Source organism: Schistocerca nitens, chromosome 2 (genome assembly GCF_023898315.1).
Source record: "Schistocerca nitens isolate TAMUIC-IGC-003100 chromosome 2, iqSchNite1.1, whole genome shotgun sequence".
Lineage (NCBI taxonomy): Eukaryota > Metazoa > Arthropoda > Insecta > Orthoptera > Acrididae > Schistocerca > Schistocerca nitens.
Window position 1 is genome coordinate 760,963,132 of NC_064615.1, and position 258,434 is coordinate 761,221,565.

The window sequence follows — 258,434 nt, forward strand, 5'->3', positions numbered from 1 at the left end:
TAGCTCTAATTTTTCGAATTTCTTCACAGTGGTCATTTCGCGAGGAGTATGTAGGAGGAAGTAATATATTGTCCGGCTCTTATCGGAAAGTGTTCTCTCGAAATTTCAATAGTAAACCTCTCCGTGATGAACAACGTCTTTTTTGTAGTTTCTGCCACTGGAGTTTGCTGAGCCTCTCCGTTACGCTCCCGCGCCGACTAAACGATCGCGTGACGAAACACGACGCTTTCCGTTGGGTCTTGTCTCTCACTTCTATCAGTCTACATGGTAAGAGTCCCAGATTGATGAACAATACTCTAATTTTCACTGAGTTCAATGCCCATAATTTAAACGTAAATTCGGGTGAAATGCAAGACACAGAGGTACAGCAACGTTCTATTCACTGCCACATACTTACAGCTATACAGCAGGCCTTTGCCTCGGGCATGGATGTGTGTGATGTCCTTAGGTTAGTTAGGTTTAAGTAGTTCTAAGTTCTAGGGGACTGATGACCTCAGAAGTTAAGTCCCATAGTGCTCAGAACCATTTGAACCATTTGAACCAGCAGGCCTTAACGCAACACTGCCACGTCGCAGCCCACCGGCGTGTAATGCAGGCAGGCGACCGTGATGAGTGCATCCAGTAACATTGCTTGGAGATGAGAGACAGCGCTGCCTGAAGGCTCATTATCGTCATTACATCTTCTGGTGCGCCCTCTGAACCCAACGCAGGCCTTCAACATTTTGAAAAAAGATACATATGGTAGCTCCAATGTTTTCGTCTGGAGCAGTATTATCTAAGGAGGGAGAACGACTCTCTATGGATTTTGCTTGTCTGAGCTGCAGAGATGACATCCTCCAACATGGCTGGCAGAAATTGAAAGTGACACCACGACCTCCTTGACCGAATGCTACTTCGATGGTGTTCCTGTATTTCCATATCTATCAGATGTTTAATTAATGTGTCACCCTTGTATGATCTCATATTCAGTATTTTCATTACAGAAAAATCCACCCTACATATGAATAACGGTGTAAATTCACGAGTTAGTGCTGAGAACGTCTAACGTTTCCGGAACTTTTCAGGTGGAGATCGCATGCCGAGAAAACATGCACGGGCAGCTTGTAGCTATCTTTCGGACTTTCAGAAAGGTAGAATTATTGGCCTTGGGGACTTGAGGGTTTGCCGATGCCTCTTCTTTCTTCTTGTTTGTCCCGGCTTCCTGCGATCTCTCGAGGAAGAGACACGGTAAATATAACAAGTTCCGTAGTGGTAAAATGAAATTATGCAACAGTTAGTGATCTCATTGTCTGTTTATTGGTAATTACGGAAAAGAATAGAAACTCTCTCATACTATCACTCGTCACCAAACTTCGTGTAGCATTTTATGTGTGTAATGGACTTTTCTGTTTCAATGAATTCATTACAGCATTGATTGGCAACGTAATCAACAACGTCATACGCGTCTCTATTAAAACTGATCCTCGATATTTTAAATAACCTTTCATTTGGTTTTTGTCCAAATCAGCATTTGTTTCAAAATTAATTTCAGCTTCGTGGATTAAATACAAACGTATTTGTAACTATTGTCCGCGATTTACTGAACAGCCCGATCTCGCACTGGCACGTAACTTATTTCAAATCTAGGGCGCAGTTTTCAGTACTTCACTGGTAGGCTAAACAACTCTTTTACAATGACATGATCTCACGTAAAAATCTAACTGGAACTGGATTTATCTCCATCCGTTTCAGAATCATAAAATAAAATTTAAAGCACCGGCAAGCGAACTATACACGCACACCTTTGCACTTTCAGTAAGTCGTCGTCTCGGAGTAAAAGCTGCACATAAATTCAAACTCCTTTTCATTCACAGATAAACCAAAACATCTTTATATTAAATATTTCCCATTCTGAATAGAATTCGAGTGTTTATATTTCATAATCAATAAATTTTGTCACCCGAGAGAAACTATTAATTTGCCAAAACGGATTTAGATCACAATTAATTCGTGTCTGGACGATGACGTCACAAATCGACACTTGCTTCACATGAACGCAATACATGTACTAAAAGTACCGTTCGTAAAGTAATGTACTAATTTTGCTACAACAAATTTGCTACCCCTTGTATCGCTACAAGGGTATCTGATAGTTGGTCACAGTGCAATGACTGCAGAAAAAATACTGATGAGATGGACACAGGGCAACACTGTTGTAAGAAGTGTAGGCATGGTTCCATCCAAAAGATCTGCACCACGAGAAGAATGCAGAATTGTTCGATCGATCCACGCGAATAGACAGGTAGAGTTTACAGGCAATGTACACCACGAATCCTCAAAACAAATTATTGGCGTGTCCTTAGAAGACCTTGTGGAAGGTCATAAGAAGCAACGTTTCTCAAAACCAATACCGCTCCAACCCCTGCAGTCGTGGCGTGGAATGTTACCAGATATGATTTGGTTATTTTTGAAGGGAAGCTGAATGCCCGTCACTATATGGAAAGAATGGGGAACCCTACTGTCATACTCTTCATAACTAGGGTACCAAATGACATATTCCATCAGGGATGAACAGATCCTTGTCTTCCTGCCCATTGAGCGCGGCAGAGATGCCATGGGAGGACGTATACGAGGGGCTTTAAACACATTTTTTTCTGAAAACAGGTTGGTTTTATCAGGATTCCTCGCTCTTTTTACTACAAAGCCCTATTTTTCAACAACTTCCGCTCATTGCGACGGCTTCACATTACTTTACTGGGAGGGTCTGTATGTCAGCATGGTACCCCTCTTCTGGTTGACGTCGGAGTCAAAGTCTTGCGGCCTCAATCACCTCCCCATCATCCACGCATTGCTTCCTGAGGAGTGCGTTCTTCATTGGGCCAAAGAGATGGAAATCGGAAAAACCTGGACTGTAGGTTGGATGAGTACAACTTGTGGACGAGTGTGTCATCTCTACCAACAGAGACGTCCAGTTGAGCAGTGAGTTGTTTGATCGTGATCCGTCCATCACCTCGAATGTGAGTGTCCGCACGCTCCAACATTGCACGAGTCCAGTTCTATGCAGCTGACCGGCACGCGAGAGATCGGACATGTTTGCGTGCGGACTGTGCAGACGCCTCGCCAAGCGACTCATCATGCTTTTGTTCACTGCCAGGTCTTCGTGGATCTTCTGCAAGCGACTATGAATATCTGTGATACTTTGGTTTTCAGCCAAAAGAAACTCTCAACTTTGAAGGGTACGTATAGCGCGCCACCAATCGGAACACCATGAAAATATAGAGGCTGAAGCAGGAATATTCCACAATGTCACATAATAAATTCGGCAATTTTTTAACCGAAATTGGGCGAGAAAAAAGGTGTGTTGCATTATTTACTGAACACCACTAGTATACTTTCATGCTACTCTCTAGCCACTATTCTTCATTAACTGACACATCATGTGTTACAGGCATTGCAAGAAATTTCTCAGTATGACATTCGGAGGCTGTTTGCTTCCATGCCATAACGCACAGTAGAGTGTATGTGGGCCCGTTGGTGTCGTACTACATGATTGATGATGGACAAAACTCCTGAATGAGGTAGAGGATAGTCAAATAATACTCGTTAGGGGGCCAACCCACAAAGTTTTATAACTGGAGTGGTGCTTCATGGTGTAACACTTACCATTTCCGTCAGTGCACTTGAGTGACTTTTCTGTTGAGCATGTGGGACAGGTTCCTTCTAATGGACAAGTACCTGCAACATGGATGCATCATGGGTCTACAAGTACATCTGTAATTCACAGGCCATCATGTGGTGGTGCATCATGTGGAGGGCACATCATTTTCTCAAGTTCCTCTCCCATTCGCAGATAGTTAGAGGGAAGTACGTTTATCTGTACGTTACTGTATATGCTCGGATTTATCAAAACTTTTTGTTGTGAACATTACGTGAGATGTAAGTGGTGAAAGGAAAAGGTTTCTTGATTCATACTGTGACATCAGCTCTCGGAATTTTGGCAGTAACGTTCCACATAATGTACAGGACCTTTGCTGTGGCGGCTCCCACAGGTGTTTGTTGAACATTTACCTCGCAAGTTAAAAAGAAGCCACTAACAAAGCATACCGCTCTCGTATGGATCTAGTAAGTGCCTGGCGTTGTTCTTTATTGGTATGAGACCGAGAATAACGAACATTACTTAAGAAATGGTCAAACAAGGGTTTTGTAAACTGCGCACTTGGTGAGTAATTTGTAGTCCGTTAGATTTTTCCGATAAATCTCCGTCTGTCATCTGCCTCACATTTATGTCGTCGTTCCACTTTGAAACGCTCTGGACAGATACAGCCAGATATTTAATGATTGCGATTTATTCCTAAGACTTGTCGTGCACCATCCAGTCAAATGACATCCCGTCTCTTCGCCTGTTTCTCTGCTTTACCTTTACTTATTTTCAGATTGAGCCGACAGCTTTTGTACCATCCGTTCATCACTTTCAAGTCTTATCACGTTTCGCAACATTTTTCCAACGACATGACTCCGTGCATACAGCTGCGTCTATAGTTGTTACCAGGATTTCAACCTATAAGCTGAATCTCATTGCCTTAGGAGTAGAACCATAAAACCGCAACCAATTGTAGAGCATCAGTGGTTAAGTCTGCCACCTTAGCTGTGCGGTCAGCATACCTGGCTGCCACTCAGTAGGCCCAGGTTCGATTCCCGGCTGGGTCGGAGATTTTCTCTACTCGAGGACTGGGTGTTGTGTTGTCATCTCCATTTCATCATCACTGAAACGCAAGCCGCCCAATGTGGCGTCAACTGAAAAACTTTGAACTCAGCTGCCGCAATGCCCCAGGTGGGAACTCCCGGCCATCAGTGCCATGCAGTCATGATCATCAGCGGTTAAGACACTGGACTTGCATTTGAAGGACGGTGGTACAGATCACCTTCCGGTCATTCAGATTTAGGTTTACCGTGGTTTCCGAGACGAAGGGGCGGATGCTTTGAAAAGGACTCGGACGACATTCTTCTCCAGCCGCCCTTAATGCGAGCTTGTGCTCTATTGCTAATGAACATATCGTCTAATAGTAAATCCTAATCTTCCTTTCTTCCTCACGCCCCCAACCATTCTTGAGCACCGGCCGCTATGGCCGAGCGGTTCTAGGCGCTTCAGTTCGGAACCGCACGACTGCTACGGTCGCAGGTTCGAATCCTGCCTCGGGCTTGGGTGTGTGTGATGTCCTTAGGTTAGTTAAGTTTAAGTAGTTCTAAATTCTACGTGAGTGATGACCTCAGATGTTAAGTCCCATAGTGCTCAGAGCCATTTGAACCATATTTTTTGAGGTGAAATGAAATGGTCGTGTGGCACAGCCGGCCGGAAGGACCTCTGGGGAAATTCTTATTACAGTCGACGCCACATTGGACGACTCACTTGCCGGTTAAGAGGATGAAATGATGATGAGGACAAACAACACCCAGTCCACGAGCGGAGAAAATCTCCAACCCGACCGAGAATCGAATCCGGCCCCCTGCATGGGAGGCAAGCACGTAACCACTTTTTTTTTTAATCTCATTTTTTTCGTTGCGTTTGTTCGGGGTGGACATCCCATGACACCCGTTGAAGTTCAGTGTTGGTCCATTCACTCAGTTTTTTTTTTATTTATTTTTTATTACAGAGGGCGTCTATCCCTCTGACCGAACACGCTGAGCTATCGTGCCGGCTGTCCACTCAGCTAAGCAGGCTGTTGCACGATCCGTAGAAAATGGGGTGGTGCCCCATCGTTCTCTTTCTGCAATGGTAACGTTCTCTAATAGTACTGAAAATTCGTAGCACAGAAATCGGTGACACACAGTACCGGTTAATCTGTCTGGTAAAGTGTATGACTGTATGAGTCTGTTGTCACTGACAATTACTGCCCATACACTGATACTGAAGGGATACTAATGTCGCACCTCCACAGCAGTTTGAGGGTTTGCATCTGCTCTCACGTGCGTACTGTAGTATCTTACTATGCAACCTCTTGTGATACCTCACAGCGCTGAAAACTACATGCCACACACAACAGGTCACAAATAAAACGGCCCATATCTCTGTTGTGTCGACTACTGTGGGAATTAGCACTGACACAAACAAGGAAAAAGGAAGTTTCTATGGCCGGTGACAGGAATCCAAAATGATTGGCACGTAACACTTTTAGATTATGAGAATAATTTATTTCTAAGAAGGAAAGAAACATAACTTCTCATTATGAACTGGCTTTCTGTGCCTCTCACATGCAATTCCATTTACTCTCTATTACTACTCATGAACGCAGACTAAGTATCGTCTTCCTATTACTCAGTACTGATGCTGTCGAAGTCTGCGACCGACCTGGGCCCCACAAGCGATGGGCGGCTGGTTAAGTCAGTGTGGAGAGGGTGCGCTGATCTCTGTCTTCCTGGAGGTGTGGCGCTGCCTGCTTTTTCCACTGATGAGCGGGTCAGCGCCTTCTTGATCCAATTTCACATCGCTGCGCTGGTCGGTGTGCAGTCGATGCGTTAGAACGACACAATCTCAACAGGCACTGGTTTCCAGTGACATAATTATAGAAGCTTCTCTTCTAGTTTTGGCTAATACTATCTCCTGTAGAAATGTGTGACACTTTTTTAAACACCTTGTATTCGATATTATCAAACTGCCCTTTTTCAAAAACGCTTTTCTTCCTATTACTCTGCATTTTCTATTCTGTCTACTTTAGCCATCGTCAGTTATTTTGCTGCCCAAACTCTTATACTACTTTTAGTTTCTCATTTCCTAGTATAATTCTCTCAACATCTGCTGATTTAATTCGACTGTATTCCATAATTATTTTACTTTTGTTGATATTTTTCTTGTAATAACTCGAGAACTCTGTCAATTCCTTTCGACTGTTCTTCCAAGTCTTTTGCCGTCTCTGACCGTCTTACAGTGTCACCAGTAAAAATCACTGTTTTTATTTATTCTCCTCGAATTTGCATTTACTTTGCAAAAACCATTGAAAATTGTTGTGTTCAATCAGTAATGGAGAATAAATGCTGCAAAATAGTAGGCGAGAGAGGAAAACGAAAAATGGGTCAGGGTACAGACTGGAGTGGAGGTTGTAATTATGACCGTAATAAAAATAAAATGGAGATTGCTGGATTTGTAGCCAGGAGAAGGGATGGTAGAAGGACCAGGTAAATTTTTGGTAGACATTAACGGAGCGTGGCGAGATAGCAATGGAAAACATGCAGAATGCGTTAAGACGACGACTGCAAAGTATGGAAATATCCGGCGGAGGCAGTCATCAACCATTGGTATCGAACGGCTGATGCTCACGTTGATGATGATGATAACTCTGGACCTTTAACAGCTCCATAACATCCTCTGACCATTCATGAAAAAACCACACTCTAAGCAACAAAGCTGCTGACTTAGATGACGTGATATCGGGAAAGATAAAGAACGTTGGCCCTGTAACTATCAGTTGAATCCTTAAAATGATGAACGCTTGTGTAGCTAGTATGATCATTGCTTAAACCGGGCAAAGAACCGAATAATCCCAAGAATTACATACCTGTATCGCTTCTGTACCAGCTGTTTATAATTGTTGATTTTGAATCGAATTTCTGACTTTGTAGACAGGAAAATCATTAAATAACAGTTAAATTTCAGACCATGAAAGTCATTTACTAGCCAAATACACGATACAACCCAGCACGTCGAGAAAGCGTATGAAAGAAAGAAGATTAAAGGAGTTGTTTTCATCGATCTCACAGCTGCTTATGATACCGTGAATCATAATAAGCTAGCAGAAAAAGCTGTACACAACTAAGGACTACCGACTGATGTAGTTCATTCTGTTTCTGCTGGATAACAGACAATAGTTGCCATTCTAAATGACAAAAAGATCAGATGGAGAACGCAAAAAAGGCCTTCTTTCAGGAAGTGTGGAAGTTAGCCTGTCTTGGATCCTACACACATAAAAAGGTCTTGCATCACCTCGGTTCCGAGCGTTCCGGAACCTGTACAGCAAATTGGAATAGAGATCAACATAAACAGCATTTCCGCCCTTTTTATTGCTCATGGAAACCACACATTGAATGTTGTACCATTATACAGCGAGACCTTCAGAGGTAGTGGTCCAGATTGCTGTACACACCGGTACCACTAATACCCAGTAGCACGTCCTCTTGCATTGATACATGCCTGTATTCCTCGCGGCATACTATCCACAAGTTAATCAAGACACTTTTGGTCCAGATTGTCCCACTCCTCAACGGAGATTAGGCGTAGGTCCCTCAGAGTGGTTGGTGGGTCACGTCGTCCATAAACAGGCCTTTTCAGTCTATCCCAGGCACGTGCGATAGGGTTCATGTCTGGAGAATATTCTGGTCACTCTAGTCGAACGATGTCGTTATCCTGAAGGAAGTCATTCACAAGATGTACACGATGGGGGCGCGAATTGTCATCCATGAAAACGAATGCTTCGCCAATATGCTGCCGATTTGGTTGCACTCTCCCCCCATGAACCATGGACCCTGCCGTTAGTAGGGACGCTTGCGGGTCCCAGCGATACAGACAGCCGTACCGTACGTGCAACCACAACGGAGGGGTATCTGTTGAGAAGCCAGACAAACGTGTGGTTCCTGAAGAGGGGCAGCAGCCTTTTCAGTAGTTGCAGGGGCAACAGTCTGGATGATTGACTGATCTGGCTTTGTAACACTAACCAAAACGGCCTTGCTGTGCTGGTACTGCGAACGGCTGAAAAGGGGAACCTGCAGCCGTAATTTTTTCCGAAGGCATGAAGCTTTACTGTATGGTTAAATGATGATGGCGTCCTCTTAGGCAAAACTTCCGGAGGTAAAATAGTCTCCCATTCGGATCTCCGGTCGGGGACTACTCAGGAGGACGTCGTTATCAGGAGAAAGAAAACTGGCGTTCTACGGATCGGAGCGTGGAATTTCAGATCCCTTAATCGGGCAGGTAGGTTAGAAAATTTAAAAAGGGAAATGGATAGGTTAAAGTTAGATATAGTGGGAGTTAGTGAAGTTCGATGGCAGGAGGAACAAGACTTCTGGTCACGTGAATAGAGGGTTATAAATACAAAATCAAATAGGGGTAATGCAGGAGTAGGTTTAATAATGAAAAGGAAAATAGGAGTGCGGGTAAGCTACTACAAACAGCATAGTGAACGCATTATTGTGGCCAAGATAGACACGAAACCCACGCCTAACACAGTAGTACAAGTTTATATGCCAACTAGCTCCGCAGACGACGAAGAGATTGATGAAGTGTATGATGAGATAAAAAAAATTATTCACATAGTGAAGAGAGACGAAAATTTAATAGTCATGGGACACTGGAATTCGATAGAAGGAAAAGGAAAAGAAGGAAACGTAGTAGGTGAATATGGAATGGGGGTAACAAATGAAAGAGGAAGCCACCTGGTAGAATTTTACGCAGAGCATAACTTAATCATAGCTAACACTTGCTTGAAGAATCAGGAAAAAAGGTTGTATACATGGAAGAGGCCTGGAGATACCTTAAGGCTTCAGATAGATTATATAATGGTAAGACAGAGATTTAGGAACCAGGTTTTAAATTGTAAGACTTTTCCAGGGGCAGATGTGGATTCTGACCACAATCTATTGGTTGTGAACTGTAGATTAAAACTGAAGAAACTGCAAAAAGGTGGGAATTTAAGGTACGGGACCTGGATAAACTGACAGAACCAGAGGTTGTAGAGTGTTTGAGGGAGAGCATTAGGGAACGATTGACAAGAATGGGGGAAAGAAATACAATAGAAGAAGAGTGGGTAGCTCTGAGGGATGAAATGGTGAAGGCAGCAGAGGATCAAATAGGTAAAAAGACGAGGGCTAGTAGAAATACTTGGGTAACAGAAGAAATATTGAATTTAATTGATGAAAGGAGAAAATATAAAAATGCAGTAAATAAAGCAGGCAAAAAGGAATACAAACGTCTCAAAAATGAGATCGACAGGAAGTGCAAAATGGCTAAGCAGTAATGGCTAGAGGACAAATGTAAGTATGTAGAGGCATATATCACTAGGGGTAAGATAGATACTGCCTACAAGAAAATTAAAGACACCTTTGGAGAAAAGAGAACCACTTGTACGAATATCAAGAGCACAGATGGAAACCCAGTTCTAAGCAAAGAAGGGAAAGCAAAAAGGTGGAAGGAGTATATAGACGGTCTATACGAGAGCGATGTACTTGAGGGCAATATTATGGAAATGGAAGAGGATGTAGATAAAGATGTAATGGGAGATACGATACTGCGGGAAGAGTTTGACAGAGCACTGAAAGACCTAAGTCGAAACAAGGCCCCAGGAGTAGACAACATTCCATTAGAACTACTGATAGCCTTGGGAAACCAAGCCTGACAAAACTCTACCATCCGGTGAGCAAGATGTATGAGACAGGCGAATTACCTACCCTCAGACTTAAGAAGAATATAATAATTCCAATCCCAAAGAAAGCAGGTGTTGACAGATGTGAAAACTACCGAATTATCAGTTTAATAAGTCACGGCTGCAAAATACTAACGCGAATTATTTACAGGCGAATGGAAAAACTGGTAGAAGCCGACCTCGGGGGAAGATCAGTTTGGATTCCGTAGAAATGTTGGAACACGTGAGGCAATACTGACACTACGACTAATCTTAGAAGATAGATTAAAGAAGGGCAAACCTACGTTTCTACCATTTGTAGACTCAGAGAAAGCTTTTGACAATGTTGACTGGAATACTCTCTTTCAAATTCTGAAGGTGTCAGGGGTAAAATACAGGGAGCGAAAGGCTATTTACAATTTGTACAGAAACCAGAAGGAAGTTATAAGAGTCGAGGGACATGAAAGCGAAGCAGTGGTTGGGAAGGGAGTGAGACAGGGTTGTAGCCTATCCCCGATGTTATTCAATCTGTATATTGAGCAAGCACTAATGGAAAGAAAAGAAAATTTGGAGTAGGAATTAAAATCCATGGAGAAGAAATAAAAACTTTGAGGTTCACAGATGACGTAATTCTGTCAGAGACAGCATCAGTATAGGAATTGGGGAGAAGAGAAGTTTGTGGCACAACTTGAAGAAGGGATCGGTTGGTACGACATGTTCTAAGGTATCCAGGGATCACCAATTTAGCATTGGAGGGCAGCGTGGAGCGTAAAAATCATAGAGGGAGACCAAGAGATGAATACAGTAAGCAGATTCAGAAGGATGTAGGTTGCCATTAATAAATTTTTTCTAATAAAAGGTCAAACCTTTATTTGTAGAGCTTAAATCTGGGAGATGAAGAAGCTTGCACAGGATAAATTAGCGTGGAGAGCTGCATCAAACCAGTCTCTGGACTGAAGACCACAACAGCAACATGGTTGCACTATCGGTCGGAGGATGGCATTTACGTATCGTACAGCCGTTACGGCGCCTTCCATGACCACCAGCGTCATACGTCGGCCCCACATAATGCCACCCCAAAATATCAGGGAACCTCCACCTTGCTGCACTCGCTGGACAGTGTGTCTAATGCGTTCAGCCTGACCGGGTTGCCTCCAAACACGTCTCCGACGACTGTCTGGTTGAAGGCACATGCGACACTCATCGGTGAAGAGAACGTGATGCCAACCCTGAGCGGTCCATTCGGCATGTTGTTGGCCCCATCTATACCGTGCTGCATAGTGTCGTGGTTGCAAAGATGGACCTCCCCATGGACGTCGGGAGTGAAGTTGCGCATCATACAGCCTATTGCGCACAGTTTAGTGGTAACGCGACGTCCTGTGGCTGCACGAAAAGCATTATTCAATATGGTGGCGTTGCTGTCAGTGTTCCTCCGAGCTATAATCCGTAGATAGCGGTCAACCGCTGGAGTAGTAGCCCTTGGGCGGCCTGAGCGAGGCATGTCATCGACAGTTCCTGTCTCTCTGTATCTCTTCCATGTCCTAACACCATTGCTTTGGCTCACTCCGAGACGCCTGGACTCTTCCCTTGTTGAGAACCCTTCCTGGCACAAAGTAACAATCCGGACGCGATCGAATCGTGGTATTGACCGTCTAGGCATGGCTGAACTACAGACAACACGAGCCGTGTACCTCCTTCCTGGTGGAATGGCTGGAACTGACCGGCTGTCGGACCCCCTCCGCCTAATAGGCGCTGCTCACGCATGGTTGTTTTCATCTTTCGGCGGGCTTAGTGACATCTCTGAACAGTCAAAGGGACTGTGTCTGTGATACAATATCCACAGTCAAGGTCTATCTTCAGGAGTTCTGGGAACTGGGGAGATGCAAAACTTTTTTTGATGTGTGTATTTAGGGCTGACTGATTTACATTCGTCAGTATCAAAAAGGAAAGAATTTTGATATCCACAGCCTCCGTAATGGTGCACACCGATACTGTGGCGCAAGGGTTATCGAGCGAAAATTTATTTTGGGCCTCTTACATATACTAATGAGATGGCTAACTGCCCGTAAATTGCTACAGAAATTATGGGATAACCCTTCCAAAATATGTGAGCTGGGGAAAGGAAGTTCACGAACCAAGAAGACAATGCGCTGAGCTACAACAAATAGGTTTATTTGTGTAAGGACAAAATTAAAACTTGGATCTTGACACAAAATATTAGAGTGGAAAGTTGTACAAAAATCACGAACATGAGCAAGAATTGCGGCTGGTTTGCTAATAATACACCCTTGTATTCGTAGTTTGACTACAGAAAATGTGCTGTTTACTGTGAGTGGAAGGCCGATAATTTTAACGTAAAATATGCCTAACTCAAAACGATGATTGACCTTACATAGAAAAGACGTGGCTTTGTATGCAAAGAGGCGCTACTGCGGCTACTTCAGATAGCAACAACGTAGCAAGTGGTGGTAAAGTAGCTCAGAATTCCCTATCGGCCGGAACTGGGACACTTTGCCAAAACTTCAAACATATGACGTGAAACCGACAAGGTCCGCAGCTCGTGGTCGTGCGGTAGCGTTCTCGCTTCCCACGCCCGGGTTCCCGGGTTCGATTCCCGGCGGGGTCAGGGATTTTCTCTGCCTCGTGATGACTGGGTGTTGTGTGATGTCCTTAGGTTAGTTAGGTTTAAGTAGTTCTAAGTTCTAGGGGACTGATGACCATAGATGTTAAGTCCCACAGTGCTCAGAGCCATTTGAAACCGACAGGTGTATGATGAGGGTGTTGAAACTGCAGAGTTTCAGCTGCCCAGCGTCCCGTCCGCCGTACACCGAAGTGGAGATAAAACGACTTTACGACCGTCCAGAAGCGAGTACCCGACATCTTTCGCACCACTACACGGACGCCCATCCCGTTGCTCTCGAAAATTGCCAGTCCTGGCATAGCAACAAAACCGACACCAATCATGACCTCGAAACAGACGCTCTCTGCTTCCCAAAGGAGCTTTGAACTTGTTCAGACCACAAATCACAGGCTCCGCCAAGTCCGCACGTGGGACAACTCAAGCGTGGGGTGTAATGACCGAATATGTAAATTTGCTGGTCTACGCGCAGGGCTTCTCTGGCGGGCGTTCCGCAGAGTCAGACGCCAGTTTCTGCGAATTCTCACACACTAGGCAGTGCGGGCACCGCAGCCCAGAACTCTGCCGTATAGCAACACAACACGGCTTACAGCAAAACAGAGAGCGGCAACTTGAAACACGGACTGTGAGTGTGAGGCCCTTCACCGCTTTCACGAACTGTCGTCGCTTCCATCCAGGACTGTCCCTGTCTCGCCGTATTCCCGTGACCCCTGCACACATTGTCTCGACCGCATCCGATGCTTACAGCAGACGAAACGTAGCAGCAAGAAAAGAAATCCGTCCGCTCACCGAAGAAATTCACCAGACATGTAGGTACTGTGAGCTCAATACCGATTCGTGTCTCGTATATAATAGAAATAAGATGACATCATGTGAATTACGACGTATCTACATGTTGAACTACTAAAGAAAAATAATGAGTAGGAAAGGGCCTGACGGGCCTCTCAACGAGAGCGGAAGGGCCAGAATTTCCTGTAACCTATCACGTGTGCTGTCTCCGATGTTATGTAACACGTATTGCAATGGTCAGCCACTCAACACTGCAACCCGAGCCTTCATCTATGCAGATGACGCAGTTGTCGCTGCTGAAGGAGTGACATTTGAAGATGTAGAATTCGCTACCACATGCTATGACGGCAACTACAATCCAATCCGAATAAAAGTCATATGTGTGCATTCCACTTAAGGAGTAAAGAGGCAAGAAGAAAGCTGAACATCACCTGGAAGGGGCCCAATTTAAACCACTATGTTCACCCCAAAGGTCTAGAGCTGAAACTGGATCGTGCCTTTACTTGCAAACAACGCTGTGTAGACGCCAGACGGGAGATATACGGCAGTAATAATACCGTCCACAAGCTGACAGGTGACTCCGCGTGGGGAGCGCAGCCCAGTGTCACCCGCACATCCGTTCTTGCTTTGTGTTTTTCTGCTAGAGATGACTCCGCTCCATTAAGCAAGTTGATGTCGCCGACGCTGACGCTGCATAGGCGAGGGTGGACCCTCGGCGTGATCAGGAAGTTCTAGCGCTAGTGCGCTTCGCCTTCCTCGTGGCGGTGTGGCGAGTGGAGTCTTGGCGGCACGGAATGGCATGGCGGTGTGCATATGAATTTTTTTTTTTTTTGGGAAAGATGAAAGGATAGTCAGAGAAGACAGTAAGAGAAGAGGTAAACGAACGGCCTAAGTGGCTGGCCGGTGGGTGGCGACAAGGGGTCCCGCTCCGTCTCGGGATGTTTCTCGTGGATGCGCTACTGGTGCTGGGAACGTTGGCGTTTTTGGCGTGCGATTTCTACCCTGGCTGCCCTGGCCTCAGCGTCTTCTTGCTTCCTTCCAGAACGGTACTCTTCCTGTAGCCGTGCTTCTGCGACGACGTTCAGTGCATCCCAGTCTCGGGGCGTGTACACGGGGTGAGAGTTGGCTAGTTCCTTCGGGGTGACCACCTCCTCCCAGATGGAAAGCCAGTGGCCGAAGCGGTACCGGCGGTGGGGGAGGGAAGGCTTAGGCTGGTCCGGTGGGGTGAAGGGGTACGGCTTGTTCATGATGGCCCAGGTCCCATCCTGCAGAGCCGCCGCAATCGCCTTGAGGGCTGGCTGCAGGTCACGCACTCCTGTGAGTTGGAGGCACAGTCTCTTCTTCCTTGGTGGATTCGTAAGAAACAGATCCAAGGCATCCATTGTTTGAAATTAATGCTTATCCACCACGACTGGAATATAGAAAAGGCTTCCTCCTTACAACAGAATTAAGTAGAAGCCAGTCGAACTGAGCTGTGGAGAACAAAGTCCCCTGGAGGACTGTGGACAACGGGACGTGGAAGACACTCAACAGACTGATAACATGAGTAACAAGGTGCGGAATTGATTTGAAGTTGGGTACCAGTGATGACGAAGACTGTAAATGTGGGGCAAGGTAGGACAATTGTTGATCTGCAGTAATGTAATCGAAAAATGTGACATGGAAGACTTGCCTGCTGCTAAGGACCGTGCAGTTCTGATTACTGAACATTCGATTCACAAAGCGTGAAATTTTGTCAGTCATGAAAATGTTATTGTTATATTCGGGTTATACTGTGTTTTAGTGTTTTTTAGACTCTGATAAATAAACAAAATAACTTATATTCGTGACGACTAATTTTGAGTTCAACAGACATTTACGTTTTCAAATGGTTCAAATGGGTCTAAGCACTATGGGACTTAACATCTGAGGTCATCAGTCCCCTAGACGAAGAGCTACTTAAACCTAACTGACCTAAGGACATCACACACATCCATGCCCGAGGCAGGATTCGAACCTGCGACCGTAGCAGCGGTTCCGGACAGAAGCGCCTAGAACTGCTCGGCCGCAGCGGCCGGCATTTACGTTTTACGTGGACAGTGATCTTTCTTTTGAGTAACTGTTACCTGTATCGAATATTACCGATTTCCGTCGCATCACAATAATATGCAAGGCAGAAACTTCTCTGATTGACGTTACTGTACATACGGTAGCCCAAAAGCTCGTGTTTCTATTTCCACCAAAACGTGACTATATCGCAGTCTGAGCTCGAAATACAGGTGACGAATACCACGATACATTTATACGGCTATTCAGAAAGTGCAGGCATTATAGTTCTAGGGGCATTTTGACAGGAAGTGAGAGAATTCCAACCCGCACTTGGGCTCTACGTTTCAGATTGTATTACGTGGAACTGCTACTGAAATGACTCGTGTTTTCACCGAACAGAGCCACGGTATAATACTTCTAAACCCTTTTATCTCGACAGACTACGCTCGTGAAGTTTGTTTCCGTTGTGCAACGACCGTTTGAAAGAAAGGTTAAGAGGTATAGCAGTACTAAAACACCGGACTCTGAGGAGAAACGGAAAGCGTGCCAGTATCGCCAAACTATTATTTTCTGTTGATTCCTCAAATCGCTTACTTCAAGTAACAAGCTTGTTTTTCTCAGATAACGTCGAGGTTAACGATTTCGCACTTGTTATCCTGTCTGTTTAAGAAGCGTGTAATCGCGCTGTAGGTAACGATAAAAAGTTAATATTAAAATCTGTTATCTTCATTTACATCAATGCGCCACCGGCGTTATGAAACTGATAACGGTCGGCAAAATCTTTTTTACTTAGGTTAACATCCAGTCTTCTGGCTGTCGTTTGGTGTAATTGTTCACAAGCACACAGCAAAAATTTGATTTCTTTTGTCGTTCCTCCTTCCAGATTTTTAATACTTTTTAGTTGCAAGGCATTACAAACAAGCTTCGAAACCAGAAATGAAGTAGAAGGAATTTTATTACGACAAGAGGGAATACGATCCTTTGGAAATGTATTTGAATTACTCAAATGCTTGTAGTATGCACTGAGATGGGATAGCGAGGTGCACATACACAGAAGGCGTACACTAGATACGAAAGAGCAGTGCTTCGACGGATCTGTCGTTTGTACTCAATTGATTCATGTGGAAATGTGTCCGACGTGATTATGGCCTCACGACCAGAATGAACAGACTTTTAACGCAGAATGGTAATTGGGGCTAGACGCATCGGACGTTCCATTTCGGAAAACGTTAGAGACTTCAATATTCCAAGATCCACAATGTTAAAAGTGCGTCGAAAATACCAAATTTCAGGCACTACCTCTCAGTGAGGACAACACAGTGGCCGACGGCCTTCTCTTAACGACCGAGAGCAGCAGCGTTTGCGTAGAGTTGTCAGTGATAACAGACAAGAATAGTATGTGAAATGACGACAGAAAACAGAGTGAGACGTGCGACGAACGTATCTGTTGGCACAGTGTGGCGAAATCTGGCGTTAATGGGCAATGGTAGCTCACGACGACGTGCGTGCCTTTGCTAACAGCACGACGTCGGCTGCAGCGCCTCTCCTGGGCTCGTGACCGTATCGGTTGGAACATCGACGACTTGAAAACCGTGACCTGGTCAGATGAGTTCTGATTTCAGTTGGTAAGAGCTGATGTTAGGGTTCGAGTGTGCCGCCGATCCCACGAAGCGACGGACCCAGTTTGTCAACAAAGCACTCTGCAAGCTTGTGGTGGCTCCATTATGGTATGGGCTGTGTTTGCATCGAATGGGCCGCGTCCTCCGGTCCAGCTGAACCAATCATTGATTGGAAATAATTATGTTCGGCTACTTGGAGACCCAAATAACGATGGAATTTTTATGGATGAGAATGCGTCATGTCACCGAGCCACAGTTGCTCGTGAGTGGTTCGAAGACGTTTCTGAACAATTTCGAACGAATTATTTGGCCACCCAGATCGCCTGACATGAATGCCATTGAACATGTAAGTGACATAATCGAGATGTCTGTTCGTGCGCAAAATCCTGCACTGGCAACACTTTGGCAGTTAAGGACGTCTAGAGAAACAGCTTGGCTCAGTAGTCTTGCAAGGGCCTTGCAACGACTTGTTGAGTCCACCACCACACCAGTAGCGCTGTTGCAATACGCCTAGCAAAAGGAGGTCAGACATGGCACCACGAGGAATCCCCTGTCTTTTGTCACCTCAACGTATTCTTACCATCGCTGGAACCACATTCTGTATTGTGATCAATCAGTATGATTATTATTAATCAATCAAGAAGGCTCAAATATAAAGGATCGTCATTAACTGTGTTGTATTACGGTAAGGGTTTGATGTATTTCATTTAAAGTGATACGCTGTAACATGTTATTGCTTTGCCGCGCCTCTGTGCTCTTCTTGTGGTTATTCTCTGTGACAGATCAAGCGAAGTGACGCAGTGGTTAGCATACTGGACTTGCATCCTGGAGGACGCCCCTGTTTGCTGAATTAAAGTTGCTCAAAAAACTTCGAAGTCGATTTTCTCGAGAATTTTTGTGAGCTGCATCGAAAAATTTATGTGATAGTTATTTTGTTTCTGAATTTCACGTACCATAAATATTTTCAAAAATATAAAAAATCCGACTGCCGGGTAATCTCCTTGCTAGACACTTGCCTGATTTTTCTCGACGAGTTAGTGAGCTCGTACTTCGGTAGAAAGAGGCGTGAGAGCAGAACGAGGAGCCTTTAGCTAGCTGCAGGAAGGTGGATAAATGCTGGCTAGCATTAACTGATATCAGTAAACTTGTTTTCGTGCTAATTCAAGTGTGATGTTTATGTGCAAAATTTTCCCTTTGACATTAAACTGTATTCACATTTTCTTGTTGTGATTATCGGCGGGAGCTGGTAGCAGCCAGTTTCAGGCGGTGCGCTGAACTATTGGCAGCGAACATATTCCAGTCCAGTGGTGGGATCGCGGAATATCTCCTGAAAATAGTGATAGAGCTACAGAGCTTTTAATTGTTGACTTTGGAGTTGTACGATGTTAAGCCCTATCTCCTGGGTCAAAGAAAGGCTGGCGACCCATTATGTATATTGATTTAATAGAGTAGCACCGCAGTGGTTTACTCTGGGTCGGCCAACAAAGGTTTCCAAATAAATCTGCAGAGCAGTATGCCGCGTCGTTTGTCTCACGCGTCGCACACCGACAAGAGTGCGTGGCTTTTGGCCGCGGTCGCGACTGGGTCTCCACGCGACGCAGAATGAGACAGAATCCCTAAAAAGTGGCCATACATAAAAAAAGGTTCGGAGTTCAGAAGTTTCATTTAATGATTTGGCTAGAAGAATGTTGGTACTATTGAATCCCGGTCTTAGAAGCAGCTAGCTGTTTCTTCCGAAGGTTGAACTTGAGGTTTAACGTGGCATTAATTTGTGAGCCACGCGCCGAGTTAGCGGGGCTAGAAAATTCCTCCGTCGTGAAATATTTTTGTACAGCGAAATCAGACCGAATTTTTTTTAACGGAGGCTATTCCATAAGGCATGTACATAATTTAGAACGCTTCTTTAATTACTTAATCATTAATTAACAATCGTTTTTAATTAACTTCTTATCAGAAGGCAAAAAAATGTAGAATGCGTGCAAAGAGATAAGTTTTACATTCCACGACATTCTGACTTCTTTTTTTATTACGTCCTTAGGTATGTACCATTATCTTCGCGAATATGATTCAAAATCTAGCTACTAGCCCCAACTCTGGCTTTGACTCATTTTTTAAGCGACAGCTGCGAAATGCTGTTGGTTACAAAATTTTGGAAGGTACTTATTTCAAACAGCCAGGCATTATGTCAAAGAGTACGCACGGTTCAATGTTCCAACAGGTGTCCATAGTATGTTGATCCTCGGACTGGACATAACAGCATCTACAATTTTACCAACTGGTCAGCTGTCGGAAGATGCTCAGGAGTCAACCAACAAGTTAAAAAGGCGATATCGTCTAAGCTTTCTCCGAAAGTCTCCTCACCTGAAAAATATAGAGGTTATGTTCCGGAGACTTTTGGCAACAACCGATCCTTCTATTTCTTCTTTGTGGAAACCGTATCCGAGCTACGTGAAAACATTGTCATTGGAAGTTATCGCCCTACCTGCTGCAGAGGATTTCTAGAAATCTGTACTGAGGATCATGGAGAGGATACAAATGTCGGTGAGGGAGAAGGTGAAGAAGGAAATGAAGATGAAGAACAATGGGAAGAAGATCAAAAAGAATTATAAAACTTTCCATTTTCGTAATAGAGGCAGTTTAGCGTTAGTGATCACTGAAAACATTTTTTATTCTTTTCATCAATTTTTACAGGTTCTTTTTCCTTAGCCATATAGATCCGCCGGTTTGAATTTTTAAACTTTGAGAAAAAAATTGTTGTCAGAAGCCTCATAAATGCCAGTATACCCACTTTTGGCCATATTGGGGGAGATTTTTGAAATTTTGGCCACGTTTTCAGCGTTTTGGTCCACTGTGCGACGTCACGGATTCTCCAAGGTACGAACTAAAGGAATGTTTCAATGCTACTGTATTACATGCCTTAGTTTAATTTTCTCCCAGTGATAATCTTTCTTTAGATTAATGTCGATTGTATCCCTATACATGACAACACGTAAATGTACCGGGTGGTTATAATTAAACTTCTCCTATTTAACAGTTTATAACACGGAAACTAATTACCGTACGATGACCAGACTTGGTAGCATTAATGCCAAGGACGTGCGGAAGAGACATAATGCAGAAGAAGTTCAACTGAAACACTATTAATGTGCTGCTACGGTATATCACACCATTTCATACCGATGCCATTACTGCTACAAAAGGGCCTCAATATGGCACCCAGACGTGTCCAGGAGAGTCGGAAAGGGCAAGATTTCATTCTGCACAGCAGAACGAAGCACGTCCGTACGTATGCTGGTTACCTCTCTTGATATGCTGCGCTTCAGATCAGCACATATGTGAATGTTCCTCCCGTAAATCCTGTCCTTCAGATAGTCCCGCAACCAGAAATCACAGAGAATGAGATCAGATGACCGTGCCAGCCAAGCATTTGCAAACGATAGGCTGATGATTCGATCGTTTCCAAATGTGTTTCGGAGAAGCAGGTGAACTTCACGAACGGTATGCGGTGGGGCCCCACCTTGCATGAAAACTGTTGATTTCAATGCGTCTCCGTCCTGTAGGGCGGCTATGACATGCTGGCGAAGCATATCGCAGTAGCGGTGGCCCGTCAGACTGCACACCTTCGGTCCTTGAGCGCCAACCTGTTCAAAAAAGAAGGGACCAATGATGAAAGTAACCATGAAGCCACACCATACCGTGACACGTTCACCATACAGAGGAACTTCATGCACAGTGACTGGAGGTGAAGATCCCTTCACTCGGCAATTCTATGTGTTCACTTCAAACGCCACAAAAAATAGAGCTTCGTCTGTCCATAGGAAGGTCCAGAGCCAGCCCTCGTCAACTTCAATCCACGCGAGAAAGTGGAGAGCGACCAGCGAGTCGTTGCGCGTCCTGTGGTGCAACCTGCTGTACGGATACTATGAATGGTTCGAAGCACCTTCCGTACTGTGGACCACGGGATGTTCAACTGTCTTGACACAGCAAGCGCATTGCCTGGCGTTTGGGAATTGCGAGCAGCGTTGTCTGCCATAACAATGATTTCATCAACCACCTGTGGTGCAACCAGTCGTCGGTCTCTTCTCGGAGCGACGTCCAGTTCTCCAATTGATTCGAACTTCTTCTTCATTCTCCTCACAGAAGAAGAGAAAGAGGACCCTTCCGTAATCCTTGCTGCCGGCGATATTCTCGAAGTGCAGCTGCAGCGTTATTGTTGTTTCTACACCAATTATGACCTGCTCCTTTTGTCCAAGCTGATGCTGACATGTCAACAAATACACTGCGACTGGTCAGGCATGTGAAACTATAAATCACGATGACTGATCACGGCACCTGGTGGGCATGGTAGGAACTGGACGGTGGCGCTGTGACGCGTAGAAATTATGCACATCATACTCTGAACATTAATGGTACCAAGTTTGGTACTCGTCCTGTAATTAGTTTCGTTTTATAACGTGTGAAACGAGGAAAGTTTAATTATAACCACTCGGTAGATCCAACACCTTACAAACACGTTGCATATAGGTTTCCAACTATGTATTAACTATCTTATATGCACTTCTGTCTAATACAACATAGTGTAATGTTATCTGTCGGGTAAGAAATGCCATTTTTATTCCCCAGTGGGAAGAATTTGTTTGAATCATATTTTCTTGAATGTTGTAGACAGTGTCTCTGAAGGCAGTTCGTCTGTAAACTGAGACAGTTTATCAGTCGACAACTGATTTGTATTTTCAATATTTTTGTGTCTAATTTTCCTCATAACAGTACGCTTTATTCAAAGTGTACATGTTGACATGATGTGCGTACTACAAGCTACAAGCTACATGTTAATATCTTCGGGGACTGATGAGCTCAGATGTTAAGTCCCATAGTGCTTAGAGCTATTTGAATCATTTTATTAACATCTTCGGGCATAAACCTCTCGTCATCTAGTGGCTGTTAAGTCTTTCCTTGGGGCTTCACTGTACTGCTGGCCAGTTGACACTTGGTTTCTTTATAAACGCTTTGAGGATCTTGTAACGCGACTAATCTGATGGACGTTCATACACTTTGATGTTGTATTTTTAAACATAATTGAACCAGTAGGATTCTAATATTGGCGGTATGGCTTTCCGCTGGCGTCATTAGCTGCTTGGGTTTCCAATGTCGAGTCGATCATGTGTCTTTGGTCGAGGTGTGTGTTGTTGGTTTAGCGAGGCCTGTGTAGGCCAGTTGGCTGAAGGGTACGTCGCTGGCAAGTTGTGGCTTTTCGGGGACTCCAGCTGTCCGGCGCAGATCCCGAGGAATGGCGTAAGGTTAAATTCGTCAGGGACAAGACTGGCCGGCTTGTTTAAGAATTGGTAGCGGCGAGCGGTGCGCGGAGAGACGGACGTCGCATGAAACCTGGTCGACAACTTCCCGAGCTACTCTGAACCTTGAACCTCGCAAATCGTCTGTGTGGCTTGGAAGCAATAACCCTTTGACTGGAAAGGCCATTCCAATTTGTGTTCTAGGCCATATTTCGTGCAAGTGTAAGAGTATAGCCTGTGACAGGTTTCGTGAAAGGAATAACTTGTGGCTCGATCTGTATGGGAGACAAGGTGGTATATGCGTAAATTTGTGTCATTGAAGCAGCGGGTGCTGACATGATTGGTAATGAATATTAGTACACTACTGGCCATTACAATTGCTACACCAAGAAGAAATGCAGATGATTGGACAAATATATTATACTAGAACTGATATGTGATTACATTTTCACGCAGTTTGGGTGCATAGACGCTGAGAAATCAGTACCCAGAATAACCACCTCTGGCCGTAATAATGGCCTTGATACGCCTGGGCATTGAGTCAAACAGAGCTTGGATGGCGAGTAAAGGTACAGCTGCCCATGCAGCTTTTACACGATACCACAATTCATCAAGAGTACTGACTGGCGTATTGCGATAAGCCAGTTGCTCGGCCACCATTGACCAGGCGTTTTCAGTTGGTGAGAGATTTGGGGAATGTGCTGGCCAGGGCAGCAGTCGAACATTTTCTGTATCCAGAAAGGCCCGTTCATGACCTGCAACATGCGGTCGCGCATTATCCTGATGAAACGTAGGGTTTCGCAGGGATCGAATGAAGGGTAGAGCCACGGGTAGTAACACATCTGAAATGTAACGTCCACTGTTCAAAGTGCCGTCAATGCGAACAAGAGGTGACCGAGACGTGTAACCAATGGCACCCCATACCATAAGGCCGGGTGATACGCCGGTATGGCGATGACGAATACACTCTTCCAATGTGCGTTCACCGCAATGTCACCAAACACAAATGCGACCATCATGATGCTGTGAACAGAACCAGGATTCATCCGAAAAAATGACGTTTTGCCATTCGTGCACCCCAGGATCGTCGTTGAGTACACCATCATAGGCGCTCCTGACTGTGATGCAGCGTCAAGGGTAGCCGCAGCCATGGTCTCCGAGCTGATAGTCCATGCTGCAGAAAACGTCGTCGAACTGTTCGTGTGCCGGCCGCGGTGGCCGAGCGGTTCTAGGCGCTTCAGTCCGGAACCGCGCGACTGCTACGGTCACAGGTTCGAATCCTGCCTCGGGCATGGATGTGTGTGATGTCCTTAGGTTAGTTAGGTTTCAGTAGTACTAAGTTCTAGGGGACTGATGGCCTCAGATGTTAAGTCCCATAATGCTCAGAGCCAACTGTTCGTGCAGATGGCTGTTGTCTTGCAGACGTCCCTATCTGTTGACTCAGGGATCGAGACGTGGCTGCACGATCCGTTACAGCCATGCGGATAAGATGCCTGTCATCTCGACTGCTAGTAATACGAGGCCGTTGCGATCCAGCACGGCGTTCCGTATTAACCTCCTGAATCCACCGATTCCATATTCTGCTAACAGTCATTGGATCTCGACCAACGCGAGCAGCAATGTCGCGATACGATAAACCGCAATCGCGATAGGCTACAATCCGACCTTTATCAAAGTCGGAAACGTGATGGCACGCATTTCTCCTCCTTACACGAGGCATCACAACAACGTTTCACCAGGCAACGCCGGTCAACTGCTGTCTGTGTATGAGAAATCGGTTGGAAACTTTCCTCATGTCAGCACGTTGTAGGTGTCGCCACCGGCGCCAACCTTGTGTGAATGCTCTGAAAAGTTAATCAGTTGCATATCACAGCATCTTCAATCTGTCAGTTAAATTTCGCGTCTGTAGCACGTCATCTTTGTGGTGTAGCAATTTTAATGGCCAGTAGTGTAATTTTAAGGAGCGTTAAATTTAATCTACTGGTACCTACTTGCCATTAATATGTGTATTTCCTTTTTACTCGCCAGCCATTCTTGTATGAAGCTTTATTTCCGCAGATTACTGTCCCTTTTCATCTGTGCTGGCAGGGTAGTTTTAGCGGAAAACGGCGCGTTCCTGTTCCCTGGGCCAGGCGTGTTTGTTGGCACTCCGATCGTAGCACGGCGTCAGGGTTGGTCGGTAGTCGGCCGCCCCCTACTAGCCACGTCATTGTGACGCAAGTAAAGTTGACAATTTCATTCGTGCCACGTCGGTGCGTCGCCGTTCGTGCGGGGACCAGTAGTTTTGTGAATTTAAAGAGCTCAGGTGCTTTAGGCGTGTTTGCCAAGTCTGAGGTTTTCTCCTCATTATACCTTTGTAACAGTTCTTTAAAGTTGGCACCCTTATCACTATTTCTCAGCGTGTTCAGTTTAAGACCTGTTACTTATCGAGATAAAGTGACTACTACACTTGTTGCAAAATTTGGCTGTTCGTTCCTTGTTGCCATTTGCTGAATTTTGGGCAATTGTTTAGTTATTAAGGATTGTGTCAACGCTTCTGCTGGTCTGTGCCAAGTTCAAGTACATTTCGATTGCATATACTTCAACTTATCCTCAAATTTGAGGAATTGTGTATTTATTAAGCCTTGTTGTTAATGTTTGCTTGCGAGATATAGGTGACCATTAATGTTTAAATTTTATACCTTTTTGGGACAGTGTAGTTTTTTTGTTTAACAGATTTTTATTAAGGATTATGCATTGCTGAGCGTCCTACCATCAGCTTCAATCAGTGGCGTGTCTTGTGAGCAACCCGGGATTTGTATGAATGTTTTCGACTGTGTAACGGTCAGTTAGGCTTGAAATTTGTTAGTACACTTAACAGTTATTGTAATTCATTTGGCTGAAAAATTTTGTTGATCCTGCTTGCAGCCACGCTCAGTTGATGTAACCTTCGTTTTTGGGAACTCTGAACTTACGATTTTAAAGTCCTGTTCTTAACGATACAGTTGTTAAGGTTGTTTTAAATGAATTGAGCAATTACTAGTGCATTTAACGGCTGTTACTGCAGTTCATCTGACTGATAGATCGGTTGTTGAACCTGCTTGTAGCCACGCCCCCAGTTGATGTAACAGTTTGTTTTCCGGAATTTTGTACTTCCGTTTTTCATGTCCTGGTTTTAATGGTATAATTGCTAAAATGTTCTAAAAAAAGAATGTGAGCCTGTTCAAACTTTGCTCAAATTTCTCATTCCTTTAATAAGTTAGTAAATTGTAAAGTTGATATTGCCACTAAGTAATAAAATGTAGTACACGAAATAACAGATGACAAATGTGTGGGTCCACTTTCCATGTTTTCCCTTCCACTATCCCAAGCGTAGCTAAGAGGAATCAACAATATTGGATTTCGCCATTTCGTGTTTGACTTTCAATGTGTGATTTTCAATGGCTGATCTATGTATTTAATTTCACTGATGTTGATTCTGAGACGCGTCATGAATATGCCATAAAAAGATTTACGATCAAAACACTCCTCCTAATCACTATGTGCCAATCTACAGTGCTCGCTTATCTCTATTGGTGGTTTCTCCCTTATGTCATGAGGAGATGGTGCAACACACAAGCATTTATGATTTATGGAATGTCTGCAATGTGAACGTAGCCAGATGAAAGGGCATAATAACCGACAGAGTATAGAAAATTAAGAGCCAAACTATTTTCGTTCAACGATGTTTCAAGTCTACAAAACCAGGGTGACAGCTGGATCCATCTCAAGTAAAATAAAGGGGACGTGATTTCCCCGAGCATCAGTGCAACAAACCATGCTACGTGTGTCGTTAGTGATGGTACCTATGAGCTCCAACCTAAACGAATGCCCTTCTTTCTTGAAAGGTTGCCCTCTGTGAATCGAGGGTCTGTGGAGGACTGGCCAGCGTCAATAGCTCTCCCGAGAGGATAATAAACATCCTCCTTAGGGTCAGGATGGGAAATGAGTTGAACCTCCGTGCATCGAACTGGTTTCTGTTGAAATGTGAAACCAAGAAACAATTAAAATGGTGTAGAGCATTGTCTTCTTGAAGGATGACTTCATAACCTGTTCAGTCAGGTGTATACGAGTATATACAGGGTGAGTCGCTAACTATTGCCACCAAGAATAATTCCGAAAGTATGATAGGAGCTGTAAAGTTTGTGGGACAAAAGTTGCATGGGATAACGGCGGCCATGATTTGACGTTGGTTTTTTGTTGCTAGATGAGGTGGCTTCAGAGATACGAAGGTCAACTTCGTTTTTTTAGATGGAATGCTGTAGTTTGGTACTTATTTTCTGATAGCGGCTATCTAGAGTCCACTGATGTGTAACAGTAAGGTCTTTGAAGGACAACGAAGGTCAGAAAGGTGATATGAACGTCCATTTGCAGAAAGTGTTCGAAGTGATGACCATTGGTATCAATGCAGTGCTGCAATCCTCTTATCGTGGATTGACTAGTACTACTTATCACATCTGCACTTCTCGAATCACACGCTCTGACAATTCTCTCTTGCATATCTTCAGGTGTAGTTGGAATGTCTTTATAAACAATGTCTTTTACGAATCCCCACTAGAAAAAATCCAGAGGCGTCAAGTCTGGCGAACAAGCCGGCCACGACACATCATCTCCGCGTCCAATCCAACGATTTGGGAATTGTCTCTGCAACTCATTTCTACCCACCAGCGAAAAATGTGCCGGATACCCATCGTGTTGATACCACATTCTGATCCTTCTTCCTAAAGGTATTTCTTCCAATAATAGATCTAATGTTTCTTGTAAGTAAGTGGTGTACTTCCTACCATTAAGATTTCCTTCTATGAAACAGGGGCCTATAATTCTGTTCTCCAGAACCCCACACCATACATTCACCGACCACGGCTTTTTGGTGTGCAACTTGCCGCAGCCAAAATGGGTTTTCAGTTGCCCAATAATGCATTTTATGCAAATTAACGTTTCCATGATTCGTGAATGTAGCCTCGTCAGTAAATAAAATCAAATTAATAAATGTGTCATCCCTCTGCATCTAAAGGTGAGCCCATCGGCAGAATTCAGTGCAACGCATAAAATCCGTACCAGTTAATTCTTGGTGGGAACTGATATGCTAAGGATGATATTTATGGCGATGCAGAACACGAACAACACTACTCTGGCTCATGCTAGATTCCCTTGCGATTTGACATGAATTAACACAAGGATCTCGAACCACAGTGGCAAGAGTACCAATTTCCGTTTCCTCGTTAGTAACTTTCCTTTGCCGGATATGTTTCCGTTGCGTTTAAAATCCAGTTGTTCTCAGTTTATCATACACATATTTAAATGCACGACGTGTAGGGTGAGTACGCTGAGAATATCTTTCAGCGTATAAGTCTCTAGCTCTCCGTAAATAAGAAGCATATCGACTTGTTCTTCGAAGGAATACATCGTTCGCATTCGTTTAATTCGACGATACTAGTCTTACCGTTCCTATTAGTATTGTATTGCGAAACCGTCGAATGGTGTTTACATGTCAATCGCACGTTAGTTGTATACGCCGTATTCGGCGAATATTTACTATTTGCACGATATACAAGAGAAAACTGTCCGAGCATGTGCTTCGATAAGTGCCGAAGTGATCAGGAATATTACTCAGTCCATGGCAAGAAAATTGCAGCACTGCATTGATACCAATAGTCATCACTTCGAACACCTTCTGTAAATGGACCTTCATGCCACCTTTTTGACCTTCGTTGACATTCAAAGACCTTACTGTTACACATCATTGGATTCGTCTTGATAGCCGCTATCGGAAAGTAAGTACCAAACTATAGCATCCCATTTAAAAATTGAAAGTTGACCTTCATATCTCTGAAGCGACCCCACCTAGCAAGAAAAAACCAACGTCATATTATGGCCCCCGTTGTTCCATGCAACATTTGTCCCATAAACTCTTCAACTTCTATCGTACTTTCGGAGATATTCTAAGTGGAAATAGTGACTCACCCTGTATATAAGCATAAAGTTACCAAGCCCACACACACGCGCGCGCGTTCGGGCGCTTGTGTCAACGTGTATTCATGTGCAAAGACATTGTCTCGTCCAAAAACATCCCTTACACAGCTGTCTGAAACACGCCATCACCTTCGGGTCTCAAACAGAATAACAATACGTCTACGGTCATTTTCAAAGTTATAGCGGGACTCGTTCACGAAGAGAACGATCTTAAATGATCTACAGGGCAGTTCAGATGTAGACGTTCGTACTATAAACGCTTCCTCCAGTGATGGTGAGCAGTCAGGTATTGTTAGTCACCTGCACAAGTAAGTTACCAACCTCATTAAGCATTCCGCCCAAGGTGTACGATGGCATCATTTGTCCCATGCCTTCTGAGAAAGCGTATCGTAGACGGCCATGGCTCGTAGCTCTGTTTGTACCAGTGCGCAACAGCTATGTTATCGTCAGTGAGTGTCTTAGCTCTCGGCCACTCTTCTCTGAACATTATGGATGCTGAATCTGTGACTGTTATTATTATTATCATTATTATTATTATTATTATTGCTACAGTCTATGAACAACAGAAGGATGAATACTTAATTACCTCTCTGTTTGACCAGCACACACATCTATTGTCTTTGTACTGTCAAATATGCAGTTCCCTATTGTGAACGGATCACGCAAGTGCATCGGAATGCCGCTGATTTGCATAGAATCTACATCGAAGAACATTGCTCAGGAGCACATTCCAGAACCTTTAGGAGGGCACGTACCTGTTTCGTAACGTAGGACTGAAAAACTTCTGAATGGCATAAGCCTTTTATTCTGTACAACAGTTCATTGCATTACGTTAGAGACTTGCAATATAATGCGTTCATTAATATCTGTACTGTTTGATTTAAACAATGAAAGCTGCACCAGTTACTTATCTTTTCATGCTTAGCACAACACATTTCGAGAATTTAGTCTCTTTGTCAAGTGCATCTGTGCATTGTTTACATGTTCGCATGTGTGATTTTCTGCTTCTCTACAAAGATATTACGATAGTATGCCTTCAGACTCTTTGTGAAACGATAATGTCGCAAAATCTTTGTAGCATCTATTGAAAACAAACTGTGTAAATGATGATCTGTGTGTGTGTGTGTGTGTGTGTGTGTGTGTGTGTGTGTGTGTGTGTGAGTGTGATATTCTGTATAATGCAGGAGGCACAATACCTGTGTTGTATAATGGATGAGGCACAATACCTGTAAGTCGACAAACAAAAATACGATTTCTAACATGGGCATTTAAAAACACTCAATGATTTATACTGTCCAATTTTCCGATTGCAGTACAAAATGGTTCAAATGGCTCTGAGCACTATGGGACTTAACATCGATGGTCATCAGTCCCCTAGAACTTAGAACTTAGAACTACTTAAACCTAACTAACCTAAGGACATCACACAATACCCAGTCATCACGAGGCAGAGAAAATCCCTGACCCCGCCGGGAATCGAACCCGGGAACCCGGGCGTGGATTGCAGTACAACTTCAAAAACAAGCAAGAGGGAAGGAAAATCACACACGTAAACAACACCAAAAATATTCATGTAAAAAAAATGTACAAATGCAGTTGGCAATGAAAATAAATTCTCGAAACTTGGTGTGCTAGGCAAGAAAAAATAAGTAACTAGTGTAGTTTTTATTACGTACATTATGAATGACACAGCTGCAGGCTTTCCTGAAACATCGAATATGATGAAATAATTTAAGAAATAAAGTGTATGTGCGGGTGTGTATCTGTTTTGTGTTTTTCAAACTTTTATATCACCGTTTTTATTCTCATTCAGTGCCCACGTAGCTTTAGATCAGGTCCAATGGAGCCTGAAGAATTGAGTTAAATTAAGAGATATCTCTATTGTTCGACTATTGAGGCAGATTGTACATACACGTCACAAATGGTAGCAGTAGAGGGCATCAAAACGCAAGCTCGCTGTGTTGCCAGCAGTAGGGAAAAATAAGATAACAAGTGTCGACTCTTCAAAGTGCAAATACCTTGACCCATTGAATCTTTGCAGAAAACGACTGCTGTTTTTCGACAGCAATTTTTTGAGACAGACGTTTGTTTCCGGTAAACTATTTGATTTGCAGAATGCTTCAATGACAGGATCCCCTTAAAAGAGTGGCGTATTACACTGATTTAAAAAAGGTTTGCTTTTTAAAGTTCCCTAGATTGTAGACTTTCATCCTTTGATTTTTTTAGACACTAAAATATTACACAGACAAATTTTTAATCAGACAAATTAACAAAGCTTTTGCTATGTTGGCAAGGTGATGGTGGAGGTTCCTGGCGCTCTTAGGTAAGGAATTTGGATGAAGACGATTTTGAGAGGAAAATACGTTGAACAGGATGTGAGATGGGGAACAGAATGATAGTAGTGTTGCAAGGATTAAATGAGTAGAATTACACATAAGACAGGAATATAGTGAGAGCCTTCGTTTCAGATGGAACAGGTCTCGGGCATTATTTCGTCATGTGGGAGAATGAAGTGGTTAAACTATAACTGGGTAAGAATATCTACTGTCCGTACAATAAAGGAACGTATGACGTGTTGATAAATGCGTGGCAGGGAGGGAGGGAGGGGAGTGTTAGACTAAGGTGTTGGCAGTAAAATTTACGAGAGTGTAGGACAACTGAACGTGTCTTAGATACTTGAAAAAATATGGGAATTTTATCAAGAGGTAGAGAACACGGGCGAAATTTGATAGTTGAAGACAGAAACTGAGGCAGAATGCTTCTTCTTCTGCGATTTGTAGGGAATGGCAAAACTAACGTAGTGGCGAAGGTGCATGCAACATTTGCGTTAGTACTGATGCAGGAAGTGAGGTTTTTGTATGTATGTATGAATAGATCGTGAGGTTTAGTAACTAGTGTTTGACTGATTCAGGCTTTAGTCGCTTGTGAGCTCTTTTTTATGGGTACTTAAATCAGATTCCACGGTTTTTTATTGAGTATTGATCCTGGACGATTTAGTATGGATTGGAAGGTTGTGTATGTTACGTATATGTCTCAGGGATCGAACGCAAGTTTGGTTTTTCCCATAATAATTGACCAGATTGATGATATAAAGGTACCATTCGATGCAGAAGAGATGAAATAGTTGAAATGAAGCAGTCGTGGTGGTGAATCGAGGATGAAATGGGTGACAAAGAAGGTGGCGTGGTGAATATATTGGAGTAGATACGCGGGAGGGATGCTTTTAGAGTGTCAGCTGCGCATGGTAGATACAGGAGCTGGGGTAGGATTGGTCATTAGGTCACATCTCCAGTTGGGTTACAATGCAGAATTTGGTGTTGTTTAGAGTGTTACATAGGTTGCACAGTCACACCTGAAGGAAGCAGTTACGCGGATGCAACTGATTACAAACACACTCCAGTAGCTAGAATGATATACACAGAGGTGACAAAAGTCGTGGAATATATACCAGCATCGTGGGAGACCTCCTTTTGCCCGGCTTAGTGCAGCAACCTGACGTGGCATGAACTCAATAAGTCGTTAGAATTCCCCTGCAGAAATACTGAGCCATGCTGCCACTACAGCCGTCGATAATTGCAGAAGTGTTGCTGGTGCAGGATTTTGTGCACGAACTGCCCTCTCGATATTTTCCCATAAATGTTCGATGGGATTCATGTCGGGTGATATGGTTGACCAAATCATTCGCTCTAATTGTCCAGAATGTTCTTCAAACCAAATGCGAATAATTGTGGCCCACTGGCATGGAGTATTGTCATCCATAAAAATTCCATCATTATTAGAGAACGTGAAGTCAACGAATGACTGTAGATGGTCTCCAAGAATCCGAACATAGCCATTTCCAGTCAATGATCGGTTCAGTTGGACCAGACGACCCAGTCCGTTCAATGTAGACACAGCCCGCACCATTATGGAGCCACCACTAGCTCGCACAGTGCCTTGTTGACAACTTGGGTCCATGGCTTCATGGAGTCTGAGCCACGCTCTAACCCTATTATCAGCTTTTACCAACTGAAACTGGAACTCATTTGAACAGGTCCAAATGGTATGGTCACGAACCCAGGAGAGACGCCACAGGCGGTGTCGTGATGTTAGAAAAGTCAATCGTGTAGGTCGTGTGCTGTCACAGCCCATTAACGCCAAATTTCGCCGCACTGTTCCAACGACACGTTCGTCGTACCTCTCCATTAATTTCTGCGGTTATTTCAAAATAATGTTCAAATGTGTGTGAAATCTTATGGGACTTAACTGCTAAGGTCATCAGTCCCTAAGCTTACACACTACTTAACCTAAATTATCCTAAGGACAAACACACACATCCATGCCCGAGGGAGGACTCGGACCTCCGCCGGGACCAGCCGCGGTTATTTCAGGCACTGTTGCTTGACTGTTAGCTGTGACAATTCTACGCAAACGCTGGTGCTCTTGGTCGTTAAGTGGAGGCCGTCGGTCACTTCGTTGTCGGTGGTGAGAGTAATATCTGAAATTTGGTGTTCTCGGCACACTTTTAACACCGTGGGTTTCGGAATACTGAATTCCGTAATGACTTCCGAAATTATATGTACAATGCGTCAAGCTCCAAGTACCATTCCGCAATCAGTCTGCTAATTCCCGTTGAACGGCCATAATCACGTCGGAAACATTTTAACATGAATCAGATGAGTACAAATGACAGCTTCCCCAATGCATTGCCCTTTTATATCTCGTGTGCGCTACACTACCACCATCAGTATATGCGCACATCGCTATCCCATGATTTTTGTCAGCCCGGTGTACATGGTAACACGCTTTTTCAGTGGCTAGGGGTAGGAAGAGGGACGTTCGCCCGGTATTTTGCAGTTGACTCAGTTGATCGTCTGCAGAGAGAATGTGATGGAAGCCACTTTGAGTGGTACGAGAGAGAAGTGTTCTTTGTGGTATTTGTAGATGTGTTCAGGGAGGACTGATTCACGGATCTTGATAAATGTCGTGTGACTATGGCCTCCCGTCGGGTACACCGTTCGCCGGGTGCAAGTCTTTCGATTTGACGCCATTTCGGTGACTTGCGCGTCGATGGGGATGAAATGATGATGATTAGGACAACACAAAACGCAGTCCCTGAGCGGAGAAAATCTCCGACCCATCCAGGGAATCGAACCCGGGCCCTTAGGATTGACATTCTGTCGCGCTGACCACTCAGCTACCGGGGGCGAACACGAATCTTGCTGAAGACTGATTAAAGGCTTATGGATCGGTAGATTAGAGCACGAACAAGTGAGGGTAATGAAGCACCTTTTATTGCTAAAAATCAGTTAATAACGGGCAAGGTGCAGAATCAAAATGATTTATCATATCTAATAATTACCATGTCATAAAGAATACAGCATTCCGACTGAAGACAAGACGCGTACAGGCTAAGCTGCCTCACAGGCGACGGCCGAGGTGGCCGAGCGGTTCTAGGCGCCACAGTCTGGAACCGCGCGACTGCTACGGTCGCAGGTTCGAATCCTGCCTCGGGCATGGATGTGTGTGATGTCCTTAGGTTAGTTAGGTTTAAGTAGTTCTAAGTTCTAGGGGACTGATGACCTCAGATGTTAAGTCTCATAGTGCTCAGAGCCATTTTTTGCCACACTGGCGCCTTCTGGCAGCATATTGTGAGCATATGCTGTGCCACATATTGCCTGCACGGGTCCTTGCTGTAGAAGATATTAAAAGCTAAGCTAACTTCCATCCAAGGAAGACGACATAATAAATGTTATAGGACCGTGGCTACTACAGACTTTCAGTTTTGCATTAACCTATGTGTTTACCAGAGCTTTATTTATTATTTTTCCAGCCGCCACAGGAGGAACGATACAAAAAGGTAACATCCCGTCGATTTACTAGTGACAGAGAATCTGTCATTTCCCACATAAGATTGTACAGATTTTACAATAAGTAATTTTCTCTTGTCCGAAACATGAATACTACGCTTGCTTCCAAAGGCTATCCAGTACACTCGAGCTTGGAACCAAGATTGTGAAAAAAATTCTTTTTGAAACGTCAATTAACTGCGACGTGAATGCAATATTTATTGACGACGAGTTTGTCATGTTGTCATTCTCAAATCTAAATACATATCAGATGGATAGGAACGAAACGGGACTGTACACTCACGTTAGAATGCATGAGTAAGTGTGACAATGCGTCATAGTGGTTATTGGATATACGGTACAAATAAGGTATTTGCGTAAATGCCATTGCAATCAAAACCTTATAAGAATTATCCATTACGTTATACGCCAATCTATGATATTACATCTAACTTTGGTTTTTGTAGATCGGCTTGAGAATGGTTTTATGACCAAAGCTAGTTGTTAACAAACTTTTTTTTCTAAGAAATCGATGAGTTACAGCTTTTAATTTTTTCCAATTAAAGATTTGACACAACAGCTGTATGTCACTATTTTAAAACGAGTAGTTTCGGTCAAAGGACTCACGTATTAAAAACTGGATTAACTACAGTAGAAATTGGGACGTGGCATACTGTTTTTGTAACAAATTATCATTTTTCAAAAATCAATATTATATTCAAAAAGCAGCTTCTTTATGTTACAATAATGAGTTTCTTCCATCTTAACATGTCAAGATGCGATGATGTCGGGTCTAGGCACTGCAGTCTGGAACCGCGCGACTGCTACGGTCGCAGGTTCGAATCCTACCTCGGGCATGGATGTGTGTGATGTCCTTAGGTTAGTTAGGTTTAAATAATTCTACGTTCTAGGGGACTAATGACCTCAGAAGTTAAGTCCCGTAGTGCTTAGAGCCATTTGCGATGATGTAATCGATTAGTTGCTCTCCAATAGGACCAAATGCCTTTGTATCTACCAGTGATTTGCTTTCTACCACAATGCATGTAGAATATCAACTAAAAATAAAAATTATTGTAATGCTATAACTTTCACAGTGTACCTTTAGGTGAACTATATATATTTTGTTTTCTCTTCAGATTATAGACAGGATATTTACGAAGAATTCCTGAGAGAAGTTATTTTCTTATTTCCCTTTGTTTATCTACTGCTGCCATTATTTCGGGCCTGGCATCCGGCCTATAATAAAGTTTGTAACAGATCTGCATACGCTTTACATTTCGTGTAACCAATAATAGTGCGAACTGTAATTTAATACTATTTTCGAGCCGGCCGGAGTGGCCGAGCGGTTCTAGGCGCTACAGTCTGGAACCGCGCGACCGCTACGGTCGCAGGTTCGAATCCTGCCTCGGGCATGGATGTGTGTGATGTCCTTAGGTTAGTTAGGCTTAAGTAGTTCTAAGTTATAGGAGACTGATGACCACTGCAGTTAAGTCCCATAGTGCTCAGAGCCATTTGAACCATTTTTTAACTATTTTCGATATTACCCCAGCATCCCCAGAATTATCAAAATTATCCATGTAAAAATCCATTGAAAGACACATGACTGCAGAGAGTGTCGGTCAAGTAAGAGAAGTTACATAAAAACGGTTGGTGGAACAAAAAGTTTTATGGGCGACCTTGAATACTGACTGAATCTACTGCTCTGCTATCTGGCGTTGAAAAAGTTATTATTGCTTAAAGATAGTTCTGTTTTTAAGAAAGTGACAGCATTTATATATTTTGTGCTATAATCCTACTGCTAGCAAAACGTAAAGAATAAGTATTCATTTAACCTTTGCATTTCATACGTCAAGTGGGAAATTACGCTGAGGAACAAGATACTATCCGACGCGGTTTTCTAGAGATGCAGTTCGATCGCGATGTGCAGGAATCATCTGCGGCTTTTTTTGTGGAGAATAAACTCAACCGTTGTCCCGAACGATGTTTGCTGCGGGAAGTGGATATGGCGATAGCTGGACTTACAAGGGAACATCAACTTGATCTCATATTTTAAAAAGGACACTTGCATCATATTAGTGTCAGCAATCGATCCCGCGCGAAAATTTGCGTCATAATTCTCAAAGTATTCAGTTCTTACCTTTTGAATGTACAGCTTGTAAACTTGGAGCGCACCGGTTGTTTGTCACTCGCTCCGCCCAATTGCAGGGGCTTAACGTGCGAGGGCCAAGTGCTGTACCGTAGAGTGAGTAGGAGGTTTGTGATCATAATCTCGGTGAACCAGCAAGCGACAGTACGGCACCTCCAGAAGCGGTACTGAATGACGGTCAAATTACAATGTTCAAACGTCAAAGAACCAGAACCACTGAAAGTCGTGACTATTAAATATCATTACATGCTGCTAATCGACTTATATGGAAGGCAAACGAAAGCTTTTGGGGATTTATTTCTGCTGTTATTCACACCTCTAAGTTTTTTGCAGCAATCATAGACAACTTCATGAATAAAGACGTGCTAGATATAGAACAAAATAGTGGACTGGCGTTCGATGTTTCTTTACGTAAGGACGGCGAGGACGTTCAGCACAGCCACATTCGTCGAACAGCTTTATTGGTACGGCAGGGTAGGGATTTAAAAACGAGGAAGTAAGCTATGGTGAAGCCTGCTCTAAAGATGTAATACCGTCGGATATCATTTTGCCACTCTCCATAACAGAGGAGTATTTGAAACGAGCTATCTCCTTTTGGAAAAGTGGAAAGAAGAGAAATCTCTCTGGACCGCCAAGAGGAACTTTTAATTCACAAAACACTGAGCAGAAGATACTGCAGTTTCTGTACTGCTATACCACCAGATGAAACTAGCTGGATTATTTGGCTTGCACTTACTCGAAGGTTTTGTCCGCAGTTTTGACAACTAGGCACAATTTCTGAGCGTCGATGTGAACTTCGAACAGTGTAACAACAACCTCCGAATCTAATCTCCTCTTTATGTGCACCCGTATTTCGGTCGGTCTCCTAGTACGCTTGGTATCGAAGCGGCTGCACCAGCGACCGGTCAGATCGCTTTGAACAACCAGTGAAATACTGTTTGGACATTGGTAACATCCTGTGTTCATCGTGTCGCATTGCACAGTTTCTCATCTGTAGGTCGTATAGAGATCTCTTTGCTTTGAATACTTTGATGTAGCGATTCACAAATACAATGTAAATGACTGAGATGAATGAGTGTGTCGTTAAAGAAGTAGCGTATCTCCTTGTAATTATTAACATCGCTGTTGTGCGTTATTTTCTTTGGATTTTAAACTTGGCACTGCGAAAGTGAAGTTCACTTGCAAGAAATGCGCTGTCCTTCAACGTGATACGCATGATTAAATTCTAAATCGAAAATCATTAACTTCAATCATTAAAGTTCTTCAGTTGCCTAGTTTTATTCATTTTGATTTTGATACACATAGTTTACAAATAATTTTTCATGTAAAATAATGTGTTCTCGGACAAAATTTCGAAATACGTTGGACAGATGTGTCCATCTTCCGCCTATCTTTCTCAAGCTTTCAGCATCTCGCCAACAGGAGAGCTCTGTTTGTCACTCCACTGTACAGTACTTCACGCTCGGGCATTTGGCGACTGCAGTGGGGCGGAGTGACTGACAAGCAAACGGTCCACGCGGAAGTTTAAAAAGCTTACCTTTACAAGGTCATAACTGCGTACTGTCATTTTTATGTCCCAAATTTTCGAACAGGGTCGATTTTTGTGACTAATATCTTGCTAGTGTGCTCTTTTCTCATTAAAATATTAGGTCAAGCTGGCGATGTTTCCTTGTTAGACTGGTACCTGGCCGCTCTCAAACAAGAAATGACTGTTTCTCTGCTGCAGCACCTCCACTGGCAGCTGACATATCAGTTACGAGAAGTGCAGTCATAAAGTTTTAACAACAGAGCGAGGTGACGCAGTGGTTAGCGCACTGGACTCGCATTCTGTAACAGCGAGTGGCAGAAATTGTTGTTCAGTACTTCGTACACTTCAGTCAGGAAGGCAGCAGCTGTCGTCACAGGGAAGCTTGACAGGAGCAGAAATGATTAGCGAACACGTAAATACAGCAAACAGAAGTTTCACCAAGCGTTGCAAAGAACCGTGACGCAAGAACGAACACCAATAAAGTGCAGCTATTACAAGGAACCGATTAAAGAGGACCATGCAGTGTGAGGCTCCTGCTACTAATGCAAGAGCGAAGTGTCGAAGGCTGACTAAGACTGAAGACTGTCCAAGACTGTGACTGAGACTGGGCCGTGCGACTGCCGCCAGCCACCCTGTATCGCGGCGGCAGAGGGTGCTCCTAGTCGGAGCCGCTGAAGGAGTGGGCGTGCGTCACTGGACCGGCCGGGTCCCCACCCGACAGCTGTCGGTGTCTATAGGAAACGTGCGTTTCTGTTGCCAGCCGTGAGACGCTGGTGGAGGTGGTATAATACCACAGAAATTACTGAAAAACTTAACATCAAAATCGGTGACAGTGTAGTAGTAGCAGATAAGAAGTATCATAGTGATTGAACATGCACTGGCGTTACAAGAGTATTTGCTGGTACAAAATTGTCTGGATCTCCTAAGTGAAGGAATTCTGCTGCCTTGAATCCAAAAATACACTTCACGGACGAAGGGAGGAAGACATAAAATGCAGACAAGCACAGGCAAAGAGAGCATTCTTGGCCAAAATAAGTCAACAATATCAAACATCGACTTAAATTTGATGAAGAAATTTCTGGGAATGTACGTTTGAAGCACGGCCAGGGACTGTCCGAGAATATTTTTCCACACAAGCGACATACCGCTTAGCGCCCGTCTCCCGGACATTAGTTGCCTGTCCTTGGGCTCTTGGTAAGAAATGGTTCAAATGGCTCTGAGCACTATGGGACTTAACTGCTGAGGTCATCAGTCTCCTAGAACTTAGAACTACTTAAACCTAACTAACCTAAGGATATCACACACATCCATGCCCGAGGCAAAATTCGAACCTGCGACCGTAGCGGTCGCGCGGTTCCAGACTGTAGCGCCTATAACCGCTCGGCCACTCCGGCCGGCTCTTTGTAAAAACTTTAAAAATAAATCGAAAGGCAGTCATCGAGAAAATTTGTTATTTTTTCTTTTAAAATAAGTACCATATCGCCAATTTTTCCTCCCTGTAGCGGAAATAAACTTCTGAATCTAGTTCCGTTACTAAATATTAAAAGAACGAACAACTCATTTTCGTACACTGTTCACCCAGAGCATTATGACCACCTAACGAATAGCAGATATGTCCACCATTGGTACGGATAACACGTCGCGGCATGAAAGCAATGAGGGCTTCGTAGGTCGCTGGAGGTAGTTAGCACCACATCTGCACGCATACAAGTCATCTAATTCCTATAAATTTCGGGGAGAGGGGCGATGAGCTCTGACGCCATGTTCAATCACATCCCAGATGTTTTCAAGTCTGAGGAGTTGGAAGGGGGGGGGGGGGAAGCAGCAAATCAACAGGAACTCGCCACTATGTTCCTCGAACCACTCCATCACATTCCTGGCCTCCTCAAACCTCGAACCACTCCATCACATTCCTGGCCTTCTCAAACGGCGCATACATGATCGTCGTAAAAGGGTCTGGGTGATCTGCCACAAGTATACGTTAATCCTTGGCCACCATGGTGCCTTGCACGACCTCCACTGTGCGGGTGGTCCCCTTAGGTCCTTAGGATAATTTGCGTTAAGTAGTGTGTAAGCTTAGGGACTGATGACCTTAGCAGTTAAGTCCCACAAGATTTCACACACATTTTTGAACGAGCTCCACTGGATCCATGGATGCTCATGTGAATATTTCCTAGAGCATAATGGAGCCGCCACCAGCTTGTCTACGTCCAGCAGTACAGGTGTCAAGGAACTGTTCCCTGGAAGAGGACGGATTCGCCCCCTCCCATCAATACGATGAAGAAGGCACCGCGATTCTTCAGACCATGCAAAGCTGTGCCACTGCACCAGCGTCCAATGCCGATGGTCACGAGCTCATTTCCGTCGTAGTTGCCGACGTGGTACTGTTAAAATTGCCAAATGCGTGTGTCGTTGGCTGCGAAGGCCATGGTTAGAAGTATTCGATGCACTGTGTGTTCAGACACACTTGTACTCTGCCCACCATTAAAGTCTGATGTTAGTTACGCCAAAGTTCAACGTCTGTCCCGTTTTATCAGTCTGCCGAACCTACAACGTCATCCATGTATAATGAGGGGTGGCCACCCAACCCCATGAAGTCTGGACGTGGTTTCGCTACGTGTTGAAGACACGCAACACAGCACTCCTCGAACAACCGACAAGTCCTTCAGTTTTCAAAATACTCGTGCCGAGCCTCCGGGCCACCACAATCTGCCCTCGATCAAACTCCTTCCCCATTCTACACACAGACACCACGCCCACTGGTACTGCATGCTCATTCCGTGTGTCTGACTAACAGCCATTCCTGGACAGGTTTATATCGATAGTAGGTCGGTTGTCGTAATGTTCTGGCTGATCAGTGTATATCGTAATTCCTAAGTTGTTTAAAACATTTAACTGAAAGCAGAAACACACTGTTTAGTTGTACAAGTTGTGTACTATATGTGACGAAAACCCCGCCGTAAATATTTGAATTTTACAAAATTTGGCATGAAATTAATTCAGACCTGATAAAAACAACGTAACTTTGTATGCATGCATTTGAAAAGGAGGGTGAGTGATTCTGTTATTAAAGTACCGTAATGTAAAATTCCGAAGGATGCCTAGTACCGGTATATACTGACAAGTTTTCCCTTAAATAAAAACTTTACATTGACATTTTTGTAGCCTTTAATTTAGCAAAATATTTCAAAATAAAATCTGAATCTACTGACTTCAAGATATTTATTTCAATGGCCAAAGTGGATAATCCAAATAATCGTTCTTGATATTTTGTTTAGCTAATGTGTGTCTTCATCAATGTGAGTTTCGAAAGACTCCTTTGATTACTAGTTACATATATAAGTAAAGTCAGAATGAATCGTAAGCCCACAAAATTTCAATAACCTTCACTTCTGTAAACTTAAAATTATGAGCGTTGTGGAGAATTTCAAGCAGAAAGAACGGGCGTTAAGATCTAAACGTCATCGCTTAGTTCCCTTCCATTAATGTCACATTCATCTCTATCACTCAACACAGTCTCATGAGCCATTCTGTGACTTAGTTTTACACTATCCCGTGCTAGAATGTCATGGATATCGAACAGAAAGTTGATGCTCTTTCTATGGTTTCCCAAACGCTTAAATAAATGATTCGGTGAGCAGATAGCTTTATTGGCAGTTAGATAGAAACAGATTTCCCTTGAAGGAGGATGAAATTTATCCTCTATCAACCGGTCCATCATAAGTAAATTGCTTCTTCACTCCTCTGGGAAGAATTTTCTTTTCTTTTTCAATGTCTGAAAGAGATCCAAGTTTGTCAGCAAGCACTTTTGCATTTGTTATCACACTGCTAAAACCCTCTTCTGATCTCATAGTCAGCAAAAAACTGCTAACACTTGGTTCTAGACCAACAACATTCTGTAGGTTAAAACTGTGTGCCGGACCGAGACTCGAACTTGGGACCTTTGCCTTTCGCGGGAAAGTGCTCGCTTGGTAGAGCACTTCCCCGGGAAAGGCAAAGGTCCCGAGTTCGAGTCTCCGTCCGGCACACAGTTTTAATCTGCCAGAAGGTTGCATATCAGCGCACACTCCGCTGCAGAGTGAAAATCTCATTCTGGAAATATTCTGTAGGTTTAAAGTGTCTCTTTGGAGAACTTTGCTGAACTGCTTGATGCTTCTTATAATTTCATACCAGACCACTGAACAAAAACTAAATCTGAATTCAGGCACCCTTCTCATCTTGGGGCCCCAAACGGTCGCCTGTGTCGCTTAAAACTGAACCTGGCCTGAGGACAACAGTGTATGGAATGTTGGACTCTGGGAAAATCGACGAAGAAGAGAAGCAAAGCGTTTGGGTTGTCGTGCTGTAGAAGAATGTTGAAAGTTGGTCACTTTGCCCGATAATGGTTAGGTCTTCGCCTTTTTCGGTGGCAATGAATCCGCCTGTTTCCATTGCCTGCTTTGCTCCTCTGTCTCTGGATCACAGTGAATCATCCAGCACTCATCCGCGATTATTAGGCGGCTAAAGAGGCGATCTGAATTGGCCTGACACAGCTGATAAATTTTCCGCCCCTGCCTCATTTCGGCAGAAGTTCTGAATGGGTGTGACTAGTTGCGGAACCCAGCAAGTGGCGACCTTTGGCATTTTCAGAGTGTCGTCTACGCACACATACATGAAATATGCAACAGAATACTAAAGGTGTAAAAGGTTTGAAGTAAATGTGTGATTCCAACGTTGTGGACTTCCCTTTACAGCTTGGCATCCAGAGTGGCGGCTTATGTCGCTTTGCTCTTAAGCTAGTTTTTACATTAGCGATTTTCTGGTCAAAATCATCTACCCAAAGTACGTGCGCCTTTCGTGTCTGCGTGTAAACCATCAACCAACCTCGATGCGAGTGTGTCTACGACGCCACCCATTTGAGACTCTAACGAGTGTGGAGTTCTAAATTTCAGAATATACTGCACATTGCGCATTAACGGAATCAGGGAACTACGGCACGGGATCTGCTAACATCGGAAGTTAATCTATTCTGCCCCAGCTTATTTATTTTCATAGAAATTGATTTCGTGCTGTTGTGTTTTCTTAATATTTATTGTGTTCTTTGCCTTCTTTTCGTACATATTGAAAAGTTACACAAAATCCTGGTATCCTTCCCTACTAGAGTTCTCCCACAAGAGAGACGACATATCAGAAAGTAAAAAGTTAACAGAGAAAACACCAACACTATGAATAAATAAAAACGAGAACATACCAACGTGTTTCAATGAAAATTATTTCAACAGTGAAAAAGTCAGATTTATTGGACGAGAAAAATAATTTTCGATGTTATTTGACACTTAGCAAGAAAACAGGATACAAAGGGTGAAGCAAAAATGCGTTATTTACTGCGTTCTAGATATTGTTTGATGTGTTTGCAACTAGTTTCTCTAGCAAATAAATGTGTATGTTCTGAAATGTTTGGTTGTTAACAATTTACCACACAACCTTTCACAAAAATTTCCATTAAGAATTCTGCTAACTTCGATAATAAACTTGTTCCGACATTCTGTTTCTATATTTCGATTTTTTCGTAAATAGGAAAGTACCGGTACCTCATAACCTCACTTTCGCCGTTCAGATGTCAAACTGTGCAGCAGACAGCTCTCGCAACACACGCAATTTTGGCGCTGACGAGTAAGCGATAATGACCACTCGAATCAGACGAGGCGCAGTTCAGGAATAAAACGCCAGAGGCTCTGCTGTCGTCTCGAGTAGTTCATTGAGACGAGGAAGTCGATCGTGTAAACGGGGCTCTAAACCGGTTCTGATGATGATGCACTGTTGCCGTTTACATCCACTAGCTCTGCATGGATGGTTCCAGCGTTCTACTCCGCAAATATAGAAAACGGATTACCACGCGATTCTTCACTTTGTCATTGGGCTGCTACATTTCCATTTAATTCCTCTAGCTGTGTGCTACGGTAATCTGATTGGATTCCACAAACAGAGATCTGCGGAACTCAGCTCGCTCTGTTCCTCCGTGACATTCATAGCGCTTTAGACAACGGCGCTCTGGTTGATGTCGTGTTCCTTGTGTTCAGAAAGGCATTTGAGACTGTCCTGCTCTGCCGCTTAATGAAAGGAAAGTACTTCTCGAGTATCGGACCAGATTTGCGGCTGTATTCAAGACTTCCACGCAGATACGGACCAACACGTCGCTCTTAACGAGACAATATCGACAGATGCAAAGGTAATTTCCGGAGAAGCCCAAGGAATTGTAATAGGACCATTTGTGCTTACGATGGACATATATGATCTACTAGAAAGTGTCGGAAGTTCTTTAAGACTGTTGTCTATAAAAAAAGTAGTAACGCCAGAAGACGATTTGCAGAAAGATCTGCAGAGGATTGATGAATAGTGCAGGCTCTGACAGTTGATCCTGAACGTTAATAAACGTAACACATTGCGCATACATAGGAAAAGAAAGCCACTACAGTACAACTGCACTCTTGATGACAAACTGCTGGAAACAGTATCTACCATACAATATCTAGAAGTAACTACCTAGAACAGCCTTAAGTGGAGTGATCACGTAAAAGAAATTGTACGAAAAGCAGATGCCACAATGAAATTCATAGAAAGAATTTTAAGGAAATGTAACTCATCCATGAAGGAAGTGGCTTATCAAAATGCTAGTTCAACCGATTCTTGAGTTTTATTCATCAATCTGGGACCCTTACTAGGTAGGGCTGATAGAAGAGATACAGAAGATCCAGTGACGAGTGGCACGTTTCGTCACGGGATCGTGCAGTTGGCACGAGAGCGTTACAGAGATTCTCACCAAACTCCAGTGACAGAAGCTAGAAGAGACGCGTTCAGCATCGCGGAGAGGTTTGGTATTGAAGTTTCGCGAGAGTACTTCCCGGAAAGAGTCGCACAACACATTAATTCCATCCACGTACATCTCGTTGAATGATCACGACGACAAAATTCGAGAAATTAGAGCTAACACAGACGCTTACTGACAATCATTCTAGGTAGGGGGAACCACTTAGTGGTACCAGAAGTACCCTACGACACACACCGATAGGTGGATTGTGGAGTAGTATATGCATGTAGATGTAGCGCGGGTATTTCAATGTTTACGAGGATTCCAGACATGTACCTACAAACTAAAAATTACTTATGTAACGTTATTGTTTTGAGCTGATAATTAAAACTGTATGACAGCGACTCGTACCCTCACTGTTGCTTTACGTGCGATTTTTACCATTTATTTTGGTTTTTGTATAACAAACGAAGTTACACAAATATCACGCAGGATGTTTTCGTAATATTAGCCCGCGAAAAAGTGGCATACTGACAACAAGGAGACTCACTGATGTTTTGCAGCTCCAATCTGCGCTAAGTGCTTATCTAAGATTCCTAAAAGATTGTGGATCTGTACAACGAAAAGCAGAAGTGTCTGGAATGTGACGCACTTCTGAATGTCTGACCTCGACTGAAGCGCAATCCGCTTTGCACGTGCTTGATGCTGAGTGGCTGTTGCCGAGTCTCGAGGTTAACAGTTAGTGAAGGCCACAGGGACCGCACCCAAAAACGGCAGTTCGGTAGGTGGTCACGTCAATAACCGTTCTCGTTTGACAACCGAAACACGTCTAATCGCGTGTACGCCTTTTAAATGTATGTGGGAGTGAAAACAAATTAGTAGTTTACACTAAACGCAGGAGAACTGATTCCTTGTACGTACTACGAATATTACAATTCTTATTTTTTAAATATTATATCAGAAGAAATGTATTTACTGTTACAACGTGATTTCAAAGAAGCACTGAACTCCGCATAACTTAACGTAAAAATGGTAAAAATTGTTAGATTGTGCTATAATCGGCAACTGCGTAATTAAGTCATTCGTGTGCTTTCGATCATGTTTTCTTATGTGTTCTTATGCAGCAGTTTTGCCATTACAACCTCTGTCCGATGAACACTCGGTTATATTACATTGTTTGGTCCAAATCGTCCATATTAATAGGTCTTCAAACAATGACTGCTCCTCTAGAAAGGTTAGACCAAGACAATAGATAAATCTTTAAATATAAAGAGGCACCTAAGAATGGTTTATTTTCTGCGATCAAAAGTATGTGGCTAACACTTGATTAACAAAAGGAGAAGTTACAATGTTACGACTCACTGCGCGTAAATGATATCTCTCGCTGTTGTAACAGAAAAACACCGTATCAAATACACGGTGCCAACCATCTACATATCGATGAATTTAGTCAGATTTAAGGTTCAAATGGCTCAAATGGCTCTGAGCACTATGGGACTTAACATCTGAGGTCATCAGCCCCTAGAACTTAGAACTACTTAAATCTAACTAACCCAAGGACATCACACACATCCATGCCCGAGGCAGGATCCGAACCTGCGACCGTAGAGGTCGCGCGGTTCCAGACTGAAGCGCCTAGGCCGGCCGCGGTGGTCTAGCGGTTCTGGCGCTGCATTCCGGAACCGCGGGACTGCTACGGTCGCAGGTTCGAATCCTGCCTCGGGCATGGGTGTGTGTGATGTCCTTAGGTTAGTTAGGTTTAAGTAGTTCTAAGTTCTAGGGGACTTATGACCTAAGATGTTGAGTCCCATAGTGCTCAGAGCCATTTTGAAGCGCCTAGAACCGCTCGGCCACACCGGCCGGCCAGATTTAAGGAAATGAAAGGAAACAATGTGTTGACATAGAGTTTGTAAGGGACAGAACGACAGCTTCGATAATGAAAGAGACGAGCACCAATCTACTACTGCCTTCGGATTGGGGAAGGACCGGAAAGGAAATGTACCATATCATTTCAAGAGGATCATCCAGGCATCTGTTTATTTATTGGTTTATATTGGAAAATTAAGAAAAACTGAAATCTCGATGGCTGTACAGAGATTTTAACTGCTATCCTCCCGAATACCCGTCGCTCGGTCCCTAACATGTCTAAATTTCTTTAACCGTTCCGATACAACACTCAGTGTGGCTATCCATTTCATGCATACCCGGTTTTTCTTCCCAGAAGCAGAAGCTGCAGGAAGTTCGGTGCTCTACCAGATACTCTACATCTATATTTCCATAAAACGCCAAAGCATATGTCAAATTACGTATTTTATGTATTTCACTGCACCATATATGAAAGTTTCTTCCCGTACATCTCAAAGACCTAGAGGCTTTTTCAGATATTCGTGAGATATTTTACATTTTTCGTCAAGTGTCCGCCGCTTTAGATACTGGAGATTTTGTATTATACTCCTCGGTTAGTCAAACAAGCCTTTTAAACATAAATGAGTACTCTTACTGTATGTTTAAGCAGATATCAGTGCGCTGTAACGGAAATCTCACATTTCTTCGAAGAAAAGCAGAATAGATTCGAGAATCGGCAACATACAGTAACAGTTTGCGCATGTCTGTCCATCCCCCTTCCCATCCACCTTGCTCCCTCCCCCCTTCCCCCGCCCCCACTCCCCCTCCCCTTCCTTCCTGCGCCCACCACAACACACAAAAAATAGGGCTTGCCTTCGCCCTCAGTTTTAACAAAACAGTAAAATATTTAATATAAAAATGAACCATGAACCATGAAACTTTGCGAGGTGAGACTGCTAGATGCCTCAACGAAATAGATAGCCGTGCCGTAGGAGCATAACAGAAGTCTGTCTAACCCGTAGTTTCTGAAGAGAGGCAACAGTCTTTTCGATAGTTGCAGGGGCCACTGTCTTGATGATTGACTGGTTTGGCGTTGTAACTTTTAGCCAATATAACCTTACTGTGTTAGAAAGGGTGCCCATAACCGGGGCCAAAGGGGGCGCCCCCTCCCTCTTAGCTTTCAGAGAAAGGAAAAAAAATATAGTGTAGTTAGGTGCTCTTCTTTCAAGAAACTGATTTAAAAGTAGGTATTACACAAGTTCTTTACAGGGCCAGAAATGGAACTTTTTTTACACGTAAATTCATCTTCCAAAATATTAAATTACTCCATATCCCATGGTCTTGCCACCTCTTCCCCCCCCCCCCCCTCCAACCTTCCGCTAGAAACTGTCGTATGGGCGCAGTTGTATGTTAGTACTGGGAATAGCAACCAATGGGAAACGACAGCTGTTATTTTCCCCGAGGGTGTGCAGCTCTGCTGTATGGTTAAATCATGATATCATCCTCTTGAGTAAAATTTTCCGGGGTTGAAACAATCCCCATTCCGATTTCCGGCCGGGGACTACTCGGGAGAATGTCGTCGTCAGGAGAAGCAAAACTGGCGTTCCATGGGTCGGAGCGTGGAATGTTAGATCCCATAACAGGGAAGGTATGTTAGAGAATTTAGAAAGAGAAATGGCAAAGTTGACGTTAGATATAGTGAGAATTTGTGAAGTGTGGTGGCAGGAAGACAGGTCTTCTGGTCAGGTGAGTACAGGGTTATCAACACAAAATCAAATAAGGGCAATGTAGAAGTGGGTCTAATAATGGACAAGAAAGCAGAAACATGGGTCAGCTGTTATGAACATCATAGTGAACACATTTTCGTAGCCAAGATAGAGACAAAGGGAACACTCATTGTAGTACAAGTTTATGAGCCGTCTATCTCCGCAAATGACACCGAGATTGAAAAAATGCATGATGAGATCAAGGAAAAGTATTCAAATAGTTAAGGGAGAAGGTAATTTAATTGTAATGGGTTTCTGGAATTCGGTGGTAGGAAAACCGAGAAAAGGAAAAATAGTAGGAGTGGGGAAAAGTCAAAAAGAGGGAGCGACCTAATAAAATTTTACATAGAACATAATATAATCTTTGCTACACTTGGTTCAAGAGTTATAAAAGAAGACTGCATATGGAAAAGACCTGGGAACTCTGTAAGATTTCAGACTGATTATATTATGGTAAGAAATAAATTTGGAAAGCATATTTTAAACTGTAAGACATTTCCACGGGGCTGTAGACTCTAATCATGATTTATTTCTTATGAACTGCATATTAAAATTGAAGAATATGCAAGAAAAGTAGAAAATTAAGGAAATGGAACCTGGGTGAATTAAAAGAATTAGAGGTTGTTGCAGAGGGAGCATTAGCCACTGAAACAGAGGGAAAAATACAGCAGAAAACGAATGCGTAGCTTTGAGAGAAAAACAATGAAGGCAGTCAAGGATCAAGTAGGTAAAAGTACAAGACCCAGTAGATATCCTTGGGTAAGAGGCGTGTACTGATTTTAACTGACGAAAAGAGAAAACGTGATAACGCAGAAATGAAGCAGGGAAAATGGAACACAGATGTCTAAAAATGTAACTAACAGTAAGAGCAAACTGGCTGAGGAGACAGGGCTAGAGGACAAATGGAAAGCTATAGAAGTATGTAGAAAAATATATGCCACCCACAGGAATTAAATAGACCTTTGGCGAAAAGAGAAGCAGCTGTGTGAATATGAAGTGAGTGAAAATGAAATATGATACGATATTGCGAGAAGAATTTCACGCAGCACTGAAAGACCTAAGTCGAAACAAGGTCCCTGGAGTGGGCAACTTTGCTTCAAAATTATTGCTGATATCCCTGGAGAGCAAGCGATGGCAGAAATATTCCCCATGGCACGCAACATATATGAGACAGGTGAAACTCTAAGACTTCAGGAAGAATTTAATAATTTCAATGTAAAAAGAGACAATTGCTGATAGCTGTAAACATTACCGAGCCTCCAGTCTAACAAGCCATGGTTACAAACCAAGAATCGAAAATCAGGTAGAGATAGACATCAGAAAGGATCATCTTGGGTTTCAGAGAAATGTAGAAGAAATGTTAGAGAAATGTTAGAAGACAGGTTAGAGGCAGGGAAACCTATGTTTACAGCATTTGTAGAGTTAGAGAAAGCTTTTTTACAGTGTTGGCAGGAGTACACACTACGGGGAATTAAATTCAGGGAAATGAAGTAAAAGTTTAAAGTTTCTTGATGACATTCTAATTCTGTCAGAGACAGCAAAGAATTTGGAAGAACAGTTGAACGGATGGGGAATGTCTTGAAAAGAGGTCATCAGATGAATATTAACAAAAATAAAACAAGAGCGATAAAATTAAATCAGGCGATGCTGTTGGAGTTAGATTACGAAATGAGACACTAAATGTAGCAGATATGCTTTGCTATTTTTTCAGCAAATAACTGGCTACACCCGAAGTAGAAAGGTTATAAAATGCAGACACACAATAGAAAGAAAAGTAGTTCTGAAAAAGAGAAAATTATTCACTCTTAATGTAAATTTAAGGGTCAGGAAGATTTACCTGAAGGTATTTGTCAGAATTGTAGCCTTTTATGGAAGTGAAAAGTGGACGGTAAACAGTTCAACGCGAAGAAAACATAAGCTCTTAAAATTTGGCACTACGGAAGGATGCTGAAAATTAGATGGGAGAGATAGAGTAACTAATCAAAAGATATTGAATCGAATTAGGGGAAAAGTAAATTTACGGCGTAACTTCTCTAAAAGATTAGATCGGTTGCTAGGACAGTTCCAGAGGCTGCTTGAAGTCGTCAGTTTGGTAGAGGACGTAAATGTGCAGGTAAAAATTGTAGAAAGAGACCGAAGTTAAAGTAAACAGGGTCAAATAATTGCAGGTTGCAGTAGTTATACACAGACGAACAGACTTAACGCAGGATTGATTAGCGTGGAGAGATGCATCAAACAAGTTTCAAGCTGAAGACCACACCAACAAGAGTGAACTTTTAATTACGATAAAATAAATGAAATGACTTGATATAATAATAGTATTAATATTTTAGGCACACTGTTGGTTAGGATATCGCCTTAGGATTCAGAGCAAAACATCTGAGAAGTAAATGTTTCAGTCAGTTACTTTAAGAACTACAACAGCAGCTTCATAATTTACGCAATATAATATAATTAAGCACTCGCCGTGATCAGTATTTCACTAAGCACTAAGATTATGAACTCAGTCCTGCAGACTTTGGCTATGCGAATGTATACATGAGGGAAATTATGTTTCCCCAGTCGTTTGTGCTCACGTCCGGAAAGTCATCCAATCTTTTTCGTGGAGGTGTTTCCCTTTCTATCTTGATTTACTCAGGTTCCTGCGGGTTACCAGTTCTATCTGCGCTTTCACGAACCGTGTCGGATTTGCAGCTGGCCTGTAAACGTGTACCTGTACTGGGCTGGAATGTTACCGGTCTGGCTGCAAGACCATGCACGTCGACAGTCCTCGCGTAAGTAAATGGAAAATAACCTGTGTTAACCGTTGCTAGCAGTTTCTTGAATTCCTTGTCATTTTCGAGATTCTTAGCTTTCTTCTTCTTCTTTCGCTCTCAACACGTAGATCTGTCAGTAGTAATTCTAGTTCTCCATTTTCTCCATCTTTTGCAAGTGTCTTCAGTTCTGAATATGTTGTCAGTTTCAGAACTTGTTTGTACTCAAGTCTTAGTGTTCCCCGTGCATCCATCCCACGCAGTTTTCTTCTGTGAAACACCTCCTAGTATCGTGTCGGATCTCCTTTTCCCCAGCGTAGTGCAGCATCTAGACGTGGCAGGGACTCAACAAGTTGTTGGAAGTCCCCTGCAGAAATACGCAGCATGCTGCCTCTACAGCCGTCCATAATTGCGAAAGTATTGCCGGTACAGGATTTTGTGCACGAACTGACTTCTCGACTATGTCCCATAAATGTTCCATGGGATTAATGTCGGGCAATCTGGGTGGCCCAGTCTTTCTCTCGAACAGTCCAGAATCGCAAACAATTGTGCCCCAGTGACATGCCACGTTGTAATCATAAGAATTCCACAGTTGTTTGGGAACAAGCAGCTGATATAACAATTTTCAGTTAATGATCGGTTCAGTTGGACCAAAAGACCCAGTCTATTCCATGTAAACGCAGCCCACACCATTGTGGGGCCACCATTAGCTCGCACAGTACCTTGTTGACAACTTGGGTCCACAGTTTCGCAGGGTCTGCGTCACACTCGAACCCTACCGCCAGCTCTTACTAACTGAAATCGGGACTCATCTGACCAGGCCACGGTCTTCCGGTCGTCTGGCGTCCAACCGATATGATCATGAGCCCAGAAGAAGCCCTGCATGCGATGCCCTGCTATTAGCAAAGGCACTCGAGTCGGTCGTCTGCTGCCATTGCCCATTGACGCCAGATTTCGACGCACTGTCCTAACCGACACGTTCGTCTTACGTCCCATATTGATTTCAGAGGCTATTTCACGCAGTGTTGCTTGTCTGTTAGTACTGACAACTCCATGTATCGGAGTGCTTTTCTTAGTGAGAAGCAGTGCCTGAGATTTGGTATTCTCGGCACACTATTGACAAAATATATCTCGGATTATTGAATTTTTACCGATTTACGAAATGGAATGTCACATGCGTCTAGCTCCAATTACGATTCCGCGTTCAAAATCTGTTAATTGGCGTTGTGCGGCCATAATCACGTCGGAAACCTTTTCAAGCTCCTCCAGTACGCTGTCCTTTCATACCTTGTGTGTGCGATACTACCGCACTCTGTGTGTGTGCTTCTCACTTTTCCATTACTTTGTCACCGCAGTATATGTTTGCAAGCCATCGTCCTCTCCCCCCCCCCCCCCCCCCTCCTTGATAAGGCTCCTCAACGATCTTTTTTCTTATGTATTGTTGAAGACTTTTTCATTGATCATTTTTTTCCATATCTGTGAAATCTCTAGGACCATGCATTAAGAACCTATACTCTTTTCCGTTCTGGCTCCACTACTGTCCACGCCTCCGAGTCACATATGGCAACGCTCCAAACACTAGATTTTACATACTGTTTTCTAGTGCGTAAAATAATATATTTCGATCTTCATTGATCCATTATGGATCGTGAGACGACGGCTGGCATGAACTTCTTGATGCAATAATTTACCAACAGCCGTATGTACTGTAGAGATTTATTTTATTTTATGAACTTCTATGTGCTACCAGTTTCGGCATTACATTGATGCCATCTTCCGGCCCCACTTGTCACTCGACACAGTCTGTGTCGCCTGGCCACCAAGAGCTGTTGCAGGACGATTGTTTCACGGGTCCAGTTATATGGTTCCTTCCGTGTATAGCGATTTTACGACTATGACGAGTGGGGCCTGTAGATGGAATCAATGTAATGCCGAAACTGGTAGCACATAAAAGTTCATAAAATAAAATAAATTTCTACAATACATACGGCTGTTGGTAAATTATTGCATCAAGAAACATATTTCGATGTTAGTAGATTCTTCTTATTGTTAAATCCAGTTTTAACTTACACAATTCGGCATTCAATCTCCCGGAATGATCTGCCATCCACAGGTGTTCTGCTACTCAGACAGTTTAAAGCTGGTGACTTGATTCGGATTCTTTCCATACAGACATAGGTTTACTACTACTGGAACTTTATTATTTACAATGATTTAGGCTTTCTTCTTATTTATTTTCGTGTGATATCTTTTTGCAAATAACGTGTTAGTGTCTTCTATGGTCTTTTGGAGGCTTTTTTCAGCTTCTACTAACACTGATACATTATCTGCGAATCTAAACATTTTTATTAGTCCTCCACGTATAGCTATTTTCCAAAAGCTATCTATCCAATGTGGAAACCGGTTTATGTAAAAATTTAAAAACTCTTCTACTAAAATGTGTTGTGAGTATCACTCATGACTCTCATGTACGATTCCCCCCACCCCACCTCATCCCCGTCGATCCGTCCCAGCCTCCCCTCACCTGGATTCGCGGCTACTCTGAATTTCAGCCAAATATCATGACAACATGTCGGCGACATTCGGCTGCAAATCACGAAACCGCTTGGAATGCTCGTGCTTGATTGCTTCTCTCACTCACAGCTTCCTATTTAGCGGCCGGCCAACCAGCCGACCGACCGATCAACAAGTTTCGTGGCAGCCCACACACGTGCCGACCAACTGCACTCACCAATTGCAGCGCCGCCGTGTTGTTGTGATTTGTTTATCTTAAACTCACTGTGTTTATGTCCTACGAGATCCCGTCAGGTTTTACACAGATACAAAAGCGAGGGTTTGTCTTGGGGTGTTTTAGAGGCAACAAGGTCGAAAAGAAAAGAAAAGAAAACCCGAGAGAAAGCTGTGAACAAAGAAGTGCGTAATCCAAAGGAAATAAATTCGCCCACGTTCTGTTACTTAAACAGCTGAGATCTGATGATTTTCGTAACCATCTAAGAACGGATGAATCATGCGTTTCGTAGTTGCTGAATATCATCAAACCATTCATAACGAAAAAGAATAGTGTCATGAGAGAGGTTGTTAGCTACTCTACTATTTCTAGCGACTGGTAGAAGTTAGGAGAACCTCAAATTCAGTGTTGTTGTATCCCCACAATTATTAACTAAATGATTCCTAAAACCTGCAGGTGATAGACTGAGAAAACACATCATTCTAAAGCAAATAAATAAAACAAAAGACGTTCATGTAAATGTTATTAATTTATTTTTGTATGTAGCACAGAAGATGACGTATAATAAATACAAGAACAGATACAAAAGAAATGAAGGTCTTAGCAACTGTAAGACATGCAAAAAATTAACAACACTTTGCTCTTCATGGCAAAGGGCTTGGTTATAGACTGGACTTTTTTAACACAATGAAGTAAGTATATTTTACGAATTAACGTGTATTGAATGTCGATATTCCGGATTTTGTATTTTATTTCTGATAAGTATCGGAAGCAAAACCTAAAAACAGAAATACGGACGGTCGACGGACTTTTATTCCCTCTAAGTGCCACACGAAACCATCATGCACCCGTCTAAAAAAATGGAAAAATGCTTCATTTCATGCATTTATATTGCAATACTCCTTGCACGACCTATCCCACGGACATCTGCAGTTTTTAAATTTCTCCAGAAACATTATTCTTGAGGTCGGGTAACCGCAGCCAAAGTTACAAGTGGTGTTTTCACCACTTACAATTTTTCGCATTGGCTGTTAAAATACTTTTATTGAAAAGTCACTACCGGTTTCGCATCAATGGAGATGCATCTTGTTTACGTTGGCGCCTTGAGCTCTTCTATGATGACTGCGGCGTGCTGCGGCACGATCCTAGTCAGTTTGATCGTAGACTATCGCTTTTAACGCGCTATTGGCTGAACGTTGACGACGAACGATGGGAATTGGCTAATTTACTTTGCCGCGCCATGACTGTTTAAAAAAACAAACTTCTCAGCTGACGATGCATCTCCACTGACGCAAAACCGGTCGTGAGTTTTTAATAAAAGTATTTTAACAGCCAGTGCGGAAGATTTTTTTCCACCATATTCTCCAAAATCACTGGCCTTAACGTTTCGTCCGGCTCGCACCCTGCCATCTATATTAGAACAGCATTTAACCTCGACCGCAGGGACAAAAGACGAACTCTAATCGGGAGATTGGCATGACAGCGCTAAACACGACACAATTTGTTGAGTGAATGGGCGGGGGGCGGTTGTTGAGTCGTTCTATCCGCTTGACGTCTCGTCAAGGAATCTTCGTCAGTCGATCGGTAGGTAGCGCCGACCGCGGCGACCGAGCGGTTTTAGGCGCTTCAGTCCGGAACCGCGCGACTGCTACTGCCGCAGGTTCGAATCCTGTCTCGGGCATGGATGTGTGTCATGTCCTTAGGTTAGTTCCGTTTAAGTAGTTCTAAGTTCTAGGGACTGATGACCTCAGATGTTAAGCTCCATAGTGCTCCGAGCCATTTGAAGCATTTGAAAAACTCCTACACATGTCCAATTTGTCCGTGCGTGCGTGTATAGGCCCTTTTACTGTTAACTGCTCCTGTTGACCTCGGGACGTTTCCCAGTTCAGTAACCCTTCGGCCCTTCGTAAAATGAAAGGCTTAGCACCGGTAAGTCGTTTGTTTAGAGATTTTCCCTGACCAGTCGCATCGTCAATAATTGGCTGTTGAGGAAAGCATTGCCCCTGAGAAATGAGTTTTCTCTTAATAAAGGCTAAGGCGAACCGGTGCTCACGTGACTCCGAGGTGAGCGGCGAAGGTGCGGAGCCCACGTGGTCTGGAGGGTCACGGGACTGGAGCGTTACGTAAACGCGCTGCGCGCATGCGCGGTGGCTGCGCCTGCTGGAGTCGCGCGCGACGGAGGGCCTGCGGTAGCGTGCGGCCAGTGCAGCGCAGCGATCAGCGCCATCGCCATCGCCATCGCCACAGATAGCAGACTCGCGATGCTACAGCGCCCCCGGCACACCTGAGAGGACTGGACCATCGGCACGCCACTCGAGGTACGGCGGCTGCGCCACGCTCTATTTTTAGCTCTCCAGGAACTGTACACGCTCACTGCCGTCTCCAGATTCATCGATGTGTGGTGTTTGCCAGGTGTACTGTGCTTGCTTTCTTTCAGCAGCTGCTGTAAGTATCATTCATCTCGAGCACTGTATCCATGTTTAAGTCTATTTCCGTGTGAAGGGTCGCTTTACAAACGTTAAATCTTGTGAAGACGTAACTTCTAAACGTCTTTAAACTAACAAACATAGTGCTTTCGTGATTGTTAAGGTAGTGGGTTAAAGTAGTAAAGGAGTTCTGCTATTTGGGGAGCAAAATAACTGATGATGGTCGAAGTAGAGAGGATATAAAATGTAGACTGGAAATGGCAAGGAAAGCGTTTCTGAAGAAGAGAAACTTGTTAACATAGAGTATAGATTTAAGTGTCAGGAAGTCGTTTCTGAAAGTATTTGTATGGAGTGTAGCCATGTATGGAAGTGAAACATGGACGATAACCAGTTTGGACACGAAGAGAATAGAAGCTTTCGAAATGTGGTGCTACAGAAGAATGCTGAAGATAAGGTGGGTAGATCACGTAACTAATGAGGAGGTACTGAACAGGATTGGGGAGAAGAGAAGTTTTTGGCACAACTTGACTAGAAGAAGGGATCGGTTGGTAGGACATGTTTTGAGGCATCGAGGGATCACAAATTTAGCATTGGAGGGCAGCGTGGAGGGTAAAAATCATAGAGGGAGACCAAGAGATGAATACACTAAGCAGATTCAGAAGGATGTAGGTTGCAGTAGGTACTGGGAGATGAAGCTTGCACAGGATAGAGTATCATGGAGAGCTGCATCAAACCAGTCTCAGGACTGAAGACAACAACAACAACAACAACATTACTTTGATACTCGCAAACATACCAAAACCTTTACATGAAATATCTACGTACCTAATTAAGTTTGTACAGTGCTCTCAGAACGTGAATCCTGCTGTTGTCCGGTTTTTTGTCTTTGACTTTAGTGGGGTGCCCCTGGTAAGTAAACAGAACGACCGGAGCGCCTCATGGAAGCGCAATATGATAGCTCTTACTCCGTATGCGTATATAAATGTAAATTACAGTGTTAGCAGAAATTGTAGGAATGGGTAGAGGTGTCAGGTTGGAATTCATGGCCCTTCATAAACCAGTTGTTCTTTATTCCTCTGCACCACATTTATGCTAATTATATATCTCAAATTTCAAAAATTTTCAAACAATGTTATACGTTAGTTTTTCGTGTTATATTTTTGCCCCGCTGCCAAAAATTAAAATAGTAACTACAAAAAGTAACCTCTTCCGTGTTATTCTTTGAACATATTTTTGAAAAGTCGGATGTGAAATACTGACTCAATCATAATGACTAAGATATACTGAAATAGGTTTGGATAAGTTATTCAAGAATTTACCCAGTTAAAAAATCTTAGATATTTCGACACACTCTAACGAATTGTTGGTATTCTTAAGGTCCTTACGGTAGGTCTTTAACGGGAGATTAGGCCACGTGCGGAGTGTTTTTTTTTTTTTTTGGCGCTTTTTAGAATACTTCAAAAGAAATAAAGGTTATTAAGGATATCGGTTTATGTACAACTGGCTTACTTAGTTATCTGGAAAAGTTCAGATGTAGAGTAACAGAAAACTGTGAAGCGTTCAGGCTATGTCAATACGATGTAAATGTGAAAGGTAGGCCCTCTATCTTAATTACAATAAGTTGTCACGGTGTCCTCGCGTGTAATTTCTTAAATTGTGGACTACAAGAGGGCAACTCTTTCATATCTGAATGCCTTATTCCTGTCGACGTAGAAGTGACTAGATACCAGACTGGAGAACTTCCGCCCATTGCTACCTTAAAGTGGCAAGCGATTATCCTTTGAGAAAGACTGTCGCTTCCGGAACAGTAAGATATGAAATTCAAAATGGGTAGGAATCCAGATACTAAACTGTCAAGACTCTACAGAAAAGGAACATGTTTTAAAAACGCGTGGGCTCGGGAATTGAGCGGGGAGTATTTGCAAGGCCGTTGCACCCGACAAGGTTTCCCTACTTAAGCCGTGGTGCAGCCGCCTGTGTGGAGGGGGAGGGGAGGGAGGGAGTGCCCTGAGCCGGCAGCTCTGCCGTGGCCTGCAGCTACACACGCTGCTCAGTTCCCCACGGCATCCTCAACCAAGCATTTGAACGTCCGTGAAATTATAAATGTCTCAACTTTACAGATCTGTGGGTTTTATTATGTAATACTACGTTATAAGTACACACATTGGTGTAATTGAAGCATGCTGGGTTAATAACAGGTAACGGGACAGCAAATGTGTTAACCAGTTTGATTTAGAAAACAACCAGAGTTGCAAGATTGTTTTTTCTTTAAGTGATGGCTAGTTTTGGGTTACCTGAATCCATTTTTAAATCCTCCAAACAGAAATAGTATTCCGTAACAGCATGCAAACCATGTTAAGATTGTATGAATTCGTGTATCAAAGCCGAGTTTGTATTGTCAGAGTTCATGCAAAAAATTTACTTTGATACACATGTATGTACAATCTTAACATGATCTGCAAGCTTTTACGGAATATACCATTTGTCTTTTTGAATGATCTTAAGATGGGTTCACATGACCCGAAACTAGTCATTACTTAAAAAAAATAACAATCTTCCAACTTTAGTTTTCTACATGCAACGTACATTAATTGAATTTTTTCATTTTGAATACTGAAGGAAGATGTTTTAATTGTAAAAAAATTCAACATTTAAGATCTTGGCAGTAGAATGGTTTTTATGAACATAAATTAGCCTTTATCAACATTTTGGACTTAATGATTCTACATCGACAGAAAAAAAAATGGCTCTGAGCACTATGGGACGCAACTGCTGTGGTCATAAGTCCCCTAGAACTTAGAACTACTTAAACCTAACTAACCTAAGGACAGCACACAACACCCAGCCATCACGAGGTAGAGAAAATCCCTGACCCCGCCGGGAATCGAACCCGGGAACCCGGGCGTGGGAAGCGAGAACGCTACCGCACGACCACGAGATGCGGACCTACATCGACAGACCTCAATTACATGCGACTCCGTAAGTGCATCGCAAAAAATAGAAAAGTGCTATCAGAAGCATCCACTGGTATCTGACTTCTGTTACCAACTGTGTTCCCTCCGCAGTGCAGAGATATTTGTCGGTTTCTGTGGACACTGGATCTCTATCTACATACAGACTCTGCAAGCCACCTTCCCGAACACGGGGTCCCGGGTTCGAGTCCCGGCTGAGTCAGGGATTTTCACTTGCCTCGAGATGAGTGGGTGTTTGTGTTGTCCTCATTATTTCGTCGTCATTCATGAAAGTGGCGAGATTAGACTGAGCAAAGGTTGGGAATTTGTACGGGCGCTGATAACAGCCCAGTTGAGCGCCCTACAAACCAATCATCTGCAAGCCACTATACAGTGCATGACGGAGGATACGCTGTATCACCAAGACACTTAATTTCCTGCTCCACTCTCAAAGCGATGACTCTCTTTATGCCTCTGTATAAGCCGTAATTTCTCCTACGTGTTAGTGATACTTAAGCGAAATGTGTTGGTGGCAGTCGACTCTTTTTGCAATCGGCTTCAAATGCTGGTTCCCTAAATTTGATAGTGTTCCTCCAAAAGATTGTCTTCCGTCCTGGAATTCCCATTAGAGTTCCCAAAGCATCTCCGTAAAACTTCCGTGTTGTTCGGACCTGCCAGTAACAAGTCTAGGAGCCCGCCTCTGAATTGCTTCGATGAGTACTCAAGACTCGTACCAGCATCCAACATGCAATCTGTTACTATTTTAAAACTCTCCCAATAAACCGAAGCCTACTATTCACCTTCCCCACTGCAATCATCAAATGCTTGTTCCATTTCATATTGCTTTGTAACGTTACTCCCAGATATTCAAACGACGCGACTGTGTCAAGCAGGACACTACTATCGGTGTATCCGAATATTACTCATCTGCATAAACTAAAGTTTTTCTACTGTTAGAACTAGCTGCGATTCATCACCCCAACTAGAAATTTTGTCTGTCATTTTCTATCTTCCTAAAGTCAACTTGGACACCTTCCCGTGCACATCATCATCAAACAATTACAGATTGCTGCTCGCCCTGTCCGCCAGATCACTTATGTACATAGAAAATAGCGACCCTATCACACTTCCCTGGGGCATTCCTGACGATACCCTTGTCTCTGAACACTCGCCGTCGAGGACAACATACGTGGTTCTATTACTTAAGTCTTCGAAGCACTCACTTATCTGGGAATATATTCCGTATGCTCGTACCTTTGTTAGCAGTCTGCAGAGGAGCACCGTGTCAAACCCATTACGGTAATATAGAAACGTGGATCACAACGTCATTCCAGGTAGTCCGCAGGTTGCCAAAGAAGCAATGGGGATAGGAGACTGCTGACTGCTGACTTCAGAAGACGTGTTCGACGCTACACCCTGAACAAACGGGAAGGCAAATGGTAAGATAACCCACTGTCCAATAAACAAAGGACCATCAAACACGCAAAGGCCTGACAGACGTGAATGATTCAGGAAACCACTTATCAGAAATTCTAGCGGATGATGATATAGCGATAAGACATGTGCTACACTTCCTACGAAAGACTGAACATTGTAACAAAATTTAAGGAAAGCACCATTAGACTTGGCTCAGGGGGTGGACGTGGGAGGATGAGCCACTAACCGCCTGATTAAGACCAAAGAACGACCAAAACCCGCACGGACGACAAAATATCTCTGAACAGAAGATAACTTCATATACTAGGTTGCCATTTACACATTTACGCAATGATCTTAGTTTCGTTTTTGGAAATTGAATTTTATGACGCTAGTTAGTAGCCGTTCACGTACCCAGTACAAAACATACAATAGTTTGATGTTAAGTTCTTGGGATTCCTGCCGTGGCGGCGTTAAAACGTTTCGAAGACTGCCATATTCTTCTTCTGGTGAAGCATTGTGAAAAGATGAGACTGAAACATCCCAAAGTTGCGCTGTTTAAACACTACTTGCCGGCTGGAAACCAGAGCTTTTCATCAGCAGTATACGAAGGGAAGTTTACATTCACAGGGTCAACTGCCGCTCCCTACACAGGGAGTAGATTTTCTGCAAGTCTTTTCTATCGTCGCGGCTTCTCTGTTTACTACAGCATCATCCACGAAAAGCCCCATGGAACTTCCGAAGTTATCTACTGGCTCATTTATATATATTGTGAAACGTAATAGTCCTTTAACACTTTCCTGGGGCACGCCCGAAATTACTTTAACTTCTGAAGACTTCTGTCCCTTCAGAATGACATACTGTGTTCTGTCAGACATTGTTTGCGGAGACGGTGACTGACTTATTGTAAGGTATTCTTTTTATTTTGGACACAGTCACTTTGATACAATTAAGATTTCGGCCTTAAGTGACCACTTTCAGATGCTATGGATGGCAAATAGTGAAAAAGTGTTAATGTGTTGTCAGCTCAAAACCAGAGCTCGCAAATATCAAGTCGGACTATTGGACTAGCACTACTGTTACCGCTGCCTATCTCATCTTGAGGTTGCTCTCTTCTGTCCGTTTTTACTTACAAATAGTTGTTATCAAGACCATTTTTCCTGAAGTTACAATATCATCAGTGAGTTTTTTCCTCTCTAATAAATACCAGGGAAGTTGGCAATGTCTATACGTATTAGGTTGAGTTTTTAATGAAGTATTTACAATTTTGAAAAAAAATATTTATGTATACGTTGTTACCACATGCTGTGGTTTGATTTTTGTTTTGAATTTGTTTTTTCTCTCGTTTGTCCTGTGTCCATAGAGAACTTAGTGCAGGTAGTTATATTGAAAACACAAAATTTGTAGGTAGGTGTTGTCTGTTCGTCTGTGGTCCATATCCATAAAGTGTTCTGCCAATGTAAGATGGCAGCTGTTATGTCTCAGTGCTCATTTGCGTTCTGTGTACCTAATATTGTCTGTCCAATATAAATTGCAGTCCTGGCATGTCAGTTGACAAATACCAGATGTATTCTTTGCTATGTTAGTATTGGTTGTGCTTAATTTTCTCTACATTGAGTTACGTTCTGTAAACTATTTTTAATCCTTGTCTTGCCTCTTCTGGGCTTATCTCGCTTGTGGGTTTCCAGTAGGCTGCTTAGTTTGGGGTGCGTTGGGGTCATTTGTTCTAGCCTTTTCACTTCTGTTTTGTGAATATGCGAAAACGTTTTAAAAATGTATGCTGCCATCGAAAAAGTTTGGTAGTTCAAAATTCACACATCACCAGATTTACGCAACATGGCACATTCATCTGACTGCAGTAAAATGGTCACAGATGACACAAAATTGCTGGAGAAATATGAATCTTCATGCAAGTGTGCTTCTGACAGACCACTATCACCTCATTTCGTCAACATTGTAAAGCCGAAACAAAAGTGGGCATTGCGTAAAGGCGGTCGTCTACATAAAATTTTCGATGTATGTAGTCTGAAGCGGCGAGTGAAAGTTTGTACAATGGGTGGGAATAGAACCTGGGCTTCCTGATTACTAGGCAGGCCGCTAAGCCACACAGGCACAGCGGTTCACGCAAATGGACGGATTACCCTGGCACACTCCCTCCTCGATCCGAATTCTCACTGCCGCCCAGTCTACTTAAAATTCGATGCTAAGGTGCTATTCCAGAAGACAGTGCCTCGGCTATTCTAATGGTGTGTAAGGTAGAATGTAAAGCAGACTGGGGTGGCAGTGAGAATTCGGATCGAGGAGGAAGGCGTGCCAAGGTAATCCGTCCATTTGCATGAACCGCTGTGCCTATGTGACTTAGTGGCTAACATACCTCCCTAGTAAGCAGGAGATATGGGTTCAAATTTTCATTCGCAGCTTCAGTCTCTATGCATAAAAAATCTGTGTGAGACCAGCAGAGTCTCTGAAATTGTCATTTCATGCATCTACATAAAAGTATATTTATCAATGATTCCACGCTCAGACCTCATCAGTGCATAGTAAATAGATTCTAGCAGCAGAACGGAAAATATATTAAGTGTTGTATAACAGAACTCCTACGCTGTGTAATTAAATACTCGTAAGTTGAAAACTAAAAAGGGAATATATCGAGCAAGTCACTGACTTTACTCTGTACACCAACAGTTTCACATACACAATTTGTACAATGTCATCAGCATATAACAGTATATAAATAAATTTATTCTTCTTTATATGGGTCCCTTCTGGCGCTCTTTCTTCTCATTTCCGGATATCGTCGTCTACATAAATATTAGAGTAAGCCAGTAATTACACCCTTGTATCACACTTCCGTTTACTAAAGTCGTTCCACTGCGTAATTGGGGACGTCAAGCATAATATGTTCCTTTATACAGACTCTTCATGCAGTTTCAGCGATTTGGGTATTCACATTCTCTCTATCTACCCTGTCAATTCTTTTTTAAAAATATATGAAAGCCAGATAGGTTGGTAACTGAAATTTCTTGTACGAGGGTGAGTCAAATGAAAACCTTACATATTTTTTAAATATTTATTGTACAGAAGTGGTACAAAGCTGTATCACTTTTCAACATTATCTCCTCCACGCTCAATCCAAGTCCTCCAGCGCTTACAAAGTGCATAAATTCCTTTAGAAAAAAATTCATTTGGTAGTCCGCGCAACCACTCTTGCACCGCGTGACTTACCTTATCAGAACGAGACTTCTTTCCTCCCATTGCGTCTTTGAGTGGTCCAAACATATGGAAATCACTTGGGGGCAAGGTCTGGTGAGTATGGTGGATGAGGAAGACACTCAAAATGCAGGTCTGTGGTTGTTGCAACTGTTGTACAGATAGTGTGGGGCCTTGCATTGTCATGTTGCAAAAGGACGCCTGCTGACAGCAATCCACGTCGCTTTGATTTGATTGCAGGCCGCAGATGATTTTTTACGAGATCTGTGTCTGATGCGCTGGTGAGTGGTCCGTCTAGATACGTAATGCTCCAAAATGACGCCTTTTTCGTCCCAAAAGAGTCAGCATGACCTTCCCTGCTGATTGTTCTGTTCGAAACTTCTTTGGTTTTGGTGATGAGGAATGGCGCCAGTCCTTGCTCGCTCTCCGTTTACGGTTGGTGGAAGTGAACCCAGTTTTCGTCCCCAGTAACGATGCTTCCAAGGAAGCCATCACCTTTTCGTTCAAAGCGCCGAAGTAGTACTTCGCAAGCATCGACACGTCGTTCTCTCATTTCAGGACTCAGCTGCTGTGGCACCCATCTTGCAGACACTTTGTGCAACTGGAGCACATCATGCACAATGTGGTGTGCTGACCTATGACTAATCTGTAAACATGCTGCAATGCCATTCAGTGTCACTCGGCGGTTTTCCTTCACTATGGCTTCAACTGGTGCAATGTTCTGTGGAGTCAAAACTAGCAGTGCCTGACCTGGACGAGGAGCATCTTCCACTGAAGTCACATCATTTGCGAACTTTCTACTCCATTCGTAGACTTGCTGCTGTGACAAACACGCATCACCGTACTGAACCTTCACTCGTCGATGAATTTAAATAGGTTTCACACCTTCACTACGCAAACGCCGAATAACAACGCTGTTCTTCCCTGGTGCAAGTAGAAAGTGGGGCGGCCATCTTCATTCTGACAATGCGATGGTATGTGTGCAGCTGCACTATGCTGCCACCCACAGGCCATTCTGCACGGTTTGTAGCACGCTTACCAACTTACTGGCTAACGGCGCGAAATTTCGATTTATTACAAATTTAAGGTTTTCATTTGACTCACCCTCGTATATATTATTATTGCGAGCGACAAGATGTGCCACTTATCAGCTTTATTCTTCTAGAAAACACTTCCGTAATCATCTTTTATCTGTTGTTTAATACACCTGAATATATTTTGTAAGAAGATTAACATACTATTTCCTTTATAACTTGAAGTTATCTGCGATCCTTTATTAAAGTGACAACGCTTTAGCTGCAGCCAATCTTCTGTTTACGAAGCAGGTATTGATCAGATGTAATATTTTAAACTTAAGTAGTAATCCACGATGTTAAATTTACATTAATTGCATCAGGTTCTGTGCACTGCTTGCATTTTTGTTGTTAATTAAAACTTTCTTTTCTTTCAAGGTAATTAAATTTGTGTTAAGATAACGAGTTAAGTTTTCGTAATGACTACTCGGCTTGGGAGTATACCACAGATGTTTGTAATGTTCCGTCCGTTGTTCCTAACTTAACGTTTGTTTATGCTACATATTTCTCGCATCAATTTAAATGTCTCGACATTTTGAAAGAAAATGCTAGTTTTCCACATACATACCTCCGCTACAAATTTATCTCAACAATCTCAATGGGCATTTCTTACTCCGGTAGAGACTTTTCTTTATTCCTCATCGGTCTGTAGTTTGCTCTTGTTTGGTCATTGGAAGACTGAAGAAAACACTCGTACGCTTTCCATCTTCAATTCTTCAGTTTCTTCATACAGATTCGAAACACTTTTTTCCTTTGCCATTTAGCTGCATGAACGTGATATTTTAATCATATCAGGTTCGTGTGGCCCTTTACATTAATCCAAGGCAAACTTTCTTTTCATAACTAAGTCTCGTCGTACCTCCGTACATCCGCCATATTTCGTCGCAACCTCGTCACTGAGGGCAGACTACCCCTGTTTTTCCTACGGAAGCGACGTTCTACTGAGATCTTACTACTCCTATCCCCCCCCCCCCCAAGCAACTATTTAGGAAGCTGACAAGCTATTTCTTAGTGATATATCATGCACTAGAAAAATGTAAACGCAAGACCATCGTAAAAGCAATCATACTGATTGGGCGTGTTCACCATCTTAGAGTTATTGTCGATTCACGACAACCGTTCAGAACTATAAATTTCGACATCGACTGCAACAATCATAAAGAAACATACATTCGTGCCTGGAAGCTCTTCTCCTAATACAGTGCTCAGCACGTTTTCTTTCCGCTAGCATTTACTATTACTGCACATTTTTCCACTGTAAATACTCAGAAAGTAATTTCTGGTTAGTACTGCCATAAGTGCCTTTCCGTGTCTTATGCCTGAGACAGTTCACAGTTAAATTAGTTACACAGTATTTTCTAAACATTCATCGCAGTAAAAGTTAGTTATCCTATAAACGTGCAGTTATCACATTTCGTGTACATTTTAGTTCCCTCGAAAACCCTGTGTAAGAAACATTAGCGTAGCCAGTTTGAAACAGCACACTTAACTTTCGGTGACCATTTCTGAAATGGAAGAGAATAAGACATTCGAAGACTGCATGAGAAGTGTGAAATGATAGTATGGTCAGGTACCATCCTTGAATTGCTGTGAAGGTGGCAGCAGCAACAGAGGACGTACCGGTGGAGACGACTTACCCGAAGACTGTTGTAGTCATGGTTACGACTGGTAACAGTAAAAGGCAACGTACAGGAGTTGGACAAAAGTATGGAAACACTGCGAGAAATGCAATCTTGAACACACATGCAGTTTCTAGCCAAGTCTGCATTGTTGTTGTTGTTGTTGTTGTTGTTGTTGTTGTATTCAGTCCTGAGACTGGTTTGATGCAGCTCTCCATGCTAATTTATCCTGTGCAAGCTCCTTCATCTACCAGTACCTACAGCAACCTACATCCTTCTGAATCTGCTTAGTGTATTCATCTCTTGGTCTCCGTCTACGATTTTTGCCCTCCACGTTGCCCTCCAATGCTAAATTTGTGATCCCTTGATGCCTCAGAACATGTCCTACCAACCGATCCCTTCTTCTAGTCAAGTTGTGCCACAAACTTCTCTTCTCCCCAATCCTATTCAGTACCTCCTCATTAGTTACGTGATCCACCCACCTAATCTCCAACATTCTTCTATAGCACCACATTTCGAAAGCTTCTATTCTCTTCTTGTCCAAACTATTTATTGTCCATGTTTCACTTCCATTCATGGCTACACTCCATACAAATACTTTCAGGGCTGCACATAGGGCTGCTGTATTTGATCAGGAACGTCACCTGTACAACCTCAATTCGAGGCAGTGTCAATTTAGGTTTGACCACTGTCCTGTTGCAAGCCTTCGCTTGCTCTAATCATAAATGTCGGAGTGAAGTCATATGTATTTGCCTTCACATAAAGGAAGGTATTACCTTCTCTACAACCTTCAAATTGTGAGCTACACCCTTAATTTCTGTATATGAAATTTGTGTATTTACTCATGGCCCTTTCGTTGCCTAGGTCTGTGGTTACTTTCAGAAGTCAAATTACTAATCAAATTACCTGATTTAATACGATTGAACCTTGAATTAATGGTGTACTCATGTATCGCCACAATAAAATAACTGAATAGTTGTCTTATTTAAGTTTACATAAATAAGTTTTATTAAGCCTTTTATAACTACGAGATGACAAATTTGACACAAAAATGACAAACATAAATCCGAAAAGGGATGGTACATGATTGGCAAAGCATTCCTTGGAGTGGAAGCTATAAAAAATCTCCCCTGAATTAATATCTTTTACAACGCAATGATGGTCGACATAGAGAAGATGTAAAATGTAGACTGGCTACGGCAAGGAATGCGTTTCTGAAGAAGAGAAATTTCAAATGGCTCTAAGCGCTATGGGACTTAACATCGGAGGTCATTAATCCCCTAGACTTAGAACTACTGAGAGCTAACTAACCTAAGAACATCACACACATCCATGTCCGAGGCAGGATTAGAACCTGCGACCGTAGCAGTCACGCAGCTCCGGACTGAAGCGCTAGAACCGTTCGGCCACAGCGGCCGGCTGAGAGAAATTTAACATCGAGTATTGATTTAAGTGTCAGGAAGTCCTTTCTGAAAGTATTTCTATGGAGTGTAGACATGTATGGAACTGAAACGTGTCCGATAAATAGTTTAGATAAGAAGAGGATAGAAGCTTTAGAAATGTGATGCTACAGAAGAATGCTGAAGGTCAGATGGCTAGATAACGTAACTAATGAGGTGGTACCGAATAGAATTTGGGAGAAGAATTTGTGCCACAGTTTGACTAGAAGCAGGGATCGGTTGACAGGACACGTTCTGAGTAATCAAGGGATCACCAATTTAGTACTGGAGGGCGACGTGGAGGGGAGACAGATGAATACTTAACCAGATTCAGAAGGATGTAAGTTACAGTAGTTACTCGGAGATGAAGCTGGCGCAGGATAGAGTAGCATGGAGAGCGGCATCAAACCAGTCTCTGGACTGGAGACCACAAAAACTACACAACGCAGTCTGACTTCGTTTACATGAATCCACTGAGAGGGCCAATTCTGTTAAACTAAAACTAAGTACACCACAAAATATGGTTGACCGGAGAACAGGGAGCAGTGAATATCATTTAACAACCATACGCCGGTGCAGCAATACTTTACCCTTTCACCTTGACTCAGGCGGCAGCAGAAAACGGCGCGCTGCGGCAGCTGTAATGTTCTGACGAAAATTTGCAAACTAAGCGAACTAGCGTTTTGATCATTAGAATACGTGAAACTTCTCTTTCACAGCACTGACATTTCAGTGTGGGGTGCACCCGTTCACTGGTGTGGCCAGACCAAATTGACTCACAGGCACGGAGGTGCGTACTGGGATTGTCGAATGTCAGACGGCCGACTTAGGACGAATAAGTTCACCCTCGTGACACACGATATGTCAGAGATGATGCAGAGTTACACTGTCGGTACAGCTGGAAACTGCCACTGGCTCTTGGTCCACAATTTACAGACCACAAGTTTCACCCGCTAGAGAAAGACCTGACAGCAGTGGAGGACCAGAAGACTGAGGCAAAGAATCACAACCACTTTCCACCAAGCCTCGGTACGGAAGCCGAATTAGGAAAAACAAACCGCCTCCACATTGTACAAACAATTGAACTATCCTCTACTCACTGAATCCACTGAGCCAATCCAGACGCAGCACCGGGGTTCCCACACTGGGGAGCAAGCCCCTGCTTTGCATATCCTGAGAGCAGCCAAATAGCCTCTCAAAGTCTCTGGTCTGAAAAAAGATTTTGAGTAGGAAGATGCTATTCTCATGGAAAGTATGGCCATGTTTAGACAAAAAAGTCTACCTAGATGGGACCACAGCCCCTCATTTGCGGAGATACCTAATCTTTCCAAGCCGACCGTTTCCAATTTCTGAAAGGTTGTTAAGCTTCCCAGGCAGTCGTGTCCGTGAAATGTCCTTGCCGCTCGCTAAAAGAACATGGCGACTTTCTGGCGTCAGGGGAGTTAATGTTGCTTCCACTAAACTCGTGCGCCAGCTGCTCTGTCCGTATCGTTGGGTATGGAGAGGCGAGCTGGAATTCCAAAACACACATCAGTGATGGAAATGCCAGGAACAGGAAAACGTGGTGCCGTAGCAATAAAACCTGGACTATGGAGCAATGAGACATTTGGTTGAGTGACCAGTGTTTCACTCTGTTAACTTCTGGCACGGTTTACGTCCCAAGAGTGAAACATGGCGAGGGCATCGGCGATGATTTGGGCAGTCGTATCGTATTATTACACAGACCCCATGCTTACTCTAAAAGGTCGCGTTACTCCCTAGGATTCTCCGACCATTGTGGCTGATCAGCTAAAATATTCCTGATCGAATGGTGATGCTGTGTTCAGACTACAGGACCCCTGGTCAAACATCTCGCGTAGTCAAGGACTAGTTTTGAGAGCATGAGGATTGAACGTCGCAGCTCACACGGCCACTAGTCACCAGGTGTCAAAACTGAGGCCTTTGTGGTCTGCTTAGGAGAGAGATACGTGTGATAATTGCCCACCTCCAGCATAGTTACCTGAACTTCCCACTGTTTTGCGGTAAGAATGGTATAAGGCTACCTTAAAAACCATACAGGATCTGTGTTTATCTATTCCGAGGCAACTAGAAGCTGTTTTGAATGCCAATTGTTTTCCTACGCCACATTAGGCACGATATTGTATTACATTTTTGTTTCCGTATTTTAGTCCACCCCTGTATGTTCTATCAGTTGTGCTTGACAAGTCTGTAAGATTCGGGAGGCACAGTTGTGATAGGGAGGTAGCTGTTAAAACTTTTACACTATGCATTGTGTGCTGTTCGTACAACACACAATTCAAGGCGAAGTAGAGCAAGCATTCGCCACCTTGCCTAACTGAAAATAGCTTACACATTCCGCACGACGTCTCCCTTACATCGTGACCGCTGAGCTGAGCAGATCTGCTCGCCACGCTCACGTATCGAGTGTCATCCGGTTCGGCGCTGCCTACTGCCGATCGCTGTCCATCGCTGCCGCCACCGGCACACACAAAATCAAATATTTCTTCGCTAATTTTTTTCCCGAATAAATGCTGGTTGGCATCCTAATTTGAATCTCGGATTCTTGGGTTTACAACCATCAAACATTTCGGTATACTTACGGAATTTAAAACTCGTTCATTAGTTTGACAGTTCAGAAAGAAACAGTTCAGGAGGATAAACGATGAAGAGCTTGAAAAAGTAATTCAGAATTTAATCTTACGTCAACGTAGATGTCCTTAGTGCAGAAGCAGACGTTAGAATTGCAGACAGGGTGGGATATCGACAATGTCTACTTTGAAAGTATTCTGTTTGAACCTGTCTAGAGTGACTTCGAAAAACAGAAAACTTATGTTCAACATCCTGGGATTTGAACATGGCTCCTCTTGAGAGCCCAATGTCGCCCCCACCGTGCCAGTTCGTTCGACGACCGGGTGTCCAATCGAAACTGTTAGATGTGGTTACTGATGAAGTTTCATTACTTTTTATCACGCCATTAGACAGATGTACCAGTAGTTTCTCTCTTAAACATGAAACACATTTCAAATTATAGTATCCAAACATACTAATTTGTACAATTTGTATCATTCTTTCATAACAATTTTTGTTTCAATAAATGATAATTTTTATATCTTTACTTCGAATATAGTCTCGGCTCTGTACGGCTTTGACACTTTTTTAAATTAGTCGCCGAAACAAAGGAAGTTTCACTCCCATCGCATGTGGAAGCAGCCGTGAAAAATATGCATGTAATGATTGCTATTTGTAAACTACACTCGAAGTAAATGGCGGTCTGAGGACGACCATAACTGATAGAAACTGATAATCAAATAAAAATGGCCATCAGACACACTAGTTCAAACGGGGCTTAGTTGCAGCGGTCGTTAACAGTTATTTCACAAACATGCTAAATTCCTTAAAGTAAATATAAACTTCTTCCGTAAATTATAACAATGACACGTGACTGTTTCAGCTGCTTTTTCAAAACGTCATAGTATTACACTGTATTTAAGTCATGAGATACTTCTTAATATCGTGTCAGATCATTTTCGCCGGCGCAGTGCAGCAACTCTGCGTGGCATGGTCTCAATCATTCACTACTGCCCAGGATGTTCTTAAACCAATCGTGAACAAATGTGGCTTGGTGAAATGGTGCATTGACGTCCATGCAAATTCTATCGTTGTTTGGGAACATGTAGTCCATTAATGACTGCAGATGTTCTCGGAGTAGCCGAACAGTATCGGTTCTGTTGGACCAGATGACTCAATCCGTTCAGTGTCAACACAGCTCACACCATCGTAGGGCCACAACCACCTTACACAGTGCCTTGTTAACAACTTGGGTTCATGGCTTCGTGGGGTCTGCGTTATACTCGAACATTATCACCAGCACTTGCGAAAGTAATCAGAACTCGTATGACCACGCTACGGTTTTCCAGTGGTCTGGAGAGGCGATGTCGTGCTTCTAGCAAAGGCACTTGCGTCTGTCGTCTGTTACCATAGCACATTCACGGCAAATTTCACCGCACTGTACTAATACGTTCGTCGTACGTCCCACACTCATTTCTCCTCTTATTCCATGTAGTGTTGCTTGTCTTTTAACATTGACACCTACACGCAGCAAGCGGCTACACGGGTAGCAGGGGTTGTGTGGCGTGGACTGGGCGGTTTTTTTTAGGTTAGATGGCCTCGGGCAAGTACAGAAAGGGCAACAGCCTCACAGGGTGCGGGGCAAAGTCAGGACATGCGGGGACCAAGCAGCAATCGGATTGTAATTCTAAACTGTCGAAGCTGCATTGGTAAAGTACCGGAACTTCAAGCGCTGATAGAAAGCACAGAAGCTGTAATCGTTATAGGTACAGAAAGATGGCTGAAGCCAGAGATAAATTCTGCCGAAATTTTTACAAATGCACGGACGGTGTTTAGAAAGGATAGATTGCATGCGAACGGTGGTGGCGTGTTTGTCGCTGTTAGTAGTAGTTTATCCTGTAGTGAAGTAGAAGTGGATAGTTCCTGTGAATTATTATGGGTGGAGGTTACACTCAACAACCGAGCAAGGTTAATAAGTGGCTCCTTTCACCGACCTCCCGACTCAGCAGCATTAGTGGCAGAACAACTGAGAGAAACTTTGGAATACATTTCACATAAATTTTCTCAGCATGTTATAGTCTTAGGTGGAGATTTCAATTTACCAGATATAGACTGGGACACTCAGATGTTTAGGACGGGTGGTAGGGACAGAGCATCGAGTGACATTATACTGAGTGCACTATCCGAAAATTACCTCGAGCAATTAAACAGAGAACCGACTCGTGGAGATAACATCTTGGACCTACTGATAACAAACAGACCCGAACTTTTCGACTCTGTATGTGCAGAACAGGGAATCAGTGATCATAAGGCCGTTGCAGCATCCCTGAATATGGAAGTTAATAGGAATATAAAAAAAGGGAGGAAGGTTTATCTGTTTAGCAAGAGTAATAGAAGGCAGATTTCAGACTACCTAACAGATCAAAACGAAAATTTCTGTTCCGACACTGACAATGTTGAGTGTTTATGGAAAAAGTTCAAGGCAATCGTAAAATGCGTTTTAGACAGGTACGTGCCGAGTAAAACTGTGAGGGACGGGAAAAACCCACCGTGGTTCAACAACAAAGTTAGGAAACTATTGCGAAAGCAGAGAGAGCTTCACTGCAAGTTTAATCGCAGCCAAAACCTCTCAGATAAACAGAAGCTAAACGATGTCAAAGTTAGCGTAACGAGGCCTAAGAGTGAAGCGTTCAGTGAATTAGAAAGTAAAATTCTATGCACTGACTGGACAGAAAATCCTAGGAAGTTCTGGTCTTACGTTAAATCAATAAGTGGCTCGAAACAGCATATCCAGAGACTCCGGGATGATGGTGGCATTGAAACAGAGGATGGCACGCTTAAAGCTGAAGTACTAAACACCTTTTTCCAAAGCTGTTTCACAGAGGAAGACCGCACTACAGTTCCTTCTCTAAATCCTCGCACAAACGAAAAAATGGCTGACATCGAAATAAGTGTCCAAGGAATAGAAAAGCAACTGGAATCACTCAACAGAGGAAAGTCCACTGGACCTGATGGGATACCAATTGGATTCTACACAGAGTACGCGAAAGAACTTGCCCCCCTTGTAACAGCCGTGTACCGCAAGTCTCTAGAGGAACGGAAGGTTCCAAATGATTGGAAAAGAGCACAGGTAGTCCCAGTCTTCAAGAAGGGTCGTCGAGCAGATGCGCAAAACTATAGGCATACATCTGACATCGATCTGTTGTAGAATTTTAGAACATGTTTTTTGCTCGCGTATCATGTCATTTCCGGAGACTCGGAATCTACTCTCTAGGAATCAACATGGATTCCGGAAACAGCGATCGTGTGAGACCCAACTCGCTTTATTCGTTCATGAGACCAAGAAAATATTAGATACAGGCTCCCAGGTAGATGCCATTTTCCTTGACTTCCGGAAGGCGTTCGATACAGTTCCGCACTGTCGCCTGATACACAAAGTAAGAGCCTACGGAATATCAGACCAGCTGTGTAGCTGGATTGAAGAATTTTTAGCAAACAGAACACAGCATGTTATCAATGGAGAGACGTCTACAGATGTTAAAGAAACCTCTGGCGTGCCACAGGGGAGTGTTACGGGACCATTGCTTTTCACAATATATATAAACGACCTAGTACATAGTGTCGGAAGTTCCATGCGGATTTCGCGGATGATGCTGCAGTATACAGAGAAGTTGCAGCATTAGAAAATTGTAGCGAAATGCAGGAAGATCTGCAGCGGATAGGCACTTGGTGCAGGGAGTGGCAACTGACCCTTGACATAGACAAATGTAATGTATTGCAAATACATAGAAAGGATCGTTTATTGTATGATTATATGATAGCGGAACAAACACTGGTAGCAGTTACTTTTGTAAAATATCTGGGAGTATGCGTGCGGAACGATTTGAAGTGGAATGATCATATAAAATTGTTGGTAAGGCGGATACCAGGTTGAGATTCATTGGGAGACTGCTTAGAAAATGTAGTCCATCAACAAAGGAGGTGGCTTACAAAACACTCGTTCAATCTATATTTGAGTATTGCTCATCAGTGTGGGATCCGTACCAGATCGGGTTGACGGAGGAGATAGAGAAGATCCAAAGAAGAGCGGCGCGTTTCGTCACAGGGTTATTTGGTAACCGTGATAGCGTTACGGAGATGTTTAATAAACTCAAGTGGCAGACTCTGCAAGAGAGGCGCTCTGCATCGCGGTGTAGCTTGCTCGCAAGGTTTCGAGAGGGTGCGTTTCTGGATGAGGTATCGAATATATTGCTTCCCCCTACTTATACCTCCCGAGGAGATCACGAATGTAAAATTAGAGAGATTAGAGCGCGCACGGAGGCTTTCAGACAGTCGTTCTTTCCGCGAACCGTGCGCGACTGGAACAGAAAAGGGAGGTAATGACAGTGTCAAATAAAGTGCCCTCCGCCACACACCGTTGGGTGGCTTGCGGAGTATAAATGTAGATGTATGCATATGCCGCTACCCTCGGTTATTAAGTGAAGGCCGTCGGCAACTGTTATCTGCTGAGATGTAATGACTGACACTTGTTATTCTCGGCACTCTTTATACTGTGGATCTCTGAATACTAAATTCCCAAACGATTTCCTAAATGGAATGTTCCGTGCGTCTAGCTGCGACTACCATTCCGCGCGCAAAGTCTGTTAATTCCCGTCGTGTGGGCATAATCAAGTTGGAAACCTTTTCACAACAGTTACGTGAGAAGAAATGACAGCTCCGCTAACGCACTGCCATTTTATACCTTGTGTACGCGATACTACCGCCATCTGTACATGTGCATCTCGCTGTCCAATGACTTGTCACCTCAGTGTACTCAGGCTTACGTTGACGTTAATCAGCCCCACGGATAACCATGATACCGATCTCAAATCCTGTGTGACTGGTCCCGGCGGAGGTTAGTCCTTCCTCGGGGGCGTGTGTGTGTGTGTGTGTTTGTGTGTGTGTTTGTGTGTGTGTGTTTGTGTGTGTGTGTTTGTGTGTGTGTGTTTGTGTGTGTGTGTTTGTGTGTGTGTGTTTGTGTGTGTGTGTTTGTGTGTGTGTGTTTGTGTGTGTGTGTTTGTGTGTGTGTGTTTGTGTGTGTGTGTTTGTGTGTGTGTGTTTGTGTGTGTGTGTGTTTGTGTGTGTGTGTTTGTGTGTGTGTGTTTGTGTGTGTGTGTTTGTGTGTGTGTGTTTGTGTGTTTGTGTGTGTGTGTTTGTGTGTGTGTGTTTGTGTGTGTGTGTTTGTGTGTGTGTGTTTGTGTGTGTGTGTGTTTGTGTGTGTGTGTGTTTGTGTGTGTGTGTGTTTGTGTGTGTGTGTGTTTGTGTGTGTGTGTGTTTGTGTGTGTGTGTGTTTGTGTGTGTGTGTGTTTGTGTGTGTGTGTGTTTGTGTGTGTGTGTGTTTGTGTGTGTGTGTGTTTGTGTGTGTGTGTGTTTGTGTGTGTGTGTGTTTGTGTGTGTGTGTGTTTGTGTGTGTGTGTGTTTGTGTGTGTGTGTGTTTGTGTGTGTGTGTGTTTGTGTGTGTGTGTGTTTGTGTGTGTGTGTGTTTGTGTGTGTGTGTGTTTGTGTGTGTGTGTGTGTGTTTGTGTGTGTGTGTGTGTGTTTGTGTGTGTTTGTGTGTGTTTGTGTGTGTTTGTGTGTGTGTGTTTGTGTGTGTGTGTTTGTGTGTGTTTGTGTGTGTGTGTTTGTGTGTGTTTGTGTGTGTGTGTTTGTGTGTGTTTGTGTGTGTTTGTGTGTGTTTGTGTGTGTTTGTGTGTGTTTGTGTGTGTTTGTGTGTGTTTGTGTGTGTTTGTGTGTGTTTGTGTGTGTTTGTGTGTGTTTGTGTGTGTTTGTGTGTGTTTGTGTGTGTTTGTGTGTGTTTGTGTGTGTTTGTGTGTGTTTGTGTGTGTTTGTGTGTGTTTGTGTGTGTTTGTGTGTGTTTGTGTGTGTTTGTGTGTGTTTGTGTGTGTTTGTGTGTGTTTGTGTGTGTTTGTGTGTGTTTGTGTGTGTTTGTGTGTGTTTGTGTGTGTTTGTGTGTGTTTGTGTGTGTTTGTGTGTGTTTGTGTGTGTTTGTGTGTGTTTGTGTGTGTTTGTGTGTGTTTGTGTGTGTTTGTGTGTGTTTGTGTGTGTTTGTGTGTGTTTGTGTGTGTTTGTGTGTGTTTGTGTGTGTTTGTGTGTGTTTGTGTGTTTGTGTGTTTGTGTGTTTGTGTGTTTGTGTGTTTGTGTGTTTGTGTGTTTGTGTGTTTGTGTGTTTGTGTGTTTGTGTGTTTGTGTGTTTGTGTGTTTGTGTGTTTGTGTGTTTGTGTGTTTGTGTGTGTGTGTGTGTTTGTGTGTGTGTGTGTTTGTGTGTGTGTGTGTGTGTTTGTGTGTGTGTGTTTGTGTGTGTGTGTGTCCTTAGGATAATTTAGGTTAACTAGTGTGTAAGCTTAGGGTCTGATGACCTTAGCAGTTAAGTCCCATAAGATTTCACACACATTTGAACATTTTTTGATCTCAAATCAAACCGCCAACCATCCATCTTCGCTTGGTGACTGTTAGTGAATTATAGCAAAGCCTTCAGACTGTCATAGACGTTATTAGACAATCTATTTTTGCATAAGAGTTAATCTACTAAAATGCATCCTGTCATTTGGATCTTCCTCCCCGTATTTAGACCCGGCCATCGAAGAGTGTATCGTGATTAAGGATAAGCCTTTGATGTTTACTCAGTGCCCATGTTTTTAACTGCAACGGAATTATAGGATAAAAACTGAGTTTCCGTGGTCCGTCTTCACAATGAGACTTGAATGCTGCAGTCGCGCGTTTATGGAAACCTACTTTGCTAACAGTGCTCCAGATCGGGACTAAGAAGTTTCGAACTCGTCAATGACGACGTTCTTGGCTGGCTCAGACGGTAAAAAAAACAAACAACAAAAAAAAAGAAAAAGCAATTATAATCCTGTTTCTGCACAGGTTTATCAAGAATCATGAAGGTAGTTTTCGTATCTGTGACAGTTTTGAGTACGTACACCGAATTCATGTGGGCCAATAGGTTAAGACTTCGGCTCATGTCAGATAACATTTCACATCAGATGTTCTCAAGTAATAAAATAAATATATGGTATAAGATTCGCTGTAAATTGTAAAAGCAAAATATTAAATTACAATTAATTACTTGTTACTTTCGCTGTTAGATACTAACGTGCAAGAGAATTAAATGGTGCCCTTAGTCCAGTCGAAGCTACATTTACTAACATTTCTGCTGATAACAAAACGGTAGTGATGTATTTAGTTAGTTTAATAACTGCTCATTTTGGCCAAATCTTGGTGTCAATTGTTATGGTATTGCTCACGAATTTTATTTTGCGAATCCGTTCGTTTACGACCAATGTATCCAGCATTCCCACGACGTGGTTCCTCGCTGACTGACGAAGCGTAGCAGACCTTCCACCTCGCGGACCTTGAAGAAATCGAAGAGTAGAATATGAACGACGCTAGTCATTTCGACATACCAAAACGTTTACAGAATAAGTCTACGAAAAAGTTGTAGTAAAATACTCCTTGCGTGGACGAACAATGAACGCCTTCCAAATGGGGTGGGACGAGACAAGCTATGGTTTAAATGGCTATAGATACTATGATAAAAGGTAAAAGTAACGCCTGGAGCAATGATTCTCTCTGTAATCACGTATGAGAGTAATGAAGGAATAAAAATACCTTCTCCACGTTTCCGTTTATATTGTAAGAATCGGAATATGTGGTCTGCACTATCGACAAATATACATGAGCGGGAGTAGTGAGATGCATGTAGACTTAATGTAGTCCAATCAAATATATCGATAAGCTAACTTTAGATATTTCAGACAATTAATATCTCGTGAAAGTTAGCGGCAAGGAAAGGCAATTTTAAACACAGAAATGTAGCAGCCTTAACTGGTACTTGGTGAGCAGCGGACATAAGCAAATAAAGCTGCCCGAGAATCTCCTCAATGGTATAATTTCTCGAAAGGCACTTTGCGCTCGCTTTCCACTTCTTACGTAGTAATTTTTCCCAATGACCGACCGTCAATTCATTACTTCTAACTTCCGCAGGCGGCATGCTATCAGATTTTACAAATTCTTCAAACCTCTTAAATTCGGTAACCCGTGAAAATTTTAGAAATCAGTTTCATAGTTGATTACAGAATTTGAGACCCGTCGCCTCATCGTTATGTTTAAGTGCAGAGCTTCACTGTGCTGCAAACATATTGTTTATAGACGTGAAGTCGAAAAACTAGACAAACATTGTCAGACGTCGGCCTCGGCAGCTGAGCGTTCAGTGTGGTGTATTGCTAAGCGAACGAGCTCGGGTTCGATTCCTGCCTGGATTGGAGATCTTCTCGTCTTGGGGGCTGGGAATTCTTGTCATCACGTTCGTGTCGTCATATCTGATACTACACTATTCTGGTGGCTGAATGAACACGGCCCGAAAGCCAAGAAATTGGGAAAAAAGCGTTGTTGGACTGTTTCAGGGAGACTATATTGCTCCTGATTTCTCTTATCTTTTGTGTTGAATACGCTAATTAGTATGAATTGAATAATGCAAACGAATTAACATTTATAACGTTACGAAAGGTCTTTTTTACTAAAATGAAGCATCCCAAATTGTCTTGTCACGAATTAAGAGATCAGTGCGTACTTTCTCCTTCGAAACGGTCTGTTCTGTCCCGTCATACTGAAGTAACTTTACAGGACTGCTACTAAGTGTGCAAACGTAGCAGCAGGGATATACAGAACAAAATCCAGTTAAAAATAGTTTCGTTTCACAACAGCCAATTAAATTGACAAAAGCAGAAAAATCCTTATCGGTGTCCTTTTAGATTTGGGAAAGGCCTTCTATACTACCTGGAGGCTTATTATTTTGTTGCAGTTCTGTCAGTGAGGGTTCCGTGGACGTCTACCCAGTCGCAGGTATTTCAGATACCGGCTCTTTTTAATTTACCCGTTTCGTGAGTAGCTACCTGGGCCTCACTTTTGATGACAAGATAACGTGGCTGCCACATTTTAAGCGGCTAAAACTGAGATGTCTCAAGGCTTTAAACATTCTAAAATGAGTCAGTCATGGGTCTTGAGATGGCCTTGCCGCAGTGGTAACACCGGTTCCCGTCAGATCAGCGAAGTTAAGCGCTGTCGAGCTGGCTAGCACTTGTATGGGTGACCATCTGGTCAGCCGAGCGCTGTTGGCAAGCGGGGTGCACTCAGGCTTGAGAAAAACTGAGGAGCTGCTTGACTGAGAAGTAGCCGCTCCGGTCTCGTAAACTGACATACTGTGTGCTGACCACATGCCTCTCCACATCCGCATCCAGTGACGCCTGTGGGCTGAGGATGGCACGGCGGCCGGTCGGTGCCGTTGGGCCTTCACGGCCTGTTCGAGAAGAGTTTAGTGTTTTATGGGTCTTGAGGAGCCGGCAGGGAACGTCTGCCCCAACTTTATAAGGTTTTGAAAACAGATGCCAGTTTATGGGTCAACAAGGCCTTCGTACCTCGAAACGCTGGATACGGTTCACCACGAGGGTATTAGGCTGTCAACAGCGGCTTATCGCCAGCGTCCTCTTGTCTGTGTGCAGAGGCTGGTGAGCTTCCACTGTCTATCCGATATCTTAACCTCGCGGTGCGCCAAGAACATAGGGCTCTGTCCGTCCTAAACTCGCTAGCATCCATCTCCGTTGCACATTAGCCACTGGAAAGGTTGTTCCTTCACCGTCCACGGACAGTGAGACGGTTTAGGAACTGTGCGAAGGAGAGTCTTGAGTTACTACAGAGGGGCATTAAGGTCCAAATCCAGGGGTGGAGTAAGGGATCCCCCTGGCACCTACAGTTACTTTTAGAATTGACTGCTTACAGGAAGAATTGTACCCCACACTATTTTTGAAATTCAGTTTAATGAATTTCACATCACCATCCGCACTTTATTACTGTTTACACGGATAGGTCGAATTAGGGGAGTTTATCGGCTACTCTGTCGTGTTCCCCGACATCGTCCTCAAGATAGGGCTCCAATAGTAGTTTTCAGTTTATTAAGCGGAATTTTTGTCATCCTGAGGGCACTAGAGTAGGTGTGACGGCGTCATGCCAAGAAATTCATCTCCTCATATTCACATAGTGCTGCTTCTGGCTATTGGTCTAGTGTACCCAGCAGATCGGATGACGCAGTAAGTGCGGGACGCTCGCGTTCTCTTGTTAAGGCTAGACGAGGAAATAAATTTCTACTGGGTTCCAGGGTGCATAGGGATTCGGGAAATGAACTCGCTGATGTTGCTGCCAAGGAAGCATGCTCCCTTACACCTCCTGCTCCCTGTTCAGTTCCGTTGCCAGGCTGTTACTCTTCATTTGTGAGCAAGAATACCAAGAGACTCAGTGCCTGAAAGCGAGGAGGAATAATAAGCTACGTTCCGTAAAACCTTCAGTGCGGCCGTGGCTTACCTCCTTCCGAACAAGATGAGCTGAAGCGGTAGCCCTTACAACGCTGAGAGTGCCAAAGAAATTTGATCGCGTAATAGGGAACATCGCTCGCCTATGGTCTCGCCGTGGATTTGATCACAAGTCGTTCGTCTTCTGTTAATTGCAATGTTAAATGCTACCACCTGGAGCGCTGGCGTCGCTACAGCTATTTGACGGCTCTGTAGCGTGTTTGTAAGCATGGCTTCAAAGTTGTTCCCTCCACTCTTCTTTAATAAACTTACTTTGACTAGTTTCAGCCATCCACCTGTACATCTGGAAACATGCAGGCAACTTTTCAGCAAGCCGGAATAGAGCACGTGGTCACAGTCTAAAATAAAATTTCCTTAGCTTTCCATTCTACTGTTTCTATTTTTGAACTCTGGATGCCACAAGTTAAAAAGCGCATAATATTTTTATTAATTTTGCAGTTATTGAAACACTAGTTCCATTAAAGAAATTATTCGAAAATAAAAATTCTTATTTCCCATATAGTGTACTAAACATTTATTATGTTTATATATTCCCCCTTCAGTGCTTCAAAAATCGCTTCACTCGTTTCTGGAATTATTTTGGTTAATGTGTGTGATAGTGCTGCGTTGTAAACTAGAGTAGCTCTCTCCTGTATCAAGAATTCCCAGTGTCACACGTTGCCTTTCTTCTGCAGTTTTAGCCTTTCTCAAGAGACTATTGTTTTGTTACGAGAAGCCACTTTACTGAGCAGATACTGAAATACTCTCATCCATTTGTAAGTAATTTATGTATGACTTTACTTTCTCCAATTGCAGCTCTCGTAGGTAGTGAATTTTGCTGAATGCTTTTATTATCTCGTCGTATACCTATGGCTTCATCCAAGTAGTTTCCTTTTTCCGCCGCTTTTCTTCCAAATACACACACACACACACACACACACACACACACACACACACACACACACAGTAAACAGTCGCTCCTTAACAGTCCCGAACAACAAATCTTTAGATACCCTTCAGCCTCTAACACAGTTGACAGAACTTATCAGTATCTCAATTACTAAACGTCTAGCACCAACACCCTTCAGTCTTCTTAACGTGGTTTTAACAGTGCAATAGCCTGCATTCTCATAACGCTGCATAAGAAGCCATTGCACAGACTCAGTAGTCTTCATTCAAAAAAGTGCAACCAAAAGCGTCTCCGCGGAGCTACATGCCGAACTGCTCAGTCAAAGCTCAAATCCGCCACCAAATTCTCTCAATCAAATTGAAATGTCCACATATCGCTTTTGCAACAACCGCGAGTGCCGTCTGCCCCACGCATGAACTCACGTTCTCACGTTCAGCAACAAAATCTCCTCAATCTTGATAACATTTCGCACAGCGAAAGAAATTGTATATACATAACTGGGCCACCGCATTCTTGCATAAAGAATATTTTCAGCTCATAATATAATTACAACCAAGCTATATTTATGCGCGTGAGAAACAGAATATAACTCTACAGTTCGTCGTATGACATGCATTAGAAACATTCACCATGTTTTGCAAAGAATGGTGAATAAAGAAATAATTGTGCATACAGATCGATGCGTACATGTTAATAAAAATATGTTTCAGCACCGTATAATGTTGATAGCCGAAATTGAGGACATTCAACGGAGGACCGCGCAGGTCGTTGCAGATTCGTCTAGTAATCTCGACAGTGTCAGATGGGCACATAGTTGACTTTACAGGTGGTGTGCTCGGCGTCACCAGATAGTTCACTATTGAAACCCCGGAGACGTACGTTTCTAAGACTCAACCAGTATATTGCTTCCTCCTACGAGTATCTCGCTAAACGACCGTGATGGTGAAAGCAAAGAGATCATTCACACGGAGTCTGGCCTACCAACTTACTTCCCATTCGCGATTGGAACGTGAGGGGGGGGGGGATGGAGGGGAGGGGGCAATAATTGTACGGAGCGCCATAAGACTGCTTACGTATTAAAACAAGTCAATGGAGGTACTAGAGAAGCGACATTTTTAACGCAATCTCCCAAGTCAGATCTAGTTTATCCATATTAAGCCCGTCTGGCAAATGCAGAGCCCTCAAAAACCGTTCGATAAGTTTCCTTGCTAATAAGCGGAGCAATACGCCCAGGAATTTTCCCCGCGACCGCACAGCGCGTGCTTTCCGACTTCGGATGCCCGAGAAGTTTCGCGCGACGCTACGACTCACCTATGACGAGTCGAAAGAACGTTACACCACGTTAGTGGAGGCAAGTTTCACATGAAGTAAATTACACTGCAGGAAATAATGCAACCAGGCACAACGCACTTGTTGCTATACGTAGTATTATCTACCGTGTAGTTCAGGAAAACAGCTGCGGTGTTCTCTAACCAAAATGGAAAAAATATTCACATGAAATTTCTTTATATTTCGTGTATCAATTCAATGAACTTCGTTCATTTAGAGTAGAGTAAAATTATACATAGCGTTGTGGATAATTTCCCCGCAGCCATGAAGATAGTTATGCTTCTACAAATTTGTAGATTCTAAGACAACAGATACTGCTGGTACTGTAAGGATTAATGTAGTCAAACATGGTTCCTTATGAAACATCCCTTATCAACACACTTATAATGCCATGTTCACAACGGTAGATAACAGAAGGCGAAACATCTAACTGGAAAATTAGTTGTTTTACCACAGAGCGAAAAAATTGCAGCCATTTCAAACTCGCAATATTGTTAATGAAGTGCATTATACCAGCAAATATTGCTTATTCATTCGAATTTCTTTTTACCCTGTTCCTCGGAACCTGAATTTCACGATCAATGAATTCTGTCGTGAATTTAGAGAGCCTTCATTGCCATTCCACTCGGCATATACCCGCCAAGCTTAGTGAACAAGTGCAGGTGCATTCCCTACCGGAACAGAAGTGAAAAACCACTGAGCGAGAGATAAGCGAGGAGCTGACATATGTATACCTATGGAAGACATGAAATGAGCCACAGAACAGGCCTTTTCAATCGACAGCGCACAATTTCCGGCACCTCTAACTAGACCTTAGAACGAATACTTTCAGAATGACTCGTAAAAAAAAATACGGCTACATCAAGCGTTAATTTCCGCTTATCTTTCTCAGGGCAATGTTTTTCTTATATAAAATGAAGTAATTTGTATTATTTGTCTTAAGATCACAGTGATTGAAAAGCTGTCACACGAACTGCCGTCAGTGCCTCTTACAGTGTACTACGCGCGGAGTTCTTGGAAAAATGTTTCCACAAATGGAAGCAGCTGCTGACGGCTCTTGTGGACAAAACTGAATAGGACTTGGCCTACGAGGTATTTACCATTGGCGAAGCCACGGCCGCGTCGAAGGCGTCGTTACGTAAGTAACGGGTTCCCTCGCTGCTCGCAAAGGCGCCAGCCTACTGGTGCAGGCGAGTCCGCGCTGCGTCCGCTTTGCGGAAAGGCTGGCACCAAGTCGAGCGCCTGCTTGCCGGGTCATCGTGCGCGACGGTGCAGCCAAGATACTTATCGTGTTTGGCTGGATAATGGCCGCAAACTAGAACGGAGACAAAGAAGTGTACGTGCTGGGGGAAATTAACTCGGTTGTATCTAGAGCCATTATGTTCCGGTATGAGCATATTTCGTTTTGCCGATAACATTGTAGTTCTGAGGCGGCAGAAGAATTGGAAGAAGAGTTGAACGAAATAGGTGCTTTCTTGAAAAGAGGTTAAAAGATGAAAACAAACAAAAGTAATACGTGGTTAATGTAATGGAGTCGAATTAAATCAGGCGAGGCTGAGGAAATTATACGATCTAAAAACAAACTCACCACGAAGGAATTGACCGAATGGGACAGATAGGTAAAAACGTGACGTACGTGTACCGGCAAATAATTAAAATTTCAGAAAAATTGAATGGTTTATTTAAGAGAAAAGGCCTTGCAGATTGAGCAAGTCAATAGCGCATTGGTCCACTTCTGTACCTTACACAAGCAGTCACTCGGCTTGGCGTTGATTAATGGAGTTGTTGGATATCCTACTGAGGGATATCGTCCTAGACTCCGTGAGACTGGCGCTTTAGGTCGTTAAAATAACCGTCTGGTTCGAGGGTCCCACTCATAATGTTCCAGACGTTCGCAGCTGTGGCGGTGTCTGGCGATCGTGCTGGCCAAGGTAGTTTGGCAAGCTTGAAGACGAGCAGTAAAAACTCTTGCAGTATGTGGGTGATTATTGTCTTGCTGAAATGTAAGCTCTGGATGCCTTGCCTTGAAGGGCAAAAAACGGGACGTAGAATATCGCCGAAGTACCGCTTGTCTGTGAGGGTCCTACTAAGAAATGAAATGGCGCGGCACCCCAGACCGTCACTCGTGGCTGTCAGGCCGTATCGTTGACGGCAGTAAAGTTGCGCCGATTGTCATTGGCCTCCGTACAGCAGCAAGCCCGTTTGCAGTGGCGTCGGGCACCTTCATCGTAGACTGCAGTAGAATTGTCATCGTGGCGCATAGTTTTTATGTTAATGTATTCGGAAATAAGAAACCAAAAGTATTTTCCAACTTGAGCAGCAAAATAGAAGATTGTCGAACTAGATAAGATATAAACTGTAGAAGCAATAGCAAGAACTGCATTTTAAAGACAAATTTGTCAACATACAATATAAATTTAAATGTCAGGATGTCTTTTCTGACGGTATTTGTCTGGAGTATAGTACTGTATGGAAGTCGACGATAAACAGTTCTGACAACAGAATAGAGGTTACGAAATGCGATGCTACAGGCTAATGATGAAGAGTAGATGGGATAAGTAATGAGGTACTGAATCTAAGAAGGAATTTATGGCGCAACTTGACTAAAAGAAGGGGTCGATTGAAAAGACAATCTGAGGAATCAAGGAATAATAAATTTTGTAATAGAGGGAACCGTGAGGGTTGCAAACTGCAGAGGGATACCTAGGCATATATACAGAATGCAGTTCAAATGGGCGCACGTTGTTCACTAGTTAAGCAAAGATGGTGGCTTGCATCTGACCTGCTAGCATGAAGAGGTGCATCGTACGTACCATTAGGTGCGAAAGTCACGTCATGGGTTGGAAGGTGCAGGATGTACATGGATACATGCAGATATAGAGCAAGCAATGGTATCAGCTAAGTTTTGTTAAACAGAAAACACTGTTGGTAGCAGTGTTCCCATTAAACGTCATTTCTTAATTGTGCGAGACCTTCCCCTTTCATTGTGCTGCTACTATCTGATCTGACCGGTCAAATTGCAGTAGCAGATTTCTCATTCGGGTCCATTGTTAATTATAGAAGTTACGCGATGGGTTCTGGATAGCGCGATCTGGTGTAAAGGGTCCTAAGCGCTGTATCTGAATGGTGTCTCTTTGAATCTATAACTCCTTACTATGACATACGGGTTCACTAACTATGGACGCAAAGTCATACAATCAGACACACAGAATTTTTCATGAACAACATTGAAGTGTGCAAGATTTGGACATCGATTATTCAGTCTCATCTCACAATAGATATGACTGGTTACATAAACGATCGTTGACGAGGTCCTGAGATGACCGCAGTTATGATGCGATTCTATCATAGCTACAGAAAGACAAAGTTGTAAGAGGTGTGATCAAAAAGTAATAGAAATTTTTGTTTTTCTTAAAGAATCTTCACTTATTTAACATTGTCCCCTTCAATATAATCTCCCCTCAGATATTACACACTTGTGCCTGCGCTTTCTCTAGCCTGAGAAGCACTTCTGGAACTCTCTTCTCGTTATTGTTAAGCTCCTTCAATGACTCTGTTATCACATCAGTGATGGCAAGACGTCCGAATACGGTGGCTGAAGCAACATAACTGTTTTGCTTTTGCCTAGAAACCACGAGTAGGCATTGACGTGTGAGCGGGGGCATTACCACGCTGCAAATTCCACGAGTGGTTTTGCCACATTTCTCGTTGTTTTCTTCCGACTACTTCACGCGAACGGTGTGTAACTTCCTGGTAGTATTCCTTACTGAACGTACAACTATAAGGCAGGAACTCACGAAGCACTATCCCTTTGTAGTCGAAGAAAACAATGGGAAGGACGTACACATGTGATCGAACTCACTGATTTTTGTCATGGCACTTCAGTAAGGTTCCCATTGGGACAATTTCACCTTGGCTTAGACATCATACCGTATACCCATTTTTAGTCACCAGTTAAAACTTCCCTTAGAAGCTCTGGATCTTCGTTGATTTCACTCAGCAATTCCTGAGCGGTGTCTATGCGACGTCCTATTGGTCGAAATTCAACAGTTTCGGAACAAATTTTGGAGTTACACCTTTCATGCGCAAAACACCAGAAATTGCTTGGCAGTAGTCAAAGGGTATGCCGACGTTGTCAGCAACTACTCCTAATGGCGATTTTACAGAATAATTTCCTTTACTACTTCCACATTGTCGGTAATTAATGTGCTAGAGCTTAAAGGGCGGTCGTTGTCTCCAACGTCTTCTCTAGCCTGTTTGAAACGTTTATACCACTCGTAAACTCTTGTCTTACTAATAGGAGATCCACCAAAAGCAAGTCAACATTTAGAATGCTGTGCTGCACTTTATTCCACTTTCCAAGCAAAATTTATTGCAAATTCTTTGATCGATCTGTCTCGAAAGTAGAAATTCGCAGAGCACTTAAACACGTATAACCTCTTAGACGGACAACAATAAATTACATATTCAAAACTGCTGAAGATACACACATCCGTCAGGAACATGTATACCAATAAGATAAAAAAAATTAAAATCGGATGTATAAAACCCGCGAAATTAAATTGCCGTTGCTTTTCGTTCACACCTCGTATAGTAGGTATGGAGTGATTGCATGACAAAGAATTGACAGCAAATGAAGGTAACTGTCTTGGGAGGCAGGGTGACTGTTCAGGAGGCTGCCGCTTCTATCAAAAGGAACTAAGTACTGTGCCTATTGGTGCCTGACGTGCTGCAGCAGCAATTTAATCGTACTGTGAAGTGTGCTGGTTGGCGTCGAAGTTCAGTAACTAGACATGGCCCTCACTGTCATATGTACGCTTCACGGACGTCCTTCAACTCTGAATGTTACTTACTCTATCGCCCAATCCCACTTCAATGTACTTCTTACTTAATCGGCCGCTCGATTCCCAGTTTTCGAAAGTACTCGCCCGTCCGCTCGATTCCGTATCCTGAATCTGTCTGTAAAAAGTGCTCTCCCCGCACCACGCTACAGCTTTCTGTGCACTTCACATTTTCTGACCGGTCTCTCCTGCTTTGCCACCAACATTGGCAATAGTATAATTTCATTGTCTCCCACAACCTCCATCTATTCCGTAAACGCTCTTCTCCGAATCACCTTTAGCACCTGCCTGTACTGGAAAAGTGGAAAAATGGACTTCACAACCTACCTACGAATGACAAGGTCTGTTCTTCCCGCCAGCACGATCTCTTCTTCATGGGAAAGCAAAGGAAAAAACACACTGAAGAGGCAAAGAAACTGGTACGCCTGCCTAATGTGAAGCTGGACCCTTCCGAGCACGCAAAAGTATCACATCACGACGTGGCATGTACTCGACTAATGTCTGAATTAGTGCTGGAGGGAGTTGCCACCATGAATCCTGCAGCACTGTCCATAAATCCATGACAGTAGGAGGAATTGGAGATCTCTTCTGAACAGCACGTTGCAGGCCATCCCAGATATGCTGTGTGTTCATGTCTGCGGAGTTTGGTGGCCAACGGAAATGTTAAACTCAGAAGTGTTGCTAGAGCCATTCTGTAGCAATTCTGGACGAGTGGGGTGTCTCATTGTCCTGACGGAATTGTCAAAGTCCGTCGGAATGCACAATGGACATGAATGAATAGATGCAGGTGATCACAGAATGTTTACGTGCATGTCACCTATCAGTCGAATCTAGAAGTATTAGGGGTCCCATATCATTCCAAATGCACACGCCCCACACAATTACAGTGTCTCCACCAGCTTGGAGTCCCCTGCTGACGTGCAGGGTCTATGGATTCATGAGGCTGTCTCCATACCCGTACACGTCCATCCGCTCGATACAATTTGAAACGAGAGTCGTCCGGCCAGGCAACATGTTTCCAGTCAACAGTCCAATGTCGGTGTTGAAGGGCCCAGGTGAGGCTTAAAGATTTGTGTCGTCCAGTCATCAAAGGTACACGAGAGGGCCTTGGGCACTGAAAGCCGATATCGATGATGTTTCGTTGACTGGTTCGCACGCTGACACCCGTTGATGGCCCAGTATTGAAATCTGCAGCAATTTGCGGAAGGGTTCCACCACTATCACAATTTACTTTGTCGTCGTTGGTCCGTTCTTGTAGGATCTTTCTTCGGCCGAAGCGCTGTCCGAGATTTGATGTGTTACCAGATTCCCGAGTTTCACCCCCCCCAGGGGGTCCACATCTCTTTTGTGGATACGTGCGTGGCGAGCACGGGGCCCCGAGCCATTGCAGCCTTCTTTCTCTCCCGGGCTGTATTTCCTTTTCCTTCCCCTCCTTTCCCCTCCATGCTCCTTTCCCCTCGCCCTCTCCTCTCCCACTATTGGTGTCCTTGCTTATGTTGGCCCCGCTATCCTCCTGGTTCTGTTGGTTTTACTCTCTGGCTTTGTTGCGTCCTTATCTCCTCTTTTTGGCATTCCTTGGTCCCCCTCTGGGGTTTGACCTCCATTCCAAAATTTCTCTTCCGTAGTGTGAGCCATTTGGGGAAGAGCACCTTACCTAGTGTCTCCGACGTGCGCCCTCCTAGTACATTCCACCTTTTCTTTCACGTCGTGGTCTGATGCTAGGGTGCATAGCCAGCACGGTAGCCAGCCCGTGTGGTGGGGTCGCTATGTACCCTTTTGGTTGAGCCCCCTGAACACACAGGGATCACACTTCTGATACCTGAGCTGTGACCTCCTCATGCATGCCTTGGAGTGGTTGCTCGTCATCCTGGAGCATCGGAACTCCCGGCAATGGCCGCCGTGCCAGACGGCCCTTGCTGTGGCTGGGTGGCGCCCGTGAGGAGAGCCCCTGATCGGAGTGGGTGGTATCAGGGCGGACGCTATGCAGATGAAACGCATAAGGGTCCAAAACTCTGGCCGTTCTGCGGCCGTCTCTCTGCGTGGTACTGATTCCTCAAGTGCTGCTTCTCTTGCCCCTTCGGCCTTCCCTTCCATGGCTACCCCCTGGGAAGAGGGTCAGGCCCGTCGTCTAGGGGCAAAACCTTTCCCCCGTTATCTAGTTTGCACCAGGACTGATGGAGATACTTTCACCAGTGTCAAGCCTTTATTCTTTGTGGAACACATTGAAGACAAGTTTGGCGAAGTGGACTCCCTGAGCAAGATGCGGTCGGGTTCATTGCTGATTAAAACTACTTCAGCTGCCCAATCTGCGGCCCTTCGTGCCTGTACCCATCTTGGCACAATTCCTGTGTCTATTACCCCTCACCAGTCTCTAAATATGGTCCAAGGTGTGATTTTCCACAGGGACCTCATCCTTCAAACTGATGAGGAACTTCGGGACAATCTCGCACGGCGGGGTGTTCACTTTGTTCGGCGTGTTCAGAAGGGTCCTAAAGATAACCGTATTGATACTGGTGCCTTTATCCTGGCCTTTGAAGGGGATTCCCTTCCTGAGAAAGTTAAGATTATGGTCTATCGCTGTGATGTGAAGCCGTACATCCCACCTCCTATGCGGTGTTTTAAGTGCTTGCGTTTTGGCCACATGTCTTCTCGCTGTTCCCAGGACCCTCTCTGTGGTGACTGTGGACGTCCACTCCATGAGGGGAGTCCCTGTGTTCCCCCTCCTGTATGTGTAAATTGTCGTGGTAGTCATTCTCCACGTTCACCAGATTGCCCAGTTTATAAGAAAGAAAAAAAGATCCAAGAGTATAAGTCCCTCGATCGTTTAAGCTACACAGAGGCCCGTAAGAAATATGCACGACTGCACCCTGTGTCTATGACATCAAGTTACGCCTTGGTTACATCTTCCCCCCTTCCCCCCCCTTCCTTACCCCCATCCCGGACCCCACTCCTCCCCCCCTCCCCTGCGGCTCCCACACCTTCTCCTCTGGGTGCTGCTCCCCCTCCCCAGCCGGAGAAGTGTCCCACTCCTTCGGCGTCTGCCGGTCAAGGGCGCCTCTCCCGGGATGCCCCTTCCCGGCACCTTCCAGGTCAAAGGTCTGCTGCCGCGCGGCGACCGCGAGAGCCGCGGTCTGTCGGCCCCCAGGTCGCCCGGTCTCTTTCTGTTCCTGATCTTGCTGCAGCTGGCTCCTTTATGCCACACAGCCCTCCTCGATCTCAGCCTGAAAAGAAGAAGAAACATAAGTCCCGGGACAAAGAGCCTCTGGTGTCACCGGAGGTCCTTTCCCCGACTTCACAACTGGATTCTGACCTGTCGTTTATGGATGTCGCCCCCTCCTTGTCTGTGACGGGTGGGGACCCGGCAGTATGACTGGATTTAGCGTGTTCAGCCCTCATTTAAACCATCGTTCTGTGGTTCTCCAATGGAATTGTAATGGCTACTATCGACACCTTCCGGAATTGAAATCCCTTCTTTCGTCCTACTCTGCAGCTTGTGTGGTTCTCCAGGAATCACATTTTACTGATGCTCACTCACCGACCCTCCGTGGGTTCCGTGTTTTCTGTCGCAATCGGGTCGGACCCTTGCGGGCTTCTGGTGGCGTTTGTACGTTGGTCCGTACCGACATTGCTTGCACGTGGATTCCTCTCCAAACTACATTGGAAGCGGTTGCTGTTAGGGTCCACTTAGACTCTGCAGTCACCGTTTGCAATCTTTATCTCCCTCCTGACAGGGCTCTTACACCTGCTGCCTTAACCACCCTTCTTCAGCAACTTCCTCCTCCCTTCCTCCTCCTTGGGGATTTTAATGCTCATCATCCTTTGTGGGGCAGTGCCTTTCCATCTAGACGAGGTCTTCTTATAGACCAATTTATTGCAGACCACGACCTGTGCCTTCTTAATGATGGCTCCCCTACTCATTTCAGTGCTGGTCATGGTACCTTTTCTGCCATTGATCTTTCTCTTTCTTCTCCCTCTCTCCTCCCTTCATTACACTGGTCGCCACACGACGACCTTTGTGATAGTGACCATTTCCCGTTGATTCTCACGCTCCCTTCGCGCTCCCCGATGGACAGGTTACCTCGTTGGTCTTTCCACCGCGCCGATTGGCCTCTATACACTGCACAGGTCGAGTTTTCCCCCTCTTTGTCGGGTTGTATTGATGACGTCCTACGTGACGTGTCTGACGCGATTGTTCGCGCTGCTAACGTTGCTGTCCCGCGCTCATCGGGACTATTTCGTCACCGGCACGTCCCGTGGTGGAGTCCGGCCATTGCCATTGCCATCCGTGATCGCCGTCGAGCTTTGCAACACTTCAAGAGGCACCCATCCGTAGCCAGCCTTACTACTTTTAAACGCCTTCGCGCTAAAGCCCGTTATTTAATCAAACAGAGCAAGCGGATATGTTGGGAACGATTCGTTTCTTCCCTTGGTTCCACTGTCCCTCTGTCGCGGGTATGGGCTACACTTCGTTCTCTCCAAGGTTGCCATCGGCAGTCCACCCTACCAGGCCTTCACCTCCCAGATGGCATTTGTACGGATCCATTAGTTATCGCCGAACATCTTGCGACCCATTTTGCAGTGGCATCGGCGTCAGCCTCCTATCCCGCTGCTTTCCTTCATCACAAACAGCAGGCTGAAGCTCTCACCTTATGTTTCACCACTTGTGAGTCAGAATCTTATAACGCACCTTTTACTGAATGGGAATTTCTTTCTGCTCTATCTTCTTCTCATGATACGGCCCCTGGCCCAGATTCCATTCATAACCAACTGCTTCAACATCTCAGTGCTCCACAACGGCAACATCTTCTTCGGGTGTTTAACCGTATCTGGCTCCAGGGTGACTTCCCTTCTCAGTGGAGGGATAGCATTGTGGTTCCTGTCCTTAAGCCTGGTAAGAACCCCCTATCTGTTGACAGCTATCGGCCAATTAGTTTGACCAATGTTGTTTGTAAGTTACTTGAACGGATGGTAGCCCGTCGGCTCACTTGGGTCCTCGAATCTCGGGATCTATTGTCCCCTTACCAGTGTGGCTTTCGAGAGGGACGATCTCCAATCGATCATTTACTTCGCTTGGAATCCGCAGTTCGGCAGGCTTTTTCCCAGCGCCGCCATTTGGTTGCAGTGTTTTTTGACCTTCGCAAGGCCTATGACACGGCCTGGCGCTATCACATCTTACTAACCCTTCATCAGTGGGGTCTTCGGGGCCCACTCCCGAATTTTATCCGCCAGTTCCTGATCCATCGGTCATTCAGAGTTAGAGTTGGTACTGCTTTTAGTTCTCCACGGACCCAGGAGACGGGCATCCCACAGGGTTCTGTCTTGAGCGTCCTTCTTTTCCTCATTGCTATCAATGGACTTGTGGCCTCTGTCGGTCCCTTGGTCGCCCCTGCCCTGTATGTGGATGATTTCTGCATTTGGGTTAGTTCCTCCTCGATGGCATCTGCAGAACGGCAGCTCCAGGTGGCTATACGGCGTGCCTCTGCATGGACCCTCTCACACGGGTTTCAATTCTCTCCTTTAAAATCGCGGGTGGTCCACTTCTGTCGCCGTACTACGGTCCACCCTGATCCAGAGCTCTATCTCGCTGCACAACGATTGCCTGTGGTTTCACAGTTTCGTTTCCTGGGTCTTCTTTTCGACAACAAGCTCACTTGGTTGCCCCATATCAGACTCCTGAAGGTAGGATGTTTACGTAAACTCAATGTCCTTCGCTTCCTTGCCCACTCCTCTTGGGGTGCGGACCGTTCTCTCCTCCTCCGTCTTTATCGTGCTCTAGTTCTGTCTCGTTTGGACTATGGTTGTCAAGTTTATGGTTCAGCTGCTCCTTCCACACTGCACGTGCTGGATCCAGTCCACCATCGTGGTATCCGTTTGGCCACCGGTGCCTTCCCTACTAGCCCTGTTGATAGTCTCCTGGTTGAAGCTGGGATCCCACCCCTTTCTGTTCGGCGGTCCCAGCTTCTGGTGTCTTATGCCCTCACTATCCGTTCTTCTCCCTCTCATCCTTCCTATTCTATCCTGTTCCCAGACCATGGACGTCGCCCACCCGACTCCCGCCCTCGGGCGGGTTTACCGGTTGGGCTGCGCCTTGCGTCTCTTTACCGTGATTTTCAACTTCCTTCTTTGTCCTGTCTTCCTCGCTCCCTCCCCTCCACCCCTCCTTGGTTAGTTCCTCGGCCTCGAATTCGGATGGATCTCCGCCGCGGTCCGAAAGATTCCATCCCCCCGGTGGTGTTTCGTTCCTTTTTCCGCAAAATTTTATGGGAGTTTCGGGATGCTGTTGTTTTTTACACTGATGGCTCTAAATCTGCTGATCATGTTGGGTATGCCTTCACGTCCTCTGTTGGAACGGAAAATCATCTGCTGCCACCTACATGTGGGGTGTTTACTGCGGAATTGATGGCAATTTCCCGGGCCCTTACCTTTATTAAACAATCCCAACACAACCGCGTTTTGTTATGTACGGACTCGATGAGTGGCCTTCTTGCTATTGACCGGTGTTTTTCGCGCCATCCCTTGGTATCTGCCATCCATGACCATCTCGCTGATATTCACCGTGCTGCTTGTTCCATTGACTTCCTATGGGTCCCTGGCCATGTGGGTATCCCGGGAAATGAGCTCGCTGATCGTTTGGCTGGGGGAGCAGTTACTTACCCCCCGTTTCCTGTAACCCCTCCTGCAGCGGATTTACGGCTTCACATCAAATCCCACTTCGCGCAGTCATGGGCCAATTCTTGGGAGGCTACTCCACTGTCTAATAAACTTCGTGCAATTAAGGTGACACCAGGCCCATGGCGTTCTTCCTTTCGCCTCTCCCGAAAGGACTCGACCACACTGTGTCGTCTCCGCATTGGTCATACCAGGCTGACCCATGGTTTTCTTTTGCGTGATGAGCCACCCCCGCTATGTGGTTGTGGAGCCTTCCAGTCAGTGGCCCACATTTTGGTTGAATGCCCCCTTCTTTTGGCTCTGCGTACTAAGTACAGACTCCCCCACACTTTACCTTTGATGTTGGCTGACGATTCCCGGATGGTCTCTCTGGTTCTCGGTTTCCTCCGGGAGAGTGGTTTTTATTCTCAGTTTTAAGGTTTTTAATCTCTCTGGTGTTGGGGCAGGGCGGTGAGTGTTTGGGTGTCTCCCACTGTAGGCAGTGTTTAGAGATTCCCGATTCACCTCCCTGACCGGAATCCTCTTTTCTTTCCCTTTTACTCTTTTTACCCTTTTTTAAGGCTTGGTTAGTCTTTTTATTCCCATACGTATTTTCTGCATTATAGCAGTTGTACCTTTTAAGTCACAGGTGGTCTTGCCTATGCTGCTTCAGCATAGTGTTGGGTTCGTTCTCTTGCCGACTTCCCTCATTTGTTTTTACCAATGACAACGTGACTGCCCTTTACGTTTTTTCCCTTTTTCCGTTTTATTGTTCTGACTTTTCTGAGATGTCCCGTTAGCAGAATGGAGTATATTTGAAACAAGGGACTGATGACCTCGCTGTTTGGTCCCTTAAACCTCAAACAACCAACCAACCGAGTTTCACGGTACATTCGTGAAATGGGCGTACGGGAAAATCCCCACTTCATCGGTACCTCGGAGACGCCATGCGCCGACTGGAACACCACGTTCAAACCGACTTAAATCTTGATAACCTGCCAGTTTAGCAGCAGTAACCGATCTATCAACTGCGCCACACACATGTCGCTTAGGCGTTGCCGACCATAGCGCCGTATTCCGCCTGTTTACATATCTCTGTATTTGAATACGCATGCCTATACTAGTTTCTTTGGAGCTTCAGTGTAGGTTCTGGTCTTTTAGCGTCGTCTTAGTCACGCGCCCCGCAATACCGTCACCAAAAATGTTTTTTGGTCAGCTTTCTAAAGTTATATACATCTGGATCCTATGCTGCTTTAACCCGAGAATAGCATTTCTCTGAATTCCGTCACACAATCGGCGTGTTTTCCTCATCCATCTGCGGACGCTCTGTTCTGTCTGTAGGCTGTACTGGAGTTCGCACTACGACCACCGTAACTGCGTCCTATCATATTGTCCTTTGTCGCCTTTTCTCATTAGAATGTTAAACTGGTGAACAATGAAATGTGGCTAGCCGAAAAAGACTGCCACGTCTCAAGTGCTTTGTTGCAGACGCAGAGGAAAGAAAAGTGTGCGCCGCCGGACAGCTGGAGATGATAACGTTAAGACTTGAGTGAGCAGGTAATGAATGAAACAGAATTCTGCTAGATATCTCTCGCGCTCTGTCCTAAGAGAACATTACCAGAGGAGGAAAACAGGCAAATGACTGAGGCAGCCAAAATAGGTTATTTCAGCTCTGGAGGTGCAAGTAGTGGTTGGGAGAGGCGAAAATGTCGAATCACATAAAGACAGCACTATATAATGCATTATGTCGAGCAGATTGTAGACGTAGATTGTAATGAATACATAGAAATTAAAATACTGAACATATGGAGATGGGCTAGACGCATTTCATCAATATTTTGACATTAGTAGCTGTTTAGCTTCTAAGACTGAGTCGGCAACAAGAACAGATCTGGCTACGGACTTTCATTAATTAGAGGCTAACATTAGCATAAACTTTGCAGTCTAACTGGTAAATAATGGCCTCTTCAGAATGGCCGCTACTCTTTAAGGGGATTATCTCCCAGCGGCTTGGCAGATTCCCTCTTGTCGCGAGGGGATCATTTTAGCTAGGTTGCGTATTGGGCACTGTCATTTTAGCCATTGGCATTTGCTAACCGGTGATTCCCCATCACTTCTTGCTCTTTGTGCTCAGCATTTTAGGGTTCGCCATTTACTAAAGAATGCCCTTTTTATAAGCACTCACGTTCTCATTTGTTTGCCGTCAGTTATCGGCCGTTTTAACTAACGACGCGCGGGCTGTCAACCATGTTTTACTTTCTATCCGTCGTAGCAATATAGCGAAGGACATTTAATCTTTAGTTCAGGACCTCCGTTGTCTCTATGGCGTATTTTATGAAGCCTCCTTAAAGTCCCTGTTTTTATCTGTCCTTCCTTCCTTCCTTCCTTCCGTCAATTGGGTTTGACGTGTAGTGCTTTTAACTCTTTTTTTTTTTTTTTTTTCGCCTTCGTGTTCTACGGTTCTGACATGGGCACGTAATACCCTAGTTTCTTTGTGCCCTAAAAACAAAAACAATCTAGTTAAAAGGCGATTTGTGAAAGAGTTTCTCTGAAAACTATTCACAAGGAGGAAAAATAGATACCACAGCCAGCGTGGCAGCATGTAATTTCAACGACGGCCTACCACGCGTTACGGAAATTGAGCGTGTTCGAACTTCAGATCGGAACAGCCTGTTGCAGCTGCTGCACAAAAGCGCACATAAAGCGTATCGAGCGAGCAGACCAGCGGATGACAGAAGCTGCCAAGGTAGCGCGCAGGACGGCCATGGCCACAAAGAAAATGGAGGGGGCCGCCATTTGGATCAGAAATGATTCCTCTGTGCTTCAGGAATCGCTGGTCAGAGATACTTTAAATTACAAAAAATGTAACCCAATACTTTCAAAGCGCTTTTCTCGAAACCATATTGTTCAAATTGACGGCAGCTTAGCTTGAGAACGGTAAATACGATTTCGATCGGTATTTTATGCACACACTGTATACTGATATTACAATTCAGCAAAACAGTTTCGACCTCAACGGATGTTTATTATAGCTGGTAGATGGGTTCCGGTGTATAATTGAGATCATCTCCAGGCCGTAAGAGCCACGATGGCGGCTGGTGGCGGTGGTCGGAGCAGCATTGGTAAGAACACGACCGTAGACTGCTGTTGAGCTTGTAGCTCTCTCAACAGAGTCCTTCTACAGTGACAATATCAACTAACTGGTCTTGTTACGAGATATGAGTTCTTCGCCAGGTTGACTATGTTGAGAAATAAATACGTAAACGTAAAGAATACAGATGTAGCATGGTAAGACACTTTGCTTTATTTAAAAAGCTTCTGAGTTTTCACATAAATTCGGGGGCCTTACTTTTCAGCACAGCCTCGTAGAATCATAGCACTTAGTTTTCAGCACCATCTAATGTACCATTTTCGTGGTCATTGAAGGTAACCGAGCATTTATGTAGATGACCATTACGTAGTGACAGATTTACTTTTTTTTTTAAATCGTTAGATAAGCTCTTGCTTTCGAATTCGTTGGACGCTTCTCAAATTGAGGTGCTTAAGCTTATTCTGACTTTCTCCAATTATACCGAGCGAGGTGGCGCTGTGGTTAGCACACTGGACTCACATTCAGAGGGACGACGGTTCAATCCCGCATCCGGCCATCCTGATTCAGGTTTTCCGTGATTTCCCTAAATCGCTCCAGGCAAATGCCGGGATTGTTCCTTTCAAAGGGCACGGCCGACTTCCTGCCCCATCCTTCCCTAATACGATGAGACCGATGACCTCGCTGTCTGGTCTCCTCCCACAAAACAGCCCTCTCCGGGTATTAACAGCACGGGTTCGATTTACTTCGAAAGTTCTCCAGATTTGAATGCTTTTGTAGTAATTTTGAACGTTGTCATTGATGGTGTGCTCTTTTTTGCAGCCCTCGCCATTTCATCTGGCACAAACTTATAAGACAAGTGGCCTACAATACAGACAGAATTTGTCATTTCTGTAAAGTTCGCTCCCCAAAGCTGAATGTTTGCTGGGGGCTGGGATAATTGACACATTTCGACGGTACGGGAAGTGAGTATATAGTCAACGTAGCAAGATGGACATTATAGGCTCTGTGCAACATTGAAACGACTTTTAAATATTAGATTAGATTAGTTTTTCGTTCCATAGATCCGTGCTGAGGAGATCCTCGTGGATGTGGAACATGTCAATTTATTTTTTTTAAGCTGAAATAACAATACTAATAGTATGAATATATACATCATTTGTTTCTACTAAAAAATTCGTCAATGGAGTAGGAGTTGGCCACTAGTAAGTCTTTCAGGCTCCTTTTAAACTGATGTTTATTTGTAACTAAACTTTTTATGTTTACTGGCAAATTATTGAAGATGAGTGTTCCTGAGTCGTGGACCCCTTTTTGAACTAAAGTAAGTGCTTTTAAGTCCTTGTGCAGATCATTTTTGTTCCTGGTATTGTATGTATGAACTGAGCTGTTTGTTGGAAAAAGAGATATATTATTTAGCACAAATTTCATTAATGAGTAAATATACTGAGAGGCAGTAGTTAGTATACCCAGTTCTTTGAAGAGGTTTCTACAGGACGTCCGTGAATTTACTCCACAAATTATACGTATTACACGCTTTTGAACTCTGAAAACTTTTGTTTGACTTGAAGAGTTACCCCAAAATATTATACCATATGACATTATGGAATGAAAGTAGGCAAAGTATGCAAGCTTTTTCATTTTTATGTCGCCTATGTCTGCTAACACTCGAATTGCAAATACAGATTTGTTAAGGCGTTTCTGCAGTTCTGTGGTGTGCTGTTCCCAACTGAATTTATTATCAAGTTGTAATTCCAGGAATTTAAGACTGTCAACCTCTTCTATCTGCTCTTCTTCGTATTTTATGCATATGCTGGGTGGAAACCTCTTACAGGTTCTGAATTGCATATAGTGAGTCTTTCCGAAGTTTAATGTCAGTGAGCTGGCTTTAAACCATTTATTAATATCCATGAAAATATCATTAGTAGATCTTTCTAGAACTACACTTGACATACTATTTATTGCAATACTTGTCATGTGCAAACAAAACGAACTCTGCTTCTGGCAGTGTAACTGATGAGAGATCATTAACGTACACAAGAAAAAGAAATGGCCCTAAGATGGATCCTTGTGGGACACCACATGTAATTTCTTCCCATTCTGATGATGACTGATGACTTAATCCACTAGTCCCTTGCACTGACACCCTTTGTTTCCTGTTAGTGAGGTATGACTTGAACCATTCTACAGCACTGCCTGTGACACCATAGAATTCTAATTTACTTAAAAGGATGTTGTGGTTCACACAATCAAATGCCTTTGACAAATCACAGAAAATACCTGCTGCTTGCAATTTGTTATTTAATCAATTAAGTACATTTTCACTGTAGGTGTAAAAAGCCTTCTCGATATCAGAACCCTTCAGAAATCCAAACACTGTTCTTGATAATGTTATTTGTGGTCAGATGGTTGAGCAGCTGCCTGTACATTACTTTTTCTAAAATTTTTGAGAATGCTGGCAAAAGTGAAATCGGTCTGTAGTTTGATGGTATCTCTTTGTCCCCTTTCTTGAATAGATGCTTAACATCTGCATATTTTAGCCAGTCAGGAAATGTCCCAGTTATAATTGACTGGTTACACAAGTAACTTAAAATTGTACTAAACTCACAAGAACATGCCTTAATTAACTTTGTTGATATTTCATCGTACCCACTAGAATGATTTGTTTTTAAAGATTTTATTATGGAAGTTATTTCTTTTGGTGAAGTGAGTGATATGTTCATGTACTTGAAGCTATTTGTGAAGGCTAGTTTCAGATATTCAAGGGCATTATTGACTGATCCTGAAAGTCCCATTCTATCAGTAACGGATATAAAGCACTTGTAAAAAAGATTTGCCACACTATGCCCATCAGTTACTAATGTGTCATCTACCCTTAGTGCTATTTGCTCCTGTTCCTTTCTGGTTCTACCAGTCTGCTCTTTCACTATATCCCATATTGTTTTTATTTTGTTCCGACATTGCTATCTTTTTCTCGTAGTGCATTTGTTTGGACGTCTGAATTACTTTTTTTAATGTTTTACAGTATTCCTTGTATTTAGCTAAATCATCAGCATTGGAGCTATTCTTGGTCGAGAGATACATTTTCCTTTTTGTCTTACAGGAAATCTTTATTCCTTGTGTAATCCATGGTTTTATCATAGACTTCTGTTTAATTTGAGTAACTTTTAGAGGAAAACAGTTTTCAAACATGGTACTGACATTGTTAATGAATGTGTTATATTTTTCATTCATGTCATGAGTACTATAAACATCTTTCCGGTTCGTATTTTTGAGCAGTTTTCTAAAGCACTTAATTTTTGGTTGATTGACTACTCTCCTGTACTCAGATTTAGCAGTCTTGATAATCTGCTTAGAATTTACATCTAAAACAAGGAGCTGCATGTCATGATCTGATGGTCCATTTATAACAGGTTTTATGATATGATTTTGTTCCTTTGATTTGTCTATAAAAATGTTATCAATGACTGTGCTTGAGGATTTAGTGATCCTAGTTGGAAAGTTTACAGCGTGAGTTAGATTGAAAGACATTACTAACTGCAATAAATGTTTATGGGAAGATTGCATTCGAAAATGTGTATTAAAGTCACGAGCAATCAAAATTTCTTTGTTTCTTCCTGTTAAATAACCCAAAAGAGCTTCTACATGATTTATGAATAGATTATAATTTTCCGCAGGTGCTCGGTAAATAGTTACTATTATATACGATTTGTTATGGAACTCTACTTCTGTTGCACATGCTTCTAGATGTTGCTCTAAACAGAATATATTAGTGTCAATGTTCTTGAATTTATGGCAGTTTTTGATAAATGTGGCAACTCCTCCTCCATCCATATCTACTCTGCAGAAGTAGGAAGCTAGCTTAAATCCTGAAATGTCTAACATATCTATTTCAGTGGTCACTTGATGTTCAGAGAGGCATATTATGTCAATTTGGTTAGATGAATTCATTTCATCGCTACAAATGAGTAGTTCATCAACTTTATTTGTAAGTCCCGGAATGTTCTGGTGTAATAAAGATAACTGATACTGCATACTAATGGGATTGTAACTGCTTTGGCGAAGATGAACTGGCAGTTTCTGATTACTTTGTTAAACATTGTTTAAATGGAGGCTTTATGATAAAATATGACTCCTGTTCATCTGTTTTCTCAAACTGAGTGTGTCTGCCAATCTCTCTTAAAACTCGTTTTCTTTCCCCCTTCCCTGTCCTAAAAAAGGCATCCCTCTGACACCTGTGACCACTGGTATTTTACCACTTGTGCCAGTGTCCCCCCTTAAGTTTTCTGCAATCAACCCAGTTAGTTTTCCCTTCCCTTCCCTTTCCTATTGAGGTGAAGGCCATGCCTAGTGTAGTCCCACCTATCGATAGCATCCACAGGAATCAAACCAATATGGGACCCTATATCCGTCCTAAGCAGCCACTCCAATTCGAAGTTCACTCTCCCTACAGAAGAGTTCAAATGAGGCCGATCATGGCGTCTCAACACACACAAATCCCACACTCATATGCTTCGTTGCTGATGCTATCTTCACCAGGTCACTCTCTATGGAATATTCAGAGTCTCTGTCAATGCTATTTCCCGGACCACCCACTATAAAAATACAGTGCAGCTATAACTCTCAGTATTGTGCGAACGTTGCAGAACGCGGACGAGCTTTCGAAACTTCAACAAATTTGTAATAATCCTTTATCTCATCTCGCCGTGAACTAATGCCTAATTCAGTCGTCCATGTGCGTCATTGATTCTGATACGCGCCATTTCACCTATCAGTGAAAGCAACATTAAATTCTGGTCTATAATTAGCTTTTTAATCCTCCACTCACAAAATAATTCTGGTACGGGTAACAAGCCTTGCACTGACCCCGAGCCAATGATAGTCACAGCTGACACCACTGATAACTTTTGTAGCAGTTAGCACTTATATTCGACCATTGGACCCAAATTAAGAAACTAGATTGTTTCCGCTTATCCTCTAGACTCGGTGCTTGTAACGTCCTTGCAATCTCAAATGTTCTAGGAAACTAAGAAAAAGTTCAAATAGTCATATCAAATTAAAACATTTCACCTAGACTCAAACAATAAAGTTAACTTCCAAATTAACAAAGCTCGTCACGTTCGTCGTCAAATATCTCTGGTGCCTCTGTCAACAAGAGACTGCCACTGAATCGCATAACAAATGCTTGCGCTAAACACACACATTTGCCTTCACAAATCGGAAATACCGTCAAGTGAGAGACGGCGGAAGGAAATTTGGGACACAAAGATCACTATGTGATATTTGCTGTTGATCATATTGGGTACGTAGAATAAATGCTAGGAAGAAATTTGAAGAAAAGACGTTACTATCGATCGGACTAGTTAAACTTCAAAACAGGCGTTATGGTCTAAGGAAACTGAAGACGTTATTAGCAAAATGCTGTTGCGTACGTACTGAGATTCTCCAATTTGAATTATCGTGTGCTGTCAGTCTTACGTGAGGTTAGGCTTCGGCGCCCGTTGTTAGATATAGCTAAATACTCCAAATTATACTAATGCGAACAAATGTTTCGGGCGTTGCTGCAGGTAACAACAAACACTTTTGATTTACCTGATCCCTCTACGAATCACAACTTGTCTTAAAAAGCCGCCGCAAATGTTCACCAGTAAATTGTCTCAGAGGATACAGAGACTACCCTTAAAGAGTGTTAATAAATATCCTGCCCATTTTCAGAGTCCCAAACACTGACGTCCCAGCGAGTCAGTGATTTAGCAGTCGATTCAGTAGTATTTGCCTAAGATTAGAGTATTTCCATTGGTTATCTCCTGACCCTAATTGCAAACCTCTGTCGAGTTCTGCCTCACGGCAGGACTTATCACGCTTCTATTTGCCCCGTGACATGCCGAACGAGGAAATCGTTAAGATAAATCTGACTACTACATGAAGCTATCTTCAGCTTAGGGGAGCACAGTACACCCGCTAAGCATCGGATACAGTGATCAATTCATAATACAAATTAGACACTGTTTGGACGCGTCTTCCAGAAACACTATCAAAGAACGCGTTAGTTTGTCATACCACTATCTGAATTACAAGCCATATTGGACATCTGCTTGTATAAAAATTCATATCTACAGGCTCGGAGAATGCCACAAAGCAATATTCTCCCCCTCTCTCACGGCCATGTTCACTTTAGATTATTTATACTGGATGCGTTCTTAGTCATGTCACAGAAAAGGTCAAACATAGTTCTATTACTTAACCATAAATCTCGCGTAGTGACAGGAAAATGATAATTTTAAAGAAATCAGAGCTTATAAACAGGAGTTCTGAAACGTCTTTCTTCAAAACAGCGTGGATGGTTCGGTAGGGCAGTAATTATTCGATCCTGATTTCTGGAGAGTGCTTGTATACACACTGCGGCGGACCGACAAAACCATGGAGAAGTGTATCAGCGGGAAATTTGAAAGTCGTAATCTGTTTTTGTCGGTGTGACCGGTTAATGGGGTGTATCCCGGTATACAGCCGAACTGCTGTTCCCATTTTATGCACATATTTCGACGAACCTACCCCTTAATCTTTTTAATGTGCTGCGAACTGTACTTTTACATGTTCTTTCCGAGTTCTGGTGGATGTAATGACCAGCGAGAACTTAGTAAAAGAAAAATTCATTGCCGAACCAAAAGTATGATACCATCAAATACAAGACGACGAGTATTGTGGTGCACACTTAAGTTACTGGGACAGCGTATTACAATGATCTTACGTATTCAAACATCTTTATTTCAAGACCCAAAGGAATCAGGCATTAGCTGCCAGTGGACATTGAGCAGGGGAACTGTATCAGTATGTGTGGTATAAGTTGAGAGACATGGTACTACGGGATTTGTGCCAGGGCAGTCTGTGCGGTTGTGGTGACCACTGTGTCCAGATAGTGTAGTGGTCAGCGCATCTGCCTAGTAAGCAGGAGAACTGGGTTCGAATCCCAGACGCACAAATTTTAAACGTGTCCCACTGATACAAATCAATGCCGTTTGGCAGCAAATGTCTTTAATTCCCTTGTCTCTTAATACATAACGGCTGCAGGATCAAAATTATGTCCGATCTTTGACGTCCAGAACAATAGACACCACATATTTAACTTTATTTCGATAAACAGTGAAGGACTTTAAAATTTAAACCATGCTCGGGACATAGCACTTAATTTATCTCGCTGGTCATTACATCAACCAGAGATGGGGAAACACTGAGAATGTGTACATTTCAGGGAACAGAATTTGAAGCGGGACTCGTCACAGAAGACAATTATACTCCAGTCAATGAGATTCCAGTCCGAAAACGTGTCTGGAGATGCCCTGGACAGCGGTGGGATACCAACGTGACTGCTGCCCGCTATGCGGCCTGACAACTGGGAGTGATGGTCAGGGATATCAATTCGTTTTATAGCAGGACCTTCAACTGTCGACCGCGGCACCCTTAAAGCATAGACGTGTGTCAACTATGTTATACGCCCCGTTTTGTCACCCTCCATGGCAGGCCATCCTGGGCTTAAATTTCAACAAGATAATTCCCGACCGCACTGAGCGCGAGTTGCTGCTGACTGTCTTCGCGCTTGCCAAAACCCTCCCACGGCCAGTAAGGTCGCCTGATGTCTTCCCACTTGAGAACGTTTGGATTACCATGGACAGTGCCCTCTAACCGGCTCAGGATTTTGACGACCTAACGCGCCATTGGGCAATTTGGCACGATATCCCTCAGGACGACAGCCAACACTATCAATCAACGCCAAGCCGAATGCTTGCATAGGAGCTAGAGGTGGACCAACACGTTACTGCCTTGCTAAACTTATGAAGCTCTTTCTCTTGCATAAATTACAAATTTTTTTCTGAAATTGTAATCATTCGTTTGTCTGTAAATGTAAATCACATCTACCGATTTCCGTCCCATTCGGATAATTACTTCGTGGTGCGTGATTTTTGTCTTAGTGTAGTATTTGACTGCCGAAAATAAAGTATGTACTGTTTAGACTGTTTATCCGGTCCATTATGTGTTCTCAAGACTTTTCAGAGAGCAATCGAACTGCTATGAAGTGGAGAGGTGGTAGGGAGGAGGCGTTGTAGAGTACGAACGTAAGTATAGTAAAAGACCTGAGTGCCCGAGGCCGCACCGCTCCACAGGTGGCACGACCCTCGTCCAGGTCCAGCTATCCACTTCCTGGCGCCGGCCTGCCGCGCATCTGTTTACTCCGCTGCTCTGACGTCACTTTACGTCACGCTGGTATCAGCATACAATTATCTGCTCTTGTAATAATGACGCAATAGCCGAGCGTCAAGCGTCATTTCCTATGTCGCGCCTTCCTTCAACATCGACTGATAATTCAGATTAATTACAAAGTAACTCCTTGAAAATTGCATCAGCCAGAACGAATATCTCTGATGATACAAAGTTGAAGGATGTTTACCAGCAAAACGTGACAACGATGGCGCACACGAAGTCATAGCATTGTCCATTTACTTGACCGGATTTGTTACAATAACGACAAAGTAATTTAATGAGGAGCCACCAGTTGAAGGTGAAAACGTGAAAGCACCAGTGTCTGCAACATCAGCAGATGATGTAGAACGTAGCGGAATAGTGTCTCCGGGAAATGTTTGTCATGCTGACAGTTATCTGACAGTCGCCGTTGCTTCGTTAAAATAGGTCAACGCTCCAGCACGCAAGATGTCATGAAGGAATCCTTCATGGATCTGTCCTGTTAGCTTTGCTCTTTGTACTCCAACGATTTACCAATGCTCGTCGAAGTGGTCTTTTCATAGTTAGCACATGATATAGCGATTCTGACCAGCAGCCGACGCATCAGCGCAGCAATTTGGCGGATTCAGTCAACTCTACATGACAGAGAAATGGCCAACGGCCAGCCACATTCATTGAACGCTGAGAAGACTGAAGGAAGGTATCATGCTGACCAGGTGTCGTCGCGATCTAAGAGCTCGACAACCGACAGGAAACATCGAACTTTCTTGCTCGGACGAAGTAAAGGATTTCAGGTGCGACTAACGACCAGAAAGTTCTTTCCAAGTCACATCTTAACAAGAGGACTAACATCCTGCGACTGCTGCATCAGCTCTAGCCACAGCTTGCCTACACATGTGTAGGTGTAACCAGTAGCTTTACGGGGTGTTTCAGGAAGAATGGTGAATACTTTAGGTGTTACTATAAACTGGTGCCAATAAAATGTCGTATGTGTATTGGTTAGAGACATAAGTTTTCATTTCGCGTGTTGATACTCCAGTTGCTATTGGTTTGTTTATCGATCGCAGTTTCTGTTTTGAAGTTGCTATTCAGCGTACGCCAAGATTTCGGCTGTTGCAGTGATTTGTTGGAAAACTCTAATGTATCGTTTATACATAAAAGTATTTACAAATGGAGTGCGAAATCGTATCATGTACGGGTTTTGTAACGGAGATCAAACTGCTGTTTGCAGCGAATATGGCAGAGTATTTCCTGATTTACATACGTCGTTAGGGCGATCTAATTTTCAAATTTATAATGCTGAAAACAAAGTTCGCTTGATATTAAATAGTTTATTCAATGACCAATTTCTACAGCAACTACTTATCATCCTCAGATTCTCATATTTACAGTTGGTTGGTTGTTTGGGGAAGGAGACCAGACAGCGTGGTCATCGGTCTCATCGGATTAGGGAAGGATGGGGAAGGAAGTCGGCCGTGCCCTTTCAGAGGAACCATCCCGGCATTTGCCTGGAGTGATTTAGGGAAATCACGGAAAACCTAAATCAGGATGGCCAGACGCGGGATTGAACCGTCGTCCTCCCGAATGTATATTTACAGTGTGCGGATGAAATAACGATAATGAAATGATCTGCATAATCGTAAAACGATCATACACTAGGTACGATATTACCTGAATAATAAAAATTACATAGCTCACAAAATATAATTACACATCAGTCTCGTCGACATATCGAGAACATCCTCCAATTATAAAAATGCAGTTCCACACTGGTTTAGTAAATATATATAACCTGCTAAACAAGATGTCTACAACACCAACAAGGAATTTAGGAGCAAAAAACAGTTAAGTCAGTAAAGATGGGACCTCGATGACAAGACGAGAAGAGTGATACGATGCGCTTTAGAGCTCATAGATCACTGGTTACAATGCAACCCGAAACAATATTTTAACTCAATCGTAAAACACCTCGACAGTCCTCGTATATGAAAACCAAATCACAACTAAGAGTATAAAACTTCGTCTCACGGATCAGAAACAGAATATTGTTTTCTCCTTGGTGCCTACAAGCGCTGCCATTCGCAACCGCTGTTCACACGCGTCACATTCAAAAAGATATTTTATAGATAGTGACCACACACTTTTTTACTTTACTAGAAACAATGTTTATATTGATACTGTCCATCTAAGATCCTTACTGCGCAAACTTTGCAACTTTCATCACCTTACATAAAGATGAAGTAAGTCCCCATCAGACACTGACGTCAGTGTACACTCAGACATCATAGCCCTTAGCTTGTCTTAATTGCGTACACACTTCATCTCTCCGTATAGAAAACCTCGTCGTGCTACACCTCGTACTGTGGGCGTACGGTGATATCTTCACTATCAGCAATGCTTTCCAAAAAAGCAAATTATTTGTTCCTAAAGTAAATGCTTTCATCCTCTGTCGTCCGTTTCTAAGACTAATGTGAAGCTATATATAATAGATCCCACAATGGAACAACTGCTACAATCAGTTCTTGCTAGCGCTATTTTCGTATTTCGTGTAAAACTTTAAAAAATATAGGGCGCTACCCGTTGCGCCACAAAGCGCCTACTTAAATATACTCAGCTGAACACGTTCTACAAAGGAAATTAGCTCTAAGATTTGCCAAGACTAATTATATTGTGCTTTGGGTGGTAGCTTATGACTGATAGTTGGCGGTTTAATATAATATACGGATCCATTTGAAAAAGTTCTAAAAATCCTTTGTTTTGGGCGAGTTTAATGATGTATGAGCAGGGAAAAGAACGTCCGTTCTAGCACGTATCGCCGCTCTAAGTGGGTGAAGCATAAACACATCAACTTTTGCAAGGTTCCCACTATCATCATCTTGTTACTTAAAAGCTGTAATTGAGTTTTCGTTCAGTAAATAGGTAAACTGTTTGCAGAAAAACCTCGTAAATTCGGTTAACGCTTGCAACACACGTATAGTTTCGTCTTACTCCTAGTCTGCAACGTCACTAGAGCTTCAGCCAATAACAGACCGTTATCGATCATGACTAAATCTTGATACTAAATGATTTTTAACCTTCAATCACACAAAAATAACATTTTGTGAGAATATTGGTCGTAAATACTATTTTAATATAATCAGAATAACAATCTGAACCATATTTCTAACTTAGGTAAATAGCCTATTATCTTTATCTAGTCAGCAGATTGCGTATAGGATTAAATAGAGCTCATTACAGAAAAATCAGATCAGTCTGTTGTATTGTCAGGTTTGGGTACAGAATAGCTTAAGTGATCCACCTCGTTTACATTTTACGGCAAAGTTAATGGAAAGGGGCACTGGTTCGTTGCTTTCTATTTCAGGATGAATACAGGTCAGCTAATCTGGTAACGGGCAGAGGAATGGTCACGAACTTAGGGCTCTCGTCTGCATACAAAGCGCAATCTCACAGGAACTATCAGTGGGAACAACTGAGATGCTGCTTGCAGATTTAGGTATCTTTCTTCCCTGTACAAATGGAAAAGGAAAACACTCTCCATCAGCGAATCTACTGAGAAAATCTGGATGCAGTGAGCCAGCCATCTCAGCTCAATAGTACTAGATTTACTCGCATGGATGACTGCGTCAACAGTCCGTTGTTTCCCTAGATGCTCCTACTACAGCGTTACACAGGTCGACACAATCTCCTCCAGAGTAAGGTTCCGCCCGAGCAAATATTGTTTCTTTCCATTTGATACGCTCAATAAATGTTAGTGTGGTCAGACAAACATGGGATCAACAGGTCTTCTCCACCCACCCTCTCCTCGGCCCCACTACGACCACCGAGCTCCATTAAAAGGATCTTGAACGGGTTTCACTTACGAGCAGTAATAATATTCATAGTACTAGCAAAACAAAACTGGTTAAAAGCAGACGTTAACAGCAATAACATTTTATAACTGTATTTCGACTGAACTGTACATAGCAAAGGTAGGTTGGCACAGTTGATGGAGGCGTGGTTATAGCCGTATATAATGTCTTGAGGTTCTTAGAGATTCCGAAAGCGAAATAGTTAGATAAGATTAGGTATTGCAACTAGAACAAACTTAGTAATCTAATGCTTTTATAGGCCCATTCCCTCGAGAGCAGCAGCGCCTAAGCTCTTCAGGGAAAACTTACTTAAGGCTGTGTTCACATTTTCTGTTTATTACACTATTAGATGGAGATTTAAATTTACCAGCTGTATAATGGGTAACCAAGGTGATTAGAGCAAATCGTTAGAAGAGAGAATGGTCTGAAATAGTTCTGAATCTCTCACCCGAAAATTACTTGGAGCGTTAATGAAAGAACTGACTCCAGAGAGCAACATCTCCTGCTTGCAAACGGGGCCACAACTTAAACTCACTCAGCATAGAGCAGGGATCAGTGACCATAAGCCGTTATGCACATCCACAAACACTAATAGGAATGAAAGGAAAGATAACATACTTCTGTTCCGTAAGTGCGACAAGACAGGCTTCAGATCACAGAATTTTGGAACGCTTTTCATGCTCACTTCCGCCTTTCCTAGAAATAAAAAATGCCGTCTGTAAGACTCAACATGGATTTTGCAAACAAAGGTGTTGTGAAATCGGGCTCGCTTTGTTCATCTAAGAGACCCAAAAGGCAGTAGATAGTGGCGCCCATGTTGATACATTGTTCTTTCACTTCCAAAAAGTGTTAGACACAGTTCCACATTGCCACCTAGTGAACAAAATACGTGCGTACGAAAGATCAGACCGACTTTGAAGAAAGTTCAACAAAACATCTCATTCTTCTGGAGAGATACTCATATCTAAAAGAAATAGGCCTCAGCGGATGACGTCGGAAGATCCCAGAACTTGTTTGTTGAGGCTGTTATGAACAGAAATCGCTACGCCAGATAATTTTTGCGAAATACAGGAAGAGCCGCAGAGAATTGACGCTGGCAGTTGATGCTCAATATAAACGTTACGTACTGCGGTTAAATAGGCATAAATCCCTATTACGATTAGACTGTATGATTTCCCAACAGTCGCCGCAAATAGTCACGTCATTAAGTATCTACGTACACTCTGAGACCACATTGTGGCCACCCGTCAAAAGCGTGAATAACCAGATTTCGCATTGAGGACCACTGAGAGACATGCAGAAAGATCCAATGAGGTTGTGGAAGGTACAGACAGGGATGTGGAGATATTCCAATGTAGTGCCGCTGATAACTGCTCTAGATTTCTCGATGAGGATCCATGCCATGGCACGTACAGCCCGATCGAGTGGACCCGCAGATTCTCGATCAGCGGAGTTTGCTGGCCGAGGGAGTACGGCAAACTCATTATTCTTGTAACCTTCGAACTACGCACGTATAGTGCAAACTTTGAGACACCTTGCATTGTACTGCTGGTAGATGCCATCGTGCCGAGAGAGAACTGCGTGTAGGGGTGGACGTGGTCCCCAAGAACAGATGCATACTTGAGTTGGTACGTTGTAGGCTTCCAGAATACCATCCAGGGAATGATCTGCGGCCTAGACCCTTTTGACGATTGTTCCAGGGAGTTTGCTGTCACCCTTTCCACGCCGTAAATGCCAACGGATCATAAAACGTGATTCATCTGAAAAGGTCCGCTATCGCCACTCACTGGACGTTCAGCTGAGATACAGGCGTGCAAATTCTAGCCTTCGTCGCTGGTGAACAGCAGTCAGCATGTGTGAATGAACCAGATGCCTGCTGCAGAGGCAGCAACGTTCGCTGAACGGGTGATGGGAGATACTATTGGCAGCTCCTCCGTTCCTCTCTGCCGTCATTTGCTCAACAGTTGGACGTCTGTTGGCCCTCAAGCCTGTCATCTATGGAACGTGGTGCACCGCAGTTGCCTCGGCACCAGTTTCGAATAGGGCAATGCATTGCATATTTTTCGCCGGCGAGACGTGAACAATTTACATACAGACTTATCCATTTTGGAAATGCATCCGCCTTGGCCTAAAAGCCAATGATGCCATTTCGGACGTCAAATCGCTCCATTTCCGCATTACGACAACTGCTCTGTTCTGCCTCTCCCCCCCCCCCCCCACACACACACATGTTGTATATGCTCTCCATCGCCATCTGTGAGTGGTTGTTGAGGTTGACGTCGAACGGAGGCGGTGGTCGCATTGACTGGACGGTGTGGTTACTAGCTCACACTGAAGTTACCAGAAAGCCTTCTTACTCACGCCATTCGTGACGAACAGGAAGGAGGCAACGTAGCAGTAGTAGTACACGAAGTACCCGCCGATGCGTACCGTAAAGTGGGTTCCAGAGAATGAATAAAATGTTAAATGACGAATAGTCCCAAACGACTCCACAATTCTACTGCGAATCTTAGATTTAGTGCAGATTAGTTTGTCAAACTGTGTTAATGATTATGGTTGACTATTTACCCTTACAAGGGGACCCTCCATACTGTAAATCACTGACTTTGATGCGCTTCAAATATGTTCTAGAGGCACTTACCCTGAGTACCTGGCTATCCGGTTTTTTAGAGACGGGCCTTGGTTTTTGAGAAAATCGATTTTGAAGTTCATTGCGTGCTGTCTATACCCGTAACATTACATATGATCCGAGCAAGTCAGGGTAGCGCAGCGAAAAGGTTCACGGCTACTGTGCTGTAGATACCGTGTTCGAATACTGCTGGAGTACTTTTTTCAAAATCGGCCGTATTTTTCAATTTTTATTTCAAAGAATACAAACACTGTAAGGTGTGTGAAATTATAAAGATATCTTCAGTTATTAATTTTTTGTCATACAATATTACAAAATCTTATTTTTCATCACCCACACTGCTTGATGCGCCAGAGCAATATTTTGGGTGATACTTATCATAGAAACAACCGAAGCACAAATTTTCGCAGCACCACGCGAATTTTATGAAAGCAACCGTCTTGCAGGCGCACGGTTTCTTCGTGAGCGATACCGGGAAACACAGTTCTTTTGCATTCAAAAAGATTTCTCTTTCATCCACTAATTTCGGTGCGAACCATGCGTATCTAATCAAGCTTTCAAAATTAGGTGCACTGAATTGATGTAGGATTAGCGAATGTAATTTTATCGAATCTTCCCTAGAAACGACCTCTGTCTTTTATCAAGTCGGGAGAATTCTGAATAATCTTCGTGAAGATTTTCACCTGTCGGTAAAAATAAACATTGCAGGGCTGGCAATAAGGAATGCACTTCGATGGGACCACTTTACCACTTTTAGGGTGCAGGTGCTCGCTTTCCTTTCATCAGTGAATAGATAATAGCATAAAGTTTATTCGGATTGCCCTCCCCACGAATTGATAATGTAAAAACATTTTTTCTGTCCCACGAACGGAAGAATAACAGAACGCAAAAATTCTTCGTACAGAAGTTTCGTGAACTTCCCGGATTTCGTGCAGAACACGACTACATTTCTGTATTTCCCAGTTAATTCGTCTACTCGTTTTTGAACGTTAGGACTAAGTTTTCCGGATGGTTCTTGCATACATAAAAAAAATACGGGATCAGGACTCGAAGACGGTACCTGTAGCGCGGTTGCCGTGAACCTTTACCGCTGCGCTACGCTGACTTGCTCGGAATATATGTAATGTTATGGATATACAAAGCGCGCAGTGAACTTCAAAATCGATTTTCTCAAAACCCAAGGCCCGTCGTTAAGAAACCGGATAGCCAGGCCTCTGCAACATATCTGAAGCGTATCAAAATCCGTGATTTACAGTATGGAGGGTCCCCTTGTTAGACTAACAATGGAACGCACGTGTCCCACAATTCATCAGTGAACCAGTGGGAATTCGCTGCATGTTACAGCGATGTATCAGTGCCCTACTGGTAAAGGGAAGCCTGGTAATAGTCTTTACAATTACAGCTTGCACCTGTAGGTTGCAATAATTTGTTTCATTGTTAACTCTCTGCTCCATACTGTTGCATCGAAATAGTTGGAGCCTGTATGTAGGCAACCAAATGAACACACTTGGGCTGCGCGCTGTTGTCGCGCCTACTCGGACAATTTTCTTATCAATGCATTGCACGAAGATTTTCATGCTCGTCGTGTCACAAACTCTGTCCATATTGAATACCTGCAATGTGAGTTACAAACTTGGAGAGATTGTATGTCCACTGACGCGCGTTTTCCTTATGTCATTTACTTTCTTCCTGAAACCATATGAATACCGCTGCACGTCCCACCTTTCCCCGCTTTGGAAAACGAAACGGCTGGAACTTTTTCATGTGTTACCTTCTGACTATGGCATTAAATGAAACAGTGTTGTCTTCCACGGTAAAAAAAAAATGGCAGTCAAAGGCTCTCGCTTTAGAGAAGTTTATCGGAGCTGGTTGCAGCTTCTTATTTGAGAATCTGACAATAGTCCTTGGAAGTGGCAATGAGCAGCTCTCGGTGGGGCCAGAGGTTTCGTAATATCTCTTTTTGTACCGGCGCCGGTCAACATCTTGACGGAGGCTCGCCGGCGCCTCTCACGGGTCGCGGGCAGCGCGTCACGCTGCCCTTGGGGGCGTGTCTGCCGTCTGCTGTCTGGCCCTCTCGACCTGGCCGCGGGCACTCGGTCAGTCAGTCAGCCTCCTGTCTTCTCGGGGAGCGGTTTGTGTCGCTGGCTGGTTGCACACTCCTGCAGCTGTGCGGCTCTGCAGGTATGCCTCAAACATGTTAACGCTTACCACGTTCATTAATATGAGGAGCGCCACAATTGTTTCTGTAAGAATCACTGTAGCTCTAAATGCGCTGACGAGCCGAAATGTTATGACCACTGCCCTCCGTGAATATGAGCGCAGCCTGCCAAAGTTGCGGCAACGGCTATCGGGACACTGCCTCCAGTTCCTTTAGTTTCACGTGCCCTCGACTTCCGAAAGAAACGAAAAAAATTAAAAACGATAAACTGGAAAAAGTAGTAATGGTTAATAGTCGAATGAAATATTTCCCTATGTTGAAACAATCGTTGTTGGTTTTGGATGTCACTGTGACATAAAGAAAGGCGAATCATTGTGATTATTGTAGTCAGTTTTTTAACATCTTATTGTACTAGCGGAACTTAGGTAAAGTAGTTTTCTTGTGTCAATAACTGTAAAATTTTACCATCAGTGAGAAGTGTGGGCTTTGCCGTAGGTTCGTGAGTAGTAGACTGCGGTGTGAGACTTGTTCGAAGTATTTTCACTGGGGGGAATGCAGTGGGGAAGCCAGTGGGCATTCTGGTGAGATCCTCTCCTGGAACTGCAGGTTATGTAGCAAGAGTAAGTTGATAGAGGAGCAGGAGCGTAAGGTCTGTGCCCTTCAGGTGCAGTTGAAAAACGCACAGGAGCAGCTAGATAGGACGAGGAGGGAGAAGGGGGTTGGGGAATGGGAGCTGGCTGTTGGCAAGAGATTTGCTAGGAGGAGGAGATTTTCAAATAGTTTTACTATTGATGTTTGCAGTAGATACGACCAACTGTCAGTCTACTGCAGAGGAATCTCTAGTAGCTGTAGATGTAGGAAGTATGCAGCAGACCTCAGCAGTTACGATGGCTAGGACAGTTGCAAAGTCTGAGAGAGAGAAGGTTCTGCTGTTAGATAGTTCTCATGGTAGAGGTGTAGGCCAGCAGTTGCAGGGAGCGTTGGGGAGTGAGTACCAGGTCACCAGCATTGTGAAGCCTAATGCAGGATTGGCTGAGGCGACTGTTAACATAGGGGGGCTATGTAGGGATTTTACTAAAGAGGATCAGGTAGTGATTGTGGGTGGGGCTGGTAATAGTATTGGTAGGGATGGGGAGTATGACATAGATGGTGACCTGGAAAAGATAGTCACTCAGACTGGCAACACGAATGTGCATTTTGTGGAACTGTTTCAGCGTCACGATCGGCCTCATCTTAATACAGCCGTCAGGCGTAATAACATGAGATTTGGGGGGGGGGGGGGGGGGTGCGCTGATGACAGAAAGCATGGGTCACATTTCAGTGGTGTCGGTGAAGTCTATCAGCTGGACAGGTTTCACTAGACATGGCCTGCACCTCAACAGGTATGGAAAGGGGAGGTTGGCAAAGCTTATAGGTGACAGCATTAATGGGGGTGGTGGGATCACTCGTGGGAAAATTCCTGTACTAGTGGGTGTTAGAGCTGCACCTTTTTTAGATTGAAGTCAGCTAATAGGTATTCTGCTTAAGGGAAGTATCTCTAACAAAGAAACCACTTTCGACAAAGCTTAGGTATCAGAGTAATAAGGGAATTAGTATATTTCATCAAAATATACAAGGTATTAGAGATACAGTTAGTGAACTGCTTATAGATGTTGACTCTGAAATTATTGGTATCTCTGAATACTTCTTAAATAAGGAGATAATTCAGAGGCTTCCTTTACCAGGATACAGGTTGGCTGGCAGCTTTTCTAGGAGCTCTTTGCGGTGTGGGGGAGTAGCCATGAGTGTGAAAAACGGTATCCCATTTGAATCAATTGATGTTTCAAAGTACTGCACTGAAAATGTGTTAGAATGTTGTGCAGGTGTGGTTAAATTTAGTGGAGTTAAACTTCTAACTGTTGTTATTTAAAGATCCCCAGACTCCGATTTCACAACATTTTTGCTAAAGCTAGAGGTGGTTCTTGGTTCACTTTATAGGAAATACAAAAAGTTAGTTATATTTGGTGACTTCAATGTTAATTGTATAAGTGATTGTGTAAGAAAAAGGATGCTGGTAGACCTCCTTAATATAATCTTATGCAAACCGCATTCTTTCCAACGAGAGTGCAAGGGAACAGTAGGACAACCATAGAAAACATTTTTGTTCATTCCTCATTACTAGAAGGGCAATCTGTTAGCAAAAAGTGAATGGCCTTTCAGATCATGATGCACAAATTTTAACTCGAAAAGATTTTTGTGCTGCAACACATGTAAAATAGTTATCAACGTTTTAGGAAAGCTGATCCAGTTGCTGTAGAGACATTTGTAAACCTTATCAAGGACAAAAGTGGCAAGATGTTTATAGTGCTGATACAGTAGACGATAAATATAAGTCTTTCCTAAAGACTTTCCTCGTGCTCTTCGAAAGTTGCTTTCCGTTAGAACGTTCAAAACAGGGTACTAGCACAAACAGGCAGCCTGGGTGACTGACTAGAGGGATAAGAATATCCTGTAGAACAAAGTGACAATTATATCAAAACATTAGAAACAGTCAAAATCTAAATGCAGCAGCCCATTACAAACAGTATTGTAAGATGCTTAAAGTTATTAGGAAGGCAAAAAGTATTTGGTATGCAGATGGAATAGCTAAGTCTTACGATAAAATTAAAACCATATGGTCAGTCGTAAAGGAAGTGGCTGGTCTGCAGAGACAGGTCGAGGATATAGAATCAGTGCGTAGTGGGAATGTCCGTGTTACTGATAAGTCGCATATATGTACAGTATTTAATAATCACTTTCTGAAATAGGTGAACTAAATAGGAACCTAGTCCCAACAGGGAATCATAGCTTTCGTAGAAAAATGTGTTCCGAAACTGTTGCCTGAAATGCTCATCCACGATACTGACAAGAGGGAGATTGAGTTAATAATTAAATCACTAAAGACAAAGAACTCTCATGGATATGACGGGGTCTCTAGCAGAATACTGAAGTATTGTTCCATGTATGTTAGCCCAGTACTTAGCCATATCTGTAACTTTTCCTTTAGGAATGGTCGGTTTCCTGACCGATTAAAGTACTCGGTAGTGAAGCCACTTTATAAAAAGGGAGACAGGGATAATGTTGACAATTATAGACCTATTTCTATGCCATCGGTGTTTGCTAAAGTTATTGAGAAGGTTGTATATACAAGGTTACTGGAGCATATAAATTCACATAATTTGCTGTCAAATGTACAGTTTCGTTTTAGAAATGGCTTAACAACTGAAAATGCTATATTCTCTTTTCGCTGTGAGGTTTTGGACGGATTAAATAAAAGGTTGCGAACGCTAGGTGTTTTCTTTGATTTAACGAAGGCTTTTGACTGTGTTGACCACAAAATATTACTGCAGAAGTTGGACCATTATGGAGTGAGGGGAGTAGCTTACAATTGGTTCGCCTCTTTCTTTAAGAACAGAAAGCAGAAGGTAGTTCTCCGCAATATTGAGAGTGGTAGTGATGTTCAGTCCTAATGGGGCACTGTTAAGTGGGGCGTTCCCCAAGGGTCGGTGCTGGGGCCACTGCTGTTTCTTATTTATATAAATGATATGCCTTCTAGTATTACAGGTGGTTCAAAGATATTTCTGTTTGCTGATGACACCAGCTTGGTAGTGAAGGATCTTGTGTGTAATATAGAAACATTATCAAATAATGTAGTTCATGAAATAAGTTCGTGGCTTGTGGAAAATAATTTGATGCTAAATCACAGTAAGACTGAGTTTTTACAGTTTCTAACTCACAGTTCAACAAGAACTGATATTTTGATCAGACAGAATGGGCATATTATAAGCGAGACGGAACAGTTAAAGTTCCTAGGCGTTCGGATAGATAGTATGTATCAGAATCTTGTTCAGAAACTAAATGCTGCTTTATTTACCATCAGAACAGTATCTGAAATAAGTGACAGTTTAACACGAAAAGTAGTCTACTTAGCATATTTTCATACGCTTATGTCATATGGTATTATTTTTTGGGGTAATTCTTCTGATTCAAAAAGGTTATTTTTGGCTCAAAAACGGACTGTTCGAGCTATATGTGGTGTAAGTTCGAAAACCTCTTGTCGACCCCTATTCAATAGTCTGGGAATTCTGACATTGCCCTCACAGTATATATTTTCTTTAATGTCGTTTGTTGGTAGCAATATTAGCTTATTCCCAAGAGTTAGCAGCTTTCACTCAGTTAATACTAGGCAGAAATCAAATCTGCATGTGGAATGCACTTCCTTGACTCTTGTGCAGAAAGGAGTGCACTATTCTGCTGCATCCATTTTCAATAAGCTACCACAAGAAATCAAAAAGCTTAGCAGTAGCCCAAACGCTTTTAAGTCTAAACTGAAGAGTTTCCTCATGGCTAACTCCTTCTATTCTGTCGAGGAGCTCCTGGAAGAGCTGAAAAATTAAGCAAATTCCAGTGTTAAATGGTTGATTTTCTTTATTTAAACTTACGAATTGTCGCTTGAATATGTTTCTTGTATTTCGTTTTATGTTTCTACTATCGTGTTATAATTTCATGTATTGACTCGTTCCATGACCAAGGAGACTTCTCCCTAATTTGGTCCCACGGAACAAAAATAAATAAATAATAAATAAATAAATAAATAATAAATTAATTAATAAATTAATGTAGTCAACGTTAGCCAGTAGACGCCTCTGTTCAGCTCGCATATGTACTAGCGAAAAAAAGTTAATGTAACAGGAGTCTAGCTTCCAGTGCAACATTTTTTAGGTCCCGTCAAAAATCTGTGAAGCATAGTGCGCGTGAAAGTGGGGTAAGCTGATCAAGCGTACGGCGAATTTTGAAGGCTGTAAAGCGGAAAAGTGTACACTCCAGGATCGCTGCATGCTGCGAACGAGGGTAACCCAGATCGAAGGATGGAGTACTGTGAATGGTGTGAAGGCATGCTTCGCGAGGATGAACGGTCTGAAATCTGCACATTCGTTAAATACATATGCCTGTGAGATTTTGTCACGTGTTCACAGGAAGGTGCAACGGATTTCACGCATATGTTCAGGGTGCCACTTACTGGCGGAACTCAGGTGCTTGTCGAAGGCGTAAACTTCACAAAGGGCTATCAGTGTTCGTACGTTAAAGCGTGTGCTGGCAACTCCTGCCGCGAGCGGTGACAGGTTTGTGAGATGGCGGAAGAGCTGATTTGTGTTGTGCATAAAAACGTTTGTTTCAAACGCGGCGGAACATATATTGCAGTTTTCACAACATCCTTTAGCATTGTACGTGTAGCTAGAGCGATGGAACTTACGTCCGCAGAGAAACACGGATGCATGAAAACACTTAATAAGCGATTTAACACAAGCGGTATCATTTTCTTGGAGATGTGACCTGTCTATTGATAAAAACAAGATTTTATTTTTATCGTACACAGGTTTAAGTATTTAAGAAGCGCCGTGTATTACAAACCACTAATGACACTTCGTAAATAAAAGAAAGAGGAAACGTCTGACAAAAACAGATACAAAGACGGATCACATCTCCAAAAAATTTAAAAAAATACAAACAACGAAGGAATACCTGAAAACAGAAATACCATGAGGTTATTGCAACAATCACATCACACTAGGGCTTGTACTCTATTGCTGCACTCCTCATGAAATGCATAAATAAATCCTGCTTTTGTTATCTTCTGCAGCACACGTATTCGAATAAGAAACTGTCAGAAGGTTTTTTTACACTGTCTTCGTACACTGTCTTCGTACGTCCGGGAACTACTCTGGAAAAACACTTGTGTGCGTTTCTCTTTGGATCCCTGCGAAAACCACTGCCCTGCTTTCTGTTCCCTCTGCCGTATTTTCTTCAAGACATGGGCTCGTGGATCTAGACAATGACACCGTCGTCACAAAGTTTCTTACTTTCGTTGAAGTACATTTCAATACGTACTTTAGTGCAGGGGCTTCTCCAGTTCACTGCCGTGTTCTCGGATAACTGTAGTTCATCGGTAACAAAGTTCTGCACCTTTCGACCCAGAGACAAGCTAATTGTAGAAATTTTGTGATACTCAACTTGATTCCCTCAAGACGCGAATTTTTTCTTACGCTGCAACTGACTCTATGGTCAAGCTTTTTACAGCCCCACTGCATCTATTGGGACACCTTCTGCGACTGGCTGTAAAACCATCTATGGTTTCCTTATAAGGTGATTACACACACTCAGGTCGGAAAATTGAAAGGTAATAGACCAGGTACGGCAGTCACACTTATTATTTCAATTTTTTTTGCGTGGTCATTAATATAAACATTCGCACTTTTATTTAACGAACTTGTAGACTATATTTTTAAAAATGTTCATTAAAAGTGCTTCATGATTATTGTGATAAAATTAGCATTGCCTTTTTTATTACGAGATGTTTGAGACTACAGTCCCCTGGACTGGGATGGTTCACAAGGACCGGGGTCGCTTGTCACGTGTTAATATAAAGTGAAAAAATGCAGGTGTTTGAGGAAACAAAGTTCTTCCTGTATTCGAATTACATAGTCAGACTCATATTTTAATTCTGTTCTTTAGTTTCAAATAACATCGGATTTCGAATCTCATTGACAACGACCGTAACTGTATTTTAATGATTTTAAGTATGGTTTCAAACATTCCTGCAAATTATAGTGCCTACTTGAGGCATAAGGAATAGTTTGTACAGGTTTATTTAATCATAAAAAGTCCCAAAGTGTAGTATTACTTATATATTGCCCATATTTGGCTACGCTTAGGATTGCTGTCGACATGTTAGCTTTTCAGTTAGTGAGTGAGCAACTGGTGGTAACACACCTCAAGAATAGTGAAGGTCCTAGCTGTTAAATTTCAGCAGGCACCTAGCAGCAGGAGCGTAAGCGAGTAAAGACCGTCATCTCGAGTACAACTTCGGTTAGTTCATAGACTGTGCTAGAGAATTTAAGACATAATTTCACAACCGTATCGTAGTCGTGGAATAGTGCTGCTACTGTGCAGGTCATTGATCCCAATGATCAGCTCACAATGAAAGTTGAAACAGTGGAGTATTTAAAGGGAACTAGCGTGAGGCTGCGCTGCAAGGCTTGGCTCGTAATGACCTCATGTGTTCTTGTTCTGCTATATTCACCGAAAAGACTGTTACCTGCTGTGTTAGTTCCTCGCCATCTGCTTTTGTGTAAGAGATAGTTCCTTGTAGCAAGCCTTAAGAGCTAACAAATATGCTCATCAGGCTTCCTTTGGTTTTCTGTCGCAGTCTCCCTGCTGAAAGCGTATTCTCGCTCGGTAAACGGTGTCGTAATGTGTCCAGGGCCTGACCCACTTGCTGCGTAACGGCTCGCTTCCTGCTTCCGCATCTCACGTGACTTGATTTCGCCTGTGGCGATAATAATAAGTTTAGATAATTTTTTAATTTCCTACCCCTGTCCTAACAATATTCGGCGCAGAAAATGATTCCATATTTGTTTCAATTTCGTTTGAAACCGAGCATTCTGTGGACATTTTTGTTCCAGCCTGTAATTAGTGTGTTAACTGTAATATTTAAATGCAGTGACTGTATATTGCTTTTATTCTACTTTGTTAGCATCCTTTTTCTGTATTTCATCATATTTAAGGGAGAACTCAATGTTCAACAGAATTGGCATTCCGCTTTATTATTTCTTGTTACGGAATCAGTACACAGTTGGCAACTGGTAGGGACTTTTGACTCGTTATCGAAAAAGTAGAGACGTAGGGACGGATTTCTGATCCATGTGTGAAAGCATAGGTACTTTTGTCCGAGAAATAAAAATTACAAAATAAGAAATTAAGAAAGGAAAAAGCTGCCGAACTGTGTAAATTTTAAACATTGTATGTTTTTCCTCATTGTTATGGAAAGTTGGACTACAAGCGTCTACCTGCAGGACGAAACGAGGTGCAGAAGAAAAGTGACTGTCTAGAGAGGGTACGTGAGGGCGGAAAATTTGGCGGTTTGTTTCTTAGCGCTCCTCGTGCCGATGAGCTGTTGTCTCCTAATGTACAAATTTCCCATGGAACAAACGCAGATTCGGGAATGCGCATTACGAGACTATTTTAAAATGCGGCACTTATTTGTAGCAAAGGGCCTAAATTACAGTTGTTGCAGTACAACACGACGACTAGAAGAAAAAGGCCACTGGTGAGGAAACCCTGACCACAATCATGGATAGACAAATCAACGCGTGGTGCTCTGGATGAGGCGAACATCCGACATACACAAATGCAATTTGCACGAGAGTAGTGTCTCACAATGGAATAATCAGTGCTTCCACCGTGGGTGCCTTAACCTACTACAAGCACCGCAGTCAAGCTCGAAGAAGACACTAAAGCTGCTCAAATATTTTGTTTGAAACCTTTGACCGTTCGGTGCACAAAATTAATAAAGAGGAAATGACACTACTCAATACGTGATTAGCCTTTTTGTCGTCAGCCTAGGAACGTAGGAACTTCACATGTCGTGTAAGGACATGATCGAAAATGACTTGGCAACACTGCATCAGTATGTAATTCTGCTTTGAATGGTTTCCTTCGTGCCATTTCCACTTGATAATGGCCACAGCAGAAATTACGATATTAGGTTGTGCATACAGTCAAATGTACAGTTAAAAGCGAACACGACGTCGTTAACAGAATTTTACATACTGTGAACCCCAGCTGCTAGAAAATAATCTTAGTTTTTAGAGACTTCTCGAATATATTACTTTTTATATATCAATGACCTTGTAGACAATAGTAACATCAGGATTTTTGCAGATGATGCCGTTATCTATAATAAAGTGCTGTGTAAAAGAAGCTGCATAAATATTCATTTAGATCTTGATAAGATTTCAAAGTGGTGCAAAAATTGGCAACTTGTTTTAAATGTTCAGAAATGTAAAATTGTGCACTTAACAAAACGAGAAAAACGTATCCTATGACTATGTCAATGCACATGGGATGAATTCGCCACTACATCAGCTGTAGAATTGAATGACAATGAAAATTTGTGCCGCACCGGGACTCTAACCCCGATTTCCATTTGGATCTCCATGAACAACTCACGGTCAGACCCAAACTATCATATGTCGTCAACCATAAGTATATGATCTGTGCATCATCAGAATAACACAGGCACTGCAATATCGTGTAATATCAATGAGTTCCTACTGGAATCGGCCAGCTCATACAAATACTTGAGTTTAATGCACTATAAGGATATGAAATGAATCATCACATAGCCTCAGTCCAGGGTAAAGCAGGTGGTAGACTTTGGTTTATTGGTAGAATACGGGGGAAATGCAGTCGGTCTACAAAGGAAATTGCTTACAAATCACTTGTACGACCCATCCAAGAATATTGCTCAAGTGTGTATGACCTATACCAGGTAGGACTAACGGGGGACATTGAACACATACGGAGAAGTGCACCACGAATGCTCAACGGTTTAACCCGTGGGAGAGTCAAAGAGATAGTAAAGGAAGTGAACTGCAGACTCTTGAAGACAGACGTTAACTATTCCGAGAAGGTCTGTTAACAAAGTTTCAAGAACCGGCTTTCAATGGTGACCCCTTACTTATCGCTCACGTAAGAATCACGAGGATAAGATTAGAATAATTACTGAACTCAGAGGCATTCAATCAATCATTGTTCCCACCGCTCTGTACGTGAATGGAACAGGAAGGAACCATTACAACTGGTACAGTGGGACGCACCCTCTGCCACGCACCTCACGTTGGTTTGCACAGTACAGATGTAGACGCAGGCATAAATGGCACAAAAATGTTTCGAAGTACACACCGATCTGAGAGGCCCACCCATGAAGTATAAATGAAAGGTATTGTCCTCTAATACTCGTATTTCGCAAAACTAGAATACGGACTCCCGCGACAATTTTCCCGTATTCATTCACTGACAGCCCATTACGAGCGCGACTACCGTTCTGTTTCATAACACGAACCTTTCACTGTGTGTGTGTGTGTGTGTGTGTGTGTGTGTGTGTGTGTGTCATTTAATTGCATAGAGCTCTCTCCCCTCGAATTTGAGCCTTATAAATGACAATTGGCTGTCGCGTCATGCGGCTGGTGTCAACAGAAGGGTCAGACTCAGCTCGTCTGCTTTGCCCAAGCAACTGTGACGTCACTGAGGCGCGGAGTGTTTGAAATAAATTGTTTGCAGAGGGCATGTTTAGCCGCGCAGCGGCAAGCCAGCAAGAGAGGTTTGGCCCAGCATTACGTGTCCGACGTGGACATCAAACTTCGCCGCTCTGCGCGATAACGAATTAGTTCAAAGGAAATGGTTGCTTCGTGTGTGGCTGTGGACGGTGTATCTAGTTTTCCACTGACGCGCGCTTGCGCGCTGGAACATTGCTGCGCTCCTACGAACCCTCTCCATTTTGTAATGCTCTGCATTGTACTGTGATGCTGGACGAAACGCCTTGTGCGGTGTGGACGCCGCTTCTGAATAAGCGATGGCGCTCTCCCATATAGGATGTTTCTATTGTTCGTGAGTCGTATTAGTGCGGCGTTGGACTTGGTGTCGTGTGTTACTCGATGTTTTAGTTTCCTTTTCTGTTGCCTAGAGAGTGCGTTATTATAATGTTACTAGTTATTAGCTGCTGATAAGTTTTAGATTTTAAAATGGTTCGTGTGTGTATTTTAATTCTTTAAAGCTTTTTTTTTTTTTTTTTTTTTTTTTTTTGCGTTTCGTTCTACGTATGGATCTTACGTCGAAGTTTATTAGTCGTTCGTTGGCTGCAGTTACCGGTGACAATATGGCGTTTACAATTAATTTATGCAGTTATATGGCTTCTTGGCGGAAGTGTCAGCAGTGCACAAGATTTATGCCCAGCAAAGTCTGTGATGCTCAATCCAAGGACTAGTGTGTGGACGTGGTTGGGGGACCATACCTAAGAGTGCGCAGTTAAGGAACAACCGTAAATATCTGGGTTATTATCAGTAAGAAAACAAAATCATTTTTCCCTTGAGAGTAACAATACAGTAACAGCTCCATGCAGTGACTATGGACACCTACAAAGCCAGGTAGCAGCGCACAATAGACTGAATGTACTTTCAAAGGCAGGCAAAGCAATGTGTGCAGAACGTTGTCTACGGAACAGAGCTTCCCTCTCGCCAACCCGCTTGGCTCTCGCCTGCTTTCGTGTTGGGCTCAGTCTGTCAGCAACTGGTCATTGATGCTTCTCCTGCAGTCAGCAGGAGATAAATGAGACTTCCTGGCAGATTAAAACAGTGAGCCGGACCGAGGCTCGAACTCGGCACCTTTGCCATTCGCAGGTAAGTGCTCTTCCAAATGAGCACCCCACTTCACACCCACGTCAATTCTTAAAACTATTTCCAGATTAGGGTTGGTTCCCTTCTGCAGTATAATGATGTTCGACGACAGCGAGAAACTATCTTGTAGACCAGGTGGGGGCAAGTCAAGATACCCGGTAACATGGACATCATTGTCTTAGCAATACACCACCAATTCTTATGCCACGTGTTTAAGTTCGTCAGACCAAGACTCCGGATGAAGTGAGGAGCCAGTGAACGGAGCCAATGTGTAGTATGAACTGCAATTATCTGTACTGCTTCTTCCTGAAAACAGTTAATAGGATCGCTTTCTTGAAAATGTTATAAAAATGAGTAACTACTGTGGAACTCAAAATTACAAAGAATTGCCCCTAGCTGGACCACCTCCCTTGATCATGACGTTATTAGTACGCTGACTACATGTTGAGAAATAGAAGCGATGTGCAACACTTAGAACTGGGAGACGACTAAAAAGTTAACAATATTTCACATCTTTTCGCGATACAAAATCTTTTACTAATCGACGGTAAAAAGCACAGTACCCATCCCACGGACGCTACCGCTATAAAATATAAGATAGTTCCACACTCACATTGCCCAAGAAAGGTAATTCATCATCTCAAAATAGCGTGAAGGCAACACCTAGGGTGATGGGATGAATGATGTTTTCCACTTTCTTTTCGACACCTGTCATTCCATTTCTTTTTACGTAAACGATAGAAGTAACGTTTCGTTTCTGTGAAATGTACAATTTGCTAAGGTTTCTGTTTATTAACACAAAATCTACGCGTTTAAAAACTACAGCAGCAGAGGGGTAATAATTCTATCGAACTTCTAAAAATTAAAAAAAAAACGGAAATAAGTACTCTTTCGTTCACCTGCGCTTAAGAATACGCAAAACATACCCAAAGAGTACGCATTTAGCAGATGTCACAAGTGAACACAGTATCGGCCTCAAATGACACTGTTTGTGCCACCATCCTACGACTTTTAATGCGCTAGATCCAGTCCTATGGAAACGCCAAAATCTGTTCTCTACTCACAGCTTTCACTCTTTTCCTTGAAGACTCCTTCGTACCAAGAGCAGCGGCAACCTATGTTTGCTTTCTCCATTCTCCATTTTCAATTCGTTGCCTGGCCTCAATGAATAGCCCTTCACTTTACCAGAGCTTTCTGTCCTATTTTCGTACTTCATTCAGAAACAAAATCTATCTTCCGGACTCCACAACGCAATCAAGAGGTACAAATTTGCAGTTGTGACCTAGACCAAGCGAGTTGGTGCAGTGGTTAGCACATTGAACTCATGTTCTGGAGGACGGCGTTTCAAATCCGCGTCCAGTCATCCTCATTTAGTTTTTCCATTATTTCCATAAATCACTACAGGCAAATGCCGGATGGTTCCTTCGTTCCTTCGAAAGAGCGGGGCCAACTTCCTTCCCCCATCCTCACCTAATCTGAAGGGACCGATGATCTCACTGTCGAGTCCCGTCCCCCAAATGAACCAGTCAACCCACCTCAGGAGAACGCATGCACTCTTTGGGGACGTCATATGCGCGCCCTTTCGTACACACACAATGAGACCAAGCGAAGTCAACAGATGGTAGCACACGTCACGTTTGCAAAACATGTGGCAGTCACCTAGCCTTTCAATATGCAATCAAGAATTAAAGGCTATTGCTCATGTATTCTGTGTATAACGAAGGCAACAGAGTACCAGAACTACATCAACAAAGCTGAAAAGTGGTTCTTACCTGTTTCACTTCGGAACCACAGGATTTCTTCATATCTTAGGTTAAATTCTAGTGTCAGACGAAGTGGCCGTGCGGTTAAAGGCGCTGCAGTCTGGAACCGCAAGACCGCTACGGTCGCAGGTTCGAATCCTGCCTCGGGCATGGATGTTTGTGATGTCCTTAGGTTAGTTAGGTTTAACTAGTTCTAAGTTCTAGGGGACTAATGACCTCAGCAGTTGAGTCCCATAATGCTCAGAGCCATTTGAACCATCTAGTGTCAGATACCACCCGTCGGCTTTGACAAATGACGTCATATGTAAGGCAAAGATACTGCAGTGGACTATCTATGAATGGAACGGATCATACTCGTAAACAAAATAAATAAAATAATAAATAAAATAATACATTTAACGCGACTATTATTTACGCGCTAATTTCAGTTAAACGAGTTGAAGATGACTGAAATAGATGAGAACACGAGAGCAATTACGAGTGCATATATTATATTTTGCACACGTACTGCAAAAACGATGTAAATAATGAACTGTCGAACAGCTGGAATAGATAACTAGAAGCAACGTATGTAAGAGGTTATTTCTAGTTACCGATTCCAATATTACTGTTTGTTGCGCAAAAATTTTATAACATATCAGAACGTGCTGGAAAATGATCTTGTTAGTGAACTACAGAATACGATTATACTTTCAAAAAATGAAAATCTTTACACACACTACTGCACACGCAAAGAAACGAAACGCAAAAATGACGAAACCTTGCAACCGATAACTATACAACACGAAAATGACACCAGCTGCAGTAGCTCCAAATAACACTCAGTAAAATCGATACACCAGGAGTGACAGTAAAAATAAGAGAAGTGTAGCAGAAACATCGGCAAGGAAAACATTAAAGTGTCTGCATAAAAAGAAACTTACCGCATATGAACTTCCAAAGGAGTCAAAGATGGAGGCTGACAAGAACGAAATAAGGACATAACCAGAAATAATAATGTTAGAAGGTGAAACTGTAACGAAAGAAGCAAAATCCAGAATAACAAATGAAAAAAAAAGAAACACAACCTGTCAGGCACGAATGAGATACCACCCAAATCAGTTGTTCCCTACACCTGCCCTCAATCAGACGCAAAATTTTACAATAATAATAAAAAATTGAAATCTCGAGTAAATCTCACAAACCCTCCGGCGAAGACACAATAGTACCCGTCGGCCCACCATTGTAACCAGAAAATATTAAAAGGAGAAAAACCTCCCTCCAGAGAGGAAAGTAGCACTCGCACAAGACCTTATAAATCACGACTACTTTCATTAACAAAAGATTCCGAAAACAAATTACGAGACCAAAACGAAACAATCTACATCGAATTTTTAATATACGCGCGTAACGAGGAAATCCAGAGAAATCATTTAATGTTCATCGATAGCAATCTGCGACACAAACAAAATAACATCACACATTACGTCATTGGTCAAAGCCGACGGGTGGTATCGGACATACCAGTAATTAATAATCCCTAACATCTAGTTACCCTAGTTGTGGGTTCTTGGTATCGTGGGCTTTATTTGGTCTGTACAGGTCAAGTGAACTTACTGCTTCTGATTTTTATGATTGTTGGGATTTTTCGTACGAGGTATATAGACTGAGAATTGTGACACAGGTTATTGTTTTTTAGGGGTGGCAGTGTGTGATTGGGTGTGTGAATTAAATAGGCACTATTAGATTCCGAATGTGTGTTTTTGTATTTTTTGTTCTGCTTTTTCTCAAGAGGCAACGGCCTTGCCGCAGTGGCTACACCGGTTCCCGTGAGATCACCGAAGTTAAGCGCTGTCGGGCGTGGCCGGCGCTTGGATGGGTCACCATCCCGCCGCCATGTGCTGTTGCCATTTTTCGGGGTGCACTCAGCCTCGTGATGCCAATTGAGGAGCTACTCGACCGATTAGTAGCGGCTTCGGTCAAAGAATACCGTCCTAACGGTCGGGAGTGCGGTGTGCTGACCACACGCCCCTCCTTATCCGCATCCTCCTCGGAAGATGACACGGCGGCCGGACGGTCCCGGAAGGGCCACTTGTGGCCTAAAGACGGAGCTTTTTTTTTTTCTCTCAAGGATTTTGTTACTTCTCGGTTTTGTTTGTTTTTGGAATGGTGACATTGTCATATTTAGCTTGCCCTTGCTAAACCCCCTATTTTCCACGGTTGTCCCGTTATTTCCACTTTATTGTTGGAGTGAAATATTTTGCGAGTATGTTTAGTAACGTTACGGTCGTCCGAGCACGTAGCCAAAGGGGACGGGGGCTCTCAACGGGTCCGGACCTCCCTCTATCACATACATGAAATCACATACAACCTAGTTTGAAAGTAAAATGTCTTTGGATTTTCAGTCACACGAAAAAGGGATCCGAGCTATCTATGGACAGCAAGTTTAAATCTATGATCCATAGCACTATCGGCCATCGCCCATCACTGTTTTAGCCAAGATCCAATGTTGGCCGCGCTTAAGCTCAGTAGTTTTGATAATCAGTTCAGTTCTAACTTGCGGCTGAATTTGTTGTGCTACCGTTTATTGGCCTGGTACTGTTGTGATAGTTCCTAATTACAGATAAATTTGTAACAAGAAAGAAGAGGTAAAAAGATTGATTCGTTAGCATTACTGTAAAAATATGTTCGCACTACTAAATAGCCTAAATACCTATTTATAGCAGTTCAGTGTTAGCACGAGTCGTTGATTGGAGGCTGGTAGAACTTCGCGTTGTAATATTACAGTGTTTCACACAGCAACTGAGGGGTAAATATCATTACAAATAACATTAAATTAAAATCACTGCATAACAGTACAACTGGATTTCTGTGTCGACCGAAAATCACATTGATCAACAAAAATACCGCACAAACGGCGAATGTTGCATTTCTTGCCTAGGTCACAGCAAAAAGTACATAATCACATGGGAAAACTGCACATTCTAGCTGATAGCCAAGGGCGCGGAATAGCCTCTCTTGTTAATGAAGCCTGGGGCTTCCCTTTCGGAGGTAATTAAGAATGTTTACACTGATGAAATTATCAAGTTGACTTCAAAAGACTTTGTAGCTTTGTTTGGTGGCTCTAACGATGTATATAAATATGAAACCTCTAAAGCCTGCTCAGAATTGAAAAAATTATCTGGCTCTTTTGTCTCATACAAACATTCTCTTTGTCAACATTCCACATCGCTATGATCTGCCACGCTTGTCTTGTGTGAACAAAGAGATTAGTGCTGCTAATGAGAGTTTTTCCAGTATATGCAGTCAATTCGAAAATGTTTGTGTTATTAGTGGCACTGGTCGGAGATTCCACACTTCTCATGGCCTTCACTTGAATGGCCTAGGGAAGAAAATTGTAGCACAAAAAGTATTGGATGAAATAAAAAGTCACCAGCAAACACCCACAGCACCATCAACGACAGTAACAGTAACAAGTAACACCACAAAAATCAATAACAGCAGGTTCATCAAAGTAGCAACAACAACAGAAGCAACAGCAACAACAAAATCATCACCATTAGCAGCAGTAACAACAAAATCATCACCATTAGCAGCAGTAAAATTATCACAAATGGTCAAACCACAATCAGTAACTGCAACTAAACCTCTGGCGGAAACAACAGCAAAACCAACAGATACTACAACAACAGATCCACCATCAACAGAAATAGTGCCAATAAAAGAATCCTGTCACCACCACCACCACCAGCAGCAGCAACAACAGCAACAACAGCAGCAGCAGCAGCAACAACAGCAGCAGCAGCAACTGAACCAACAACAATAGTAGCAGCAGCAACAAAACCATCAACAACAGTTGCAGCAACACAACACTGCCTAAGGAGGAGTCAGACAAGGTACATCTACATCATTAAATAAGGATTTTTTATGGCTTCAGACAAAGAAAAGGAAAAGATTGTGACAAATCGGCAAGAAAATTTGCAGATAAGTCACAACTACTAAGGAAAAAGCAGCACACTACCAGGTAATGACAAAAGAAATAATACTTGCAAAACAGTCAGGATAATGTGTCAGGATATTCAATGCCTCAGAAACAAAGTACTAGATCTAGAAGTAGCTTTAAATAATCTTGCTGATGTCTCTTGTATTTATCTGAACACTGGTGCAAGGCTAGTGAATTAAGTCTCATAAATATAAGCAAGTTTAATTTAGCATCACATTATTGCCAAAGTGTTTTTAAAACTGGTGGGGTATGCATTTACTCTAGAGTAGGACTACACTTCAAAGTGAAAACAGAATTGGACCATCTAAATATAGAAAAACATTTTGAATCATGTGCCATAGAGTTAAAAACTGAGGAGAGTGAAAAACTAGTTGTCATTACAATATATAGATCTCCACTGGGTGACAAAAACATATTCTTCAAAAAATTAGAAGCAGCATTAAACACTTTTTATAGTAATGAAGTGAAATTATTTTTATGTGGAGATTTTAATATTAACATGTTAATTGAAAGTGATGAAAAAATACAGCTTTTGACTATACTCAGCAGCTTCCACATGAAACCACTCTTTACAGATGCCACCAGAATAACAGAACTGTCATCTTCTCTTTTAGACAATATTTTCACAAGTATGGAGAATGGTATCACTGAGCCACTAAACGTAAACTTAGGTCTTTCGGATCACAATACACTATTAACATACAAAAATTACTCTATCCCCAAGGCAGTAAAATATAAGTGGGGATACAAAAGGCACTTCTATACAGAAAAATTGAATACTTTCATCCAGCTGTTAGCTAATGAAACCTGGGAAGATTTTCTTTGCACAAACAACCGAGGAATCTTTCAATGCTTTTTCTAGTACATTCATGTCCCTATTTGAGATGTTTCCCAAAAAAGCCCACAAAGATCAATGTCATGCCCAGGAACACAAGCCAGTGGATAACACCTGCTATTAGAGTATCTAGTCAAACATTAAAACATATCAGTCAACTCAAAAAAGATAACAAAGATGAACACTTCACAGATTATGTTAAAACATACAAGAAAATTTACAGGGAGGTGATCAAAAAAGCCAAGACAATGCACAATGACAGTGTAATTGCTGGGTCAGCAAACAAATCGAAAGCTATATGGAATGTAGTAAAAAAGAAATAGGCCCAAGCAAAAATGTTATAAATCCAGATGACTTTGTTTTAAAAGATGATAAAGGTGTGCTAGTCAGAAATCTTACTTCAGCAAATTACATTAATGACTACTTCATAAATAGTCCAATCAATCTGAGTAAAAATTGTTCTAAGATTAGTAGAACATCAATCCCAGAAGAACAAAGTGTTAATTCATTATTGCTACCTCCCACGAACAAATTGGAAGTTAATCGAATAATAAAAACAATGAAGAATAAAATGTCCTCAGGGATTGACGAGATACCTTGCTCGGTCATGATGAGATGTGCTAGTGTCGTATCAGACCCACTCTCACACATTATAAACATATCATTTTCAGAAGGTGTCTTTCCACAACGATTAAAAATTGCAAAAGTAAAACCATTGTATAAAAAGGGCAATATACACGAAGTGGGAAACTATAGACCAATAGCTTTATTATCGGTATTTTCAAAAGTAATAAGAGACAGTCATGAAAAACAGAATTACAAATTACCTCAAGAAATTCAATCCATTGTCTGTAAACCAACACGGCTTTCGCAAAGGAATGAGTACAGAGTCAGCCATCACCCAATTCATTGAAAATATTGTAACGGGGCTAGATAAGAACAACAGTACAATAGGAATAAATTTGGACCTCTCAAAGGCATTTGATACTGTCCAACATGATATCCTGCTAGACAAATTAGAATGTCGGTATACGACGAGTAGCTAAAAAGTGGTTTCAGTCATATCTCCATAATAGGAAACAGGTAGTAGAAATTGCAACAACAAACAGTAAAAACCAAAGTATTGTTTACAGATAGGATATTCAGACTGTGCCAATTGGGGTACCGCAGGGGAGTGTTCTAGGACCTCTCCTATTTCTTCTTTACATAAATGATATCAAGATTCCAGTAAATGGTACTCATATAACCCTGTTTGCAGATGACACAAACATTGTAGTAACTGATATAAACCGGGTATTGCCAACATCTGCAACCAGAGTTATAGAATATTTGCAAAATTGGTTTGAAGTGAACAAATTAATCATAAATATCTCTAAAACTAATTATATCCATTACAGGAAAGCAAAGTCACACTCTGATCTAGATCTCAGAATACAAAATAAAGAAATTGTGATAGTTGCTACCACAAAATTCTTAGGTGTACATATAGATGAAAATTTGGACTGGAAATCCCATATCCTGTATCTCTCCCATAAGTTAAGCTCTGCTTGCTTTGCTTTACTTGTTATTAGCTTTGTATGTAGTAGGGAATGTAGCAGAGCTGTTTACTTTGCTTATATACATTCTGCTATTACCTATGGCCTCACCTTCTGGGGTCATAGTAAGAAAAATCTCAACCATCTTCACTCTACAAAAACGAGCTGTTGGAATAATTACCAACAGTTCAAGGCTAACTCCTTCAAAGCAATTATTTAAACAGCTGAATATTCTACCCCTACTGTGCCTCTATATACAGAAAAGCATAATTAATGTAAAAAGAAATATTAACAATTTCCAATCCAACTCGGATCTACATACTTACAACACAAGAAAGTGCACTGACATTCATATAAAAAGAGTTAACAAGGCTTTGGCGCAGAAACAAACAATCATACAAGGAAGCAGATTGTATAACAAACTACCGGTAAAGATAAAAGAAATAAAAAAAATTGTCTTCATTTAAAGAAGTAGTATCCAAATTTTTAATGACCAACTGCTATTATAGTGTAAAAGAATACCTGGAATAGCTTCATACTAAACAATTATATTTATGTACTCTGTGCCAATAGTAATTTTTATCTGACTGTTGCTATGATCTAAATAAATAATATGTACAAAAGTGCTAGAATTGTATGTGTTATATCTAAATATCAACTGTGTATTCCATGTAAAAAGTCTTTCTCATACATCAATGTAAATAAAGTTGTACATGCTATTTCAATGTGGTCTGATGTTATGTAGTCTACTGTGCACATCTGTATTTTGTATAGTATTGTTCACCCTATATGTGACTTACCAAACGAAAGTGCTGGCAGGTCGATAGACACACTACTACTTGGAAGAATTTGCTCAATATTCTATCATTATTAGCCCAAACGGCAAAATACTGCCCAATCTGGTCACCTTGGAGGTACTCCATTATGAAAAACTGCTCCGATACGGGGTTTTGGACAACGGAAGCGCTATGTGACTGACAAAACATTCCATACTTTGTTCGTTTCTAAAAGATGTTTTTTGAGCAGGCTGCTTGAATTCATTCCAGCCTACTACGCCCTGCATCCCTTACTTTCCCTTTCGTCCAAAATCTATTTACGCTCTTGTAAACATATATAGTATAATAACTGAAGCCAGCAATTCCATGCACAACCAAACCCTAAAATATAAAAGTATTCATGCTCTAGCAAATGACTGACTGTGCACAATTAAAAGGCGCAATGTCAGAATTCAGTCTTTCCCGGTGACGCATTTTATTTTAAAATAGTGTACAACAACCAGTTCTTCCTAATTCTCCACTGACATGGCGTAGCGCTGCATGTTGAGGTGCTGAGCTAACAATCCTGGGATTCGGAAGGAAAGGTGATTTGAATCATCTGCCGGCAACCGAGAAAATCGTTTTCTGTGGTTCCCATTTTCAGTTAAGGTAAATGCCAGAGTTAGTCCCTTATAGGCCACAACCAATTCATTCCGAATTTCTTTCCTAACAGATTGTAGTTCCCTTAAAAAAATGCAACCCTTCAGCTTAAATGGAGAGGCATCAAAGACGAACCGAACATCTCTTCAGATCTGGCACCAAAGGCCATATAATAAATAAATAGTAATCTAAATTCTCCTCATTTAGGCCCTTTGTATTTGTCTTTGGGGACGTTCCATAATGCAGAAAATGCACTTCCTTGCAGTGCAAGAAGTTACAGATACATACTTAAATGACGAAATTTGGTAAAGTGGGAGGCTGAAAGATTCCAGATCCTTTGTATTTTCGCCACAAAAATTATTCTAGCTTCTCTGTTGAATAGATCTCTTTATTCCAAAAGCCTTGTCAGTAATCACCATGGAGTCCCAAAAAATTTGTGCTCATCCATCATTGATCATCTCATACCCAGACTGAAAAAAAGGAGTTCCGAATTACCTGGGAGGGTGAAGGGAGAATGGAATATGACAGCATTTTAGTTGTTTCCCAAAATACAGTACTCCAAAGTAATGAGATTATGTTTCTTGCATGGTGAAAACTCGGATAGCATTGTCTAATACAATGGCTTACCACTCTCTATGGAAATTTTAAGACTGAAAACATGTTCTTTTAAGCTCCTCTTTAACAAATCGGTCTCCCCCTGTCCCTTGTACAAATTCCTGGCTATGTCATTGGGTTGCCATGCTGCATATGCCAGAAATAGGGGTGTCCATCATAACACTCTGGTTCAAAGCAAACGGGTAGAATCACACTTCTCTATTGCTTCCAGGGGTATTTGTGTACACATAAGGTGCTTGAATATTTTGTACATTGGGAGAAACTGAAGATTCAGAATACACTATTGCTTGCAACCTTAATCACTGCTACTTATTGTGTACTTATGGAACATTTCCTTGAATTTGGATATCCAGATAAATTATGGCAGAAGCTACACAATGGAGACCCTTGTATTTTTTGCAATTTGTGAAATACGTGTACAACATATACATCAAAGTAATTGTCAGTAACTTGCCCATTCTGATGCTCATTTTGAGTTTACATTGCAGTTTCAGTTTTCCTGATGAAATGTAAGTGAACTACAGCAAAGCATGTTTAAATATTGCATGAACATAAACATTATAGACAACACTATAGGTCAGTCTGTTACCACAACCTCCATTTGGGATTAACTTACATTTGGTTTCACCATCTCATAGATTATCACCTTTCGACTTAACGTAGACCTTGGGCAATGCTGCAGATCATTGTTACCGTAACCAAGGATTTAGGGGAACCCAGTATCACAATCTAACTGTAGTGGCTAATGAGGTGGCATGTTTCAAATTTTCTTTGAGGTGGTTCAGAATTTGTTTCTGTCTTCATGATACTGGTGCTTTCCGAATACTACTGCACCACATACGTATCTTGATTCCGAACTCTCAGACAAGAAGTCAGTCTACATGTAAATTATTTTTGTCTTGTACTTTGATTCTGTAAATCACAATTCAGCTGCAACTAATTCATGTTGCTACTACAAAGACTATAAAGTAATAAATATTTTAAAAAGTGACAATTCCAAGAACCTTGAAAAGATTTCGGCAAAATGTTTCCTTTTCTACTTCATACAATATTTTTACTGAGTTCACTTCTGTTGTATACAGTTCTTATTTACTTTTTCTTCTGAGGCAGTGCAGCTGATCTCATAAAACAAGGAGTGAAAATTTGCAAAACAAAATTCTTCAGGTTAATACAATGCTTCTGTAGGCAAATAATGTTAGGCTGAGCTGCTTGATAGATTTAATTACAGGTTAACTCCATCTTAACTTACCCATCTGATAACTAAAGGAGTTTTGCAGTGTGATTCATTGTGTAGTACCAATCACATCTAGATTCTTGTGCTAACAAGTCGTTAGCTGTCTGAAATTGCACAAGTCTTCTTGAGGTTGACCTAAAATGTTTGCGGTGAACCACTGGCTGGCCTGTTCAGCTGTTTGAAATGTCTGGTAAAGTTGAATTTGAACCCTTAATTGGTACACTTATGAGAAAACATTTGTTAGGTGTCCTTTAAAGTATCTGTAAGATTGTACATACAAATTAAAAAAAGCATGTCCACTGCTTATCTTTGTGGCAGGGTGCATGATGTGTTCTCCCATTCTGGGGTTCTGTTTTATGCCTGTGAGAGTCTGTGAGACATACCAATTCATGTTTCAATAATAAGAGTCTGTGCATTTGCGATGCCACCACTGCTGTAACTTTATAGCTCCCAAGTGCAATTCTGGGATCCATAGAGACAAAGGTTTTGGCAAGGTCACAAAACATACCAACAGGATAATTTTTATTGTTAAGCTCTGAGAACACTTCATTTCCTCTGTGGGGCAATCACTTTCAAATACCAAACTGAGAGGCAGTTAACAAGTTCTGCTCAGTTCAGTGAATTGATATTCTATCTTAGGCAAATTTCTTGGATACTTTTTTTTAATTACAAAGATAGGATCATCATTAAGCCTATCAGGTCAGCACTATTCTGTTAATAGTAGCATGCAGAGATTCAAGTAAATCTAATGCCCCCACATTTGATTGTTTATTAGTGGGTGCAGTGTTCCTTTCTCTTGCTCCTGTTAAAATTCTACTCAAGAGTGACCTTGCAGAGGAAGAAGGGGGAAAAATGAAGTACTGCAAGAATAGCTTCATTCTGCATTAGTGAAGTTTGCTTTTTACATAAAAAACAGGTTGCTCTTTTGCAACAGTCATGGTCTTTTAGCTGTATTAGCTGTATATATAAAATTAATTAATTAATTAATTCCGTGAATTCGACTTAATTTGGTTACAATCTGGAAAGAGCAGTAATAAACAGTAATCTGCTGTCTGAAAGATAGATTTTCTCTTAAAGTGCAGATATTAAGGAACATTTAAAAGTGTTTACATCAGGACAGTACTCATATTCATCTGTGAAGTGCTGGTTATTTGATGGGCTGCACATCATTTTCAATATGCAGTGTTTGTATGTGGGAAGTGAGCTTCCATATTCTGGTGTGGTGATTTTGCTCAAGGTGACATGAACTCTCATTAGTTTCACATTTTGATGAGCTGTACAAATAGTGTCCAATGTGCTCCATCTATAATACAATTTTTTGGTCTGAATTCAGTTTGAAGAAATGGTAATTTGATTTGGAAAAAGTTGTGCACTTCCTGTAGATTAATTTTAGGAAACCTTTTGAATATGAACTGGCTTACCATCACTACCTCTCCTCGTAGAAATGTAATCCTCTTACCAGGCACTTGCATGCATAAATTAAATCCTCTTTGCCAGGCACTTGCCAATACCATCATTACAATAAAACTCATTCACTAATAGAACAATTCTGGCAGGCAAGGATTGTCCAGGCTTAGGATTGTTCCCCCTCCTTTCACTGTTTTTGATCTTGCCATGTAGCTGCTTACTCAAAACTTTCTCTTTGAGTACATGGCCAACTTTTGGGTAGTGGAGTCAACACTAAAATTTTTTCCCCCTTTGTTAGAAGTGTGAAATTTCTCTTTAAACTGATCAGTCATTTCTGTTTGTATATCATCACATCTACACATTTTCAGATTGTCACCAGTTTCTCCCTAAAAGAAGGTTTTACCAATTTTGCATGTACTTTTTTTATATTTACAATATTTCTTTGAGCTGATACAGTTCTTTTTATCACAGGGGATCCTCATATTGAAATCAGGTGTTCAACAAATGCAAACCACGATCAACTTCCACAAACTCAAGATAAAAAGGTTACTTCTTCAGAAGTAAATGTGAAGCTAAATCACAAACATCAAAGAAATGAACCTATAAGAGATTTAACAATGTAAAATTGATTATCTCAAATTACGTTAAAACATTAAACATGAGTAGTAAAAAATTAACTACTTTTTTAAATACCGTTTTACAAACTTAGTAATGTAGTACAGTTATAGGTTCTGGACTCATCAGACTGTAGCAAAATTTACTGCATTCTGTGTAAAATGGCACCACCACTATTTCATAATGGCTGCTCTATCTGCCTGGCTTGTGCATCACATGGGTGTTCCAGCAACCACCTCTCCTTTCTTTTTCCTCCTCCAGTGCTTTGCTAAATTTATTTCACCAGTTGATCTATATTGAAGTGCATTGTCAGAAGTAGCGAATGTTCTTAGTGTACTGTTATGTATTGGTAGTATTTATTTTCCATTGTGTTACAAATATAAACCAAATTAAGTTATACAAAATGAAAGATGTAAGATCCCTCACATATTTGGGTGGTTCTATTTATAGTATTGTTTACTACAATGTTGAAACCATAAACAGTGTCTTAGTTAGGATACAATTTCATTTTAAATCAAATTTTTTAAACTGCCCCCAAAAGTTGTGATGTAGTTCACAAATCAAAGTGCACTAAAAACAAATTATTTTTGTGTTCTCACTGTAATACCATTATGAAATTTGGAACAAATGTTAACAAATAATATATAAGTAACATTTCTTTCAAAAGAAGAAAAATTCAGATTTTGAAATTTTAAGAATGTTAAAAATTTTGATTTTGGAAAATCAACTTCGTATTAAGTGATATATTTTTAAACCTCATAAAAACTGAATAAATTGACACATTTCGAGTCTGCATGTCAAATACTTTCTGAGGAACTGCCATTTTAACACTTCAAAATGTGGTGCAAATTGCTCCATTTTGGTAACTTTAAAAATTAAAAAGTAAACAAAACCCCAGAAATCTTGAATTTTTAATTTTCTTATTTTGTGAAAACAAATTACAAAATTCTTAGTCATTAATGTTCAACTTCAGTTTGTTGGTAAATTTCACATGGAATGACCTTTGTGTCTGTTTTAGAGGAAAATATTCCACCAAATATGTTCAAGGAAGAGTTACTGCCACAGTCTGCATTACAGACCTACCCCAGAGTTCATCCTTTAGTATCATGAAAAACCATGAATGAGCCATTGTTTGATTCTATGATGCAGTAGTTTTCTTCCATTTTCAGTATGCAACTTTTAAACATATTTTGTTAACATTATACAATCCTCCTATAAGCAGTTCAGAAAGGCACTGAAAGTAGCTTGCGGTTGCAATATGTCCAGTCATCGTAGGGAATTTCACTTTGGCATTTTCTAAACACCCCCAAGTTCATGACCCAAATACCTACACAAAGAAAAACAATCTGAAATAATAGTATACCCCTCCTCACCCTATTTCTCAGACATTCCCACCAAAAGCCATTTAGCCCTTTCCGCAGGAGTAGAATGAATTTTTTTGAGAACATACTCGGAACACTTAGCTCTACATTTAGCCTACTCAATGAAGCCTCCATCAGATGTAATGCATCTGGCGCAGTGTTCTTTCCATGATGTAAATGCACTTTGATAAAATTCTGGGGATTGACTTTTACACCATCGCTTCACACAGGAAATAAGCTCTTTCTCACTATCAAATGTTTTACCATGCAGGTGAGCCTTCAGACAACCAAAGAGGTAAAAATCAGATGGAGCCAAGTCTGGACTGAAGGGAGGATGAGGAAAATTTTCCAACCCATTTTCCTGATTTTTCTCCTGCATCATAAGGGCTGAATGGGGTTTGGCAATGTCATGGTGTAGTCTGATGAGCTGACCCTGATCCTGAAGCTGTGGTCTGTGGGTCTTGACGTCATGTCACAACTTGTCCAGTGACAAACAGTAATGGTCCCAGTTAATTGTGGAGGATCCCAGGAGGAGGCAGCCTTTACCTTTCAGCCTGCTGTTCGTGAAAGTCTTGGTTTCTTTTTCAGAGGGGAACCCAGGTGATGCCACTCCATGGATTGGCTTTTGCTCTCAGGTTCGTACAAAAACAACCATGTTTCATCCTGGATATTGATGCCGTTGAAACACTGTTTCCACTCTTCAGTAAAGGTCTTCATGAGACCTTCACACACATTCTTCCTCATCGTTTTCATTTCTCTTGTCAATAATCTAGGCACTCAATGTGCACAGATATTTCTGTACCCTAGTGACTGTACCAGTGATACCACACTACCCAATGACAAGTCATTTCAGCAAGCTGTCATATCGTCGCACATCTGTCATTTTGGATGATTTGATCAAAGGTCTCCTTATTCTCATCACTCACTGCCATCGATGGTCTACTACATCGTAGATTGTCCAGTAGAGAGAAATCACCTTCTTTAAACCTATGCAACCCCCACTCGATACTGCTGTGATCCACTGTGCTCTCCCCATAAACAGGGAGCAACTTGCTGTGAATCGATGTGGCAGATTCACTGCTGGTCTTGAAGAGGAATTCCATCACCGACTGTTGTCACAACCTGACATCTACTTCACGGTCCATTATGGCTCACCTGTAAACAAAAGAAAATACTTTTATTTGCCAACTTATAGGTAAATGTTCTAAGTATGTTCACAAAAAGTTTCATTCTCCTCCTGCAAAAACAAAAAATTATGACTGTGCAAAACTTTCTGAATGCTGTTTGTATAAAGGTCAGTGGTATGAGGTGGATGAACTGTGGCTAGCTTAATTAGCTGCACACATTACTGGCACCTCTCGAATTCAGCAATAAGCCCAAGAAATTGCAAAAAATCAGGGGCTAGTGTGCATCGGTGGTTTTTGTTGCTGTTGCAGAAGTGATTCCATCACTGTCACATGACATCATCAAAGTCACACAAAGGATGAGTCACTAAATTTTCATTGAAATCAAAGCATCATTTATTAACAATTTTGAAGAGATTGTCATTATTTTTGAACATGAGACATATAAGAATGGCTATATACCCTTTGGAGTGGCTGGTTAATAAGTGGAAAGTTTTACACAATGTTTTGTAAACTGACAACTTCCAAAGAGTTTTTTCAATATTTTCAAATTGGTGTTAAAAGTTTTGACAAATTACTTTACATTGTACCTGCAGTACAAATGCATTAATGTACAAAAATATGAACATGATATTTCCTGTCCCAGCTGAACACAAGTTGTCCCAAGCATTTGAAAATATTGTTGGACTGCTTTCTTCTGATCGTTTAATTTTAGTTTATCAAATGAAACCTGTTGACGCTATTGTAATGTACAAATCTACTTAATAGAGATCAGACAACAGTGATGTAACAGTTACGTTGACAAACATCACCGGACACTAGCCTTAATAGTAGGCACATCTTCACCTAGCAGCATCAAGGACCCTAGAGCTTAATTTTATGGCTGGATTCATACCTACAAACAAATGAAACACAAAATTGTCCAAAAAATTACAAACTGCAAATGAAAACTCACAGCTCAAGAACAGAAACCAAATAAATAGCCTATAATGAACACAATTAAAAATACTCTCTGAAAAACCACCACCAGACTCCCAAACTGAACTACACTGCAGTCAGTTGAAATATTCAAACACAACTCCAAGGCAAAACTCACGCCTTACACACACACATCAAAGACTGATCCTATACATCTGAAGTGTTACTACAAATCAAATTAGACACAAACATTCACCACCTCTACAAAACAGTCCATTTCAAATACCACACCTCCATGATAATGTACAGAGCATCACAGTACAATTAAATCAGAGTTGAAGCCAACAAGTGGAATCACAGTGTAAACTTGACCCGGCTTTTCCATGTAGTTATCTTGAAATGATCTGAAAAATTAAGTGCAACTTTGGTTACAGATTTTCTGGGGATTAGGTCATGGTGTAATGCATACTTTCGTGCCCAACATTTTGTCTCTTATTTCAGGTGACATTCCCAGAGGTTATAGGAATGTAATTACTTCATTCTAAGGTGCAGACCTGCTCAGCTTCCTAGTGAACATCTGTCATAACTTAAGACAGTTAAGAGCCTGTTTACATTGGAGAATAAACTAGATGCATCTATCTCCACAACCCCTGAAGATGTCTCTCAGTAGGAGACCAAATTTAGATGCAGAATATACCTTATACCATGGCCTGCTCCCCAGAAACAGAAGTTGCCATGGATTAGGATTAGAAATGAAAACCTGGATTTTTGATCATTGTGACAGTGTCTTTCAATATCATTTCAGGACCATTGGCTTTTCTACTGACATTATTTTCTGTACATCTTCACCATCCTCAGAGCTCTGAACTTTTATAATGTTATTGCCTAGTTTAGGAAAATGAGCCTGTTTGGATAAAAATTACAGTCAGTAGCTCTTGGCAACCAACCCTAAATTCCAACACAGGTCATTCTGAAATTTATTCTGCATGCTATTTCGTCAAGAAGTAATATGTGGTGTGAAAATGTATTGCAAATAGCAACTAAATAAATTTTCTTTAATATTGTCTAGCAATGTGAAAATGATGTAGCTTCTGGGACCAAGTGTTACAAAAGTCTCTTGCGACTAGAGAAACAAAGTAGCTCTGTAGTAGCATTTTGCACAAAACAGTTTTTTAATTGTGTATCAGGAAGCAGTCACCAGAATTCTCTTATTTCATCATATTTCACTTTTTTATACATGAACTTGTTGTAGAAAGCTATTACAAAGAAAACATATTCAAATACTGGTGATACATATGCATGTTAATAGTTCTGGTTACAGGAACCAGCTAAAGTCAGCTTATGTTTAGATGTAATAAACACCAAATAAAACCTAAATATGTTCCATAAGAGGTGATGTGAATCCACATAACACCAGAAATGGTAATCATGATCTGCTATACACCAGACTTTTGTAATCCTTTGTAACCATAGGAACTCAAGTATCATGTTTACAAATTGTTGCTATTGGCACCTACAGGATCATTAATCAGCTAAGTAGCATTAGAAAGTTAGTCGAAAAATTCGAGCACATCCACTAAAATATGTAGGGAGGAGTCTGACACTATACCAATTAAGCACCAGAGAGGCAGTTCTGATATTGCAGTTAATGTAAGCAAGCCTGAAGAAAAGTTGACACATTTTCATTTGATTTATTGACCTAGAAAAAGTGTTCAACAATGTAAAATGGTGCAAGGCATCTGAAATACAGGGAAAATAAGGGTAAACTATGGTGAAAGACAGGTAAAATATAACTTGTACAAGAACCGTGAGACAACAATTAGACTGGAAGACCAAGAACAAAGTGCTCTGATCAAAAAAAGTTTGACATGGATGTAGTCTTCTTCTACTTTTCAATCTATATATGGCAGAAGCAATGATGGGAATAGAAGGAAGCTCAGCATGTGATTAAAATTCAAAGTGAATGGATGTCTTTAAGATTTCCTGATGACATTGCTATCTTAAGTGAAAGGGAAGAAAAATTACAGGATCTGTGTAATGGAATGAACACTCTAATGAACTTTGATTATGGACTGTGAATAAATCAAAGAAAGATGAAAGTAATGAGAAGTAACAGAAGTGAGCAGCAAGTAGCTTAACATCAGCACTGGGATCATGCCGTAGATAAAGTTAAGGAATTCTGCCAACTAGGCAGCAAGATAACCCTTCATGAACAGAGCAAGGTTGACACAATTAGCAGACTTGGTACTGGCAAAAGGGCATGAAAGTCTACTTGTATCAAACATAGGGCTTAAGAGCTGATTCTTTGTGGTATTGGTGAGAAATGGAGTATATGGAAAACACTGGCAAGAAAAAGGGAGAGGATGATGGGACATCTTTAAGACCTCAGTGAATAAGCTCCTGGACGAAGATGATTTGAATACATTCAGCAAATCACTCGGAAGGTATTTTGCAGCTGCCACTCAGGAACATAAAGGCTGGCACAGGAGAGGAATTCATGGCTATCCATTTCAAATCAGTCAGAAAATTGCTGGCTCAAAAAGAATCTATAAATTATGAACAGTTTCTCACCATGATTATTGTATAAAAATTCTGCATTTATTACACAACTCACAAAACATACTTCTGTAAATAATTTAAAATTGTCACTGTTTATATGTGTTTTACATTTTAACACAAGAACTTTGTGTTTAGTATGTAAGCATTGCATGAATATGTAATCTGTGATGTCATCCTTGCCAGCTCCAATATCAGTTAGTGCTGAACTGGGGTAATATGTCTGACAGGCAGTATCACATAATATAGAAATGTCTTTCAGTCAATGTTCCAAGTTATTAGTCATCACTGTAGCTGGCAGCAAACTTGAAGGCATTTTTAAGGCTCTTGTTACTGGACTGTTTACATTGATGTATTTTGTTAATGTTTCTGCACCAGTCTGCACTTGCATTTAATGAATAACTGTTCTACCATAAATGAACACTAATGCAAATACTTCTCATTTCAGCTGAAAAACTATAAAACATCACCATGCCCCAGGGGGAGAGCTTCACAAGGAGGCAGTGGTACACCCTGATTTCAATAGGGTGTGTCCACTTTACTAGTGCCATCTGTGTGTCTCTGCAGGCACCTTTCTATCCTCTTGAAGTAAGTAATCAGTGTACTCTTTTTCCCTGCAAGAAAATGTGTTAACCTAAGAATATCTAACAAATATAGCTATTGAGCAAGTTTTTCATGAAAACGAGTAAGAACAAGCTCAGATATAAAGTCGTTAACAGTTAAGAGATAGCTGTGGCTGGTATGTGCCTGTCACTATGAAAAATTGCATAGTTAGTATCATTTGACAAGAATGTTGTCATGGCTTGTAATAGCCATCAACTTTATATTAAACATGATGCATCAGCTTTGGCAACAGGTGGATAAAGGGTGCCTTGTGCATGGGAAATGCTATCATAATGTATGCATACCAGTATTTTCATGAGTTGCTCCCAGCAAGGGGCTCAACCTTTTTTACCAATATGTGCATTGCTACCACAGAACCCCAGCCTTTGCAGCATTACTTCCTTTCTGCACTGCAAGCTCATACATGCACTATCCCCCCCCCCCTCCCCTCTGCCTCCCCAGCAGATGGTTTTCTTGGTGCAGACCTAGCTTTAACCTGGTTTATAATTGGGACTATTTTCACTCTGGGCATTATCTCCAATTCTTCATTAAATGAACACACCATTCTCATTGTTGGATTTGACTTGCCACCAATTTTCAAAACTCTCTAGAAGTGTGGATTGTGCAGGGAAGGCTGCCCACGGGGGTGTGTGCTCCATCTTTGCACCCTTCCCTTTAATAAGGTAACAGACCCTAAACCCAGCATGGTTGCCACCCTTTTGTGGGGAGGGGACATAAAGTACCTGCATGGTGGTAGGTAGCCCCCTGACTACACAGGGACTGCACTGGTGGTGCTCTAGTTGAAAACTCCCCATATATGCTACAGAGTAAATGCCCACTGACTGTGGCATGGGGACTCTGAGCTATGAATTACTGGCTAGGTGACACCATGGGGGATGGGCAGCTAATAAAGCTGAAGAAATTACATCTTACTGGTGGCCATATGGCTCCAGCTGTCTCTCTGAAAGGATAGTTCTCTTTCAATGCAGATAGATACATCCCTAAAATGTTTGCTTCCCTGGATATGCCACGGGAGGAATGTAGGGCTAAGTGACAAGTAGGGCTAAGCAATAAGCAGAAATACCCCATCAATATTTAGTATGCACAAGCACAGATGAGGGTACCTTCTTGACAACAAAGCCTTTAGTCTTTGTAAAAACTATAGAGGACAAGTTTGGGGAAATTGCAGCAATCTCCAAATTAAAGAGTGGGTCCGTTTTAATCAAAATGCCTTCCCCTGCCTAGTCACAGGCACTACTTGCTTGTAACAAGCTGGGTGATATACTGGTGACTTCCCAATCATTTTCCACGGAGACCTGCTCTGACAGTCTGATGAGCTACACACACACTTGGAGCGACACAGTGTACACTTTCAGGCGTGTACATAGGGAGCAAATGGACAATAGACTCACTACCACTACCAGTGCCTTTGTCTTTGCGCGCGATTGATTGCTTGAAAAGGTCAGCAATGGTATTCTGATGCGACGTGAAACTGTGTGTGTCCCCTCCTCCTCATGCAGTGCTTAAAGTGTTCGAAGTTGTTGCAATGATAGCCCCATCTATAGATAGTGGAGAAGTTCTGCATGCAAGCGCTCCCTGGGCCCCTTCCCCCATCTGTGTAAACTGAAAAGCACCATTTTTCCTGCTCACCAGATTGCGCTGTTTTCCAGAGGGAGAAGAAAATACAAGAATAAAAGTCTCTGGACCAAATTGGTTACCAAGAGGCCAAGAAGTACTGCAAGCAGCTGCACCCAGCATGTGTAACAGTGTCATATGCTACAGTTTATTGCCCCCTTTGGTGAGAGTACTTCAAACCGTTACACCAACTACAGTGGGCTCTTGGGACCGCTCTACCCTGCCTGCCCCCTGATGGTTTAGGGCTCCCCTCTTGATGCTTCCCCCACATCTGCTTTGGGATTGATGGCTTCCCACCCACCAGGGACATTTGTCCCCACTCCCAGCCAGATATGAATAAACTTACTCTGCCATCTCTTGCCCGGCAGGGGTCCCTTGGGGCACTTCCTTCCAAGATTTCTGCCAGTCTGCAACTGGACTCCAGTGAGTGGCTGAAGGAACCACAGGTTGTTAATTGCATGGCTTTGTAATCATTGTCCTTACCTGAAACTGATACAGAGAAGACCTCACCATACTCAAAATCCTCTGAGGAGAGGAAAGACAAGGAAAAGTCCTCAGAGGACATTTTGGTGGCCTCCATGCCACCAGATCTCACCTGTTCCACTCCTGCGTTTGGAGATTCCAGTGGCCCCTGAGGCCATGGTTCACACCACACAACAGAACCTGGAACATACTTATATTGATGCCATAATCTCTCAACCCGTGGCAGCAGGTAACCCTAGCGAATAATATGCCTCCTTGGTCTGTTCATGGCCTCACAGTGTGTCAACATTATTCTCCAGTAAAATTGTACCAGTTTCTTCCATCAGTTGGCTTAGCTACAACATGTTTTAAACACTTCCCTTGCCCCCCTTCACTACCCTTCAGGAGACTTGGTTTCCAGAAATGCCAACTCCAGCCCTTAGCAGGTGCAGGGGTTATTATAAGAATCATGCTGCCTATGACGGTGTCAGGCAGATTTTGCACGTATTTTCTGGATGCACCAAACTGACTTGTGCCTCTTCACACACCTTTGGAGGCTGTGGCTGTATGAGTAAGGGCATTTCAGGATATTACCACCTGCAATGTTTACTTCACTCCCAATGGTGAAGTGTCTCAGAACATGTTGTTTGCATTGGTTTCTCAGCTTCCCCACCTTTCCTAATCTTGGATGATTTTGGTGCACATAACCTTTGGTGGTGTGGAACAACAATCACTGGTCACAGTAAAAACTTAAATGTACTGGCATTACTTGACCTTTACCTCTTGAGTACTGGTACTCCCACACTCTCCAGTGTGGTGCACAGAATTTTCTCAGCCATTGATCTTTCCATTTGCATCCCTTTGCTTCTCCCATCCATCCACTGGAGGATCCACAATGACCTGTGTGGCAAAGATGATTTCCCATTCTTCCCATCCCTCCCTCAGCAGCATTCCCTCGGACATCTGTGCAGTTGGGCTCTGAACAGTGTTGACTGGGGCACTTTCACCTCTGCTATTGCCCTTGGCTCCATGCCATATGGAGATATCAGTGAGGCAGTCCAGCATGAAACTACAGCTATTCTTTTGGCAGCTGATTTGGTGATCCCTTTTCCTTGGTCCTGTCCCAATGGAAGACAGCAACTTTGTTGTCTTGAGAAATTGCAGAGACCATTAGAGATAGTAGGTGGGCTCTCCAATGTCGGAAACAGCACCCATATGGAATAACACATAGCCTTTCAGCAGCTCTGTTCCCAGGTCTGCCACCTAATAAAACAGAAATGAGAATGCTATGAATGGTACATTTCAACCATTGGACCATGTTCCTCTCCTTCATAAGTTTGGGCTGTGATCAGACATCTCTATGGGTATGGGTACCACATACCAACACGTGCACCTGATATTACCTCTAATAGCACTGTCTACACTAATCCAGATGCTGTTGCCAAACATTCTGCTCTGTATAATGCTCAAGCCTCAGTGTCTGAAAATTATCAACCTGCCTTTTGTGTTCAAAAACAACTGATGTAGTGAAAGCAACTATCTTTTACTGCACACCAACTGGAGTTGTCTAATGCTCCATTCAGCGAGTGGGAATTTGTGTCCTAGCCCACTGCCCTGATATAGCCCTTGGGCCAGACCGCATCCACAACCAAATGATCAGGTGTCTACCAGTGGACTTTCAGTATCATATCCTTCCCATCTCTCAAAGCATTTGGAGCAAGTTCCCATTGCAATCAGGAGAAAGCATCAATGTCACAGTGCTGAAAGTAGGTGAGCAGCCTCTAGTGATGGACAGTCATCACCCAGTAAGTCTCGCCAATCTTCTCTGTAAGTTGCTCAAAGGCATGGTGAGCTAGTGGTTGTGTTGGCTCCTTGAGTCTCGGGGTCTTCTGGCTCCTTCCCAGGGTGGTTTTCACCAAGCCTGTTCCACTACTGATCATCTGGTTTACCAGGAATCTGGCATCTGAACAGCTTTTGCCCAGAGTAAACACATTATAGCCAACTTCTTTGACCTATAAAAGACTTAAGACACCACATCCTTGCTATCTTATGTGAGTGCGGTCTCCAGGGTCCACTCCAAATTTTTTTAATATTCAGAACTTCCTGTCAAACAGTATGTTCTGGGTTCATACCTCAGTGGCTACTTGGTTTTATGTTTTATTCATGAAAGGGGAAGGGGGAGGGCTTTTGCCACTCTCTTTAAGGGAGGGCCACTTCACCTTATTGGCTCACTGAGGGGTGGCAGAACACACTGTTACCGCCAGTATCCAGACTGAGCTGCAGCTGTCTGGTCCAGCCTGGTCTTCACTCTATCTGCTCTTTTACTCTTCTTCTACCCTCTCGTGTGATCTGTTAGACTTTTGTATCTTTGGCATGTTTGTGCTTCTTTTGTCCTGTCCTTGTTGTTAGTCTTTCCTACCCAATTTCGGAGTAGTGTAGCACTGGTAGGTGGAGGGGGCTGGGGGATGCATGCCCCCTCATTGCAATCTGATTTTGTGGCTTCCAGCTCCTCCCTCGATGGAGCACCTTGCCTGGCTTTCTTCCTGTGTCTCCCTTCCTTCTTCTTGTCTCTTATCTCAGCTTTGTTGACATTTTGTAGACCTTGAGGTTTTCTTCCCTTGGATTCTGCGCAGTAAGCTCTCTGATCGGCATTCATGTGACCTGTTTCTTCAAGGAAAGAGGAAGAAGTAATTTGATCCCTTTAATCACTCATCCATCCAACCAAGCACATGCTGCTGTCAACTGTCATACAATTCAGGGAAAATTCCACTACATTTTTTTAACAATAGAGGTTATAAGGGTTTCAATTTACTGTTGACTACAGTACCTGGTAGATGGCTTTAATGTGACAAATCTGTCACCAGTCCAATTTTGTCAAAAAAACTCTTGGCCAGGCAAAATATAAGAACCACATTGTCAGACTGGTGGTATTGATCAGTACTTAAAGCATATGAAAGTCAACCAGTGGAAAGTCCAGGATGGAATATCTAAGATGTTACAAAAGGTATAAATTGTGACTCCTGTAAGGATGACCCTCTGACTTGAGGACAAGCACCATGAAAAGACTGTTTAAGAGAGAGCTTGTGGGTAAAGCTTTCTTCCAAAAACCTGCACACATGACCACTCTATCGGACTCCTGCAGCCAGAATAAAACTCTAACACTGAATAAAAGCAGCAGTTCATAGAGGGGCAGTACAGGAAGGGGGGGGGGGGGAGAGGGTAGGGAGAAATGATCATCATAATAAAATAAGAGAAATCAGAGCTTGAATGGAAAGATTTAGGTGTTCCTTCTCCTGCACGCCATTAGAGATTGGAATGGTAGAGTGGTAGTATGAAAATGGGTCTATGAACCCTCTGCGAGGCAAGGACAAGGCTTCCAGGTGCAGTGTCAAATGCTGTGGGAGAGGGAAGAGGGGAACGGGAAGTGGGAAAGGAAAGGACAGGACCAATCTGGTCAGCTGTCATACTATTATAAAAAAGTTTTCAAAACTTGGCAGCAGAGATGGTATGACATGGCTGCATTCACATATGGCCTGGCTTATTATGGGGAACAATAAGCCTGTGACAAGACTGGAATAGGAAGTGCTGGATGGGTGGAGTGAGCAGGTCTCCCACCTAGGTCTTGCACAGAGATACGATCCTGGCAGTAAGAGGTTGGGGGTGGCAGAGGGATGGGCTAGAATGTCTGCAGAGAATGGCTGGGCAAAGGAATACTATTTTAGGAAGGTTGGGGAGGATCTTGGGTAGGATGCCCTTCATATCATGGCATGATGATAGATAATACCTGATGAAGGATGTGGTTCAATTGTTTTGGTTCTGGGGGTGGGGGCGGGGGCGGGGGTGGGGGGATGGGAGGGGGTATTGGCTTCTTTTTAGCTGGTTATTTGGGGTGGGGGTATGGCATGGTAAATCTGTTTGCAGATTAGGTCTGGAGTATACAGCCTGCCTGTCAAGGCCTTTGGGAGACTGTCTGTGTACTGGGCAACTGAATTCTTATCACTGCAGATAAAGCATCCCCAGGTAGCCAGGCTGTATGGAAGGCATTTTTTGATGTGGAAGAGAAGGCAGCTGTCAAAATACAGCTGCTATTGATGGGTTTAATGTGTACAGTGTGTGAAAGGTGGCATGCTGGGTTGAGCAGGACCATGTGGAGAGTATGGGAGAGGTGGTGTTGAGGTTGTGAAAGCTTGAGGATAGGATGTCTTGGCCATGAATCCAGATTGTGAAGATATCAATGAGCGTTAACCAGACCAGGAATTTGGACTTAGGAAGGCTAGGAAGCTTTCCTAAAGGTAGCCCATAGCCAGGTTGGCTTAAGAGGGTGCCATGCAGGTGCCCATTGCTGTGCCACAGATGTGTTGGCATACATTCCCTTCAGAGGAGTAGTAGTTGTGTGTTAGGATAAAGTTAGTAAGGTGAATGATGTAGGAGGTTTGGAGTCTGAAGGCTGTAGGCAGCGGTAGTTTCCAATAGTGCCAAGATGGTCATGAGGGATGTTCTTCTACAGGGAAGCAGCATCAACAGTGATGAGTAGGGACCCAGGAGGTAGAGAGATGGGGATGGTGGAGAGTTGATGAAGGAAATGGTTGGTATCTTCAGCATTGGAGGCTAGATTTTGAGCAATTAGTTGGAGGTGTGGGCCAGTGAATGCTTAAGTTCTTTCAGTGGTGTCCCAATAACCAGCCACAATGTGGTGCCCAGGATTGTTGGGTTTATGGATTTTGGGGAACATAAAGGAGGAAGATGTGTGTGTGGTGTCATAAGGATGAAGAGGGAAACAGATACAGGGGAGAGGTTCTAGGAAGGGCCTAAGGTGTTACACAGGGATTGGAGGTTATGTTGGACTTGGGAGATGGGTTCAGTCAGAATTAATAGGTTTAGAAGTTGATAATTGGCATAGGCCTTCCACCAGTTAGTGACAGTGATTCAGAACATTAGTGGAACATTTATATGCAGGTAGGACAAGGCCAGGATCGTTCTTGAGGCTTTGTATTGCTGTCTTTTCTTCCACTGAAAGGTTGGTGAATAGCTACCACCAAACTGTGGACAAGAAGAAAGTGCACCACTCTGTGGCACAAAGTGCAGTGGAACATAACGTGCTTGATTTCAGTGTTTGCTTCACAATCCAGGAAACAGACCATTGTATCCTCTTCCCAAATACCAGATTTTTTGAACTGTGCAGATGAATTACCCTTCCAACACATGCTTCACTCTCCAAAGTATCTCGGCCTCAGCCTATGGTAACCTAGTGTCCCCATGGCCTCCATATAATAGTTTCCATTCTCCCTGTCCTATCACCACCTCCCAATTCATGTCCCTTCACTCTTTGTGTACCACTCTCCTTCAACACAGCCACCATTCATTTCCCCATCTCTGCTTGTCTCATTTAAAGCTCCCCATTTCCCTCCCTCCCCCTCACCTCCAGTCATTCCTGCAATCTCCAGATGGTGCACCTGGCAGCCTTGTCCTGCTGCCATCTCATTTCTCCATGCTTCGCCAGACAGCACTTTTCTATCCCCTTTTCTGTACCCTGGTATCCCTCCCCCTCGCCCCTCCCCCACTCCAGATTGCTGCTTTTGTTCAACATGACAATTGCTTTCTGGCTGCAGCAGCTGAAGGCAGTGGTCATGTGTGCACGAGTTATGCATGAGGTGTGCCTGCTTGTGTGAATGTGTGTGTTCTGTTTTCCCCAATGAGTTTTTGGTCAAAAGCTGCATGTTTAACAGTCTTTTTGTTGCCTGCCTGCAACTCATTAGTAGGAATCCATCCTTTTCATAATATTGTTGAAGCATAAGAAATGGTAGCTGGCATGTTGAGCCATGATTGACGCTGGTATACATCATTAAAATAACTTCAAGATTCACTAGTGTGCCTCCAGCCATGCTAGAAATACTCTGAATGCACCTACTAAACCAGCAATACAATGGGCACAGGATGCTCAAGAAAGTTATGGTTTGGCCTGTAACTGTTCCCTACTGCTCAATTTGCTGAAATGGTCATGTTGTTAGAGTATGGTATATGCAATATCCTTATTTATAACTCGTGCAAATAAGTTTCCATTAATCTAAAATTGATGCTATTAGATAACTGAATCAAAATAACTCAAATGTAAGTAACTTCAACTAATTAATAATTATAAATTATTTCTTTGTGTGCAACTGATGATAAAACAATTCTATGATGCATGTATGTTTGAATACAGAAGTAAAATTTGTTTGCAAAATAAGAGTAAACACTTCTTGTTTGAAACACCATTGCTCTAGCAACTGAAGAATACTGACAGTGCATATTAGTGTGTTTAATCAGTTGATAGTAACTACAATATTTTGGTGGAAATAATAATAACGGTGTATTTCTGTAGCAAATACTAAGAATATTTGTGAAATTTATTTTATATTTCCCCTCCACAGGCAGAAAACAAAGGATCTACTGCATCAGAATATGGACTGGTATTTGGAATATTTGAACTTGTTTCATTCATTAGCAGTCCAATATTAGGAAAATATGTAAGTATGAACCTGTTAATCATAACTTTTGTTATAAACTTGTCCTTATGTTAGACAGTTAATACTAATGAAATGGATTCAGATCTACCCACATAATTAAAATATTGTGATTTTAAAGTGTCCTTGAGAACTAATGTTATTTTGGTGTTTGCAGCTCAGTAAATGTTCTTATTTTACTTCATTAAAGTGACTACAGACTAAAAAACGAGCTGGAAATAACTTTTGTGATTCCCTGGAGCCATTTATTATTATTGTTATTATTATTGCAAAATTAATTTAGCATCATATGAAGAATGCATGCTTGGTTTGTAGCTAATCACTTGCAGGACATGGAAATAGGATGAAAAAAGAGCTCTCTCTCTCTCTCTCTCTCTCTCTCTCTCTCTCTCTCTCTCTCTCTCTCTCTGTGTGTGTGTGTGTGTGTGTGTGTGTGTGTGTGAGAGAGAAGATATTTATTTCTGCATTGAAATTCTCTTATTCATTCATTGTCACTGATGTATGATGACCACCTAAAACATGTTTGTATGGTTTCACCTTTACTCATAATTCACTAACACTCTGTTTTCTGTAAATGCAGTCTTGAAGGAAAACATTACAGCATGTGTAACAAGCAAGTAAAGGTCTACCATAACAGAAGCATTCACTGCAGCCAACATCTATAAACAATAGTAACAAAATATTGACTACTGCTCCTCCATTTAACTTTACTTTGCTTCTTTGACCTAACTATTACTGTAAAAAGAGCTTAAATACTAATACTTGCATGAGCTGCATGTTGCTTCTAAGTAAGGTACTAAATTCCTTTTGTTTCTTGTAAAATTGTCATACTAAGATATGGCTATAAAACTGGAGTGAAATAATATTTTCTAAGCTGCAAAGCTTTGAACTGAATGCTGATAGTAAGCACATTAAAACAGTACATACATGGCAGTTTAAACTTTTTTCCCCAGATGAATGCTGTTGGTGCTAAGCTACTTCTAAATTCTGGAGTTTGCCTTGCTGCTGTCTGTGCCATCCTTTTTGGGTAAGAGTTTTGTTAACAGATACAAACTATAAATTTGAACTGCAGTTTCTACAGTTAAACTATAGTTTCTATTCCTCTTTAGTTAAAACCTCTGGGATTAGTGGTAGTTGTCAGTCTAGTAAACTACATACTGATGTTTTGTCCCATCTGCAGAAGTTATAATTGAAAATGTCTGCCATAAGTGGAGATGAAATGTCAGAATAGCTTCATAGATCAACCATGGCCACTCAGTGTGGTAGTTTTAACTAAGATGAACATTGGCCCTAGAAGCCTTCATAGTGTTTTAGATTATTTACTTCATTCACTTAAGTTATCCATGAGAGAAGAATGAGGAGGTGGCTGAATCACACATTTGGTGTACACTTTTCACTTCCTTCCTTCCTTCCTTCCCAAGTGCCATGGGCTAGATGGATTGCCTGTTTTATAGGTATATACAGAGTTCTATCAGGCATGACTGGTTGCAGATAAGTTTTCCAAAAAGAGATTTAAACTGTTTTGTTAGGTGGCATTGTGTGAATAGTTATGCATTATAAATGCAAATTGTGTTTCTTCTTTTGCCAGAGATAAGTATGAGAATGCTCGTGGCTGGATAGTTTTTCTTTAAGGCGAGCAGTATAACAAAATTGGCATTGAGTGCTGAACATTTAATGAGATCCATTAAAATTTGAATTCTACACTTGGTAATGGATGTCACTAATTTACTTGGTAAATTGTGGATTTCATGCAACTTTACATGGAAAAAATAATTCTCTGGATTAAAATAGCAATTTTGCTCAAATGCTGCTTTTGATGCTCACAAAAGTCTACAAAAGCTGTAAAAAGGAAGAGAAATGTCAACTTAAAATGTCTAGTTCCTGTTTCCTCAAGTACATAAATTCATTAAAAGTAAGAAAAAGAACCTTCCAGGGAGAAATAGCACACATCTAGCTAAAGAAAATTTTAAAATCTTAAAGGGTTTATTTTAATTTAACAATGTCACTCAGTTCACGTTTTTCAAAGCAAATAAATAGTTCCAAGGGAGCTTCTCAGTGAGCATAATTAATTATGCTGACTTTGTTTGTGTTGTCAGACATAAATAAGTTACACAGGTTATCATTTAATATGACAATTACTATATCTGGTACTTGCAGCTCTTTAATGCAACTTGGTTTAATATAGCAACTGATGATTATCTTCACTTTGACTTTGGAAATTTCAAGGCATGCTGTTAGTGAACACCAGCCTTATTGGAAAAGGTGTCTGATATTGCTGTTTACAAGGGAACTTTTACTCATTACATGTGTTCAGCCATAGTGATTATCACATGTGCAACTCTAGGCTGTTCTTCTGGAAAGTCATCAAAAGGCTTAGTTCTACACAAGGCCCTCCGATGGCACTTGCTCTCTATTCTTGGTGAGTTTCAGGGCTCAGAAATAGTCTACACTGATGACTCAAGGATTAATGGTCACACTGGCTTCACTTATGCTCTTGCTGGACAAATTGAACAGTGCTCCTTGCCGAATGGCTGCAGTGTTTTCATTGCAGAATTTGTAGCCATCTTTCATGCTCTTGAGCACATCTGCTCATGCACATGCGAGTCCTTCACCCTTAAGCAGCCTTCAAGCTCTTCACCAGTGCTTCCTTTGCTAATGACTATCCAGGAGGCACTTTATGCTCTTGAAAACGGTGGACATTGTGTCCTGCATTTGGACCCCGGGACATGTTGGGATCCCAGGCTATTAACTTAATGACAGGCTGGCCAAACACGCTACTGGTAAACCAACTCTGGAGATCAGCCTGCCAGAGACTGATCTACAATCAGTCTTACGCCGTAAAATTTTTGGGATCTGGGATACTGAATGGTGCACCCTCAGTACACCAAATACACTCCTGGAAATGGAAAAAAGAACACATTGACACCGGTGTGTCAGACCCACCATACTTGCTCCGGACACTGCGAGAGGGCTGTACAAGCAATGATCACACGCACGGCACAGCGGACACACCAGGAACCGCGGTGTTGGCCGTCGAATGGCGCTAGCTGCGCAGCATTTGTGCACCGCCGCCGTCAGTGTCAGCCAGTTTGCCGTGGCATACGGAGCTCCATCGCAGTCTTTAACACTGGTAGCATGCCGCGACAGCGTGGACGTGAACCGTATGTGCAGTTGACGGACTTTGAGCGAGGGCGTATAGTGGGCATGCGGGAGGCCGGGTGGACGTACCGCCGAATTGCTCAACACGTGGGGCGTGAGGTCTCCACAGTACATCGATGTTGTCGCCAGTGGTCGGCGGAAGGTGTACGTGCCCGTCGACCTGGGACCGGACTGCAGCGACGCACGGATGCACGCCAAGACCGTAGGATCCTACGCAGTGCCGTAGGGGACCGCACCGCCACTTCCCAGCAAATTAGGGACACTGTTGCTCCTGGGGTATCCGCGAGGACCATTCGCAACCGTCTCCAAGAAGCTGGGCTACGGTCCCGCACACCGTTAGGCCGTCTTCCGCTCACGCCCCAACATCGTGCAGCCCGCCTCCAGTGGTGTCGCGACAGGTGTGAATGGAGGGACGAATGGAGACGTGTCGTCCCCAGCGATGAGAGTCGCTTCTGCCTTGGTGCCAATGATGGTCGTATGCGTGTTTGGCGCCATGCAGGTGAGCGCCACAATCAGGACTGCATACGACCGAGGCACACAGGCCCAACACCCGGCATCATGGTGTGGGGGGCGATCTCCTACACTGGCCGTACACCACTGGTGATCGTCGAGGGGACACTGAATAGTGCACGGTACATCCAAACCGTCATCGAACCCATCGTTCTACCATTCCTAGACCGGCAAGGGAACTTGCTGTTCCAACAGGACAATGCACGTCCGCATGTATCCCGTGCCACCCAACGTGCTCTAGAAGGTGTAAGTCAACTACCCTGGCCAGCAAGATCTCCGGATCTGTCCCCCATTGAGCATGTTTGGGACTGGATGAAGCGTCGTCTCACGCGGTCTGCACGTCCAGCACGAACGCTGGTCCAACTGAGGCGCCAGGTGGAAATGGCATGGCAAGCCGTTCCACAGGACTACATCCAGCATCTCTACGATCATCTCCATGGGAGAATAGCAGCCTGCATTGCTGCGAAAGGTGGATATACACTGTACTAGTGCCGACATAGTGCATGCTCTGTTGCCTGTGTCTATGTGCCTGTGGTTCTGTCAGTGTGATCATGTGATGTATCTGACCCCAGGAATGTGTCAATAAAGTTTCCCCTTCCTGGGACAATGAATTCACGGTGTTCTTATTTCAATTTCCAGGAGTGTAATCTGTGTGTTATTAAGGAGACAATGAATGTGTAGTGGTCATCCATGCAAGCCACTCACAAGGATTCCATTGTCCTTTGCCAGCTCTGCATCAGCCATACTTGGCTAACTCTCCCTCCCTCCGCTCTTCCCTCCCTCCCTCCGCTCTTCCCTCCCTCCCTCCGCTCTTCCCTCCCTCCCTCCGCTCTTCCCTCCCTCCCTCCCTCTGCTCAAGATTTTAATGTGTTGCAGAGTGGCCGGCTCATCCATTTTTATTCTTGCGATCAGCCAGCCCAGGCCTTCTGCAATGTTATTTTAATACCTTCCCCTACTTTTCCTGTCAGTGCACATCGTCCCCTTTTGGGTAGCTTCTTTCGTTTTCTCTTTCAGTGTGCTTCTAAGTTAGTTTTCTGACTTTTTACTTTCCCTGTTTCCTTTTGGGAATAGTTTTAACCTAAGACATGCATGAAGCAAAAGGGACTGATGACCCAGTAGTTTGGTCCCTTTACTCCCGAAAGCACCCAACCAACTTACCGCTCACTGATATAACTACATTGTTTTTTCAGTTTCTTTTTATCTCAAGTGGCGACATATGTATGCTCACATGACTTTAATCATTAATGTGCAGTACATTGACAGTTTGTGTTAGGTATAACTTTTTTGTGGCATATAATGTTAGTGGCACATAGTGTTTTACTGCATTGTGTACTTCCTTAATTTGTGCTTAATAGCATATAAGTTATGGTATGACTAATTTAGATATGTCGATTAAAAATGTTTCTTCTTGTTACAGGCTGCTGGCTTTTGTGCAGGGTCATGTTCCTTTCATAGCACTCTCGTTTGTAGTCAGAATAGCTGAAGCCCTTGGTTCTTCAGCAGCTGTAACTGCTGCTTTCTCAATTACAGCAATGATGTTTCCACATTCAGTGGCAACAACATTTGTAAGTGAGACACTCGTATATTATTCTCTTAAAATTTAAATGAGCATGCTCTCTTAAAACATATTTGTTGCAGGCGACACTGGAAGTCTTTTACGGACTGGGGTACATTGCTGGACCATCAATTGGAGGAGTTCTGTATTCTGTAAGTAGCAACATTAATTGGTGTTGACTGTGGCAAATATTCACTTAATTAAATTCAACACCTTTCTTTGACAGCTTGGAGGATATGTTCTCCCATTTGTAGTGATGGGATCTATTACAGCTCTAGCGGGCCTATTGATATACTGTATTCTTCCACCATTAGAAATTGGTGAGGATGTTCAGCAAAAAGGTGAGTTCTAAAAGTACAGAAAGCTTTTTTTTATTTTTTTTATTTTTTTTTATTTTTTATTTTTTTGCAACAATACAATCATTTACTGAAATTGGATTTCTTCATTTTCAGGACAGTTAATGAAAATTCTGAAAGTTCCTGCAGTTGTGTTGGACATAATATGTATAATTGGCACATCAATGAGTATGGGTTTCAATTCATCTACACTGGAGCCTCACCTGAGGGAGGTAATTGTCACAACAGTGTGTAAAAGCCTGAGTTGGTTCTTGAGGTAGTTGATATCACTTTGAACTGAGTGAAAGCGCATGGATAATAACCTGCATAAGAAACCAATAAGCCCAAACTTGTAGTCTAATATTTTGTATGTTATAAGTAATAAGAAGTATTATGACAACACTATCTCAGTGTAAAAAATGTAAAGTATTTGGTGAGTGGGGAAACACACAAACAAGATGGTGAACCTGTAACTCATACCCCTTTGGAGAAAGATTGAGAAGATGTAAACACAGGTGCCAAAAGGTGTTGGTAGTTTGTTGTCAATAGGACGGATGGATACAACATAAGGTAGCTGTGGGTAGAGGACCTATATAATGAAAATAGAAAGAAGAAATCAGAATCTAATTTAAGCAGAACAAAATTGAAGCAGTAGCAAGGCTAGACTGTGGTGGTGGAGTCTGACAGAGGCTAGAGAATAAGATAGATTGTATCTATGACTTTTCTATATTTAATATCCTGATCTAATGCTGAATATATCTCAAATGTACTGGGTTGTCCTTAACCAAGTTTATAATACTGTTACTATGCTGAGTTAAAATCTGAATGACATTACTCACATAAACACACATACAGAAAGAAAAGGCTGGCTGAAAGAAATTGTTTAAGTGAAACAGAGCACAATACAAAAAGCTTTAAGTTATAAAAAGTTATAACACAATGAAGTATGAGGCAAGAATGGAATTCATACATGTAATTTACAAAATCAAATATATTTAGAGACTGTAAAGGTTTTTGATAAGAATTTAGAAACATGGGTTGATACTACAAATCATATTGATAAAGTATGGTCCTGGAAAATTGTAGATGGCTTCAACATGAGCTCCTGCAGTTTTATCTTTCAGGGGGAGAGTTTCCATTTTTATCATATCACATAATTGTCCAGTTTTTCATAAAGTGTCAGGAATATTTGTAATGAAATATTAAGGGATTCCACTGCATTTAGCTCATGTAGTTCACATATAGAAGTTGTAGCTTCTTTACTACCACAAAGCTTTCACTTGGTGAGACCTTGAAAGGTGTCCATACACTCAGCATCTAAAAGTGATTGCAGTAATTTTTATTTTAATAAATTGGTAAAGATTCTTGTAATAGTCTTCACAGAATTTGTAAATGTTAAATATTCTAATTCTGTAGAAGGGCAGTAGCTTGGTGGCTAATGGCAGTAATATTACTTTAAAATGGTATAGGATGCTGAGACTAGTAACAAAACAACAGATAAGTAAAACAAAAACTTCATTGTTAGTCCTCAGTTGCTGAAGTGGTGTGCACATAAGAAGGCAGGCATCAGAAAAGTGGACAGTGAACCTTGTGATGCATCCAGGACCTTTTCTACCACTAGGCAAGACCAGGTGGCCACCTTGTTGTTGTGGTCTTCAGTCCTGAAACTGGTTTGATGCAGCTCTCCGTGCTACCATATCCTGTGCAAGCTTCTTCATCTCCCAGTACTTACTGCAACCTACATCCTTCTGAATCTGCTTAGTGTATTCATCTCTTGGTCTCCCTCTATGATTTTCACCCTCCACTCTGCCCTCCAATGCTAAATTTGTGATCCCTTGATGCCTCAGAACATGTCCTACCAACCGGTACCTTCTTCTTGTCAAGTTGTGCCACAAACTCTTCTCCCCAATTCTATTCAATACCACCTCATTAGTTATGTGATCTACCCATCTAATCTTCAGCATTCTTCTGTAGCACATTTCTAAATCTTCTATTCTCTTCTTGTCCAAACTATTTATCGTCCATGTTTCACTTCCATGCATGGCTACACTCCATACACATGCTTTCAGAAAAGACTTCCTGACACTTAAATCTATACTCGATGTTAACAAATTTCTCTTCTTCAGAAACGCTTTCCTTGCCATTGCCAGTCTACATTTTATACCTTCTCTACTTCAATCATCATCAGTTATTTTGCTTCCCAAATAGCAAAATTTTATTGGTGGCAAAGAGTGGAAAAAATAATTTCAAATCAAACAGCAAAAAATAGAGCAAATGAGAAGGCAAAATAAAGTGGAGGGAAAATTAAAACAACAAATTATTTTCAAAAGAATGCAGAACAGTTACTTACTTACTTTGGTGACTGTGAATGTTGACAAAGGTGAGATTTATTCCGCATTCTAAAAATATTTCCATTAACACAGATATGAAATAACACCACAATTACCCAGATGACTTAATTTGATGCTTTGGCATGTTTGCCATCAGTATAGCATTTTTAACCCTAGAGCAGGCACGCCATTTCTCGTAACACGAGCAGGCGCACGGCACACTTTGTACACATGAAAAGAATAGCTTTCCTGATGTTACCAAGGTAAGTCATGTATGATCAAAATCACAGTTTAATCTTATTTCATTTCAACAAGGAGAAAAAAACTTACAAACTACTGTTTTATTAAACACGAATGAAATAAATTTTCACTACATCTATCTGCTGCCACCCCCCATGAACCATGGACCTTGCCGTTGGTGGGGAGGCTTGCGCGCCTCAGCGATACAGATGGCAGTACCGTACCGTAGGTGCAACCACAACGGAGGGGTATCTGTTGAGAGGCCAGACAAACATGTGGTTTCTGAAGAGGGGCAGCGGCCTTTTTAGTAGTTGCAGGGGCAACAGTCTGGATGATTGACTGATCTGGCCTTGTAACATTAACCAAAACGGCCTTGCTGTGCTGGTACTGCGAATGGCTGAAAGCAAGGGGAAACTACAGCCGTAATTTTTCCCGAGGAAATGTAGCTTTACTGTATGATTAAATGATGATGGCGTCCTCTTGGGTAAAATATTCCGGAGGTAAAATAGTCCCCCATTCGGATCTCTGGGCGGGGACTACTCAAGAGGACATTGTTATCAGGAGAAAGAAAACTAGCGTTCTACGGATCAGAGCGTGGAATGTCAGATCCCTTAATCGGGCAGGTAGGTTAGAAAATTTAAAAAGGGAAATGGATAGGTTAGAGTTAGATATAGTGGGAATTAGTGAAGTTCGGTGGCAGGAGGAACAAGACTTCTGGTCAGGTGACTACAGGGTTATAAACACAAAGTCAAATAGGGGTAATGCAGGAGTAGGTTTAATAATGAATAGGAAAATAGGAACGCGGGTAAGCTACTACAAACAGCACAGTGAACGCATTATTGTGGCCATAATAGACACAAAGCCCATGCCTACTACAGTAGTACAAGTTTATATGCCAACTAGCTCTGCAGATGATGAAGAAATAGATGAAATGTATGTTGAGATAAAAGAAATTATTCGGGTAGTGAAGGGAGATGAAAGTTTAATAGTCATGGGTGACTGGAATTCATCATTAGGAAAAGGGAGTGAAGGAAACATAGTAGGTGAATATGGATTGGGGGGGAGAAATGAAAGAGGAAGCTGCCTTGTAGAATTTTGCACAGAGCATGACTTAATCATAGCTAACACTTGGTTCAAGAATCATAAAAGAAGGTTGTATACCTGGAAGAATCCTGGAGATACTAAAAGGTATCAGATAGATTATATAATGGTAAGACAGAGATTTAGGAACCAGGTTTTAAATTGTAGGTCATTTCCAGGGGCAGATGTGGATTCTGACCACAATCTTGCAGATTGAAACTGAAGAAACTGCAAAAAGGTGGGAATTTAAGGAGATGGGACCTGGATAAACTGAAAGAACCAGAGGTTGTAGAGAGTTTCACGGAGAGCATAAGGGAACAATTGACAGGAATGGGGGAAAGAAATACAGTAGAAGAAGAATGGGTAGCTCTGAGGGATGAAGTAGTGACGGCAGCAGACAATCAAGTAGGTAAAAAGACGAGGGCTAGTAGAAATCCTTGGGTAATAGAAGAAATATTGAATTTAATTGATGAAAGGAGAAAACATAAAAATGCAGTAAATGAAGCAGGCAAAAAGGAATACAAACGTCTCAAAAATGAGATCGACAGGAAGTGCAAAATGGCTAAGCAGGGATGGCTAGAGGACAAATGTAAGGATGTAGAGGCTTGCCTCACTAGGGGTAAGATAGATACTGCCTACAGGAAAATTCAAGAGACCTTTGGAGAGAAGAGAACCACTTGCATCAGTATCAAGAGCTCAGATGGAAAACCAGTTCTAAGCAAAGAGGGGAAAGCAGAAAGGTGGAAGGAGTATATAGAGGGTTTATACAAGGGTGATGTGCTTGAGGACAATATTATGGAAATGAAAGAGGATGTAGATGCAGACGAAATGGGAGATAAGATACTGCGTGAAGAGATTGACAGAGCACTGGAAGACCTGAGTTGAAACAAGGCCCCGGGAGTAGACAACATTTCATTAGAACTACTGATGGCCTTGGGAGAGCCAGTCATGACAAAGCTCTACCATCTGGTGAGCAAGATATATGAGACAGGCGAAATACCCTCAGACTTCAAGAAGAATATAATAATTCCAATCCCAAAGAAAGCAGGTGTTGACAGATGTGAAAATTACCGAACTATCAGTTTAATAAGTCACAGCTGCAAAATACTAACGCGAATTCTTTACAGACGAATGGGAAAAACTGGTAGAAGCGGACCTGTGGGAAGATCAGTTTGGATTCCGTAGAACTGTTGGAACACGTGAGACAATACTAACCTTAAGACTTATCTTAGAAGAAAGATTAAGAAAAGGCAAACCTACATTTCTAGCATTTGTAGACTTAGAGAAAGCTTTTGACAATGTTAACTGGAACACTCTTTCAAATTCTGAAGGTGGCAGGGGTAAAATACAGGGAGCAAAAGGCTATTTACAATTTGTACAGAAACCAGATGGCAGTTATAAGAGTCGAGGGGCATGAAAGGGAAGCAGTGGTTGGGAAGGGAGTGAGACAGGGTTGTAGCCTCTCCCCGATGTTATTCAATCTGTATATTGAGCAAGCAGTAAAGGAAACAAAAGAAAAATTCGGAGTAGGTATTAAAATTCATGGAGAGGAAGTAAAAACTTTGAGGTTCGCCGATGACATTGTAATTCTGTCAGAGACAGAAAAGGACTTGGAAGAGCAGTTGAACGGAATGGACAGTGTCTTGAAAGGAGGATATAAGATGAACATCAACAAAAGCAAAACGAGGATAGTGGAATGTAGTCAAATTAAATCGGGTGATGCTGAGGGAATTAGATTAGGAAATGAGACACTTAAAGTAGTAAAGGAGTTTTGCTATTTAGGGAGTAAAATAACTGACAATGGTCGAAGTAGAGAGGATATAAAATGTAGACTGGCAATGGCAAGGAAAGCGTTTCTGAAGAAGAGAAATTTGTTAACATCGAGTATAGATTTAAGTGTCAGGAAGTCATTTCTGAACGTATTTGTATGGAGTGTAGCCATGTATGGAAGTGAAACATGGACGATAACCAGTTTGGACAAGAAGAGAATAGAAGCTTTCGAAATGTGGTGCTACAGAAGAATGCTGAAGGTAATGTGGGTAGATTACGTAACTAATGAGGAGGTATTGAATAGGATTGGGGAGAAGAGAAAGTTGTGGCACAACTTGACTAGAAGAAGGGATCGGTTGGTAGGACATGTTTTGAGGCATCAAGGGATCACAAATTTAGCATTGGAGGGCAGCGTGGAGGGTAAAAATCGTAGAGGGAGACCAAGAGATGAATACACTAAGCAGATTCAGAAGGATGTAGGCTGCAGTAGGTACTGGGAGATGAAGAAGCTTGCACAGGATAGAGCAGCATGGAGAGCTGCATCAAACCAGTCTCAGGACTGAAGAAGAAGACGACGACAACATCATCATCATCATCATCATCATCATCATCATCATCATCATCATCATCATCATCTGCTGCCAAGGACTGGTGTTAAAGACAGCAATGATGCATTTGAAGCATTAAACAGTGCATTTGCATCAGCTGCTTATTCAATCACTATCTATCTTGTAGACAACTACCTCAATGTGAGATTAGGTTGCTAGTTCCTAACTGGGATAATTTTTTTTTAAATGCTCAAACTTTTTTCTCGCCAAGCTTGCTTTGTATTTTATATTACTCCTGCTCCCTTGGACATATGACAACGCAATTTATCGCTGTTACCTGAAGCAATACTGAAGGCATAAGTACAGGTTTGCAATTGTGAAAAAAAAATGGAACCACACAAAATCATTTTATTTTTGGTTGGTACACTTTATACGCAGGCACGTGCGCTCGAGAGTTAAATTTGAGGAAAAATTCATCCACACCAGAAAATAATTCTACACCTTTTAGTCCATTTTTTTGCAAATAAATAATTGATGCCAAATTTGGATGGGCTGATGTACTCAGATGAGTTCTAGTTTAAAATATTCAGCACGTATGTCTCATTTAAATTACTCGGGGAAATTGGTGGTGGTGGTGGTGGTGGTGGTGGTGGTAGTGGTGGTGGTAGATGGATTCAGATGTTTTTTCTTGGTAGCAGTGCTGAAAGGCTTCAACTGGTAGGGCTTTTAACATGTCAATCACATTATTTTGAATGTTCTCCAGAGTCCCAAAATAACATCCTTGTAAAAGTCTATCCAAATTTGAGAAAAAGTCACAAGGACTCTGATTAGGTGAATAGTGGGGCTGTGAAACAGGCATGCCTTTAAAGATCAAAAATTCCGTGATAGAGGTGGCCATATGACATGTGGTGTTGTCATGATACAGCATCATATTGTCTGTGGTGTCCAGTCTCATTCAAGACACCCTTTTCTTGAACCTTTCAAGGACATCTTCATAAAACACTTGGTTGATAGTTTATTTTGTCCAGGAGGAACAGATTCCTTACGTAATATACCCTTATTGTCAAAATAGCAAATCAGCAAGGTCTAGATCTTTCATTTGCTCATTCAAGCTTTTTTTCAGTTCACTTGGTGTCCTTATGCCACTCCCGACTTGCCAAATTTTCTCAGGACAATCTTATAAATCCAGGATTCATCACTTGTGATCACACGACTGAACTGTTCGTGGTCATCGGCAATCCTCTCAAGATCAATACATACTTTTCTTTGGTTATCCTTCTGGACAGCTGTGAGATGTTTTGGCACAAACGTTTTGAATTTGCGAAACTTATATCAAAATTTTTATGTGCAGTGAAAGTGTTTAATAGGCCACCCTCATTCTTAATGTTAAATGTTGGCCTGATCTAACAAGAGCATGCACACATTTGTAGTTCCATCAGATTTGAAGTTGGTCTCCCTGAGTGGGGTTCCTCTTCATGTTCTCAGCCTTCCAAAAATGATTTATGCAAGTGAAAAACTTGTGTTCTTGACAATGAATGCTCTCCATAGGCCTGTTCCAACTTATCAGAGGTCACCCTCATGGATTCCCTTGGTTTAACAAAAAACTTGCATAATGCTGCTCTAAATTCTGCTGTTCCATTTTTGTAACATGCAACAAAAACACAACTTCACTGATGGCTTTCTCAAATCTCGCATGATGGCTGTATGGAGCTGAAACTTGGACTGATGGGATGAACACTCTGGTTTAAACAAGTGTAATAACACAATGTAGTCAGATCACTCCCAGTGTTGTCAGTTTCATTATTTTTCTCACACACCTCATAGCACACTTGAATAAATGCAATTCATGTTTTGTGAGGTGCACAGTACCTAAATTTATTTGAAGTAATATCAGTGGCAGTGTGTACTGTTAGCAATCTGTGTGTCCTTCCTAGTCTCTTGTTGAATCTTTCTACTCGACAGTAAATTTTGTTGGCACAGCAGGTGCACATGGTCAGTTTGAGTTGAGTGCTGGTAAGTGAGGATTGTTAGTGATGTAGACAACAGTAGAGCAGCAACAACACATTTGGAAAATCAACAATGGGTACTACTGTGCAAAAGAGTACTCTACTGAGGTGAAATATATTTGGCAAAATGTAAATTACATTAATTAGTTACACACAGATGACCCCTAAAAATCATTAATACAAAATTAAAATACTGGGTGATGACTTGTCACATGTTCTTTTAAATTTATAGAAGCATCGCTGCTCTTTCCTTTCAGTATTTCTGCTGACCAAATAAACTTAATAACTTTTTAAAAATTTTATGTGGTTATTAATAAGTACCTTTCTGTTTCAGTTCAAATTGCCTCCTTTTGCTCTTGGATTTGTATTTATCATAAGTGGTGGGATTTATGCATTGACAGCTCCATTTGTTGGAAAACTGTGTGACAAAAGAATATACCCAAAGAAATTGATGGCAGTTGGAAATATTCTAATTATTATTAGCTTTTCATTAATTGGACCTGCTCCTTTCATACCAGTGCCAACGTAAGTAATGCCATTGAAATGTAGCTTTGTAGTTTTGCTTTCACTCCACTTTCTTTGATCATTAATAATTTAAAATTTGATGTACAAAAAATAGTCAAATATTAAAAAGCATTATAAATTCTTGTGCTTTTTTTCTCTCCTCCACTTTTCTCTTCATTTGACACAGATTACACAGTTCTCTCTGCTGGTCTTAAGCTGTCCTGTTTTTGTCTTCCTCACTATTAGCTGATCCAACTGTCATGTTCTACTGACTTCATTTGCACCAATTATTACAAAAATCATGACAGCAAATTTAAACAGCTTAGCTAATTTGATGCAATATTCAGAAATGTATAAGACAACAAAAAACACTTTCTCAATTCTGAGTTAAGTAATCTTGCCTTACAGGAAGCTGTGGCTGTGTATTCTTGGGCTAATAATCCATGGATTTGGAATAGCATGTACACTTGTCCCATGTTTCATAGATGCACTAAGATCAGCTGTGTAAGTATAAAGTCTTACTCTACTCTTTTAGATATGTTACCATAATGTTTGGTTTTAGTGCTGTATATGTTGCAACTTTTCATGTTTTGCAGTAAATGGGGTATGGCAGATGATCTGACAACATATGGGCTTGTTTCTGGTATTTGGGCTGCTTCATTTGCCCTTGGAGATTTCATAGGACCTTCTGTAGCTGGAGTTCTTTTTGATACAGTTGGGTTCAGGACAGGAACACTCTTCATAATTGTATTCCAGATCATTGTGGTAAGTAATGATGTGTTGAAGCATCACCAGAACATTGTGATATTTGTAACAAGTAATACTGTTACATAGTAATGGTGATAACGGCCAAGTAGCCATGTTTGTTAACATGACTGCTGCCAGCATGAGGCAGGTTTTCTGGCACTGGATCCAACGCATCTGGTAGATTAATTATGAATGATTGATGTGATCAGCCTGGATGTGGTTTTTAGGCAATTTCCCATATCCTAATGATTGAATAACATTCTGGTTCCCATATTCTGCCTCAGATATATGCTATGCAGACACACAAAACATGTTCTCACACTTGCACACAAAATTTAATATATACATAAGCACATTGGGTACACTGCTTCTGAATCCACCACTGATCATCTTGTGTTTAGTATGACTTACTCAATGTCAGCAGTAGTGATGGTACAAACTTTGAAAATCCAACTACTGTTGGAACTATATCAGATTGTACCACACATTAGGATTTCTTAACATTCCATACATGTATGCAAAAACTACTACATTAAATAACAACTGTAATCAGTCATCAGTGACTGAAGGACTGTTGAGTTCTGTCGACAGCTAGAGTAAAGGGTAAAATTTTAGAGACACTTCTAATGTTTCACATATCCCTGCTGCCGTTGGATAAGCAGCTGCAGCAGCAAGTCGTATACTCCTAGCTCACTCATTCGTTACATAGTTCAATTCTTAACTTCTTTGCGTGTTTTCGGTACTTACATTGTTTAATTCCTAAATTTCGGGCATATTATAGTATTTGAGAGTTGTAGCATCGCGTTTTAGTACCTGAATAGTGTAAAATCGCGTGGTCTCCTTCCGCCGTCGAGCAGTGTATCAGCAGTGTGCAAGTAGCAGCATTACTGCATTTACTAGGCAATCTTGTATTTTAATAACCATTTAAATTTTGTGTCGATTTGTTTATGCTCTCTGTAGATTAGTTCAAACGTTCTTTGCACAACAGTTTTTAGCATGGATAGGGACTGCAACTGCTGTGTTCATATGCAGGCTGAGTTGGCACCCCTTCGGTCACACAGCTTGAGGCTGTTGCCAATGGACATCACTGTGGGGGTCCGGATGGGGGTTTGTCGGGGACGGCCAGCTCGTCCCACACATCCCCCGATCGGACTAATACTGTGGTTGCCTGGGGTACTGCCCACATTGAGGCTGACCCCTCACCTGTGGTAGAGTGGGAGGTCGTCTCAAGGTGTGGCAGGGGGCGAAAGACATTCCGGAGGGCTAAACAGAAGGCCTCTCCAGTTTGACGAACCAGTTTCAGGCTCTGTCTCAGGCTGATACTGATCTTCGGCCTGATATGGCTGCTTGTCGTGTTCCAGAGGTTGCCCCTCAGTCTGCAAGATCCGGGCAGTCACAGAGGGTGGGCTTACTGGTAGTTGGGAGCTCCAACGTCAGGCGCGTAATGGGGCCCCTTAGGGAAATGGCAGCAAGAGAGGGGAAGAAAACCAATGTGCACTCCGTGTGCATACCGGGGGGAGTCATTCCACATGTGGAAAGTGTCCTTCCGGATGCCATGAAGGGTACAGGGTGCACCCATCTGCAGGTGGTCGCTCATGTCGGCACCAATGATGTGTGTCGCTATGGATCGGAGGAAATCCTCTCTGGCTTCCGGCGGCTATCTGATTTGGTGAAGACTGCCAGTCTCGCTAGTGGGATGAAAGCAGAGCTCACCATCTGCAGCATCGTCGACAGGACTGACTGCGGACCTTTGGTACAGAGCCGAGTGGAGGGTCTGAATCAGAGGCTGAGACGGTTCTGCGACCGTGTGAGCTGCAGATTCCACGACTTGCGCCATAGGGTGGTGGGGTTTCGGGTTCCGCTGGATAGGTCAGGAGTCCACTACACGCAACAAGTTGCTACACGGGTAGCAGGGGTTGTGTGGCGTGGGCTGGGCGGTTTTTTAGGTTAGATGGCCTTGGGCAAGTACAGAAAGGGCAACAGCCTCAACGGGTGCGGGGCAAAGTCACGACATGCGGGGACCAAGCAGCAATCAGTATTGTAATTGTAAATTGTCGAAGCTGCATTGGTAAAGTACCGGAACTTCAAGCGCTGATTGAAAGCACCGAAGCTGAAATCGTTATAGGTACAGAAAGCTGGCTGAAGCCAGAGATAAATTCTGCCGAAATTTTTACAAAGGTACAGACGGTGTTTAGAAAGGATGGATTGCATGCAACCGGTGGTGGAGTGTTCGTTGCTGTTAGTAGTAGTTTATCCTGTAGTGAAGTAAAGTGGATAGTTCCTGTGAATTATTATGGGTGGAGGTTACACTCAACAACCGAGCTAGGTTAATAATTGGCTCCTTTCACCGACCTCCCGACTCAGCAGCATTAGTGGCAGAACAACTGAGAGAAAATTTGGAATACATTTCACATAAATTTTCTCAGCATGTTAGTCTTAGGTGGAGATTTCAATTTACCAGATATGGACTGGGACACTCAGATGTTTAGGACGGGTGGTAGGGACAGAGCATCGAGTGACATTATAGTGAGTGCACTATCCGAAAATTACCTCGAGCAATTAAACAGAGAACCGACTCGTGGAGATAACATCTTGGACCTACTGATAACAAACAGACCCGAACTTTTTGACTCTGTATGTGCAGAACAGGGAATCAGTGATCATAAGGCCGTTGCAGCATCCCTGAATATGGAAGTTAATAGGAATATTAAAAAAGTGAGGAAGGTTTATCTGTTTAGCAAGAGTACTAGAAGGCAGATTTCAGACTACCTAACAGATCAAAACGAAAATTTCTGTTCCGACGCTAACAATGTTGAGTGTTTATGGAAAAAGTTCAAGGCAATCGTAAAATGCGTTTTAGACAGGTACGTGCCAAGTAAAACGGTGAGGGACGGGAAAAATCCACCGTGGTACAACAACAAAGTTAGGAAACTACTGCGAAAGCAGAGAGCTTCACTCCAAGTTCAAACGCAGCCAAAACCTCTCAGACAAACAGAAGCTAAACGATGTCAAAGTTAGCGTAAGGAGGGCTATGCGTGAAGCGTTCAGTGAATTCGAAAGTAAAATTCTATGTACCGACTTGACAGAAAATCCTAGGAATTTCTGGTCTTAAGTTAAATCAGTAAGTGGCTTGAAACAGCATATCCAGAGACTCGGGGATCATGATGGCATTGAAACAGAGGATGGCACGTGTAAAGCTGAAATACTAAACACCTTTTTCCAAAGCTGTTTCACAGAGGAAGACCGCACTGCAGTTCCTTCTCTAAATCCTCGCACAAACGAAAAAATGGCTGACATCGGAAATAAGTGTCCAAGGAATAGAAAAGCAACTGGAATCACTCAACAGAGGAAAGTCCATTGGACCTGACGGGATACCAATTCGATTCTACACAGAGTACGCGAAAGAACTTGCCCCCTTCTAACAGCCGTGTACCGCAAGTCTCTAGAGGAACGGAGGGTTCCAAATGATTGGAAAAGAGCACAGGTAGTCCCAGTCTTCAAGAAGGGTCGTCGAGCAGATGCGCAAAACTATAGACCTATATCTCTGACGTCGATCTGTTGTAGAATTTTAGAACATGTTTTTTGCTCGAGTATCATGTCGGTTTTGGAAACCCAGAATCTACTATGTAGGAATCAACATGAATTCCGGAAACAGCGATTGTGTGAGACCCAACTCGCTTTATTTGTTCATGAGACCAAGAAAATATTAGATACAGGCTCCCAGGTAGATGCTATTTTTCTTGACTTCCGGAAGGCGTTCGATACAGTTCCGCACTGTCGCCTGATAAACAAAGTAAGAGCCTACGGAATATCAGACCAGCTGTGTGGCTGGATTGAAGAGTTTTTAGCAAACAGAACACAGCATGTTGTTATCAATGGAGAGACGTCTACAGACGTTAAGGTAACCTCTGGCGTGCCACAGGGGAGTGTTATGGGACCATTGCTTTTCACAATATATATAAATGACCTAGTAGATAGTGTCGGAAGTTCCATGCGGCTTTTCGCGGATAATGCTGTAGTATACAGAGAAGTTGCAGCAATAGAAAATTGTAGCGAAATGCAGGAAGATCTGCAGCGGATAGGCACTTGGTGCAGGGAGTAGCAACTGTCCCTTAACATAGACAAATGTAATGTATTGCGAATACATAGAAAGAAGGATCCTTCATTGTATGATTATATGATAGCGGAACAAACACTGGTAGCAGTTACTTTTGTAAAATATCTGGGAGTATGCATGCGGAACGATTTGAAGTGGAATGATCATATAAAATTAATTGTTGGTAAGGCGGGTACCAGGTGGAGATTCATTGGGAGAGTCCTTAGAAAATGTAGTCCATCAACAAAGGAGGTGGCTTACAAAACACTCGTTCGATGTATACTTGAGTATTGCTCATCAGTGTGGGATCCGTACCAGATCGGGTTGACGGAGGAGATAGAGAAGATCCAAAGAAGAGTGGCGCATTTCGTCACAGGGTTATTTGGTAACCATGATAGCATTACGGAGATGTTTAACAAACTCAAGTGGCAGACTCTGCAAGAGAGGCGCTCTGCATCGTGGTGTAGCTTGCTCACCAGGTTTCGAGAGGGTGCGTTTCTGGATGAGGTATCAAATATATTGCTTCCCCCTACTTATACCTCCCAAGGACATCACGAATGTAAAATTAGAGAGATTAGAGCGTGCACGGAGGCTTTCAGACAGAAATTCTTCCCGCGAACCATACGCAACTGGAACAGGAAAGGGAGGTAATGACAGTGGCACGTAAAGTGCCCTCCGCCACACACCGTTGGGTGGCTTACGGAGTATAAAGGTAGATGTAGATGTAAAAGTTGTACCACGTGGCTTCAAATGCCATCCTTGGGTCCTACAGGCAGCTGGCTGATTTTGTGAAGACAGCTAGTCTTACCTAGGGATTGGAAGCAGAGCCATTGTTTTGCAGCATACTTTCCGGAATCAGTCATGGTCCTCTGGTTTGGAGCTGAGTGGAAGGCTTAAACGAGAGGCTCAGACTGATTATCTTGGACACAGATTTCTTGATCACTGCTATCAGCTGGAGAATTTTAGGACTTCCCTTAATAGGTCATGTGTGCACTACATGCAGAAAGTGGTTATTAGTGTAGTGGACTGTGTGGTGTGCATACATGTGTTTTTTTTTTTTTTTTTTTTTTTTAAATAGAGAAATACCCTTACAAGCCTGCTAAGATCTGTTCTGATTCCAGACAAGGTAGCATTAATCATAGCTGTTCAGAGAAAGAAAATGTTAACTTTGCCTATGGAAAGTTCCCAAACTAGTCACACTTATAAACAGTAACAGTACCCACAGAGGACAGAAAGCTGGCTGAAACTAGATGTTAGTGGCAATGAATTGTAAACTCGGATTGGAATGTATATCACAAAGATAGGTTAAATGCTGATGGTGGAAGTGTGTTTATGGTCAGAAAAAATATCTAGCGTGATTAGTATAGATTCTGAATGTGAAGTAATCAGGGTGAACAAAAGTGTTAAAGGTGGATCAAACACGGCCATTGGATGCTTTTGAAGATCTCCTGCCTCAAGAACATAGTGATGAAGCTTCACATTAATTTCTTGGTAATGTTGTAGTATTGGATGGAGATTTCAATTTAGCGGCTACAGACAGGGAGACCAGAGTAATAAGAGTGGGTAGTAGGAGCAGAGAATCATGTGAAATTGTTGTGAATGTCTTACCTGAAATGACTTTGAGCAGTCAGTCACAGAACTGACATGTAAAGGTAACATCTTGGAACTGCTAGTAGCAATCAGACGTAAATTTTATAACAGGAAATCAGTGATCATAAGGCTGTGAATAGCAATATAAATAAATGTAGGAAGATCTTCCTCCATAGCAAGAGTGACAGAGTACAAATTAATGAAAATTTCATCTCCAGTGATAATAGGTATCAGTTGACAATTAGATCATTTTACTGTAAGCTTTAGACAGGTATGTGCTAGGAAATTAGGGATGAAAAAGACCCAATTTGGTTAGACAGCCATGTTAGAAAGCTGCTACAAAAGTAGAGAATGCTTCGATGCAAATTGAAATGTAGCCAAAGCCAAAATCATTGTACAGAGAGTGATGTGTGGAGTGTTCAACATATTCAGAATTCTCCATAATGGCACTGAAACAGAAAAAGCCAAAATACTAAGTCTTTCCCCAAAACTTTTGACATAAGATTGCACTGTAGTACGTTCTTTAAATTTTCACACACATGACAAAATGGCTGATATAAAAATAAGTGATAGAAAAGCAACTGAAATTGCTAAACAGAGGGAAGGCCACTGGACCTGATGGGATACCAATAAGATACTATACTGAGTATGGGAAAGGACTTACACTCCTCTAGTAGCAGCATACCATAGGTCTCTGGAGGAACAAAGTGTTCCTGGTTATTGGAGAAAAACACAGATCATTCCCATTTTTCAATAAGTGTCATTGAATAGAGGCAGGAAACTGTGGGCCTACAAGGAAGTCTTTACAATAACTACTAATTTTATTATCAAACTAGTACAATTTTAATTAAAGCAATTAAGTATAATAGACCTGGCTGCTTGGTCTGCAGCATCAGCTTCTGCTGAAATGCTTATTGTTTGATGTCATTTGCCTCCACACTATCACTGTGAAACACATCTCTGACTTCTGTTCCAAAGTTGTGGAGAACTGCAGCAGCCACAATAACATTCACACAGAGTTGGTTTAAATAGCATTGTTTCAGTGAGAATTTGGAAAAAATTTCTTTGAAACACTGAACGCTCGCTCTATTACACATCTTGTGACAATATGAGCTCTATTGTAGTGCTGTTCGGCTCTTGTGTGGGCTCGAAACACAGCCGTCATAAGATGTTTGGAGAGAGCATATCTACTATCTCCAACAAGCAACCAATTGTATTGTCCATTTTCAAATTCTGCAGAAACTCTGCTATTGTCCCAAATGCATGCATCATGCATGAAACCTGGCCAACAGCTTTACCGCATTGAAAATCTTCATATTGGCATCACAGGTGATATGTGCATTGATAAAAAATAAATTCTTGGACTTTCTGTGTAGTTCTACTTGTGCTCCAGAAGGGCAAAGTATGGGTATATGTACACAATCTGTGGTCCCTATGACATTTGGGAATCCACCAGTTCAATAGAATTCCCTTTTGTTTGATATATTTTCTTGTCTCAGTGGCATGGGCACATACAGTGGCTTTAAGGCAATTAAACAGTTTATAACACTGTTAAAAGCTCTTCCGGAAGTAGTAGGATGGATATTAATAAGAGCCCTTGATATGATTTGATAAGTACCTGTGCAGAAGACTTGCAGTCCACAAAGAAGTTGCAGCCTAGGAGACAAGACATGGTTCCTATCAGGTTTATGCTGCATTAACAGCTCCAGCATACCAAGCAGCAACTCAAAAGATTTCTTACAAAACCCAAACTTCTCTTTGAAATAACTGTCGTTATACATCACAAATAGGTCTCTTCTATCCATTACAACCCTTATTCGTTGTATGTTCACATCTTTCTCCATCTCCATATATTCTTCATAGACCAGGCAATCAATAGAATTAAACACAATACAGAACTCAAAGATTGCACCTCACTCTCTTACTTTACTCCTACTACTACCTTTTATGTTAAGAGAGAAAGTATTTTACTGCATTGATTGACTGTGGGTTGGGTGGGATCCTGGAGGCTACAATTGTGTGGCTCAAATAATTAACTTCTGGTTCTGCAAATTTTCACTACCCAATTTCAGGCTGAGATTTGCATTTCGTTTATGGAAGAGTACAGTTCTGTCATTGTGAACTGGAAAGAAAATGTCATCTAGATACACTTGGCACACGGAAGGTTACATGCCCCTTCAAAGGAGAAGTAATTGAGGGTGAGGATATAGTTGGTCATGGAGACTAGGAAAGAGGTTATTGGTTTGGAATCCATAGGGCATCTGGAAAGGTAGTGTGATAGCAGTAAGGCCATGGTCATTAGGAATGTTAGTGTACAGGGAAGTGGCATCAATAGTGACAAGCAGGGCACCGTATGGTAGAGGGAGAGTAACTGTGGAGTCGGTCAATGAAATGGTTGGTATCTTTTATATAGGAGGATAGGTTCCAGGTAATAGGTTGAAGGTGTTGGTCTAAGAGAGCAGAGATTTTCCTAGTGGGGGCACAGTAACTGGCCACAATGGGGCATCCTGGGTGGCTGGGTTTATGGACTTTAGGAAGCATGTAGAAGGTGGGAGTGTGGGGAGTGGTAGGGGTAAGTAGAGATATGAACTCTGGGGGAAGGTTCTGTGATGGGCCTGAGGATTTGAGTAGTGACTGGAGATCCTGCTGGATTGCTGTAATGTGATCACTGTGGCATGGTTTGTAGGTGTAAGCACGGCTAAAAACTACGGTGGTGGAGCCTTTGTCTGCAGGTAGGATTATAAGATTGGGATCAGTTTTTAGATGGTGGACTTCGGTTCTTTCTGTGGATGTAAGGTTAATGTGCATGTTGAGGGATTTGGGGAATGATGGTAAGGCAAGGTTCGAGGATAAGAAATTCTGGAAAGTTAACAGGGGTTGGTTTGGAGGCAGTGGGGGTGGATCACGGTTGGATGGAGGAGTGAACTGAGTTAGGCAAGGTTCAATATTTGTCTTTGGTTGAGTCTGATTGGTCACGAAAAGTGTTTCCACTGTAGGGACCAGGAGAAGGAGAGGAGGTCTTTAACTAGTAATGCATGGTTGAATATGGGAGTGGGGCGAAAGGTGAGGCCGTTGGAAAGGACTGATATTTCTGTGGAACTAAGGCTTTTGGAGGAAAGGTTCATGACTGTGTTGCAGGGCTGTTTAGGATTTGTGTTCTGTGTGGTGGTGGGAGGGAGTTTCAGAGGGTGGGGTAAGTGTAGTAGGTCTGAAAGACAAAGTTTGTCAGCTGTGAGGGGGTGTGGGTGAGGTTTGGAAGTTGTTGTAGAAGTGGTGGACAAAGGCCTCACCTTTTGCCCCACTCCCATATTCAACCATGCAGGACTAGTTAAAGACCTTCTCTCCTTCTCCTGGTCCCTACAGTGGAAACACTTTTTGCCACCAACCTGACCAATCAGACTCAACCAGACCAACATTGAACCTTGCCTAACTCAGTTCACTCCTCCATCCAACCGTGATCCACCCCCACTGCCTCCAAACCACCCCCTGTTAACTTTCCAGAATTTCTTATCCTCGAACTTTGCCCCACCATCATTCCCCAAATCCCTCAACATGCATATTAACCTTACATCCACAGAAAGAACCACAGTCCACCATCTAAAAACTGATCCTGATCTTATAATCCTACCTGCAGACAAAGGCTCCACCACCGTAGTTTTGAGCCGCACTTACACCTACAAACCATGCCACAGTGATCACATTACAGCAATCCAGCAGGATCTCCAGTCACTACTCACATCCTCAGGCCCATCACAGAACCTCCCCCAGAGTTCATCTCTCTACTTACCCCTACCACTCCCCACACTCCCACCTTCTACATGCTTCCTAAAGTCCATAAACCCAACCACCCAGGATGCCCCATTGTGGCCAGTTACTGTCCCCGAACTGAGAGAATCTCTGCTCTCACAGACCAACACCTTCAACCTATGATCTGGAACCTATCCTCCTATATAAAAGATACCAACCATTTCCTTGACCGACTCTCCACAGTTACTCTCACTTTACCATATGGTGCCCTGCTTGCCACTACTGATGCCACTTCCCTGCACACTAACATTCCTAATGCCCATGGCCTTACTGCTATAATACTACCTTTCCAGACGCCCTATGGATTCAAACCAACAACCTCCTTCCTAGTCTCCATGACCAACTATATCCTCACCCATAATTACTTCTCCTTTGAAGGCATTACCTACAAACAAATATGTGGTATGGCTATGGGCACCCGCATAGCACCATCCTACACTAACCTATTCATGGGCCATCTAGAGGAATCCTTTCTAAAAATCCCGAATACTAAACCCCTTACCTGGTTCAGATTCACTGATGAAACCTTTGCTATCTGGATTGAAGGTGAAGACACCTTATTCACATTCCTTCAGAACCTCAACTACTTCTCCCCCATTTGCTTCACCTGGTCCTACTCAACCCAACAAGCAACCTTCCTAGATGTTGACCTCCGCCTCAGAGATAGCTACATCAGTACCTCCAGCCATATCAAACCTACTAACCACCAGCAGTACCTCCACTTCGACAGCTGCCACCCGTTTCATACCAAGAAGTCCCTTCCGTACAGCCTAGCCACCCGTGGTCATCGCATCTGGAGTGACGAACAGGCCCCCTCTAAATATACCGAGAGTCTCACTGAAGCCTTCACTGACCATAATTATCCTCCCATCCTTGTACAAACACACATCTCTTGTGCCTTATCTTTCCAGTCTCCCACCACCTCCCAAAGTCCCACAGTCCGGCCACAGAGGAGCATTCCCCTCATGACTCAGTACCATCTGGGACTGGAGCAACTGAATTACATTCTCCACCAGGGTTTTGACTACCTCTCGTCGTGCCCTGAAAAGAGAAATGTCCTACCCACTATCCTTCCCACCCCTCCCCTCCTACCATGGTATTCCGCCATCCACCGAACCTACACAATGTACTCGTCCATCCTTACACAACCCCTGCTCCCAATCCCTTACCTCATGGTTTGTACCCCTGTAATAGACCTAGATGTAAGACCTGTCCCACACATCCTCCTACCACCAAATACTTCAGTCCAGTCACTAACATTACCTATCACATCAAAGGCAGGGCTACCTGTGAAACCAGTCATGTGATCTACAAGCTAAGCTGCAACCACTGTGCTGCATTCTATGTAGGCATGCAACCAACAAGCTGTCTGTCCGCATGAACGGCCAGCGACAAACTATGGCCAAAAAACAAGTGGACCACCCTGCAGCTGAACACGCTGCCAAACAAGATACCCCTCATCTCAATGACTGCTTCACAGGCTGTGCCATATGGATCCTTCCCACCAACACCAGCTTTTCTGAATTGCGCAGGTGGGAACTTTCTCTGAATACATCCCACATTCCTGTAGCCCTCCTGGCCTCAACCTATGTTAGTCACTGTCCTCACCCATCCAGCCCCCTCCCTGTTACCATTCCAGCACTACACAGCCGTCATTTCACCGCCACACCCAGTCTTGTAATTTCTTTTATTTTAATTTCTCTCCTTTCTGCTAGTTACCCCCTCCCCACCTCCTCTCCTACCCTCCATCTAAACTGCAACAATTCACTGTCTGCCCCTCCCACCATACTATCCCTCCCCTTCCCCACCCCAGCCTCCTCCTTACCCCCACCCAGTCGCCACTCCCATCATGCACTGGTGCTGCTGATCGCAGTGTAGTTTCAGCTCTCTGAGACTGCAGGTGTGTGTGTGTGTGTGTGTGTGTGTGTGTGTGTGTGTGTGTGTGTGTGTGTGTGTGTGTGTGTGTGTGTGTGTATCCTGCTGAACAAAGGCCTTAATGGCCAAAAGCTATGATTGTGCGAATCTTTTTATTGTCCTTATCGCGGCTCAGCATCTCTGCTGTATGGTGAGTAGCAAGTTTCCTTCTCTCATATTGTTACATTCCATCCTAGATTTTCCATTGTTTGATTAAAGAGACAGGAAGACTAATTTTGACACTGGAAATTCAAAGCTTGTTTGTTGAATACTCTGTAGTCTTTCATTTATACCTTACTGTAAGATAAAGGCTTTTATCATTTCAAGGTAATTAGAAAAAAATTGAGTTTGAAACCATTATCTGGGCCCCCTTAAATGACATTTTTTCCTCTTTTAGCAGATATTGCTGGTGCTGAGGTAATACAATAACACTTTAGTTTCCTGACATTGCAATATTTTGCTTACTTAGTTGAAATAAAAAAGGATTATATGTATATGTACATCACTTGGCAGGTAATACATACAGATTATAAATGTGAGCTTACTGGAACAATGACTGCTGGAGTATTCAACTGATAACTTATGGCCTAATACGAAGAAACTGCTAAGCTCATTGATATGTTAAGATGTCAGTGTCTCTCTGTACATTAACTCCGCATAGATTTGAAAGTCCTGATTACATTCCTCCTTAAACAACAATAAGTAATACTCTTGTCTCATTTATAATTAAAATTTAACATAAATTAAAATTTAACATAAACACTGTTTTGTTTTAGTTTACATCTGTAGTAAGTTTTCTCTGCTGGGAGAGGAAGACAAGACTTTCTGTAATGGCCACATGGAATCATGAAGAAAACAAAGCAGATTTGCTGGGAAGTGTAAAAATAGTATCAAATGGTTATGGAGCAGTCCCAACCACAGAAGAAAGGGCAGAAATACCTTCTTGAATGGAAAAGAAGTGGGCGCACTGGTGTCCTACCTCAAATTTTATGTACTTGGATGTGTTTTGGGAAGGTTTTGGCTGTGAAATTAAGGAGTAAGACATCAGGAAACTTTATGTAAATGCTGAATGTGAACATTAACAGAATTTTGTTTGATCAGGAGCCCTGTAACCAGAGATGACGCAATGTTGAAGTGAAAACTATTTAACAGATTGCAAATAGAGATGTTTCTGAGTTTTCTTGCAGCTGCTGAAAAATTATATCTTTCAGTGTGTTTTTAAAATGTGGAAGACTGTTTTTGTACTTAAATCTGCACAAATCTATGTTCCTTTGGGATAAGTATTTCATAAGACTATCTGTTAACAGAGTGCTGCAAGTGGGGCTCATAACATTACTATTTTTGCTCATGACATGTTCATTGCCTGCCTCTAGTCACACCGTAAACATTGTATTTGTTGTTTAAATGTTTTATTTATTTCAATGATTTTAAAATGTTATCTTTATAATGTGAAAACAATTTTTAATTTTTAAAAATAATTTTGTGATGTGTAAATAAACAATTTTTCAGGAAGCCTTTACTATTAATTAATTATTTCATCCATTGTAATGCTTTGACACTTACTGTGAATGTGGGTCTGGGTTACACTGATTTATTTCACCAAACCACATTCCACTTCTTTACAAGAAGACTTACATGGGATTTGCAGCCACTCTTATCTATTGGATAGCCGGCTGCTGGAAACACTCTTGACTACTTCTCTGTCAAATAACGCTAGGTACAGGAACTTTCAAGCCTCTTTCTACCAGTGAAATAAGTAGTCATACAAACTTTTTCATCAATGAACGATGTATTTGACTTTAAAGCACAATAAAAATTCACACTTTCAACATAATTATGTAACTTCTGTAAGTACCTTGCACCATCATATGTTAGAAACAAATTGATTTACATTCAAAAGAAAGTCTGCATAGACACCATGACTGTCAGAAAAGACTGAAAAAAATGTCTTGCCTCTAACAAGGCAGAGTCAAGAGTCTAAAAGAGTGCTTTTTCAACTGTTCTTTATTGATTAACAATAGTCAATGACACAATAAGCATAGAGTGGCATGTAAACTCCATGGTTCTTCATTACACACTCACTAAGACATCCATGGATTGTCCAACAGGTACTTATTGGTGCCATTCGACTGCCGCGTCTACTTTCTTCACGCGACTGATTTTAAACCTGCACACACAAACGTGACACACATTAGGTAGGATTCTACCATACCACACTCATACCTAGAATAGCTTGTGTTAGAGATTGTAGAATGCTGAGTGGTTTTAGAATTTACACAAATTCCAGAGTCACTACACCATCCCTCCATCCAATCTCATAAAGGAGAACCTTCGTGTATATGGAATGAGTCAAGGTATACATTAACATAAGTTTTCATAGAAATGAGTATGAGCAAGCCTGTTATATTAACAATAAACTGTAACTATATTTGCTTAATGATGCTCACACTTAGGCCACTTAAATTTGAGGCAGTTAGCAAGGAAGTGATGAACTGCATCCTACTGATTGGAATTAACAAAGTACACTTAAAACAATTTCCTGTATTGTAATATTCTGCTTACTTATTCCCTCTTACCTCGCTAATGCCCAGTACATCCCAACCCAGAGAATACACAAGATAAGTTGCAAGTAAAGACATCAACTAAAAGTAAGTGCCAAACAACTTTTTTCGTCTTGTACTGTGATTGGATAAATTACTGTTCATTTTAAAGCAAGGCAGAACAAGCTGTTAGTGTAAACTCATTGGAAAGTTAATATAAGTATGCCCCAATCTTCTGAATAAATCTCTGCAAACTGTGCAATTTCCTGCTTCATAAAATACTTACTGCAAACATTATTGGTTAATAATTTGGTGATTCCTCTATTACATGAAACCTCAGGTCAGTAGTGAAATACTGCAAAATAAGCTGCCTGTGGTTTCTGTACACATTACATAACACTAGTGGTCATGTTAAAACTGCATGCAAACTTCCAGTGTCTGCACAAAGAGACCAGATTCGAAGAACAAAATATGGAAAAAATAAATTTTCATTCTTCTGTGCCAATCTGGGTCTCAAAACTAGGACTTCTGTGAGGTTTGGAAGACAGGAAATTAGGTTCCACTGGAAGTAAAGCTTTGAGGGTTGGTTGTGAGACGAGCTTGAATAGTTCAGCTGGTGAAGCATTTGCCCACAAAGGCAAGGATCCCAAATTCAGTACCAGTAGGTCAATTTGTTTTGAATTTTCTCATATATGTTTCAGGAACAGTTCAGTATTACTTTCCAATTAACAAGAAAAAAATTCAAAATTTTCTTGTGATAGTTGGATAGTAGTCTGGGACTGAAAATGAACAGTATGTTTATTTACACAATGACCAATGTGAAAATTTCAGATCTAAATTTTTTTCCCATGGTTGTGGGCTCTTGTTAGAAGTTTGTTTTATAGTGACTGTAACAAATCTAGCTCAGTATATGTATGTCCTCTTTGTGGTAACATGTCAGTATCACTTGAAATGTCAAAGAATCACTAACTTTGTAGCAAAGTCATATCCCAGAAAAGTTAATTACTTTGTGTGTACATCCATGAAGTAATCATTCTATTTACCATTTTCAATATCTCATGTGCCTGCTGAAATTTAAAAGTAAGCCTTCAGTCTAAAAAAAACTGAATATTTTGCAGTGAATTTCAGGCTCAGAAATAGTCTACGTGCTTGAAAAGGGACTTACAAAGCTTGTGTAAATAGTATAGTAAACCAGTCACTGGTACACGATGCAACAGTTAACACAAGGGGTGCAGAGCCAATTTTATTGAGCTTCCCGTTGAGGTGGAAGTCTCACTTGTCCGCAACCACTTGAAGGGTGTTCTGTTAAGTGGGCACCTAATAGTGCACTGCTGGCCAGCAACCCATCCAATGGGCATGCATTACTTGCTTCCCAGCAGCAGGCATTACTGTGGAAAAAATTCGCCCGGTAGCAGCCTGTGAATTGGGTAACCAAACAAAATGTAAGTATACCGTTTGCTGGTTGTCAAGTTCGAATATAAAGAGGTGTGTTGTCATAACAAGACATCGTCCAAGGTAAGACCAGTTAGAGAAAGCCACAGCTGTGCAAGGAGGGACTAGTTTCACAGAGATTGTTTTCAAAAAGTTTTGTTACCTGTGGTAGCAAAAATGTTGAGGAGAAGTCAGTGAGTAATAGAGTGCATTATTTGTACCACCTAAATGTTGCTAAATGGTGCCATCATCCAAATTAGAAAAGTTATCTGATGGTTCAATAAGTGATCAAAGTACATGGTTTGATCCTGAAGGCAAGCAGCTAATGCATTTTACAAATGCTGATTGTGACTGTGAGTGATTAAAATTAGCAAAGGTGTAAAAAAAGTATAAAATTTTTCTTATACTCTTTCCTATAGATGAAATAGTTAAACATATCAGTGAACAATTACTTCGAACAACAATGCTTTCCAAACGTTTGAATCAATGGGAGCCAACAAACAAGGAATCAATAAAGTGGTTGGTTGATTTTTGGATGCCAGTGTTGAAACTTCCTTATATATAATGCCCCCCTTAATTTATATCTAAAAATTCAGCCAATGAGGAGGAGTTGTCATCTAGAAATTCTTTTAACTTATTTTTAAATGTTAGTTGGCTATCTGTCAGGCTTTTGATGCTGTTTGGTAGGTGACCAAAGACTTTTGTGGCAGCATAATTTACCCCTTTCTGTGCCAAAGTCAGATTTAACCTCTGCATAGTGAAAATCATCCTTTCTCCTGGTGTTATAGCTATGCACACTATTACTTTTGAACTGGGCTGGATTATTAACAACAAATTTCATAAGTGAATATATATACTGTGAGGATCCCTAGATCCTAAAATATATGTCTGCAGGATGACCGTGGGTGGGCTCCAGCAATTATTCTGATTACACGTTTTTGAGCAATGAATACTTTTCTACTCAACGATGAATTACCCCAGAATATGATGCCATACGAAAGCAGTGAATGAAAGTAGGCATAGTAAGTTAATTTACTGACATTCTTATCACCAAAATTTGCAATAACCCTAATAGCATACGTAGCTGAACTCAGATGTTTCAGCAGACCATCAATGTGTTGCTTCCAGTTTAGCCTCTCATCAATGAACACACCTAAAACTTTTGAAAATTCTACCTTAGCTACAGACTTCTGTTCAAAGTCTATATTTATTACTGGAGTTGTGCCATTTACTGTATGGAACTGTATATACTGTTTTATCAAAATTTAAGGAGAGTCCGTTTGCTGAGAACCACTGAACAATTTTGTGAAGAGAGAAACTGGAGTCTGCAGCATTCTACCAATGGCATGATGCATTTCGATAGGGCAATGGGGATTCAACTATATCTAATTCATGAACTATATTGCTGCCAGTCTTTATATTGCTGCTGTTCTCTGAACAGTTCACTTTTGCAAAATTATTATTTTTTTCATTTGTAGGCCTATGTACACTCCTGGAAATGGAAAAAAGAACACATTGACACCGGTGTGTCAGACCCACCATACTTGCTCCGGACACTGCGAGAGGGCTGTACAAGCAATGATCACACGCACGGCACAGCGGACACACCAGGAACCGCGGTGTTGGCCGTCGAATGGCGCTAGCTGCGCAGCATTTGTGCACCGCCGCCGTCAGTGTCAGCCAGTTTGCCGTGGCATACGGAGCTCCATCGCAGTCTTTAACACTGGTAGCATGCCGCGACAGCGTGGACGTGAACCGTATGTGCGGTTGACGGACTTTGAGCGAGGGCGTATAGTGGGCATGCGGGAGGCCGGGTGGACGTACCGCCGAATTGCTCAACACGTGGGGCGTGAGGTCTCCACAGTACATCGATGTTGTCGCCAGTGGTCGGCGGAAGGTGCACGTGCCCGTCGACCTGGGACCGGACCGCAGCGACACACGGATGCACGCCAAGACCATAGGATCCTACGCAGTGCCGTAGGGGACCGCACCGCCACTTCCCAGCAAATTAGGGACACTGTTGCTCCTGGGGTATCGGCGAGGACCATTCGCAACCGTCTCCATGAAGCTGGGCTACGGTCCCGCACACCGTTAGGCCGTCTTCCGCTCACGCCCCAACATCGTGCAGCCCGCCTCCAGTGGTGTCGCGACAGGCGTGAATGGAGGGACGAATGGAGACGTGTCGTCTTCAGCGATGAGAGTCGCTTCTGCCTTGGTGCCAATGATGGTCGTATGCGTGTTTGGCGCCGTGCAGGTGAGCGCCACAATCAGGACTGCATACGACCAAGGCACACAGGGCCAACACCCGGCATCACGGTGTGGGGAGCGATCTCCTACACTGGCCGTACACCACTGGTGAGCGTCGAGGGGACACTGAATAGTGCACGGTACATCCAAACCGTCATCGAACCCATCGTTCTACCATTCCTAGACCGGCAAGGGAACATGCTGTTCCAACAGGACAATGCACGTCCGCATGTATCCCGTGCCACCCAACGTGCTCTAGAAGGTGTAAGTCAACTACCCTGGCCAGCAAGATCTCCGGATCTGTCCCCCATTGAGCATGTTTGGGACTGGATGAAGCGTCGTCTCACGCGGTCTGCACGTCCAGCACGAACGCTGGTCCAACTGAGGCGCCAGGTGGAAATGGCATGGCAAGCCGTTCCACAGGACTACATCCAGCATCTCTACGATTGTCTCCATGGGAGAATAGCAGCCTGCATTGCTGCGAAAGGTGGATATACACTGTACTAGTGCCGACATTGTGCATGCACTGTTGCCTGTGTCTATGTGCCTGTGGTTCTGTCAGTGTGATCATGTGATGTATCTGACCCCAGGAATGTGTCAATAAAGTTTCCCCTTCCTGGGACAATGAATTCACCGTGTTCTTATTTCAATTTCCAGGAGTGTATTTGTTCATCCACCGTACTATCAGAGGAAAGACCAGAGCCAAATTTATATTTCATCTGCATCATCGTCATGATTCATTGCAATAAACCACAAGCTTGGAAATTTCCTGACCAAATTATATGTTCGAATTCTCATGTTGGACACTGGAGGCTGCAATGACTGTCTGAAATTATTTCCTTTGCCAAAGAAATAGCTGTTACCTGTATCTGGCTCTTCGTCTTCACTAGGAGACAATTGGGAGTTTGAATCATGTTCTCTCTCTTCATGTGTTCTCTCATCAGCTTTACCACTAAAACTTTTTCTTTCAAGGTCAGTGTTTTGTAACTGCTAAATTTTAATTGCACTTAAGATAATGAAAGAAACCAGTCAGCTTGTGCGTCAATAATTCTTACTTAACTGGTGTACTGTGGGTCATGGTGACGAATCGGGCGTGATCCTGCCCTTTCTTCAACAATAGAATTGAGCTTATTGTTGATTTTGAAGCTGAGAGCTGTTTCGGAAGGTACTACAGTCAAGAGATTTAGATCATAAAACAGAAGACTTTCTCAAAAGTGGCATTGTGACCCGTGCTAGACCAGTTAAAGTCAAATCACGCGGCAATAATTGTGGCTGCTACAGTTTCTGAATTTACACCGTCAAAGTACTTGATAATGACACACCCAGTGTTGCCAACTCTAAAAAACCCGAGTCGCTAGATTCAATATCAAAAGTCGCTAGAAAGTCGCTAAAACTGATTTTACTAGTAGTATACTGAAAATTTCGTGCTGTGAATGGTGCAATAAGCCGGGGGGGGGGGGGTAATAAATATTAATGAAAATTGTCTCATACGTAATTGCTATATTGTCTTAATTAAATGACGTATCGCTTGCAACAACTTACATATAAAATACGCTAACGTTTAATTAAACATGTTATCATAATTGACGCAACACACAAGTTGTTGTTTCAATCAGTGGTCAAATATACTAGAAATATACAACTGTATTTGCAACAAAAGAAAGCAAGAACTCAAATTAGGTTACAAAATATATACATACCGGTATGTGAGCTATTCATCGTCATCACTCAGAAGATCGAATAACTCTTCTGTTTCATGCTCTGACAGAACTGTAGTTGATGTAGAGGGCTGAACGTCGCTCAAAAGATGATGTTGCAGTTCGACTGGTTTTGTCGCAAAAGAGTAACTTTTGTTCGTTCCAAAAAGCTCGAATACGTCTGACGGTATGTCAAAAGATGCACAATCTTTATTTTGTTTCTTCAGCTGGTCTCCCAATAACGGTATATCAAAAGATGCACAATCTTTATTTTGTTTCTTCAGCTGGTCTCTCAATATGATCAAAGCATTAATTGTCTTTAACGATAACCTGTTACGTTGTTTAGTTTTTATAATGTTCATAGAACTGAATATCCTTTCCACTTCTGCATTTGAATGCGGTAGGCATAGAACAGTCATTGCTAGCTGTGAAATCAAAGAAAAAGGACTCTCCCCTGCGGGATTTTTATACTGCAAAACCTCACTCCAAATCGAACAGTGTTAGTAGTGTTATTCCACCTAATTAAGTTGATACTATGCCATTCTTGCAGCATACCGTCTATGATATCGCCACTAAAAGCCAATTCTTTGACTACATCCGCTACAGCATTTTTATTCACTTTTAGTGTTTCTTCAACATTCAGCAATGACATTTTTTTCAGGATCGTAACGTTACTTTGCAGTCTTTGTTGAATTTCTTTTATGAGTTTCAGACTAAACTGAATGCATCTCTTCTTCAAATAAACCTTATTTTCTTCAGATTAACTTGACTCAGACAATTTCTGTTCAAACATAAAGCTAAGGTTCTGATTTGCGTACATACATTCTCTTGGAACTGGTGTTGTCAACAAATCAACAACTGGAAAAACTATGTTTTGTCCGAGTGACTGCATGAGAAATACAAGTGTATCTAGTAATTTAGTAGGGTCATTGTCTTCTCCTTCAAAAGTTTTTATTGCTATTTGAACGTCTTTTAAAGCATGTTTAAGGTAAAACATGTAAAGATGATTTGAATCGTCACAATACATCTTGTACAAAAGATCGGCAGTGTAACAATTGTCTTGAACCATGGCAAGTGAAAAATGTAGCTTTAGTTCTTCCCACTGCTCCAGAATTCTTCGTATTGCTGGTTCAATTGAAAGCCAACGTGTTGCACATACCTTCAAAATTTTTAGTGGCTGTTTTCCACAATTTATTATCTCATAAACCTTTTTATATTCCTCTTGTCTTTTGGATGAAATAGAGAACCAATTGTATGTTTCCCGTACAAGAAACTATGTTTCTAGGTATGGTATTCACTGAGGCGTGCAAAACTGCAAGCCAAAGAGAGTGAGAAATGCAACGGATCAATACCATATACTTCAAACCATATTCTCTCTTGAGCTGTTCGAAAAGCCAATTGTTCATTCCAACCATTGCAGAAGCATTATCTGTGCCGATTCCTACCATACTAGCGATTAGAAGTTTGAGATCTTTCAAAGAATTTACAAGACCAGCAGCCAGATTTCTTGCATCTGCAGTTTCTAATACAGCGAGTTTGAGAAATGCTGATCTAATGGTTTGGTTGTTTACACTATAGTACTGTACAACGATACCTAGCATTTTAGACATTGATACATGTGTGGATTCATCTATTAGTACACTGTATTTTTGGTTACCTGTATCTTCAACCAATGATTGTGTAAAATATGGAGCCAAAACTTCAGTTATTATGTTAGTGCACTTTGTACGATGTAATTGCATGTTTCTAGCGCTCTCATCACCGGAAAACACCTTCTTGCACTGTATTTCTAAATGATCTACAGCTAAAATAGAACAATGTTCAGCAATAAATAAAGAAAGGGCCCCTTCCGCTCTGCTTGCTATTCTAACTGTAGTTTTCGGAACAATTTTCACAGGTAAGGTGGTTTGTGTTTTTTTTAATCAATTTTTTGTTTATGCTTAATAGTTTTCGAATGCTTTCTAATATCACACAATTTATCATAAAACTCTGTTGCACATACTTGGCATCTTGCCTTGGATAAGTCTCAAACGACTGGTTTCAGCCAGCCATTGAATTCAGGTTCTGCTTCCCACGCATCCCGATATTTTTGAGCGTACTGCTTCTTCTTCTGCTGTAAATCCATTATGTAAGCCACCACAACGTAAGTTTCACCAATTTATAATCACTGAAAATACATAAAAACTCAGGCGAACTAGAGGTCATGAAACAATCTACTCATTCGGTAACTTGATATCAGTCCTATTGTTCATTGTTTAAAACGTAATAATATCTGAGATACCCCCACCGAATTGTTTTTACGTTACCACTTTGCATGTGGTAATAATTTGACTGCGAGTTAGCATTTCGAAAAATTAAATTAAATTAATATTACGTATGTTTTTTGCCAATTCGGAAAATAAAGGGAGTTCAAAATTTGAATAATTATAGATCGATACGCTATCGAAGACAACAGGCTAGTGGGTAATGAATAATGAATTGTTCTATAGTCAAGGTTTTCTTACTCTGTTAGCAATTTCCACATTCAGGTTTACTAAATGCTGAACAATGCTACATGAGCTGCTAAGAACTTAATTTAACTTAGTAATCTAGAACAAAGTCAGTGTAGTATCCATTCTACAGTTAAAATCTTAGCTTTGTTAATGAAACTACTGGGCCAAAATAGTTTTGATTTGTACTTCAAAAGTCGTCAGTACTCCAAAAGTCGCCAGATAAGTCGCTAAATAATTTTTGTCGCTAAAAAGTTTTTTTGTCGCTAAGACGAAGGCAAAAGTCGCCATTTCTTGCGACAAAGTCGCTAAATTGGCAACACTGAACACACCATCAAATATTGTGACTGATTGTGACGAATTTGCGAAGATGTATTCAACAAAGGCGGCACATTATGCAGCTTACTGAAAGTTGGTTTACCATTGTGTATATCTGGTAAGTAAATTCATAATAAGGAATATGCGTTTGTTTGGTACAATTTGACTAAATCACAAAGGAAATCCCAAAGAAATTGTAACGGCACAACAGACACGGGGAAGTGCATTGTTAGCTGCAAATAACATGCGATGTGCTTTGATGGTGGTGCACATTTTGGCGAATTTAATTGGGATAAACTTGGGCTGCGGTCTTCTTCGGCACGCCGGTGTAGACGTGTGCACAGAAACAGCTAAGTGAAAAATCTGTGCAATGCTTGCGTTTATTTACATATAAAAGTCGACTTAGGAATTTTTTCCTTGTGCGAGATCGCGTGTACAAGATCGTGTGCTGATTTAATTTTCTACATTCGCATATTTTACTGTTCGCGTTGTTTCTGCATAATCTTTCCTTGATTGTTCAGTAGGCCTTTCCGTTTGTATTGTGATACTGTGAAATTTCGAATATTCTCGAGTGCCGCGATAAACTGTACTGGTAGTGTTCCGTCAATTGTAGGCTTAAACTTAATCGAGCTCTCTTAAAATTTTTGAGAGCAGTAGGCCTATCTTCGTTCAAAACAATGGTTCTTTAACTTCATTGTACAATCACGTGGGAGATAGTTTGAGAATTTTCGGACGATTGGAAAACTATATTTTCGTAAGTTACCTATACGTGTTTTTGATAGGCCTACATAATTTTTCGCAGCAAATCAGAGTTAGTGTTTCATTGTACGGTGGCTCTGGCTCTGAGCACTATGGGACTCAACTGCTGTGGTCATAAGTCCCCTAGAACTTAGAACTACTTAAACCTAACTAACCTAAGGACAGCACACAACACCCAGCCATCACGAGGCAGAGAAAATCCCTGACCCCGCCGGGAATCGAACCCGGGCGTGGGAAGCGAGAACGCTACCGCACGACCACGAGATGCGGGCCATTGTACGGTACATCAACATAAATAAGCAAGCGTTATTGAGGATTTTCAGAAGGTATTATTATGCAAAAAACAATCTACAAGCAGTTGATAGCAAATTGTCGTTTGCGATTTAGTTACTGTAGCATATTTTCTAACGTTCCGTGTTATATCTCATCTGCATTTACAGTAAATTAACTCTCTTTTAAAGTTTGCTTACAACTAAAATTAACATCAAAAGGCTTTAGGAAATTAGTAATTTTTACCACAGTTTTTTTTTTTTTTTGGCCGTAGTGGAAATCTCGTTTTTATCTGCTTTAATTCTTATACAGAATTCGAAACATTTTAGTTCAACAGATTAAGAGATAATCAGCCTGCTTAATTTAAAGTTATTTGTTCACTGCCTCGTAATACATTGCTCTAGACAAAATACAGCCTCACTCTGAATGCTGATCTCAAACACAGGATGAGTTGGCTGCTGGAAATCGCTCTGACTACTGTCACATGATTGGCAACCGCTTGGAATCAACGTATTAGAAGAGCTCCCAAGAATTGTGTGCCTGTGATACCCGTACCAGAGGTACCTCAAATACCATCCTCTCCTGTGGATTGTCTCTCCTCTGCAGAAAGTACAGGATCTGCCTGCAGGTGGCATGTCAGTGGTAGAACTAGGCATATTGTGTACATAGTGGATTGGGAACAGGGAGGACTGGGGGTTGGTGTACTGATCCCCCCAACCAACAAGTTTGAGGTGCTGCCTTTCACTAAAACTGAGTCAGTGGGACTCACCTGTTTGGGGGAAGACTGTCTTGTCTGCTATCAGGAGGTGGCAAACGCAAAGCGGTAGGGGTCTATTGATTGTCAGTAGTTCCTCTTTGGGAAATGGTAGTAACGGACAGGAAAGGACACAATGTGAAATCAGTGTGTTTGCCTGGGGGTCTCATTCAACATGTTGAAGAGGCTATTCCCCCAGCCATTGAGAGACCATGGTGCAGTCAACTAAAGATTGTGCTGCATGTTGGAACAAATGATGCCTATTGTCCAGATTTGGGGGTCATTCTTGACTTATTTCAGCGACTGGCAGAGATGGTTGAGAAGACCAACCTTGCACATGGAGTTTCAATGAAGCTCACAATTTGCAGCATTGTCCCCAGAACTGATTGTGGTCATTTGGTTCTGAGTTGAGTGGAAGGGCTAAACCAGAGACTTTGAAAAGTTCTGTGACAAGCTAGGTGACTCTTCATCCAATGTACTCATAGATAACAATAGCTGTAAGAAATACAGATTAAGTATCAGTGTAAGATCAAAAGAAATGCCTCCCACAGGCTAAGGTATTAAAATCCTTATGGCAAACTGCAGAAGCATTCACAACAAAGGGTGAGAGTTTGAAGCACTCATGAAAAGCAATGAATCTCATGTGATACTAGGTACAGAAAGCTGGTCGAAACTTGAAATTGATAGCAATGAGATTTTTGGGGAAAATTATAAGTATATATTGAAAGGACAGGCAAATGGGAAATGAGCTGGTGTATTTGCCCCAGTAGACAAGAAAATCAAATCCACTGAGACAGAAATTGAAGCTGCATTTGAGATTGTTTTTAGGCAAGATTGAGTGTCAGAGGTGGGCATAAAAGTGCTAATCTCCTAATTTAACTGAAAACTTTAGAGAAAACATCGGTTCACTTGCATGTTTTCCAATCTCACTGTAATCATCAGTGGAGACTTTAATCATCCAACAGTTAATTGGGAAAATTACAGTTTTGTTAGTGGTGGACACGATAAGACATCCTGTGACACTTACTACCCAGAACAGATAGATAGCAACCCCACTCATAATGGAAATATATTGGATCTAATGGCAACAAACAGAGATGACCTTTTTGAGGATGTCCACATCAAATCTGATTACCAAAGTATGAGCAACAGCTAGAACGAACAAAAAGGTATATACGTTCAGTAGACTAGATAAAAAATCAGCAATGTCATATCTCAATGAAGAACTTGAAACTTTCAGCACAGGGCAGGGACATGTGGAGGAACTCTGGCTCAAGTTTAAAAGAATAATTGACTATGCACTGGATAGATATGTACCCAGTGAAATAGTTCCATATGGGAGGAGCCTCCATGGTATAGTCACTGTAAACCAACTTTGAAAGAACCAGATTACTGCATAATTGGTGTAAAACAAAGTGTAGGGCTATAGATAGATCAATGCTGAATGAAATGTGTTTGGCTGTCAAGAGAGCAATGCATGCTGCCTCCAGTGACTACCATAGCAGAATATTGTCAAATGACATTTCGCAAAATGTAACCCCCCCCCATATGTTAGTGTAAATTCCAGGCAGTGATTGGCACAAGAGAAAGACGTATAGAACAGTAATCCTAAGATTGTGAGGTCAAGCCTGTGCAGAAACTTTTTTTTTATTTTTACTTTATTTATGCTGCAAATAAACTGAAATAATGATTTCTGCGTCATATTTGTTAACTTTTTCGAAAGGGTTGTGAATACGAAAGTGAAAATAAATAAATAAATATAGTGTTGTATATATAGATTTCCAGGAAGGGATTGTAACATGTACATGAGGACCTGTATATTAGGTTGGTGCATAAGTTTGTAGTGCTTTTGTCTTGCATGTTGGTATTCCAGTTCCTGTGGGTTTATTTATTGACTGTCACTTTCTATTTGTAGTTCACTGTTGCTGTCTGAGTTTACATATCGTCATTTGGAGATAGTGAGTAGAGCTGTGGAATTAAAAAATGGAGTGCCAAGTGGAGAAATCTGAACATTTCTGAGATAGTATTCAGTTTGAGTTCAATGGAGGGCCAGCCAGAAATATTTGCACCATGTCTGGGGATCATTTTAACAAGTATTGTTCAGGAAGACCTCCGGAGTTTGATGAAGATCATTTAAACACATTAATCCAACTAATCCACAATGATCCATATCAGTGAACCTAAAAACTGGCAAAAGTGATGAACTGTGACCATTTCACCATCTTGCGACATTTGCATGCAATGGAGAATATTAAAAAAACAGCTGTATGGATATCGCATACTTTAAGCCAAAATCACAAAAATCAGTGGGTGGCCATATGTGCATCTCTGTTTGCTTATCATCTATTGGCTCATGAACAGTTACTACTCTGTATTGTTACTGGTGATGAGAACTGGTGGCTTCATGCTTATATAAGTAAAAGAAAGGAATGGTTGAGCTTGTAAAAAGCAGCAACTCACCTTACAAAGATCTGCACGCATCCAGTAAATAACGTTATGCATCTCATGGAATAGTGACAGTGTACTGCACTAAGAGCTGCTTTCCAGAAGTGTAACCACTACAGCTGACATTTATTATCAACAACTGAGACATCTTTCAGACACAGTCCAAGAACAATGACCAGGAAAACTTTGTGAAGTAATGCTACTACACAACAATGCCGCATTCTGTTAGATTGAGAAAAAGCACTGTGCAGGAGTTGAGTTGGGAAGTCATTCTGTACATACCTTATTCACTTGATCTTGCACCCTCAGATTTTCACCTTTTCTGTTCCCTGTCGAACAACTTTCAAGGAACCCACTTTCTGGATGAATGCACTCTGAACATGCCTCAACAAGTTCTTCATCTCATGATTTCTACAGTCGCAGAATCAAAAAGTTCCCCAGCATTGGCAGGCTGTTGTAAATAGTGAAGGAGAATATATTATTGATGACGAAAGCGTCTCTTGTGTGTATCTGTTGTCTTTACTAAACTTACGGAAAAGTGCTATGAAACTTGTGCTCCAACCTAATAAAACTGGATACTGTTTCCAATTGAAGATTTACATGTGCCGGGGTGATATTTATGGTAAAAGTAGAAGCAGCAGTAATTTTCTCAATGACGTGCACATGTTACAAATAACACATTTTTACAATTGTTGTTGTTGTTGTCGTCTTCAGTTCTGAGACTGGTTTGATGCAGCTCTCCATGCTACTATATCCTGTGCAAGCTTCTTCATCTCCCAGTACCTACTGCAACCTACATCCTTCTGAATCTGCTTAGTGTATTCATCTCTTGGTCTCCCTCTACGATTTTTACCCTCCACGCTGCCCTCCAATGCTAAATTTGTGATCCCTTGATGCCTCAAAACATGTCCTACCAACCGATCCCTTCTTCTAGTCAAGTTGTGCCACAACCTTCTCTTCTCCCCAATCCTATTCAATACCTCCTCATTAGTTACGTAATCTACCCACCTTACCTTCAGCATTCTTCTGTAGCACCACATTTCGAAAGCTTCTATTCTCTTCTTGTCCAAACTGGTTATCGTCCATGTTTCACTTCCATACATGGCTACACTCCATACAAATACTTTCAGAAACGACTTCCTGACACTTAAATCTATACTTGATGTTAACAAATTTCTCTTCTTCAGAAACGATTTCCTTGCCATTGCCAGTCTACATTTTATATCCTCTCTACTTCGACCATCATCAGTTATTTTGCTCCCTAAATAGCAAAACTCCTTTACTACTTTAAGTGTCTCATTTCCTAATCTAATCCCCTCAGCATCACCCGATTTAATTTGACTACATTCCATTATCCTCGTTTTGCTTTTGTTGATGTTCATCTTATATCCTCCTTTCAAGACACTGTCCATTCCGTTCAACTGCTCTTCCAAGTCCTTTGCTGTCTCTGACAGAATTACAATGTCATCGGCAAACCTCAAAGTTTTTACTTCTTCTCCATGAATTTTAATACCTACTCCGAATTTTTCTTTTGTTTCCTTTACTGCTTGCTCAATATACAGATTGAATAACATCGGGGAGAGGCTACAACCCTGTCTCACTCCTTTCCCAACCACTGCTTCCCTTTCATGCCCCTCGACTCTTATAACTGCCATCTGGTTTCTGTACAAATTGTAAATAGCCTTTTGCTCCCTGTATTTTACCCCTGCCACCTTCAGAATTTGAAAGAGAGTATTCCAGTTAACATTGTCAAAAGCTTTCTCTAAGTCTACAAATGCTAGAAATGTAGGTTTGCCTTTTCTTAATCTTTCTTCTAAGATAAGTCGTAAGGTTAGTATTGACTCACGTATTCCAACATTTCTACGGAATCCAAACTGATCTTCCCCGAGGTCGGCTTCTACCACTTTTTCCATTCATCTGTAAAGAATTCGCGTTAGTATTTTGCAGCTGTGACTTATTAAACTGATAGTTTGGTAATTTTCACATCTGTCAACACCTGCTTTCTTTGGGATTGGAATTATTATATTCTTCTTGAAGTCTGTGGGTATTTCGCCTGTCACATACATCTTGCTCACCAGATGGTAGAGTTTTGTCATGACTGGCTCTCCCAAGGCCATCAGTAGCTCTAATGGAATTTTGTCTACTCCCGGGGCCTTGTTTCGACTCAGGTCTTTCAGTGCTCTGTCAAACTCTTCACGCAGTATCTTATCTCCCATTTCATCTTCATCTACATCCTCTTCCATTTCCATATTGTCCTCAAGTACATCGCCCTTGTATAAACCCTCTATATACTCCTTCCACCTTTCTGCCTTCCCTTCTTTGCTTAGAACTGGGTTGCTATCTGAGCTCTTGATATTCATACAAGTGGTTCTCTTCTCTCCAAAGGTCTCTTGAATTTTCCTGTAGGCAGTATCTATCTTACCCCTAGTGAGACAAGCCTGTACATCCTTACATTTGTCCTCTAGCCATCCCTGCTTAGCCATTTTGCACTTCCTGTCGATCTCATTTTTGAGACGTTTGTATTCCTTTTTGCCTGCTTCATTTACTGCATTTTTATATTTTCTCCTTTCATCAATTAAATTCAATATTTCTTCTGTTACCGAAGGATTTCTATTAGCCCTCGTCTTTTTACCTACTTGATCCTCTGCTGCCTTCACTACTTCATCCCTCAGAGCTACCCATTCTTCTTCTACTGTATTTCTTTCCCCCATTCCTGTCAATTGTTCCCTTATGCTCTCCCTGAAAATCTCTACAACCTCTGGATCTTTCAGTTTATCCAGGTCCCATCTCCTTAAATTCCCACCTTTTTGCAGTTTCTTCAGTTTCAATCTGCAGTTCATAACCAATAGATTGTGGTCAGAATCCACATCTGCCCCTGGAAATGTCTTACAATTTGAAACCTGGTTCCTAAATCTCTGTCTTACCATTATATAATCTATCTGATACCTTTTAATATCTCCAGGATTCTTCCAGGTATACAACCTTCTTTTATGATTCTTGAACCAAGTGTTAGCTATGATTAAGTTATGCTCTGTGCAAAATTCTACAAGGGGGCTTCCTCTTTCATTTCTTCCCCCCAATCCATATTCACCTACTATGTTTCCTTCTCTCCCTTTTCCTACTGACGAATTCCAGTCACCCATGACTATTAAATTTTCGTCTCCCTTCACTACCTGAATAATTTCTTTTATCTCGTCATACATTTCATCAATTTCTTCATCATCTGCAGAGCTAGTTGGCATATAAACTTGTACTACTGTAGTAGGCATGGGCTTTGTGTCTATCTTGGCCACAATAATGCATTCACTATGCTGTTTGTAGTAGCTAACCCGCACTCCTATTTTTTTATTCATCATTAAACCTACTCCTGCATTACCCCTATTTGATTTTGTATTTATAACCCTGTAATCACCTGACCAGAAGTCTTGTTCTTCCTGCCACCGAACTTCACTAATTCCCACTATATCTAACTTTAACCTATCCATTTCCCTTTTTAAATTTTCTAACCGATTAAGGGATCTGACATTCCACGCTCCGATCCGTAGAATGCCAGTTTTCTTTCTCCTGATAACGACATCCTCTTGAGTAGTCCCCGCCCGGAGATCCGAATGGGGGACTATTTTACCTCCGGAATATTTTACCCAAGAGGACGCCATCATCATTTAATCATACAGTAAAGCTGCATTTCCTCGGGAAAAATTACGGCTGTAGTTTCCCCTTGCTTTCAGCCATTCGCAGTACCAGCACAGCAAGGCCGTTTTGGTTAATGTTACAAGGCCAGATCAGTCAATCATCCAGACTGTTGCCCCTGCAACTACTGAAAAGGCTGCTGCCCCTCTTCAGGAACCACATGTTTGTCTGGCCTCTCAACAGATACCCCTCCATTGTGGTTGCACCTACGGTACGGCCATCTGTATCGCTGAGGCGCGCAAGCCTCCCCACCAACGGCAAGGTCCATGGTTCATGGTTTTTTTTTTTTTTTTACAGTTATGTGGTTATTTTAAAGTTTTTGTGGAGAAACAATATTCACGCAGTGTTCTTAGAATATTCTCAAAAAATTCACTTTTTTTTTTCCTCGGTTGAGAGCTAGCAAGTGAATAAGTTCTGTCACCATAGCCAGCATTGTCCTCAATGGCCGATATGCCAGTTTTACCTGAATTTATAGTTCACATGCAACTGCTGAGGGCTGCTCAAAGGTCAAAATAAAACTAGTGGAATACGATGTTCTGTTCACATTAATTACAACCCCTTCTTGAAAATTTATTTGCGTAGTCTTCATAGGTGCTGTAAGCACTATCTTAAAAACTTGTGATCTCAAATTTTCCTTGGCCTTTCCTTTCAATGCCTTTTATGAAAACATTAATAACTATTATATACTGAACATTACCATAATTCATTTGCCATAGAACTAACATGAAAATAAGAAAATGTTCCCACAGAGGGACTCAATCCTACAACCCTAGAATTGCCCTTCTGTACTCCTCCCACTGCACCAACTGCTGCCCAGAAACTATGCTACCATAAATAGCTCATGCCTCATTTGACCTGTACCAAAATGACGTTTTTTCTACACACTTTGTCATGTGGTGGTACCACTTATATCACTTTCATTTCTGGCCAAGCCCTGCACATACCATAATTGGGACAAAATCAGTGATGACGATTATTAGGCGTGGTCCCCTTGCAAGATTGGAGAGTCAAGCCAATATACACTATCTAGGTTTTTGTGGGGTCAAATTGGCACTGTTGGTTTTATGTACACTAAGACCCACAACTTGTTTAATTTCAATCCTTATTTTCTGTTGAAATTGTTTTATGCTTTTGTATTGCTGTGGCCTCTCTGTACATCCTATTGCAGTAATTTTTAGATCTTGCTAAAACTACAGTGTTGGGGAAAGAAATTTAGTGGTTTCCCAGTCATAGTGCATGAGCCACTAATGTGTTTTATCCATCTCACCCAGGCAACAAGGTCCTTAAGGTAGGTTTTAGTGCTTCCTTTTGTAGCTCCTCTGTACACTTGTCTGCAAGTGCAAGGGATTTTATATAGTCCTGCTTTGGCAAGCATCAGGAGTAGGTCCTTTGCAGTGTCAAAATGTTAACCCAGCTTTCTTGTTGGTTTAAACGCTGCATCCTTTCTGAGTACTTTGTTGATGTGATCTGTGGCAGCTTTTCCAAATGAAAGGTTAACTCTCCCTTTAAGTGGTTATTTTCCATTATAAGCTGTAGACCTTTGGTATGTAGTGCTCTATTTATCTCTGACGGAGTAGCCATTTCTTCTGAAAGTCAGTTTTGAATGATAGAGCTCATCTTGCAAGTAATATGGTTCACAGATTCTTTAGCCTGGTCCACCAATGTCACATAGATAGATATAGATAACCTTCACAGAAATTTCAGTCATCATCCTGAGCAGAAAAGAGGAGTGATCAAAATATTGGTGGGCCATGCTAAGACAATCAGTGGATTTATGAATGGCCTTCAGAAGAAATGGCAACTCTGACAGAGAGATAAAAGGTCTATAGTTTCTAATGGAAAAGAACCAACTAAAGAGAAAGTTATCCTTCCATTTGTGAAAACTGTAAAAAGTTGCACCAGCGAAGTACCCAGAAAACATGATATTGGTACTGCATTTAAACCAATAAGAAAGGTGCATGATTAAAAGAACACTGCAAAGGACCTGTAGCATCATAATGATTGATAAAAAATGAGTGACTGCAAGAGTGAAGTGTAGTAGTATCTTTTATATGATTTCTTTGCCTTTGTTTCAGATGCCTTTTGGAGTTCTGCAATAGTCAAATGTTTATTTATATGTTAGTCATTATTGAAGGAGTGGTCACTACTGCCTACTGGATCTACCCTTCACGCAGCATTCCTAGAGACCTATGGCTGCTGCTTGGCATAGCAGTAGTATATAAAATCCTTTGTATTTGTGGGAAAGTGTATACAGGATCTGCAAAAGAAGCATTAACACTTGCTTTAAGGAACATAGGTAAATCAACAGTAGCAGATATGCACTGTGGTTTGGAAATGACTAGATATGATTTAGCAAGAGCTGCTAATTGCTACACTAGGCTGTACAGTAAGACCATAGAAATACAAAAGCACAAAAACTCTCTTAACAGGAAAGGAACAGGACTGAAATCAAACAAGTTGTGGCCTTAGTGCTAAATAAACCAAACAGCACAAACTCTTCCCACAACAAGGTGCATAGCATATTTTGGTATGACTAGTGATCGTAGGCAGAAATATGACTTCACGAACCAACCATTGTGTGGATACTTATAAACCATTCAGCATGCTGCACTTATTTGTTTGTAATGGCTTTCTGAGTCGTTAAAGCCTTTGATGATATCTCCAGTACTGGAGGTTGAAACATTAGACAGAGAATTATGCCTAATGCCCATAATAAAAGTATCAGCAATCCCACATTTGTTCTAAATCTTCTGTTACACTTCATTAAGATTACATTTTTTAACCTTGGTACTGCTGTTCCAATGCACTGATGATGTCCAAGCAAAAAGAGCACTATCAGTCCCCAATGTGTAATTGCGCCCAAATGAAGTCCACTGTCAGTCCCTGAGAACTGATAGTACGCTTAATGTGTTAAACAAGGTACAGCATATACCCTGAAACTGGAAGAATCTGACATGACTGATCACTTGGCAGTTGTCACATGTTTGATACTGGATACATGCTTTACAAAGAATGGAAATGTGTTTTACATAAGCAGGACCTTCATGATTTGTATTTCTATATGAAATTTTACCAAATATGAGCCATAAACAATTATCTAAAAGTAAACTTATATAAAATAATTTGGAAACCAGAAGCAAGCAAGTAATGACTACTAAATCTCATATTTAAGTGGAATTGATGTATGGCAGTGCGAATAGTAATTTAACAAATATGTGTTCTGTACTGCAATTAGAGTAGGCCTATTGGGATGAGAATCGGCCCTGGCATGTATCACTTCGTTATAGTGTTTCCTGGTTTGTTACACTGCACACACCTTAGAATCTCTTGCATAAAAACCATGCCTGAGATTCTGTCGAAGTCTGCTGGGAGCAGAACAGGAATAAGAAAAGTGTTATGTATACAATGCTACAAAATTTTAATATAATAATTTTTTGTGTTTTGAAATTTAGAATAATGACATTGCAAACAATGTTTCATTTAAATAATACTTGAATATTGACAGACAGTTAATTGAAATAATTCATTCTGATTAAATCCTAATAATAAGTTGTGTGTTGTGCATACAAAAGACTTATTAAAATGTGAAGAATATTATTATTTACAAGTAGTGTAGGTGTTCCAGGAAAAAAGATGTAAAACAGTAAATTTTTATGATTGATCACATAAGTTTTATGAGATTGTGCAGGTTATACATTGTAGAGCAGATATAGGTGAGGAGGCCCAGGTTAAATAGCAGATTGTGTATAACATGGATCTACAGTTCATTACTAGGCAGAAATACATCAGAGTGCATGCATACACCACAATAGCTCAGAACAGACTAGCTTAAAGATTGTCCTGCTGTGGAGCTGTAGTTTCCTCATGTTGCATTATGCAAGTGTTGCTAGGTTGCCACACATTGCTTTGTTAAATGCTTTGATCAAATGACATGACATGTATTTTCTCTGAGTTTCACCACTTCCATCGTCAGAGTCCATACTTTAAGGTTTCTCTTGTCATCTCTCGACCCTTGGCTTCACAATTAAGTTTCTGATTGGGGCACAGGACCAGTCACAGTTCACAGACAGCATATGTATGGAATAACACATGACTGTCAGAAACGAGAGTAATTAGGGCAAAACAATCAAAACAGCACGTTAGACAGCTAATGCTCAAGTGTTGAAAGCTGTTGTTACAAAATTGAATAAAAAATTGATTACCTAACCATTTTGTTTTTCATTATATGTTGGTCTTAAAGCTCGTGGACATCACATATTTTGTGTTCTTTACAAAGCTTGTGCATAGGCATAAACAGTAATGTAGTAATATAATAATGTAGATGCAAGTGCATTCACAAAGGAAGATAGGTGAGCCATTGTTTGTCAAAATTAGTATACATCAGTATAATAGAAAGATGACAAAATGTTCAAGTAACTGTGTAAAATACAATCAATTTTGTGTAGATGTCAACTCCACCCTCCAGATTAGTTAAAAACACCTTAAAGCTAAACAGCTTAATTACTACTATATACAAAATTGCCATGATGGTCCAACAAAGCTGTTGGAAACTTATAGTGTGTAACATGCCACTTTAAATAAAAGGTCAAACTGCCATGGACTGCTCTTAACTGCAGATGTGTGTAAATTTGTGGAATTTTAAAAGTCGACTTGCTTACATTTGTATGTGATGCTTAGCTGGTATTATATATTGGCTTTGGAATATGAGTGTTTTGTGTCTAGGTTTTTCTTTATGAAGAAAATGAAAACTTTCCAGGATTGTAAAAGTTTGATGAATCACTGACTATAAAATAATAGGTGTTCACATGCTTTAATTTCTGTTCTCTTAACACTTCAAACAACTGGTTGATAAAAATAACTTCCATCTGCTACTATGAGCTATGGTTAGTTAGTTAGGGTTGGTTGCTTGGTTTGTTGGTTTGTCGGTCGGTTTCATGTCCCTTGGGTCATTTTGCATGATAAATCGTTATGTTGAGGAATGAATCATTTTATAAATACATCACAACTACATGCTGAACTTTTTTTAGAAACATGAACTAAATACAAAACACATGATTCTTAAAACTGCTCTTCCCATCGATTGAAACAGTATAGTGATTACGGTCCTAGGCAAAGAATCTAATTATTTAATTTGGTGGCAAAGACACTGATTAAAATAACTTAAGTATTACCAAAGTTTATTTTAAAATGTTGTAAATTATGTTATAAAATATACAGTTGCTTCTGATGAGAGGTGGCTAGGCTTTCCGGCTCACCACATCTCACTGATGAATGAGATGATGGAATGAATTATTCTGCTCATGACAATTAGACTTGATAATCACACTTGGAATTTAAATGGAGGATATGACAGTAATTGCCTCGGCAATACTAATCTCTGTGCTTTTTGCATTCTGACTTCATTTCCTTAATGCTTTAGTAAATGTGTACTGGAATAGACAACAGGTCATTGGGGCAGAGCAGATGTTTGAGGGAGAATGCTGACCACACCGTGGGATGGCCCTGAGGATGTGGGTGTCAGCTTTCTTTCAGAATGGACAGTGCAACTGCATCCAGGTAGGGGGCAGTAGGGCAGAACTACTGTGTACTGGGTCACAGATGGCCGGACTTCTACCAGCAAGATGCCAGGTGACAGGACCTCCACAGCCATGGAACGATGTAATGGGACTCTGATGCTGGTTAACAATCCAATCCAATAGTGACCTGATTGAATTCTTACCACAGGCTTCATAGTAACCACTCTTCTCTCCTTTTTGAACAGAATTCCCTTAATGTATTTTGATTTAGAATGAAGAGTTTCATTATTGTTTCTAATGTTGATATGGTGTTTACAGATGCAGTAGTATCTCTTATAGCATCAACAGTTTCAAGCTGGAGACTAAATCTTGTTGCAAGATGTTTACAGAGGTCTCCTATCCCCTCACAGGCACTTTTTCCATGACCGGTTGCTGGAACCATCAACTTTTTTCTCTTAATTCCTGTACTACAGTGTTAACTAAGCTCATAAAGCTGAAAGCAGTTTTAAAATGAGATGCTGCACCATCAGTCACATATATATGTTTAGGAAATATGTGACGTCTAGATGCTATGTCATCAATTATCATACTGACAGCATAGCAAGCATGTGCACTGTCATGAATGAGATCATCACTGACAACAACAAAACTGTGATGTTCCAAGGAAGTGAGTGACATATGTGAATGTTGATATCTGTAATGTGTACCAGTTGCAACTTTGAATTTCGTTCTGCAAAGCAACAGACCATTTCTCATAAAAGTCAAACTGAAGGACTAATGTGTCAGTATTCTGGGATGTGGCTGATTTTACTCCTGCTGTGGTCTGTCTCTGAATCCTCCAGATATTAAGGTGAGCATTCCTTTCATTACCCATTGCCTAACCTATGTAACGAACTTCTCTGGCTCTACTGTCTTCTTTACCAACTCTCCTCTCCCCCACAATGCATATCTTATGTTATTGTCAGTGTCCTGAAGGTGTAATGCTTCAACAGTCATCACTTCAGCACCAGAACACATTACACACACCTGCAACCAACATTTATGTTGCAGCTCTTGATGTATACACACAAGCATCAGGTCCATTTCTTTGTACTTCTTTCCTGTGACACTGCTTATGACGAAACAAACATGTTTCAAATTAGTGCAGTAAATACATATGCATACTTTCTTCATTGGCTGGCATTTTACCCATTTTACTTGTAAGGGGTAGAATTCTGAGGACCAGGTTTTAAATTCAGGTTCTCCTTTTTCATTAGGAGATAAGCTTCTGTTATTGATCTTGTCATATTCCTTTTTACCTTTTTAACTTTTTCGCCATTTTCACTAACAGAGATAAAATCAGTCTGGTTAGAACTTTGCCTGTTGAAATCTTTGTCATCACTCAGGTAATATTCCAGAACAACAGTAAGCGTATCATCTCGCAATGGATGCCCACATTAAGAATGTGGGCATGCCCAAATACCTTTCTCATTCTTTATTTTATGAGCTTTTGAAATCAAGTAATGTGAGGAGCTGGATACATATTTCTGTATCTGTTGCTTAGAGTAGCTACCTGGTATCAGTGTCAGTAGCTGTACCTTCTCAGCATAGGTGGCTGCTGAGATAACAGTATTTAGGTTTTCAAACCACACATCACATTTCGTGCACATATCACCATTTTTAGGTTTTGCACCAAGTGCATCTACATTATACACTTCAAAAGGTTTTGAAGATGTTGTTTGTGTAAAACTTGTTTCAATTTCTTCCACTTTTATTTTTACATACTGTTTCTTTCTTGTGCTTCTTACCTTTCATGGATGTTTAAGGGGGGATACAGTAGGGGCAAAAGCAGAAATGCTAACATTCATCACATCAACAATTGCACACTCAGAAATATAAACATCTGCACTGTCTTCTTCAATTTCACATTTGGATGACGGTGGTCGTTCAGGTGGGTTGTCACTAAATTTCTTCTTGTGGTGAGTGTAGCAATTCGTGCACAATGGATGTAATGCTAATACCATCACTTGAGGTCCAAGATATTTCTGCAATACCTCTGACAGATTTCCAACAGCTGTGTAGTGGTTTTTCACTGACATTGTATTTGATAAAAAATTCAAACCCAACACAGAACTCCATGCAGAATGGTTTATGTGCAAGTTCTCAGTCGTTTTTTTATAAACATATGAGTGCTGGAAACAGTGTTGCCAACATTCATATTTTAAACTAGAAATTCAATGATGCAAAATATGTAGAATGTTGAAAAATTTTTAACACTTCACACAGAAAAATATTGCCCAATGTGTTTGCACTGACTTCTAAAATATTAACCAAACAATATTTTGTGCAATTTTCAAAAGTTTTAAGATGGGGGTTTTTGAGTAAATAATTCGTAAAAACTTGTAAAAATGCAATTTTTTACATTTTTTAGTAATAAACATTTACATAATACAGATAGCTGGAGCAAAGAATATACTGTTAATAATTACATAAGTAGTATGTGGCAATATGACAGAAAAGACAGTGTTCTGTGACTTTCAAAAGAAAAGACAGTGTTCTGTGACTTAAAAAAAAAGCAGAAAAAGGAACTTAAATTTTGTATTTTTGTCTTAAATTTGTAAGTTAAAGGAAGACCATTAGTGTACGGGTGTCAACTAAATTTCAACAAACTGAGAGGGAGCTTTAATGCAAAACATCTGCCAGATCTCCAGTACTTTTGGTTTATTAGTGATATATTTTTTTGTTCTCCACTGTTTTAAGAGTTATTTACAAAATATACATTTTTCAAAGGGCTAGACCATTTACAAAAATGAAGATAAAACGAAAATACTTTATTTCTTAACAGTTATGGTATATATATATATATATATATATATATATATATATATATATATATATATATATATATATATATATATATATATAAAACAAAGATGATGTGACTTACCAAATGAAAGTGCTGGCAGGTCGACAGACACACAAACAAACACAAACATACATGTGTGTGTGTATGTTTGTGTTTGTTTGTGTGTCTGTCGACCTGCCAGCACTTTCATTTGGTAAGTCACATCATCTTTGTTTTTAGGTATATTTTTCCTACGTGGAATGTTTCCCTTTTCCAGAGGAATTTATGACCATGAGTTGACATGACCTGCATGATTTGAGATGAAATCACACAACTGTAGGATAATAGGTCATTAAAAAAACACAAGCTTGTGGGTTCTTACGCTATCCACATCAAACATAAGCAGTAATGTACAAAATTATGTTTATGTATGAATAGTTTCATATGTTATTGTCTTACAAATACAATTATCGACACCCACTGATGATATCTTGGCACCCGTCGCTTCTCTGTATTCATTCAAGATCTCTCAGATCGACTCTGTGTCACATGGCCACAGTTTTCCTCTTTGGTCGCTTTTCAGCTATTGCGGCTGCTCAGACGCCGCACATCATGCTATTAAATGCCAAACGATGTGTCACTTCGTGTAAGGATCATAAACATTGGACAATTGAACAGTGGAAAAATGTTGTGTGGAGTAAAGAATCACGGTACACAATGTGATGACCTGATGGCAGGGTGTGGGTATGGCAAATGGACAGTGAACATCATCTGCCAGCGTGTGTAGTGCCAACAGTAAAATTCGGAGGTGGTGATGTTATGATGTGGTCATGTTTTTCATGGATGGGGCTTGCACCCCTTGTTGTTTTGCGTGAACTATCACAGCACAGGCCTACATTGATGTTTTAAGTACCTTCTTGTTACCCACTGTTGAAGAGCAATTCGGGGATAGTGATTGCATCTTTCAACACTATCAAGCAGCTGTTCACAATGCACGGCCTGTGGAAGAGTGGTTACACTACAATAACATCCCTGTAATGGACTGGCCTGCACAGAGTTCTGACCTGAATCCTATAGAACACCTTTGGGATGTTTTGGAATGCCGACTTCGTGCCAGGCCTCACTGACTGACATCAATACCTCTCCTCAGTGCAGCACTCCATGAAGAATGGGCTGCCATGCCCAAAGAAGCCTTCCAGCACATGACTGAATGTGTGCCTGCAAGAGTGGAAGCTGTCATCAAGGCTAAGGGTGGGCCAACACCATATTGAAATCCAGCATTACCGATGGAGAGCACCATGAACTTGTAAGTCGTTTTCAGCCAGGTGTCTGGATACTTCTGATCACATAGTGTATCTGGATGACCTGATCACTTCGGTAAATCCTGCTCCAACCACCTCGAGCATCTCGGTTAGGTTTTTTCTTGGTTGTGTGCCCTGGTCTGACCATGAAGCCATGTAATATTGATTTGTGTTGACCTTTTATTTCATTCTTGGGGCATCTATTATCGGCAGAAGGGGTTAGGATTGACCAGGAGTGCACTAAGGCTCTGAGAGAGTTCCTGCCCCTTAGGGATAAGAAGGGCGTCGCACAATTCATCGGGATGGCGAATTTTTTTCACTAATTCATTCCCAATTTTACTCAGATTGCTGCACCACTCAATGATTTACAGAAGAAAAATCTACAGTTCTTTTGGGGACAAGATCAGCAGTGTGCCTTTGAATCAATTAAAAATGCTATTAGTAATTGTCTGGTTTTGGCGGTGACCAATTTTAATGGTACCTTTATTATACAAACTGATGCGTCACATGCTGGAATTGCTGTGGTACTTCTCCAAGAACAGCAAGGCGAGAGACACCTGGTCGTGTATGCATCCCAGCGCCTTACCGATGCCGAGAGTAATTATCTATCTATGAATGTGAGGCCCTGGCCATGCTCTTCACTCTTGAGAAGTTCAGTTTTTATCATGAACATCAGGAGTTTCTTCTTGGGACTGACAATCAAGCCATGAGTTGGGTGCTAGCCAGGCCTCGCAATGTGGGCTGCATAGCATGGTGGGTGGGTTGATCTCTGCTTTCCACCTTCAGGTAAAGCCTATCCAGGAAACTGAGAATGCCGTCACTGATGTGCTCAGTTGCATTTTCACGGAAGAGTCCGGGACAGGTCAGGAGAATACTCAGCCGGATTTTGGGGTGAATACTATTCTATCCGAGACACCCGAGCTCTTCTGTGATTTAAGGGCTAAGCAGGTGCAGGATCCCACATGGGCACCTATACGTGAGAAGCTGGAATCAGGAGAGGCGGTTCCGGGGTTTTGTCTCAATAAAGGAGTGCTATCTAAGCAAGTGGGAGACGAACACTAATTAAAGGTTTGCCTTCCAATCGATCTCGTTCAAATGGTGTTAAGGTATTTCCACCAGGCCATGGGGAGGCCATCTCAGATTACACAAAACCTTGAAAAGGGCCCTGAGGGGCTGGGTGAACATGTATCACAGTACCCGGCATTTTGTCTCTGGATGTAAGCAATGCAAGTGTGCTAAACCAAACTCCGGAGCATGGAGAGGGCTGTTACAATCTCAGAGGGAGCTATACCCCGTAGACTGGGTATTCATTGATTACGTTGGGCCCTTACCTCGTATGAGGAAAGGAAATAGGTATGTGCTGGTGGTGGTAGACACCTTCTCTTGTTTTACCTGGTTATTACCTACTTGAGGAGTGATAGCCGAAATTACAGTTCAGCAGTTATCCAGGCTTATATCCTGGTTTGGGCCACTCAAGTCCGTTATGTGTGATAACGCACCTGCCTTTCTGTCAAATACCTTCAAAAGTTTCTGTTTTAATCATGAGATCAAACATATTACTACTACATCGTATTATCCCAAGGTCTCATTTGCCCAATGGGTGAACAGAGACCTAAAGGTGGCTCTCAGCATTTTACATGCTAAGAGTCCAACTCGGTAGGATGCCACTTTACCTTGCTTATTCAGGCATTTCATTCTGCTCATCATGAAGCTGCTGGTGATACTCCCGCCTCCCTCACATTCGCATATACCTTGAATTCTCCGCTATCAAACCTGTGGAGTATTAATGATCTCCTGCCTGCCACAGTTAATCTGGCAAGCCTCCGGGAGAATTGGGAGTGAGCAAGGCGAAATATCAGCTTGGCCCACCATCGACAAACTGACAGGTATAATCAGGCATCCCTTTAAGTGAAAAATTGGTGATCTCATCTTTATTAAAAAATTTTCCACACATAAGGGCCAGGATATTAAGGGCAAGATAAGGCCATGTTACCGGGGCCCCTGTCATGTCATTAAGATACTTAGCTCAGTTAATCTGCAGGTTAAGGAGGTGTCCTCCAGCAGACAATTCTGGGTACATTTTAATCAAGCGAAGGCTGGGGGGGCAGCAGGGGTAAGCTTAAGGCCCATTTTGATGGAGGCTGTGGCCGCCATTGAGAGGCAGAGGATGATACGTGATGCTGTTGGAGCCAGCCGCTTCTCGTGTTCATTTTAGATCTCTGCGATCAACTTTGTATCGTGGCTGCTGTTTTCCTCTTTGCTCACTTTTTGGCTATCAAAGTGCACGATCCTGTGGATAGAGGTCTGGTTTTGGTCTGTTGTTTGGTGCTCCAGCATGCAGCCTGGTTTTCGGTGGTTGCTCTTTGCACATGCTCTGCCTCTTTCTGTCACATGGGTAGGGGGGCTGTAGACGGAGATGCACATGCAGTCGGTGCATGTGTACTGCATCTAGTGAGAGGGCGATGGTCTCGTCTGTGCTGCTAAATGATGTGAGCATGTGAAACTGGCTTTGCAATGTATCAGCCAGCAATCGGATATGTTACAGAATCAAATGGTGGGAATTATTCAGGTTCTTAAGGTCCTGCTGTATATATGTATATTGAATTTTGCGCTGTTTGTAGTAAATGGCTCCCCTAGTGTTTGGACACCCATGTTATATGTTTCATATTGACTACTGTTGCGTGACTTATTGAACAGTGGTTACCTGTGTGAAGTGGTGGATTTGTGGAGGACTGGAGATTGGCTACTTGTGCCATGCTGACATCAAATTTGGAGCAACTGGAAATTCTTTCTTTTGAGGATGTTGAGAAAATAGCCAGCATCAGGAAGGTACAGGATGAGCAGGTGATGGTATGGTGGTGATGAGAGAGAGCAGGAATAAATTAAGCTGTTTGCGAGAAACAGATTGTGTACTCCTACAAAAGCTCACTGCGTGATAATGTTTTGTATCTGAGTGTGGATTAAGCTGAAAAATAAGGACGCTTGTGGGTCCCTTGTGGCCGTATTCCTATCATGAAATTTTTCTAATGTTTTAAGGATTGTTTAGTTTGGTTACTGTCCAGTTGCTGTGTCGTTTAATGTTTTTGTTTCAATGGTATAATCAGCGGTACGCGGTGTCCGTTGTAGCTGGTTGTTTAACTGGGGGATGACGCCTTGGCAGTGGCCAGTTTGAATTGTAACCAACAGCACGGTCGCTGTGTTTATCAGTAGGCTCTGGTTCCTCAGCGAATTTAAGTTGACTGTTTTATTATTTGTTTCTGGTGATGCTGAGGCAGCCATCTTTTCTTTTCACTGTTCCTTTCAGCTTTCGTCCAGGCTCGATCTGAGTTGTAGTTTCCATGCACTCCTGAGGTGCCATTACTTGTCACTGAAATTTTGTAATATCTGAAAGATGCCTTTCATTGTACTGGGTTTTTAATATCTTATTCAGAAAGAGAAATTGTGAGTTTTTTCTGCTGTTATATCATAAAAGGTGTCCTGCTACTGTGGAAATTTTTCTCGATATTGGGTGTATGGTTTTTAAGATTTATGTAAAGAGGATTTTAAAATTATTTATTGTTTGGGGTGGGCTTTGACACTCGTAGACATTTTGTCTCTTTAGTAATGTTTCAGGTTCTAGGGCAATTATGTGTATTATTCTGGGGAACAGCAGTTTGTTGTTGTCATGCAATTGTTAAATAAAATCTGTTGGAAGTTACAAGCAAGAGCTTGTGTTTGATTGGTGATTATTGCCTTGTCTTTACTGAGTTGACGAATCCTTGATCATTTGTCCCACATCTCAACTGGTATCAACGAATGCGTAATGTGTATTAAGCTTGATTATGTCACAAGTAGTAACAGCACTTCTTTTGAAAACTTTTGTTTAAATCAAGATCTTACTTCGTTTGCTCATTAGCAACAGCATGCTCTAGTTGTAATAAAATTTTTCTATGTAATGTGTGTTTTCTATTGCAGATGTCGTTTACAATTACTAACATTGCCAAAAGCAGATGACTAAATGAATAATTATTCTTCATTTCATTTGTCTTCACTCAAAGTTAAGTTTACATGGCACTTCAAACATAATTACCTCCTTCTCCTGCAGGCAATTTACTTTCAACAAGTTTTAATATTTCGGCATTTCCTTCTAATCTCATGAATGTACTTTATTGCATATCAAGATAGCATTGCTCTAACCGTGACTTCATTCTCTAATTTCCCATAATACAGCATCACTGCTCACGAAATAATCTGAAACACATCATAATTCATATCATTATTTGAAAATAGCTTTCTGAATAATAAAATTGGAAAAGTTATTAAAAAGAAATGTAAAAAGACATGGATCAGTAGACGAATTGAAATATTTTGTGGAAGAAAAAGGGAATTGTATCTGTTGGAAAGAACAAGTAGAGATCCTGCAGTACTTGGGCACTACAAAAAGCCACTCAGAATCATTAAGAAAAATTGTTAAAAAATCAAGGAACACACGGGTTATTTCAGAAATCAGTAATTGCAACAATGGACTTTAGGGCTGTATGGAATGTGGTGAAACAATGGAAGGCCTATAAATCATGAGTCACAGGTAGCACATATGTTTAATAACCATTTCTTAAAAGAAGTAGAAAATATATGAACAAACAGTTCAAGAGGAAAGTCACAGCAGTATCTTGAAGAAGCAGCTCTCATAAAACTGAATCGTATGACTATATCACCAACTTCTCTTGCCACAGTTAAGAAAATTGTATCTTCTCTCAAAAATAAAAGCACATTTAGATTTGATGGTGTTTCTGACTGATTACCAAAGTCCTGTTGGCAGCTTGTCTAGTAGCAAGTGTTGCTGCCTCTGGATCATGCGGTCCCAGGTTCGATTCCCAGCTGGGTTGGGGATTTTCTCTGTCTGGCAACTGGGTGTTTGTGTTGTCCTCCTCATTTCATCCTCATCATCATCATTCGTGACAGTGGCTAGACTGCATTGTGTAAAAATTGGACTGTGTCAAAATTGGGGCTTTGTATGGGTGCTGATGACTGCGTAGTTGAGTGCCCCACAAACCTAATATCATCATCACCAAATTCCTGTTCTCATACAATGAACTGTGTCTTATTTGAAATATGTAGTGCATCACTAACACCAAGTCATCTTTCTAGACAGATTAAAATTTGCCATTGTTAATCCCCGTCTGTAAGACAGGTGATAGGAGAGCTGTCAGTAACTACTGACCTGTTCCACTGTTGATATTATTTTGAAACATTTTGAGAAGGTGCAATTTCTAGAATGGTGTCCCACCTGAGCAACAGTAATGTCGTCATTAAACCACAGTTAAGATTTCAGAAGAGTTACTGTATGAAGTATGCCATTTACATATATTGTTGTTGTAGTCTTCAGTCCAGAGACTGGTTTGATGCAGCTCTCCATGGTATTCTACCCTGTGCAAGCTTCTTCATCTCTGAGTAACTACTACAACATACATCCTTCTGAATCTGCTTAGAAAACATACACTCACCAAATCTTACAAGCACTAGGGGCCTAGATAACAAAATAGCATTGGTTGGTATTTCTGCGACCTATCTAAGGTGTTTGATTGTGTGAATCATAATGTTCTCCAAGATAATGGTGGTTTTAGGGGATTGATAATATAGCCAACCAGTGAATGTCGTATCTACCCAAAATAATGCAGCAAGTTTTACTTTGTAATTCAACCAATGTAGTCTGGGGCGTTATTCTGACTGTAGAGCAATCATGTATGAGGTTCCCAAAGGGTAAATCTTAGATCCACTATTGTTGCTCGAATATGTAAATAATCTTGTGTCTAACACACAACAATCAGAATTAGAGCTTTTTGGAGAGGATACTAGTATTGTAATTTATCAAAGCATACACAGTGCAACAGAAGATAGGGTAAATAATGTTCTTAAAAGTGCTATTGACTGATTCTCAGCAAATGGTCTCACCCCCAATTTTAAAAAGACCGAACATATTTAGTTCTGCACATATAGGGATACTACACCAGTGATAAGTGCAACATTTGATGAGATGATAATAAATAGTTTGGAAGCTTCAAAACTCGTAGGTGGCCTTATTGATGAGAATTTAAACTGGAAAAAGGACGTTTTGGAACTCATAAAACAACTTAGTTCTTCCATATTTGCACTTTGACTCACCGCAAGTCTTTAGGGGAAAAGGTGGGGGGGGGGGGGGGGGGGGAGAGAGAGAGAGAGAGAGAGAGAGAGAGAGAGAGAGAGAGAGAGAGAGAGAGACAGAGAGAGAGAGAGAGAGAGAGAGAGAGAGAAATCTGACATACCTTGCAAATTTTCATTTAGTAATGTCATAATGAATAATGTTCTGTGGTAACTCATTTTTTAGAAAGAAAGTTTTCATTGCTGTAAACTGTGCTGCAAGAATAATATGTGATGCTAATCCTCAATCGTCTTGTGGAAATTGCTTTAAGTAGTTAGGCATTTTCATTACTGCTTTCCCGTATATTATTTTATTACTTTATGCAGTTTACTGTAAATAATCCACAGCAGTTCAAAAGGAACAATGATGTACCAGTGTATAATTACAATACCAGAAAGAAAAATGACATTCATTACTCCACATTAAGTTTGTACACCGACTGTCTTGGTGTAGCGTCTTTGACTAGTAATTGAAATGCCCTTGGTTCTGGATTTGAACACCATTGCTGCTTAAACTTTGGATACAAATAATCAGCAATGGTGGCTGAAGACTTCTGGCATTAGAAGTCATCCTCATTCTGCCAATGACCTTGTCAAAGAAGTTGGAGGAGGTGACAGATGTGTAAGACACTCTCTTGCCCTTGGATGGGACATGGCCTCTAAAAGGTAGAAGAATCAGAAATGATGAGAAGCATGAGGGTGCAGAAGGCAATGTAGGAACTGCACTGAAGACACATAATATGTAACCACAGAAAATATGGCCTGTAAAAGAAAAGCGTCATGATGATCTCTTCATTGACAAAAGATTCCAAATTAGTCCCCCATTAGGGTCTCTGCAAGGGTACTGTCAAGGAGATGTGACCGTGAGAAAAAGATTGACTAACCAACACAAGGATAGCATTCTACAGGCTGGGGCATGGAATGTAAGAAGTTTGAACATAGTTGGGAAGCTAGAAAGTTTGAATTTGGCATCTAGAAGTAGTGATTGGTAATGAAGTGAAATGGAAAGAAGTTAAGGATTTATGGTCGGATGAGTAGAGGGGAGTATTGTAAGCAGCAGAGAATGGTTTAACAGGAGTAGGATTTGTTCTGAATAGTAAGGTAGATGCAAATCAGCATAGAAAACAATAGTTCAGGTGTACATGCCAATGTCACAAGCGAGAGAGAGAGAGAGGGGGGGGGAGGGGCAAACTAGTCACTAAAACTGAGTAGACCTGATCTATTGGTCACTTTTGATGTGGTGTCCTTATTCACAAAGGTTCTCCTTTCAGAATCCTTATCTCTTATTGGCAAAGGTTTTACGAAAGTGATTTCAGCTTTGTGGAGACATGTCATGACCTTGACATACTTTTCTATTTAATACCAATTTTTTTGAACAGGTTGACAATTGAAACTTCCTGGCAGATCAAAACTGTGTGCCAGACCGAGACGCAAACTCGGGACCTTCGCCTTTCGTGGGCAACTGCTCTACCAACTGAGTTACCAAGCATGACTCACGCCCCGTCCTCACAGCTTTATTTCCAGCAGTACTTCATCTCCTGCGATGGAGAGCTTCTATGAAGTTCGGAAGGCAGGAGATGAGGTACTGGTGGAAATAAAGCTGTGAGGATGGGTTGTGAGTCATGCTTGGGGAACTCAGTTGGTAGAGAACTTGCTCGCAAAAGGCAAAACTCCCGAGTTTGAGTCTCAGTCAGGCATACAGTTTTAATCTGCCAGGAAGTTTCATATGAGTGCACTCTCTGCTGCAGAGTGAAAATTTCATTCTAGATTGACAGTTTCTCATTTATGACCAATTTATTCATGGAGAACTTGTTATCTTACCCTCCAACACATCACTTTTTAAATTCTCATAGTCTCTTCATTATTTTTAAAAGCTTTGAGAGGCATAAGATAAACAAAAGAAAAACTTTTTACTTATATTCATTTTCTCTTCTTGTTTTTGGCTCCAGTTCTTGGTCCAGGAGTACATTCTTGCAGCTGAAATTTTGATTTTGTAGGTTCTTGATGACTAAATAACTGATGAAGATTTGCCTGCATTATTCTTGGATTTTATTCTTGGTAATTTCCAAGAAGGATTGCCTATTGAAGTCATGGCGTCCAAACGATACATATTGAACGTGCGATCGTGAATCGATCATGTGTCTCTGGTGGCGGGCATTATAAACAATTATTAGTGATCGTCATTTTTATCTGTTTTCCGTCGTTCCCTTAGTTGCACTAAATTACATACCTCTGCGAATTATTTGTGAGTTGCTAGTGAACGCTAGACGATTTATGTTTGTAGTGAGTGGGATATCTCCTTGACGTTTCTGTGGCCGATTCTTCTCACATGGAAAAATCTAATTCCATGCTTATCCCCCATAGAAAATTGTTTGACTTTTTGTCGCAAATATGGAGTACTACTGGATGACGAAAGGAGGGACTGCGTAGACTGTGGTGTTGTGAGGTGTGTAAAACTTCATAAGAACAGTTTCGATGCTGAAATAATGTTACAATTTCATTGCAGACAGTGCAGAAAATGAATAAGTACAAGGTTATTACAAATGATTGAAGCGATTTCACATCTCTACAATAACTTTATTATTTGAGATATTTTCACAATGCTTTGCACACACATACAAAAACTCAAAAAGTTTTTTTAGGCATTCACAAATGTTCGATATGTGCCCCTTTAGTGATTCGGCAGACATCAAGCCAATAATCAAGTTCCTCCCACACTCGGCGCAGCATGTCCCCATCAATGAGTTCGAAAGCATCGTTGATGCGAGCTCGCAGTTCTGGCACGTTTCTTGGTAGAGGAGGTTTAAACATTGAATCTTTCACATAACCCCACAGAAAGAAATCTCATGGGGTTAAGTCGGGAGAGCGTGGAGGCCATGACATGAATTGCTGATCATGATCTCCACCACGACTGATCCATCGGTTTTCCAATCTCCTGTTTAAGAAATGCCGAACATCATGATGGAAGTGCGGTGGAGCACCATCCTGTTGAAAGATGAAGTTGGCGCTGTCGGTCTCCAGTTGTGGCATGAGCCAATTTTCCAGCATGTCCAGATACACGGGTCCTGTAACGTTTTTTTCGCAGAAGAAAAAGTGGCCGTAAGCTTTAAACCGTGAGATTGCACAAAACACGTTAACTTTTGGTGAATTGCGAATTTGCTGCACGAATGCGTGCGGATTCTCTACTGCCCAGATTTGCACATTGTGTCTGTTCACTTCACCATAAAGAAAAAATGTTGCTTCATCACTGAAAACAAGTTTCGCACTGAACGCATCCTCTTCCATGAGCTGTTGCAACCGCGCCGAAAATTCAAAGCGTTTGACTTTGTTATCGGGTGTCAGGGCTTGTAGCAATTGTAAACGGTAAGGCTTCTGCTTTAGCCTTTTCCGTAAGATTTTCCAAACCGTCGGCTGTGGTACGTTTAGCTCCCTGCTTGCTTTATTCGTCGACTTCCGCGGGCTACGCGTGAAACTTTCCCGCACGCGTTCAACCGTTTCTTCGCTCACTGCAGGCCGACCCGTTGATTTCCCCTTACAGAGGCATCCAGAAGCTTTAAACTACGCATACCATCGCCGAATGGAGTTAGCAGTTGGTGGATCTTTGTTGAACTTTGTCCTGAAGTGTCGTTGCACTGTTATGACTGACTGATGTGAGTGCATTTCAAGCATGACATACGCTTTCTCGGCTCCTGTCGCCATTTTGTCTCACTGCGCTCTAGAGCGCTCTGGCGGCAGAAACCTGAAGTGCGGCTTCAGCCGAACAAAACTTTATGAGTTTTTCTACGTATCTGTAGTGTGTTGTGGCCATATGTCAATGAATGGAGCTACAGTGAATTTATGAAATCGCTTCAATCATTTGTAATAGCCCTGTATAAGGAAGAATACATGGTTCGACTCTTCCAAATTATCCATCCAGACCAGCGTAATGGCCTTTCACATGACTACAAAACCAACGACGACTAAGGTAAGTTGTCTCCTTTGTAATTACAAGTATTTTTGAAATGCTCTTATTTTGTCACTGCTGTAGTGACCACTGTAAACATACTCATAACGCCTGCCAGCGAAGTCCCATGATCGATTTACAATCGCACATTCGATATGTATCGTTTGGTCCCCGCGACTTCGATAGACAATCATTCTTAGAAATTACCATATTCTTTGTCACGATTTTCAGTATCACACCATCTTTACAACTTTCACTTAATATTCCAAATTACATTGTTAGTGGTGATCATAAAAAAATACATCTGTCTCCATCAGAGGCATACCCACTACTACTTACATTTTGCGGTACGCACGATATTCCAAAGAGTTTACATACTTTCTTGACAAAAGAAGAATCATCACCAAGATATATCATTACTTTGTATATGAATCTAGAAATAAATCTAATAATTAGTGTTAGAATGTGCAATTAATAATCTGCCAGATTTTTCACAATTTCAAATATTTCTAACAGAATAATAATTCCAACCATACACACAGAATGGAACAAATCAATTTCCCTTTATACATTTTAGCTTGAAATATAATACATTGTATACAGAATCAAATGAAATTCTTTCAGAGAAACAGCCGAGAATATTTATCTATATCAGATTTGGGATTAATTCTGGTATCGGCTACTTCTAGAAAAAAAGGTTATGTTAAAAAAGGGTTTTCCATTACAATATCCCCCTCACAAAATTTGAAAATGGGGATGTTTACAATATTTTGTGACAGACTATATGGTTTACTAAATGGTGCACAAAATGATGCCCAGGATAGCAGATGGATGTACAGAAGTATTTGATACATAACACGTTACAGAAAACATAAGAATAATATGTATTATACAAGTCATAATCTATACATATATCAGGATGTGCCATTTAGATTTTCAGATCTGTGAAACATATTGTCACAAGACAAATAATATAAGGTCAACACATTACACCATTAAACTATAGAAATAATTACAGAGACAAGGTAAATTACTAAAATTACAAATTGTAAGTTAACAAGTTAACATCCATACAATGAAGCTCCAAAATCTTCAAAAGAGAAAAAGAAAAAATTCAGAGCCTAAGTGTATGACGAGTGAGCCGACTCGAAAAACTCACGACGACAGATACAGACCAGAAGAATAGACTCAGTCATGAGTAGGAATCAATCATCTAGGTAAACCATAATATTTAAGAATAAGTTGACTCATGAAAGAACAAAATAATGGGAAAATATTAGGGCTTAAGTTTGTGATGCAGGGATTGGCCGAGGAATCCAAACCACACCAGGTACAAACGAGCAAAAAATATTTTGACTAAACAATATGAATAAAGTTCATAATCATATCAATAAGTTCAATTATATGCAAAGAGGATTGTAAGAGGCATCTAGCCTTAATCAGTGGTCACACACACACACACACACACACACACACACACACACACACACACACACAGAGTCGCGATATGACCAGAGGTACCCAAAGCAGAATGAATTGTTCCACAACTCAAGTTCTGATCAGATACAATATTGCAATACTCAGGATGGATGCAGATCAACAGAGTCATAAATTAGCTCTGAATGATGACATAATCCAGTAGCTTGAGGACCAAAATCAGTGTATGGAAGCAGACATGTATACACCATGTTATATTGTCCATACTAGTAAATGTCTTCCTCACTATTTGCTAATTGTCCTTACAAACTAACCTACATACACAAAGACATAGAAGATTCATTTACAAATGATAAAAAAAAATATGCTGATTTAAAGTTACATAACGTATTGGAAAGCCAATCCCCCTACTAGAAAAAAACATGCATTTATGCTGAATGACACTGTCTTTAGCAGTCTTGGCTAACAATTCACAAATATCAGTCACAACACAGATCCAGTCAACAGATGCTTGAGTATGTTACCCAGCACCCACAATCTCTTGCAAGTTGACTGACAGCCATACAATAGTGTGGAGAGTGGACCTGCCCACATCTTTGTTTCCTCCTTAGAGTTCTCATCACATGCTCCAGTGGATAGGTAACTTCCTGTCTACTATTCACATCAGATCCTGAAACATTGTTTTGTGTACTAAATTTGTTGTTTAATACCTTCCTCACGTCACACAAGATACTTTCTCCTTAGTAACCTTTCAAAGTCAATTATATTGGATTTATGTCAGTTGAGATTAAAAAGTGTTCACATATGAAACATTAATAAACAGTTAAATGCAGTAAAAAACAGACTAATAAGGTATTACACACAGATATGCTAAGATACTGTTCCTAATTTTTACAGCACAAAATTATGAACATTGTCCCATTTCAAAATTGCAAAAGGATCTACTCATTTAGTCCCATGGCATATATATATCAAATTGTAAAACACAAATCTATTAGAGAACATAGCTATATAGTGTATCATAGATTTTCAACTCAGTCAATAGAAAAGATAGAACTTTAGAAACTACATGATCTTACATACTACATTCATGTCAAACAAAACACAATTACATAGTTTTAAAAATCTACTGACATTGTAGATATTTATTTTTCTACACTAAGGTTCATGTTAACAGTACTTGACATTTTACATACTTACTTTGCTCACTATCTTTACACGTGCAATGGACATTTGCACAAAATTCTTACTGTATTTAAAATCTTGTCTCTAAATTGTTCAGATATGCCTGTATCAATCAAACAGTTCCCTTCCCACTGATCAATTTTAATCTTAATGTAAGGACATCTAAAACCTGAATCATCATCTCTGTTATCAGACACTTCATGTAAAAGATCACTTTCAATTTCATCAGATACTACATCCACACTGTCCTTGCAGCATTTTATCAACTTTACTGGTATCTTAGCATTACTTTGGTCACTCATGTTGTCAGGTTAAGACTGAACACAATGAATGGATTCCATAGCACAACTAACATTACTTATTACAGAAGGAACACAAAATATATTACTGTCAAACTTACATTTCCTACTTAGATCTTCTTTCACTTCATTCCACCAATTTGGATACAAATTTTGACAATTCAATAATGAACATTTATCTATGTTATGACCAGAGACGGTTCTGCGACCATGTGGGCTGCAGATTCCTCGACTTGCGCCATAGGGTGGTGGAGTTTCGGGTTCTGCTGGATAGGTCAGGAGTCCACTACACGCAACAAGCGGCTACACGGGTAGCAGGGGTTGTGTGGCGTGGGCTGGGCGGTTTTTTAGGTTAGATGGCCTTGGGTAAGTACAGAAAGGGCAACAGCCTCAACGGATGCGGGGCGAACTCAGGACATGCGGGGACCAAGCAGCAATCGGTATTGTAATTGTCAACTGTCGAAGCTGCGTTGGTAAAGTACCGGAACTTCAAGCTCTGATAGAAAGCACTGAAGCTGAAATCGTTATAGGTACAGAAAGCTGGCTGAAGCCAGAGATAAATTCTGCCGAAATTTTTACAAAGGTACAGACGGTGTTTAGAAAGGATAGATTGCATGCAACCGGTGGTGGAGTGTTCGTCGCTGTTAGTAGTAGTTTATCCTGTAGGGAAGTAGAAGTGGATAGTTCCTGTGAATTATTATGGGTGGAGGTTACACTCAACAACCGAGCTAGGTTAATAATTGGCTCCTTTCACCGACCTCCCGACTCAGCAGCATTAGTGGCAGAACAACTGAGAGAAAATTTGGAATACATTTCACATAAATTTTCTCAGCATGTTATAGTCTTAGGTGGAGATTTCAATTTACCAGATATAGACTGGGACACTCAGATGTTTAGGATGGGTGGTAGGGACAGCGCATCGAGTGACATTATACTGAGTGCACTATCCGAAAATTACCTCGAGCAATTAAACAGAGAACCGACTCGTGGAGATAACATCTTGGACCTACTGATAACAAACAGACCCGAACTTTTTGACTCTGTATGTGCAGAACAGGGAATCAGTGATCATAAGGCCGTTGCAGCATCCCTGAATATGGAAGTTAATAGGAATATAAAAAAAGGAAGGAAGGTTTATCTGTTTAGCAAGAGTAATAGAAGGCAGATTTCAGACTACCTAACAGATCAAAACGAAAATTTCTGTTCCGACACTGACAATGTTGAGTGTTTATGGAAAAAGTTCAAGGCAATCGTAAAATGCGTTTTAGACAGGTACGTGCCGAGTAAAACTGTGAGGGACGGGAAAAACCCACTGTGGTACAACAACAAAGTTAGGAAACTACTGCGAAAGCAAAGAGAGCTTCACTGCAAGTTTAAACGCAGCCAAAACCTCTCAGACAAACAGAAGCTAAACAATGTCAAAGTTAGCGTAAGGAGGGCTATGCGTGAAGCGTTCAGTGAATTCGAAAGTAAAATTCTATGTACCGACTTGACAGAAAATCCTAGGAAGTTCTGGTCTTACGTTAAATCAGTAAGTGGCTCGAAACAGCATATCCAGACACTCTGGGATGATGATGGCATTGAAACAGAGGATGACACGCGTAAAGCTGAAATACTAAACACCTTTTTCCAAAGCTGTTTCACAGAGGAAGACCGCACTGCAGTTCCTTCTCTAAATCCTCGCACAAACGAAAAAATGGCTGACATCGAAATAAGTGTCCAAGGAATAGAAAAGCAACTGGAATCACTCAACAGAGGAAAGTCCACTGGACCTGATGGGATACCAGTTCGATTCTACACAGAGTACGCAAAAGAACTTGCCCCCCTTCTAACAGCCGTGTACCGCAAGTCTCTAGAGGAACGGAGGGTTCCAAATGATTGGAAAAGAGCACGGGTAGTCCCAGTCTTCAAGAAGGGTCGTCGAGCAGATGCGCAAAACTATAGACCTATATCTCTGACGTCGATCTGTTGTAGAATTTTAGAACATGTTTTTTGCTCGAGTATCATGTCGGTTTTGGAAACCCAGAATCTACTATGTAGGAATCAACATGGATTCCGGAAACAGCGATCGTGTGAGACCCAACTCGCTTTATTTGTTCATGAGACCCAGAAAATATTAGATACAGGCTCCCAGGTAGATGCTATTTTTCTTGACTTCCGGAAGGCGTTTGATACAGTTCCGCACTGTCGCCTGATAAACAAAGTAAGAGTCTACGGAATATCAGACCTGCTGTGTGGCTGGATTGAAGAGTTTTTAGCAAACAGAACACAGCATGTTGTTATCAATGGAGAGACGTCTACAGACGTTAAAGTAACCTCTGGCGTGCCACAGGGGAGTGTTATGGGACCATTGCTTTTCACAATATATATAAATGACCTAGTAGATAGTGTCGGAAGTTCCATGCGGTATTTCGCGGATGATGCTGTAGTATACAGAGAAGTTGCAGCATTAGAAAATTGTAGCGAAATGCAGGAAGATCTGCAGCGGATAGGCACTTGGTGCAGGGAGTGGCAACTGTCCCTTAACATAGACAAATGTAATGTATTGCGAATACATAGAAAGAAGGATCCTTTACTGTATGATTATATGATAGCGGAACAAACACTGGTAGCAGTTACTTCTGTAAAATATCTGGGAGTATGCGTGCGGAACGATTTGAAGTGGAATGATCATATAAAATTAATTGTTGGTAAGGCGGGTATCAGGTTGAGATTCATTGGGAGAGTGCTTAGAAAATGTAGTCCATCAACAAAGGAGGTGGCTTACAAAACACTCGTTCGACCTATACTTGAGTATTGCTTATCAATTTGGGATCCGTACCAGATCGGGTTGACGGAGGAGATAGAGAAGATCCAAAGAAGAGCGGTGCGTTTCGTCACAGGGTATTTGGTAACCGTGATAGTGTTACGGAGATGTTTAATAAACTCAAGTGGCAGACTCTGCAAGAGAGGCGCTCTGCATCGCGGTGTAGCTGGCTCGCCAGGTTTTGGAGGGTGCGTTTCTGGATGAGGTATCGAATATATTGCTTCCCCCTACTTATACCTCCCGAGGAGATCACGAATGTAAAATTAGAGAGATTAGAGCGTGCACAGATGCTTTCAGACAGTCGTTCTTCCCGCGAACCATGCGCGACTGGAACAGGAAAGGGAGGTAATGACAGTGGCACGTAAAGTGCTCTCCGCCACATACCGTTGGGTGGCTTGCGGAGTATAAATGTAGATGTAGATGTAGAATCTGGTCCCAAATAAATTTTGCAAAGTTTTCAGCTTTATTGTCTAAGTTTACAGATAACTCACCTTTACTGTTTGGATCTTTACTCTTCATGACATTAATGAAAAACTGCTTTGACAGGACTGGTATATCATCACTCTCACTTACATCATCACATACATCACCTGTATTCACAAATAACTCTGAAACTTCATTCATTATTCTTAGACTCCACAAAAACCTGACACTCATCATCATCATATTCTTCCAAAATTACTTTATCAATAACATCATTAACAATGCAAGTCTCATCCCCATCAAAGTCACACACCACACTTACGTTTATTTGCAATAAGCTACCAGTCTCAGCCTTACTAACATCAGTTATTTCACTTCTCATTCACATCTACATAAAAACATCTAATTCAGATCCAATACAGTCATTACCTGCTTTTACACACATCAATAACACATTAATTTAATTGTCCTTGTAGTAAAGTAAATTTTTTGATTAACTGATCATTAACTGCACGAAATTTGCTATTGTTATCTGTTTTTATTTCTGTTAACTAATCATTAATGGCACTCAATTCTACCAAAATCAACTGCATAACACCAGTTTTAACTGTTTACTTGCTGATTACCCTTTCACTTGGTTTAAACATCTCTAGACTCTGGCCTACAGCTTTCACTTTATCACCATACCCTCATCTCCATTCATTTTCCTAGCAATCACATGAGTCCACCAAAAATATTAAATCTATAAATAGTCTGTACATTTCTTTTTTCTTATAGATGTCCCTCATCATAGTTGTAAACTCCTCTTTCAATTCATCTGGTCCCTCACTGTTGATATTACCTTGTCACTGTTGATACAACGTGGGCAGTCCTTGGGTCTTCTTTCATTGTGTGATCGGGACTTCATTAATATATAAACTGCAAATGATGCATTTTTTTTCTTCTTCTGAAGATTTACCTGTATTATTCTTGAATTTTATTCTTTGACGTGTTTTTCAATATCACACTATCTTTACAATTTCCAATTAATATTCCAAATTACGTCGTTAGTGTTGATTGTAAAAAAAATACGTCTGTCTCCATCAGAGGCTTGCATTCTGCAGTACTCACAATATTCCAAAGAGTTTACAAAGCAAAAGAGTTTACATACTTTCTTGAAAAGATAAGAATCATCACCAAGATATATCATTATTTTATAAATGAATCCAGAAATAAATTTCATAATTAGTGTTAGAATGTGCAATTAGTTTCAAATATTTCTAAAAGAACAACAATTCCAACTGTACACACAGTGTAACAAATCAGTTTCCCTTTATACATTTCAGCCTGGAATATAATACATTGTATACAAAATCAAATGAAATTCTTTCAGTGAAACAGCCAAGAATGTTTATCTATACCAGATTCGGGATTAATCCTGGTATCGGCTACTTCTAGAGAAAAAGGTTATGTTAGAAAAGGGTGTCCCATTATAGACTTCAAGGAAAAGGTGGTGGACTCTGCTAGCTTGAAGCCCACATTTTTTGGATATGTGTTGATGACACACTTTTAGTGTAGCCCCATCTGAATTTCATTCATGGAAAAATTTAGTCTACAATGGAAATTTAAAAGGGGGATTACCCTTCATTCTTGAATTGTTTGTTCAGCAGAAAGATGGTGGCACCTTGGGACATACATTATATTGGAAACCAACACATACAGATTTTTATTTAAGTGCAAATAGCTGTTACCATTATTCCCAGATAATGAGAGTTCTCAGAACTTTGATTCACAGAGCATGCATCGTTACCAATGAGAGCAGTCTGCAGGACAATCTTCTTATGTTGACTTTTGTGTGGCAACCATCAGCCATAGAAGTCAGTTCTGCTGTGTTGCCGGCATGGCAGTAAACATGTTAAAGAGAGTTCTTGGAGTCAATTGGTACTCTCCACATCAGATATGTGTGACATTATGAATGAAACCAAAGAAGGGTGTAAGGAATACAGAAGAAAAGATAGAAAGATTTAAACCTGTAACTTTCCTGCCATATCTGGGAAGCCTGACATCCTAAGGAAGCACAAAGTAAAAGTGATTTTTCACCATCCACTGCATACAGCAGTACTTTCACATTCCATTAATGATGATTTGATGCTACAGAAGTCTAAAGTTTACAAGATACCTTGTGAATGTGGTCTTTCATACTTGGGACTGATGACTTGTACCAGGCCATAAACTGCACAGGTACACCTAGTTCTTACAGCCCAATAAATCAACTGTGACAGAGCACTGTATTGATACTGCTCTCTCCGTACTGTGTGAAAACATCAAAATTCAAGCATCAACTTCATCCTTTTGGGGCTCAGTGACAAAAGAAGCTGTTGTAACTCTTACATCTTGGGAGAGTCTTAGGATCACCCACTTTCTTTAATAGCCTTGTATAAATGTCACCACAGTACAGCTCACAGTTATACATTGACTTCCTAGTGTGTATTAACCATGGAATCACAGATCTAATTCATGCATATGTGAACCTCACTACAGGATGTTGGAGTCTGATGCATTCCTCTCACAAAGAGGAGTATTTTTCTGCTAATAGCCTTTTGTGTACTCGTATCTTCAATATCTCTGTAGATGCCATGGCAATTAAGAATATGACTTTTACTGCTGCTCATTCGTTCCTTAGTAATTTAAGTTGTCCTCTTAGGTTCATGACTAACCACACACTTGGAAATTGCCACATAATCAGAAATAAACAGGCAAATCTTTATTTCATCCTTTGTTTTCCAGTCAGATGGGACATGAATCTGCTTACCTCAACTCTGTAATCCAAATCTTTATATAAAAAACAAAGATGATGTGACTTACCATACAAAAGTGCTGGCAGGTCGATAGACACACAAACAAACACAATCATACACACAAAATTCTAGCTTTCGCAACCAAAGGTTGCTTCATCAGGAAAGAGGGAAGGAGAGGGAAAGATGAAAGGATGTGGGTTTTAAGGGAGAGGGTAAGGAGTCATTCCAATCCCGGGAGCGGAAAGACTTACCTTAGGGGGAAAAAAGGACAGGTATACACTCGCACACACACCCATATCCAACCACACATACACAGACACAAGCACAAGCACAAGTGTGGTTGGATATGGGTGTGTGTGCGAGTGTATACCTGTCCTTTTTTCCCCCTAAGGTAAGTCTTCCCGCTCCCGGGATTGGAATGACTCCTTACCCTCTCCCTTAAAACCCACATCCTTTCGTCTTTCCCTCTCCTTCCCTCTTTCCTGATGAAGCAACCTTTGGTTGCGAAAGCTAGAATTTTGTGTGTATGATTGTGTTTGTTTGTGTGTCTATCGACCTGCCAGCGCTTTCGTATGGTAAGTCACATCATCTTTGTTTTTAGATATATTTTTCCTGCGTGGAATGTTTCCCTCTATTATATTCAAATCTTTATATCAGTTGCACTATGTGAATCTACATTTTTTGACACTGTACTCCACATCTTTATCCATTATGCTATACCATGGACATGCATTTTTCATCTTTTTGCGTCAGCTGTATCTCAGAAAGGCTTATGTCACTGAAGTACCATAAACTGACTTTTTATTGTAAGGGTGAGGTGTTTGTCATAAATCTTCAATTCACCATTGCCTTGAAACAGCATACTAGTAAACTATGGGGCCTTTGAAGTAGCACATTGTGGTAACACACAAATCAGTATGGCATCTCCAAAGTTGTTGAGGACCATCAATGAAAATATACTCCTCTGTGTGAGAGGAATGTGTAAGGCCATAAGTCTGCTTACTTCTGAGGGAGAAGTTCTGGTTGGTTACACCAAACAACACCCATTTAGCAGTAGTTCATTTATTCACCTAAACACATGCAAGGCTCACGAAGAACTGAACATGGTGGAACAGCCCAAAGACCATACATAGAGTCCAAAGATGATGCTCAGAGTCTAGAGTCGAACACATATCGATGTTGGTGTCGATCTCATCGGCCCAACATAGCCCCCCCCCCTTCCCCCACTGTACAGAGTACTCTTGAGAGGCCAGGGAGGGGGGGATGACTAAGGCGTCGGCAGGGGTGGTCCGCGGGAGGCGGACCACGGTCAGCTCGACAGCGTTGTCGGGGAAGTTTGTGGGTAGATGTCGTGAAGGAAGGTTCAGCCACCGAACCTGGAAGTCGTTGAAGCGAGCTGGGCGACGTACTGGGCATGCTGGTCATGCGGCGAGAGGTAGACCGGTGATTTGCAGGTGGAACAGAGCGATGACGACGATGTCTCCAGTGGGCGTGGCGAACACACGAAGCATGTCCAGGTCGACGTCGGGCGGGAGGGGAACACATTTCACCAGATGACAGGGAATGGTGGAGGTTGTGTCATGAGCACTGGATGAAGAGAAACACACGATGAACAGTGTATAATCATGCAGTATTAGTGAGATGTTGTGGATTATGTCTAGGGGGACAGGCACAAACACCTCAAGTGAGGGCATGTTCGAGTTGCGGGGGGGGGGGGGGGGTGAGAAATCTCGACAGGGCGAGGCAGACGACAGTGGAAAGGTCGAAGGGCCCGGCGGTGAGGGCGTGATCGTAGGTAAGCTCGACGTGGGGAGCATGTGGTCACTCGACAGAGTGCGAGAGCGGAGTAGAGGGCAAGGTTGGAGGAGAGCTCGATGATTGGAACTGGAAGTCACTCGATCGAGTGTGTAAGTCCGACATGGAGGGAGTGGTCGGAGCATTGTGAGCCACGACAGTGAGTGGCATGGTCGTGGCCTGAAGGGGCGTAGAAGAAGGCTCGACATGAGCAGGCTTAAGTCTGTTGAGAGAGACTGTAACAGCTGAATCTTTCATCTGGATGTCATGGTTGTTGGCTGAACGCCGGAGAACTCGGTACAGGCCGGTATATGGAGGTAGAAGGGGAGCACGGACAGTGTCATCTTGGATCATGACGTAATCGCTATTGTCCAGAGATTTTGGGACGTGAACCTTAGGGCGGGAATGGCTGGCGGGTGGAGGGATATGGAGGTTGATGAAGTGACGTCTGACACGATCCACGAAGGACGGTAAGTCAGATTGAGGGAGAGAAGCGGAAGGGCTCACAAGTTCACCACGGGGAACAATGTTCTGGCTGTATACGAACTCGGCTATTGTGCCTTTGAGGTCTTCCTTAGAGATCACACGAATGCCGAGTAGCACAAGGGGAAGGGCCTCTGGCCGTAGAGAGTTGTGGCATCGAAGAGCCGCCTTGAAAGTGCAGTGCCAGTGCTTGACTAGCCCGTTATTTTGTGGATGATATGCTGTGGTATGGATGCGCCGGATGCTGCAAATGTTACAAATCCCGTTGAACAGGGCCGACTCAAATTGTCTGCCGTGGTCAGTCGTGATGATAGCTGGACATCCAAAACGTGATACCCATGACTCGACGAAAGCTCGAGCAGCAGTTTCTGCCATAATATTGGGGAGGGGGACAGCTTCGACCCAGCGAGTTTTTTGGTCGATAGACGAGAGAACATAACGAAAGCCATTAGAGGGGGAGAGAGGGCCAACAATGTCAATATGAATATGCTGGAAACGCCCAGGAGGGATCGAAAAGGCGCCGAGGGGGGGTGAAGTGTGCTTGTGTACTTTGCAGCATTGGCACGCGATGCAGGAGTGTGCCCATTGCTGGCAGTCCTTGTTGATATTTCTTCACACAAAGCGCTCCACTCTCCACTACGAGGTGGGCGGATGCACGAAAATTGGGGTGGGCTAAATTATGCAATGCGTTGAAGACAGCTCGACGGAGAATGGTTTGGATGAGGGGGCATAACGTGCCTGTACTGTCATTGCACCAGATCTCACCAGAAATGCCAGGGAAGCTGGTGCGGACGAAATGTAGTGAAGAAGTAGAGTCTGAAATCAGGTTTTGTGTTTCCTCATCGGCGGGTTGGAGGTTAGGCAGTTCAGAGAGGTCTAACAGCGAATGGACGGCGTCGACTCATGTAAGGAAATCAGCAACTATATTGTCAGCACCCTTTATGTTTCTGACATCGGTGGTGAACTGAGATACGAAGTCCATGTATCTGAAGCAACGAGTCAGCTGGCGGGTTTGTAATGGCCGCAGCCAGAGGTTTATGGTCTGTTAAAATATAGAAAGGGCGCCCCTCAACATCAGTCTTAAAATGCTTGATCACTTCATCGACCGTGAGCAACTCCATGTCAGACGCGGAATATTTCCATTGTGCATTGGTGAGCTTGCGCGAGAAGAACTGCAGAGGCCAAGTTTGGCCATCAATTGTCTGGCTAAGGACAACGCGGATGGCAGTGTCACTCGCGTCTGTGGTGCTGAAAAGCTGTGCATTGGGATGAGGATGCGCGATGGTGCAGGCCTCGGCAAGAAGATTTTTGAGGGCAGTGAAAGAGTGTCATAGCAGGGGTCCATGGAACGGGCTGAGATCCAGAAGTGTTGGTGCCTGCCAAGCCGTCCTTCAGTGGAGCCTGAATCTCCACAGCCCGAGGTAGATATTGGCAATGATAATTAACCGTCCCCAGAAAGCGCTGGAACTCTTTGAATGACGAAGGTCTGGGTAGGTTTAGAATTTTTTGTACTTTCTCAGGGGGCGGTGACATGCCGTTGGCAGAGACCCGAAAACCAAGAAAAGTGACAGCAGGTTGATGTAGCTGTAATTTGTCCTGGTTGGACTCTATGCCTGCTGCCGCGAGAGTGTTCCTAACAGTTTGCACATGTCGAATGTTGTCCTCGATGGATGAGATGAACACAAGAATGTCATCAAGATATGCAAAGCAGAATTTTAGTTCGAATAGCACTTCATTGATGAAGCGTTGCCAGGTCTGGGTTGTGTTTTTCAGACAGAAGGGCATGAATCGAAACTGAAGTAGCCCGATCGGGTTGGTGATTGCTGTCTTCTCGATGTCTTCAGGTGCCATGGGGATTTGGTGGTAGGCCCGTTTGCAATCAGTGACAGAGAATGTGGTCGCACCTGCGAGGGAACTGGTAAAGTCGGCAATGTTGGGTATCAGGTAGGTGTCCATTATTGTTTGTGCGTTTAGTCGATGGTAGTCTCCGCACATGCGCCAGGACCCGTCTTTCTTGGGTGTCATTTGTATGGGCGTAGCCCAGCTACTGGCTGGAGTTTAGTAGTTCAGAAATCTGATTTTTAAGGTCGGAGAGGCACTCGGGACATAGTCGACGTGGTTTACTGGAGATCAGGGGACCTGGCGTGAGGTGAAGCTTGTGAACCATGCCGTTGGTGACGACGGAAATGTTGCCGGCAGCACGGGAGGCGGTTTGTTTACAACGTGTGGCAGGCAGAGCAGGCGAGGCGTGGTTGTGGTGTTTGGAGCCACTTGGCGGATCTGACGGGAGCTGAGGCGGCAAAGTGTCCCAGGAGTCAACGCGCCAAGATAGCCGCCGATCCGAAGCAGTGGCAACGTGGATGGGTGAGCTCGGTAGAGCTCGCGAGCTGCTAGTGAGTCCATTGTCTGAGGTCGCAGCCTGTGGCAGCACGGTCGCAGGCGAAACGCTTGGCACGAATGCACTGTTTGTGTTTGCAGGCGGTTGCCGATGTGGTTTACTGGAGATCAGGGGACCTGGCGTGAGGCGAAGCTTGTGAACCATGCCATTGGTGACGACGGAAATGTTGCCGGCAGCACGGGAGGCGGTTTGTTTACAACGTGTGGCAGGCAGAGCAGGCGAGGCGTGGTTGTGGTGTTTGGAGCCACTTGGCAGATCTGACGGGAGCTGAGGCGGCAAAGTGTCCCAGGAGTCAACGCGCCAAGATAGCCGCCGATCCGAAGCAGTGGCAACGTGGATGGGTGAGCTCGGTAGAGCTCGCGAGCTGTTAGTGAGTCCATTGTCTGAGGTCCGCAGCCTGTGGCAGCACGGTCGCAGGCGAAACGCTTGGCACGAATGCACTGATTGTGTTGGCAGTGGCGGTTGCACAGCGGCGCGCAGGAGTCGAAGTTGCATAGTTTGAGGTGCTGTCTGTGAGGGGTGGGGTAGGAGCTGTCAGTTCGGGAACACGTGACACTCGTTGCGCATGAGCACTTGTGTCCGGCCGAGTGTCAAATGCTGCTGTGCTAGAAGGGTGTGGCCCTACGGAACTGTCAGTACACGTTATGGCAGTCTTGATAGCACAGTTGCGAGGAGTAGTGGGAGGTAAACACATGGAGGCTCGATTGCTGGGATTGTAAACAGATTCGGCGCACTTACTGACCTTGCTTTGTCCTTGCTGTAGTGTCTGTAATTCCTTTGCTGCATCAGAGAGCTGGAGCTGTGTTTCGTGGAGCCGGAGGGAGAGCACGAAGTTTTCCTTGTGTAGGCGAGCGACGTGTTCAAGCTCGACAAGGCACTTGCGCGTGGTTTCTTGTAAAGTCGTCGACAGAGACGAGCATGTACGGATGAATGGATGAGATGAGCCCAGACCAATGTGTCACCGTGGAGGTGGGGCGGGGGGGGGGGGGGGGGGACATTGCTCGACTGATCACAGGGGAAGTGAGACTTGGACGGATGATGAAACACAGTGTTTCGCAGTAGGTCCGGTGAAAGTTTATGGTGTTGCAAGAAGTCAATGCCTAGTATAGGTTTGTCAATTTCGCACACTAAAAAAGTCCACTTGAGTTTGCAGTTTGCGAAGAGTGAGACGACGTGGGAAGTTGAACCCAAGCATTGTAGTTTAGTTGAATCCACGGCTTGCAGTGAAGTATGATGAGGGCGGACGTTCGACGATGCTAAGGATGTAGGCAGCAGCGAAACATCGGCGCTTGTGTCCACTAGGAATACGTATCCCAACGAAATGTCTTTAATGTAAAGTCGTCAGCAATTATCCGGTTGTTCCCGGACAGAATGGAGAACTGGGGGGTGTCTGTCATGTTGTGTGCTGCAGGCGGCACCCGGACATACCTGCGATTGGCGTTTTGGAAGTAGCAGGGTGGTCTGCAGTTCCGTGCCGCCTCACCAAACCGTGTGTGGAAGTAACAGTGCGGGTAGTGCGGTTGCATTTCCTGCGGAAAGTTCGTTGCCAGTGGCGGTGTCCGAGGTTCAGTGGCCGCAGCAGGTTCAGTTGCAGGAGGGGGCGTGACCATGGGCGGAGCCGATGACATTCCAGTTGTTTGTTTACTGCTTCACGGAGCAAGCGGAATGGTCGGCACAGTACAGCCCCGGCCGCGTCCAGCCGCAGGGCGATGAGCCTGAACCTGAGACATGTCAGGTAGGCAGTGGCTGGCGAAATAGAGCAGTGATGCATCATGTAGCTTGTCAGCAACTGTCATTCTTTGCTCGATAGGTTCAGGAGACCTTTGAGCCACAGCAAAGCAGATGTGAGGAGATAGTTGACCAGATGGCGAGGAGAGCTGTGTCAGAGAATAGATCGGCACTGACTAGGGCACGTAGCTGTCTCCAGACCTGGGAAGGTTTGTCGTTGCCTAGTTGCTCGACATGGAGCACTTGCCGTATTGATGCCTCAGTTGAGCGTGCAAGCCGACGTAGAACAGTCTTTTTGGCTAGAGTGTACCAGGTGGATGAGTCCGGGACATCGACCAGGTCAGCAATCAAGTCCTCCTGGTCATGGAGGTGGGTGATGAGGCACAGAAACCTGGTTGACTTGTTGAGTTTGTAATGGTCTAACACTTTGTCCATAATTTTGAACCAGGTTGTAGCTCTGTCGGGATTAAACGGCGGCAGCATTGGTAAGCGTTGTAGAATGTTCGGAAGAACAGGTTGAGTTGGTTCGTCAGGGCACTGCCTGAATTGAGCTGTTGTTGCTGTAGTATTCCAGGAGAGTATGCCTCCAGGGGATGTGGCAACGACGGCTGTTCGGGTGGCAGCGTGAAGGTGACACATTGTGGTTGAGCGCGATCCTTCGCGACACGGAAGGCTGATGCGGGTGAGACACCGTAATGTGTTGATTGCGGTTGCGGAAGCTCAACACGTTACGGGTGTGTTCGGACTGACGCGCCGCGGAAGACCGATGCGGATGAGGCATCAAGATGTGCCGAGAATGGTAGTGGAAGCTCGACTGGAGCCAGCGCTGGGGCGACAGATGAGAAAAAGTTCAAAGTTTGAGAATGCGTGTTAGTCTGCAGAAAGCTCAACGTATGATCAGAGCCGGGGCCACCTGTGTTGCAGGGAGGCAGCGGAGGTGAAGGCTGTCCGGAAGCACAGTGTGGGAAATGATGTCGAACATGGGACGGGGTGTGTGAATGTTCACTGTTCATAGTCCCTCCACTCAAAATGCTGTGCGGATAAGGTGAATGTTGTGGCCCAAAACATTGAGGCGTAGCGGTGGGACAGAGGTGGGTGTCAGGCACAGATAACAAGTAATTGTTCCCGTTGCAGGACGAGGTATCGAAGTAGGAAGGCATGTGCTGATGCTGAACTGAGGCAGGCGCGGGTGTGGTCGGATGCTGAAGAGGTTGACCTGTGGAAGAAGCAGTTCCTGCCACGTGGCAGGTATCCGCATGGTACTGCATGGATTTCGGCGTGGCAAATCATTGTTCTGGCAGTAGTAGGTTGTCCGATGAAGCATTTGCAGAAATCGGCATTGGTCCTGCACTGCACGGAGATCCGTAAGAGGTAACTGCACAGTTGATGAGGGAGGGCACATGTGGCAGGAACAAAGGCGTTTGATAGCCGGAGTCATGCGCACTCCTAACCTCACTTATTGTTGCAGGCTGGAAAACGTCTGGCGAAATCGGCGGAATCAGAGTGAGAGGCATCGTGTTGCAGTCCTGGCAGGTGTACATCGCCTGTAACACAATGCATGTCGATCACAAAATCCTGCATTAGGCATTGGGCCGAAGTCATTGTTCGAATGCTGTGTCGATGTAATACATACGAAAATAACCAACGCGTTGGTCGCGGACACAGTAAAACGGCGAAAACGGAAGATGTTACAGCTCGGGGTCACCAGCGAGTGAGAAGTTTGGGTTGGTTACACCAAACAACACCCATTTAGCAGTAGTTCATTTATTCACCTAAACACATGCAAGGCTGAACATGGGGGAACAGCCCAAAGAGCATGCATAGAGTCCAAAGACGATGCTCAGAGTCCAGAGAAGAACGCATATCGATGCTGGTGTTGACCTCATCGGCGCCACACTTCATTGCCACCAGTTAACATCTGTGGTTACTGCATGTCTGCAGTCACATAAGCAATGCTGCGGTCTGCAAGTTTAAAAGGACAGAGTTGTGTGCTGTAGCATCTGCTTTTCAACTCACTCTGAAGATGGCTGTATGGTATACAGCTGAAGTATTAGAAACAGATGTGGAGTTTATGTGACTGCACTCTCGAAATTTAATGGACTGGTGTATAATTGTCTATCTGTTCTTGCTTGGTATTTTCATTTCAAGACAGTTACTTTTTACCTGTTTGTTCAATTGTGGATGCTATATTTCTGTATTTTGTTTTTCTATTTTCACCATATATATAAAAGAGGCAAGCCTATTACAAATGTGAATCTGTCTCCATCTGTTATATGTAGACCATGAGCTGTGTATTCATTTCTTTCCAGTCATTCAGCTGTGAAATGCACAGACCATCTCTTCTCACATATATTGTAACAGTACTGATTATTTTTCCAACATAAAGTGATTGACAGATTTGATGTTTTCATTCTGGCCTCTGGTGTATGTCTAAGAGGTACTTGATGAATTATTACATTATTTTGTGTTTTAGTTTAAGTACACATACTGGAGAATCTGTCATATTATGATTAAAGTCTCATTCACTGAAATGTTATAAATTAATTTGTCCAACAATGGAAAATCCAGGATGGAATGTAACAATTATGAGAAAGAAAGTTGCTACTCACCACATAGCACAGATGCTGAGTTGCAGGTAGACACAACAGAAAGACTCTCACAATTATAGCTTTTGGCCATTAAGGCCTTCGTCAACACTAGACCCGTGTGCCTTCACACTGGTTGTGCATATTCCAACATTGAAAGCAAGGTTTTCACATATACATGTGGACATAGTATGGCCATTCCCTTATTCAGCTGGTCATCATCGCTATCTACTTGCTATAGTGGATCACTTTACAAGGCGGCTTGAAGCTACTCCCATAGCGGACATCTCCATGGAGGTTGTTGTTGCAAAGACATTTTTGGTTACATGGTTCTCAAGGTTTGCCATTCCTCAAACCATTATGACTGATAATGGATGCCACTTCAAGTTGCAGCTGTTTAAAGAGCTCCTTCAACTATAAAGCTGCAACCATCTTCACACCACTCGCTACTCATCAATCTGGATGGATGCCTTGCCATTGGTGTTGATATTGTCAGTCCTGTGCACATCAATTAAGGATGATCTGCATTGTTTGCCAGCCCAGCTGGTCTAGGGCGAGCAGTTGTGTATGGTAGATTAACTGATTGTACCCACACAACTTCAGCCAGCTGCTCCAGATACAGTGACAGTGTTCGCTCAGATGAAACATTTGCATCCAGTCCAACCTGTCAGGCATGGGGAGGGAGAGAGGTTTTCATCCATAAATATCTGCTTATAGCATCACATTTGGCATAGATGTGATACTGTGTGCTCACCATTAAGCCTCCGATGTACTGGTCCCTGTAGGGTGCTTTTGGAAAATAACACTTTCAAGATTGACCTGAATGGCAGGCCTGAAATAATTCCACCAGATGCTGCCAGGTCACCCCTTCTCCTCTGGCCGATCATCATGAGGGGTGACCAACAGGTTAAGCACCATTACCCAAATATTCCTGGAGCACCCAGCTTTATAAAGGGGGAGGAGCTGGTGTGGTTACTTTGCAAGTAACTGGTGCAAGAGGTAGATAATGAATTGTTGGCTTCACTAGGCTTCTTTTTTTTTTTTTTTTTTTTTTTTTTTTTTTTTTTTTTTTTGACAGAGAGTTGTGTTTGATGGTCTTTGTATTTCATTGTTTAGTTATGACTTTGCGCGTGTGTGTGTGTGGGGGGGGGGCTTGGAGAAGGGGGAAGCACAAAAGCTTGTGCAACAAAAACAACATAAGTGACTGTTGTTTTCATATTGGAATTATTTGTTGTTGAAAAATTATCCATACCTGAATAAAACTGAAATATGGTTATGTCTGATATTGAATAATTCAAACGCTGGAAGAAGGCTACAAAAACAGCTGTCAGCCTCTGGTGTCACATAATAACTGAGATATTTCATACATTTTTAGTCTTTAAACATGATAAACTCACAATTAAAAATTATACTTTTATGTGATTTAAAGTACTGAAAAATGTCTATGACATATGGAATTTTGTTTACACTCTAACTTGTAGTTGAATACACTTAGGTAACAGAAGTCATGGGATTGCGATATGCACTTACTCAGATGGCATTACTATCACATACACAAGTTGTAGTAAGGCAGTGCATTGGTAGAGCTGTCGTTTGTACTGTGGTGATAAGGGTGACAAGGTTTCTGATGCGATTATGGCTTTATGATGGGAATTAACAGACTTTGAATGTGGAATGGTAGTTGGAGATAGACACATGGTACATTCCATTTCAGAAATCATTGGGGAATTCAATACCCCAAGATCCACTATGTCAAGAGCGTGCCGAAAATAGTAAATTTCAGGCGTTACCTCTCACTGTGGACAACACTGTGACTGACAGCCTTCACTTAATGATTGAGAGCAGCAGTGTTTGCGTAGAGTTGTCAGTGGTGACACTCAGGCAGTATTGCACAATGTGACCACATAAGTTGATATTGAATTACAATGAATGTATCTGTTAGGACATTGTGGCAAAATTTGGTGTTAACGGGCTATGGCAGCAGATGGCCAACATGTTTTTGCTAACAGCACATTGTCATCTGCAGTGCCTCTCCCAGGCTGTGACCACATCACTTGGACCCTAGATCACTGGAAAACTGTGGCCTTATCAGATGAGTCCCAATTTCAGTTGATGAAACCTGATGGTAGCATTCGAGTGTGGCACAAACTGCATAGAGCCATGGACCCAAGTTGTCAACAAAGCACAGTGGAAGTTGGTGGTGGCTTGTTAATGGTGTGAGCTGTGTTTACTAGGAATGGAGTCAATCCCCTGGTCCAACTGAACAGATCATTGACTGGAAATGGTTATGTATAGCTACCATTTGCAGCCATTCATGGACATCATGTTCCCAAACAATGATGTCATGTCAGTGGACCAAAATTGTTCATTATGGGTTTGAAGAACATTCTGGACAGTTTGAGCAAATGATTTGGTCATCCAGGTCACCTGACATGAATCCCATTGAATATTTATGGACATAATTGAAACGTCAGTTTGTGCACAACATCCTGCATCGCCAACACTTTCACAATTGTGGCTGGCTATAAAGCAGCAGTTGGCAGCTGGCAGACTGCAATCTAGATCCAGACTGCAGAATGTCAGAAATTGGCCTGCCTGCCAAAAATAGTTTGAAAGTGTAAATTATATATATGAGCAAGGTTTCTACAGCTGCCATTCCACTGCCTTACATGTTTTGGTCGTCTTGTATCTGGCATAAATTGTAAGTAACCATGCCAGAGTAGGTGCTTCCTTTCTATGTAGTCTAGGATTGTGCTTTTGACATTCGTAAACTCTCTGATCCTATTATTTCTAATATGATCAAGCCTGGAATATTGACAACTCCGTGTCCAGGAATCCATCTCGACAGCCAGCTGGCGATCTTTCTGCCTTTTAATTAGTTCCCAAAACTCTGCACCTTATGTTGTGATACTTTCAATAATTGTATGGTAGATGGTATGTTTTGTTCTGCGTGTTATGTTTTTGTTCCAGAGAATACCATTTAGTTGTTTTATGGCTCACTTGCCCTGGCCATTTTTATTGTTTATATCATCCATACTTGTACCATTGGATGACAGTGTCACTCCCAGGTACATAAAATTATGACACCCTTTAACAGTATCAGCACCGAGTTGTAAGGCGTTAACGGCATTTTCTCCCACTTTCAGATCTTCTGTTTTAGATATGTTTATGACAAGACACCATTTTTCATATTCTTCTTTTAATTTGCGGAACATGTAATTTGCATCTTCCTCATCTCCAGCTACTAACACTTGGTCATCAGCAAAAAATAAAGTGAACAAGATCTCATCATCTACGGGGATACCCATTTCCTTTTCCATTTCCTTTTCCAGGTTTTTTGTGCCTCCTCTAGGTAGATCTTAAAAAGAGTACAGTGGCAATCATGCATCCCTGGTGTAGTCCATTTGTCACCTCAAACTCCTGAAATAGTTGATTTACCATTGCCGTGCAGCCTTGGTAGAGGAGTCTGACAGCTTTCGCATAGCTCGGTGACACACCATTATCAATTAGAGTTGTCCATAGCTTGTTCTGTGGAACTGTGTCATAAGCTTTCTAGAGGTCTACAAAGACAAGGTGGGTCATAAGGCCCCTTGCTGTCCTTTTCTCCACTAGGTTTTTGAGAGTAAATACTCCATCAGTACGGGAGCGACCATAGCTGAATCCATTTTGTTCTTCAGATCAGTTATTTCTTCTTCTATCATCTTTTTTAGAATACAGCCGTAGACTCTCACCATGGATGGCACCACACTAATACCACAGTAGTTCGCACAATTTCTCGTGTTGCCCTTCTTAAATATTTATGTAATTGTTGCCTTTTACCACTCCTCTGGGGCTTCGTCACCTCTAAGGCATTTGTCAAAAATCACTGCCAATATCTCAAAGAGTTTTGATGGTGCTGCTTTAACCAGTTGTATACAAATTAATCATGGACCTGGCAACTTTCTGTTTTTCATGGCATTAATCGCATTTTGGACTTCCTTTGGAGTCATTGGTGGTATATTATCATTACTGATTTCAATGTCTGGTGGGTTCTCAGTGAATGCTGCTCTGTTCTCCGTTAGTAATCCTTGGTAGTGTTGTACCCATTCCTGCATGCTAATGAGGTTCCTATCTGCTTTGTCTTTCTTTATTCTGTGTTCTCATTGCTTTTAATACCTTCCAGGCTTTATTTGCTCGTGTACATGATTTTTTGCATCTCTTCACTGGTTTTCTGCCAGGCTTCGTTTTTTGCCTTAATTATTGTTTTCTGTGCATATTTTCTCTGCTCTCTGTATTCCTGCCAATCATTGCGTGATCTTGAGTCCAACCATTTATTATAAGCTTTCTTCTTACTGTCTACCTTCTCGTGTATTGAGAGGTTCCACCACTCATCATGTGTTCTATTACTCTTTTGGATTTCTTTTTTTTCGCAGTGCTTCATAAGCTTCATTATGGATGGCTTCTTTAACCATCTCATACATCTTATCTTCAGAGGTTCCTTCAACGGCAGCAAGTTTTTCTGCTAGCCTTTGCTGGTACAAGAAATGGGTAGAACTATGGTCAAGGCTTTGTAAATTATATTGAATATTATTGGCTTTCTCTGGCTTGGTTTCCACTTATATTTCTATGTCTTTGATAAACTTGAATAATATCTTAGACATTAGCAGAAAATGGTCTGATCCTCACTCTGCACCTCTCATAGCCCTTACATCTTGTACTACTAGCTTTGTTGTTTGCTTTATTATGACATAGCCTGTAATGGACTTGAGGTTAACACTTGGTTTCCTCCATGTGTATTTGTGGATGTCTTTATACTTGAACCATCCATTCAGAATTCTTAACTCTTTCACCATTTATTTATGGTTTCTTCATCATATTGTCCCACTATGTTGTCATTAGCTTTCCATCCTGTTCTGGTGTTTAGCTCTGCTAGTAAAATGACTTCTTTATGGTTCCCTAAATTTTCAAGAGATCTTGTTAACTGAGTGTAGAATAAGTCTTTCTTCGCTACATCAGCGTCATCGTTTGATGAATAGACCACAATAATCACCACAGAATGGCTCTTTATTCTCATTTGTACTTACAGAATTCTATCACTGACATATTACCAGCTGCTTTGGTTTTTCTTGAGTTGTTTCTTTATGGCAATGGGAACTCCACTTTGGGCTCTTTGTTCCTTTGGTTTGCCACTATAAATGTATATGTAATCATTTGTCTCTTCTATACTAAGCCCTTTCACTTTGGTTTTTGTTAGGCGACTATGTTAATGTCAAGGCACTTTCTTTAAAGACTTCATGTTTCTTCGTAGAAATTCCTTGTATATTCCATGTAGCAATTCTCATTGTCCTTTTTCATGCCTGTTGTCATCTTCGTTTTGATCCATTCTGTTTCGAGGGTAAATTGGGAGGTTTTGCATGTGATTTCTTTTGCTAGGGTGGAGTGCAGGTCCAACACCTAAACCCCCAACTTGGAGGACCAGGTGATTTTTAATCATGGTTTTCTTCCACTAGACAATTGCCTTTCTGGTCTCAGGGACTCTGTCTATTCCTCCCTTAAGTTCCTCTGGGAATGAGGTGCCACTTACGCCAAGTCCGCCGTACCAAAGTCCATCTTCTTCGCCTTCCTTGCCGATGTGGTCCTCACCCATAACTCTGGGCATGGGTAACACATTATACCCCACGATACTGGGTCCCCAGCAGAGTTTGCCACCAGCTCGAAAGCCGGGCCCACCCCTGCGACGCGGATGCGCCTGCTGAAAATTACCCAAGTGCACTTAGAGAAGGGGGATCTAAGCACCATGGGCCACGTTAATGTGCGTGTATGGTTCCACACACAAAGGCAAGTATAAATTACATACTCAAATTATTTAAATAAAATATTTTTCTGTAGATAACAATTTGTTTCAGTGACACCCTTATTATCTTTTCTATTAGTGTACAATTAACTGCTAAATAATTAAAATTTTTAAAGGTTAGTTATAGGTAGATTAAATGCACAGTTACTATGCTGAGCAGTGCAGGAGAGTGTGCTTGAGAGCAGGGGCAAAAGGGAGCAAGCTGGCCAGGCAACACAATATGTTATGTCGATCCACATACAAGCTCTTTACACACAAATGCAACTCAAGGATTTTATTTAATGAACAAGGAAATTTTATCAATCAATTCCATACTCTATTAAATCGGAGAAGGCAATATCTATTGCACTTCATATTTTATGAGTGAAAATAAAAATTAAGAATAGTGAAGTATATAAGATTTTCTGGATTTTTTTAATACAAATATTCCTATCTATTGTATTCCATATTAGTTTGAGAGTGAAAATTAAAATAAAAAATTAGTAAGGAATTTGAAGTTTTTCTTTTGGTCTTTGATAAAAAAAAAAGTCAAAATATCTGGAATCCATCTGAAATTACTTGCCGACCTCTGATACAGAGGCAATATGGCTTAGTATTTTTGCAGACTTCCAACAACTTGTTGAATCCATGTCATGTCAAGCTGCTGCACTACCGTGGGCAAAAGGAGGTCCAGCATGATATTACAAGGTATTCCATGACTTTCATCACCTGAGTATATTTTTGTATGTACATAATTTTGTCCTTTACACAATGTTAACAATTTGTTGCAAAACATTAATTATAACTTAGTTACAAAATTGAATTTCAGTCTAACATTTACACTGAATCTTGGCTTCTTACTGAACATCATTTATTATTACTAGGGTAAACAAATTAGAGAAGTGATTTCAGGACCTGATGACACACAGATTTTTCTGGAATTGTGTAAGAAATAAATTTACGTAAAATAATGAACTGAAATTGAAAAATAAGTCTACTTGATCATAAAGCTATTATAAACTCACATCTGAGTGGAAAAAAAGTTGACTGTGTTAACAGTTAGTTTAAAAACATGTTTTCTGTTAGTAACCAGTGTATTAAGGCGATCATAAGTTCTGGCATCAATAGGTTCATAATACGAAATATGCCATATGTCAAAATATATCTAGAATCAGTGTCTGTGTGATATACAAAGATAAATTCAAGTACTACAGCAACATTGATACAATTTCTTTAACTGCTGGAGTATATTGATAAACAATAATATGGATAATCAAATGAAACTGTATGGTTCCAGAGACCTTTTCCAGTCTCAAACATCTATGATTTATGCAGGGTGGAGAGAAATTGTGTCACGAAATTTTAACCCTGGATAGTTGATGCCAGTAGGAACCAAAATTACTAATGTTGTGTGGGTTGACAATGCACCATTTTTAAACTACGGAAACTTGGTGCCACTTGCTCTGATTGGCCATGGGATTTCCCTGTTACCATTTGTCCCTCGCCCTGTCACTGCCCCAACATGACATGCACAAATGTCGAATAGGCAACAGGGCAATTCCGCGACCAATCGCAGCACGTGGCACTAAGTTTCCGTAGTTTAAAAATTGTGCATTGGCAACCTACACAACATTAGTAATTTTGGTTCCTACTGGCATCAGCTATCCAGGGTTAAAATTTTGTGACACAATTTTTCTCCACCCTGTGTATACAGACTGAAACGATGAATGAAAATTTGTACCAAGGCCAGGATTCAAACCGGTCTCCCACTCAGTAGGCACATACGCTAATCACTGCGCCACCCTGGCACAGTGTCTTTGCACAACTTAACAGGCTACCCTGGTACGCCTCCCTCCTCACTCCAAATTCCCATTCATGCCTCGGCCCACTTGTTATTCCCTGTAAACTTGAACCGCATTCCCTGGGATCTTCAACTGTACTGGAGTAGCACCTCAGCATAGAAGGAAACAGGGGGTCCTACCTAAAAACTAGGCATAAATGCTTTAATCAAATGAAACTGTATGGTTCCAAAGACCTTCTCAGGTCTCAAACATCTACGGCAGTGGTCATCAAACTGTGGCCTGCGGGCTGCATGCGGCCCAGATCATGTGTTCGTGCGGTCCACGACTCTCTTCGGTTTTGCACGGGTAGCATTAGTTATCTACTTGTTTACGGAAACTGCATAGAATTGTAATTAAAGTTGGGGAAGTAATTATGTAACTGAAAACTATCCACCACTTTCATTTAACACACCACTTGCCGGTGTTCCACAGTGCTAAAGGTGTGAGTGGCCTGCTAGCCAACAATGTGAGCCATACATCAAATGCGCCACATGCCCATGGCCGCTTGTTTGTCGGCAGCGGGCTTGTCCCGCAGCCACCTCATTGTTAGCTTTGTCGTGTCAGTGTGTCAGTCATGAACTAAGTTTCGGTGCCCCTGATTGTTCGTCACGTATTGAGTGTATTTGTGCTCACTTTTGGTGATATAGTTATTAGTGTAATAAATAATGTCTGATGTACCCTCAAGAACAGTGATTAAGAGGAAAGTATGTGAAGAGAAAAGAAGTTACCAAGAAATATGGGAAGAAGAGTTTTGCTTTATAAGTGGACACAAAGAAGGTACTGCTACTTGCTTAATATGCAGGGATACGATTGTGGGACTGAACAGATACAATGTATTTCGCCACTACACAAGTAAGCACAATTCATTTAAAGTATTGTTTCCTTTGAATTCAAATGAAGGAAAGGAAAAAATTGAAACTTCCTGGCAGATTAAAACTGTGTGGAAGGAAAAAATTGCTCATCTAAAATCTTCCATTCGTCGCCAACAAAACCTTATGTTAGGAGCAGTTGGGCAAAGTGAGGCTGTCGCAAGAGCATCATACCAAGTATGTAATGTTCTGGCAAAAAATATGAAAGCTTTCACTGATGCTGAATTAGTGAAGTAATGTATGATGACTGTTTCTGAAACTTTGTTTCAAAATTTCTCCAACAGTAAACAAATATCAGATGAAATAAATATGCTCACACTTTCAGAATCTACCTGTTGATGTCGTATAGCAGATATTTCAAAATATATGTTTGAGGCAGTAATTAATAAAGTAAAGTCTTGCATGTGATTCCAGTACAGATTTAGCTTCGATGGCTCAGTTTTCATCATTTGTGCGTTACTGCATGTATGATGAGGGTAATAGAGGAAGATTTTGTAGCAGTTATAACCATGAAAGGTCACACAAAAGGAAGTCATTTTGTGGATGCAATTAAAGAATTTGAAAAAAAAAAAAATTTATATCAGCATGTACAGATGGTTGTCCATCAATGACAGGCGCCAACAGTGGTTTGATAGCAGTGATTAAGAAGGAATGGAATTTGCCAAATTTACTCTCCATTCACTGCTTACTGCATCAAGAAAGTTTGGCATGTCAAATTTCAAATACCAAATTGAAGAATGTTATGCAAATGGTTATAAGCATTATAAATTTCATTTGTGCCCGTGAACTTAATCACCGAAAATTTAAAGAACTTCTGCAGGAATTGCAAGCTTGTTACAGTGATGTTCTCCTACATACTGCTGTCAAATGGCTAAGCAAAGGAAAAGTGCTGGAACGGTTTGTCAATTTGAAATCTGAAATTATTTTATTTTTATAACAAAGTGGCAAAAATTATCCTGAACTTGGTGATGATGAATGGTGGATACTTACAGCTTATTTGAGTGATATTACACAAAAATTCAACACACGTAACTTGGAATTACAAGGACCAAACAAGATAATTGGGCAAATGACTAACAAAATATTTGCATTTGAAGCCAAACTGGAATTATATATAAATGAACTCTAAATAAAAGATCTGTCGGATTTTCCAACTGTTGCTATGCTCCAATCAGGCTTAACTATCGCTGAAACTATTTACCAAAACATGAAAGAATATTTAGAAGCCTAGTTGGAAGAAATAATAAATAGATTTGCAGATGTTAGAAATATTCGACGCTGTTTCATTCACGTAGAGAACCCTTGGCATGTTGGACATGATGATCTCAAATTATTCTGTCAATTTGGATATCCTAAAACTAATTTGCTAAATGAAATAATCAAACTTCAGCATGACACACAGCTTAAAGCTCTGTTTATAGAACATCGTGAAACACAACAGTACACTGAGCTTTGGAAATGTGTGCCTAACAATTATAAAAATATATGAGACTATGCACAGTTCAATTTAACAATATTTCCTTCAACTTACCTTTGCGAAGCTTCATTCTCAAAAATGAAGTACCTGAAAAATAAATATCATAATCGGTTGTCCAGTCATTTAGAAGACGCAATGAGGATTGCATGCAGCCCGAACGACGCAGATACAGGTGACATAGCAAAAAAAAAGTTCAACATCACAAGTCACATTAATGAAAAATATTATATTTGTATTTACGTTTGTTTTGCAATTATAAGGAATAAAAACCAGATTCAATAAGAGACCTGTAGCTGTCTTATATAGCCTGTTACATGTGCAGTGCATCTGTCCTTTTCTTATTTTTTAAATTTCTTATTTATTTCTACATTTTTTGAAAGTTTGAGATTAATGCGATTATAATAAAGTTATTGTGGCCATTTGAATAATGTAATATAATATTTTAATAATAGATCTATCTCATCTTGCATGAAAGCACTTTAAAATAAATTTCAGGAACAATTTACAGTGATCCCAGATTTGTTTTTGGTAGTGGCTCAAAATTACTAATGATTCCCTTCCTTCCCTTCACCCTTCATGTGCTCCTGCCTAGCTACATGAATATTGTAAGATAATGCAAGTCATGTGAATTTTATTTTCACAGAGATAATTAAACTGGAATGAATTAGTCAGATGCACTGTATGCTTTTTTCCAGTTTACGGAAATTTGATCAGCAACATTTTATGCAGTTTTCAACACTCGTAAACATGGTGACAGTCATTCTGTGAAAGTCAGTGAATGGCACATGTCATCATTGACTCATGCTACCACAATGATTATTTCAGTCGGTCTCAACACTCGAATCCTGTGAAGAGTGACTAAAAATGTAATTGTTGACAACGTGACATAACTACTCATATATCTCCTATGAATATATCCCTCATAATCTAATAGTTGTCAAACCAGCGGACGGGTATTTAAAAATCTTTTTCCCTGTATTGCAGAATTTCAGTATCATAAACATGGCTTATTGTTGTCAGCAACTGCACAGCAATATTATTTGGTGAAGGAGTCATAAACATCCAACAGTTGTGAGTGGTTTGTTTCCAAAAGTACTATTTTATTTTAACAGGTGCTAATGTTTACAGTTTCTGAAGAATTATATATATATATATATATCCAAATCTGGTAAAGAATGAATGACTTGCAGGTGTTGGCTGTACCTATCTTCTTCGTCAAATGAAAAATATATTAGAAGAATTGTAAGTAGGAGAACATAAAGTTGTTCTATCACCTTTACAGGTGCCATTTGGTACAGGGGCAGATAGATTTATCATTGCGGTCGGAGGGGACATAATAATGGAAATGTTTTCTTGTTTGTTTCTCAGTGCTGACAACAAATGGGTGTGTGTGTCTCTTGCCAGTTATCTGCTATTGTATCAGTCTTAAATGAAAGTGCGTTGGATTCATGAATACGCATTATAGAGACGGTCATATGCGGTACATATTTGTTAAAAGAAATAATTAGTCACGTGTGTGTGTGTGTGTGTGTGTGTGTGTGTGTGTGTGTGTGTGTTTATCCTCCACTTCTCCTCCTAAACCCTCGGATTGATTTCAACCACACTGATACACATATTATTTTCAGTCTGTAAAGAAATATTGTGGGGTAAGCAAAGGCAATGTCTTATTGGGGCGGAGGGTAATGTGGAGGGAGAAGAGGGAGGAGGACACGGACACATACAGGGGAGTGCGAAATGGACAGATAAAGCGGTGAAGAGATGGTGAGTGAGGGGAAATTCGAGATGGATGACAGAGAGTGAGGGAAGGAAGAGACAGAATAACACAAGATTGGAATAAATACATATCTAGCCAATGCCAGGTACCTCATCTAGGATGAAATAAAATTAAGGCTGTTGTAAATCAGTCAAGTGAGTTGAAGAAAAATGATTTTCACAACACGTAGAAAACAGTTGTGATTGTGTCTCTTGTTACATAATACCTTTAACTATAAGTCCATTTGCTGTTATTTACCATCTGTTCACAGAGACTTCGCAGCAACATTTCATCGAGCAATTGTAGTGTTACAATTTGCGGGTCATTGAGGGTGGCAACAAATCGAAACAGAGAAAATTCTACATGTAGTGGTCCGAATGGTATCTACTTTAACGATAAGCGCTAGAAAGTCAGTGGTAAACCTCTCACTTCTTTACTATAGCTAGTCAATTGGAGGTTCATAACACACCATTTATGTGGTATGACAGTTAATAAAAAGACCTGGAAATCTGCGGCCTGAGGTGCCACATAATATTGTTAGTTTTCGCCCCTCGAGCAAAAAAGTTTGACAACCACTGATCTACGGTGTATATACAGAGACTGAAGCAATGAATGAAAATACCCCATTTTGTTTGATGCTGAGGTGTTACTCCAATACAGTTGGAGAGCCTCTACAGTGCTGTTTGAGTTTGGGGGGAATAGCAAGTGGACCAAATTGTGAATAGGAATTTGGATTGAGGAGGGAGGCATGCTAGGGTAGTTCATGAAGTTATGCCATGGGGGCATAATGGTAAATGCTTCTGTCTGGTGAGCAGGAGACCCTGATTTGAATCACAGCCTTGGCACAAATTTTCAGTCGTCACTTTAGTCTGCATACATACATAATAGTGACAATGTTTCATTTAATCTTATGATTGAATTATGTGTTCTACATACAATAAAATTATCAAAATGCAATATTCAAATATTTATAGTGTGTCTCAGGTGAATATGATCCACAAAGTCTATTCACTTTTATTCACAATGAGACAATAGAAGTTTTTATATTTCAATGTAAAAATGACTATCCTTGACTGAAGTTTACTGCCAACTTAAACAGGTCACTCTGCCCACTAGGCCTGTAACTTTATGCTCCAATATTTTAGCCACGTGCAAGATGTGAAATAAATAAAAAAGCTTGTCGTATTCTTTACATTTTAAACAGTGGCGCTGTACACTGAGACAATGTTTGTAAAGGGTTTGATTCTCTGGTTGATGGTCATCCATTGCTCAGGTATGGAAATACTTTCAACAGATATTTAGTGTATATGATATGTGGCCTGACAAAAAAAGACACCCAGAATGAGAGGAGAAAACAAAATGAAAGTTCACAGGTTGAGAGGGTAAGTGATGCTATTTCAGTGATTATAAAACTGGGTCAAATGTACAAAGAACTTGACAGTTCCAATCCATTTATCAGAATGACACTGCACCTTCTCTGGTCTTGATGCTTGCAGTGCTTCAGTTGGGAATGGTGACAAGGCTGTTGTATCTTCTTCTGTGGCATGCTGGTCCACAACTGTTGTAACTGATTCTTCATATCCTGGATGCTAACACAAGTACTGAACTGACGCCACACATGTTCTAGTGGGGACATGTCTGGGAATCTTGCTGGCCACGGGAGTACCTCAACATTATGCTGACATTTCACAGACATGTGCCATTTGTGGATGAGAATGGTCCTGTTGAAAAATGATACTGTGATATTGTCACATGAGAGAGAATACGCAAGGCTGTAGGATGTCCATGATGTACTGTTGTACAATCAGAGTTCCATCGATCCCTATCAGCTGTGACCTGAAGTCGTACTTGCTGGCTCCATACACCATCACTACTGTGCATCTCAAAAACTTTTAAAGAATGGGGCCACTCCTCATGGTCATCCAGGTTAGTGCAGAACAGCGATTCATGGCTGAACACAGGTTAACATGATTTATCAGTAATCCATGCCTCCCAATCACAGAACCACTTTAAGTGCAACTGTTTATGTTCTGTTGTCAATGGAAGCCTAAATGGCAGCTTCTAGTCTGACTGATGGTACAGAACATTGCACAGAATCTGTTACTCATTTTCCAATGACAGATGCCAGTGTGCAGGATTTTGATGTGCCTGGTGCACAATACAGTGATCATCCTTTTTGGTGGTTAGACATGGTTGCCTGGAACACCAACAAATATGCCTGCCTTCACATTCTCATGCAGTCTAACTCTGGGTCATTGTCACATCTGAATGCCCTACCAATCTGAATGTTGTATGATTCACCTAGCTGGCTATATGGAGACCTATGAGGGCCCTTTCAAATTTTGTCAGGTGCTGATAATGTTGTCTCTCATTAGCATGCAATCTCTCCATGTCCTTCACAGTGATCATTCAACACCTGCTCCTAGGCTTCTTCTGAATAGGTTACTCATATATGTCATTTGAGTGAGGTACTTTACTGGAAGGTAATTGCCATTGAACACCTGACACTTTTCACAACCTTGTATATCCTACCAGATCTGGTAACAACACTAAATATGTTGAACACAAATGCACCCTGATGGCTGTTCTACCTGCCACAGATAATTGCAGCTCAACCTTCTCAACTTTTTACATATCCACCAATGTGAATGCGTTAATAGTTAACACTGAAATCTGACAATGTTTTCTGGGTGCTTCATGTATTTTCTCAGGATATGTATCTGATTTTCTGTCAATAATTATGTTGATTCATTTTATATGTTTCACACTGGTGAAAAAATCGATAATCAGAATTTGCATTAACGTTGAGAAAAAGGTTACTAAAATTTGTGAGTGTATAGTTGTTTGTCCTATTAAAAACATTACAAAAGTTTAGTGTGACAGATTAGTTGAGACCCTGAAAAATTTAATCTCAGAGATTTAGCAATTGACTCTCTGACTGTTAAACTTAACTCTATGACAAGATTTATTGTGCACTGCAAATGTTAATAAGTATTTGATTTTAGTGTCAAAGTTCATGCTGGGCAGTGACATCATCACCATCATTTCAAATGTGTCTATTTTGCACTATGAATATTTAACACACATATCTGTTTTATGGTTCCTTGGAAATATGTGATGCTGATATGCTCTCTACACTTAGCAGCGATATTTGTGTAAAGAACATTACTAAAACTATATATTCAGCGTGTTAAAGGAGTTGTTGATTACAGAAACTTAGGTTGCAAATTTTGCTATTCACTTAAAGGAAAACTTTCACTTACAAGGGAACCACCCCATCGCATCCCCCTCAGATTTAGTTACAAGTGGGCACAGTGGATAGACCTTGAAAAACTGAACACAGATCACTTGAGAAAACAGGAAGAAGTTGTGTGGAAGTATGAAAAAAATAAGCAAAATATACAAACTGAGTAGTCCATGTGTAACATAGGCAACATCAAGGAGAATGTGAGCTCCGGAGCGCCGTGGTCCCATGGTTAGCGTGAGCAGCTGCGCAACGAGAGGTCCTTCGTTCAAGTCTTCCCTCAAATGAAAATTTTAACTTTTTATTTTCAGACAATTATTTTGCGAAGCTGCACAGGTACACAGAGCAGTATTGTTTACCTGATCATGTGTCAATTATCAAAGTTCAGGCAATCACACATAATCAACTTCGCTCTCCAAAATTCCAGGACATGTTCAGATTTGCTTGGATGTATGCAGGATTTGATGGTCTATACACGGAAAAATTTGAAAACGTTAAAAACATATGTTTTGCCAGAGCACAGGGAAAACTGTGTGACTGTGAAACTGTTGCATTCATTTGTTGCAGTTTATGTGACAAACTCTTATGTTTTCATCACTTTTTTTGGAGTGATTATCACATCCACAAGAAAACCTAAATCGGACAAGGTAGAAGAATTTTTTTACCCATTCGCCAAGTGTACAAGTTAGGTGGGTCGGCAACATACACCTGTCATGTGACGCACATGCCGTCACCAGTGGCGTATAGAATATATCAGACGTGTTTTCCTGTGGAGGAATCGGTTGACTTATGACCTTGCGATCAAATGTTTTTGGTTCCCATTGGAGAGGCACGTTCTTTCGTCTACTAATCGCATGGTTTTGCGGTGCGGTCACAAAACACAGACACTAAACTTATTACAGTGAACAGACGTCAATGAACGAACGGACAGATCATAACTTTGCGAAAATAAAGAAAGTAAACTTTTCACTCTAGGGAAGACTTGAACCAAGGACCTTTCGCTCCGCAGCTGCTCACGCTAACCACGTGACCACGGTGCTCCTAAGCTCACACCGTCCTTGATGTTGCCTATCTTGCGCATGGACTACTCAGTTTCTATATTTTGCTTATTTTTTTCATAGTTCCACACAACTTCTTCCTGTTTTCTCGATTGATCTGTGTTCAGTTTTTCAAGGCCTATCCACTGAGCCAACTTATAACTAAATCTGAGGGGGGTGCGATGGGGAGGTTCCCTTGTTAGAAATTTTGTTATGCATCAGTTATTTAATTGTTTATGAACACATTTGAATGCTCATGTAAGGATATGTTTCTCATTGCATAAATAATTTATGTACTGTATGGATTTGTCATATTTACAGAAAATCTTGCATGTTAACATATTTGAAGGAAAATCTCGTGTGTTGTGATGACCACAACATGTAACTGGAGATAGGTTCTTGTTACATTATACTGACATGCACCTTTACCAAATTTTTCAGTGTTATGTGGCTTTTGGAGAATTTTACTACATTATGACACTTTAATCATTATTTACACATTTAATAACATTTTGATGACACTTATGAACATGGGTAGCCAATATTTATTTATTTATTTATTTTGTCCTTCAAATCCTACATGTATAGAATATATACAAGGACATTGGACATGGTTAGGTATTTACAAGATAAAATACAGTTTGTATTGCAATCCTAAGGACTAGATATTGAAGTAATTTAGCAAAGATTCATACATACAACAAACATTACAGGCAACATACAAAGTAGAATATTAATAATGCATCTTTATTTTTGTTGTTTGGCTTTTATATATTCTGTCAGACTGTAAAAGCAATGATCAATTAAATATGCCTTTACTTGAGCCTTAAAACTACAGAGTTTACCTGCTGATTTAATATGGTTGGGTAGATTATTGAACATCTTTATCCCAGTATGTAGTGTGCCTTTTTGGCTCAGTGATGTTCTCACCTGTTTCATATGAAGGTCAGATTTTTGCCTTGTATTGTGTGCATGTATATCTTCATTTTTAATAAGATATCTGGATGTCTGTCAATATATTGTTTGATGAAAACTGATGTTTCGTAGATAAAAATGCAAGGAAGAGAAAGAACTGACAGTTTTTTTGAATATGGGTCTGCATGATTTCGTATTGTTTACCCCTACAATAATTCTTAATATTCTCTTTTGCATCCTGAAAAGTTTAATATTTGTTGTTACATTGCCCCAGAAGATTATGTCATATTTAATTACAGAATGCACATAGGAGTAGTATACATTTAACAGGCTGGCTTTGCTGCAACAAGTTTATAAGATCCGTATCATGTAACAGGTTTTGCTTAGTTTTCTTTGCAAATATTCAATGTGTACCTAGAAGGAGACCAAGAGATGAGTACACTAAGCAGATTCAGAAGGATGTAGGCTGCAGTAGATACTGGGAGATGAAGAAGCTTGCACAGGATAGAGTAGCATGGAGAGCTGCATCAAACCAGTCTCAGGACTGAAGACCACATCAACAACAACCAACTCCCATTTTGTGTTGTTCTGGAGCCAGAGTACCAGAAATTTTGTGCTGTCAACACTTTCAAGAACTCTGTCCCTAAGTTCTATTTCTATGTTTGGGTGGTGTCTTCCTTTTACATTATAGAAGTTCAGTGCTACTGTCTTTTCTTTGTTTATAATTGGCTTATTATAGCTGAACCACTGTTCTACACTGTTCATTGTTTGGATAGCGGAGTCTTTTAGATTTTCTTCTGTTTTACCACTATTAAGGAAGCTTGTATTATCTGCAAATTGTAGGGTAGTTTGGCAATACTTGTTGTGCATAAGATCATTGGAGAAACAGAATGAGTCCTAATACTGATCCTTGAGGGATGCCATATTTCACATTTTCATATCCTGAATAGTAGTAGCTGATTTTGTTGTGGTCAGTATATTGCACTTCAACCGCGACCACATAGGTATGTCTTGAGCCACTCACTGGATATACCTCTAATTCCTAATTGGTCAAGCTTCTGCAGTAGGGCATTATGGTCGATTACGTCAAAAGCTTTAGATAAATCAAGACATATGCCTGTCACAAACTCACTTGCATCCAGTTTAGTATAGATTTCATTAAGAAATTCAAATATTGCACTTTCAGTTGAATAGCCTTTCCTGAAGCCATGCTGTGAAGGAGAGAGAATTTTATTTTTATTTAGGAAATCAGACAGTCTCTTATAAAAAAAATTCAAAAAATTTTTGAAAATACAGGCAGTAGGGCTATTGTTCTATAATTTGAAACACATTCTGGATTTCCTTTTTGGAACAATGGTTTCAGTTTTGCTGTTTTTAATCATGAAGGGAAGGTTTCTGATGGCAGTGAGCTGTTGCACAAGTGTGTCAAGGGTTCAGCTAATGCAAGACAGCATTTTTTAATAATTGCATCTGGTATTCCATCAATTCCACATGAGTACCCTGTTTTCAAGGTTTTTATAACTCATAAAATTTCTTCAGTATTTGTGGGTGAAAGGAACAAAGATGTAGACACATTTCTCACACTATTGCATGATGGAGGTGATATTTTGTTGTGTTCTTCCGGTCCACTCACCAACTGTTCACTTACGTTTGCAAAATATTTGTTGAAGGTCCCCGCAATTTCTGTTGGGCAAGAAATCATTTGTCCTTCATAACATAAGTTCATATTTTTATATTGTTTAGTTTCACTTGTTTGATTTTTTATAACTTCCCATATAGCTTTAGATCTGTTTTTTGAATTTTCAATGTATTTGTCATTTGCCATTGTTTTAGCTTTCCTTACAACATTTTTGAGGATCCTCTTGTAATTCTTCAGGTACAAATGAAATTCATGAGTTATGTTCTGTGTCTTTGCTATATCATGTAATCTTCTTTTCTCTGCACAAGAGATTCTAATACCTGTTGTAACCATTTGTTCTTTTTGAAGTTAGGTTGACTTTTTTTTTTTTTAATTATTATGGAAATGCAGCTTCAAAGTATGACATGAAGATTTCCATGAATTTTTCAAACTTTTTGTTAGTATTTTCACTAGTATACACTTCATACCAAGTTTCTTCACTTAGTCTCTGTACAAAAATGTTTATTTGTTTGTTAGTAAATTTCCTTGCTTCTTTTACAAGTTCCTCTTTCTTAGTTGTTTCACTTGGGGTGTGCAAAGCAATAAACTGCGCATAGTGATCACTGAAGCCAGTATTAAGATTTCTGGCACAGAAATTGTGATTTACATTTGTGTTTATTAATATCTGATCAATTGTTGAACTAATTGTTGGTGTTACTCTTGTAGGAGAGTCTATGGTGGCTTTTATGTTATGTGTTTCCAGTAGGGTCATCAAGCTTTGCTGGTCTTTTGAGATTTCTTGAAAATCAATATTAAAATCTCCACATATGATCACTGTTTTGTTGAAGTTTTTTATAGTATTTAAAGCTGCTTCTAGTTGATGACAGAAATCATTTAAGTTCCCATCAGGGCTCCTATATACACAGATGATTATTAATTTTAACGCAGAGTGTTCAACTGTGGATACTTCAAAAGCATTCTCTTCAGCTAACAGTTCAATGGGTTTTATGTTACTATAATCAATGCCACTTTTAACAAATATACATGACCCTCCATGACTGGATGTAATTCTGGAGAATGATGATGAAAGATTGAAGTCTGCAAGTTATGTGAAAGGTTAGGAATGGGATCTGCCATGCTATGTGATTACATTATCTCGACTCTGCAGTGTAAACACACATAATACGTACATTACCTTGACTCTGAAAATGGTTCAGGAAACCAATATTTATGAAAGATACAGGGTGTTTCAAAAATGACCGGTATATTTGAAACGGCAATACAAACTAAACGAGCAGCGATAGAAATACACCATTTGTTGCAATATGCTTGGGACAACAGTACATTTTCAGGCAGACAAACTTTCGAAATTACAGTAGTTACAATTGTCAACAACAGATGGCGCTGCGGTCTGGGAAACTCTATAGTACGATATTTTCCACATATCCACCATGCGTAGCAATAATATGGCGTAGTCTCTGAATGAAATTACCTGAAACCTTTGACAACGTGTCTGGCGGAATGGCTTCACATGCAGATGAGATGTACTGCTTCAGCTGTTCAATTGTTTCTGGATTCTGGCGGTACACCTGGTCTTTCAAGTGTCCCCACAGAAAGAAGTAACAGGGGTTCATGTATGGCAAATAGGGAGGCCAATCCACGCCGCCTCCTGTATGTTTCGGATAGCCCAAAGCAATCACACGATCATCGAAATATTCATTCAGGAAATTAAAGACGCCGGCCGTGCGATGTGGCCGGGCACCAACTTGCATAAACCACGAGGCGTTCGCAGTGTCGTCTAAGGCAGTTTGTACCGCCACAAATTCACGAAGAATGTCCAGATAGCGTGATACAGTAATCGTTTCGGATCTGAAAAATGGGCCAATGATTCCTTTGGAAGAAATGGCGGCCCAGACTAGTACTTTTTGAGGATGCAGGGACGATGGGACTGCAACATGGGGCTTTTCGGTTCCCCATATGCGCCAGTTCTGTTTATTGACGAAGCCGTCCAGGTAAAAATAAGCTTCGTCAGTAAACCAAATGCTGCCCACATGCATATCGCCATCATCAATCCTGTGCACTATATCATTAGCGAATGTCTCTCGTGCAGCAATGGTAGCGGCGCTGAGGGGTTGCCGCGTTTGAATTTTGTATGGATAGAGGTGTAAACTCTGGCGCATGAGACGATACGTGGACGTTGGCGTCATTTGGACCGCAGCTGCAACATGGCGAACGGAAACCCGAGGCCGCTGTTGGATCACCTGCTGCACTAGCTGCGCGTTGCCCTCTGTGGTTGCCGTACGCGGTCACCCTACCTTTCCAGCACGTTCATCCGTCACGTTCCCAGTCCGTTGAAATTTTGCAAACAGATCCTTTATTGTATCGCTTTTCGGTCCTTTGGTTACATTAAACCTCCGTTGAAAACTTCGTCTTGTTGCAACAACACTGTGTTCTAGGCGGTGGAATTCCAACACCAGAAAAATCCTCTGTTCTAAGGAATAAACCATGTTGTCTACAGCACACTTGCACGTTGTGAAAAGCACACGCTTACAGCAGAAAGACGACGTACAGAATGGCACACCCACAGACTGCGTTGTCGTCTATATCTTTCACATCACTTGCAGCGCCATCTGTTGTTGAAAATTGTAACTACTGTAATTTCGAAAGTTTGTCCGCCTGAAAATGTACTGTTGTCCCAA

General features: G+C 41.9%; 1 protein-coding gene across 2 annotated transcripts; it reads left to right on the forward strand.

Annotated features, from left to right (window-relative positions):
• The first annotated feature begins 56,280 nt into the window (after positions 1-56,280).
• Positions 56,281-182,386, forward strand: LOC126236987 (MFS-type transporter SLC18B1-like). 2 transcript variants are annotated; one of them, XM_049946711.1, is made up of 12 exons: positions 56,281-56,419; positions 145,929-146,068; positions 154,591-154,686; positions 155,637-155,710; positions 159,770-159,917; positions 159,991-160,059; positions 160,134-160,248; positions 160,360-160,475; positions 168,551-168,741; positions 169,129-169,224; positions 169,317-169,485; positions 181,651-182,386. In XM_049946711.1, exons 2-12 carry the CDS (start codon positions 145,952-145,954, stop codon positions 181,819-181,821), a joined length of 1,362 nt encoding a protein of 453 aa, XP_049802668.1. In that variant the 5' UTR covers positions 56,281-56,419; positions 145,929-145,951; the 3' UTR covers positions 181,822-182,386. The 2 variants fall into 2 exon arrangements, with proteins under 2 accessions (XP_049802668.1, XP_049802669.1); XM_049946712.1 differs by lacking the exon at positions 56,281-56,419 and adding an exon at positions 114,797-114,891.
• Positions 182,387-258,434: the final 76,048 nt, after the last annotated feature.

Excerpts from the sequence above, each read along its gene's own strand:
- LOC126236987 (XM_049946711.1), top strand. The coding sequence starts at position 145,952 with ATGCCCCAGGGGGAGAGCTTCACAAGGAGGCAGTGGTACACCCTGATT. Across the intron at positions 160,249-160,359 it reads TGAGGATGTTCAGCAAAAAG|GACAGTTAATGAAAATTCTG; the intron begins GTGAGTTCTAAA and ends CTTCATTTTCAG. Across the intron at positions 169,486-181,650 it reads TTGTATTCCAGATCATTGTG|TTTACATCTGTAGTAAGTTT; the intron begins GTAAGTAATGAT and ends GTTTTGTTTTAG.